At 39.9% G+C, this 261,390-nt stretch overlaps 17 protein-coding genes and 1 long non-coding RNA gene across 30 annotated transcripts; 11 read left to right on the top strand and 7 right to left on the bottom strand.

Annotated features, from left to right (window-relative positions):
* The first annotated feature begins 17,674 nt into the window (after nucleotides 1-17,674).
* pip5k1ca (phosphatidylinositol-4-phosphate 5-kinase, type I, gamma a) lies at nucleotides 17,675-46,045 on the top strand. 2 transcript variants are annotated; one of them, XM_044128887.1, is made up of 17 exons: nucleotides 17,675-17,706; nucleotides 18,990-19,076; nucleotides 19,190-19,320; nucleotides 20,041-20,158; nucleotides 22,392-22,544; nucleotides 25,567-25,866; nucleotides 26,455-26,663; nucleotides 27,335-27,418; nucleotides 27,608-27,656; nucleotides 29,031-29,115; nucleotides 29,966-30,127; nucleotides 30,980-31,121; nucleotides 31,985-32,017; nucleotides 32,217-32,336; nucleotides 35,358-35,604; nucleotides 40,697-40,786; nucleotides 41,796-46,045. In XM_044128887.1, exons 2-17 carry the CDS (start codon nucleotides 18,990-18,992, stop codon nucleotides 41,796-41,798), a joined length of 2,013 nt encoding a protein of 670 aa, XP_043984822.1. In that variant the 5' UTR covers nucleotides 17,675-17,706; the 3' UTR covers nucleotides 41,799-46,045. The 2 variants fall into 2 exon arrangements, with proteins under 2 accessions (XP_043984822.1, XP_043984824.1); XM_044128889.1 differs by lacking the exon at nucleotides 40,697-40,786.
* Nucleotides 46,046-47,070: 1,025 nt separating this feature from the next.
* Nucleotides 47,071-51,919, top strand: LOC122838336 (ras-related protein Rab-11B-like). The gene is made up of 5 exons (XM_044128907.1): nucleotides 47,071-47,244; nucleotides 48,769-48,964; nucleotides 49,194-49,387; nucleotides 50,376-50,456; nucleotides 50,547-51,919. Exons 1-5 carry the CDS (start codon nucleotides 47,205-47,207, stop codon nucleotides 50,690-50,692), a joined length of 657 nt encoding a protein of 218 aa, XP_043984842.1. The 5' UTR covers nucleotides 47,071-47,204; the 3' UTR covers nucleotides 50,693-51,919.
* Nucleotides 51,920-52,624: 705 nt separating this feature from the next.
* On the top strand, nucleotides 52,625-61,003 carry march2 (membrane-associated ring finger (C3HC4) 2). The gene is made up of 5 exons (XM_044128904.1): nucleotides 52,625-52,966; nucleotides 56,223-56,503; nucleotides 56,606-56,801; nucleotides 57,682-57,891; nucleotides 57,977-61,003. The coding sequence occupies exons 2-5, from the start codon at nucleotides 56,322-56,324 to the stop codon at nucleotides 58,130-58,132; spliced, it is 744 nt and encodes a 247-aa protein (XP_043984839.1). The 5' UTR covers nucleotides 52,625-52,966; nucleotides 56,223-56,321; the 3' UTR covers nucleotides 58,133-61,003.
* Nucleotides 61,004-61,007: 4 nt separating this feature from the next.
* LOC122838333 lies at nucleotides 61,008-65,006 on the bottom strand. Its single transcript, XM_044128903.1, has 7 exons — nucleotides 64,826-65,006; nucleotides 64,075-64,483; nucleotides 63,851-63,956; nucleotides 62,472-62,689; nucleotides 62,098-62,229; nucleotides 61,816-61,983; nucleotides 61,008-61,639 (listed from the first exon to the last, which is right to left on the bottom strand). The coding sequence occupies exons 2-7, from the start codon at nucleotides 64,477-64,479 to the stop codon at nucleotides 61,634-61,636; spliced, it is 1,035 nt and encodes a 344-aa protein (XP_043984838.1). The 5' UTR covers nucleotides 64,480-64,483; nucleotides 64,826-65,006; the 3' UTR covers nucleotides 61,008-61,633.
* A 2,550-nt stretch (nucleotides 65,007-67,556) lies between these two features.
* LOC122838488 (ras-related protein Rab-11B) lies at nucleotides 67,557-72,255 on the bottom strand. Its single transcript, XM_044129179.1, has 5 exons — nucleotides 72,083-72,255; nucleotides 70,074-70,269; nucleotides 69,772-69,965; nucleotides 69,612-69,692; nucleotides 67,557-68,263 (listed from the first exon to the last, which is right to left on the bottom strand). The coding sequence occupies exons 1-5, from the start codon at nucleotides 72,120-72,122 to the stop codon at nucleotides 68,118-68,120; spliced, it is 657 nt and encodes a 218-aa protein (XP_043985114.1). The 5' UTR covers nucleotides 72,123-72,255; the 3' UTR covers nucleotides 67,557-68,117.
* A 2,838-nt stretch (nucleotides 72,256-75,093) lies between these two features.
* LOC122838590 (signal-transducing adaptor protein 1-like) lies at nucleotides 75,094-83,643 on the top strand. The gene is made up of 13 exons (XM_044129332.1): nucleotides 75,094-75,300; nucleotides 76,742-76,813; nucleotides 76,892-77,011; nucleotides 77,127-77,183; nucleotides 77,289-77,428; nucleotides 77,519-77,650; nucleotides 77,871-77,940; nucleotides 78,883-78,985; nucleotides 79,097-79,171; nucleotides 80,130-80,192; nucleotides 80,324-80,374; nucleotides 80,471-80,611; nucleotides 80,979-83,643. The coding sequence occupies exons 1-13, from the start codon at nucleotides 75,217-75,219 to the stop codon at nucleotides 81,041-81,043; spliced, it is 1,173 nt and encodes a 390-aa protein (XP_043985267.1). The 5' UTR covers nucleotides 75,094-75,216; the 3' UTR covers nucleotides 81,044-83,643.
* Nucleotides 82,955-92,912, bottom strand: fsd1 (fibronectin type III and SPRY domain containing 1). Of its 2 annotated transcripts, none has more exons than XM_044129330.1 (13): nucleotides 92,699-92,912; nucleotides 92,000-92,095; nucleotides 91,780-91,911; nucleotides 90,506-90,607; nucleotides 90,220-90,242; nucleotides 89,792-89,913; nucleotides 86,546-86,755; nucleotides 86,369-86,467; nucleotides 85,532-85,685; nucleotides 85,369-85,451; nucleotides 84,491-84,742; nucleotides 83,900-83,988; nucleotides 82,955-83,804 (listed from the first exon to the last, which is right to left on the bottom strand). In XM_044129330.1, the coding sequence occupies exons 1-13, from the start codon at nucleotides 92,711-92,713 to the stop codon at nucleotides 83,694-83,696; spliced, it is 1,488 nt and encodes a 495-aa protein (XP_043985265.1). In that variant the 5' UTR covers nucleotides 92,714-92,912; the 3' UTR covers nucleotides 82,955-83,693. The 2 variants fall into 2 exon arrangements, with proteins under 2 accessions (XP_043985265.1, XP_043985266.1); XM_044129331.1 differs by having other exon boundaries at nucleotides 85,538-85,685; nucleotides 92,699-92,909.
* A 4,774-nt stretch (nucleotides 92,913-97,686) lies between these two features.
* LOC122838587 lies at nucleotides 97,687-102,211 on the top strand. Of its 2 annotated transcripts, XM_044129329.1 has the most exons (5): nucleotides 97,687-97,805; nucleotides 97,984-98,355; nucleotides 98,644-98,697; nucleotides 99,380-99,520; nucleotides 101,706-102,211. In XM_044129329.1, the coding sequence occupies exons 1-5, from the start codon at nucleotides 97,763-97,765 to the stop codon at nucleotides 101,855-101,857; spliced, it is 762 nt and encodes a 253-aa protein (XP_043985264.1). In that variant the 5' UTR covers nucleotides 97,687-97,762; the 3' UTR covers nucleotides 101,858-102,211. The 2 variants fall into 2 exon arrangements, with proteins under 2 accessions (XP_043985264.1, XP_043985263.1); XM_044129328.1 differs by lacking the exon at nucleotides 98,644-98,697 and having other exon boundaries at nucleotides 97,702-97,805.
* A 169-nt stretch (nucleotides 102,212-102,380) lies between these two features.
* On the top strand, nucleotides 102,381-124,221 carry si:ch211-129c21.1 (uncharacterized protein LOC563087 homolog). Its single transcript, XM_044129068.1, has 14 exons — nucleotides 102,381-102,542; nucleotides 113,406-113,822; nucleotides 114,101-114,243; nucleotides 115,638-115,700; nucleotides 116,093-116,191; nucleotides 119,041-119,140; nucleotides 119,359-119,469; nucleotides 119,577-119,728; nucleotides 119,825-119,997; nucleotides 120,231-120,387; nucleotides 120,486-120,708; nucleotides 121,314-121,429; nucleotides 121,850-122,069; nucleotides 122,180-124,221. Exons 2-14 carry the CDS (start codon nucleotides 113,714-113,716, stop codon nucleotides 122,923-122,925), a joined length of 2,412 nt encoding a protein of 803 aa, XP_043985003.1. The 5' UTR covers nucleotides 102,381-102,542; nucleotides 113,406-113,713; the 3' UTR covers nucleotides 122,926-124,221.
* LOC122838427 lies at nucleotides 118,038-119,034 on the bottom strand. The gene is made up of 2 exons (XR_006371890.1): nucleotides 118,935-119,034; nucleotides 118,038-118,511 (listed from the first exon to the last, which is right to left on the bottom strand). It is a non-coding gene; the product is annotated as an uncharacterized LOC122838427 (long non-coding RNA).
* Nucleotides 124,222-125,377: 1,156 nt separating the features above from the next.
* Nucleotides 125,378-133,046, bottom strand: scamp4 (secretory carrier membrane protein 4). Its single transcript, XM_044129069.1, has 7 exons — nucleotides 132,885-133,046; nucleotides 132,356-132,382; nucleotides 132,107-132,235; nucleotides 131,834-131,990; nucleotides 130,126-130,227; nucleotides 127,495-127,612; nucleotides 125,378-126,811 (listed from the first exon to the last, which is right to left on the bottom strand). Exons 2-7 carry the CDS (start codon nucleotides 132,360-132,362, stop codon nucleotides 126,623-126,625), a joined length of 702 nt encoding a protein of 233 aa, XP_043985004.1. The 5' UTR covers nucleotides 132,363-132,382; nucleotides 132,885-133,046; the 3' UTR covers nucleotides 125,378-126,622.
* A 1,038-nt stretch (nucleotides 133,047-134,084) lies between these two features.
* chaf1a (chromatin assembly factor 1, subunit A (p150)) lies at nucleotides 134,085-147,163 on the top strand. The gene is made up of 16 exons (XM_044129067.1): nucleotides 134,085-134,722; nucleotides 135,773-135,817; nucleotides 136,456-137,090; nucleotides 137,441-137,509; nucleotides 138,718-138,929; nucleotides 139,016-139,097; nucleotides 139,184-139,252; nucleotides 139,359-139,576; nucleotides 142,504-142,672; nucleotides 142,761-142,841; nucleotides 143,296-143,397; nucleotides 143,931-144,180; nucleotides 144,933-145,107; nucleotides 145,190-145,508; nucleotides 145,588-145,672; nucleotides 146,456-147,163. The coding sequence occupies exons 1-16, from the start codon at nucleotides 134,659-134,661 to the stop codon at nucleotides 146,554-146,556; spliced, it is 2,676 nt and encodes an 891-aa protein (XP_043985002.1). The 5' UTR covers nucleotides 134,085-134,658; the 3' UTR covers nucleotides 146,557-147,163.
* A 1,451-nt stretch (nucleotides 147,164-148,614) lies between these two features.
* On the bottom strand, nucleotides 148,615-154,447 carry ubxn6 (UBX domain protein 6). 2 transcript variants are annotated; one of them, XM_044129064.1, is made up of 11 exons: nucleotides 154,243-154,447; nucleotides 153,760-153,914; nucleotides 152,693-152,757; nucleotides 152,482-152,604; nucleotides 152,251-152,348; nucleotides 152,010-152,085; nucleotides 151,824-151,908; nucleotides 151,260-151,479; nucleotides 150,915-151,045; nucleotides 150,641-150,789; nucleotides 148,615-150,453 (listed from the first exon to the last, which is right to left on the bottom strand). In XM_044129064.1, exons 1-11 carry the CDS (start codon nucleotides 154,323-154,325, stop codon nucleotides 150,325-150,327), a joined length of 1,314 nt encoding a protein of 437 aa, XP_043984999.1. In that variant the 5' UTR covers nucleotides 154,326-154,447; the 3' UTR covers nucleotides 148,615-150,324. The 2 variants fall into 2 exon arrangements, with proteins under 2 accessions (XP_043984999.1, XP_043984998.1); XM_044129063.1 differs by having other exon boundaries at nucleotides 153,760-153,917; nucleotides 154,243-154,442.
* Nucleotides 154,448-155,432: 985 nt separating this feature from the next.
* Nucleotides 155,433-194,870, bottom strand: LOC122838423 (dynein axonemal heavy chain 8-like). Its single transcript, XM_044129066.1, has 92 exons — nucleotides 194,730-194,870; nucleotides 193,850-193,965; nucleotides 193,620-193,754; nucleotides 192,811-192,895; nucleotides 192,477-192,628; nucleotides 191,937-192,123; nucleotides 191,587-191,750; nucleotides 190,571-190,744; nucleotides 190,261-190,374; nucleotides 189,265-189,372; nucleotides 189,070-189,171; nucleotides 188,828-188,974; nucleotides 187,655-187,852; nucleotides 186,126-186,202; nucleotides 185,936-186,035; nucleotides 185,733-185,852; nucleotides 185,526-185,661; nucleotides 185,259-185,446; nucleotides 185,091-185,171; nucleotides 184,497-184,613; nucleotides 184,123-184,242; nucleotides 183,861-183,995; nucleotides 183,660-183,766; nucleotides 183,490-183,568; nucleotides 183,265-183,388; nucleotides 182,376-182,536; nucleotides 182,042-182,168; nucleotides 181,135-181,370; nucleotides 180,755-180,859; nucleotides 180,549-180,662; nucleotides 180,388-180,450; nucleotides 179,683-179,783; nucleotides 179,410-179,547; nucleotides 179,076-179,316; nucleotides 178,783-178,982; nucleotides 177,867-178,020; nucleotides 177,612-177,775; nucleotides 177,416-177,518; nucleotides 176,857-176,961; nucleotides 176,345-176,506; nucleotides 175,539-175,763; nucleotides 175,275-175,447; nucleotides 175,000-175,178; nucleotides 174,738-174,925; nucleotides 174,582-174,668; nucleotides 174,391-174,498; nucleotides 174,172-174,306; nucleotides 173,899-174,060; nucleotides 173,547-173,793; nucleotides 172,506-172,747; nucleotides 172,254-172,394; nucleotides 171,942-172,173; nucleotides 171,448-171,590; nucleotides 171,221-171,355; nucleotides 170,994-171,116; nucleotides 170,675-170,888; nucleotides 170,475-170,584; nucleotides 170,230-170,393; nucleotides 169,958-170,147; nucleotides 169,747-169,869; nucleotides 169,538-169,668; nucleotides 168,983-169,136; nucleotides 168,669-168,833; nucleotides 168,260-168,486; nucleotides 168,036-168,154; nucleotides 167,745-167,848; nucleotides 166,903-167,079; nucleotides 166,525-166,692; nucleotides 166,186-166,401; nucleotides 165,562-165,699; nucleotides 165,012-165,139; nucleotides 164,722-164,890; nucleotides 164,481-164,636; nucleotides 164,233-164,388; nucleotides 163,363-163,545; nucleotides 163,115-163,220; nucleotides 162,782-163,034; nucleotides 162,482-162,672; nucleotides 162,280-162,401; nucleotides 162,096-162,211; nucleotides 161,788-161,990; nucleotides 160,634-160,707; nucleotides 159,105-159,257; nucleotides 158,856-159,011; nucleotides 157,779-157,895; nucleotides 157,597-157,698; nucleotides 157,345-157,505; nucleotides 157,084-157,240; nucleotides 156,840-156,992; nucleotides 156,513-156,702; nucleotides 155,983-156,104; nucleotides 155,433-155,858 (listed from the first exon to the last, which is right to left on the bottom strand). The coding sequence occupies exons 2-92, from the start codon at nucleotides 193,889-193,891 to the stop codon at nucleotides 155,571-155,573; spliced, it is 13,542 nt and encodes a 4,513-aa protein (XP_043985001.1). The 5' UTR covers nucleotides 193,892-193,965; nucleotides 194,730-194,870; the 3' UTR covers nucleotides 155,433-155,570.
* A 1,065-nt stretch (nucleotides 194,871-195,935) lies between these two features.
* uap1 (UDP-N-acetylglucosamine pyrophosphorylase 1) lies at nucleotides 195,936-215,861 on the top strand. 2 transcript variants are annotated; one of them, XM_044129061.1, is made up of 11 exons: nucleotides 195,936-196,047; nucleotides 196,799-197,105; nucleotides 198,662-198,866; nucleotides 199,319-199,494; nucleotides 206,308-206,480; nucleotides 209,779-209,972; nucleotides 210,059-210,199; nucleotides 212,801-212,989; nucleotides 213,220-213,261; nucleotides 215,014-215,080; nucleotides 215,182-215,861. In XM_044129061.1, exons 2-11 carry the CDS (start codon nucleotides 196,823-196,825, stop codon nucleotides 215,272-215,274), a joined length of 1,563 nt encoding a protein of 520 aa, XP_043984996.1. In that variant the 5' UTR covers nucleotides 195,936-196,047; nucleotides 196,799-196,822; the 3' UTR covers nucleotides 215,275-215,861. The 2 variants fall into 2 exon arrangements, with proteins under 2 accessions (XP_043984996.1, XP_043984997.1); XM_044129062.1 differs by lacking the exon at nucleotides 213,220-213,261 and having other exon boundaries at nucleotides 195,950-196,047.
* Nucleotides 215,862-217,425: 1,564 nt separating this feature from the next.
* Nucleotides 217,426-247,592, top strand: ddr2a (discoidin domain receptor tyrosine kinase 2a). 2 transcript variants are annotated; one of them, XM_044129060.1, is made up of 17 exons: nucleotides 217,426-217,800; nucleotides 229,043-229,161; nucleotides 234,889-234,991; nucleotides 235,514-235,745; nucleotides 237,338-237,485; nucleotides 238,193-238,295; nucleotides 239,484-239,667; nucleotides 239,751-239,991; nucleotides 240,080-240,124; nucleotides 241,508-241,644; nucleotides 241,785-242,001; nucleotides 243,538-243,770; nucleotides 243,890-244,017; nucleotides 244,146-244,343; nucleotides 244,422-244,656; nucleotides 245,308-245,457; nucleotides 245,543-247,592. In XM_044129060.1, the coding sequence occupies exons 1-17, from the start codon at nucleotides 217,514-217,516 to the stop codon at nucleotides 245,672-245,674; spliced, it is 2,892 nt and encodes a 963-aa protein (XP_043984995.1). In that variant the 5' UTR covers nucleotides 217,426-217,513; the 3' UTR covers nucleotides 245,675-247,592. The 2 variants fall into 2 exon arrangements, with proteins under 2 accessions (XP_043984995.1, XP_043984994.1); XM_044129059.1 differs by having other exon boundaries at nucleotides 217,491-217,800; nucleotides 241,484-241,644.
* A 496-nt stretch (nucleotides 247,593-248,088) lies between these two features.
* On the top strand, nucleotides 248,089-251,636 carry hsd17b7 (hydroxysteroid (17-beta) dehydrogenase 7). Of its 4 annotated transcripts, none has more exons than XM_044129055.1 (9): nucleotides 248,089-248,210; nucleotides 249,240-249,446; nucleotides 249,590-249,682; nucleotides 249,883-249,997; nucleotides 250,661-250,855; nucleotides 250,935-251,048; nucleotides 251,154-251,210; nucleotides 251,289-251,390; nucleotides 251,497-251,636. In XM_044129055.1, exons 1-9 carry the CDS (start codon nucleotides 248,176-248,178, stop codon nucleotides 251,620-251,622), a joined length of 1,044 nt encoding a protein of 347 aa, XP_043984990.1. In that variant the 5' UTR covers nucleotides 248,089-248,175; the 3' UTR covers nucleotides 251,623-251,636. The 4 variants fall into 4 exon arrangements, 3 of the variants coding, with proteins under 3 accessions (XP_043984990.1, XP_043984992.1, XP_043984993.1); XM_044129057.1 differs by having other exon boundaries at nucleotides 248,119-248,210; nucleotides 251,292-251,390; XR_006371889.1 differs by lacking the exon at nucleotides 251,497-251,636 and having other exon boundaries at nucleotides 248,126-248,210; nucleotides 250,935-251,069; nucleotides 251,292-251,358.
* A 2,948-nt stretch (nucleotides 251,637-254,584) lies between these two features.
* serbp1a (SERPINE1 mRNA binding protein 1a) lies at nucleotides 254,585-260,800 on the top strand. 4 transcript variants are annotated; one of them, XM_044129054.1, is made up of 9 exons: nucleotides 254,585-254,997; nucleotides 256,303-256,486; nucleotides 257,228-257,368; nucleotides 257,505-257,573; nucleotides 257,684-257,758; nucleotides 257,858-258,026; nucleotides 259,044-259,088; nucleotides 259,201-259,392; nucleotides 259,481-260,800. In XM_044129054.1, exons 1-9 carry the CDS (start codon nucleotides 254,739-254,741, stop codon nucleotides 259,535-259,537), a joined length of 1,191 nt encoding a protein of 396 aa, XP_043984989.1. In that variant the 5' UTR covers nucleotides 254,585-254,738; the 3' UTR covers nucleotides 259,538-260,800. The 4 variants fall into 4 exon arrangements, with proteins under 4 accessions (XP_043984989.1, XP_043984987.1, XP_043984986.1 ...); XM_044129052.1 differs by having other exon boundaries at nucleotides 257,502-257,573; XM_044129051.1 differs by having other exon boundaries at nucleotides 257,502-257,573; nucleotides 257,855-258,026.
* Nucleotides 260,801-261,390: the final 590 nt, after the last annotated feature.

The raw sequence follows: 261,390 nt of genomic DNA, 5'->3' as shown, positions 1-261,390 counted from the left end.
TTAACCGTGAGCTTTGGTGTAATGTCACAACAACATAAACCGAAGATTTTGGCAAAAGATCCCCCCACCCCTAGTGGTTTAAACATTATAAATTATAATGGGTTTGTTGGGGGTTAGGGTTAAGGTTTTATGCTTACTTCAGCCAGGAAAAACCGAAGCTAATGTACACTTTACAGGTATACTGTAAAAATTTTATTTTAGAAGGGGTTTGCTCACGACTGCCAGCTAGAAACACTCAAGAAAAAACAACAAACGGCTGATCACGGTAGCAAAGGCAGCTCCTTGAAAAAGAAAAACAAATGTAACCATTAATTAAATGTAAGCTGTGACTTTACTATCCATCATAATTCCTGCATATTGTTCTTCAACATCTGTAATCCTCCTCTTTGACGCTCACAATATTAAAATGTTTGTTTCATTTTGGGGTTTATGCTTACGAAAAAACTCAGCTTCTACACCTTTATCAGCTTTCTGCATAACCTTCATATCTACTGATAAAGAAAATTATTTTTCCTTCACTGCTCAGACAACTAGCAACTGCAGTGAAAATAACAATGAAAATAAAATCAGCTACCCCCAGCAGGGGACCTCCACAGCACCCTCAAAATGAGAACTGCCTGTGCTTGGTGATGAGATTTGGGGAAGAAATGCTTCTGCTGTAGATTTCCTACTTTATTTACATATTATGCATGTTTGTTAGGAGTCAGGTAAAATCATGAGGAGTCAGGTAAGATGAGGTCTGTTTGTGCTCAATTCAATGAACAAAAGAAAACGGTGCATTTGTTTTGCTTTGAGAGAAGACCAGATTTTAACTGAAGCTGTTGTTGGCACTGCTGCCTTACTAGCATGCGGAGACCTGAAGCTTTGTTCTTAATAGCTGTGTAGATAAAAATCCTTGGCTTCTTGTAACTTCTAATTCGAAAGGAAGACAAATCAGTTTGCTGCTGTAGATGTTTCACCGCTCTTAGCAACAGAGTTGGAGGAGTTAATTTGAAATGGTTTGTTTCCTGAGTTGCACAAGGCAAAGTCCTTACATTTTCCGTGAGGCTGAGGTGGGAAGTATACCCGAAGTTTTGTCTTGGCATTGTTTATTCACCCGAAAGCCATCTTGGATGTCTGAGGTCTATTGGAAGTACCTGAAATAAACTGTCACCCTCTGGAGGAAGAAAATTTGTTCAAAAATATCCAGAAACCACCAATGATCAAGCCAGCCACAAACAGGAAGTGGCTGAAATACCATTGTCACAATCTGCACTCAAGAAAACCCTGTTACAAAATTTAGACCCAAAAGCAATGGTGAAGTTTGAAGCTGATAATCATCCAAATAGGTTCTGTAGAAGGTTTTGTGCTCAGATGATTGCACTGTTGGGACCAGATTCTCAAAGTATGTTCACAAGATTCTTGAAAAAAGAAAAACAAATGTAACCATTAATTAAATGTAAGCTGTGACTTTACTATCCATCATAATTTTGCCTGTAAAACATATTGTTCTTCAACATCTGAATCCTCCTCTTTGACGATTGCTCACAATATTAAAATGTTTGTTTCATTTTGGGGTTTATGCGCTAGCTACGAAAAGGAAGCTCAGCTTCTACACCTTTATCAGCTTTCTGTATAACCTTATATCTCACTGATAAAGAAAAATTATTTTTTGCCACTAAATGGATCCTGTTGTTTGACTTGCTTCAATATTTAGACACACGGACTAAATTGCCACTTGCCATAGTCAGCTAAGTGCAGTTCTAGAACAGTGAATAATCTGTCATTCACAACTCTTCCTTGTCTTTGAAATTGCTTAGGAAGGCAATGGCCGGGCTAATTTTATATCCTGAAGGCCTGATTACTCTCATTAGTGGAAGTGAGTATTGACAAATGTAGACCATAAATTCCTGCTGTTATTTCAGTTCTCAGAGGTAATTCTGTGGAAATATACAGAGACTTTCTGGACTTTGAATTAACTCCACACATCATCCTGACTCTAGTAAGCTATCAGTGACTCCCAAAGTTTAAATATTTCAATATTCGATTGGAAATCCTTTGCTTAAATATTTTAGAAAACATTGAGGATGACTCCGTTAGATTTTTTTTTTTTTTAGGCGTCAACATCAAGAGGTTTCATCTCTCATTCCTGGAGCTGTAGTTGGATAAAAACATCCTTTAGCCCCAGGTAGCATCTTAACTTCTCCATGGCTGTTCTTGTGTGTCTTTTTAGTAAGGGGTGGAATTGATACCCAAGAATTTTTTGTTATCTTCTTATGTATTGAAGTATGATCTTATTGTTAATATGTAGTTATTGAGATTGGGCTATATAAGGAAAGGGTTGTTGGTCCAAATCTCGGCTTGGGCCTTTGTGGGTAGAATTTGCGGATACTGCCCTGTAGGTTGTTGTTTTTCAGGTTCTCCTGCTTCATTATGAAGTCCAAAAACCTACATGTTATGTTAAGTGGTGTCCTTAAACATGAGAGCATTTGTGTGTGCTTGTTTGTACTGTTGGTGCTGTGACGGACTACTAAGCCATTCACTAATGGATGGTTGCGAGGCCTCATTTGACCCAAAACAAACAATAGTGTCGTGACATCGTTTATCAGTCTGAGTTATTTAATGAATAGATCGTTCAATACTTTATCAAGATCATTTTTGGCAGTGATAGATATTTTGTCTATAGGACGGCCTTTGGTTTGTAAAGATATATATGATTCTGAACATTAGTAGAGTTTAAACTTTTTGTCACATGCGCCAAAAACATCAAGTCAAAAGGTCTCATATAAAAAATCAAAATTTTTTTTTTTACTAAAACTTTTTTAACTGTGCCACAGTAAGCTAAAAATAATTATTTTTCAATATTTTAACAAAATAAAATAGTTTGATGTTTTGTTGTAAAGAGATGTGAAAATTGCTACGTTATTTAAATAAAGACATTGAGTTTGCAAATTCTATTCACCTCTGCTGAAGAAAATACTAAAATCTTTAGTCTAATTTCAACTATAAGAGTAAAAGTCACAGGATAGACTTTTACTTTTAGGTTTATACTGTACATGTGTGCAATGTTGTTTAATATTACAGCTCATCATAATACTTGGTTCATTTCAGGGCATGAAATTGGGACCAAGGGATTACTATGGCTTTGTGAGTTAAATTTGCAGACATGTGGTGAGGCAGCAACTCTTGACAGGAAGCAGACAGCTTGATGGTCCCTGACTAGCCTGGTAAAAACCAGCCTCTTGTTCTACGCTTCACTTTGTACAAAAGGTCTGGATCCTCGGCAACTGAGATACGATTGCTTGCTGGAGGCCTTGATTCTGTTGAAGTCTTAAATTTCCACCAGTCACTAACATTTGGACGTGACGTATGTAATGTAGCAGTTCAACGCTGACCCTTAACAACCACCTCTCGCTCCAAAGAGAGAAATGAACGAGATGGCTGTTAAATTTAATGACTTCGTTCACTTCCTCCGCTGCCGTTGCCAAACTAGAGGCAGACTACAATTTTGATGCAGCCAGCGCAGAAAATCAACGTCATCGTTTGCAGCTTCTCCTTCTGTTCGCTGATTGGCCCGGTTGAAATTTTACCGGGGAAATCCAACTCAGTGGGAGAAATCACTGAAGGGAGATGAGAATCGAGTGGAATTGCGTGGGAAACCAATTCCGCTTCCCACGCTTCTGATTGGTGGCTCTTCCCCCACCAATTAAAATCCACAAAATTCAAGCAGTAAATGCATCACATATAGTCACTATCAAGTGAGGACAACAATCCACAATATGGATGCAAGTGAGGAAGACACGCAGTTGGCTATTTTCAGTGATGTGATTAAGTCAAAATAAGCACTGATGTTTAAAATAGCATTTAAGAGAAAACTACATTTTCCACAACACGTCTGTTGTAGGCGCGTCTGTAGCTCATTCAGGTGGAGAGAGAGTACGGAAACATTACTCTGTTTTATTTCTTTGAGCTCCCAACCTCTGTCTGTCATGAAACACGTTGGGCTTTGAAATCGGGTCGGTAGAAAGGAACTGGAGTTTTCATAGCCATGGTCCTTCTTGCGTTTTACTGGATTATCAAAGCCGTTACTGTTCTCGTAGCACATGACGGCGCTCAACCTGAGCATTTGGTTAACATCAGGTCCTTCTGATGTGCAATTATGACTTTGCTCTGAACGTGAATGCAACAGTGAGTAAGAGTCGCAGCTGGCTGTTTAAAAAGCTGCCGGAGTATTTAGACCTCCTCTAAGGCTTTTTCTCCTCAGGTGCTTGTAATTTGTCCCATTTGTGTTCTGCCAGCGTGACAGCATGAACACCTCTGATCTCACCAACCCCACCGACAGGTTCACCTCCTCTCACCTTCAGCCTTATAAACTCTCCTCTCTTTTACTCCCTGCGTCTTGTCCACCTCCTCCTTGGTGAGCGATTCCCTAAGCTCTGCCTCTTACTTCTCACTGTCAGTCCCGACCTCCCTTGTATGTTTTTTTTTTTTTTTTCTGTTTGCCTCCTTAGCCTTGGTCTGTCAGAGCTGCTGACAGATGCACAAAGATGCCTCCTGTGGAATTCAACATCCATCTGCTCTCCCCCCTTCCCTTCCCTCCGTCGGCAAGGTCTTGGTGCGCGCTCCTTGTCGTCTCCGAGACTACAGTCACAAGGATCAATTTGCATCCAAGTGGCTCATTCCAAGGAGCATGCACTGGGAGTTTTGGCCATATGCCAGGGGATGTGACGTCAGAATATTTGACGCAGACGATGACGCGGTTCCTTTACATTTTGTGTGCTCTGTTTTTCCCTGTAAGTGGGGGATGTGTGCTGCAGACAGGAACCAAAGAGAGGCGAGCCAGTAGGAGCCACACTTGACCTTTTTCAGCTTATGATGCAGATTGATCCGATGGGAAAAGAGGATTAAAAATCAGAAAGGAGAAAAAGTGAATAAAACTAGCTGTATTAATGTCTGTTAAGGGGACTTTGCAGCTTTGAAACCCCCCCACTGGTTGAGGCTCCGGGCTCAGTTTCACTCATAGATGGCTGCACTGTCACGACTTCCCTCGAGGGGAAAGACAGTGAAGGCCTGCTGTTTTCAATTAGGATAGTTACTAGCCCACTGTGCAGGCTATTATTATTTCATAAGAAGCACCTGGAGCATGAGAGCATTCACACAGCAGCACAAAGACCGTTGTTTTATCTGAACAGCCCACAGAAAATTCAAAGTAATTATGTACGTGTTGCCTGCTCACAACCTCACTTGGTCATGCTCGTGTTTTTCAGCCCTTAGTTAGACTTTGAACTGTACGTCGTACCTCATGCCTCAGCCACTTGATGCCGAGTAAAGATTTGAGCTATGAGAGAGTATAAGTCTTTATCTTTGAAGGGCGTGCATTGTTTGAACAACTTTTCCTTTTCATTTGTCTTTGGGGTTGTAACTCTTGACGGTTGGAGTCATTTCCATCTCAAAGTTGTACAGATAAGTATGCAAGGAAAGTTTCAAAGATGAAACGTGAGCACAATCAACGAAAGGTCAGTTGTAATTTATCTAGGCTTTCTACTTTCAATGTTGTTTGTTATTCTTGCTCTAAAATATATCTACTCTGCCTTTTGATCTGCATTTCTAACCTTAAAGGAACGTTTTCGATCTCATTAAGGTCCAGCTTAGCAAACCAGGTTTCTGGTTTTATTAAATTGCTTTGAAGATTTTAACTCTTGCTCTTGCAAGGATTATCTTTGACTTCTCAGCAACATACTGAAATGCATCACCGGTCGGCTAAACCGAACCTTCAGATGTTCACGGGAATCTTCAAATAAGTCTGCCTGTTTGGACTGTAGCTCTGCTGGCAGTGTTGAGGGCTCATAGAGAGAAAGATGCTGCGGGGTTCATGTATGTTTAATATGATCTGAGCAGTGACAGAAGATTGTTCATTCATTAAACAGTGTGGGCCTAGTTGGCGAGTTTAGTCTTCTCGTATTTCGTTCGACAGTGCTGTGGGTTGAGAGAAAAGAGCGACACAAATCATTCTAGCTGTTCACGCTATTAGTGGGGATAGGATTCGTTTCCTCGGTCTCCGGTCCGCTTGGCATTCACATATGCATTCCGAGACCGAGGTGTTCAGACAAACTAGAGTTCACGCCTCACAAAACGAATCAGACTTTCCAGGCAAACAACCAAGAGTTCAGTTGAAGCAGGACTGGTGTGAATGCACCCTAAAGCAAAGTTGAGTTATTGCATTGTGGTCTTCAGGCAGAAAATCAAACCTGACCAAATGCAGAATTTCAAAGGTCACAGTTCAGAAAAACAGAACAAAACGAAACAAAAAAGCAGCCAAATCTGTATCTGATGTGAATGGTAAAAAAAAAAAAAAAAAAAAAATGCAGGATGCCAAAGTATGCAATCTGTGTAATATCAGTTGTACTCACTCTGGACAAAACAAAACAACAAAAAAAAAACAAAAAAAAAATTTTGTGTCAGAAATGTGTTGTACAGTTTGCTAATATGTTCATTTCTTGCTGTTTGAGGCTTTATGAAGTTTCATCTGTTTGTCTTTTAACAGACCTGACTATCTCTTCCTGGAAATATAAACAAAAGTAGCTATTTGGTTGTAGCTGCAGAAAGGCCAGGAATTAGCAACCTTAGGAACAATTTCAAAGATTTATATAAATGTTCCCATCACATGTTTTCAGCTAACTGCCACTTCTACGGTGTAAGGTTGTTGTGCTGCTTTATTGTACTTTTCCCTGCTGCTCAATTACCTCAGTATGTATGATTATTGCTTTTCTGCAGTCAGTTTCTGTTTGTGGGCAGAGTTAAGCAGCAATAAACCGAGTTAATGGCTCAGTTATTTTGTATTTTTGCAGAAGTCTGGGGCTGCTGCTCTTGGCTTATCTCTGAGCATTCATCTTGACCTCCAGCAGCTGCAGGAAGGATTTTCCCTCTTAAGCCACACTTACTGCAGCCGCTCTCTGCACGGAGGCAGATAGAGCCAGCTTTCTTTCAAGTGGGGCAGTGATAAATTCATGGAGTGGGTCTTGCTCAGCAGCCAATGTAGCGCTGCACAATAAGAGGGAAACATGCTATTGCCATATCATCATGGCACAGTTCTCTCTTGCTCTCCTCCTCTTCTTCATCACCGTACCCACACTGCTCTCCGTTGGCTTTGGCATGTTGTGAATAAAATTTATATCAAGAGCAGGGAGAGTCTGTCCAGCAACCCAAATATACCACCGGCATGCAGAGTGTGACCCCCGTGACCCTTAAAAACACAGTAACTTACAAAATATCGCATTAGTAACTTCAAATACGGGCAGACTGATGTTGCAATGAACATTACAGATTGATAAGATGTGCAGATATAACTACCAAATACCTGGAAATACCCAAGACTGTAGATCATCTTCACTCTGTTCTCATCATGTCAGCGATCATAGATTAGAACATGAAGCAAGAAAGAATTAAATCGATATTGGGACGAGAGCAGAGAAAGATCCAGAAGCTTGTGACCAACGTGTAAAGCTGTTAATAATTTGATTAACAGTGCTGGGCTGTAACTAACCATTATTTTAGTAATCGATTAATCGTCATTCTGCAGCTTTTGCATTTAACAGCTTAATCCTTTTCATACAATATTAGATATTCATTAAAAGATGCAATTCAACAAACAATTCAGTTGGCTTCTAAATAAGAATAGATGATCATTTTATTGACTGAAATGCAGTCGCACGATTTTTATATTTTTTTTTGGTGAATGCGTGATCATTTCTAGCAAAGGACACATCTGCAGCTAATAAAACCTCACTTCTGACATCAACATGTGAAAGGCTCAAGGCTTGACTGAACGTCAATACAGTATAGGGCTGATCTGTGTTGACCGATGAACGATTGTGTAGTAAAAGATGCTGAAAAGCAATTATTTCAATCACAATTAATCTGATTCATCTTTACAGCAGATTGCGATTAGCCATCAGTGTGGATCTGGTTCTGCCTGCGTGGGACGCGTGGCGCCAACACGAACCCGAATTGTTGTGCAGCTTTGTTCCTTCTGTAGTTAGAGCAGATTACCTTACTGAGTCACCACGGCTGGACAAGGTGCTGCTCTCAGCATTAACAAAGGGCTGAGGCTGACCAACCCTCTCTTTATTTCTATTATCAGTCCCTTACTCCCTCTCTCTCCTCTGATATGTCCAAATAAGGGCCTCTTTCTCTTGGCTGACAGCTGTATTTTAAGGATCAGCGAGGATCAAGCTCAATTCTGACCCACAACCTCAGTAATGGACAACATACCTAGTGAAATTGCATAATTATGTGTGCCCTTACTAGTGCGTGTGAGCATGTGTGAGTCGTTTTGCTGCTGGCTGTTTTGAGTTTTGCTCAGAAAACCAGGCTGTTTATCGAGATGCATTAAGGGGATATCTGTGAGTCAGTAGTCCAGACGCATTCGAATTATTAGAGTGGGTGTTTTGAAAATAGATCAGTCTGAGTACCTATTTTCATTAGTTGTTGTATTTTTACAATCTCATGGGAGGGCATCACATCCTCACAAACACCCAGCTACACATCTGTAAAGCTTGAACACTTTTTTACATATTGGCAAAATTACAACCACGCATTTTTTTTTTTTTTTCCACCAAGCGACACAATGTAGTGCATAAAGTGGAGGAACTAGAATTCATTTATTGGAAAATGTTTTAAAACCAGAACATTTGTAAAGTGAAGGCTGTTTTCAGACCCATTCACTTTACTCCTCCGCACAACACAGGACATGTGCAGCTCCAAAAAAGATACGTCTGTTTAAACTAGAGATTTACATTAATTAGAAAAGCAGCTAAAAGGCTGCTTTTCTAACTTAAGACTGGTAATACAAAAGGTGAAGCAAATCCTGTTTGCCTTTTGCTATTATCCATGTGGGGAAAACAAAGCGTTGTAGTCTGTATGATAAGTTCTCCAGTCGAGTGGCGCTCTGCTTTTAATGAAGGTGGAGCTTTGTGTAAATATTCAAGGATCAAGGTTTCTCAAACATGTGTGACTAAATCAATGTAACAGTCCAGGTGTGTTTTTGATGAGTGAATAACATTATAATGTGATATAAAACAAAACAAAAAAAGTAAGTTTTCCATAATCCGCCCCCATTTCACATTGTGCTTCATTTTGATGAACCAAAGCTTCGAAGCATCACTGTCATCTGGTTCCCCACTAATATTCATGTGTCAGAATGGTCCAGCTTGCATAAATCATATTGAGAATCCTGAAAAAACTCCTGAAAACTGTGGCACACTGACGCGTTACAGTGAACCACCCACCTGTTCGTGGTTGAGTATTTGCCAATGCAGCTTGTCTCGAATTTCTCTGCCAAACGTAACTCTATTATTCCCCCAATTGTGGATTTTTTTTTGAGCATGTCTAAAATATTTCTCAGAAAAGGCAGATAGGGAAGCTAAAAGACCTTGGCGCAATGCTACTTGATGAGTGTTTGAACTATTAAATCAGGTAGTTTTTGCGTTTTTAGAAGGGGCCTCAAGTATTTTCTCATTACTTTTTGGATTTGAGCTATTCACTACTTAGTTATTTGCAAAGCGTCTGGAAACAATGGGTCATTTTCCCTCCACTTTACTATTAAGCACTGATTTGTGTTGGGCCAGCTGGATGCAATCTGAATCTTATACAATACGAATGGTGGATCTGACAAGAGACCATATGAAAAAGTCAGCCTTGTCTGAACTGCCAGGTTTCTGTTTAATATACATCTCTCTCTGGTCTCCTTCAACTTAAATTTCCATTTCAAAGTCCAGGGAGCCTTCAAGGCTCTCCGAGGGGGAAGAAATTACACTTCATTTCCCACCTGGTCCATTAGTTTGTTCCACGGTGTGAAATTAATACATAATCATGTGGGTTCCTTCACAATTGTGGCGAAATTTCGTCTAGAGTCATTAGCTGTTGTCAGTAACAACCAAGGAGCTCATTTTAGCCACTTTCCACTCAATTTGAATGTGAAATTAGTTGGTGAATAGCAGTACAGAATAGTAGCAGCTGTAGTGTTTTATTTATTTATTTTTTCATAAAACTTATGCTCGATTCGTCAGCAGCAGAGAAGTGTAAATTTTAGTGTTGGTAATGCGTTGATGGCTGAATTTGGGTCGCAGTTGTCCCGGTACTGGATGAAAAGAGTGCGCAGCCCGGCACTTGCTTCCAGTTTCTTGTATTTATGGGTCCATGCATCATTTTCCCATGAGAAGCAGGAATTGGTGTCCCAAATTTTATTGCTAATTCCTCAAATATGTATTGGGCTTTTTCCACAAGCTGATTCACTGACCATTAACTCTAACATCACCATGAAGGGAAGAAAGCCTGAACTGACTTGGGACACTTGTAACAGGGCTTTCAGAGTCTCTTAGATTTCTGTTTTCCTCAATCTACTGTGTTTGCTTTGCATTAGTCACCATAGCTCCAATCTGGGTCTCTCTAAGGAATCAGTTTATAAGCCACTTATAGCCAGGACGTTTTATTATTACTATAATTATTAATTCTGCCTCTTTCTCTGTCGCTATTCACTCTAATGGATGAGTCGGCAAGGTTAAAGGATTTCTTTCCAACAGTCTGCTTTCTCTTATCCTTTTACTGTGTTATATAAAATGAAGAATATGCAATGCTAATAATGGACCAGGGCGTCCTCAACGTCTGCTTGGACTAGTTTGTTCAATAAGTCAAGCAAACATTGGGAATAGTCACGAAGGGATTTTTAGAGGGACCAACTCAGTCTAAGTCATCCCGAAGGATCTGGTTGCTGTAGTGCAATATAAAGATGTTTTCAATTGATTATTAAGAAGTTGTAGCTACTTTTCAGCATGCAATTTGTTTTGGCTTTACATTTAAATGCAAGAAAATAACAGATAAAATTGATGCACATGGTTTTATTTTGAAAAATGTCTTTCTCATTTCCTTTCACAAACTAACTTGATTGTAATTGTACTTTTTTTTTTTTTTTTTTTTTTTTTTTTTTACTTCCTAAAGAAAAAATATATATCCTTTAAGAAAAAATGTTAGGTACAACAGAAAATATATATTTTTTAATTTAGTATTTAGTTTTCTTGCTTTCATTTTAATATTGGTTTGCCAATTGTCGGCCATGTTGCAAGAATGTTTGGACACACAAGAAAAGGCTGTCTGATTTATTAATGATTGGTGTTGGTGACACACTGCTTATGGACTTGTTATTATGTGGGTTTAAAAAAATAAGCCTAAAGTAGATGTTTAGGTCATGTTTCCCATCAAGTTTCTTACAGAAGCAACAACTGTAAGCAGTAAGGACATAATTCTGCTGCTGTGTTGTAAATGCAAGTAAGCTTGTAAAGCTTGTCATTAGGAAGTTACCAACTTTTTAATGCGTGGTCCTATCCAAGAATTAAGAAAATACGTAGTTTTGGATTGCAAATTATTTAAAAGGAAACTCTTTAAACCAGACCTATGTGATGTCTTACAACAAACAACATGACATCTTTATTTTTGGAAAGACCTCAACTTAAAAATATGTAAAAATTGGTGTTTCCCTACTGTTTTCTCTTTCATTTTGAGTCATTCAGATTTCAGGCATCGTCGTGTGCAAACCTACTAAAAGACAAACATAGACGTGACATAAACATATCAATTGGTTGAAAAATAAGACTTATAGCCTTAGTGTGGTTCTTTTGGACATTTCCTGTTCCTCATTCTGGGTCGAGGCCAGAGAGAGAGACGATGAGAACATCCCCAGTCTGAGCTGGTGTGGTCATGGAAAAGCACTCACCCTGCTGGCAGCTGAGATCCAGGGATCAAGGGTGGAGCAGCCTGGTGACACTGATTCAGGATCAGTTTGCCTTCTGCTTATCTGAACAGAACCGCTGTGAGCGGAGTGACCTCAGTCGAGGTGAAAGATAACTTAACGTCATCTGACAAAGGGAGCTCCTGAAGCTAGCCGTGTCTGTCTGAATCTCTTTAGCATCCTGGACATGAGCGAACAAACGAGGCCCTCTGGAAACCTGACGTTGATCGTGCTAAAGCAGCAGCAACACAGTTGAGAGGAGCTGCTTGTTTTATTCTCCTTCTGTTCACTTGATAGATTTTTCTCCTCTGTTATCTTAAGAAAACACGATTATTTCTGCGTTTTAGATATCATGTCGGGCATATGTTTACACAGTAATGAATTGTCGCTTTGTTGTGGTCAGAAAATGAAGTCTCAATCAGTAGCTGGAGTGCCTCTGCTTAGCGTCTGCTGAGCTAAGGCATACACAACCAGCTCGGTTCGTATTCAGAGAGTCCCAGTATCGATTGGATCTGCGGATTACAAAGCTGTAGTAGAAACATAAACGAAGGCGAGGATGCTTACATATTTAATCGATAAGCAGGAAGGATACATTTTACAGTGCTGAAGAAAATAAATATTGACCTGTTTGTACTACGCATAAACTCCATGAAATTGTAATAAGTAAACATCATATTTATTTTAGTGATTATTCCAGTCATTGAAAATCTAACAATTTTCCATTTAGTACCAAATTTATGGCAATAAGCCCATAAACATGACAATCTGAGTTCCAAAAGGAAAAAAATTTTCAACTTGTGTAACTCTAAAAAATCTCCCATGTTTTTTCTAGAAAATTAATCTCAAAATTTCTGAATATTTTGACAGAAATTGTCTCTTCCTTTTTGTTTTCTATCTACAATGGCCCTATTACGTCATAGTACCGTAATGATTTATTTGCCACAAAGTAAAAAGAATGAGGCATTTTGTTTTTCTATAAAGAGATTAGATGACCAATTTCAAGCAAGAATTACAAAGAGGTTGAAAACTGACAAAAGTTAAGCTCAAGAATTATGAAAATATTTCAGTCTGGAAACTTTGGTGGTAACTTGAACATATTTGATACAAATACTCCCAGAGTTCTACCTCTTTAGCAAAGTTTATTCTCATAAAGTGGCTACATTAGTTAAAGATGGTGACAAATATATTTGCAGCAATCAATTATACAAAAAAAAAAAATCTATGTGCTACTTAAGGGAACCATTTTTTTTAAACCATCTTAATGTTTTTCCAAGAAAAGAAAACATTAAGAAACGCCAGATTTTAAACTTAAACTGAGGTAAATCAAAAATATTCTTTGAAACGTCACCTGGTAGGATTTTACTGGCTTGTTGTTATCACATGCAACAACAAAAAAAAAGTAATTTCTTGCAACATAAATCCAGATGCCATACATATTTTCTCGATACAGAATGTTTTTCAGGAAAATCCTTGCAATGATAAAGAGGTCTGTAGCTCAGGATTTAGCATACTGTGTCATATGCAAGCATAAATATAAAAGCTACGTTTTGCCATCGGTTAGCAGGCAAATTATACAGAAAGACTTTGCATTTAGATATGGATATGTGGACAAAGTATGTTTTGGCAATTTCTTATTTCAATCCACTAGTGACTACTGGTTCTTACTGCACTAATGCAGGCCTCTGCGCTCTCTATTTATCTAATCTGTGTGTCTTTCATCCATCTCTTTTCTCACTTCTGGCTTTATTTTGAACTGTGAGCCAACAGACACACTCTGGATCCACGTGTACGGGTAAGCTGCACCAAATATTGCTCCGTGGCCGAGCTAATGCCCTATTCAGCATCATGTGAGGACATGGAGACGGCATCTGTCTGTTGAATCTGGGCACACGTGCGTTAGTTATAAAAATGCTGGTTGACCTCAATTCAGGGCGCCATGGTAACAAGAGGGAGGAACGGTGCTCTTGTGAGTGGAAAAACGTGCGTGAGGCAGGAGTAAATTTTCAAGGACACAGACAGTGCTGCAGGTTATCGTGACGGCTCCATGTCAGCACATTGGGAATAATGTACGATTTTCATATATTTGTACATCGGATCACATAGATTTTTGGAGATTAGGGAGCAGATGTAAGGAACAAGAAAACATGCTTTCCTTTGCTGGATCCCAGTTTTCCATGAGCAGGCAGTGTGGAGGCCTGCACCACCCCTGCACAATGCAAAGCAAGTTCAGACAGGAATTCATTCTACATGTGTGTGCCTGTCCTCTGTATGTAGCTGGCAGGTACTAAAGCACTACACAGACATATTTTAACTGCTTTAAGTGCTTTTCCCTTTTCTAGAGTTTGAAAGGTGTTTTTGATTTATGAAGTGTTTGCTCGGATGGTTTTAGTGCTTTTGGGTTCTTTTTCTAACTTCATTCGGAAACACCTCACTCTGTTATCAAAGAACCAGGGATTACATTAAGTAACCCAACGTTATGTAGTGCTTGCATGAAAAGTAAAACGAATGAGCTGAAGCAAATGTAGCAGCTCTGTGGTTCGTCAGGCATTTTTATGGAAGGTAATGTGTGCATCTGCACATTTTTCCATCCGTTTACTGTGAACAGGTTCGACACATGATTAGTTTCATGTGTCCCTAGCAGGGTTTGTATGTGGGAGTGGCGCACTTTGCCATGCGTCGCCATTACCAGCTGATAATGGACTCCTCCCTCAAGGGCTGCAAGAATGAGTCGTAAACCAAGAAATAGCAGGTCAGCTAGGCAACACACTGTGCAAGCAGCTATTCATTTGAAAGGTCCTGTTTGCTGTTCCCTTCCCTGAAGAACTTTAGAGCTGGCCGCCTCATAACGGTGTAGGAGGATTCATTTCCCCTTATGTGCTCCTTCAGAGGACTCCTGTAATTGAATCTCAAGGAAACCTGTTAAAAGGAAATGAGGAAATGATAATAAAAATTTTTTAATCCTGCTCATAAAACATATTGGTTCTCAGCTTTTCACTGACTTTGTGTAATGTATTTGGTAAATGTCTCTTTGTGCAGCATTCATTACTTCCTCTAGTAGGAAGTCTTTTTTTTTTTTTTAGTTTTGGTGTTCCTCTAATAAAGTGGCTCATGCTGTATTAACATCAATTTAATAGTTTAAATTGAAATGACCGTATAACAAAAACCGTATTGTTATCCTAACAGCATAATTGCCTAAGTCCTATTTTAAGGAATTGGACTTAAGGCAGTTATGGTATTATGCTAACAATATGTCAAGATTAAGTCGCAGATTTTGTCATGCTGAAATGTTTCACTTTATCAAATTATTTGCCAGTTCAGACAAAGAAAACTTGATTGATGACTTTAGAAAACAGTTTTCAGCTATCCAACCCAAAAAAGTAATTCCTCCCCTTGTTAAGTCATTAATTAACAGTTTCACCTTCATTTTCACTACACAAATTTAAAAAACTGCCAGACAAAAACAAATCACTTAAACAGAACCTGTCTGACAACCTGAAGTAGACTAAAAGAAAATACAACACAACATAGCTCTCACTGGAAAGAAATCCAACAACAACTAAAGTCACTGGCATCTAAGTCTGGAAATAATTACAAGGCAGTTTCAAATACTTTGGGACTCAAGTGAACCATAGTGACATACCCATTATCAACAAATCAAGAAAACATAGAAAGGTGGAGAACCATTTAAGAAGCGTCTGGCATCCCAAAGTTAGCCTAATTGTGCCTCTACAGGACTGCAGACATCACTTGCCTCAATAAAGTAATGTTCATGAGTCAACAATACGTAGGACGATAAGCAAAATGTCTATAGTCCTACAGATTCTTTGTTGACCACAAATAATACACACATTTTTAGTTATTGATAATTCCCAATACGTGAGAGACAAATTATACTTGCAATTAAAAACTAACATCGTATTCCAAAAAGACAACATCGTACTCGCAGTCAACCATGGTGACGGATGGATGTACGATAAGCTTGTTTAGGAGTTGAATCACTTGGTATAATTGGTAAAATCATGAATTTTACTCTCAAACAGAAAATCTTGCTGGAGTCCATCTGGGAAGAAGTTTGTCACCTCAAACTTAACTTGTAGTTTATACAGTTGGACCATAATATGAAGCAGACCAGCAGGTTCACCGCTTGAAAACAGAAAAAAGAAGTGGCGGACAGGCCTTAAGTTGTCAAAATTTGCTCGATTATTTAAAACATACATTTGAAATAAAAGTAAGAACAGAAGAAATATGTAAAAGTGCAAATAGTTTTTCAAAGTTGCACATATCTCTTGAGTCTGACTGCTTCATTCACAGCTTAAACACGTCTATGAATCCGGAAGATCTTTTTAAGATAAAAACACTCAAAGATGTTTTCATCTGTTAGAACAGACATACTATTAGATTTCTTAAAAGGGGCAGAGACGTGGACATTTTTAGATAATAAAAAGGAAGTTGGCAAAACTGCTAGGACATGAAACTACATCGCACAACTCAGTCACATGCATGCACACACAGGCCCAAATCTGCAGTAGAAAGTAGCAGAGGCATGCCTTTAATTATCTGCGTTGCAAGCATTCCTTCATTGACATTTTTTTTCCTCCTTCTCTGGATCTTTGCTTTACATTTATTCCTGTAGAGCTCTAGTTGGTTTGGAGCTTCATGGTCACGCTTCGGTTTGCTCTCCTCTGTGCAAATATGTGGAAAAGCGAGAGGCAGAGCTAGGGGAGAGCTGAGCAGTGGCCCGGTGGCAATGCCCTGGCTTTGTCACATGGACGTCCACGAGTGGCCCGCAGACAGAAGGAGGAGGCCAGCCATCGGTTCATTCAGAAGCAGAATCAAGCCGTGAGGATGTTCGACCTCTTAGGGTTATTTTTTTGGTGCGTTAGACGTTACGGGCCTCGCTCAGATATCATTTTTGAAGAAGTGTTTGGATTCTGGAAGAGCAGTTCAAAAAAATGTCATTTGAAATAAAAGTTATTTACTGCTGAACCAGTGAAGAAAAGGCTTTTGGCGTATTCTGTAAATAGTATTTTAACTTTGGAACTGTTTGAAAGCGCTGGGCTGCTTCAGCATCGTCCAGAGTGTCACGTTGCTGGAAAAGTATGCTTTAAGTTGTCCTATCACCAGATTGCTCCTCTTAGCCTGTCAGCCTGCGGTTGCTTCAGTCCCTTCATGAATGTCACCCACTCAGTTTTTAGCATGACAACAGAACAGGCTGATTAATTCTGTTGTTGTCTGAAGCCCTCTCTCATCCCCTCTCCTGCTTTCTTTCCTCTCTTCCATTTGCTTGTTTTGCGTTTTCTCTTTCCTATCTTCCTCGCCCTTTCCTCCGTTATTATGCTGAGTGTTATGTGTCCATAATTACAGAGCTATTTCAGGGCTTCCTGGTGAAAACAGTCCTCTGATTGCCTTTCCCTACAGCTTACATCCTGTTATTAAAGTAAGGATGATCATAACACAGCAGATGTTAAGACCACACGACTGCAACACGCATTATATCATTTATATCTGCAAACCGACTTGGAAAAAAGAGGTGTCTATGCTTTTTCCAGGCAAATGGGTAGTTCACACAGTAATTATGAAGTGCCAGAAAGTTGGAGATTATTTTAAATGACTCAGTATGATGTGTGGTTTGGTTTCAACAGAGCAGAAACAAATATTATGAAGTCACACGAAATGTACAAGGCTTAAGGAAGGACTGCGCGTCCCTGCAGCTGATGTCTCTGTTTGCTGTAGTTGCTCCGGGAGGCCTCGCTTTGTCTTTGACACTGTTATTACATAATGTCAGGCGGCTTCTTGCACCCCTAGGGATCCAACTTTGTCACAGAGAGCACTTATAGGGCACGATGATTGACCACCTTATCACACAGGAGCTAACGCAGCTATCTCTCTCTCTCTCTCTTTTCTGTCCTGCAGATGCAGCTGCCAGGAAAGCCTTCATCACAGAGGTGAACTAAAAATCTTATCCAATCAATCTTTTTAGATCCATTTGTATCGTAAATCTAATTTTTTTTACCATATAGATCAGCGCTGACTAACATCTGACATAAGTATTTTCAACATCAAATTCACAAATTCGTGTTCCTCTGAATAAAGCCCCTTTTCTCTGGCATTACCCACAATGCACAGTTCTTTAAGGCAAAGAACTTAAAGAACTGTAAGACAAATTGCGTCCAGTAAGACGCAATTTGTCTTACTGGACTCTGCTGAGAGTTTAATTCTCCTTAAATGCCAACTAAATCCTCCAGTTCAATTGGGATTTCTTGCAATAGTGCCAGACATAATATTACCTGGATAACATTTAAGACATCCAGTTCAGCCTCTAAATTATATAAAATATGCACAGTTTGGGTCTGATTGACTAAAGTGGTAAAATATCTTTCATGACCACAAATGGGAATTGAGTCTGAGATTTTGACTCAGGTTAGAGTTTTTTTGTAAATATCTCAAAAAAAAGGGTTTAGTTTTGACTTAGACTTACAATCCAAATACTTTGATTGGACTTTCGCCTTAACAATACTGTCGAAGCCTTGACTTGACTTTAAGTTGCACTCCAAAGCTTCAATACTTTATTTGGATTCACACTGTAAACTAACTGATTTACTTGTGCTATAAAGATTCATGTCAATACTTTACACCTACACCTTAAAGTCAGAATGATTACCTTTAATTTAAAAACTAGAGACTTGATTTGTGCTTAAAAACTCTAGACTTGACTTGGGCTTGTTCTTTAAAGATTCAGGACTTGACTCTGACTCGCACTCCAAATGCTTGAGATTTGCTGCTCTGCAGACTTGAGGCTTGATTTGGACTTGTTCTTCAAAAACTTCTGATTTGACTGGAGCCTAAAGAACATTTTAAAGACATGAGACTTGAATTGAACTCACGCTCTAACATCACTAGCCTTGACTTAGAATCACGCTTGAAAGACTCAAGACTTGGAAAATCTGACTTGTGAAAACCTTTGACTTCAGTTAGTTCAAATTTCAACTAGTGAAATGAAAATGCCAGATGTAAAGTGTGTAATATTGTATTAGTAACTGTATTTAATGAAAACCTTGTTGTTCTGTTTGCCGTTTTCTGAGTTATGGTTAGTTTGGCTGTCATCATAGTTTCTGCCTGAGCCTCTACACTCCCATGCCTTGTAAAAATAATGCCGATTACCTTTATTGATGTTTGAACTGGTATAAATATCAATATAAGACCTATTTGCCTCGGTCCATTTTCTCAGATGCCCTCATCTTCAGGCCAGCCTGGCCAAGGAAAGAAGATTGGCCACAGAGGGGTGGACGCATCAGGAGAAACCACGTACAAGAAGGTGCTGTGAAATGCCAAGCGATTACTCTACTACTCTGGAAAACCCCTCGATGCATTTTGAGTTGTTTTCAAGTTAATTATTCATGTCTTTTCTTCGGCCGTCACCAACTGCAGACCACATCATCGGCGTTGAAAGGTGCCATCCAGTTGGGAATCGGTTACACAGTCGGGAACTTGAGCTCCAAGCCGGAGAGAGATGTGTTGATGCAAGATTTCTACGTGGTGGAAAGCATCTTTTTCCCCAGGTCAGTACTTTGCACAATGCAAAATGATGCACTTCTAAATATTTTATGCGAAATTTTGTAACGTAGATGCCAGTCAAATATTTATAAATCCAGAATGCAATAGAAGAACTCTGTACAATTTGGTGTGGCAGTGTCAGTCACTTTGTCTTTTTATGAAAATGAAGTGAAATGGAAAATAAAAACAAAGGGGAAACCAACTGGAAGGGACAGGGAGAGTCTGGGAGTGAGACGTGAGAACAGGTGAAGGACCTGGCAACTAATCCTGGATCACAATAGGAAGAGCTGACGAGACGTAGAGGTCTCTGTGCTGGGAAGGTAATGGCTTAAAGGAGGAACAGGTGAGACTAGTTCACCGAACATGAGATGGCTGTGAAGTTTGGCTCAAAGGGCAACCGAGAAAGGATAAAGAACACGACAAACCACAAGCAAAGACAATAAAACACTTGGATTAAAGAAAACGTGACTAAACAGAGCCTGACCAAACACAAGAGCCACCAGAAATAAAAGACCAAAACTGTCAAAGCAACTGTGGAACAGGGCATTCTGGGAAGACGGGAAGTGTACGACAGAAAACAGATTATCAATAAAAAGCAAGAACCACAAGTGAACACAGAACTCAAACTAGACCTTAGCTTGATGTCACTTTTGTAGTTGCTTATTTAAATCTGTTATTTGAAATGCTTTTTAATCATTTTTTTCTGGTTTTATTTTGCTCTCCAGTGAAGGGAGCAACCTCACTCCAGCCCATCATTTCCCAGACTTCCGCTTTAAGACGTACGCTCCTGTGGCCTTCCGCTACTTCAGAGAACTGTTCGGCATCAGGCCGGACGACTACCTGGTAACACCCGCTGTTTTTACTTCCAGTGTTGTAGTAGATTTTGTTTTTGTACTTTTGCGCTTAATCATTCTCAGTCACGGAAAGAGATTTATTAAGATGGAGTTTCAGAAGCAGAACTGCTGCAGACCCAAGAGGAATACATTGTCTTCTTCCATCAGAGTATAAAACCAGCGTTGATTCACCACCCTGTTTAGAGTCGAAAAAGCACAATTAACCACTGTTTAGTTGTGTGTTTGCTTGATTTTTGTTTTTTTTTGCCTGTACATGTGTAATTTAACTGCATAGCTACGAACAAACAACAGAACAAGAGAGCGTTTATTTAAAATCTTCAACAGGTTAGTGTGAACAAATTGTTCAGTAATAAAAATACGGAATACAAAACTAGTATAATTATGTGAGGAGTGTGATCTTAACAGCAGTTCAGCATTTTATCAGCTTTTGGCAGACAGCTGTGCAGCAGTCTGGTGGTTCTGCTTCAGTTGTTGTGGTATGATGAGCCCGATGGCAGCGGGTTCAGAAAGTTTGTAGAGAATCAGTAAAGCGTCTCTAGACAAAGGTTCAGAGCCATTTTCCCGCAGGGCCCTCTTCCAAATTACAGATGGTGTACTACTATTATGGACATTAATGTAAGCAATCAGTGAATTTACCTCTATTGGCCATTTCTTAAATGTTTTTTTTCTTTTGTAAAATGTGTTTATTTTCCCCTAATGTTAGTTGTGTAGGAATGGACAAGGCTCTTTATGTAATTGCTATTAATATCATGGCTTTCCATGAAAAACATGAGTTGTCAGTATCACCTAATCGGTTCTAAAGTCGGTCCAGCGGACATTATGGGCGTATTCCCACAGCTCAGCACCATCCAATTAGTCCAGGGTGAGGTGTCGGGGCCAGACGATCCCGTTTAAAAACTGACAACCTTTTGGCACACACGTTATTTTGAGTGTGCCAGAACAGGATGATGGCCTGCACATTATTACTGTCTCTGACAGATCCACAGTCATGCTTCCCGCTCTGAAACTGTCAGAGTGAGTTGCAACAAGGCCGTCCATCGACAGTATGAGGTCAAGCGTGCTCAGTTTGGTTCTCATCATGAAAGATTTATATATAAAACAAGAAATACATGATCCAAAGCAAAGGGGAAATGCTCTTTAAATACGTAGCAAAAGTATTAAAGCAGATGTCTTATTAAGAAAAATATTGGACCAAATATAAGGCCTGTCAAGCTATGTTGTTAAGATACCAACAGGAACGGACAAGTGTAGCCCTGCAGGACAAGGCTTAATATTCTGCATATATAATAGATGTTTTTACATTCTTTTATGGGAATAAAGGAGATAATGCAGTCTGACAGTTTTAGTTCAAAGCTATGGTTATGCAAGTCAGTTTTAAAATGACCAGCTATTTTCCTGAATTTCAGCTAATTAGCTCTCAGGGCGATAGATTCTGCATTAACAACTGGTTGGTTTCTCTTTCTCCGTGGAATCCTCATAAATATTTTGGCTGTTCATATTAATATAGTTTTCATAAAATGATGGAAGGCTCACACCAGCATCATCCCCTAGCAAAGTGTGTTCAGGTTCATCTCCTGAGTGCTAAATATCATTTAATACCGATAATATAAACATCATGTTAGGCTTCTTCTGTCTTCCGCTGACTCTTGGTTGACAACCTTGACCTTTACTCACACGACACTCTGAGCGATTTTGAGCTCGTGTTGACAGACGGCTGATGTTTTCTGTTCATGCATCTCTTATTACAGCCTAAGAGCACAGAGCCAACGGACTGGACACATGCTTGATTGAAAGACGGTTTCTATTTTTTCCTCATTAACAGATGATTGTAGCTTGAAAAATAAATCAACCTTTTTTTTTTTTTTTCAAATGCTTCCCCTGCTTTAGCTCCTAATGTGCAGCATATTAAGCATTCGTGTACCAATGGTCAGGTAAAATGTATCTGGATCGTTTAAAAACTAAATGAAAATACGAAGGCATAAAGTTCACAATAGTATTTAATATTGTTATTTTATCAAAGGGTGTCGTCTTTTCTGCCCTTATCAAATTCACATGTCCAGTTCTGTAACATACTTGTAAATTAAAAGCAAATCAAGCTAAAATTATGCTAAAAAAGGATAAAGGAAATTAAGGATATACTTTAATGATGCTGATTTCCTAGAATAGGAACAGTGGTACATTTTAAAAATGCACTAGTGTGGTCGGTTTCTGTCTCCCTGCAGTACTCCCTCTGTAACGAGCCCCTGATCGAGCTGTCCAACCCTGGAGCGAGCGGCTCCGTCTTCTACCTTACGAAGGACGACGAGTTCATCATCAAAACTGTGATGCACAAGGAGGCTGAGTTCTTACAGAAGCTGCTGCCTGGATACTACATGGTAAGCCAAGTCCAGGCATGTGTGTGGGAACGACTCTGAAAAGTTTGAAAAAATACGGATGTGGGGGTAAATCCCAGAACCCCGTAGTCAAAAGAAACATTCCTACCTGGCGGTGGGTTTTTTTCCTAATCATTGAGACACATTTCATGGTATTAAATCGATCTGGTTCTCTGATTTAAGCACAGATATCACTAAGCCTGTTTTTCTACAGTCAGTAAGGCAAAGTTTCCTAAGCAGCGTCGGTTTAAAGGTGAACACATGCACTGTAAAACATTTGAGCCACACTTAGTTGTAGCTGGTTTTAGATTTTGAATTTATACGTGTGAGTTTGTGTCACCTTTTTCTGTCCTTTTGTTGTTTACTACCTCCAAGAGTTGAGTAAGCTAGGGTTAGCACATAAAAAAAAAATATAAGAAAAGACCTACAATGACCTACATTCTTTGTGTGTTATTAAGGCAAATATAAATTTTTTTGGCTGAGAACAACTAATCACAGTGCTCAGTCGTTAAAAATAAATGTTGATGAATTCAGTTTGATGTTTGATAAAAATTCATTCTCAGATATTTTGTTCCTACAATTTCAATCAAGACAACTGCTAAAATAAGCAGTGAGTGAAAATGATAGTGAACTGTGTTCTTGTTCAGCTAGGTGAGGACATTTTTCTTTCATTATGTGAAACAATTATTTGATATAAATCACAGCTTTAAGTTATATGAACTCACAATTTAAGATTAACCAGCTTTCAGAACTTTAAACCACAACGTTTAGACACTGTGCCTGATGAACTTTAATTTCTGAATTGCAACAAAAACATATATTCTTTTGCGTTTTAAAGGGAGCAGGAGAACCTTCATTTCCAAGTTAAACCAAGTTCATATGTTTTCCAGTGTACCGTTCGTGTTTTCATCTTAGCTGATGATGCAGTTTAGATCCAAGGTTTATGTAAGATCCTGGAGGTCCCTGTGGTCGGTTTCCATGCAAAACAGACATTAGCGGCTCTTATCAGATCTGACTGAGGCCCGCGGCCAGGCGGTTTCATAAGCCACTGGCTGCTGTTTTGCTCTCGCCGGATGTTCTGTTCGGCAGTCGAGCCTAACGGAGCACGACTCTTCTGACCAGGAGTGGCCGAGTCCACGAGCCGCTCTTGAACGAAGCAGCTCCATGTATGTCCATGCGAGGCTTTAAGCCTCTCAGGTTCATGAACCCTCAGCCTGGTGTTTATTCATGTGCTGACAGCCTCAGGCAAAAACCAGTGTTGGAATAATTTTACCCCTCTGGTGTTTTAGGAACTCGGCTCTTTCTGCTTGACTTGATGTCAGTACAGTCTGGGGCTGATCTGGTGATTATTTTCTGAGGGTAACCAATTAATAATTGGACAGCAACAGATTCTTAATAGAATTTCTTTTGTCGTATTTGAGTAGAACATTTTTGCAAAGATTTTTTTTTTTTATCTTAAATGTAAAATGTATATATTTTTGTACAGTTTTGTCTTAATTACAGCTCTCCTGTTGTTCTTTCAACAAATGGCCTTTTTTTCTGAATCTGTATACTCCAGCTAACGATTAATCAATTATTAAACTAGTTGACGATTACTTCAATACTTCATCACGGTTAACCCGATTAATCATTTCACCTCTAGAAGAACCAATGTGATGACTGATCAGTTGGAGATGTTAAAGGCTCAGCTTGGTGACTGCATCCTCTGAAACACTTTCACAGGTCTAATGGGTTGTAAGGAGGCGGCTTAATGAGCGCACGGGCGGTCGCCCTCACATGGGCAGACGGCAGCCTGTTTTACACACTCGCTGCAGACCTTAAGCAGAAACATCAGAGTAAAATGTGCAAACTGCTGTTTTCTTGGAAAAGGAGCTGATCTGGAGCCGGTTCTTTGGCTCTGGGCAGCCGGCTGATGTCAGTGATGTAACCGAGTCCCTGCTGCCTCTTCTCTGTGTTCGTTTTACATGCTTTGTCCCCTCCATCGCCTCTCCCTCATGTCCCTGTCCTCATGCTTTGTCATTCTATCTTTGCGCTGAAACTGGTCCTCCATCCCTCCTCTTCCTCTCTGCTGGTGGCTTGTCACCACCCTGCCCTCCTAACATCGGAGGAAGAGTCGTCTGTTGCTGAGGGCGGAGGACGCTCTTTCTCCCCATGTGTTTTCATCCCCTCCATCATCGTGACGCCTCTTTCCACCCATTCCTACCACAAGATGAAGGTCATTCGGCATGCGATCAGCCTTCTAAGCCAAATCTCCATCTTCCCTCTCCTTCTCCGCTCCTTAATGCCACACGGTGTCTCTTTATGGGAGCCACGCTCTCGCTTTCTTTCCCAGCTCTCATTTCTCTAATGGGACAGGTCTGGCCCAGCTCCCAAGGTCAAAGCAGGTTTTTTCTCGGAGCGCCGGGTCCTACTAACCTCATTTGTGTGGACTGACTGCTGAAATATTCAGCGCGGGTCGGAGACAGGAGACGAGCGCTCCGCGGAGACAGAAAAGGCTGAATGGCGTGAAAAGAGGAGCTAATAAAGCTAAAGTTACTATTTTAAGTCTAAAGAATATTAGATGGCCTTGTTTAAATGTTTGGTCCAAGCCAAAACTGATCTGATTCTTGCCATGAGTATTGGCAGTAATGTGACGCCGTATTGTCTCAAGTCACAACATGAACTTTATTTCTGTTCAGTAAGTCAAAAGTTCTGCAGAGAATCAAACTGTGTTTAGGTATATCCCTACCTTGATTCCTTCTTTCATTTCTCGTTTCTTCTGAAATAAGTGAATAAACTCAACAAACTCATATGAAAGCCATCCTAAAAAATAACACACAGTTGTTTTCCACCTATATTTGAAAGACCCAAAAATGGGTCTTTCAAATAGACAATGACCCAGTGGCTTAATGACAACTAGATCTTTTTTTTGGAGTATTTTTATTTTTATTTACAGATTTCCTCTTCTTCTTCACCTATCCTCTAAAACAAAGGCGTCGCCCATTTTTTTTTTTTTACTCCCCCTGTCCAATCTGCTCTCCTCCAGAACTTGAATCAGAACCCTCGTACGCTGCTGCCCAAGTTTTTCGGCCTCTACTGCGTCCAGTCGGGCGGGAAGAACATCCGCGTGGTTGTCATGAACAACGTGCTGCCCCGCGTGGTCCGCATGCACCTCAAATACGACCTGAAGGGCTCCACCTACAAGAGGCGAGCGTCCAAGAAGGAGAGGGAGAAGGCCAAGCCCACATTCAAAGACCTGGACTTCATGCAGGACATGCAGGACGGACTGATGCTGGACCAGGACACGTACAACGCCATGGTTAAAACTCTGCAGAGAGACTGTCTGGTGAGAGAGAGGATTATGTTTCATTCTTTCATCCATAGGAGGTGAAGACTTTATTTTAAACAGAGCTTCTTTTATGAGCAGGACTTTTATAAAGCACTATCTTTGGCTGTAAATCAGGTCTACATTTGCTGGCTCTGTGTTTGGGAAAGTGTGTCTGTGCAAGAATGTATTTCATACGCAGATGCAGACATATTTATTATCACCTCTGGCACTGGTGTGCATGGAAGTAATCTTTTATTACTGCAACACAATCTAACTCTGAACACTTTTGCTGAAAATTCATCCCTTATTGGGAAATAATTGTTTGAAACAAAGTCAGCGGTGGAAAAGTTATTGGTACCCCTCCTTTTAATCATTTCCAAAACCTCCTTTTGCCAATAATCCAACCCCAGATAGTATATATGTATCTGCAGTAAAACAATACTTTTTGTTTCACTGCAGTTTGATATTTCTAAATTTTTCAGTGAGAGCCTTCATTCTCTCCCTGTGTTTCTTAATATATTTACCAACTCCTTTATTCAGGTTTAGGTGTCGCATAAGTGTACGCTGCTGCGCGTTTAAATGCGTCCGTATTTGTTCTGCGCTCAGGTGCTGGAAAGCTTTAAGATCATGGACTACAGCTTGCTGCTCGGGGTCCACAACATGGACCAGGCGGAGAGGGAGAGGCAGCTGGAGGGGTCACAGGGCGGCAGCGACGAGAAGAGGCCCGTGGCCCAGCAGAAGGCCCTGTACTCCACCGCCATGGAGTCCATCCAGGGCGGCGCCGCCTGTGGAGGGTCCATCGACACTGACGACACGTGGGTTTAACCAGCTAACCGGCTCACTGACAAAATGGCCGTCTTCCTACTCTGAAAGGACCAGTGTATCAGGAATCCATAGTTTAAAAAAAAAAAAGATCTGAAAAACTTTTGGAATTGTGTCTTTTAATATGATTTTTAAAAATTAACAATGCAGAGTTGAGTTTAATTTTCTCTCATCAGTGCTGAAGATAAAGCAGAGCCTGAGTATCAAGACTGTGATTTCCTGCGTGAAAATGAGATAATTCATCACCAAAAATGGGATTTAAAACAGAAAACAATTACCCACTCTAAAAATAATGGAAGTAGCATGATCTACTATAATTAGACCAATATTTATGTTGGAGAAAGGTTGTAGCTCCAAAGCTTCAAATGGTTTTTGTACGTTTTCCTTGTTAATTGAAAGGCATCCAGCAAAAATATATTTAGTCTGTTGTCAGCAGTAAAAACCAGGATGTAAGCCAGTATTTTTTGAAAACATTTGCTGCGTTTAGCCGGGTTTTAATGCAGCAATTAAGAGCAGATTTGGGAGCACTGAGGAGTAACGCAGCTGCCCTGACGCAGACTGACAGAGCCGAGGCTGCCGCTCAGTCTGACCGCCACCAAGATCTGTTTTCATGCTTTTGATGAAAGATGTTTCATTTCCCGCTTTACTTCCTGTCTGATTCCAGGATGGGTGGCATTCCGGCAGTAAATGGAAAAGGAGAAAGGCTTCTTCTCTACATCGGAATCATCGATATTTTACAATCCTACAGGTGATCCTCCTTGAAATCGAGCGATGATGATTAGTTAAATCATAAATCAGTGAGCCTTACACTGTCCTTTCTCAGACTGGATCGCTTTAGGCTACGCATTGACAGTTGTATATTCAGTGTTTGCTGGTGAGTTTCCCATATTAGACCTGCTTAACATCTTTTAACCTCTGCTCTGCTTTGTTTCTCCAGGCTAATAAAGAAACTGGAGCACACGTGGAAGGCTTTGGTTCATGACGGGGTGAGTTTATAAGGTCCTCACAGACGTACATGTGTCAGATACGCCAACTCCCTTTGCACAACTTGCACACAACAATGTTGTTTTCAGTCATCCCATCAGATTGTTTTCTTGAAACAAAAATTAACCCTCAAGTAAACCAAGAAGCGGCTTTCTTAACCATCGATGTTTTTTTACAGACATCGCGTGGGCGTCAAATTCACCGCCCTACCAGAAACAAAATACTAAAGTTCCGGCTCGAGATTTTTGTATGAAAAAAGAAAAAAACAAAAATTACCTTTACCTTTACTTACCTTTTTTCAACCTATTAAAATCAATCTATGTTGATATCCACAGCAAAAACACAAAGTTTTAGTACTTCTTGTCTAGTTTTGTGTGGAAATATTTTAGGACGCTTGAAATAAGACAAAACTAAGTTAGGAGTAGCTTTACAGTACGATAAAGTTCCACTGGTAGATTACTTCACTTATAACAAGACATTTTCCACACAATATAAGTGACATAATTAATATAATTAGTGGGGGTTTTCATTAATATTAAGGACATATTAACTTAAAATAAGGTCCTTGATCTTGCTGAAAAGCTACTTGTAAGTTAGTTTTGTCTTATTTCAAGTGTACTAAAGTATTTGCTCTAGAAATTAGACAAATGCTGAGACTTTGTTTTTGCAGAATCCATATAACGAAACTCTGTTTAATTTGAATATGTGTACTGCTTGGGCTTTTCCCCCTGAAGTCACGATGACAGATTATTTTGTTTTCCCGTGTGTTTGTATTCTGCTCGTCGTCCAACACTCGGGTTTAGGCTCTACATCACTCCAGAGTCCACGCTCGAGATTAAACCAACTCATTAGTCTTCCCTCCCACTCTCTCCCACTCTGAGCCACGCTAACTCACAAGACGTGTGTGGGAGAGCAAGCCGCCTCCTCTGCGTCACTATGATGAACGCTCAAAACTTTCCTCATATTACACGCAGCTGATGAATGTGAGAAAAGACGTTACTCATGCTGTGTAAAAGTGATGCTGAAGCAGAAACCTAATAGCGCAGATTCTCTCTCCTCGCTCGCTTCCTCCGTCTCCTTCAGTCTCCTTCTGCGCTCTGTTACTCTAAACCAAACACCAAGTGTCATCTGTCAGTCTGTTGGCAGTGCTATCCCACTGGGCTGATACATAAATAATGAAGCAGAGTGTCTGTTGCCTCGTCTCAAAGCGTCCGTGGCAGACGTGTTTGTGCGCGATGCTCGGGAGAGCAGCTTGACCCGGAGAAAAAAAAAAATTTACTGGGACACGGAGAGGGACAAACAGGCGGCTTAATCTGGCTCTGATCATTTTATTAACGCACCATTTGTCTTATGAACTCTCCTCGTCTCTCCCGCAGGACACCGTGTCGGTCCACCGACCGGGTTTCTACGCCGACAGGTTCTTCAAGTTCATGAGCAGCACGGTGTTCAAGAAGAGCTCATGTGAGTTCACTTCATCACCCAGACACTCCCTTAAACAGTCAGATGGAGCTGTGTGTGGGAAGAGCCACAAAAAGACAAAGATTCCTCACACCGTTTTTTTTTTTTTTTCCAGCTGAGTCTTAATATGAACATTTGATGCAGACGGTGAAAGCCTTGAGAGGCGCCGCTTAATGTCGTGTGAAGGGGGAAAAATGTCACTTTGATCCCTCTGCACTGCAAAAACACATAATCTTACCAAGTGTTTCTGGTCTAGTATCTAGTGGAAATATTGTAGCACAAATGAAAAAAGTCTAACCTAATTTAAAAGTAACTTTTCAGCAGGAAATATACGTTTATTTTATGCCAACAATTCCTTAATATTGATGATAAATTACTAGTTCAACTGGCAGATTATTTCACTTATAACACGACAATTTTCCATCTTGTAAGTGAAATAATCTGCCAGTGGAAGTTGTTTTTTTTTAAATCAATATTAAAGAATTATTGATGTAAGATAAGCTTCTATTTCCTGCTGAAAAGTTACTTGTAAGTTAGTCTTGTTTTATTTCAGTTGCATTTGAAATCAAACAAAAGTAATTGTTTTGCAGAAATTTTGCGTTCAGATCTAAGATTTAGTGTTTTTAGTGTGCATTGCTTCATATTTTGAGATTTTACCACAACTTAAAGAGAGGATGTTTTTTTCTGATATGTGCATAAAGTGGCTGTTGCAGTTTTTTTTTCTTCTTTTTTCTAACTTCGGGCTAATATTTTAATCATATTAGCTTATGTAACACTTAGTGCTGATGTGTTTTTTCATAACACAAATCATTGAATGTGTCCCGATTGCTTTTCTGTGTGCCTTTTGCCTCAGCTCTGAAGTCCTCTCCGTCTAAGAAGGGTCGCGTGTCGTTGTCGGTGCCTAAATGCGTCGGTCCTGGTGCGGCCTGGTCCGCCAGCCAGCTCGCTTCTGAGAGGGACGAGAACATCTACGACCTGAGAGGAGCCCGCAGCTTCCCAACGCTGGAGGACGAAGGTGAATGTTGTACCCGAAATACTCCTGAAGACATTTGTGAGTGCTAAACCATCTGAGCCAATCTGAGTTAACGTCCTTTTTTCCTCATTACGCCCAAATGCAGCACACCTGCTCCTAAAATAACTACTGAGCAAATATCTTCTTTCTGCACTAGCGCTGTTTGCCCATGTTTAAATATATATCACGACTGCAATTTTAGTCCAAATCGCCCAATATTTGTGCAGTATTTTTAAAACAAATAGCTTCATTTTCTCTAAGGTCAGAGGTTTTTACTATTAGGCGGATTAAGTTGGGGGGGAAAAATACCGCCTGCTGAAAGCAGATAGTTTGGTGCAGGAAAATTAAAAGTGGAAAAAGCAACCTGCTCCCTTACATAAAAGGGGTCAGGGATGCTGCTAATAATTATACGTAATATATAAGATATATTTCAGAGTTTGTGTTTAAAATGTCTCTTTTATATATTCGGCACGTCTCATGACTGTGGAACATTTCAACGAACGCTTTACATGGACAAAAATGTTTTTCTTTAGTGGAACGCTGCAATCACCTCCATTGATTTTAGAAAAATTACCTTTTTTTTTTAAGTCTCAGCTTTTTGTCTCCAAAAAAATGTGTTTAAAATGGATAAGTCTTTCCACAGCATCACTGATTTGATATGATTCCTGAGATCTTTGGTAAATGAAATGAAAATAAAAAGCATTTTATTCTATCTTTGATAACATCTGTCTCTTTTATGTTATTAGCAAAAAAAATAAATAAATAAATAAATAAAAGATCCCTGGCTTGTAGTTGTGATTTTGGAGAAGAAAAACGTTTAGCGCAGTACATCAAGCTGTGTCCTTTTCCTGCCAGGTCGACCGGATCTTCTTCCTTGTACTCCCCCGTCGTTTGAGGAGGCCACCACGGCGTCGATCGCCACAACTCTTTCGTCCACAACGTCTTTGTCCATCCCCGAAAGATCTCCGTCTGACACGGCAGAGCATCCGCGCTACAGGTACACACTGGCAGACGGTAACACCACCATTTGATTCTAGATCAGTAGCCATAGAGCCCACTTGCTGCCAGAGGCCATTTTTTTTCTCCAGCGTGTTGGTAGAGGCAGTTTTTAATCGTCGATTAATACGTGCTCTGATACTGATTTGGTTGAATTTGAAGATATTAAAGTTATAGACTGAAGAAGCATCAGAAAACAACTAAACAGCTGAAACTTGTAAATAAGTCGATTTGCTTAAAACATTTAATCAGGCGTTTGTGTAAAAGATTTATGAAATCCTGAGCCCCAGAGGTATCAAATGTTATATTTATTTTGGATTGTCAAAGACACTTTCACAGGTTTTTCTCCGTAATAGTTTATCAAAATTAATTCATTTCAGATAGAGAATAATTTGCTTTTTCATCGATTTAAAATGAATGAGGCAGAGAAATGTACTCTGCTTTATTCTGCTGCTAAGCTGCGTTCTCTTTTATATTAAAAGGTAATTTGAAGTTCTTTAGACCGACCTTTAACTGTATGTTGTGATGTCAGCAGTTTCTAATGTGACCACTGAAGGACCCACAGTGAAAAAAAAAGCCACAAAAAAAAAAATTAATATGTGATATAAGCTATCCAAACCAACTTTTTAATATAATGAATGAACTGTGATTTCATTCGATTTTGCCTGACCTGTAGAAACAGAAAAGGAGTTTACTAGAACCTACCAGGCAACATGAAGTAGGTGATTTAAAAAAATAAATAAATAAAAAGGAAGAGATGAAAGAAATCTGCTAAGGTTATCAGCTTGGTAAAATGTTTTCCAGTTCCATACTGCTTTAGTTTTCCTCTAAATCCTGTGCTTATAGTGTTTTGTCTGTCCTCAGGAGGCACACCCAGTCTCTCAGCCACGACGGAAGGTGAGTTTTACGAAGCCGGAGCCCTTTGGAAGCCGCGTGTTTTCACAGCACTGAACGTGTCTGGGTGCGGTGGGTGGAGAGGTGCAGAGAAAATGCGAACGCTTGTGCGTTTATGAGGGTGCTCCTTGTTTCCCGTCGCCAAGCTGTGGCCGCGTGTGGATTTCTGTTTGCGTGTTTCATTTCCTGTGTTGCCCTGCAGGACCCAGGAGGAGCTGCGTGTGCGCGAGGAGGACCAGCAGACCATCACAGTGGAGGTGGAGCTGAAGAGACACGACAGCGAGCCGACCATCTCCGTCCCGCAGCACTCACCTGAAGCCAGGTGAGAGACACGGACGATGGTCTGGCTTTGTGTTGACACTTCTTGTGTTTTAATATTAGAAACAATAAAACAAACCAAGCATTAAAAACATATTGCGTTGTCTGTAGCATAGTTCAGAATGGGGGAAAAAATTTCACAAGCGTATTTTTTTAAACCTTTTTGTTCTACTTAATCATGGATGCTCCCTTAATTGTTTTCCTTAAAAAATTGATGTCTAAAGCAGACATCCGTTTCATCTACTTTTTTTTTTTTTTGGCTATCTGATTACAATCTGCTTACTGCAAAAAGTACTAATGGCATTCATGAGAATAGTCCCACCTGATGCCATTTTTTGTCCCCACTCCCTCCACACTTATGGCACCCCTGGTAAAACAATGGAAAACAAGCCTTGTCGTTCTTCTTTAGCAGACATCGTCTGATGACATTGCTCTGAAACTTTGCAAACAATGATAAATAAAACCTCAATCAATCACACTCTGTGGCTCAGTTTGACTCAGAGTTTCACCCAGAGCCGACGGCCGCTGGATTAACACACCTGTCTCACATTCACGTGTCTAATCTGCTTAGCCCACTTGTTTATTGGAGTGAGGAGTCCATTGTTCTCAGCGGATAACATGCTGCAGGTGCTGTGTGGGGCTTCTACTGTAATTGGGTTGTGAGGGAAGAGCACGCATGCATGTAAATTTGCATCAGAGTGCGTTTGTTTTGTTTGGGTCAGACTGTGGATGACGGAGGCCCCAATATTTTTTTTTTTGGTGGGGGTTGGGAGGATGAGGGTGCGTATGATCTATTCGTACTGGGCTGCAGAAGTAGGACAGTGGACCAGGAGGCCCGAGGGAAGCTGCTCCCATGTAGCCAAGATGACCTTTTTCTATCATTTCAATTTAGATATTGGTTTTCAATAGAGATCAGGTTTTCTTTGAGCTCTGACCTAACAATGACGTAGCAGGAAACAAAGGATTTACATAAGTATCTTAATTTACGCAGCAAAGCATGTGTCCCTAACCTTTATTTGACTTTTAATGAAATCAATAATGTGCATGAAAGTGCAAGTCGATTATCTTCTGATCAACATGGTGGTTCTTATGCCGCGTTCCTGTTACCTGGGAAGTCTGAACTCGGAGCTGGATTTGACGTCAAACCCTAAGTAATAACGTCCTAGTTAAGGAGCTAGCTAAGAAACGTCATTTTAGGATTTATTTTCTACACACAAATACCACTTTTAATTTGTTCGGCTTAGAGCTGCAGGCGCTACATGTAGCATGAATTTTAGACGCGCTTTTACACGTGCCTTACAGAATAAACATGTTTAAACAACAGCTTACTTCCGTTGACGCGAGGAGCGGCCTTATTAATACAAGAAGTCGGGCCTTTCAAGTCGTAACCTGATTTTTTTTCCGAATAAGAAGTCAGAATTTCCCATTCTCTAGAAGAACTGGAACGCAGCATTAGTACTGATCCATTTAGCAATAATTAAGAAAAGAAGGATTTTTTTTTTTTTCTTAATTGATCTGCTGATTACAAGTCAAAGGAAAACTGATTTAAAACTCTTGCTAATCTATCAGTGCATCTCCATGTTGTGTAGTTTTACCTTTAAGTCAGCTTACATTAAAAAACACACACAAGCAGTTAATAAGACCAGAGGAAATTCGAAGCAGAGGCAGCCATTTGTGCGAGGATCGGCTGTATTTCTGAGCTGGGTCAGGTGGCGTGTAAGAGTTGTGCTCAAGTGAAACCAACTGAATAATCAGGTTTGATGCTGAGGAGGCGGTGGCTAGACGTATGGCCAGGATGTCTGGAGGAAAAAAAAAAAAAAAAAGAGATGGATGTGAGAAGACGTGAAGGAAAGGGAATGGTGTGATTGATTAAAAGAGGAAGAGTCAAAGAAAGTCAAGAAACAGGTGAAATGAGAAGGAAGAGACAACAAAGGAGAGCGAAAGCGGGATGAGATCGGGTTTAAAGGAGTCTCTCTGCATGGCAACCATCAGCCTGTCTCGGTCATTCACTCAGCCAATCAGCTTTCTCTTTGTGAGTCCAAGTCTTTGTTTTTGTTTCTTGCTTTTATTTTTTTCTTCTTCTTGATTTACTGGCCAGCTGCCGCCGTGTCTCCCTGATGCAAACCAAACTACAACGCAGAAAGTGAGAAACCGGAGCGGGACCGCCTAAATCCTCCCTAATAGTTGATGATCTGGCCGGGAACAATAAAGGATCGTGGCAGCAAGCAGCCAGCTGGCAGATCTATGCGCTCACACATCTACGACGCAAACACCCACACACACAGCTGCTGCGTTTTAGTCGGCGGCGGTTTTCTTTTCACGGCCTGTTCTCCTGCTCTTTTAAAAAAGGGAGCTCTTGATGTCAGCAACGGCTGACGGGTTGTGTCTGTATCCACGTAGATTTAAATAACAAAAAAATAAGAGAGACATGAAGAAAGGTGCAGAGAAATGGCAAAAGAAGTGGCTTAAAAAAATCCTAAATGCTCTTTACTTTTTATAACCGTCTTCTAAATCCTAAATCCTAACTGTCAGAGAGGGTGCACATGCACAGGCATTTTAATAAATTACATAATTAAAAGTAGTTTAAATTATCATGTCGATTGTTATGTATGTTCCTTACACACAAGGATATGTTCCTGTTGTTTATATCTGTTTATTTTAGTGATTACTGAAATCCCCAAATTCTCAGAAATGTAGAATATGATGTACTTCCATGTGAAACAGGACTTTTGATCTCTGAGAATCAGCCCGGTCCTTCTCTTCTCAGAATTCAGAGACTTTATCTCTGCTTTGGAAATGGTTTAGCCAAAGGAATCTGATTGTTGAAGCCTAATACATGGTTACATCTGTGTGTGCTCATCGAAGATAACTGAAATTATCCTTTCTAAAAATATGTCAAACATATTTCACTCCATAAAAGTTTTACGTTTTGTTTTCAACTGAATTAATAAAACCAATTTTCTAGTGAGATTTTGATTCACTGAGATGCTGCGGGATTAATTCAGATCGTCTAATCTCACCACAGTGAGCCTCAAGCTGCGGCTGTCGCAGAAGAGGCCACGGCGCCCTCTTCTGCAGTGGCGTCTGCAGTGGCGTCCTCCTCTGCCCTGGCCGCCGCTCCAGCTCCACCAGAGCCGGCCGAGGAAGCCCCACCCAGGCCCGAGGTGGTGGTGGTGGAGCCCGACGGGGCCAGCCAGATGTCCGGGTCGGGCTGCACCAGCCAGGCTTCGGTCGACGATGACGACGACGTGCCAGTCTCAGATGTCTACTTTGTAAGTTGAAAATCAGCTTTCACCATTTGGTTCTCCATTTTTAGTTGATCAGCTTGTTATCATGTGATCGATGCAAGAGTCATTTTTACTGACCGGGCCGCGCGATGCCGTCCCACAGAGGCACTGAGAGGAGCTGTGGAAGTTCAGCCCTGGTATGGGAATAAAAGTGTGCTGAGCTCTTGTTTGCTGTGTTTTGAGCTTCTTTTTTAATAAAGTTAATTTACCTTCTATACTAAGAGAAATGTTAAAAAACCCACAACAGATCCAGTTTTGGCAGCTTCAGATTTGAGAGTGAGATAAGTTTTCTCATCCTCGTTTTAGCAAGGAAGTCTTTTCCCCAGATTGTCTCTGAACAAACTGTTCAGCTCTTTTATCTGAGCTGTCCTACATTGTGATAACAGCATGTGAACTTTTACTTTCCTGCTCCTCCCTAAAGTGGTTTTCAGCAAGGCTGTAGCAGTAAATCCATCAGATTACCGTCGATTACCAGCTGAAGCATTCTGGACATGTTTGGTCTTCATGCCTGCTCCTGTTAAAGCAACAGGCTTTCTTTAGACAGCTCTGCAGTAATCCATCCTAAAACTCTGCTGGAAGACCTTGCAAAAGTATTCACAACCTTTACATTTCGTCATGTTACATTTGTAATTTGTTTGGATCTAATTTGATTAAGGGTTAGCAATATATTAAAAAGCGTATTTTTATATCGTGTTGTGGACTTCTTTACTCTGACACCCATAAATAAAGCCAGGTGGAACCAACTCCGCTCAGGAATCACCTAAATTAGGTATTAGGGTCCAGCTGTATTTAATTGAATTACGCCTATGAAGGCCTCGGAGGATCGTTAGAGGACAAACAGCATCATAAAAAACTGTATGTGTGTTAGGAAAAAGAAAAAGAAGAAAAGCACTGCACATCACCCAGAAAACACCAAAACATGGAGGAGGTGGCAGCATCATCCTGTGGGGATACTTCTCTTCAGCCAAAAATCTAAAATGTGTAGCTTTGTAGTAAACGCCCCTTTTTTTTTTCCAGTGAAGTATTGTGAGAAATTGTATCACAGTTTGTGGCATTAATCTGGAAAATATTCGTGAGATTGACGAGGACCGTCCCCACCTGACCTGAACTCCCGCTGGCTGTCCCCTGTCAGGAATCAAACACCCCCTAACGTGTCATGAGCTTAATGGCAGGCGGGTTAGTCAACGAGCTCCTCGGTTATTTAACAGCGCTCTCGGCCGGCTCGTGTTTCAGTAGGAGGAGAGAACAGAGGCTCCCTGCGTGCGCGGCGGCGGGGAGTTTGTTTTCTGCAAGAAGCAAAGTGACACTGACGGTGAAGTGTAACCACACTGAAACATGCTGCGGGCTTCTGGTCAGAAGGGGCTTCTGGGAGCAGCGTCAGTCCAGGCAGGATCACAAGAAAACATGTTTCATACGAATAGATTCTCCCTGGATAGGGCTGAAACGATGAATCAATAAATTGTCAGCTAATTTAGTATTTGATTAATCATTAACTAAAGGCTATATGCTGAAAGGACGACACAGTCAGGGCAGAAATTTAGGCAAAACTGTGAAAAAAGGAATCCATTTTGCATTTAAGATGAAAAACCTTCTTACTACATTTTTAGTTTTGACCTCTTTCAAATTCTGTAAAAAAAAATCTCCCATTAAGCACCTTTACCCAGTTATTAATCCAAAAAATAAACAGATTAGTAAACTATTTTTTTTTTCTTTTTTTTTTTTGTAGATGCGTCCTTGGCTACAAATGAAGAAGTGTAGACTAAACGAATTTTATTGCATCTTAGGAAGTAAAAATGTTATATTCTTATTTCAAAAAAAGGTAATTGAATTATTTGCTTATCCTTTAATGTATTTCCAATATTGTGCAAATAAAAAAGGCTTAAATGGTCAGATGAAAAATCTGCAGAATGTGCCACTTGTTTTATCTGATGACTAAAATAATTAGTTGCAGCCTTAAACCTGGATGTTTCAAAACAAAAGAACAAATACAAAATGAATGCAGACATGTGTTTGCGGCCAAGCCTGATCTGCTCTGGAAATGTTTGTTCTAGTATTTATTTTACGCACCAAAAGGCTTTAGTAATTCTTTTACATCTGGGTATGACGTTTATTTTTATGACGGCAGTGTTCTTTAAGGATACTATAACCCATTATCTGCTGCTGGTCTCTTTTCATGTTTAACCACACAACCATCACTTTACCTACATTAAGTGCTTTGGCTCAAGCTGCACCAGTTTTATTTCCAGACTCCTGACCAATAAGAGAATCACAACATCCATGACAAATGGATCTTCCAGAAACGCTAGTTCAGACCCCACAACAACAAAAGCAGAAACTGAACTGGGATCAATTTATGCAGCACACAAACTGCACAGCTGAGTAATCAGAACCGGTTTTTTCGCTTTGCAACCACAAGCTTCAGTGCATTTTATTGGCGTTTTATGCGAAAGATCAGCCAAAAGTAGTATGTGACTGCACAGTGAAAGAAAAATGATAGTATTATGCTAGTAACTGTGCAAAATTACAGATTTGAATCTGAAAGTCCTTTTGGATTCAGCCCAAGTCAGAACCATTATATCACTACCAACTTTGCTGTCTATTCACTGATGTGCTCCAACAAACCTCTAAATCCATCACAGACCAGCTGTGAACTATTTAAGTGAAGTTAATTGGTTGCATTGGATTTAATTTTGTGGTATCAGAGTAAAGGTGGCTCAATACAAATGTGCACCACACTTTTAATAGTTTTACCATGACAAAATGTAAAAAGAGAGTGTTACATCTGCCTATGGGCCTTATCCTAAACAATTTACTCATCTTGTCTTATATCTTATTGTGCTGCACATTTCTTAAAACATATCCAGTCAGGTAATGGAGCTCACAGCCAAAAGCAAAACAAACAAAAAAAAAACCCTGCAGGTCAAAGTTTTCCTTTATATTCAAATTGTGCTAAAGGAGGATGTTTACCTTATAGATCAAAAAAGAACATTTGACTACAATTCACCCTGAGAGAGAACATTTATGATTAATAAATCACAAAAAATGAGTTAATTTGAACAGCTTGTAGTTGAGTTTTCTTTTTATTTCTGCCATCACCAGATTCATTTCTTCTTCTTTCGACTCTTCATCCATTCGACCCCGGCTTTTCAGATAACTTCTTTGTCGTCTTCTACTGCACCGCACTCCATCTTTGTCTTCACTGTCTCAGTCATGCGTTTGTCCTCATGAGTCACTGTTGAAAGTAGTGAGACGGTGATAATGAGCGAAGGCAGGATATAAAAAGACGCTGAGGTTGTGAACCACTCCCTCCTCACCCCTCCACTGGCTCATCCCGTGGATCCCTGCAGGGACGTCTCACCTTCAGGACTGTCATCCATTCCCACCTCTTTTCGCATCATTTTCTGTTTTACTTTTTAAAGAAAAATCTTCTGTTTTTTTTTTTTTTCCCTCTCCGTTTCCCGCCGTGCGTTCTGGTTTGTTTTGTCCACCGTGCGCAACACATCTCAGCTTCCCAACGGGAGCGCCTGGGTGGTCGTTCCCTTCAGGCCGAGGAGGAAATGCCAGTGGCGTTGGCCAGTAAGTGCGCCAGTAGCCTCCTTGCCCGTGTAGGTTCCCTGATCTTAGCCTAGATTGACCCTGTGTGCTTCACACAGGATGTGTTGAGAAGAAACAAGGTTATCTAGAGCACTGCTTGTCGTACTTCTTTTTTGTTGTTCTTTTTACACTGCTGGAGGATTGGTGATGATGTTGACAGTAAAAACTAAGCCATCTCCCCTCATAGTGAAGAGTAGGAGGAAGGTAGACAAAAGACAGGCTTTTTATTACTGTCCTTAGTCAAGTCACATCTGTTGATTGCTTTGTTTCCCCACTCACTGACAACTCTTCCTCCTGTGCATTAGACACCATGACAAGAAGACCTGACTCAGTGCGACTTTACATACCGTAAACAGCACATGTACAGTGTGACTTTTTAAAAATTTGTCGCAATAAGATAACAACTCTTGAAAAACATTCCCATTTGTAACGCGCTTCTTTCAGACACCGGCCACAAAAAGAAATGGGATTTCCACCTCTGAGCTGGACACAGTAACCGCATTGAATCATATTTTAGTTCTATAATCGATTAATCACTATTAATCCAATGAATTGTTTGAGCCCTAGTGGAGTGATAAAAACCGGTTCATGCAGCTTGAATACACCTGAGAATTTGTGGCAAGACTTGCTAAAAGGCATTTTCCATTTAACTTGACCAAGCTTGAGCATTATTGCAAACATAATTTGAGTACAAAGTCCAGTCAGTTTCTACATAGCGGAGACATTTTCCCCCGAAAAACTGAAGTGAAAGGGAGTTCTAGTGAGTCGGAGTACGGTGCCTTTCAGACTTCATGTTGTTGAAAATGTTGAAAAACCGTGTAGCATTTTTCTGTCCACTTCACAATCACATAAAAACTTTGTGTTGGTTCACTGAGTGAATGTTGGAGCAATAAATAAATACATTTGAGATTGTAATGTGAAAAAGTCAGTGGTGTGTGAAGATTTTTTTGGGGGGGGGAGGGAAAACAAAACAAGCCGCCAGTTGACTTGCTTTGCTTTGTCTGAGGATGCTTTCTGTGTCTGACTGTCCTGGCATCCTGGCTCCTCCCATCTCCTCCTTCTCTCTCCTCATACTGCCTGCTTGCACGACGCCGAAGCTCATCCTAAACCTGGTGTTCCTCCATTAGGGCAAAAGCCACAAAGACATGTGATTCAAACACGCTTTGTTAGTATTTACACATTTACTGCATCTCTCTTTCTCTCTCTCTCTCTGTTTCTAGCTCTCTAACAACCTTATTAACATCGACATGTTTTTTGTTTTGTTTTTTAGGATTAGCTCTTTCAGCATGTCAGATTCACACTCTGATTTGTCTCGGACATTTCCTCCTTTATGCATCCCTAATCTTTCATTTCCTGTCTTGTCTTTTCTCCTGTGATCTCCGGTGTCTTTCTCTCCTGCCTGCCCCCGCTGCTTGTCTCTGTGCCTGTGGCCTTTTCCTCTGTCCCTCTGGCCCCCTCTGCTGTGGTGGGCGTGTAAAAACAGCCTCCAGAGGACAGGACCTGGGTGTACTCTCCGCTACACTATGGCTCAGAGTCTAAGACCCTGCCAGATGGGGATTGGGAAAGAGAGACAGTAAGTGATAAGCATCAGACTTTAAAAAAGAAACATCTCTTTATATAAAAGTTCAGGGATTTCCCTCAGATCAGGAATGAGGTGTTGGTTACAGCGATGGAGAGGATGGCTCGTTAAAAGTTGGAACAGGTCTCTAGGTTCATTTATGTTTCAAGGATAGGCTTGATACGTGTCCAGCAAGGCCAGTCCCTACATTCATTTTTCATTAATAAATGGATGGAAATGGTCACAGCCCACCTGCCTGCCTGATCATTTAGTCCACAGTCAGCCATCACGTGTCTCCCAACATTGTTTATCATCTTCTTCTCTTAAACATGCCCCCTAGAGGTGTTTTGAGCCCCTTTTTTTAAAAAAAAAATATATATATATATATATTTATATGTGTTTAAGTTTTCTTTCTTTTTCCAGTATTCTATAGGGTGTAACCAATAGTTACAGTAAAGGAAACGAGATCAGAGTTTTGTTTCCTGATCTCTACTGATGCCAACTCTGGGTTATTTTTCTTTAAGGCAGTGTGACTCTGTGTGGGAGAGCGCAGTCACTCTAAAGTAAGGTTTTACTAATGCTTTCATATATTATAGTAAAGACCAAACGATCACTAGTTGTAGGTTTTGCTGTCATTGTCACTTTTCAGCACTTCAGTTTGGGGGCCACAAAAAGTCGATTTTTGAGTTCTGACTAACTAATAACTGATTATTCAAATTGGCTTTAGTCACCATCCGAATTAAATTTTCACTGAATTATCATTTATTCTTTACATGATGTTCTGGTCTAAAATCTTGGACGTATCAGAGGTTGACACACGAAGGCTTATAAATCCGACTTTTCTGACAAGAACTAAAAAAACTGCATGCCTTGTTTTAACTCCCCTCCCGTGCTCACCTTCCTATCCTCCCATTTCCTTTAGGTTTTATAAATATTTGACTTCTTTGCTCCTGTTTTTCCCAGATCAGATTATGCTCCTACTCGCATTTAAGTGATGTCAAATGTCTCTGTCTGTCTCCTGCAGTAAACCCTGTTTTTGTGGTGGAGAGAGAGAGAGAGACAGAGAGAGAGAGAAAGAGGGGAGCGAACGTCTCAGAAGAGAAGACTCATCGGTCTGAAGTCCAGACGGCAATAGCAGAAGCTCGATCTCTGCGTGCAGCAGGATTGTAAGCATATCCGGAGGAAAAAGTGACATGAACACCTGAGGAGCGAGAAAAAAGAAAAAAAAAACACCTGACAGTGATGACTTCACTGATGTCCAACCATCCCTGCCTTTCACCCTCGAAAGATGAAATTTATTATATCGAGTTAAGGATTTATCTCTGTACACGTGTGACATAGTCTGTGAAAGGCATATGTAGTATATGTTTGACATACATGCAACACCACTTCTGAATCGGCCCCTCTTAACAGACTGTGAACAGATTTTCTCACTGAATCTACAGAGGCTGGGAGGTTTTGGAAACATTTGAAACCTACTTTGTTTACATATCCGTACTTCTATGCCCTGGTGCGTTTATGCATCCACGGTATACAGTACAGCTAATTAGTGAGGCACAGTTTTTGTAAAGACAAGTGTGAAGAAGGCAGGCGACAAATTTCAGGAGTTCACCTGTAAGAAGTGCTCTCTTCAAGCACCAGCTTTACATTTGAGTCAACATTGTTGGGTCTTAACAAATTTAATGCGCTCTTTCATGCAATGTCACCATTTTGTTTTTTATGCCCGAGGGTCTGGACCATTTCACCGTTTTGCATGTTAATTTGCACCATGCTTCAAACCTGATGAATGGTCACTCTCTGGACGGCTCAGCAACCTCTGCACTCTAAAGAGCCAGTTTTGCTCCTTGATTAATTTTGCTTATTAGGGTGACAAAACCTAAGTCGTCCTCTAATAGATGGCTCAACAGGTTTTGCACCGGCAGTATTAAATTTTTAGGTTGCAAGACACCCTTCTAAAAAGAGAAAAATGATCGGTTTTCTTGAAAGTAACATTTGACAATAATGGAAATAGAGAAAGAAGAAAAATAGATTTGAGACCAAACGACAACAAAAAAAATATGACTGAATAAATCAAATGAAATTGTTTTGTTACTTTTATATTTAAAAACTTTCAGTTATCGCAACACCAAACTTACTTTAGAGGACATAGAGAGCCATAAATTGGACGAGCCCCGGTATGCCTTGAGGAAAACTGTTTGCGTGACTCCGATAATGAAATATCTACCAAAAGGAGGAGGTCACTTAAAATTATTTTTGATTTGATCAGGGAGTCATAATCTGTGTTTATCAGAAGAACGAACTGGACCAAACAAACATCAGAACCACAATCAATCTAACTAGAGCGCATACTATGGAAAACCAGCCAACCTTGCCAATGCAGGTTCCTACAAAGGCAAGGGATGGGAATTAAACCATAGTTTTTGTCAAAGATTAGACCTGTCCTTATATAAACTCCAGAAGCTGCAGAAGTCCATTTGACTGCATTTTTTTTTTCCCCCACATTGTGTCTTTAACAACCAAAAATTTTACTTGGATGGTATTTGATATATGTTTGTTGCATATTGTGTGGTGGAAGGTAAATTGATACATGATTTTGAAAATATCGTTCAGATAACAGTCTGGAAATCGTGGCGTGCATATGAGTCTAGCTCCGTGTAATCAGTTGTTCAACTAACATGTAAGCAAAGCCCATCTGTGTGTAATTTAATGTTTAATCTCAGTGTACATACTTTTGCAAGGCACTGCCAAAAAAGTCCTCATTAGATCAAACAAAGAAAACAACCATCTCCAAATGGTGAACTGCTTAAGTGCATCGTCACACGATGGAAGGTTTCCGAGCGAAACGGTTCTCCAGTCGACCGCAGCCTCGTCTCCATCCGCGTGCTCCAGCTGAGAGCCTCTTTAACTCCAAATGTTGCGGCAGGGGTCAAAATGGTGTAAACTCGAAACAGATTTGAGAGAATTCAGTGAGAAAACCTGTAGGGCTCCGCATCGAAGCCATCAGCAGCACATTTCTGTCATCCGCACATTCCTAGAGGAGAAAAATATGCAGCGTGGTTTATAAGAGAAGGAGCAAAACGGGAGGCTTAGCTAAAACTTTTGGTGAATTTACACAATAGATGTAATTTAAAAATAGTTTCTCCATCTCTTTCTTTAAGTGTGTTCCACTTTAGGATTCTCCCATAGTGGGGGGCGGTTTCCATTACAAAAAAGCTTTCTTAAATGCACCCAAAGAGCTTTTCTTTTTTGCCATTTAAATGCAGTGTTAGTACATTTTTCAGTGCGCTGAAACAAAGGGGGATTTTTCTTCCACACAGCTGACGTCAATCGCCACATGGAAACTACAGACATTGTCATGAGAGGATTTTTTTTTTTGTGAACTCCATTGCAGTGTCTTCCAGTTGGAGCCCCACCTTTTGGACAAATGCACAAAAAAAGATTCAGAGTTCGAACGGCGGATGACGGGGGGTAAATATCAGTGACATTGTTCCTCTTAGCAGTCCCCTCCTCGCATCAGAAACCCACCAAGTGAACGGTTTAGACATTTTGTAGTTGTAGACTATCAGTTGTAGTATTTGCAGTCAATATTGTAGCTGTTATCTGTATATTTGGATGAAGGCACTACATTGCCGTGTTGACGCAGTTTGTGAATGAGCTAAACGTTGTTTGCACTTAATACGGGGACCTGAATGATGAACCAGTGATAGAGGCCAAATAAAACAAGCACCACATTACGCAGAAGTTATACAGGTGCATCTCAGTAAATCAGAACGTTGTCAAAGAGTTTGTTTTTGTACATTTTGAAATGTACTTCAAACCTGTATTTTTCTGTTTAAATTTGAAGGTTATGGTTCGCAGATATTAGAAGAAAAAAAAAATCCAGTTTCTGTAAATCCTAACATAAGAGACACAAGATCCTATAATGCAGATGACCTGAAGGCCTTTATGAAAGGCGTCCATTACGCATCCGCAGAGCCAGGGGTTGATCGCTTCCACGCCGCGCCGCATTGATGCAGTAACTTTTGCAAAGAAAACCTTTGCATTTCATTCATCCATGCATGTAGAAGTTGTTCGGTTGGACATCAAATGCTTTATTTTTCTTTTAGTCATACAAAACTTCCTCACTGAACTTTGAGCTTTCAATAGCTGTAACCCATAATCATCAAAATTACCACAAATAAACACATGAAATACGTCACTGTGCGTGTAATGAACCCATTTACTACAGGAAAGTTTAAAGAAGTGAACCATAATGTTCCGATTTACTGAGATGCACTTGTAGTTGTTTCCTTTCTTTCTCTCACACAGATGCTGACATTTATTTTACCACTGTGCGTGCGTGTGTGTGTTTGTCATTTTAAATGTTAGTTAGTGTCTGCTGTAGGGTCTCTGCTTCACATCTTTGGGTTTCAACTAAAAACATTTGTGCAAACTCAAGAGCGACTTACTTCCTTCAGTCGGTTTCTTCATGCACTCGTGAGCGTAAAGGAGGACCCATCAACGTCTGCGATGCAAAATAGGAATCAGTTTGTTCTCATGATGTGCAGTGGCCAGTTACCAGTTTGCTGTTCATCAGATGAAGACCATAGCAGCATTTTTATTTTTGTACAGTCTGTTGTTTGTTTTTTCGCCTTATTGGAAAGTTTTACACGTGGGTCTATTGTTTATATATATCTTTTTTTTTTCTTCACCTGTATTCCTGTATTTATTTATTTTTTCCTTCCTCATTGCTGTTTTCTTGAGAATATGTACATAAATCTATAAATACATATATAAAGATATACAAATATATTTTCCATTGGAATCGGAGAATCTTATTTTTATTTGGTTTTATTTTTGCTGATGGTTAAGAAGCGATTGCATGGCTGCAATCTACATAATTCAAACCACATTCTTCAGTGTGTCTGTTCAGATGCAGCTGCTGTACATCTATGGCGTGTAAAACCCACAGCTGTTCCTTTGTATGATTTCTGAAACTGAAAGACTTGTGGGTTTTTAATCTTACATGCAAATCGAATAGGGATTCTTCCAACTGTTCAGCCGTGTTGTGTTTTGTGTTCTCAAATCGCCGTGTGCCCTCGTCCGATAGGGAGAGTCCGTTGCAGAAGACATAGCATGAATTCACAAAGAAATATGCATATCAGAAACGTGCATTTTATGTATATCTGTGTACATTCATCTATTTATATATGGGAGCAAATAGATGGCTGTGTGTGCGCGTGTGTTTGGACTCAATCAGAAGAAATATGAAATAAAGCAGTTCTATGAATTGTCCATGGAGAAAATGTTGTGGATTTATTCCTGGGGGAAATAATTTGCTCGTAGTCCTAAAAGATGGTTTGATGCTTATAATTATTTGGTGACGGAGTGTTGTAGAGGGATGTAGTCATATGAAAACAGTGTATGAAGTACAGCGGTAACAATAGTGGAATTAAAAGCAGTAAAACAGACACACATGTATTCGTTATCTTACATTTGTGGACGTTTATCTCTTCAACAATCATTGGCACGCTTGAAAATATTTAGATTTTCTTTTTCCCAGTAGAAAAAAACAAACTGAATTATAGAAAAATTTAATTACAACAACAACTAGCGGGACTCATACAAATCCAAATAAAATAATTGAAAATGTAACTTTTTTACATCACGCCAAACTTAATTGATTGGGATTTTATGTGACAGACCAACAGAAAGTGCTGTATACTTGTGAACTTCTAAAAGGCATTAAAAGTGTGTACTTCTACTCAGCTGCAACCTATCCCAAAAGTCAGTACCTCTTGGAACTAACTTTTGCTAACTTTTGTGCAAGTCGCATGCATCTCTGCATTTTTACCCCTTCTTCCTTAGTAAAATAGTTCAAAATAAACTGGAAGGAGATTGTCTCCAAACAAGATGTTGGTCTTGCAGTAGATGTTTAATTAGATTTCAGTTTGCTCTGACATAATCATTTTAAACATGAACATGATTATGAATAATTTTGAAATACCATGCCATTTCTTAAAAGGGTCCAGATGTTTGAGTTTTAGTAAAAACACTGGGTTGCCAGTGGGTAACATATGAAATATATATAAAATAAAATATAACATTAAAGAAAGCAGTCAAAATATAAACACCAATGTTTTCTCACATAATTAACTTGATTTAATCTGAAGAAAAAACTGACAATTTCAGGACGCCAGAACAAAAGCAGTAATACCTTGTTGTCTTCTCCGTTGTTTACGTAGTTTGATTGGCATCTTCAAAGAACTGTTTTGATTGGTTCATAGATTTGTCCGTCAAAAAGATTAGCCTTCCTATTGGTCAAACTAAAGGATTCCAAACTCACGTGCTTTAGCTTGCTTTGAAGGCGGTGCCAGGTTGCTAGCTACCTGGTAGACGGAGAAAATTGTTGATATTTGTTGGAAATACAAAGTTGAAAAAATATTCGTCAACCATGGGAACTCGAGATGATGAATACGACTATTTGTTTAAAGGTAATTGGTTGTTGGAAAGTGGGTGAATGGCGGCGGACAGACCGTGTTTGCTATGATTCCGTGATGTTAGCAACTGTGAGGAAGTCAGCTGTAGATATGCTAAGTTAGCTTGAACACTAGGTGACATAAGAAAAGACAACTAAGTAATTCTGTTTCTAGCATTTTCGGATGGAAATCGCACAATCTTTGTCTTAACAATGTCATTAAAGTGCTTGGCTGTAGAGTGAACTATTGTCTCTGTAAAGGAAGTCCCGTGATGTCCAATGCTTGGTCGTAATTTGTTTTATGCAAAGCTGTTTGCTAACATATTAGCTGCTTCTCATTTTAAAAACAATTATTTGAAACGCTTTGATTTTTGGCACTGCTCATTCTGTTAAACATGTTGTTGATAAATGAAGTTTTTACACATTCAATAAACCTTACTAACATAATTAAAGTATGTATTTAAGACGTTATCATATCATCTTTGATATGTACAGTTAAAGCTAGATATTGACTCACATTGCATAAAAACAAACGTTACCTTTTTATCTTTGACATGAAACAGATTAAACAGTTCCCGTTCTAGGTCAGATAGGTTTATTTTCTTTTTGTCAGATACAGTACTTGAAAAATGAGAGACATTTTCATTAATTTCTTCAAAGTCAAGTTTTTATTCACTCATTTGTCCGCAATGTACATGTATTAACGCTATAGGAATCCATTCACCTCACTTTTCAGCAGGGAGGTGATTCTGTGTTCTCTGTTTTGGTGTGAAATTTATGTATCAAACCCAGAACTAAAGTAAAAGATCTGTTAAAGATTCATTATCTTTCCTGCTGGAACTGGAAAGAGAATGAATCCAGAATGATTCCAACACCAGCCTGGCCTGAATTGCCTTTCAGCAAAGAAGAAGACATTACTCCTAAAGCAATATGAAAAGAAGCCAGATTACTGTTTGCCAATGCTGTCAGGGACAAAAACTTAAATTTCCATGCATATGTCCTGTTCTCTTCTGAAACTGAAACGGAAGTGATGAGCAGGAGCACAAAGCTCAGAAGCAGTCACAATCAAAGCTGTCATGTCAAACCTCAAAAATATTAGAGATCGATACAGAAGCCTGACTGATTCATCTTTTCTTACGGTACTGTGAGAAGTCCTGACACATCCTTCTTTTTTTTTTTTTTATTTTATTAATTTCTTCCAAGAAGCCGAACTTTGTCATTTTGATATAACTAATGAGTCATTTCCCAGTAGTTGATGCGCTGCTCTCAGATTAGAGGCAATAAAGAAAAATTAGCTGGTTCTGATCTCTTTGTCTACTGATTAGTGTATCTAAGCACACATCATGTAAGCTTTACAGCTTCTGAGTGTATCTCATGCACTTCCATGAGATAAGCACGAGGCTGTCATCGCAGTTTTATAACAAAGCCCTTTAAATCTGCCAACGTGATTCCGGGTGGGGTTAAATTTAACCAGTGTGGGGCACCAGCCCTCCACAACATAACAACATGGCTTCTTAACATGTGTACCTGGTTCGTTTAGTGGTTCTAATCGGAGACTCTGGCGTGGGGAAGAGCAACCTGCTGTCCCGTTTCACACGAAACGAGTTCAACCTGGAGAGCAAAAGCACCATCGGGGTGGAGTTCGCCACCCGCAGCATCCAGGTGGACGGAAAGATGATAAAGGCTCAAATTTGGGACACAGCGGGACAGGAGCGCTACAGAGCAATCACCTCAGCGTGAGTCTGTGTTGTATTAGTCTTTTGACAGCGGTTACTTATTTAGAAATATGCCTTCTGGTTAAAGATTGTAGCTCAGCAGTTGGTGTTTATTCCTCATACAAACGAAATCTTCCTCCTCCTGTAACTTTCGTTTTTTCAGGTTATTTCCCGTTATATTCAAAGTACAACATAACAGATTAACATTTTTTGTCGTGTTTTTTTTTTACTCTTCCTTTCTTGCCATCAGCTACTACCGGGGCGCGGTCGGAGCGCTGCTAGTGTACGACATCGCCAAGCACCTGACGTACGAGAACGTGGAGCGCTGGCTGAAGGAGCTGAGGGACCACGCCGACAACAACATCGTCATCATGCTGGTGGGGAACAAGAGCGACCTCCGCCACCTCAGGGCCGTGCCCACCGATGAGGCCCGGGCCTTCGCGGGTTAGTAGTTTAATAAGTGTGTTTGTAATTACAGGCTCAGCTGTGTTTAGGAGCTACAGAGCCATAATGAGCATTATTTACTGACTGGGAGGACAGAATTGTTTCAAACTTTACTACTTGTCCCATTTTTTAAATGCCGTATCCAGCCATCCACCTATTTTATTTATTTATAGTAAAACCTTTTTAAGTTTTTGTATACAAGAAAATTCTGAAATATTTGAAAGTATTAATTATATATGTAAACCCAGCAAATAACTAAGTACATAAAATTATGGTAAAATTGCTTCTGTTAATGTAATAAAATGATCAAGAACTTTCAATACAATGAGGCTAAGCTGAAAATAAAGAAACATGGATCATAATGAAACGCTAAAGGAAAAAAATACCATTTACATTACACCTTTACTGTAAAGTGCAATAATTCAGACTGCAATATTAGTTGTATTAACAGAACTAGTAGTAGGTTTTATTGGGAAATTTATCTCACTCCAATTTGATTTATTTCTGCGTAATTGAATGTAATTCAGACAGGATGAAATAAATAAAATGAAATGTAACTTTTGCTTAAAGTTTCCACATTAAAATAGACAGACACATAAACTTGGCAGACAAACAACCTGTCAAACTTCAGAGAGCACTCATCAACCTTTTAAAAAGTTACTTAAAGCAGTTTTTAGTTTTCTTCAGCTTCTCCTGTCCTCTGTAACAAAAGCTCAAAAGCATCCTGACCTCCATTTTTCCCGTCTTAACCCAAAGTACTAACATACTTTACTTTTAGACCACTTCAGCCTTCAGAAACATCTAAAAACATTCATAGCTTGTTAGCGACTTATCAGATGCAGGATTTGTCCTGATATGATCATGCAGACAAAGCCAGTCAGTGGCTGGATCTGAACTCCATCCATTCATGTTTAAACCACTGAGTTAATGTCTATAAACATACTTTAAAGAGGTATTCTCATCTCTTTGTGTTTTCTCTCTTATTCAGAGAAGAACACTCTGTCATTTATTGAAACGTCAGCCCTGGACTCCACTAATGTAGAAGAAGCATTCAAGAATATTCTCACAGGTAGGAGAAGAGATTCACCAACGATTCAGTTTGATACGAACCATTTTCACTCTGTCACATCCTTGTTGTTTTCTTTATTTCCCCCCACAGAAATCTACCGGATTGTATCTCAGAGGCAAATATCAGACAGATCTGCGCACGACGATTCTCCAGGCAACAACGTCGTGGACATCAGTGTCCCTCCAACCATGGACGGGCAGAGGGGGAACAAACTGCCCTGCTGTCAAAGCCTGTGACCCCCTCACGTGTTCTCTGTCGACCTCTTCTGTTTTCCTTCCTGATTCATTTCAACTTTCATGTTGCTCTTGTTACGTTCTTGTGTTTTCAAAACAGCTGGGATGTCATTTCATTTTTTGCTGGGGTTTTTTTTCCTCCTTTTGGTCTTCCTGTGATTTCTAAGGAAAACATGTTAAATATTTTTCTCCCTTGGTGTGGCCAGGTGAAAGGCGCTTTAAGCAGGCGGAGCCTGTAGTAAACTACAATCTGTTCATAATTCATGAGACGACGATCCTATTGACCCGCTCCCCTTGAGGGACTGGTGAGGGATCAGCAGGTCTCTTCCTAGTCTGCATAAAGACTCATGACACAGTTTTCCACAGTGGAAACTCTTCATCTCTTTTTTGGTTGACCTGATTCTGCCCTGTCCTGCTCTAGAGGAGGAGCCAAGGAGAAAGAAGGTCTGAAATTTCTGCTTGCTACTTTGAGTCCCTTTTGCCCATCCTGGTATGAAATCGGCAAGAGCCACTGGCGACACTGGCTGTGACTGACTGATTTAATGTGGGCAGGTGTGAAACAAATGCTGTGATTTAATTGTATGTGTGTGTGTGTTTCTGGATGTGTGTTGATCATAGAGCACAAAGATACCAAAGGAAACTATTGCAGTCCTCATACATTTTCCAGGCTGACTGCGAATAAAAAACAAAAAACAATGGGTAATGCTCCATAGATGAGCTGTTTTGTTGCCTGCTTGATATGTGAAATCAGATGATCTGATTCCTGTTCTTTTATCTTAATTTGGCTGAGATCAAACTTTGATGTTTTTGCACTAATGTCCAACAATTTCACAGAAACACGTCCAATCATAATTTCCACACACTTAGACAAGAACACTTTTTTTTATGTGTGTGTGCAGCTTTTGCTGTCTTTTGAATGTGTTAAATGTCAAACTGGATTGGATTTAAAATCTGTTTTAATCTGATGACATTTCAGTCATAACAAATTAAACCTTTTCAAGTTTTTACACTTATCTGAGAAAAAAGGACCTGAAAACACATTTCAGTAAATGGATAAAATGGGGTTTTTTGTTGTTTTTGTTTTTTTCCCCCTCGTGTTGGGGAAAGAAAAATTCTGTACAATTTATCCAATGTGATGTAACATTTCCACAAAATAAATGCCTGCCAAGTGAGCAGTTTTCTTTGGCATTGCTCATGAGATGCTGAAATAAAAAGAAGTGTGTAAAGCCATTGCCTGAATGGTAAGTAGTTATTATGGGGTGCTGTGGCCAGTTTATTCTCAACGGTCTGGGAAGGTTTCAGAGAGGTTTGCATGAGAACAACCAGACGGGTCAGGAATAAAGTTGTGAAGTTTAGAGCTGGGTTAGATAATAAAAAGCCACCAAGAGTGCTTGTAATGGCTTCCCACATGTAGGGGGCACCACAAATGTCGAAAAAGGCACTCTGCTCAGATCAGACCAAAATTGAACTGTCTGCCTAACATCCTATCTGGTTGGTGGTAAGCTTCACAATCCTTCACATCACACTGAGCATCCTATATCCGCATTGTGATTTCCATCAGCAGAAAAACCCTAAAAATGGAGCATATGAGTTATGAGTCCAAGTCTAGACCTAAAATTTATTCAAGAATCAATGTCTAACATACCGAGTCAGATCCGACCGAGTTTAATCTTTCTTAAAAAGAAGAGGTAACATTGTCCGGTTTTGAAAACCAGGTACCATTTTCCCTCCACTTCAAAGTCTGACAAAACCATGTAAAAAAAAAAATGAAACCAGCATTAAACTATTTATGAGAGTCATATTTCCAAATGGTCCTCATATGTCATAATAGTCATAAAGAGGCTTCCTTTGTCCTGATGGCTCTGAATGTTTACATGGGCGCAGTTAATTGTTTTGACAGTTTGAGCTCATGTCCCTGTTTATTTCCTCTGATGAGCATGTGTCCAGACCCATCCCTCTGACACCCCGCTGTCATCCACCATCACTCCTCCGGGCAGAGCACGCCTTCCCTGACCGCAGATCCAGACTGTAAAAGGTGATGATGTTGATGATGATGATCCTCGGGGGCAGTATTTAAAGCCCCAGGAAAGCGGAAGCCTGGTCTGGGCCGAGTTGTCAGCTGACAGGACGGAGACAGGGAGGTGCTGTAGTTGGCTAGCGCAGCTCAGACAGCTCTAGCTGAGCTGTTGCATCCTTGTTTTGTTGTTCCTTCTGACCTACAGTGAAAATGGAGTGAGGAGACAAAGCGAGGCTAAAGGGGCGCTGAGACCGAAGAAGGTGAGCAGCTGTTAGCTTTTATGTCTCATAGCATCTAACGGGGTGTTAGCAGCCGCCCACTGACAGCTAACACAGCTCGGCTATTTAACATGTTTGTTTTTAACTAGAAAGCATAAAGAAGCTATTTATGTTGCGTAATATTAGCAGGATTTTTCTTCATGAACCATTGCCCGTCTGCTTATGTATGCTTTCGGTAGCACGACGCCGCTACGGAGCTCCAGACAATAGTCTGTGTCAAAGCCCCAACATCTGTCTGCAGCTGTAACATTAGCCGCTGAAAGCCAGAGCAGAAAGAAAACATACCCTCCTTACCATTTACGTTTACCACTCTATTTGTTTTTGACCAGTGTACCTTATTGTCTTTAAAAACACGCGTTTATCTTAAACAGAACTAGAAGTGTCTGGTTTAATCCCAGTGTTTACACGCGGCCCGTGTCGAAACAGACAGTAAATGATTAGGTTTAGCTGTTGTTTCTGATTTGGAGAGGAGGGGGGTTACCTCTTTGTTTATCTGGGTCAAGGATTGTGACACTGTCCTAATCGTGGCCCCATATTTTCAGTCTACACGAGCAACGACACAAAGTAAGGCATCAATTTATTTGCTCAAGAATTTAGGAAGGAAGTTGAAATCTGGGCCCTTAAGCTTAAACCAAATGTTTTAACCCTACATGTACCTCTGTAGATTCAGGAGACTTTTGTCTGCTCTGTAGTGGAGATGCTGTTGCATTAATACAAGTTGGCATAGATCTCGGGGTTTATTGGAGAACTTCTTCATTTTTTACTTTTTTATTTTGGTATACCTCTTGTTTGAGTCTAAGTAGATTTCCTAAAAAAAAAAGATTTATTTCCTCTCTATTCAGAAATAGTGAGACATACATGTCCAAGCTGAAATTTATCAGTAAGTACAAATTTCTGTTGGTCACTTTCATTTGTAATTGATATGCAAGACATCCCAATTTGCTTGCTAAGAGGCAAATGTGGCCCCAACATAGCCGGTTCAGCCTCCTGTGTGGGTTATCTAGAGACAAGCAGCTGGTTATCAGTGGGCCTCACATCTCAGTCACGGCTGCTGACATCACTTTGGTCTTTAGAAAAGACTAACAACTGCTTTGGGGGAAAAAAAATAAAAAACCTGGTCTGTTTCCAAAATAGTAGCTTTCTCATAGATGATGCAAAGCAATTCTTAAGAAGAATGTTTCTGCTGACGTGGCAGGATATGCATTCATGGTTTCCCACATGTGGACTGGAAATATTGACTAAAAATATCCCTGTTTTACATCATTTACTCAAAAAAAAAAAAAAAAAAAAAAGGATTTGTGCAAATGTATAGTATGATCAAACACAAAGTGTTTGTTTTGATAGTAAAATAATGCAAGTACAGATTTTGATTGTTTGGTAAAACGTCATTTACTTGGATTTTAACTCGGACTTTATTTGCACAAAAAATGGAACTGAAAACAGCCAGTGTGCTCAGTGGTTGTTTTCATCTGGTTATTCATCAGAACACCATCCCTCTTTGACGTTCTGCTTATTTTTTTATTTTATTTTTTAGAAACAAAAGGATAATCGGCCTATTAAAGAGTTAATTTATTAAATATGCAAGTATAAAAAGATGAATCCATGGAGTGTTATATGTAATCCTATGGAAACGAGAGGAAAAAGACTGAAACTGTCAGCAATAAATGAATTGTTATTCATGTACCAAACAAGCATCTGTTTTTTCTTAAATTTTATTTATTTTTTTTCTTCCTCCCATCTTTTCCAAAAAATAAATGAACAGGTTTTGTCGACGGAATAAAGCCGGGGTAACGTCATGAAAAGATTCCTGATAATTCGTTGGGCCTTCTGTGTTAGTCACACACGACAAAGTGTTTTAAGCCTTTATTTCTTGTAATTTTGATGATCATAGCCTAAATTTATTATGTTTCACAAAATTTTCAAAACGTATCCCTCCCCTCTCTTCCACTTGGATTTCTGGTCTGGTTGTTTATGATTGGTTAGTTTGGGTTGACTAGAACTACTTTGGTTTGGTTCACTTAATTTAACACCTACCTAGAGTTGTGATTGTGATTTGTTGTATATTTAGCTCAAATTCAAAATTTTGACCCCTCCATAACCAAAGAAGCTGATCAGAAGGCTGCGTATAAATACATATTCAGAAAAAGTTCGGTGGTAGGAAAGGAGCAAAATCCATTCAGGAATTCAATGCTCAAATGAACCTTGCACACGGACTACAAACGTCCCATTTGTCAAGCCACTCCTGAACCAGAAAGAAAGTCAGAAGTGTCTTACCTGAGCCGAGGAGGAAAAATCATCGCTGTTGCTCGGTGGTTCCGTTTTCACAGGAAAGTCAAGTTTGCATTTCATTTGGAAATCAAGATGTAGATGAAAGAGGAAGAGCGGCGAGGCGTAGATTTCATGTTTCTTGAAGTCCAGTGTGAAGTTTCCGCAGTCGGTGACGAGTTGTGGTCAATGCGGTGTTGGCCAACTGCGTTTTTATGAAGTCCACAGTCGACGCAGCCGCCTGCCAGGAAATTCTAGAGAACATCATGCTTCCTTCTGCTTTGTTGAGACGCCGACTTCATTTTCCAACTTGGCATCTCGCCACTGATGCAGTAATTAATGCGAAAAGAGGCCGGACCAAATATTGAGTGCATAGAAATGAACACGTTGCCCTGCGACAGACTGGCGACCTGTCCAGGGTGAACCCCGCCTCTCGCCCAGAACGTAGCTGGAGATTGGCACCAGCAACTCTCCTGACCCCATTAGGGACAAGGGTGATAGAAAATGGGTGAATGGATGGATAGAAATGAACACACCTATGAGAATCCTGACACTTCAGTTTAAAAAAAACAAACAAACAAAAAAAAAAGCCACTTTATTATTATGTAATCTCTAATTTTCTGACACACTGCATATTTGGTTTTCACTGCCTGTGAGCCATAATTGTCAGAATCACAAGAAATAAAGATGTAAAATATTTCACTCTTCTATGCAGTAAATTAGTTTCAGTTTCTGGAATAAATGCCAAATATATTTTCAGTGACATTCAAGTTTTTTTGAGACTTATAAATCTGGTGCATTTGAGAACATAACATATTACTGTCTTTTTTTTTCTGATTAGATTAGCCCTTCTTTTTATATACGTCTTCCACTGAGAAAGACCAGGACTTTTTTTTTTTTTTTCTTTTCTTCCCTTTTCAAACTGAATTTATTTATTTATCAATCAAACCTCTGCGTGTCTTCTTCTCTGTAGAGGCATTGTTCTCCGGTGGAAAGCAGCAGGCGTTCGCTCTCGATTGTTATCTCCCCCCGTCGCTTCTGTCTGTACGGCCAGCGTCTGGACGCGGCGACCATGACGACAGGCGGGTGCTGCCACCTGCCCGGCTCCCTGTGCGACTGTTCCGGCACGGGGGCCATGTGGAAGATTGTCGAGGAGGCGGGCGGCGAAGGATGCCAGGCCCTCTACGTCACTCAGGTCACAGCGCTGGACGGGCGGCTGCTGTCCTCCGTGCTCAAACCCATGAGCGTGCAAAGGTGAGGCCCGGACTTGTCACGCAGTTCCAATATGGCGACAAGCGGTTTCCTCCATATTCGGGAGGAGTTGTGTTTGAACGAACGTTGTCCTGTTTGCCTCAGCGACGGTCCCATCTGCCGCATTTGCCACGAGGGGGGCAGCAGCGAGGGTCTCCTGTCCCCGTGTGACTGCACGGGCACGCTGGGCACCGTGCACAAGAGCTGCCTGGAGAAGTGGCTGTCGTCGTCCAACACCAGCTACTGCGAGCTCTGTCACACAGAGTTCAGCATCGAGAGGCGACCCAAGCCGCTCAAAGAGGTAACCGTCGCCAACGTCCGTCTTGTTTTTCTCGTCTCATTCGCTGGCCTTGCAAAAGTTTTCACACTAGCACTTTTTTATGTTTACGTCGTACTTGGTTGAAATAAGTGTGAAAAATGTAGCGCACATTTTGAATTCAGAATCCACATTTTGGTGTCGTTTTATTGTCGGGTTCTCGTCTCTGCATGCTTGAAATTTCCCCGTTTTTTTTTTTCCTCTCTGCGAGATACCTCGGGTTTAGTCGGGCTGACTGTAGAGTGTCTGTGAACTTCAATTTTTAACTATAAATGTTTTGTATCGCTCACTCATGTCTTGCATGTTCCTTATTTTTACAATCGCACATCGCTTTTTGCTGATTCCCACATCCATCCATCCATTTTCTTACACCCTTCTTCCCTAATGGGGTCGGGAGGGTTGCTGGTGCCTATCTCCAGCTGCGTTCCGGGCGGGAGGCGGGGTACACCCTGGACAGGTCGCCAGTCTGTCGCAGGGCAACACAGAGACATACAGGACAAACAACCATGCGCACACACACTCATACCTAGGGAGAATTTAGAGGGACCAATTAACCTGACAGTCATGTTTTTGGACTGTGGGAGGAAGCCGGAGAACCCGGAGAGAACCCACGCATGCACAGGGAGAACATGCAAACTCCATGCAGAAAGACCCCGGGCCGGGAATCGATCCCAGGACCTTCTTGCTGCAAGGCAACAGCTCTACCAACTGCGCCACTGTGCAGCCTCTGATTCCCACATCCTAATAAAATAAAATAAGTTTGTGGCTGTCGGGCGATGAGAAAATCTGCAGGGAACTTTATGCTTGGAGATCTGCAAAGTCACCTTTCTTCCACTTTTTGACCTTTCACCTCCCCGCTCCACAGTGGCTGCAGGACCCCGGCCCTCGTAACGAGAAGCGGACGCTGTTCTGCGACATGGTGTGCTTCCTCTTCATCACGCCGCTGGCGGCGATCTCCGGCTGGCTGTGCCTGAGGGGGGCTCAGGACCACCTTCGCATGGGCAGCTGGCTGCAGGCCGTGGGCCTCATCGCGCTCACCATCGCCCTCTTCACCATCTACGTCCTCTGGACCCTGGTGAGCATGACTCCCGACGCAGCCCAGCTTGCAAAAATAACCTCGTGCCTTTGCTGACGTCTCTCCCGCGTTTTCCGTCCGCCAGGTCTCTTTCCGCTACCACTGTCAGCTCTACTCCGAGTGGAGGAGAACAAATCAGAAAGTGCGTCTTCTCATCCCAGAAGCCAGGGAGTCCAGCTCTTCCCAGCATTCCTTGCTCTCTAACAAACTGAAGAAGTCTGCCAGTGAGAGTATAGTATGAGAGCAGGTGGAGACATGTGGGAAGCTTGCATCAAGTTTGTTGACTGGACTTCAAAGAAGCACTTTTGGGCTCTTTTTTTTTTTTTTTTTAAATGTTTTTATTTGTTTTACTTTTTATTGTTTTCTTCCTTTTTTGCATATTTTGTCACTCCATCTTAAAAATGCGTTCTGCAGGACCGCATTCGTTTTTTCATCATTGGATGTTTGATAAGGTTTATGCAGAAAAGCAAAGCAGAAGAGACTGAGAGACGGCATGTGATGTTCAGAAGCATACATGTTGTCCGACTCATCATGAGGGATGTGAGGATGATGAGGGGGCTCTGCTAAACCATAAACGGATTTCCATAATCGTCCCCCGCAGTTCGGCAACCTCTCTTACAAAAGTATTCACTCCCTGAAGTGTTTTCCATTCAGGCATGACCTCAAATTAACCCTCAATTTTGGAAAAAAATAAAATAAAACACTGAAAAATGTAGTTCACATTTTTCAGGTTGCGAACTACAGTTACCCCTACATATAAAAGTGTAACCAGCTGCCATGAAAAGACACCCAGTTTGTAACTGTGTAACGTCTTAACAGTATTTAAAGGAAATCTTTTGCAAGGCTCTGCAGAATGATTTCGCAGTGTGACGAAAACGGTAACTGCACCCTAAGCGGCGTGTTTTGTGTTGACGTGTTTTAACCTGCTCTGCCTCTCTGCCATTTGTGACTCACTGCCGTATGAGTGTGCTCTCATATTACTGTGACTGGGGCAGGTTGGGGGGAAAAAAAACCTCCCTTCTTTGATTTATACTTCACAACCCAGATGTTGGTTATGCAGTTTGTGTTTAAACGCGCGACTCAGATTTTTCATTGTTTTTTTTTGTTTGTTTTTTTTTTTCATTCTGGTCTAGTGAGGGATGACTGTGTAGCATGAGGTTGTGCAATAACAACACAGTGGAAATTGAAGCTTTTACTGTAAACAAAGACACTAACATGCAGTTATGCATGTCAACCTCACAATTAGTTATTTTGGGGTTTGTTTGTTTTTTTGTTGGTGTATTTTTAAATTCACTTTAGACTGGATTTCTTGTTTCCAGCTGAAGCAGGATTCGCCAGCAAGGTTTTTGTATCATCAGCACTTAACATGTCTGTGTTTATTTGGAGGGACAGAAAATAAAACGGCTTTTAAAAGAACGTTATATATTTACCTAGAGTATTGCAGAAGCATACTCTAGGTTTTGAGTTAAACGTTGCTGTAGGAATCAGCTTTGTGATGGTCAGACTAGTGGTTGGTGATGTGGACGCCTACCTTGGTGCAGTATTCTCTGCATGTGAGCCTTCTAGAGCAGGAGCGTCAAACTCAGTTGCATTTTGGGCCGTTTCAAAAATCAGGATGTTCTTAAAGGGCCGGTTGTGCCAGAATGCGTTGATAAAAACCCATTAAACCACAGGTGTCAAACTCCAGTCCTGCAACTTTTAGATGTTCCTCTGCTGCACCACCTGAATAGAATAATTAGGTCATTAAGGCTCTGGAGAACTGATCTAGGAGGAGGTAATGAAGCCATTTCATTCCAGTGTTTTGTACCTGTAGCACATCTAAAAACTGCAGGACAGCGGCCCCTTGAGGACTGGAGTTTGACACCTTTATTAAACTGTTAAAATATGAACGAACAAAGATGTCTCCAGGATTTTGTGATTGTTTTTTTTGGGGGGAGGGGGCTTTTTGTAATCAAAATCACAAATTTTGTGATGCTAATTTAGAAATATTTGTAAGAAATTTTTATGATATTTGAGTTAATGTATAATGTAAATTTGTGATTTCTTTTTTTTTTTTTTTTTTTCTTGACATCAAGTAAGGCTTGGGCAGCAGTCACTTAAACTCAATGTTTTTGACCAATTTGAGAAAAAAAATTGCAGTAAAATCAGAAACAATGGAGATCTGTTGATTTAAAAAAAATTATAATAATTATGTGAATTTTGAGGATTTGTGAAAAACTAGAGGGATTTATTGATGTAATTTAGAGTCCAGACGGTCACATAAAAAAGCTACAACAGGCCAGATTTGGTCCCCAGGCCTTGAGTTTGACACCTGTGCTCTAGAGGGATCATATAAGTGCCAGTGCAAGAAGAGCTGCTCCACAAGAACACCCTCCAAATCGTCCAGTTGGAGTGAAAAGCGAGCGCCTCCTCATGCCCAGTTAAATACGTCAACTATAAACCTAGCTTATTATATTTTGTGGTATTCCATTTAATAAGGATAAAAAAAAACTTATAGAAAAACTAATCTGTATATTTTTTGACAGTATGTCTATCACCTGTTTGTCAAAGCTTCACATACACAATGCCTTAAAAATAAATATTTCCTGTTGTGATATAGGCTGAAACGTCCGCTGTTGGTATTTTACAGCTAATTTAATTTAAACATTTTTGATATTTATTGAAACACCCATGAAACCAAAAATATGTCCAAACAACAGCAGTACAAAAATCTCAACCAAACTGTCAGCTTTTAAACATCAAGTAAAGTTTACGCCATAAATCACAGTTTTTACCAAGATGATATTTTTATTACGCCTAAATCAAACTTCCTAGTTTGCTATTATCACATAAGTGATCATATGCATGTTTACCTTGTAGATGCATCTGTTTTTCCAAGCGCAGTGCAGTTGCAACTTCAGGATGGAAAGCTTGGTTTTCAACACTAAGTTTACAGTAACCGGGCGGATGAAACGGTCTTAGATTTTCAGGATGTGAACTTGTGCCACAAAATGCTTCTGTTGGAGATTTTGTATAACAGAAAAGTGTGTTATGGGTATTTGATTATTATTTTTTACACACACAATAATGTTTACACTAGCTTCTACCAGTAAATATTTGCTCACTGTTTATTAAAAAAAAAAAAAAAAAAAAAAAAAAAAGCATTTAATATCCTCGTTGAGACTTCACTGGACCATGGCTGTGATTTCCTGCTCATCGTAAACACCAGCGGCTACCAGTCAACAAAGAAATGGATTGACTTTTCTTGTATTAAGTGTGTCTAAAATTATGCAAAACTGACCCCATTTTGGCTACAGCGGTGCCATAGAGAGGTAAAAAATCATCACCCACTTCCCTAAAGCGTCTCTCTGCGCTGTGGTCAACCTGTGTATTCAACCCATGAAATGTCACCCAAGAGATTGTAAATAATGTAAATGTCACTCGTTTTTCTGACCCTTCTGTCCTGTTTGCATTTTTGTTTGTTTGTTTGTTTGTTTGTTTTATAGAGGCAGGATTGTTTGTAGATTGATTTGCAGTTATTTTGTTTATAATATTACGTTGTTTTCTGGTACATTACAGGATGTCTTTTCTTAAAAAAAAAAAATCCTTGTACTTTCAATCAGCCAAGTATTGTTTGCTAAAATGTAATAATAAATGCTGCGTGGGCATTAATCTAGGAAGTGTCGCCTGTGATCATTAGCCAGTTCACATCTTCTGGTTTAAAACCCCCCACAGCTCCGTAAGCTTGTTTACATCTCATCCTTTAACTCTGGCAGAGAGAGAAGCACAAAGGAAAAAATTACAAAAATAAAAAAATTACAATTACAAAAATAGATATATATCTGTCATAAAATTCCTTTAAAGGGTATTTTTCAAAAAGCATTGACTGAAAATAAATAACAAGAAAATTACCAGAATGGAAAATGAGATATGATATTTACTCACCTCTGTTGGTTGACAGTTGTCAGGATTTGACCCGACATACTCTTCAACATCTTCATCCCTGACAAACATTCTGTTACCCTGCAATGGCTCAGTGATACTACTTCCAGAGCTCTTTTTTCGTACGAGGCCAAAGTTGGCATCCAAAGCCACAATTACAGTGCCATCAGTCTGAAGAATAAACAGCAAGAATAAGGATAAGTCTGAAAGCTCTCAAAATGACATTTGTCCATTGTACTAATGTCTTCTAAAAGTATATTACGAATTTATCTCAGTGTGTCCAACCTTTATGCATGCTGGGCACACTGTGCCATCATCAAATTGGTCACAAAGGCCAACTAGTGACCTTCGTCGGAAGTGATAATGGCGAAACTGGGAAATAGACTCTCCTACTAGGGCTCTGTACAGCATATTAACCTGTAGTAAAAAGAATCACAGTACTTATGTTTAATCTATTAATTCCAAAGGTACATAAGTAAAAATAAATAAATACTGTAAAACAAAAACAATTCTAAATGAGAAAGCAGTAAATAACACATCTAGTCTACTGGAAATGCCATCAATGACATTAATTTAAAGAAATATTTTATATATGAAACAGAATAAAAAAGTTGCAATATTGTTGACATATTTACTAGGACATATCTTTTTCTCACTACCTCCATAACAGTAAGATTGTTTTTCCACCGTAAGGTGTTGATGAATCCCTCTACAGAGACCTGGCACTCCAAAGAAAGATGAACAAATAGCTCAAGAAGAGCCATTGAAAAAGCAGCCTGTGGCTTCTCCGGTGAAGCAGGCCAAAGGCCATATTTCAGAAGAGTGCAGACCTCAGGTTCGCATTTACAGAAAGAAACTGTGCAATTAATGAGATGACCTAAAAAGACAAAGAAAGAAAAAAGATTACTGAAGATTCATTCCATTTTTTATTTTATAGAGTCAATAAATACACTGTTTTATAGAACTCTGAATTAAATCAGTCCACAATATGTGTTATACTTATACTTCGATTTTATAAGTTTTATAACAAATACATGATATCCATATGAGGAGTTGATCTTTTTATTACTGCTCCCTTTAGGAACCACCAGGCCACATCTATGCTTCTAACATGGAATAGGACAGAGGTGACCAAAATTCATCCTCGAGCACCTTCATTCTGCATGTTTTAGTTCTCTCTGTGGTGGTGGTAACAACCTTTCCAGCAGGTCAATGTTCTTCTACTGAGCCGTCACTGGATCCAAGTGCATTAAACCAGGGACAGAACTAAAACCTGCAAAATGCTGGCCTTCGAGGACCGACTTTGGGCACCACTGGTGTAGGATGTATTGGGATTACACCCTAGGAGCTGGCCCAATTGGCTGGGTAGAGGGAAGTCTGGGAATCCTTAATTATGCTGTTACTTGGGTGACATGAACCCAGATAAGCAGAAGGCAATGGATGGATGATATATCCCTTCTTTAAACATGTACAAACCAATGAAGACTTGCCACTTTAATTGTGTTTAACTTAACATGTGTTGTCTTTAACTGAGCTTCCCCTCCAATCTATGTATTTATGTAGTTTTCTATATTTGTGTATCCAAGTATAAATAAATAACAACAAAGAAGAATAAAAAGTTATTCCACAATAAAAAGTCACATAAACATATACTCACGTGGGACAAGATTAATAATCATAAAGTGAAAACATAAATTTTACTAAATAAGATTTAGAATTTTGTAGAATATATATATACACTGCTCAAAAAAATAAAAGGAACACTTAGACAACACAATATAACTCCAAGTAAATCAAACTTCTGTGAAATCAAACTGTCCACTTAGGAAGCAACACTGATTGACAATCAATTTCACCTGCTGTTGTGCACATTCAACTTTGTACAGAACAAAGTATTCAATGAGAATATTTCATTCATTCAGATCTAGGATGTGTTATTTGAGTGTTCCCTTTATTTTTTGAGCAGTATACATATATATATACATACACGTATACACAAAATTAATTAATTAAAAAATTACATAGTGTAAAAACATACCTGTGTTGACAAAAGTCTTTACATCTCTGGAGTAAACATCATGGGTACTGTGATCTCCACTTAAATGCAACACCAACTGCTGGAAAGCAGCCTCATAGCAGGTTTTCTAAAGAGACACAAAAAAGGACAGATAAAAACCGAATTTTATGCAATTAAGAACTCATTCTCATTCTATACATATCAATTACAATATTTATTAGTACATTCAACAAAAATGAACTTACATTCCACTTTTCAGGGAGGTGCAAAGAATTTATGTGTACTGTGTAGACACAATCTTTGCAAAAAACACTGCTTCTGCTGCATTCCAGACAGCGGTATACTCCAGGTTTCTTGCACACCGAGCACATGTCAGAGAAAGGAGCGGAGGACTTATAGGACTCTTCCAAGACCTGATCTTTTAGTGTATCCCATAGAGTCAGCTCCTTCCTTTTTGCCCTAGTATACGCGGTCCCTTCTTCCTTTGAGTTTTCAGTACAAATATCATGTGATGAGGGAAAAACAGTGTTGGTGTCAGATGAGCCTGCATGTGAGGGAATGTAGGAATATTTCGCCCGACCACCGATGGTTTTCCGAGTTATTTTTATTTTTTTGGTCTTACAACGGACACTGCTCTTATATTTAGGCATGGTTCTAAAGTGGGAGAGAACAGAAAGAAGACAGAAATACTGTAACACCGAGAAGCATAAAATAATAATAAAAAAACAAAATTTTAGCACATTGTTATTAAAGGTATGAAGGACAGCTACATTTGAACCTGACTGGCTTTTAAGAGGCTACTTTAGCGAGCTAAAGTAGCCTTTTTTCTACCAAATAGGGTTAAAAACGTGTCTAAATCTGTACAAACACATGCTGTGCCACATACTCGCTAACATTAACTCATAGAACTACCATCAGCAGATTTATAAATGTAGACTTTCGGTCTTTTGAGGTTTTTTACTACATTTTTATTTGACAGATTCAGGGGCTACTTACCAGCTCCGACCGTGGAAAGTGTCGCGTCGAATGACGTAAGCTTCTTCTTCTTCTCTAATGTTTTCTCGGGTGCAATCCGTAATTTGTTATTATTACTACTAATACAAATATTAAACATTTTCATATGGTACAAACACAGATTTTCATATAATCATATGAGCAAATCCATCCGTATTTTAATTTTTAATTTTTTTAATTAAAAATAAGATTAGGGCCAACCCTAACTTCTTCTTATCATTATTAATGGATTGCAAGCAACTTCGGATGTACATACAGCCACCTAGTGGAGGGCTGTGAGGTTGGACAACTCGTAACACTACATAACTCTAGAATATACCTTTTAATTTCATTGTATGCTTATATATATATATATATATATATATATATATATATAAATTGCACGACCGGAAGATAAAAACACGGCATGTATTGAGAGAACACGTCTTGTAAAGATCCAATAAAATTAACCAAGTATGTTAAATTTTGGCATTTATTTTGAGTGAATTATTGGAAAAAATCGAAAGAAATAAAAGGCATATTGGAAATATAGGTCTTTAAAAAAGCGAACAAAAATAAACAAAACAAAAAAAAAACAACTCCGGTTTTAGATTTTAGTGAGTTGTTTTTAAATACTGTAACAATTATTACAATACCTAATTAAAATCTTATGACGGATACATTTGGCTTTTGTATTTTTGGTAAATTCGCAGATAAATTATAAATAAAGGTTTTTAAAAAAAGCTTAAAAAAAGTTCTATTAGCGACAAGTGGCTGTTATCACCGATAGATTGGTTGATAACAGCCTGATAGCAGGCAGATCAGGGACCAACTGAGGCCATTCAATGGGGCTGATAACCACTGATAATGGCCATACTATGGGATGATAACATCCGAAGCGGGTGGAGAAGGAGGGGTCGTCTGTTCGCTAATCCTGATGGAAAACAAACCGCTAATCTCAGGTTTTATTATAAAATCTACAGCTACTCTGCGTAAGCTCCTTAGTTGGAGAAACATGAGTTCAAAGTATTAGATTTGCTGCTGCTGTAGATGGCAAGAGGTGCAAAACAAAGTCAAACTAGGGTAAAAAAACAAACAAACAAACCAAAAACACGTTTCTGTATCCTCGGCCATCACAGGCTACTTTGATACATTGTTCCCTAAATCCTCAAATATTTACGGAACTCTGATTTTTACCCATTACCTGAAAAGGTCCATTGTAAATGAAAAAGGTTAAACATTTTTTTGTAGAATTCTGACTTGATATGTGAGCAAAATTTCTAGTCTATAAAAATAGCCTTTAATCATTTAGCTTTTATCTCTTTAAAAACACAAACGTCACACAAGCGTTTCTGACCTTCTTCTTTTCACCTTGTTGCGTTTTAAACGGTCCTCTTAATATGGAAACTGTTTGGATTTGTGTTTGTGACCGAAGAAAACCTCAAAAATGTTGGATAAAACACAAAATGTTCATCTTTGAATAAGCAACTTTTCTGCTTCCCTGTTATTCTCCATAGAGCACGTCTACCCACCGTCTTTTGCACCCAAATCTGCTTTTGATTATCTTGTTAAAACCTGGCCAAATACACCAAGTGTTTTCAAACAGCGATCTAAATCGTGTTTTTATTGCTTAAAAAAAAATAAAAATAAAAATCTTTTTCAGTCTTCTTTTACCGAGCCCAAAAATAAAAGAGTAAAAGTGTTTGCCTTTCTTTTAATTTAAAACATGCGAGACCCTTTTTGAAGTTTTGGATCTGCGATGATCTACACATTTGTTGCTATTTGACCGTTTAAGTCTGTATAAAGTTTGCTTAGTTTATTGCAGAGAGAGAGAAACATGCTCTCAACAAACTTCATTTTATTTTTTTAAATAAAAATATTTGTTGGCCTGCAAGTAGTCTTGAGTTAATCGTTTTGGCCCATATCTTGCAAAAAAGTCTACGTGTGCGGACGTGTTTTTGTAGGTTTGAATCTGTGCTGTACTCTTTTCCTTTTAGATCCAGCTGAGCTGTGAGAGATCTTTTATAATCTAACTCTGGTTTAAACTTGTCCAAAACCCTGCTGTGTTTCTTTCTTTCAAAACGTTCTCTAACAATCCACCAACACAGTCAAAGAACAAACGGATTTTATGCAGAGGAACATGTGGGAAAGTTTTGCTTGGTGCATTTTTCTACAGCCTGAGGAATCCTTTTGCGAGGTACTGTTGGTTTAGATTTTTATGACATGTTTCACTTACCCAGCGAGAGAGCGAGCGAGACTTCTAAATTGTGTTTGTCCTCTTTTCATTTCTGACTTAACTTCCGAAAAGTCAGCTCTCTGTTCACTGCGCAGGGGAGCGTTTAAGCTGCTTTTAAAAACGCCAAGAAGATTCACAAGCTGCTCTCGCCATCAAACTAGCATTAGTTTTATGTTTCGCGTTAAACATACTAGAATATATCAATATTTTGGAAGTCTGTCCAGGTCATTTTGCTTTGTTTTCCTTAGAGCGAAAACTGTAATAAAACATGCATTTGTTCTTTAACAAAGGTGCAATAAAACAGTACAGTCTTAATGGGAAAAAAGATTGAGCTTTTGACCAAATGCTATCATTTCAGTGCTTTTTACCATCATCCACTGTTCAACAATAAAATACTAACCTCTCATTTTAAGGTTGGCCTGCTCCATAACTTATTTATAATTTCCACTAAAGCAGGAATTGTTTTTCAGAAAGGACACATGACATCCGACAAAGTGCTTCAGTCAAGAGTTTTATTGTAAATTTACCCAGTAAGACAATGACAAACGAAGCCAACTTTTCTTTTCTTCAATAAATACTTAGAGAGAATATTTTTTGGCATGATGACAGATGGAAGTAAGAAGCACACCGTCAAATACATAATACTGCTTCGTCAGGCTGGAGTATCTCTATTTAGTTCGTTTTGCACAGCACCACCTAGTGGCCACCGCTGAAATGTATTTCCTGACGGCTTCCTGAAGGCAGCGGCCTCGTTCCCGCCTGGCAGGGACCTTCACTCTGACTCCATGATCGACTCGGCTGGCTGATCCATGGACATGAAAGGCGTCTGAAATAAATAAATCCCTCACGGCGGGAGAAAAGAGCAACAAGTGACTTTGAAAGTACTCCTACAAAGTCAAATGAAACGGGTTCAGAAAAAGTGCCAATAAAAAAGAGAGAAGAAAATGGAGAGAGATAAAGAAAAAGAAGGAGCTGGCTCTGAAAGGGAGCTACGTGGGAAATAAAAGTGCACTGGTGGCGTGATGAGGAGGAGGAGGGCGAGTGTCTTCAGGCTAAGCGTCACAGGCTTTGACAGCACTGCAGTTTGTTGCCCTTCTGGCCGTCGGTCGTCGGTGGGACGCTTATGTCTACTACGTTGTTGCCCGGAGACTCGTCGTGCGCGGATCTGTCGGCTATCTGCTTCTGTGACACGATGCGGTAAATTTCTGGAGATGGGGGGGAAAAAAGAAAGAAAAGAAAACCATAACAAATAACGTAATGCTCATCCATGGGAAAGGAAAGACCACCAGAGTCAGAGAACATCTCAGGAATTTCTTAGCACTTTCCTTAGTGGTGAAAATATTCTAGGGCTGCAACTAAAGATTATTTTACCTATCGATTATTTTGACAAGAAAAAAAAAAAGACATTCTGCAGATTTTTCTTTTAAGTTTTTTTTAAAAACAATATTAGAAATACATTAAAGTATGGATATAAATAGTTCAAATAATCATTGAATTTCTTTTATAAATGAGCAAATAAACATTTTATTGACTAATATGAAACAACATCATTTCTTTAGTGAACACTTCATCATCTGTCAATGATGCGTCCGCAGCTAAAAAAAACACAACACTTTTAACATCAACATGTGAAAAGCTCAACCCTTTCTGTTTGACTTGTCTGTATCCCAGTGAGTGGCTGATCTGGTTTAGTTGATTAATAATTGGACAGCTGCTCAAAAGCAACGGTTCAAATGTTTTTGAAAGCAAATTATTCTGCTATCCTGGTTAAAAACTAAAACACATTTACAGACAAAGAAGCTTTTTTTTTTATCCAAAATGCAAAATGTATATATTTTTTTTTCCAGATTTGGTTTAATTACTGCTCTGAATGTGTGTGTGTTTGTTTTTTCCAGAAAATGGTCTTTCTTTGAGTTTGTATACTCCAGTTAACGATTAATCGATTGCTAAATTAGTTGAAGATAATTAAAAAAAAAACGATTCATTACAAATAATCCGATTCTTTGTTTCAGTCAGGACAAACCCACTGCCGCTTTTGTTTTGAACTTCCCTTTAAGGTAATAAAGTCATCTTTTTAGCAAATGAATATGCAGAGGATTATTTTGTATTATAATTAGGAAGCTTTACCTCCAGCACATTCACATCTGACTTATCAAACCATATTCTGCATTTCTATCTACCCATCTTTTTTTTTTTTTTGTGGCTATTTTCACTGCAGCAGAACCTGATCACCCACACTGAAAGCATCTCATGCATTATTAATCACAGAAATAGAACTTGATGGGGGAAAAGCGCTTGAGAAATAGATGAGAAAGTACTTCAACTGAGTTTTCTCCTCAGCAAAGATTGGCGCAGCCCAATGTTGAACCTGCTTATCTTTGCATGTTTAAAACGCGATGCCTCGCTGAGTCCGACTAAACGAGTAAAACCGCCTTATCTCAACATGCATGTCACATTTATACTTTGTCAAGTTCCAATACCTCGCATTCTGTATCCCCTTCATTTTTTCTCAATCCTTCTGGAGACAAATCTGCAGAATCTTGCTTCTCCCACCTGTTAAAATGTTCTTGAACGCCTCTTCTACGTTCGTTGAGTCCAGCGCCGACGTCTCGATGAACGACAGGGTGTTCTTTTCTGACGTAGGGAGAGAGAAAAATTTTTGAAAAACGGCTCGGGTGTGCTCGTTCCGCCACCGGCACTCGCCGTCACTTACCCGCGAAAGCCCGAGCCTCGTCGGTGGGCACGGCCCTGAGGTGGCGGAGGTCGCTCTTGTTCCCCACCAGCATGATGACAATGTTGTTGTCGGCGTGGTCCCTCAGCTCCTTCAGCCAGCGCTCCACGTTCTCGTACGTCAGGTGCTTGGCGATGTCGTAGACTAGCAGCGCTCCGACCGCGCCCCGGTAGTACCTGGAGAGGGCGCAGAGTCAGCTCTATCTTGGGCGTGGGGGGGGAGGGCGCGAGGGCGGGTTCGTCATGCCACGCGCTGTGAACATTTGTAACCCAGGCAACACTCACGCTGAGGTGATTGCTCTGTAGCGCTCCTGTCCCGCTGTGTCCCAAATTTGAGCCTTTATCGTCTTTCCGTCCACCTGGATGCTGCGGGTGGCGAACTCCACCCCGATGGTGCTCTTGCTCTCCAGGTTGAACTCGTTTCGTGTGAAACGGGACAGCAGGTTGCTCTTCCCCACGCCCGAGTCTCCGATAAGGACAACTGGAGACCAAACACAAAGGGAGGTGAGGACATTTTAGAACTTGTATTGTAGCGACAAATATCTGCGACGTCAACTAATTTCCCTTAACTCGGCTTTAAAGGGAGATTTTTTTCAGTCGTATGGAGCGTACCTCTTTCTCATTTGTTGCTGCGTACTGCTGGTCAGCTGGCTGAAAGAGAAAGCTCATCTTTCTCCCGGTCTTTCAGCTCATTCAGAATTTTATCTTCTCTCCTTTTACAAAAACTGGTGAATCTCCTGAAACTGGCTGCTAATCTGGATCCTCAGTTGCTGAGATTTCTCTTTGGATTTTCTTATTTCTTCGTTCTGCGACTCGGCCAGACGTTCTATAGCGCTGATGTCAGAGGACTCCTTTTCCACCAGAGAAAAGGACTTGAATATTCAATGTTTTAGTTGAAAAACTATAATATTCTAACTTTAATCATCAACGTCTCCTATCAGATTAACAGCTGTGCTTATCGACACCTGATGATGTCATTCGGGAAAAGTTACTGTCAGATATTGCAGCTGCTGTGTGGAGATTGAGCTGTTAGCGTGTCATGACGGTCATAAGACAGCAGCAGTCATAAATCAACAGTATCTTCAGTCAGAGGCTGAAACACAGACTGCTACTGGAGAGCCTTGCAAGCTACAGTTTCTCTTAAAACAACAAACAAACAAACTAATTAGACAATGCTTAATGTTTTCGCTTTTTGTGGTAATGCAACAAAACGTTTCCTCAAGGTGAAAGTCTAACGCCGCCTCATACCTGAACTGGAAACACAGTGACTTTTCAAAGTGAAAGTGCCGGAAAGTTCTGCTTTCTCTGTGCAGAGGGATTGTTGTCAGACTCTGGCCTGTTGGGAATCAGGCAGGAAGGAGCTGCCAAAGGCCTGCGCTCCGAGAAATCTGACTCAACGCTTTCTCAAGACTTCTGTTCCTGTGTCATCCTGACGAGTCATCAGTATCCTGAAGCCAGAGTCCAAACGGCTGCAGGAGACTGGGGCCCCTTCAACTGCTGCATATTAATAATGCATTGGCAGGGTGAAAGGCAAGCTTCAATGTAAAACCCTTCATTTGAGTTGTATAATAAACAAAGACGTGGATATGCAGCATATACTGTACATGTTTGCAGGAATCTGGACTTCTTCCTTCTTCCTTCAGAAAAACAAATAGTTCTAGTGACACAGATTTAGTGATGAGGTCTGATAAGATCCAGCTTTGTTTGGTTAAGAAAGGAGCTTGCAGTCATCAGACTGACAGAGAAGTGACTGATTGGAAAGTACCTGTGATCAGAGGTAATTAGAAACCTGACAGAAAAAAACAACAATGGAGTTTCCTCTTTCTTTCTTTGACGGGGAGTGAGTTTCCTCCCTCAGGGATCAAGTATCCAACAAAGCAACTCTTAAAAAAACAAACAAAAGCCCAGGGTTTTGAAGATGAAGCAGACAAAAATAAGATTTCACTGTGTGATAAAAAGCACTGTCTAGTTGTGACAGATGGTAATAAAGTTTTAAATACAGTCGGTGTGTTTTAGTCCTATTCTCCTGACCACTAGCCTGCAGGACTCCTCACCAAAAACAATACGCTCTGGTTTCTCTAAAACGTGCTGAACACAAAGAGTCAGACCTGAACACAAAAACGAGCAGTGCCACACCTAAAGTAACTATTAAACAGGGGAAGTGAGTCAATGGGCAACGAAAACAGCTCGGCTAGCTACCGTTAGCTGATGTTTACCAGCGACGATAACGCAGCTAGCATGCTAGTTTTGAGAATAGCCTTTAAATAACGCTAACCTCCGTCTGTTTGACTCACCTTTGAACAAGAAGTCATACTCGTCGTCTCTGTTCCCCATTTTGATGTTCAGATAGCTCTAGGAGAGAGCGGTGATGAGAGAAAATAGTTCCCCCAACTGACCAGGGTGGCGGTGCACCGAGATGACAGGAGGAGACAAGGCGCATATTGCGTAAGAGGAGCAGAAACGCTACGTGACGTACCGCTACGCAGCTTCTGCAGGTGGAGAAAATACGCAAAAATTCCCAGTCAATCTGGCCCGTTTAACAACATACAGGGTTTTAGAAGCAAAGTTTACACGACACTGTAATTTCTGGAAATTCATATCCTCTTGAGAAACAGAGAATATCTTCGGCATTAGTCTGAGAGCTATTTACGTGAAGAGTTAATTACATTTCTTAAAATTATACATTAGAGAGCAAATTATTGCAGTGTTGAGAACACCAATTACTTCCCTTAAAATGTGGGAGATTTTTTTTTTTACACAGAACCGACAAGGAATCCGACTTTGGAGCAGTCAATGGAGGATTGAGGTGAATCAGAAACTAAACCCCACGATATCAATTGTAAGAATCTAAATTATATAGTACATAACTTACTCAGAGAGAGCTCCAATCCATTTTGAATGATGCAAAATGCATGCTGTTTCATGCATGGTTGCATTTACATGCATTTTTAAAATGCATTTCACTAAATAATATTGAAATATGCCTTCTTTTCTCCATACTTTAACTCCACAGTGATGTAAATTTTACCGAATTGCAGTGAACATGACACAGAAGAATAAATACAAGAAAGATTGAACAGAAAACAATTTTTAAAAAACTAAATCAGGATATAGTACACCTCTGTCTATTACTTATTTCTCAGGAGCAGGGCTAGAGCAGGTTTATGAATCCTTATTTCATCCATCCATCCATCCACCCACAAGCATAACACCAGGTTCTATGAGAGCCCAAGAGGAATTTAATTTAGGGACTCTTGTTCATTGCAATTATGTCATCTCAGGAGAGAGGGGAGTTTTTTTTCTTCTTTTTATTATTATTTTCAAGCAACCAGTGGAATTAGTTGATTAGCTGAGCTGCCTATACCTTGAGGCTCCCAAGGATTTACACAAACCTAAAGCATAAACATAAACTACCAATGAAATATTAGAGCTCAGTGAATGTGGTAGAAAGTGCCAAATACATAGTCTCAATTACAAAACTCATAAATTAATTTTGCTGCTGTTGGAAATCATTTATTCGGTGGTGCTTTATACCTCAACTGAGCTCTGCTGTAATTGAAATGCTTAAAAATCAAGCTCTGCTTTTTTAGCTGTGAGGCTGATCTAGATAAGGTTTAAAGATAAGGTTTAAAGAGAAATGAAGCAGGGCTCCTGACAGCAGCACACTGCTGCAAATCAAACTCTAACTCAGTGTAGCTGCATGTCCCACAGTGAGAAAATGAGAACTCATGCAGCTGCAGATAAACCTCACTGACGGTGAGTCATGAGGTGGATCCAAACTAACCACTGCCCTAAGAGTGAGTAGCAAACTGGACTTTGGACAAAATGTGCTGTTTAATCTAGCACAGCAGGTTTATTAAGTGCAATCCGGTACTGTTTATGTATCGTACATTGATATGAAATGCTCTTGTGCAGCATATCAGCCTGGATAATGATTGTTTACACTGTGTGTTAGTCATGTATTTATGTTCGTTCAACTAAATCACAGCACCAATAACTAAAACCTTCACATAACTACAGTTTTTTGAAATAAGGACATTCAAAATGTGTTTTTTCCCCTCTTTGGATGTCAAAATAAAACTCATTTGATATTTACTTCTTCTTTTTTTGCTAAAATGTATAAGCATTTTATACAGTAAATACTTTAGTAAGTGTGTTATATTTTCTTGCGGAAAAATATAAAAACTGGTTGAGTTTGAAAGGATAAATATTGTACGTTGGTGAGGAAATCCCCAGTTAAATGCAGCAAATTTATAAAAAAATATTTGATCCACGTCAGCGCTAATTATTATTATTATTTCACAACTTCATAAGGGTTAAGAAAAATGATGAAGACGCCTCCACCTGAAATTAAAACAAAAGTCAAGAAATGGAAGTTGTGAGTCCCAAACTTTTAATTTTGAGTCTTAAAACAGTTATTTAATTTAGTATGTAAATTTAATCAATTAATATCTAGCATTTTTTTTTTTTAAAGATAAGTTTATCAAAACAACCTGCTAGAGAAACTGAACTTCAAAATCTCTAAAAACAAACAAACAAACAAACAAACAAACAAAACACACCTCAGTGGTGAATTTAATGTTGCTTTTTTACAGTGAACTTTAACCAAAACAATCAAAAAAACGTCTAGGTTCCCATGACGTTTCATATAATCCAGGAATACTGAGTCACGTTGAGACTCAGTATTTCCGGTCATGTATGACGTGTGACTTTTTAAAATTCATTTCAAAAAGAAAACATATATTTAAGAAAAATTACTGTTGCAATATTTTAAAATGATTACTTTGGAGAACTTACAACAGCTTACAATTATATCAATTTTGTTCCTGCTGAATAAATGTGCTCAAAATTATTTGGGAATTTTTCTAGCATATTTTCTATGACTTCATGATTTTGCAAAAAAAGGAAAAAAAAGAAGAAAATAAAAATTTGTTCTAAAGATTTTGACAACTGTTCAAGTGATACCAACACCTTTGTGTGAACAGCTGGTCTTTTAAGCCATTTTGTAAACACAATAACCTCTAAACTTCTAAGTTTACTGTAAAGCTTGTTTTTCCTGTCCTTGTTATTTGAAATGTCAAAAATTCCTTCGGGCTTCTTGCTGGTTTCTGGGTTTGGCACGCACAGGTACTTTCCAGCTGAGAGCACGCGCTAGCCCGAGTCAGAACCAGTCTCACCTGTGGATATGCTCGAAACGCCCCGCCCCTTTTCGCACATTGACCAATCAGCAACGAACTGCTGATCGTTTTTTTTCACAGACCGAGCAGCTGCTGCTTTAATATGCAAGGAGCAGCAGAGCGGGCAGGTAAAACACGAGGTGTAGCTCTAGTGTCAGGGCTCGGGATCAAAGTTTCATTTGATCAGCAGGTAGATCATTTATTAGTATTATTGCTCATTTGTACTGCTGCAAGAATCTACCTCGTTAGTGATGGCAAGACGAAATGGGAGGAAGAACCAGCTGCCAGACCTTTACTATGAGGGTTACATGGAGAAGAGGTCCTTCAAAGATAAGGTGGATCCTGCAATTCTGTTTATCTGTTCATTTTTTTTTTATTGTTTGTTTCATTAGTTTTTCAAAGATACATTATCGTTTTAAAACTGCATAATCCCTATTAAGAGGCTGGAGTTGCTGACATAGTTGCAAACCGATTGTGGTGATAAAATAATGGACTTATGACTAGCATCAATTACTTGTTTTAATTGGATGTTGATTATGCTATAAAAATTAGACACAGTACATGGAAAGGACAGTTTGTATGTTGAACACTGGACTGGTGTCTAACACAGTAATTAAGATAATGCAAAATGAGTAAAATGTGGATTAATCAATGTTCTTTCTCACTGCAATGTCCTACAGTATTATTTCAGTTTCACATATTTATTATCTTTTGCAGCTCTTTTTGAACGAATGACAATTCGTCTAATGTGATCAACATTTCGAACTGTGAAATGCTTTTTGTTAAATGATTCAAAACCAACAACTTGCGCTGGCTTCTGTCTTTAAATACATCAGACAATAGCATGTACTTTGCAGTTTTTGTGCTTTTTTAACTTCACTGAAAATTGGATGATGTTCGGCAACATTTAGTTGGATGCATGACTTACAAAAAAGCGTACTTTTCTGTTGGATAAAAAAAAAAACTCTACAGAAGAGCCGACAACAAGTTCTTTTATGTGTTATAACTGTTTTATGGAAGAAAAAAACAAAACAAAACACTGAGTGAGTAAAAAAAAATCTGTATAGACGGTTTGGACCTGCAACTGGAAATCGGTTTTGTCCAGAAAAAGCCGGATCGGTGCATCAGTAGCTGGAATACATATTTTCTTATTGTTATTATTATTATTATTATTATTATTATTATTATTATTATTATTATTATTATTACAAATGAATGTTTGATATTGCAAAATTATCTGTGAGGAAAGCAGCATATAATGATTGGACTTTTCTGCACAGTTGCGTGTCCAACTGGTCCGTTGGCTTGTCTGTCTGCTCTGTGTGTTACAAAGATCGGAGCAAACCAAAAACTGACCGGAGATTAAAGGGTCAAACAGGCGACACGAGCTCTAAACTCAACCAATCCAGTTTGGTTGAGGATGAGAATCTGCTCTTCCCAAAAATGCCCTGGAAAGTTTGACCTGACATTTCTGGGTTTAATCTCGCTGTTCTGTTGCCGTGGTTGCATGATTTGGATTAGGTCCAGCCAGTTCTACCTAATTACTGTTGTTTTTCTGGCACATTGTTTCTGATGCTGACTCATAAACAGATATGGAGCAGATACAGTCTAGATAGTATCTGCTCTGGTCACAGGGTCCCTACTTACTTCCTTGTTGTTGTTTACCTTCTTCTTCTTCTTCTTATATTTTTTCCACCTTTTCTTTCTGCTCAGAGTCAAAATGTTTTCGCTGTGTGTGTTTTTTTATTGACCTCGTCTTCCTGTGTGTTTGCGCAGACGTCTCGGAAGCTGTGGACCTGCTTGTGTGGGAAAACACTTTTTTTCTTCAATCACAAAAGAGACGAAGATGTGAGTCTTCTCGGAGACGTGTTCTAATAAAGCCACCAGATTCGTCTGTTGCTCATTGCTCTTTGCTTGCGTCATCAGTACGTAGAGAAGCTGGATCTGTGTGGACTGGTCTCGGTGACGGACGACAGCAGCCCAGATCCCAACCTGGACGCGGCCAGATTCAACGTTCAGATGACGACGGGAAGCATCAAGTTTACTGTGAGTGGATTCGTGCAGAATCACTCCTCCTGTTATTTAGCTTGTTCGAATTCATTTTCTTTTAAAATTTATCTGAATATTAGTGTCAACTTCTTTTTTTCTTCTTTTTCTGCAGGCCCCAAATGCAGAATCTCGGGAACTTTGGAAGGGATATATCCACTCTGTGGCTAAGGTCTATCCTCTTGTCATTGTTCACACTTCACCATTTTGTTTTCCTCCCACTCCCACACTCCCGCACACACACATGGTTCAAATATGAAATCGTGTCTCCCCGCAGATGGAAGTACCCCTCACCCTGAACCTGCTGCCGGGTCAGATCCACATCCTGAGAGAGACGGTCCAAAAGGAGAAGGAGAGGCTGACAAATCCAGAACCGAAACAGATTCCTCCCGCTGCTGTCAAAACAGAAATGCCTGCGTGAGTCTCACTGGAGTAAACCACTTCTAAAATGAGATGAAGAAGAACAAATGAGTGAAGGGAGTGGGGTTTTCCTGTGCTTCGACGCAGTTGCTACTACGAGGTGCCTTATCTGGAGGCCGAGCTGCTGCTGGAGAGAGAAGCCAGCAAAGGGAACATGTTGCTGAGACCTGGGAGGCAGAAGGGCTCCTTCGCCATAACCACCAGACAGGATCTTGAGGGGTAAACAAACACGTTTGAAGCTGCTATGGTGACAACAGCCACAACCAGATTTCCCCTAGACATAAATTTCCAACTGTGGTTCAATCGACTGTGTTGTTTTTTTAATTATTATTATTATTATTATTATTATTATTATTATTATTATTATTATTATTATTATTATTATTATTATTATTATTATTATTATTATTATTATTCAGTTCATCGGTCTCTCTTTCAGAAAGATGTTCTGTCACTATCGCATACTCCCAAAACCAGAGGGAGGCTTCTACATCGCCGTGGACAAACCTGTGAGTATCGATCGCACTAAATTTTTACCGCATAGAAAGAATTGTTAAAATATAGTTTCCCTTTTGTGCAGTCAGACAAGCATCTGAACACAAACAATGCAGTATCTTGGAGAAAAAAAAGGATATTTTAAAGTTACAACCAACATAATTATTGTGGGGGTTTTTTCAGATTGCAAAGTAGTGCAGTGGAAGAAAAGTTATACATTGGTTTGTGTTGTAGATTTACAGATAAAAGCTACTTAACTGTGTTGTGCATTTGGATTTAAACCTTTTATTCCTAAAATGAATAAAGAGAAGCAGGCGGTTTAGATCAGAACATGTATCTGTATGGCTCAGTCAAAGTTCAGACCTAAATCCAGTTAAGTTCCTTCTTAAAACTATTTTTTATTAACAAGTTGTAAAAATACCAGCCTTCAGATGTGCAAAACTGCACGACTTTTGAGACCTTGGCCCCGAGAGTCTTACAGCTGGGGGCCATAATACAAATGCACTCCTCGCTTTTCAGGTTTTTATTTGTAAAAACAGATGAACTCACAAATCAAATACAACGGGTTCAAGGAGTGTGACTCCATTTCCAAGGGATTCCAGTGGCATTTGTTTACGCGGTAATAAAACCTCAGTCAAACCTGATGCACTGGATAGCTGAAGCGTTTTATGACTTTGTCATAGTAATGAGTGAATGAATGAGTTGGTTTATGGAAATCCTGGTCAAGCAGGAGGCGACTGCCAGTAAAAGTTGAGGTGGCTGCCAAAATGTTGTATAAATTAAAGACGTGGATGAATGACGTTTCGCTTTAACTAGAACAAGTTATGAAATGAGAGACTTTAAACTTAGCTGTCCAAAATTTGTGCGCACATGATCTGCGCTGCAGAATCTGCGCTTTTGTTTCCTTATTGGACTGAATTGCTTTACAGCGGTTCAGGACGTTGCTCTTTGTGCAGGTCCACTTAAACTCGCTGCATGACGTGGTCGCCTACATGGTGGAAAAAACCGATGGGTCTTTGACTCCCCTCAACATCGAGGCTCATTACGACAAAAACATCTGTATGTAAACTGATTTTCTATTCTTTTTTCCCCAAACACACACAAACTCGCTATTTGTTTTTATTTAACTAAGTATTCGTAATCAAATTCTGAACATCCTTCCTCTTACAGCTTTTATTGCCACTGATAATGAAAGCGGTGAGAGGACCCAGCGGCCTTTGCTGCCACCAGAGCGTCCCATTCCAGGTACTGTCCTTCAACGCACTGTTTTTCCATCCTTGAGAATCAGCAAAAAGAGACATTTCTCTTATGTTTCAGTCTCGTTCTTGTGATTCCAATCAGCTACAGCAGTTTCAGGAAAAATCACTTGGAATACGTTCTCGCAGACACGAGAAACAGAAGTTGTCGCGATAAAAGTAGTTGATTTGGAAAAATGAAATTCATCTCCACAGTCAGATGGGTTAACACACGTTACAGGTGAGGTTGTTCCGTGACGCCGCTGAGGTTCTGTCCGCCTCACCCTCACCTATTCAACGTCCAGTGAAGCGTTCAGGGTCTGCGTTCGTCACCTTTCAGCGACTTTTGTTCTGGACTTTCAAACTAAAAGGCAAATGTCATCACAAAAGAAACGGAAAAACACCAACAATAAACATGTGAGCTCTAAAAATAGAAGTAGAATTTGTTTCTGATAAGGATCAGAGAAAGAATGTAAACCGAGCCATTCGCTAATGTTACAACCAAAAACGTCAGTGCGCCTTACTGGGATTTTATTTGATGGACTACCGCAGGCTAATGCATAACTGCGAACATAATTTTTTAAGTGATACCACTGATAGTCAGTGGCATCACATTTTGGACTTTAACTAGGCTATTCTGACAGAATATTTTGAGTTTAGCTCAGGATGTGGGCTTTGGATTGTTGTGCGGCTCAGAACCGAAGTCTCTAGCAGACTTCAACTGTATTTAGCTATAAATTAGCTTCCCTGCAAAAAAGCCCAACAACAAATAAATAAAAGGATGATACTTGGATGTTAACAGATACAAAAAACCACAAAAACATTTTCATAGATTAGTCATGATTTTTGACCAAGTTTTTCCAAGATCAATCATAAAAAGATCTTGGATTACTAAACACACCCTGTTAAGAGTTTGTCTATGCCACTCCATTTTCATTCCCAATCTGAATTGCATGTTTTCTCTCTAGTTACTGGAAAAGCGAGGAATGATGAAACAGAACCAGTCGAAAATCCGCCTGCTACTGATAAGAGTGAGTAGACCTGCCCTCAGTCATTCCATCCATCATTCCTGGCACCCGGCCCGCTTGTTCTCCGAAAATAAACTGGTGGCTCTTCATTTTTGTCCGCGTCTGTCACTCACTAACAACCTGTGTTCAAACAGAGGAGAAGAAAGCGTTTGTCATAGATGGCTGCTCCTCTGGTGAAACTCTACGTAAGTTCTTCCGTCTGACTATTTCCACTCAGTAGAAAATAGTTTCCTTTATCCACCTGGACTCACAGCTCACTCTTCTCTGCGTTACTTAACCAGCGGTACCAGAACCGAGGAAACTACCGCCATGTCCAGCTCCGCGAACGTCTGCCCCAACTCCACCGGCTGCCAAACCCGCTTCCCCTTCAAATGCTCCTGAGAAGCCCAAGATGGTCCCAAATCCAGAAATGGAGAAGCAGAGTAAGTCCTGTCACGACAACCAATTTTGCTGGATGATAAATCGTCCCAGAGGTTATCGCGATAAACGATAATATTGTTCTTTTGAGACCATTTTCAAGCAAGAACACATTTCTATGGATCAATAAACCTTCAATTCTGATGAACATTTACCACTGGAACTGGAAGGCATTTTTAATACCCAAAATAAATAAAACAGAAACAACAAATAAAATCAAATTTTGATAATCCTCAATGATCTGAAGGAGGAAGTGTTTCATCCGATTCATCGTCACTGAGGGAAAAAGCTCATTTTTATACAGCATTTGTCGAATTTATACAGCAAATTAATCTGCACAGAGCTAAAAATATGTTTGTTTTTTATTTTTAGTTCTTCCCGCAGCTTTGTCGGAGCTGAAACTGAAGCTGGGGCAGAAGAGCAAGGTGCATGCTTAACTTCTACAGTCATCCTGGTGGACAGAAACACATTGGAGCAACGAGCAGAGCTGAATGGAGGCACATGCAGATCTGCAGGTCCTCTTCCTCCTCATCCTCCTCGGTTAGCTGTCTGCAGTAAAGCCTCTCTGCAGATCAACACCAGATTGATTTGCCTCCTCTGGACATTTATTAGCAAATCAATGGACAGTGAAGATGGCTGGACAAATTATCTACTCGTTTCTCTTGTTCATTTTGCACTTTAGCTATTGACTAAGCCGCCTCAGACTTTCCGTTAGTGTTTTTTCCTTCTTACTCTTGGAATAAAATGAGTAAAAGTATGTAAATACTGTGTGCGTACAATACGCACACAGTATTGTATTAATGCTTAATACGAAATCTGTGTGCAAAACACAAAATGTGACGGAAATAAGGGATGAGATTCACTTATTTCAGTTTTTCTCTGTGAATGTAAACCTCTTTGTCTCATCAGCTTTGATATGACAAACTTCTAGTATGTGCTATGCAACATATATAATTTATACATAGTGAATTAATCACCTGTATAGTTTGCAATCCATTTTCACGTTTAGATTATTTTTTTGTTATAGCTTAAACTTTTCTGTTGTCTGAAAAGAAAATGTCCAGACGAATCGTTCTCACTCCTTTATTACCTCAATTACTGATACACTAGAGTGGAAAAATGAAACTATTTACAATAAATTGTGACATGTTGCCAGCATGTGAAATAAAGTGTAATTACCTCTCAGCTGGATGAGTCGTTCTGTAAAGCAAAGCAGGCTACATTTACTCTGGACGAGATGAACTAGAACACCAACATGGACGTCGCAGTACAGAGTTGAAGGCGTGTCCGTCCCGTGGTTCTGAATCACGTTTTGATTTGTTGCCTCTGCGCGAAAAGCCTTAAAATGAAGTCGCTCTCTTATTTTAGGGGCTTATTTTTAACACTGAAAAGTCAAAACTTTCCTTTTTAGTACATTCAAAAAGGAAAGGTGAATTAATCTAATCCTAATTTCTCAGTTATATTTAATGTCTGATCCTAGAAATTGAATGTAATCGAAGCATTTCACAATTTTTAGATATTATTTAATTTCTCTTTGCCACTCTTCAACACGTCTCTTAGGTAAACCGGATGTAAACAGCTAATCCAGCTAATCCTTGTCTGTATCTAAGAGCGATTAATCATTTTAAAACAACTGGTACTGTAACTTGTAGTCACCAAGTTTCCACTGTAAGAAACTTTCTACATATCAACCAGATGAGTTTTGTCCGAAAACCATCACAAACATGTGAGTATAACATTTCCTTTTGGTCAAATGAGAATAAGATTGAGGTTTTTCAGAAACTGACACTCTGGTTTATTTCAGGAAAAACAGAAATAATATGTGGAACAGCATCTTATGGCTTTGTTTAGGCCTCTTTCGCTTGCATTGATTGCATCATGAAGTCTTTGAAACATCAAGACATTTTCCAGGAAAAACCAAGCGGCCGCAGCCAGAAAAGTTGACTCTCACTGGGACTTTGGCTGATCTTTCAAACTCTGTGCCTCTCCTTTGTGCGATATGTTGGCATCAAAAGCCTGAATTAAACCGAGTTGAAGCCAAAGCACAATCCAGAAGTCGTAGGAACCCAAATAATTGAGTTTCAGGCCTACAAAACAATCTCCCTCTATGTGTTCCAACATTGTGAAACGTTGAAGACATATAAGTTTTGTCCTATTGGGAATGAAGGCTTATATTGTAGCAACAGCTTTTCAGCGTGAGTTTATTACAATCCTTTGAGAGGTGAATTATTTTAAAGGCTTTTCACACAGATTGCCAATAAGAGAGGAGATACAGACTATTAAATACTGCTGAGCCACACACAGGACGGTCTCTCCACTACAAACAAAGCAGAGACATCAGATGGACGGACGTGTCGTGGCTTTAATGTTAGCGTCGGAAAGTTTTAACAGGAAGCTCAAGACCTACATTAAATAACATATGACTATCATTTGTAACTGTAAATACTGATGAGTAGCGTCCCTTGGCAAGAAGTCAAACATCTCGTCACAATACAGTTAAATAATCCAGTTCAGTGCTGAGCTGCTTAAGTGTTGGACATTGTTTATGTCGGACTGGTTTACTGATGAGTCAACAAAGTTATGACCTCCTCATACTGAAGCTGGCGCAGAGCAGGACGTTAAAACAAAACAAGCAGGTATGTAGAGGGGGCTGAGGGGGGGGCTGCACATGTTTGGTGTGGCCTGAGGAGGAAGGCACGGGGACGGAGCATGACTCATGAAGCTGCAGCCGACGGCACAGCTGACCGTTCAGGTGAAGCTGAGGAAGCAGCGGCCAGCGCTAAAAATTGCCGCCCTAGCAACTGGATGAATATGCAGCGAGACTGACTACTCAGACTTGGGCCTAATGAGTCCAAAGCATAGCGACCAGCCGGCAGATTCTGTCACTCGGATCGCCTGTTTGCTCCCCTAAAAAATTGAAACAAAATTTAAAAAAAATCTAATTTTGCCTCCATGCAAGGCAGAAACGGCTGAGATTAAGTGGTGTAGCTGTTCTGCTGTGTGCGTCTCCGCCTGCAGTCGGTGCAGAGGATTCGACCTGCAGCGGTGACTGAAGCCGGGTGGAGCCGAGGGCGGTGGCGGCGGCGTCTAGGTGAGGCTGGCGTTGGAGCTGCTGGTGCCGCTGTTCTTCCTCTGGCCGCTCTGGACCGCACTGGGAACCTGCAGGCCTGTCACCACAGAGAAACTCCCGTTCCACACCTGCACGGGAGGGTGTGGGGGGGGGAAGCACATCCAAGAACCGTTTTCAGATCTGTTACTCCAGCAACAGACGCTTTGAGAGAAAGTTTTCTCACCATGAAAGCTGGGATGACGGGCTGCTGGAACTTTGTTCTAAAAGTGTGCATCAGCTGCTTGGTTTTAGCGTTGTAGAACGACAGAACACCTGCAGAGCAAAAACCAGCAAAAAAATAGAAATAAAAAAATCACACTTGGTGGAGAAATCCAACAGTGTCAGCCACGCCCAGTCTGGATTAGAAGCTTTTTGTTCTATTTGGTTTTTCTCTATCCTCAGAGAGTACTGGTTACGCTTACTTGAATAACCTTTTTTTGGGGGGAAAAAAGGAAACTTATACGAGTAGTTTTACTGCACTGTACTTTTTACTTTTACTTGATTAATATGAGCTTTTGCTACTCTTGCTTGTGTAGATTGGTTTTGATTTAAAGAAATAGACTTAAAATTTTAGAAACATTTGTTATATATGAGATGACGTTTATGCTGATCTGAGCATTACTCAGCAATTCCTACATGTCGCTGTTTACATCTTTACTGTTTATTTTCTTTTCATAAGTATGATTATTTCTTTTGAAAGGTTACATATGTATTAAATGAAAAGCCTGCGTATCGTGTCCTCCCAGCTGAACTCCTCGCCTCGCCGCGGTCTCACCTTCGTCGTAGTTGACGTAGACTCCTATAGTGTTCGGGATGGGGCAGTCGAGGGTGCGCGCCTTGTTGTTGTGCTTGGCGGTGAGGCTCTGCTGCAGCCAGTTGTTCAGGTGGATGCACCAGGAAGCGCTGCTCTTCCCCAGCTGGTCGAACCTGCCCAGGCTCCGCAGAGCGATGCCGACGGCGAACGCCTTGCTCTCCCTGTCCAGCTTCACCTCCCAGTACTGCTGGCCAGCGTCGATCATGGTGTCGGCTGTCGGGAGACGATCATGTACGATCAACGCCTTTCTAGAGCCGCAGAGGCAGCACAGAAACATCCGACACCACGTCTAATGTCTTGCGAAAATATTCGCACCCATCAAGAGTTTTCTTATTTTTCATGTTATGCACACAAGCCTAAGTGTAGCTCATGTGGACGTGTGCAACAAAACAAAAAAAAAAAATCTTGTTTGTGTCGCTATTGTTGTAAAGATAAAAAAAAAAACGTTTCCAGTGGTCAATTTGCCCTCCCCAGCCAAATGAACAAAGTCAAGCAAAATTTATATAGATTCATTTTGCTCTAAAATTCATTGACACAAAATTTTGTTTGATTTTGCAATCAATTAAAAATAGAACATAAATTAATTCTCCTCTGAACATCAACTTCTTTTTAAGGATTCGAGGAACTTCATTGTCTCACCAGCTCACATTTACATGTTTAAAGTCCCTGTTTACCACTTCTCTTTTTGCCACTGCACAGTACCGTTTCATCTTTGCTTGTTCATTGTGTTACATTGTTATCATGTGAAACGCTTTGCATGCCTATCAGCCTGAATGCAGACATGCAAAAACATTTACTATCTTTAGTCTGACAGTTCGCCGGCTGCGTGTTGCTCTCACCCAGCACGGTGTAGGACTCCGCGGTGAACCTGTCTCTGCCCGGCCGCGCTGTCGGCGCCCTCTTGGGAGACATCAGCGCCGACCTGCTCACACGAGAGACGGATGCTGGAGACCCCCAGAGGAAACGCTGAAACGTTCCTCGCGTGCAGCGGCGGAGTCTTACACAAACCTGGCGGGGGAGTGCAGAGGGGAGTTGGTCCTGTTCTTCTCTTTGCGGATTTCCTGCACCTTTCCTCCGCTGCTGTCCCAGTCCACGCTCAGGTCGTCCACCTTCAGGTTCTGGTGGGCCGAGCTGGAGTCCAGTTTGAAGGTGAATGCTGCGTAGACCAACAATACGGTTTTGATTGGGTGCGGATTTGCAGCTCAAACAGAAGAACTTTCTAAGCCTGAATCGATTACTTAAATGATCCGTCTGCTAATCGAGTAATCGATTAATCGTTAACTGGAGTATACAGACATTCCCTGAAAGAAAACAAAAAATATATACATTTTACTTTTACGACAAAAAGACTTTGTAAATATGTTCCACCCAAAGTTTTAACTTCGCACGATTAAAAGTTTGTAAAAATAAAAAATAAACCCATTGACCCCTACAAAAACCATGTCATTAAACCATCTCTTGCTATCCAATTATTAATTCTACTAACAGAAAAAAAATTTCAACAGATCAGATCATCAGGTATTGATGTTTAGCCAAACAGAAATAGCTGAGCTTTAATGTTAAAAGTGTTTTTTTTCAGCTGCAGATGCATCCTTTGCTATAAACGGCGTTAACTAAAGAATGCTGTTATTGCATTTTAGGCATGAAAACAGCAATAAAAAAAAAATAAAAAAATTCAAATAGAAACTGAGTCATTTACATATTTCAATTAATTTCCAGTGTTGAATAAAAAAGCTTAAGAGGTGAAATGGAAAACAATCTGCAGAATGTGTCAGGCTTGTGATCCCATTGATCGTCAGAATAATCGATTACTAATAGTTAGTTTGCTGGTTATCCCACCGTGGGTTTCTATTGTGACTGGCTCAGAGAACTCTCCGGCCACGGCCTTGTTGCACGCCCTCACTCTGAACGTCATGTAGCGGGTGTCGAAGCGCAGGCCTGAGAATAAAAACGGGAGCACTGAGTAACTTTGGTCAGAGTTTAGCCGCGGATCTCTGGCCGCAGGCCTCCTGCTACCTGTGAGCGTGTGCTCTGTCTCCCGGATCCCCTCCACCACCATCCAGGGGTAATCCTCTCTGATACGCGGCGGGCCCTCGTGGTTCGTCCGGCGGTGCTCCAGGATGTAGTGCTCTATCTTGTTGTCGGGTTCCGGCAGGGTCCAGACGATGGTGACGGTGTTGTCACACACTTGGCACTCTGACACCTGGATCTCTGGAGTGGCGGGAACTGAAACGAGGAGGGCGAGGGCGGGTGACTACTCCCCTCAGACTCATTTCAGAACAGAAACAGGTTCTGGAAAGGTCGAAAAGAGCTCGTCTCGTATTGTACTTTGAAATCACAGGACAGTTTCAGGCATCACGTTCTCCCACCAGGGGGCAGACTTCCACCATTCAGGCTGACTGCGGTAAACCATGCACACTTTCCACCAAGGCCAAGAAGCTCGCCGTCTACAAAACCCATTTCCTGACAGCTGACCCGTAAACAGCTGCACATCATCAAACAGTAAAACGAGCAGCGAACAGCAGCTACTAAGTCTTCTGACTATGAAATCCCTGTTAAGTTTTAAAAACCAAGGTTCCTTACACAGGTGTGAAATGACAGAACTTTGTGGTTTCCCTTCAGAGTGCGACCCCTTTCACACTATGAGTCGTCATTTGACTCACTGTCATACTTGCTCGGCTAAGTGGGGCACGTCGCAGGAAGTCCACATGTTTGACACAAAGCCTTTTGTTTGGCTCCAAGCTCCGTTTTCAGGCTGTGCTGCAGACAATAGCCCTCGCTGTGCGCGCTTTTTCTCACCTTTGTGTCGTCAAAGGATCTAATTTTACTTTTGCAAGTTGCTTTGTAACCCTTCAAGTTTCTGAAGGAAGTTAGTATCACTCAATTAAGGCCGAGTACAGTCATTCTGACATGAAAAGACAGAAACGAGGTAAACTGAAGTCAAAAAGTAGCTTGAATATTTTTGCTGCACAGGTGAAACCTCATGCATTTGGTGTTCTGTATGAATAAGGGCTACAAAAGAAGTGCTGAAATAACTTTTTAGTACTTTCAATAAGCCCGAAGGTTAGCTCTGGCTTTCAGTTAAGAAAATAAATATTTGGATGTTTTTTGCTACTTTAATTCAGAGACACTTTTAATCATCAAAAGGCTGCAGTCTGTGTCACGTGATCCAAACACCACAGATAAATGCAGCTGCAGCGTGAGAACAGCTAAAGAACTGATGACTCAAAAAAATAGCAGTCGGACAAACGTCTGTGAGTTTTGCCTGCACAAAATTAATTTGAACTGTACTGAATTATGTTACGAGCTAAATTACCAACGTTACAAAACAAAAAAGTAGAAATAGTACCACTAACCTGCAACTGCTTTACATGACATCGTCGGCAGGAGAAAGACGTGTGTTTACCAAAAACTGCAGGCCAAATCAGACACAGCTTAGAAGAAAAAAATAAATATAAAGCTAAATTGTTTTCTGGTAAAAACATACTTGATTTGTAACTTGGTGGTAGCTCTGCTAACCAAGTTAACATTGTTAGAGCTGCATCATGAGGTTTTTCTTCGGAAAATGCAGCTGGAAAAGCAAATCCTGCAGCATCATAACCATTAGTAAGCTAAAAAGAAATTCCGTGGACCGTGAAAAACTGATGAACTGATTCATTATTCAACTCCAGTTTGAAGCTTCTTAATATTCAAGTAAATGCATGGGCATTTAAATCATTACATTTTTCAAAACATCTTAAATGGTTGCGCAGGATAGCTACGGATCTGTGAAGTTTTCTTCATAAACACGCCAGCAGCTGCCTCTGATGTGGGAGCAGTGTTATTAAAGAGTTTGTAGAAATACATGAGATCAGCAGCTTCTGCTCTCCATCAGATTTCTCACTTCAAAGCTCCCCGAGGGATCCCAGCACAAAAACGCCCTCTATAGATTTCAAGAGAGATCCTCTGTCAAGATTTTCTCGCAATCAAACTAAACTAGGTCGAGAACATTCATAACTCTGGGACTCCTGAATCAAGGACACATCGTCTCTCTTGTCTCTGTGCGATCACGGCAGATTGTACAGAGGTCAAAGCCACGATGCTCTCCACCGACATAGAGATGCCGTGAATAGTTTTCTGACTGAAATATTTGAGGGGTGACATCTTTCTTCACAGGAAGGACAAATATTAAAAGAAAGATATTACACTAAGTTAATAGCTAACTACTCAGAGACAGGATGTATGTTTTATTTATAAAATATGATAAATAGTCAGAGGAAAATTCCTTCATAAAGAGTTGCAAACGTAGACACAGGTAATGAAGGAATGTAGAGAAAAATCTGTACTTTATGAGGTTAAATTAGACACCGGTGGCCATGTGAACGTCTACAGGTGCATCTCAGTCAATTAGAATCACAAAAAAAAACAAAAAACTAATTTCAGTAATTCAACCAAAAGAAACTGGATTGTCCTCAGAGACGCCCTCCATTAATTAAAGTAAGCTGTAGAAGGTTATCGATAAACAAGCTGCTTCACTCAAGAAAAATAAAAAGAGTTAGGAGAAAGGAAAAGCTGTGGTATGAAAAGACAGTGGGAACCAAAATGAAGAGAAACTGCACTGAACCCCATTGAAACCCTCCTGGTTATTCTACTAAATATTGATTTCTGAACTCTTCCTGAGTTAAAACATTACTATTGCTGTTTCTAAATGAATATCAACTTGTTTTCTTTGCGTTACATAAAGTCTGAAAGAGCCGCATCTGTTTTGCTATTCTGATCATTTCCCATTTTATACAAATACTGAATTTTTGCTCGGAATTTTAGTAGTTCATAAAATGAACGATGTTCATTTTACTCAAACATTAACCTATAAAGAGTAAAATCAGAGAACTAATCATTTAAAGTGGTCTTGTAATTTTTTCCAGAGCTGTATATCACAGTGTGCTGGTGTTCAGTGACTCCCGAACCAGAGACGGCATCAGAAGCGTCTTAGCGGGGCGATGAGAGAAAGGACTCAACTGTAGCTCACTGGTCCAAAGTTAAATTTTCAGATTTAAAATTTAGGATATTATTTGGAAATCAAAGTCAAATGGGTCTGGATGAAGAGCGGAGCGGCATAGACGCCCAACTGCTTTGGTTTCCAATCAGTCCAAAGTCAGAGCAGCCGCCCTTCGTCCTTCGTTCTACTGACAACCTTTATGGAAACTTCACTGAGAAGCGTCTGCATTTTGTTTGAGTCAGCGGCTCTCTCTCTCTCTCTCTCTGAGAAACAGTGGCGCAAACCTGGGAGAAACTTGAGCCCCTGCAGCATCTCCCTCTCCTGGCTGAAGTCCACCATCAGGTGACTCATGTTGTCGCTGGCTTTTGCCTTCAGGGAGAGACGGAAAGCCGGGGCCATCGTCACGCTGCAGAAACAGGGACGAACAAAAAAACAAACAAACAAACAAACACACGAAACATGGAGTGGAAACAAGCGCCTGCTATTATTCGATTGAATAAAGGCAATTCTATCTAATAAATTGAGCAGAGCTACAGAGGGATCAGGGTTCATCCAGGGAGGGGCTGACACTAGATGGTACAGACTCAAACAAGAGCGTGCTTATTGTCTAACACATGGGTGTGGTGGCTACAGGTCTGAATGCATGCAATGACTATGACAAAAAAAAGAAAAAGAAAAAAAAAAGGAAGCAATAGATGTCTGAGTACCGTACCTATCCTTAATGTCTTTGGCCGCCTGGGGACGAGAAGCAGAGAGGGGGGAAGAAACAAGGAGAGAAGAGATACGGAACGGAGAGAAAACTGAGTCCATCGTGTTTTTGCTTAACATGAAAAGTTGCTGAGTGGCTGAGATCAACTTGCTGCACATGTGTAACAGATTCGTTCGTATTTTGGATGCTGGTTATTCAGCATGAAGATGTTCAGATGAACAGCGAGTAGGAGGAAAGCAGCGTTACAGCAACAGCAGCAGCAGCCGCCGGCGGCGGCGTGGTCGGTCACCTGGGTGAATCCGTCCGTCTCCGAGGAGCACAGCGTCTGATTGGCCAGCTCCAGCAGCTCCTCCGAGCTCTCCAGGGCTTTGGAGCAGGCGCTCAGCTGATTCTGGGGGGGGCAAAGAGAGAAACGAAAGAAAAACACAGAGGAGTACATCTGTTAGATTCTCACGATTATTTTCAGCATAATGAGGCTGCTGTGCTCCCTGCATCATTTGAGAGTCACAGCCCGGTCCCGCGGCCGCAGAGTCCTGAACGAATATCCATTTAATATGAAACATTTTTTTTTTTTAGTATCAGCAGTTAGGAGTGAATTAAAGCTGCAAAACGCTTGATTAGTTAGTGTCACTAAAATATTTCATCGTTTGGCTTTGCAACAAGAACTGACGCCGTTAACGTCGGCAGATGCTCATCTGCAGCGTAATTAGCGGCACATTTTTACGTGTAAACGGCCAGAAGCAAAGCAGCGGCTGGTTTTCTTACACAGCAGAAAGAACATCAACGATTGAGAGAGTGGAGAAAAAAAACCAAAACGCTGCAAGCAAACAAACCGGAGCCATTTTGAAAACGACGCCGATGCATTATGACCGTCATGTGTTGCCGAAGTCTTTTCTCTTTGTTTTTCAGTTATACTGGAAGCCATGAAATAAATTATTTGTTTGCAGCTGACGTACTTATGAATACTTAGGTATTCATTACCTGGTCCAAATTGTCAATTTACAACAACTAATTTCCATTTTTTAAATGTGTATTTTAATTGACATACAAACACAAAGAAGCGCATACAAGTGAGATTGAAGAAAAAAAATGTTTTACGAAAGCTTTTATGAATAAAAAGCTTTAAAAAAGGAGCACAGGGTGTACAAGTATTAGGTGGACACAACCAGCATGTGAAGAGGCTGCTCCGAATGCGTGTGCATGTGTTAGAAAGGCCTAGTCAAAGTCAAGAGTTGCACAGCAGAATGGATAAAGATTTGACCTTACATGCAAAAAAGCTTTGCGAAGCAAAAAACACACACCTCAAAAACATCAAAAACATTTGCAGCCTTAATTGAAAGAAAAATGTGGCTCTATTGGGTCAGGAGGAGCTAAATAAAAACACATGCCACATTTTTCCCAAAAAAGGAGGAAACAAAACAAGATTATGTTTTACTTTCTGTTGGACCCGATTAAAAAGAATCCCAATAAAAGTTCCAAGTTGTTAAATGAAAAAAAAAGAGCGACAATTTTCAACTGGCAGCGGTACTTCTGAAATATTACTGCAATACGAGCAACGGCTACCTGCAGCTCATATGTGCGGCTGGCTCTTTCCTGCTTGATCCGCGTCAGCATGTTCTCCTTCATCTCATCCAGAGCAGCGTGTAGGGAGCCGAATTCGGACTGCAGATCATCCTGCACCCGGTTGGAGTTCACCTGGTGTCACAGCAACCAACAAAATGATTTTTGTTTAAAATCAGGGCAACGTGGCGTCAGGACACCGTCCCTCAGGAAGAGCATGTACCTCCAAGTTCTCCAGGCTCTGTTTGAGAGTGCAGATGAAGTTGGAGATCTCCTCGTTCTTCACGGCCAGCGTGTGAGTGATCTTACGCAGAGACTCCTAAGGAAAGCACAATGAAAGCTGATGTTATGTTTGCTATAGAGAGCTGTGGGTTTCTCCTTTGCCCAATTGCTTTCCTACAGCAGTTGATGCTGCACTAATAAGAGCTAAACTGAAGTGGACACACAAGGGTTTAGGCTCTGAGCTCCCATTTGCATCCACTTCAGCAGGGACGACACTTCAGGAGCGGCAGGATGCGCATCTATAATTTGATAATAATGCACCCACACAATGATTCACAGATGGGAGTGGACTCACATTGTTACCCAGATCAGACCTCTGATAGGTCAGCCCTCCCCTGCTGTCCACCCACAGAGAAAGAGCCCATTCATTAATAAACACTGGCAAATGTTTGTTGTCGTGACAAGAGCTGCGACAAGGCCCCCCTCCCTCCCGTCCGGGACTGTTACAGTAATAATCCGTCGATAAACCACGACAGCTAACATTTCAACCAATTAAACTACTGGGAACTCTCAGTCCAGTCCCACATTCACACGACTGGCTAATTTCGCAGCCCCTCCGCCTGCTTCCTTTGTACACTACGCCCTGAAGACGGTCCTTTCCCCCCCATCAGAGACACCTGTTTCTCCGGCCACAGCCCACCTTCTGGTCTCCCATCCTCCAGTCCAGATGCACCGGCGCCGCTACAGCCGCAAACACCGACCGTATTCCCCCGCCGTCCCCCGGTTTGTGGTGTTTTAGCACGGCGGAACTGGTACTGATGCTGCCGGAGTGTAACGCATCTTCGGACGGACACCGATCACCAACGCCTTTGGGCCGTAGTGCTTAAAGCGCATGCGCCGAGACAGGATTGTGGGTAGTGAAGTTCCTGAGTTGTGACCTGAGAGAGGGATTGTGGAAAATACCTGGACACGTTCATCTGCAGTAAATTTTAAGCAGTAATAATAATAATAATAATAATAATAATAATAATAATAATAATAATAATAATAATAATAATAATAATAATAATAATAATAATAATAATAATAATAATAATAATAATAATAATAATAAGTAGATTTTTAGTTTATTTCTTTTCAGTATTTTTTTATTTATTCATTTATTTTGCCTCGTTATTTAAAATTTGTAATCTTAGTTCAACTTCAGTCATCAGATTGTGCGCTTTCTATTTTTTTTTTTTATCTTCAGTTCTTATTGAAGAAGAAATATGATCTTTTATCATCATCATCGTGGTCTTCATGACCATCATCATCACAAAGAACAATTACGTTTCCTCTATCGTGCAAACCAACCTCTGTTATCTGCACAGTTCTTGATTTTAATTTGTTTTATTTACTTCCCGACTTAAGTTAATTTAGCTCTTTGTTATTGTTGTTGTTGTTATTGTTGTCACTGACAATATTAATTTAATTTAATTTAATCAATAAAAAAGAAATTTTCAATCACGATAATGTAGTACAGAAAAATAAGGACAAATAATAAAACTAATTTGTCTTCACTATTATTACTAGCAGTAACAATAGTAGTAATAACTAAAACCAAGTGAACACATGGAAATTAAAATATTAAATAACAATAACACAAATAATTCAGTATAATGAAATATAATGGAATATGATATAATGAAAACTATTTTTAAAAAAATGCAAATTAAAAAAATTAAAAATTTAAATAAAGATAAATTGTCCAAAAGAAAGTGTAGAAAATTCAAGCAAAACACCAAAATGAAGCAAAAAACACCTTTCTGAGAATACAAATTGTTCAAAGTTTAAACTTTGCATTAAAACATGCATAAAATGTTCATCCACTGAGATAAAAAAAAACAAAAAAAAAACTTGCTTTTTAACCTTCTGTAACTTGGAGGCACAAATATTCTGGTAGACCCGTCACCAGTTCAATGTCTTTGAAAAATACAATGGAGCAGAGCTATTTGAAATCATCAAAACATTAAAATATAATCAATTCTTGCAGCAACTGATCAGATGTAATTATAGTTACTGATGTGATATGGCAATATTTACCAGACTTGTGCCTATCAACACTTTTACATTTTCTTTTAAGGTTTTAGGTTTTAGGTTCTTTGAGAGTGCATTGAGAGAGAGGAGGAAGACCTTCGACAAAGGTCATTGGGCCAGGACACAAACCCATGACTGGACACAGGACTCAGGCCTTATATACAGATTTATGAAGTGCGCTACACAAATCTGGCCATGCAACCACATTCATGTTCACAGCTTGCCAAAAACCAAGAAGACCAATGTCACAAACTATTGGTCAAACAAAACCAATAGACACGCATTTGACTTGCCAGGCATAAAAATACTACACACACTGAACACATCAGACCCACAGAAAGGTTTAGAGGTGGGAGCAAAATACTATGGAAGTACTGTTCTTCAGAAGAGACAGGGAAGTTGGTCTGAGTTAATAGGAAAGCGGACGGAGCAAAAAAACAAAAGGCAACACAGGAGGGAAAAGCAGTCTGAGGTTTAAAACCTGTCAAAATGTTCTCCCTACAACATAACATCTGCTCTAAACACACAACCAGGCTACAATAGAATGGTCTGAATAGAAATCATTCAGGATTTAGAATGGTCTAGTTAAAGTCTACAAGTAAATCCAGGGAATCTGTTTCAAGACTTGAAATTTACTATGTGCCTCATTCATTTTTTCTGAATTTAAGATAACAAGCAAATAAAATATTAATAATCATAATAATCATTCTCTGGATGTCTAGAGAGTGATTCTCTCACTGGAAGGGCTGTGTAGTCGTACTTCTGTCCTGAAAATATCATAATATGTTTATCTTTCAGTGCCAAGTCAGGGCACAAAAGGGCAACGATTTCACTTTCTTTAACAAAAAGGTTTGGGTTCTTGTGCTATCTCATATGATCTAATTTTGATCTGAACAAGTAATGAACTTCCAGTCATCTGGTTTCTAGTCTAACATTGAGCAGAGGACTTTAGAGTCTGTAATTATGCTCCGTTATTTATGTGTTGTTGTTGTTGTTTTTTGTAGCTTGGAGACGCGTGTTGTTCACAGTAGCTCTGTGTGAAGAGGGCTCTCTGTCTGCAGCGTGATACGACAGCCCACCTCAGCTCTGCTCAGTGGTGCTGTGGCTTGTTCTGTGCTTCCTGAACACAGCTATGCCACCGTCTCATCTGGTTTGTAGCTGTAACGTTTTACCACCAGACTTTTCACCCCACCGAGCCATCCCTCCAGCCCAAAACTACCTTCTGCTGTTCTGGGTGGAAACTCTAAGAAATCATTAACCATGACGTAACTTTTTCAGTGCTTATGTGATGAGGATTGAATCGTGTACTTATCACTTTAAAAATAGTTAATGAAGGTCATTTAAAGTGGCCTTTTTAATCAAAACTATGTATGGCAAAAATACAGAAAAACCCCATTAGAAATATTACATAAAGGGAATTATCAATGCCCAAAATTAGTAATTTGCTTATAGGAACTGAAAAAATGTGTTATTTATGTTTCATAGTGGCAGCTCATACTACAAGAGGGGTATCGTTTATATTTCTTCGTAGGGTGAGAGTGGTTGCCAAAAACAAATGTTTCTGCTACTTTTACTTCCTCTTCTGGCTTGTTTCACTTCTGGTTTTTATTCAGCAAGATTACTAGTAGTTTCCAGTTAATTTGAACTGCATCTTACTCCATTACTGTAACTGCATGACTGTATAAAAAGTAGTGCAAACAAGAAAACCTGACTAAATAAAAAAAAATACAGTTTTCAGCTGCTAAATGATTTTACCTTAGCAGCAACAACCACCAGCAAAAGTTTGAGATAATTTAGTAATGAGTCTTGCAGGATTGTTTTTATTTAGCCACAATGTTTTTGTTTTTTTCTGTTAGGAGCGAGATCTGATCAAGCTCCTGCCACAGAACCTGAAGGATTGAAGTCATGACTTTTACTAGGCCACTCCAAAACTTGAATTATTTTGAGCCATTCAAAGTGATTTTACAGCTTCGTGTCATTTTCCAGCTCCTGTAATTCAACTTCGTTGGATTTTAATGTTACACATCAACAGCCAGACGTTTTTCTTTAAGATATTCTGCAGAAAAGTCTGATTCATGGCTGGGTCAGTCAAAGCAAGTCCCTCTGATTCCTGCAGCAGCGAAGCAGCCCCAGACCATTACACTACCACCACCGTGTATGACTGTGTGTTGTCTGTTGTACCAAAGATGTGAAAGCCTTTTGAAATGTTCATTTTTTTTTAGTCTTCTTAGTCCACAGAATATTTTCTCAAAGACTCAAAGACTCTTCAGTTTTGATCGACTGACCTCTCTTAGGAAGTGTTTCAGTTTTTTCCATTCATAGGTGATGATGGGTATCTATGCATTAAATGGGATCATAAAGCCTTAAAAAAGGTTTTCTTCCTCATTTCGTTCAAGACACTAAATCTTTTTGTCTGCTTCATGTTGTCAGACAGCTAATTTGACTAATTTCTCAAATTATCTAACTTTGGGAAATTAGATATGAATCACTTATTGAATCAGGTTAAAACAACGGAAAAAACAAAATTCAGCTTATATGACTGAGATATAATTCACCCTCAAATCAGAAAACACTTAAGCCATCTAAATACAATGAGGTCAGTTTGCAATAAGAGGAATTTACACATTTCTGTAAACTTACTGTGTTTTTACACTATTACTTACTATTTAACTGTTTAATCTGTTCATTATTACCAATTTACATCTATGTAAGTAAGAGCCGCTCAGCTAAGCAAACAGTCTGAAGAACGTTGCTGTGCATAAGATGGGACCTACTTTCAGTGTGCAGCAAAAGATCAGAAAGGCTGAGGTTGCAGAAGTTTGACATCCCCCTATGATCTTCAGACGCTTCTTCACCCGACCTTATTTTTCATCTTTCCTCACAGATATGAAATGAGAGCAAAAAGAGCAACTCTGCTCTTGAAGTGCAATGAACAGGTTTTGTTTTTTATGATTAAATGTCAAGATAAACTTGCTCCAAATAGAAATTTTCTCGCGTGTTTTTCTTGAAGTCAAATTAGATTGCATTTGAACATGTCATCGTTTATGCCCGTTCTTGTCTCTTTATTGTCCTTTAAGAGTGGAAGTTGATAGGAAAAGTTCATCAGGTCGTCATGTTTGCTTATTAACACAGGAAGCCAAATGTTTCTTTTTAGGTGACTGTGGGGATTATGTGAAATAGGTTTTAGCACCTTCTGCACCAAAACCCACAGGGGGTTTCACACACTCCAGCTGTCAATGAGGTGCCTGTCTATATTACATGGCACGAAGCAAGTTAGCTCATGTACGTCTATCTCACCGAGACGCAGAAGCATGCAGGATATTCATCTTTAGAAATGCGGGCTGCACATGTACTTTGAAGCCCTCTGACTCAGGGCACTTATGAAACAACAGTTTGGGTTAAAAAAAAAAAACCAACAACTTCCTTCTGTTTTTCTTTCAGGTTTTTTTTATTATTATTGACAGCCTACACTCGTTTCCATCTTACATAGGTTTTATGTTCACCTCCACTAGAGTCAGCCTCCTCCAGTAAAGTCACCTCCAGTCTTACAGTCCTTTAGCAGAAAGCCACTCCTCCGTTTCTTCCACCCACCCCCACACGTGTTAAGCGTGCAGCTCGGTCTGATGCACAGAGGAAGGCAGCCGAGACAGGATGAGACTCTGAGGACGACCACCGCTCTCAAGGCAGGATGGAGATGTGGCTCAAAGGCGCAATTCTTGCATTGCTAACAGGTACGAGTTGAACCTTAAACGATCAAAAAACAAGAACAAAGCTGAAGTTAGTATGAAAAAAGGTGTTTTACTACATGCAGTGATGAAAAACTTCTACATGCTTGTTTTTGCCTTTGTTGCTCATAAACAGATCAATGAAACTAAACAAAGTTTCACTTTTTTTCTTTTATATATTTAGTGTTAGGAGCAACCCTGGTACTGACAAGAGGGGACCGACTAAATTTGGAGGAAACAAATGATACGGGACGAAGAGAAAGAACAGTTTCTCCAGGCTCCTCTCTGAAATTGCACTGCTGTTTGAATCACGAAGAAGCTGAAAGATGTCAGGTCTCTTGGCATTTTGAGCCCTCTGGAAAAAATTTAACTGAAAGGGCTAAAAAAACCCCCCTCTGTAATCGAACTATATTAAAAAACTGCAATGATATGTGTGACAACATGTCATGCATCTTATCAAATATTAGTGAATCAGACATTGGATGGTACTATTGTGAAGTCAAAATAGAGATTCCCAGACTAAAACAGCTTCAGAGCAACAAAACTAAAGTCATAGGTAAGTATTGCTTGTCACTGCAAAACTAACATTTCACTACAAACAATAATGTTGTTATTTGAGAGCGGTAACACTGTAATGTTTTTGTAAACAGTGTACAGTTCAGATTTTCAATGCAGAATAATCTGTCAAAATGTTGCAGGAAATTGACTATAAGCTTTAATTGCTCATGGCATTGCTAATTTTGCTGCTTTGCTTAGGAATAACCAAACGAATGAATTAATCAACGCTCCAAAAATTATGGCCTGCACTAACCGAATGAATGCTTCTCATGCCGCTTTGTTACAGTGGAGAACTTTACGGAAAAAACAACGGTTCAGTCACAAACGACGAAAAGCCAAGGTGTGTGTGCGTGAATATGTGAGCGGGCGTGTTGACCAGACCTCAGCTCTCATGAACACTTCTGTGTCTTTAGGTCTCAATGAAATCTGAGTTGGTTATTGTTTCCACTGTAGGCGCCATTTAAATGTCTACAATGGTGGCAGCTCCAACTGAAATTCATTCAATAGTTTTGCTAACTAATACGTCAACCCTGATTGAAGTATTAGTAGATATGAAGCGCTTGCATGCTTACGAGAGATGTTTTAGATGGTTCTACATGTAGCATTAGACCAGTGATTGCCATATTAAGGGGCTGAACCCCACTGGGAGTTAAATATCTGCAAGTTTAGACTCATTTGACTGTCCAGAGAAATTTAACTAAATTAAAAATGATGATGCTACCTTCACCAAATTATTATTGTTACTTTTAAAACTGTACTTACAAATGTACCCTTCCCCCCAAATATATTGCTTGCTGATCCTGTTTGTGTTATTTTATCGACTCTCTAGTGATACTTGTTGACTCAACTTGAAACTGGGGTCATAAGTTTCCTCTACTGTTCTTTTAATGGACAGGAAGAGGAAGAATTGGGTTAATATTCAATTAGATGATTGCTGTGCATAAAACACCCACATCCTGACACTGATCTCAGCCTATCAAATAGGACTGTTGTTCAACAATACAAATGTAATCTTTTTTCAGTGACCAGAGAAAAGGAAGACCGTGACCAGAGCGAGAATTTGTGGATGTGGATCGTCGTGGGGGCGTCATCTTTCGTCCTTGTCGTGACCGCCCTGCTGGTCACCTGTGTTGTGCAGAAAAAGAGGTGCAGCAGAAGCATAGGTACCTCTCTTTCTTTCTGGGTTTGAAAGCGTTGATAATCATCTGACAGTGCGACACTGAACTGTTTCTGCAGATAAGCTCTGTGCAAGTAAGAGACGCCAGAGGATGGCAGATACTCTGAGAAAAAAAAGGTCACAAGACAAAGAAACAGTTAGGGTACAGAAACACATCACTAAACAGAGTCAGATCAAATCAACACAGATCGGTAGCTGATTCATTTCTCTGCTACAATTTACATTTGAAAGGAGAGGTAAAATGCAGACGGGTTTTCGTTTTGGTCAGACCATCCTTGTGGGCGGCAGAACAAAAGACAAAAAGTTGTAGAAATGCAACAGGAGGTCCCGAGCCTGAGTCCTGGCTGGGGAATTCGAACTGAGCAAGCTGGGGGTTTGTGTGGTTTAGCAGCTCAGCGTGAGACAAAGTCAAATGTAAGTGTAAGTATCTATCTTTGGTTTTCACTAAAAGTCAGAGCCGCACACACTGGGGGTCTATAAAAACTGTGAGAAGTGGTCACGACCAGCTGGCCAGATCTCAGACCAGAAATTGGTGCAACGCTTTCAGAAAGGAAATAAGAAAAGAAGCTTAAATAGTTAAATAGTTTTTTTACACTTAAAAACATGAACATCACCTTTTTATGAAGCACTCCAATACGACATCAGACTCCGGCGAGATCAAAATAAAAAAGGTGCTCATAGGTGCAGATCATTTTGATATCAGTGATGATTTCAGCAACACCTGATAAAAAATGTTGCAAAAAAAAAAAAAAAGAAATGCATCATGCAGAGAAATCAGAATAGCTGCAGTGGTGTCATGGCGTGACAGCGAGGCATCTGGCAGAAATCAGACCTACGTCAGGTTTGACCACACGGCCGCGGAGACAGAAGTAGGACGAGAACAGAGAATTATTGTCAGGACAAAAAGGATTTTATGACCACCAAAACTGACAAAGAAGAGAAATGAGCCTTTTTATTGAAGGCCAGTGTTTGATCATTAGAAAGAGATTACGAAGGACAGGAAACAATAAATTTGAGAACTGCTCAATGCTTTACATCTTGACTTTGCTAGGTTAGTAAGTGAGCGTGAATAAAATAAAAAATATTCAAATGTTTAAGCAATGACAAAACGAGGTCCAGGTTCTGTTTCATGTTTGGATTATGTGAGCAAATTAATCCAGATAAGTAGAAAACAGCAGAATAAACTGACTTTTAGAGAATATCTGCAGGGTGAGAGTAAGTAAATGTAATTACTTTCTGTATCAGCAAAGATGTATTTATTTATTTGCCACATTAAGATCTTTTGCTAACTTGGAAGAAAAAATATGCAATCAGTCACTGATGTCACTGACGCTTTCTCTCCTAAGTTATGTTTAGTAATTAATTTTATTAAATGTATTTTATTTTAAGGTTAAAAAAGTGCCGTCTTCGTTTGTAGCTTGCAACAATTAACTCTAATTTTCAGCTAAAGTAACTTAAATGTAAATGTAAGAAGAAATATATTCTGTCGTGGCCTAAAGAGTTCAACAACATTTGATCAATTCTCAATTATTTAAATTTGGGTAAACCTTAATTAACTGAATATACCCAAAATTTTAGTAAGTTTTGAAAGAAATGAAAACAAATATAAAGAAAATATTAGATGTTGATTTTGCTAGGTTTTATTTTAATTTTATCTTGTTTTTTATTATATGTCCATGTTAAGAAAATATCAATGCATCCAACAACAATAATTATTATTGTTATTATTACTATAACAACAACAACAACAACAACAACAACAACAACAACAATAATAATAATAATAATAATAATAATAATAATAATAATAATAATAATAATAATAATAATAATAATAATAATAATAACAGTGCATCTGAAATCTTAGTCAGTACTTTTCAGTTTTTTATGATTTCTTATATTTCAAATGCAGAATTTCTACATTTATTGTGAATTTTTATTTTTTATTTGTCACTTATTTATTTTTTGTTAATCAGAGATAAGCTTCTGCGAGATAACTATGCTGCCTGAGTTTCCATAAGATATTTTGCACAAAAAATAAAAAATAAATATTAATACTTCTACTACTAATAAGAATAAGAATAAGAATAAGAATAATACATAATTTTCTCAGGTTAATTGGCCTGATGTTAAGCCTCGCTGTGCTCACCGTGTCTCCTCTTCCCCCCCAGAGGAGCCCGTCTACGCAAACACCCGTCTGGGTAAGCCGTCACCCCGGCTGATGCCTGCGGACAACCCGAAGTCAGCTTCCTCCTCTCAGGACTTGCGGACGCCGATCTCTCCCCGGAGGTACGAGGGCAGAAACCAGAGATACAAACACTGAGGAGCCCGCGGACCTCAGACCGACAGACTGACATTAATCAGCTGAATGCGAACTCATGATACATTTCTGTTTCATAATTTTATTATAAATTAAGCCTTCTGTAAGTAATGGAGAAGTGACTTTTATTGGCCACTAGATGACGCACTTTGATGCTTTTATGAACTTCTAAACTTTTTTTATTATTATTTTCTTTTACATCTCAGCATCTGTGTGCATGATCAAATTGTAAATATTTTTGCATGTTAAGTGAACAAAAATAATGAGTTATATACAGATCTAATTATTTTTATTTTTATTTTTTTACTGTGACTTTTTATATTGAAGTTATTAAAGCTGATATTTTTCTGCTCGTCATTTGGATACGTTTTTTTTCTTCTTTTTTATAAAATTAGAAAACTATGTTATACATTATATAAGATGAAAACACTTGGCATTCGAGGAATTTCCCTCTCCTCTGATTGGCTGTAAAGTGGAGGAGCTTTTTTTTTTTTTTTAAAGGAAAAGGTATGGTGTAGTCACGTGATCTGGTGCTGGCTCTACTGGATTATCGTTCCCTGCAGGATTTACTAGGTGTGGGCTGAGCATTACAGGTGGATCAAGAAAGCGCCGACTCGGAATCTGAAACAATTTGAACTGAGTCAGTCTGTGAGGAGTTTCCATGTAGATCCCGGCAGCTGGTGTACTGGTAAGTCCAATCCAGGGACTTACGGACTTGTTTGTGTCAGTGCAGGTTGGCTCCACTCTCTCTCTATCTCTGTGTGCGTCTCGTGCGTTGTGTTATTTTTGTTGCCGTTTCCACGGAGCTGCCGTGCATGTGGGATTTAAACCGAGGTGCGGATGGGATTCGCACACCGTGCCGTCTATTCCCGGACTTATTTACAGATTACGGGATAAAGTAATCTAATAATAGCAGAGGAGAGCTGGAGTGAGCAGTAGTGGGATATGCCTCCAAACACTTGGCAGCACGGCGGATAGTTTTTCAGTGGGAGACGCGCTCAGTCTGCCAGACCAGTGCGGCCATCAGGACGAACTGTTTCAGCCGAGCTGGACAAGCGACACAGATTTCCCCTCAGACGCATTTCTACCTTTACGACATATTTTGTTTTGATTAAACGCAAGAAATAAGTCTATTATTATTTTTGAAAACATCATCTTCAGTACATTTGGTGTAGCTGTAACTTTAATGAAGGAGCATTTAAAGCTTCTGGTCAGGTTTGTCTAATTAAACTCTTTAGATGAAGTTTGCCACCTGTTAAACATGCTTTCGGGTTCATTTTGTTATGTTATTGCACAGCATTGTGCAGTCGAGTTAAAAAAATACACTTGCATACATGCGTGCTTCTGGTGACATCACAAAAGGCAAAGTACCATATATATATATATATATATATATATATATATATATATATATATATATATATATATATATATATATATATATATATATATATATATATATATATATATATATATATATATATATATATATATATATATATATATATATATATATATATATATATATATTTTATAAATTTCGTTAGTTGAGAATTTGATATCCTTTGACAAATATAAGTTGTAGTATATACTTAAAATGTATATATTTAACAGTTCTTAACTGACAAAAATAGTTTATCAGTATGCCAAATTAACAGTATACCCATTCTTTTTAAAAATTAATAGTACATTAGGGACTAACAATCAGATGCAACTAATTGTGCATCTGATTGTACCAAAAATGAAAATAGCTGTTAATGGTAAAAGTATGAGTTTCTACAATCTCAAACCTTTTTGCCTAGTTATTTTTAAGTCAATTAAACCACTAAAATGGGTACATGCGGTATCAATCAAACATTGTGTTTTTTGTTTGACTTTTTTGTTTGCAATATCTGAAGTTTTTTCATATAAGTAGGTAAAATCTTTTGGAAATTTGGGGTCACTACATCCCTTATCTCAGCATCATTTCAATGGTTTCTTTATCGTTTCTTTTTAGAAGAAATGATATGATTTGACATGCAACTCTTGAAAACGCAGCAGCTGTTGGAAGGGAGCAGGCCAAGCTGGATTGGCCAGATTTCACTATCAAAGAGCTTCAGCGATTATTTTTGAGCCCAGTTATGGAAACCCACAGGGTGTGGTTGATTTGTTTTATTAAGATGATTTTCAGGTCCCCACCATGTTTCCTGTTGAACGGCTGCATCACCTGCCAAGAAAGAAAAAAGAGAAAGTAATTGCTCGGCTGTCAGAAGTAAGACGTTCTTTGCGTGTGCTGGGGTAGCATGACTCTGATGTTTTCTGATTTTACACACAGAATTCAGTCGGGTAAAAGAATTCAGGCAGGACTTAAAACATCTTACAACTCCGAAGCAGCAGAAATGCCTCAGACTCTATCGCTGTGTCTTTTTGAATAATTCCAGGTGATCAGCTGGATTCCTGTGCCGCTTTGTCAGCAACCCAAATAACCATAAAGCAGAGTCGGCTCGCTTTTTAAAAATGTACCCTGCAATCAAAATTCACACCTCATATTTCAAGTATTTTTTGGACAATTACATTTCTAGATAAAGGATTAATTTGACACCAGATAGTTGAAACGTTGTGGGCGTACGGATGGTGTAAATCTGTACGGGATACATTAAGTGTTGCTGATGCACTTTCTCTCAGGGGAGAATGGCCCAGTTTAACTGTCACCCTGCAGCTCAGAGGGCTGACATCAGTGTGTGTGTGTGTGTGTGTGTGTGGAGACATAGCAGCGCACAACTCAACGTATCATGTACTGGTACTCTGTGGTCTAGCTGGAGATGATGCATGCTGCCGCTGTGCAGAGGGGGTTTTAGTTTCCTGATGCCGCAAGATCTTAAATGACTTCTTAGAAGTCATCTCGATCAGGCAGACCCATCAGACTCATGTTGTTAAGTGGCTTCCAGGTCTCAGATGAGTGAGAATCACGACAGTAAGGCGGAAAGAAAAGGTTGGGGGAGAAAACAAAACCTCTTAATGGTGTTGTTGGTGTGTAGATTTGAACTCATAAACCCAGCTCAGCCTATTAAGCAGTTTCATCTGGCATCTTTTCTCATTTAAAGATATCTAAATGAGTCAAAACATGTTTTGGTGACTGGTGGTGCCAGATTACAGTCTCTGCCATTATGTCTGTTATTATAATGTCATTCCTCACCTGAAAATAGTTTATTGTTTCCAGCAGTTTTAATGTCTACTTGCTATTAATCTTTATCCAGTGGACCCGGACTGCTTCAGTCACATTACCACCATTGTGGACGGAAAATCGGTATAAACTAAACTTGTAACTTGGCCGGTCATTGTCGTCAGTGTTTACCAAGGTCTTTATCAGTCCTGGTTTCAAAACTGCTCAGCTGCTTTAGAGATGAGACGGCAGAGAAAGTGCCAGAGGCATTTTGAATTTTCTCTCTCTGACTTGTTGGTGCACACTGCCAGTCAGCTGACTTAAAGACAGCTATTACTTTTCATTGCTTGCATCAAAAAAGTAATAATAATAATAATAATTATTATTATTATTATTATTATTAATAAAAAACAGGTTTTGGAAATATTTTGGAGCACAAAAAACATTGACAGGTGTCTGTACAGCAGCTGACAGGGTCAGATAATCAGACTAAATTAGATTATTTTACAGTTTACAGAGTGGAACAGCAAATTAGGATAATATTCCATGCAGTAAACACATTTTAATGATTCAGTTCTATGTAGATACTGTTCTGCTTGGAGAAAGCATCATTAAATCTTCCAGGGATCAATGCTGAACAAGTGAAATACTGCAAAGTCTTAAAATGTTCATTAAGAACAAAGAACTGCCACCACTTTTTGGTTTTGTAACTAAGTTGTTGGTCGAGTCATTTAAAAAAGACGTAATAGATATCAAATAAACATGAGCAACATATGCTTGGGAAGTGGTTGGATTCAAAACTGCAACCTCCATCGAATTACCTGCAGCACATTTTTCCTCTTATCTTCTTCTTCCCTCTGATTGGTGGATCTTAACTATTTAATTGTAACACTGCTTTATCAGCAATTCCAATAATTGTTGATGTGCATTTTTGTGAAGCTGTGATGCTGAAGACCTTTTGCTGGAGGTTGTCCTCACATGCAGACCCAGCAGGCTGATTTGTGATTTTTTTTTTCCACGGCTCCATTCTCAACCCTGAAAAAAGTCGTTGCTCGTCCTGATCGAAAATTTTAAAATGTCACAATCCCCAGATTTTGTTTTTCGGTTCTTCTCGTCTGTCACAAGTTTGCCCTGCGGGATTACACTCCTGCTGCGACTTGTCTGGGTGTGTGTGTGTGCGGGTGTGTGTTTTTTCCAAAGGAACGTTTACTCTTGGGCAGGCTTGTCTGATCAATCATGAGTGATTTGTCAAAATAAGAGGAGGACCTTATTCAACTGGCTGCATTTCTACAAGACCTTGTTGTCGTAACGCAGTAATGACTGTTAGTTGTCTGGTGGCTCAGAGCTAATGATGCGTGTCGCAGCAGGTCGGGAAGAACTGTGCTCACAGCGTGTTTTTAAAGGATTGCCTTCAGCTCGCCTGCATATCAAAATAAAACCTGACAACCTGCTGTCATTATTATGATTACTACTGTTGTTATTATTATTATTTCACAAAATCCGAGCTTGCCTTGCAACAGTACGACCCGGATTTGAACCGGGTTGTGTTTTCCAGTGAATGTTTCACAGCGGCGTCTGTGACAACAGTGTCAGAGGTGAACTCCCTCCCACAACAGGCTTCCTGTTTGGGCCCCCGGTGATGGAACAGTGAACCAGAGCCAACACCCCATCGGGCCAGCCGCCGGCCCGCCAGCGGACATCAGCGTTGGGCTCGCAGCCAGGCGGACGGGGTCGGGGGACGAGCAGGAAAACGGACAGAAGAGCAAGTGATCCAGGGGTGGCGTCCGACCTGTGGAACAGTTAATCATGTAAATCAGTCGCGGCCTCGCCCCTGTGACGCAGCGCGGTGCAGATACACCGTATGGAGACATTGTACTCTAAAGCCTGTGCCTACGCTGGCGTGACTCACTCCAGCTGTTTGACTGTTAACACAGAGTATAAATGTTTTTTTCTTTTGTTTTTTTTCTTTTTTTTATCTAGACGTGTTTGACTCGCCTGGTTGGCAACACAACGTGCGTGTCTGTACACGTTTCCAGTCTGCTCTGTGAAGTTTTCTGTCGTAAGCAGCAGGTTGCCGAAGTATTTGCAGGCTTTTGTTTGGGTTTCGTGAGGCAAACCAACAAGACTTGGTGAAATTGTGTGAGGTAGAAAGAAAAGGACACACGGGGATTTGCAAAAGTTTGCAAAGGGAAATTAAAAAAGCCAGGTGTGTATGTTTATTCAATCCATTTTATGGTGTAGCAAGTCAGAGTCTGACATTGTTGTCAGATTGGACAGTGAGCATCTGTAAATGGCAGTTTTTTAAAATCTTGCTACAGATTCTCAGTTGGACTTTGACTGGGCCATTCTAACACACGACTATACACGTTAACGTCATTGTCCTGCTGGGAGATGAACCCGTCTTTGTGCAGCCTTACATTGTTTATCTCCAATCTTATCAGCATCCATGTCTATTCAACTGTAGAAAAAGCATCCACATGATGTTGCCACCACCTTGCTTCACAGTGGGCACAGTATTCACAGCTATGGTATAGGTCAGGGGTATCAAACTCCAGTCCTCGAGGGCCACTGTCCTGCAGTTTTTAGATGTGCCACAGGTACAAAACACTGAAATGAAATGGCTTAATTACCTCCTCCTTGTGTAGATCAGTTCTCCAGAGCCTTAATGACCTAGTTATTCTATTCAGGTGTGGTGCAGCGGAGGCACATCTAAAAGTTGCAGGACAGTGGCCCTTGAGGACTGTAGTTTGACACCCCTGGTATAGATGCTATGCACAAGGTTTGGTAGTGGAATAAAAAAACAAAAAAATCACAGATTTAGTTTGTCTTAGTTGCCAGCTCAGTTCGAACGTCTGCACTTCTGAAATTGCATGTGACAAAATAAAATGGTGAATTTTATTTTATTTTTTTATTTTAAGCATAAAACTAATTCCTTTTTTGGTAGTTTGTGACTCTCTAGACTTTTTGTAGAAGGTGAATGTTGCCAATCGCTGGGTCAGGTGGATGGCCATGATGTAGGTAGGGTTGCAGCTGTGCCATGCTCTTTCTATTTTTGAATGTTGGATTGAAAATTACTCCATGAGAGTGATCTCTTGGGAACTGGTGGCACTCTGTCTTTATTTAGGGGCATCGCAGTAATGAACACCGCACTTTTTAAAATTGTACTTGCTTTAAAAGAATAAAAGCAGTGTATTATTTAATTCCACCTTTACATTTATCCTCTCCTGTAAGACTAATAGAAGCCCACGGTTGCAATGTGACAAAACGTGTGAAGGCTCAGGCGGCGTGGGACAGTTTTCCAAAGCGCTGCGCTTGAACCTCAAGGGTTTCTGTAGATAAAGCGGAGGCTATAAATATCATCATGCTTCAAGTGGTCGGAGTGTGGAGAGATCCGGCTGCGGGGCTTCCTCAGACACAAGTTCATGTGCAGCACAGTTGTTCACGTCTCGATGTTCAGCTCACCCACCAGCGGCATACTGGCAGAGAAGTGGTTTTAGTCACTCTCTGTTTTTTTTGTTTTTGTTCTCATTTTTGGGAAGTTCATTCTTCCTTCAGAGTAAGCCGCCACCTTTGTTGATAGGTTGTAGTTTAAAGGGAGAGTTTATTCTCGGCAGGTTTGACTGGCTACACAGGAATCAGCATTGATCCAGTAAACAGGAGCTAAGAATCGGTTTTCACGCCTGCCTTTCATAACGTTTCCTCGGACGCGAAAACTCAGACGAGTGCATCTGATGTTGCTCTGAATTATTGTTGCTTTGCTCTCTGAGGTGCCAAAGAAAGAAAACATGATTAAAAGTGGAAAAAAAGCAAAATTAACAGGAAACAAAAATAAATCATTACAGTACAGCGCCTGTCATATTTATTTTTTTAATTTTTTTTTTACCCTTTTTAAAGATTTGCTAAAGCCCAAAAACATTAATCTTTTATTGTAGAACATATTATGACTCAAATTTGGTGTGTCTGGGATATATAAACTAAGAGTGAAGTGAACCACATCACTTCCAATACTAAGACAAGTGGAGGACCTGTGATGCTGTGGGCCTTGAGAAGCATGCACTAAGACCTCTTTAAAAATATCACTTTTATTTACTAAAAATACCAGGACTTATTGTTTCAAAAATATGTCAGTCTCTCTGACAACTAAAAGTGTTATTTCTTAACCGTTTATTTTCCACCACTGAACAAATAACCAGTTTTATACAGGAATACTTTGCTCAAATCTGCAGGTCTTTATTTACAAAAGCTGTATTTAGTCATGAAAAATATATTTTTATTAATGAACTTTTCTGTATGTTGAAGAGTTTCAGCAGTTTTGTCTGGTAAAGACATTGCATAACCTTGTTTCACAATGTTTGACTGCATGGGTGGGCCCTTCCTGATTAATTAGCAGGGAAGAAAAGAGGAAAAGGAAGTTAAATAAAACACTTTAAAGAAATGCATCACACTAAAGTGGGATCAGAAAATGTCAAAGATCTGGGGCAGAAACTTTGTCGCCAGTCAGAACAGGAATTAGTGCTGAGAAGGATTTTTATTTACGAGGCTCAGTGTGTTTTAGAAAATCCTGAAATTATATTTCTGGAAAACTCAGACGCTAACCTAAATGTGCTGTTTTTGAATCAGGCCGTGGATCATTCTGTTGTATCAAGGCTTTCTTGACGTTGGCATCAGTGACAACACCAACTGGTAACAAAAGGTGAACAAAAGTCATTTTCTCGTGAATAGTGTCTGGTTTCCCCAGTGTGAAAGGTGTTGCTGGTAATGTAGCAAAACTCAGTTCTCTGGAAAATTACAGCTGCTGCCAACTGTGTCAACATTTTTTCCATTTTCTCAGGAAATAAAGTTCTATCATGTCAGTAGTATACTCCGTGAAGTGAGCCAAACGCCAAGTCACAACTGTAGCTGGTGGAGGTAATTAAGTATTCAGCAGTAAGAGGCGATCATGTTTCCTTTAGCAGGATGAAGATCTAAAGAGAAAGACATGTGACACTTCATAAAAGCTAAGATTTCACCCCCGGTCCCACGTGGTTTCAAAGTTATGGCTCAGTCATAGTCAGCCAAATAATACGCTAAGAATGACAAAGCGGTACAATAAAAGCCCAAACACTCTGGTGTCGCTTTGTGGAAAATGTTAGCGGTGGTTGACAGGAAGTTGAACCTGCAGCCTAAAACAATGAAAGTTTATGGGAACCAAATGTGAGTCAGAAACAAACAAAACTGCACTGAGCTCACTGTGACGCCTCACCTGACCTGACGAGGTCTGACTCGGTGTCTGACCGAAATCTGATGCCAGCATTTAAACTGTGGCTGCTTGAATTCAACCTGAAGTGTGAGAGTGACGCGTCGATGAGCTGTTCCCGAACAAAAGCGTCCCTTTGAAAAGTCCAGGAGTTAAGAGTTCCCGAGGCAGCTGTCAGAGGAAGTGTGCTGTGCTGTGCAAAAGTATTCACACCCAGCGCATTTTGCTGGGATTTTATGGGACAGACCAACACAGAGTGAGCGCATTAATGTGAACAGGAATCAGAAACAAAATTGCTTCATTGGCTTCTACTGAGGAATTTCACTAAAGCACTAAAAGTGTAAGGAAATGCGTATGATTTTATAAACCTTATAGGATAATATAGGAACAATATATAGATGCATTAGCAGCAAAGTTATTTTTTGAAAAACAGAGAGGGAAAAAAAAACCTTGATGTGATGATGCAGAAATGCTTATTTTATTCTGGTTTTCAATAAAAGTTGCCCATAAAAATCTGAAATTTGTGGCACGAATTTGTATTCAGCCACCTCTACTCTGACGCCCCTAATAAAAATCAAGTGCAACACATTATTGCACTATTTATGTGCAAAATCTAAATCTGAAGCGCGTCATAAATACTCCCGTGCTCTGAACATCTCGTTGAGATGAACATCACCGTGAAACACAGCGGTGACACCATCGTGCTGTGAAGATTTTTGTCTTCAGCAGGAACAGAGTCAGTGTTTTAGGGAAGAAGAGTCGAGCAGAAACTGCCACGGAGGTTCACCTTTCGGCATTTAACAATGACGTCAAACAGAAAACCAGAGCTACAGCGGAACGGTTTAGCTCAAAGTATATTTTTGTCTTGTTACGGTCCAGTCAAAGTATAGGCCTCAATTGAAAACTGCTGTCTACAGACGCTCACTGTCCAGTCTGAGTGGAAATGGAGAGAACGATTTTAGTCTCTAGATGTGCGAAAGCACCCCAGTGGATTTGCAGCTGTAATTACAGCAAACAAAGGATCTGCAAATTATCACCTTAGCGACTTAGACATAAATGCATGCCACACTTGTCAGATTTTCTGAACAAAAGAGGAAAAAAGTGGGAAAGCATGTACAATTTTTCTTAAATTTTTCATTGCGTTGGTGTAAAACAAGGAGTCTCGATAGCTGCAGAGCGCTGTTTTAGTTTCAGCAGAGTTTCAGCTGCTCACGAGTCTGACATGAGGATAAACAGAGGCGAGGAGAACACGGGACGTCTGCTCCTCCGTCACTGCAGCCGTTCCGACCCGTCTGCACCATGTGAGGCCACATGTCAGAAGCTGCAATAAAAAAAAAACAAACAAAGAAAAAAAAATATGCAGTCTTTCACTTCAGCTGTGGCACTCGGCCTCCTTTCAGGACGTCGCCGGTCTGACAAGATGAGCCGTCCTGCACAAGTGGCAGCTTGTCCCAGTGTGTCAACCAACAACAAGGGCGGGAGTGCGGTGGTGGTTAGTCACAAATCACACACCGAGAGCCGAGGCAGTCGGGTGGGGAGCGTCGAGTGTGTGCGCTCTTTGGTTGTTGCCTGTCGAGGAAACCTGAAATCTGTCGTTTTTGCCGTCTGTCAACAGGCGAGGGCTTGGCGGCGTGTTTCAGAGGCAGCATCTCTGTCGCATCCTCCCTGCGTTTTCCCCTGGGAGCAAAAAATAATAATAATTCAGCAACAGTTGCACAGCAGTCGTGCGAACCTGCAGTTTGTGTGCACACGAGTTTGTTTGTTTTTTCTCCCCCCCTCGACATCTGCTAACAAGTCAGCTTTGTTTAGGTGTGTGTGTGTGGGCATGTGTGTGTGTGTGTGTGCTGGGATAAAGGCCCTTGATGAATTTTGAATGAGGCCGCTCTGCACAGTTAGTCAAAACAGATTCAAACTCTTGGAAGAAACGGTAACGCTCCCGCAGTGAGTGGCCATGATCTGCATGCATCATTCCCCAACCTAAGCTGAGCCCCCCTCCGACGCCTAACCCACCCACCGCCTTCGCCGCCCTCCGCTTCTCTTCTCTCTCTGCAGCTTGAACCCCACAGAGCCCAGAGGAAGCTGCTTCTTATCAGGGAGTTGGGGGGGGCGGGAGACAGGAAGATGCTGTGAGAGTGTCGGTGGTGGGGTAGGAGGGCAGAGTGGCACTCTGCAGATTTTCACTCGACATGGGCTTCCTTTGTGCGGCTGACTTGTAGCTACAGCTGTACGCACTGCCAGACTCATAACAACAAAGTTCCATTTGTCTCGGTTCGTTCAGTTCGAGGTTCTGATAAATGCCTCCTTCAGAATTCGGCGAGAAGGACATGTTCTTCCAGGACGTCGTCCTTTTCTTACGGCGCTTTTTCATCTTCTGAGGTCGCTGTCATTTTCTGCTCCAGTTTTGATCATTTCTCTCTTTTTTTCTTTCTTTCTTTTTTGCGTTTAATCCGTCTCCTTTGAGAGTGTCCCGAAGTTAGAGACTGGATTTTCATCTGCTCTTGCGGTCCTTTGTGAAAAGAGCTTGAACTTTTCCCCCTAACGCTGTCCATAATGTTGGGATTATTTTCACTATTTGTCCAATAAAACAAATTGTTATTTACTTCCGAATTTGACTGAGCTTTATCTATTTTGTACAGAAGAACTGGCAAAACATTTAATCTCTAAATGTGCTCAGTTGGTGGAGAAACATTTAAAAAGACCGGCTGCTGTAACGCAGAGAAGGGTGCTTTGACAAAGCATTGAATCAGCCACACTTTCCACATTTCTATTTGTGAAAGAAAAAATTGAAAATCATGTAGATTTTTTCTTCTTTCTGTTGCTGTGTCACATACAGTACTAATAAAACGCAGACAGATTTGTGGTTTAAAGGGTACAAATACTTTTACGAGGCACGGCACGTCTATTCGTTTTGGGTTCGAACTTTGTCGAGGAAAGGGAATCGGCTTCCTTGTTTCACTCTGGTTCTCCTCCCTGCGTAGTGATTATCCACCAACATTCAAGCACATCACAGCAGAAAAAGCGAAGAGAAACTAGGAGTAGGAGGCAAAGCTGCTGCCCTTTTCACTTTCTGAGGGAATATTTCTAAGAATTTCTTTTAAAATTCAGTGAGAACCTCTCTTTCTCTTTCTCTCACCCCCTTTGATTATTCATAGATCTCCTTGTATCTTTGGCAGAACCCTGAGAATGAAGTCCTCCAGCATCCCCCAGCACTAGCCGGCCAGCATGGCTCCTGCTCCTCCTTCCAGAGAGGACACCAGCAGCTCGTTAGCTCTGCGCTGGAGGCTAACGCCGACATAGATACCCATCAACTTCAAGCTGAACCAATTCAGGCTCGAGTCCTGGTTAAGCATCTAAATAAGCTGCTGACAAGATCCATCCAGACTCGGGTGGGTTTTTCAACCATGCGCTACCTGTGATTTTTGGGCGTCAGAGCTGGACGGTGCGGCTCCTCTGCGCGTCGACTGACCCCGGACCCTGAGCCATGTCTCTTCTCTTAACTCTAAGCATCGTCTGTGGATTGATGCTCCAGCATTATTTCGGTCTGCTCAGCGCTCAGTACTGCGTCCCACGGAAGACCGTCAACTACCAGAGTAAGTCACCAGCTCTCCATTAAACACGGAAACTTGGAGCAGTTTGATTCGCTGCATGCATTTGAATATTTTACACGTGATGTACGATCCCGATGGAAGGCTTTAGCTGCTTTATGTTCTTCTCTTTTCTGCTGCAAGTGACAAGTTTATTAGTTTCTCAACAGATTTGCATTTTGGTTTTTGTTGTGAGAGCATATTTTATTACTGTACTTTTTTTTTTTTTTTCCCAAGGAGTCGAGAGAATTGCGAAGCAATGCAAACTTTTTTTCTCTGCCCAGGTCACCTGAATTTGTTCAAAGAAGACGGGATCTTCAATTACTCAGCTATGCTGATCAGAGACGACCTGGGCGTGGTGCTGCTGGGGGCCAGAGAGGCCATCTACGCTCTGGATATCAACAACATCTCAGACCAAAAGGCCGCGGTGAGGACCTGTGCAGAGTTATTACGTCTGGAGTAAAGAAAATGTCTGCAGAGAAGTTTACATATTAACTGCATTTCCCACTATCTCGCTCTTTTTACTGCTTGGTGAAATGCTGCAGCAAGAAAGTTAATCCTTTGTTGAATTTTTATGGCGTTTTACTGCAGTGATTAGGCCAGAAGATCAAATATTTAGCGAGCTACTCAAGGCTGGACTTGCCTGGTTGCTTGAAGCAGTTTGCAGCTTTTTTTTTCTTTTTTTTTTGTAGACTTTGACCCCTTAGAAGTAGGCGAGTCAGTGGTGGTGTGGAAGAAAACAATGGGAGAATTGACCTAAAGACTTTCCCATCAACTCAGGTTACTGAATTAATAAAAAATTACACTCTAACGTGCTGCTGTCATCATAAGATTTAGTCTTTATTGTGTTTTGTTTCCTCTTAGTACCTGAATGTTTTATGACCTCTGACACCTACATCACAGGTGTTGCGTATTTGTCTCGTGTTGATTCAGGTAAATGTCCTAGCATTACCTTCCTATCCGTCTGGTAACTGTAGAGAGCACAAATTGAACACCAGCTCTGACCAAATATTAATGTTACTCAGTCTCGTTATACATTATGCAGACACTCTGTCTGCATGGATGAAGATTCACTACCTCAACAGTGAGGTAAACTTCGGCTGATAGCGCCCTGACCTGACCTCTTCATGAGTTCATTATCTGCTAATTGAACGTGAAACTTTTAGCCCAAGATTGTGAGATAATCATTAAATATGAGAAAATGAATAAACAAGACATTGCTGCAAAAAACCGACAGGATTTGGTGTTGCACCTAATCCTTTGATATTCCTGTCTAGTGCATGTTTTAGAAACACGAGACAAAATCACAAACTGTCTCTCAGTGACTTTAGCTTTGCAGTTGATCTAAATCAACCAGTTACCTCTTCAGAGCACAGTAGTCTGCTGAAAATAAAACTACCTAAAAAATACAATTATAGTATATGTAAAGTAAAAATGTCTAGACTTTTAAGAAAATACAATAAAATGAAGTTCTGGATGTGTTTTGCTTTTTAAAAGATCTTGTATTGTTGTTATTTGGGGAAAAAATAGCAAGAAAGCTTGATGATGGGACAAAACTTGCAAACTGGCATCACTTTGAGCTCCACTGAAGTCAACAAAACTGTAGATTTTTGTTTAGTATTTTCTGTTTTTTGCTAAGTTTCAGCAAATTCAAGAGTGCCTCTGGTGTGGTTCATTCAGCATTCTGAGCGAAAGTGGGACATGCGCAGTGACGGCCCTTGTTGTTAAAGACAAACAAAACATTTTAAGTAGGAAATTGCTGCAGGGCTGCAAGACGACTACCGCATGCTTTGACAGGATTCCCTCCGTCTGTTGATGCAGGTGTATTGGCGGGTCACCGCGGAGAAGCAGAGGGAGTGCACGTACAAGGGAAAACACGCAGAGGTTTGTGCTGCACCTTCCAAAGCAAAGCCTGTCTAATGTCTAATTCTGGAGCGAGGATGCAACCTAAAGGACGGCTGCTGCCTGAAAACCGCCTGCTGCCTCGGGCACTTTCTGTTAATCATTTATATGAGAGTTTAGTTTTTTTTCTTTTTCCTTTTCAAGTCTGCATGCAGAGCTTTCTTTGAAGTCCTGTGCTTATAGCTTTGAGCTGACCGTCCAAATAAAGACGGAGGGAGAAAGCATTCACATTCACATCCTTGACCTTTTGCCCATCAGCAGCTCAGCTCTGAGCAGCCTGCGTTTGCGACTGTACATGTTTGGCATGTTTGTGATTTGAAGGCTGAACTAACGATCGCCGACCTTGGCGTTCCCTCTGGTGGGTTTTGTTGCAGGTGGAATGCCGCAACTACATACGAACGCTGCACAGAGTGAACGACACTACACTCTACGTTTGTGGCACAAACGCCTTTTCTCCAGTGTGCGATTACATGGTAAGCGTGCTTTATTGAACGCATTAGGTCTCTAGGAGTGTAAAAACAGGCCCTTTTTTTTTTTTTGACGTTTTTGATGTTAATCATTTAAAAATATCTGCCTCCACATAGAGAATGGTTCAAGTTGCATAAAGTTTTGAAGAGAAAAAAACGCTTTAAAATATTTTTGTTTTTTTTTCTTGCAAAACTGCCCCTGAAGCAATAAATTTCATGTCCTGCCTTTATTAGTCCACATTTCTATTGTTTCTGACTTCCTGTGGTGAGTTCCTTAGTTCATTCTGTGAGTGCACTGTTCTTTGCAAAAGTATTTATTTGGAGATTTTGGATGTCTCACATTTTGCCAAGTTACAACTTCAATCTGTATTTCATTGGAATTTTATTTGACAGATGAACTTTTTGGTAAACATTCAAAATGCTTTCTGTGTGGTATCTCAATGACCTTGAGAAATCCCCGTTCTCTGCCAGTTCCTGTTTGGTAAATGTCAATATAGGTAAAAAAAAAAATATTTGCGTGGTAGGATTATTAAACCAATTAGACCTGATGGGGAGGATAGATTGGGCTACTAGGCGCTCTTGCAAAAAACAACTGGCAAAATCTTTGACTCTAGAAACAAAATCTTAGAGGTGGTAGCCAGTTGCTAAAAACATCTCTGAAAAATGCTCAGCTTTTTCTTTTCAACAAATTTTGAAGGAATTGCTTTAAAAAGATGAACTCTGAAGCTGTTGACAAATGCCAGTCAAATTGGAGCCGGTAAATATTTGCAGCAGCAACATTATGTAAGTAGTGTTGCTGCCTATAAATGACTACAGTGCTCTTGCTTATTTTAATGAGGTAAGACAACAGCCGGTGCCACTGTACCACTGCAGTCACTCACACACTCTATTTTTAGCAGCAGTTGACTGAAACTAAGAAAAGAATTGATCAGGGATTTGAAAGATGTAGGAACACTTGTCAGCATGTTCATGTTTTCATCCTGGCTAACGGTTGTCAGACACGGTTTCTGTTTTTGTGGCTGAATCGTTAGAATCAACGGACAAAGAGGGGATTATGCCGAAGCCTCGTTTCACACCAACACGTTTGTTACCAGGAAGTTCTTCCTCTTTCCGATGCGAAATAGGAAGGAAACAACACATTTCTTTGTTCGACCCATTATTTTGATTTATGTCCTGTTTAATGCATTTTGGCAGCACATTCGCATTTCGGGGAATGGAGCGATCTTAGCTGCACACGGGGATGCTGTCTGAACTGGACAACTTTGTTTTTAAAAGTAGATGCAATCTGACACACTGAGGCATCATAAAACATAAAACAGATCTATATAATCTGTTTTGTGCTTTGATTTAAAAATAATTTATTCTGTTTGACTTTGAAGTTAAGCTACTTCAGAGAATAGAAACTCCGTTTATAATAAAGTTGAAGGACAAAGGCAGAAGATGAGAGTTGCAGACGATACGTGAACATAAGAACATGCTTTAAAAATGCATATTTAAAGTGATGTTGGCTTAAAATATTTTAAAACTACTATTTAAGACAATACAGATCCCCTGTAATGATGGATTTCCTCACATTGGGTTGAAATGGTAAAAAAAGAAAATGAGTGATAAAACTCAGTGACTGCTAACATTTTACAGAGATTCAGGGTCATTAGCCTGAAGATGCAGCTAACAGTAACAGGCTTTAGGGGAAAAAATCTTTATTCATTGTGATCTAAAGTTGTTCGGTTAAAACTGAGATGTGCATACGGAAATATGCAACATTACTGGCTAAAAGGTTTCCTGTATTGTACATTGCTGACCACATTTATTGGCACCCATGGTAAAGATGCACATCAAAAAAACATAAAAATAAACAGATCTTTTATTGACAAACTTGGAAAGTGGGGACATTATTTCCAACCTTTTTGGAAAGGTTAGATAACATTTTCTAACATTTGTGATCTTTGTCTATAATGCTCTCTTTTCTTTAGCTCACCCCTCGAGTTTTCTGTAAAGTTTAGACTCAGACAGAAGGAGCCTGGTTGTTTACATTTCCGTTGTGTTTTGTCTTTGTCTGTCGGACCAATGTCACGGGGAAAGACCCAGTGATTACCCGTTTTGTGCTTACTTGAACATCCCATCAGATTTTTACACACACTTTAAAACGATCGGACATTTACATATATTTACAGGTAAAAGTCCAAGCAGGGTTGTGCAAACTCCTCCACAGTTGGGTACATTTATGATTAGGACAGAAGAGGCTTTTTCCCTTGGCGTCCATCTTAAACGTCCAGTCCAATGGTGCCGTTCTCCAGGGACGAGCTTTGGAGATTTCTCCTCCTCACTGTGTGGTGACAAAATAAATATGAAAGTAGTAGCAGACCTTTTGAGTCACGTCACATTTATGCCCCAGAGAGACGGGGAGTAATGAATTGCTGAATAGAAGTTCAAAGAAACTCTGATTAACTTAAGAAAGTAAAGTATAAATGAAAAAAAAATGCAATTACATTTTATTTCAAAGGGATTTCTACAGGTTCCCAATAATTGTGCCACTGCTGAGTTAATATAAGACAATTATGTCTTGGGATTAAATTTCCCCACTGAATAAATGTACACAAATTCAATAGTTTTTTTCTTCTTCTTCAGAGTGAGATTGCCCTGCTGCATCAACAGCTAAAATGGATCTTTTTTTTTGTAATTTATTTCATTAATTTTTTTTTATCTTTACCAGGGTGCCAATAATTGTGGCTAAATGTATTTAGCTTACTTCGTTGTGCAACCAGGGAGCTCTTATTTTAACCACGGTTCTGAATAAAACGTTTTCCATCTTTGTCCTGTTTCTGTCCTGCCCTCCGTCTCTTTGTTTCCGACAGACGTTTGCAAATGGCCAGCTGACCCTGAGTGGAAAGCAGGAGGAGGGAAAAGGGAAGTGTCCTTTTGATCCCTTTCAGAGATACTCCTCCCTCATGGTCGGTGAGTGTCAACACAGATGTTTCGCACAGCATTCGTTCTCCTTGCAGTCGCTTATCGTTTGGTGGTGCCTCCTCACTCTGCATACAGTGCATGCTAATATGTCAACATGCAAAGTTCGCCCAGTTCATTAGAGGGTATATTAATGCTTTATTGTTTTATTTTGATGAGAATGAAGGATTTCCAGGAATGCTTACCCCTCTATTGTTCCTATCCAACAGGAACTGAGCTGTACTCTGCTACATCTATCAACTTTCTGGGCTCTGAGCCTGTGATTCTGCGCAGCTCAAATTCGGCTCTTCGCACCGAGTTTAAGAGCTCCTGGCTCAGTGGTGAGTTATCAACTCACTAAACAAACCAATAAAACACCTTTAAGATATGCATTTAGGTGTTTTTATTCATGCTGCTGGGGTTTTTATTTGTCATCGTTTGATTTTAGAGCCGAACTTTGTCTACATGGACTTCTTGGAGGAGAGCCTCGACAGTCCCGATGGGGACGACGACAAGGTGTACCTGTTCTTCAGCGAGAACGCCATGGAGTACGACTTCTACAGAAAAGTCACGGTGTCCAGAGTGGCCCGCGTCTGCAAGGTATCATGGCAACGCAGCGTTGCATAAGAGCGTTGGAAGCGACGTCCGAGCCACGGTTGGGGTTAAACGTGGCAGCTTGTTGTTGTCTTGGTTTAGGGAGATATGGGCGGTCAGCGGACGCTGCAGAAGAGATGGACCTCGTTTTTGAAAGCCCGTCTGGATTGTTCCTTCCCTGGACCCAGCTTGCCCCCCATTGTCCAGGACGTCTTCCTGCTAAGGCAGAAGGACTGGAGGAAGAGCGTCTTCTACGCCGTCTTCACACCTCAGTCGTGAGTGTTTACTGCCGGAGCCACGCGCTTCTATGGCTGCGTGTGGGGGTTGAATTTAGTTAATGTCAGGAGGCTGCTGATCTGTCAGACTGGAGGGAGAATCAAAAGCATGAAGCTGAAGAAAAATCTATAAATTATGGAGTGTGTGTCGGGGGACCGGAAGACAAAAGAAAACACTTCTGTTGTTAATTTGCTCGTGTTTACTTTGCATAATTCTCCGCCGTGTGTTTCAGGAGCTTGTCTCAGATCTCTGCGGTGTGTGCCTTCACCGTTGCTTCGATTCGAGAAATTTTTAATGAGGGAAAGTTTAAGACATCTGTTGCCGTGGAGACGTCCCATGTGAAATGGGTGATGTACACGGGGGAGGTGCCGGAGCCCAGACCGGGAGCGGTAGGTTAACGGAGCTTTCTGCTGTCTGATATCGTGAGGATAAACTCACACAAATCAAAACATTGATTTCAATGTTTTGAATTTGCTGCTTTTTTCAGTGCATCAACAATATGGATCGTAAAAAGGGGATGAATCGCTCCCTGGATTTACCGGATAAAACCCTCCAGTTCATCAGAGACCGGCCCCTGATGGACGAGGCTGTCCGTCCGCTGACTGGGGGGCCGCTGCTGCTCAAGAGGGGACCCTTACTGACCCGAATCGTGGTGGACAGCGTGCTGGCTCTGGACGGGGACACTTACAACGTCATGTTTATCGGAACTGGTGAAACAATTCATCCTTACATAATGTCTTGTCTTTTTGTACAACCACGAATATGGAAGTATTTATGACTCGGTAGAGTGGTGCATCAAAAAAATACACAGATTTAAAAAGCACAATGTGGTAACTCTGGAGGAGCTGCAGAGATCCACAACTCTGGCGTCAGAACCTATTGATAAATCTGGCCTTTATGGAAGAACAGCAAGAATAAAGTTGTTGTTGGAAGAGAGCAATAAGGTCTTTTTCAAATTTAGAAGATTCCATGTAGGAAACACCACAAACATGTTGTTCTGTGGTGAAAAGATAAAGTGACTTGTTTGCAAAACAGTGTTGATAGGAAGATGGATGAAGCGAAGTACTGGACAATTCTGGAAGACTACTGCAGAAAACGTTAGACCGGGACAACGACGACTCTAAACATGCCGCCAGAGATAAAATGAAGTAGTTTTGATCAACACGTATTCACATGTCAGAATGGCCCTGTCAAAGCCCAGTCCAGTTGAGAAGCTGTGGCAAAATACGTATATTTTAATATCCACTTTACAAATATGCCCTACTTTGTGTTGATGTAAAATATATTGAACGCTCCTGTTTTGTCTCCTTGGCAGAAAACGGCTACATTCAGAAGGCCGTCAACTTTGACGGAGAGATGTTCATCATCGAGCAGATTCAGGTGTACGAAAACCCCGAGGCCGTCAAGGTCTTACGCCTCTCATCAAGCAAGGTAACAACGGCGCATGTAAACCGGTCGCAATAAGTAACTAATCGCACGAAGAGCTAAAATGAGCTCGATAATTTCTATTCTGATCATTTATGTTTTTTGAAGGGTCATTTTGTTACACATTTTATGTGTGGTTTTTGTTTCAGTTGTATTTATGGTTTTGTTTTGGTTGTTGTTGAATATTTAAAATATCTTCCAGTTCCAGGGTTGAGTGTTGTTTATAAAATTAAAGTTTATTAGTCTTGCATTATTATTCCATTGTCAATATATTACCTGAAAACGATCCCAAAACAGCAATATTATTGGTCATCACAATAATATCTGGCACAGTTTACCGTCCAGCAAAATTTATTATCATGGCCTAAATGATGAGGACAAAACAAAAGTGGCTAAATATTTAATATAATATTTCTGTTTCCAAAGGGTCAGCTCTATGCTGGTTCTGAATCTGGTGTCGTCCAGATGCCGGTCAGTAACTGCAGCCGGTACCAGTCTTGCGAGGACTGCATCCTGTCCAGGGATCCTTACTGTGCCTGGGACTCGTCCGCTGAGCGGTGCTCCTCCGTCTCCAGTCTGTCTGCGTCCCCCGAAGCCGCAGTCCAGAGTCTGAAGGAGGGGAACGTGTCACAGTGTCCTCCACCAGGTGCATCCATCATGAGTCCCGCCGGTTTTATGAGTTTCATAAAACCTCCTGCTGCTGGAGGTTAACCTCCTCCTGGGTTAACCTCCTGCTTTTGTGTGTGACGTTTGCAGATCCAGTGCCAGCTGTGGACGTTGCTCTAATCCCAGGGAACAACATCCAGCTGCCTTGCCAGCGTCACTCCGACCTGGCGGAGGTCCACTGGAGGTTCTCTGACCTCCAGGTTTTATCTACACACAAATACTACATCTACAGCGACGGCCTCCTCATCCTGAACACGACCGCATCGGACGCAGGCTCGTATTTCTGTGACTCGGTAGAGCAGATCAACAGCAGGATGTACAACAGGACTGTGGCCGTTTATCATTTACAAATCTCCTCTGAGCCAGTCAGCCCCACTCCCGGCATAGCAGCCACAAAATACTTCATTCAAACTCTGAAAACGGCTGCAACTGGGTCACAGCCGGACCTGGAGAGCGAGGACCCGCCGACGCCTGAGAATCAAAGCGACTCTGGGAGAATGAGTCGCCTGGAGGTGGCCGTGGCTCTGCTGTCGCTGCTCTGCCTCTCTCTCGTCGCCGTCATATTGTGGTTCTGGAAGCGAGGGCACTGGAAGTGCTTCGGGTTGGCGCAGAGCTCCAAGGGCGGCGAGGGGAAGCGGCCGCCGTCAGACTACACGCACAACCAGAACAGAAACTCTGAGATTAAGCTCCTGGGGGCGGAGGTCAAACCGTGCACCGCCAACAATAATCACACCACTGTGGACTTCAAAAAGAACGGGGAGTACCACTTCCCACCTCTGGCCAACATTTCCAATCTGAACGGTCTGGGATACATCCATGACGAGTCGGAGATTTGACTCTGCTGAGGCTCAGTACTAGGTCTGCATCGGTGCAATAATAATGTACTTGCAATATGTTGTTCAGGTACGTCTCAATAAATTGCAATTCAAACAAGAAGCTAATTTATTTCAGTAATTCAGTTCAACGTCATGCCACTGTGTAGATTCATACTACACAGAGTAGTGTTTGTTTTAGTCAGTTTTGATAATATAATAAAAATAAAGTTTTTATTATTTATTATCCATCAATTGTCCCCAGGCTGACGATCCCTGTTGCTTTTCCTACCACACTTTTTCCTTCTACTCAATTTTCCATCAATATGCTTGAAAACAGTCCTCTGAACAACTTCCTTTAGTGAATTACCTTCGATCAATGACTGAGTCCTGAACAAATGTCAAATCAGCAGCATTTCCCATGAATGTAGAGGCCATAGCATGATCTTAAAATATTTCTTTCATTGGTTTTACTTTTATAAATGTTTTATTATCCCTAAATTACAAGGTTAGATCAATATTTATGCATAGTTTCCCATTCTGAACCGAACTACTGAAATAGATCAACTTTAAAAAGATCTTCCAGTTTATTGAGATGCGCCTTTAGATGGTAAATGGGCTCCTGTTTCTTTCCTGGGTGATTTCTAATGTTTTTTTTCAGGCAGCTGATATTCTCTAAAAAGACATTTAACTTGATAAATACCCACTCCAGAAATGTTTTTTTTACACTCATATTTTTGTATAATCCCAATCTGTGAATACGATCTGTGTAATATTTCTGTACAGTCAAGCTATTTTTCTTTTGTTTTGACTATTTATTGGAGGAAATCCCCATTTTCTGTTTTTATCCTCTCTGATCTTTGAAATGAACATGTAGCATCTTGGTGACTGATCTCCAAGCCCAATTCATTTCATGGATCCTGCCGTATGAAATCAACAGGGGTCATTTTTTCATTGCTCTTTGGTTGAGTTAATCTTCCTGCCTCTACTTTTTCACCACTCATTCAGTAAAAAAAGAAGCCATATGTACTTCTTAACGTAAATCACCATTTTGTTTTGATAATTACATCCTCCTCCAGTCGGGAGGCAGTTCTTTATTCCTTTCGGTGGGGTTCACACAGCTTTACTTCAAATTGTACATTTGTGTTACTCTGAAAAAGTCAAAAGCTGTTGCAGGGATGTAGAGGTGTGGGTGTGAATTTCTGGTGGGATATCAATTGTGCGGTTCAGCATATGTATAAAAATAGGGGTAGTGAGGGGTTTAACTTGGAAACACTGCCTTGTAAAAATGAATACGGTAATAAAAAAAAATATTTGTGATGATTTTCTTTTTTCTTACACAGTTGAGACCTTTGAGATTTCTCTTATCAGGAAGTCTTGAGAACAGAAGAACATAAATCTCACTGTTCTCAGGTAATAGTGACAAAAATCCTTTTTTTTTTTCTTTTTTTTCCACACCCCCACACTTGAATCTATCCTGTTGATATAAAAGCGATGCGTCGAGATTCTCATTAAATATTTACCAGCGTGGTATAAAGAAGTCATGTACATAATTAGGGATCAAAAATTGCTTCTGGGCGATACGAAAAAAAAAAAAAAGATCGCTGCTGCTGTTGAATACGTGGATTATTTCAATACTCCATCAGCCAATTACAGCTGGTGCCACAAGGCTTAGAAAGACTGGCTCATACCGATTTATCAGTAATGTTTACAGTCCATGAATCCTAGATTTGTTCTGAGTTTCAGAATCACTAAAGCACTTGGTGTCGTCCAGATGCCAGGTCTTTTTAAAATTAAAAATGAAATTCCTTAAAATTCTCATGTTACAAATTTAAAAGTCATAGTATTTTATTTAGTGTTTATGACGCACCAACACAAAGTAATACATAACCGCAAAGCAGAAAATTAGGCATAATTTTAAACAAAAAAAAACTAAATCTGCCTTAAGTCAACATTGTGTTCAACTACAGCTGTGATTTTTGGGGGGTTAAGTCACTGCCAGCCTTACATATCTATAAATATTTACTCACTCTTCTTTGCATAATAGCTCAAAAACGTTTTCAGATTGAGTGGAAATTGTCCATGGACAACAGTTTATAAATTTTGCCACAAATTCTGTAGTGCATCTACATTTGGACTTTGACTAGACCCATTCAAAACATGCATTCATTAATTAATGCCATTTGCTTAGTAACTCTGGTCCATCATTAACTCTGATAGACCAGAAAACTAAGCGTCAATTTTCTTCTGCTTCAAAATAATGCTTTGATTTGAATCCCAACGGAGTACTCCGACATTTAGGTTTCAAACTTAGCAAAGTACCGAAAACAAAATATATAACACAAAGTGACAAAATACAAAAGCAGTGCGTTCTTCTGCTGCGTCAACGCTTCGTGGAAGAAAAGTGTGGGTGAAAGCAAACTGTGATACGAGTTGCAGTTTAACAGTCCAATGTAGTGGAATAAGCCAGAAATACTGTGTGAATAAAGTAATTTATTGAAATGTTGCGATATGTATAGAATACTTTCACACGTCCGCTTTGTTTTCTGAGACCTAATACAGAAAATTGAAGACGTTACACTTGGCAGTTGTCCTCGAAAGTCACTTCAGTAACAAGGAAAAGTAAATAAAATGTCAAGTCTACAATGGAGGCACCGTTTCTTTCCTCTCAGTTGAGATGTGGACTTCAGGCAGGCTTTGACAGGCGCAAGATTAGATTTTAATTCCATACATAAAAAGCAGATCGTGTTGGAAAGACACAAGTCGAGTCCAACTCAAAATTAGCCTGCAGTTAATCCATTGATCCATGCAGGTTTCAATCAGTCTGAATATTGGCATGAAGATATGAGCCCATTTCAGATGAATGTCTTAGTGGCTACATGCAAGCCTGTTGTGATTAAACACAAAATCTGTATCTGGTGGAAAGTGAGAGAAATGATAATGATGGCAGCAGGAGATAAGATACTTTCATCCACTGAAAACAAACAAAACTCAGCTGCTTGTACTGTGTGACTTTTCAATTAGTAAAAGAGGAGGAGTTAATTGTTTTGGCATATCAGTGCTCAGTAAGAAATCAAACAGAAAAGCTGCTTCGCTGAAGCATAAGATTAGTTAAACACAAAACAAAATGCAGCTTTTGTTAAGGCGGGTGCAAGTCAAGCGGAAGACTTTTAAACATGCAAAGTCTGCAACAATAAGCCAAGCATGGAAGCATCACTAACAAACCAAACTTATAAAATGATGCAAAAAAAAACAAAAAAACACTTTCACCCATGCTACGTTATGTAGCATGCAGCTTTTTAAAAATCCTAACATTACACAGATCCATAAGGCACACTTCCTTCACTTAGCTTTAAAGTGATCACTCATTTTGTTTCTGCATGTCTGCAAGCCATTAAACCTTCAAAAGCAAATCTTTAATTTAAGTCTAGGACTATATTTTTTTTTTTTATTTCTTATTAACTTTTTGTAAACAAAGTAGAAACAGAATGGCACATTTTGAAGGCAACCATCCAAACAGCTTCAGGTTGATGAAAAAAACTTTCAAATGAATATATATAAAAAATAAAAAAAAACTTTCATAGCTATTATTTTACTTACATTTAAAATAACTGTCTAATCTGTATTTTGAGAGTGACACGCTGTTTCGTTTTGAAGTGCTTTTGTCAGCAATGTGAAAATGACCAATCATCTGTCACCCCCTTGTGGCGAACCTCGGCCATCACCAGTGGCTGTTGTCAGGGTAACTGGGCACGGCGGTGGGGTACTCGGGCAAAGTGGGTCCCTGGGCTGTCTGAGCGATGCCGTGGAACGCTGCTTCCCTCACCGGGGCGCTCTTCCACAACCCGGTGCTCCACTCCTCCTGAGCGCGCTCCATGCTGCCGCCGCCGCCGCGGTACAGTCTGTGCACCTGCGACACGAAAACAGGAGAAACGTTAAAGTTATGACTTTGGCGAACAGGGACGTCTCAATTAATTAGAGTAACACTGAAAAGTTAATGTATTGTCGTAATACAAATCAAAAGTGATTTGTCTCAGAGATTTATTTCTGGTCGTTTTGATGACGACAGCTAAAGTTGATTTAGAAAATTAAAAAAATACTTTCATCTATGAAGTGGTGCTTGGGTCTTTTGGACCAGTCTACATGTTCTTCTGACCGCTGATGCTCTTCTTGAAGCCATCTTCACAACTTGGAATTAAAATATCCTTTTTGTCAATGGGAAGTTAATATTTGTGAAATATTAGGTTAAAAGAAAGAAAGACAAATGAATCTAAACCAACCCTTCCCAGAGGGCCAGGTTGGTTTAGACATATTACTTCCCTAAATTAACTAAAATCATCATTTAAAATCTGGTTTTGCATTTGGTCAGCTCATCTTTATCCAATACTATACCCCCCTACCCCCCAAAAAAAAATCCAAAACAGAATAAATATGTAAAGGAAGAAAAACCCATTTTCGCAAAATTACAAAAATACATCAACTTTTCAATGATCTTCTAACTGAATGAGATTTGCCCGTATTTTTGATGCCTGTCGATAAAACTCAAAAACTACGCTGAAGGGTAAAATTGTTTCCAGCTCGTTGTTCACTCACCTTAATGAGAACCAGTGCCATTAGTGCGGCCACCACAGTGAAGAGCAGAGTTGTGACAAGCATCACTATAGCGGAGCCCACATTTTGGCTGAAAAACATGACCGTGGCAATCCAGCCGCTTTGTGTCGGTGAGGATGAGATGGAAGTAGTATGAGTTAGTGTATCAGACGGTGTGCACACAGCTACGTGGATTTAATACAAACATTATTAAGCAGTGAGAACTGAGATGAGGTGACACACTTGATAATCAAATAAGTCATTATTAAAACCACGAGTGAACAGTACAGTCACAACAAGCATGTGTGCAATTCTCTTAATGTGTTCAAACTGCCAAAACATGCTTTGTTTTGTATGTTTATTAGGCAAAGAGAAAATTTTTTTTTTTTTTTTTTTTTCCAAGAAAAACAAAGAAAAAAAGCAGGTCTTCTGCAATGGATATGCAAAAAAAGAATTGCTTAGTTTGCTGAGAAACCACCTACTCAGGCTGGAGAAATTTCATCACATCACAGATTTCTTCAATAAAACAATAAATCCCTCAAGCACACACACACACACACAGGTGAAGACGTACGCACAATGACTTGATCATCAACAGAGCAATTCATCATTTTCAACTTTTCCTTAAGGTCAAAATACATACAATTCAGAGATTAAAAAAATAAAAGGTGGTTTAAGGGATTACTTAAGGCAACTGACAAGAGAGAGTATAAATTACAGCTGCAGTCTGTGGCCGATGCTCCAATGTGGTTTTTCTAGAGAGAGATCTCGCTGAAGGGAAGGAATGCTAAACTAATATCCTGAAGTTACTTCAAATATTCACATGATGAACATCTTGCAGCAGAATAAATTCCTTTTAATGCAGCAAAAAGCTTATTTGTGCTGGTTATATCACCTGCTAGCATAAATAGCTAACTGTACCTCAGCTTAATGCATCTAGTTTGTGGTAAAGGTGTAGTTCATCACCTGACAGAAAACGTGAAACAGCCATTCATGCATCGTTCTTTCACACAGGTTGATGTGTTTGTCTTTAAATTAATCCAGTAAATGCTAAAACATTGATTTAAAAGTAAGAATATTGTTGTTTTAGGCGCTTTCTTGTATTTCTCCAAGAGTAAAGTTATCCGTCACTCTTACAAGCTGAACCTAGACGTGGCCTGGTTACCGTCAAGCTAAACCAAGTCTGAATATTTATGATCTCAAAACCACCAGATTTTTTTAATCACACTGTGTGGTGGAGAGTCTGATTAACAGATGAAAGAGAAAGTGCCAGAATGACACAGCATCAGATTTCAGTATTTCTGTACTGAGTCATTAGAACACTTAATATTACCAATAAGTGATGGTTTTAGGTCATGGGTACAAATATGTGGAAAACTACAAAAAAGGTTGCAACCATACTAGAAATCTGTACCAAGAAAAGTACTGAATATGTGGAGATCTAGGATTCTTTGTAGATAAGAGCAAAAAAAATAGGGTTAATTACTATGACAATATTTTAACTTCTTTAGTTTGGGGGAAAACTAGTATTTAAAAGCATTGTTTCAATATATAAATAATTTGAGAGTATCCCTTTGCAGTTTAGCAAAACAGTAAACAACATAACACTTCGCATACAAGTTCATATCCTTTATGGAAGTGTGCTTCAGCCAGGAAGATATTTTATTTTATCTAAATATAAGTGCTCATCTTTGTGTGCTTCCATTTGCCTGTCAATATTTTGATAATTCAAATAAAAGGTCATTACTGAAGGACACCTAAAGGATCAATCTGCACTAAAATAAACTATCTTTTAAAACAAACATGGATCTCCTGCACCAAACATATTTTTTTACAGTGTAAACAACGATCCGCTCCATGCAGATGTGTTCAGCAGCAGCCCTGTACAATATTTATCTTTCTGGTAATTTTGCATAAAATTTTCTTAAGTGATAATCTACAAACCTAGAGAAGGTTGCCATGGTTTCTGGACTTTTATCTGCTCTAATTGCCAGTTTGACCTGCGTTAGCATTAGCCACATTAGCCTCCAGTGGCTTTAAACCTAAATGTGGGCATAACGAAGGAGGGGGTGGGGAGACTCTGGTTCGTTTCATTGCTTCATTATTTCACAGCCGACTGAGAAGTCAGCTTATTCACAATTTCTTCCATTAATTTGTATAATTTGTATCTTGACGATTGAGCTCAGACGAACAGAGCACCATCATGTCCCAGAAGCTAACATCTAACATCTACCTAGGTTTTCTACTTCACTGCAGATACAGGAGCTTTACTGATCTTTTTAGGTTTCTCTAAAACATCAGTGTCGCTCGCTGCGTTAGCGTCAAATTGCTCACCTTGTCTATCCTCCCATGTTTACACATTAAACATTAGGACGATAATGGCATAACAAGCCTGTCGAACAGCTACGTGACGTCACGATGCAACACAAATGACCATGGAGTAGAGTCTGAACAAGTTTAATCTCAATATCTTTGTTTTTGTTTTACGTGACATGCCTGACAACGGTATAGATCTAAAGTAAAAAGCGACCAGATAGCAAAAATCCTTGAGGTTATCTCTGATAAAAATAAACGGTAAACAAATTGGTGGACATAACAGAGAAAGTTTTGACAGCAAGTTTGGTCCAGACTCACCATGTTCCCCATCCAGAGATGCCAATAGCCTGAATAAGGGTCAAGACACACTGAAGGAAAAAGATGAAGAAGAAGGCCATAAAGTTGAAGGAACTATCAGCCCTGTGAACAGCAAAGGAAAACACAAAGTCATGATGCAGGAGAGATTCAGAGATGCTCCATTTTGTTTGATTCTAACTTTTTATGTGGAAAATTGATGCTATGAAACGTGATACTGTCAACAAAACAACCAGTGGAAAGACCAGAAAGGTTCGGGTTACAAATTTTACATGGAGAAGAAAAAGCTCCTTTGACAAAGATAATCGCTGAACAGCTGTATCAATCCTGATAACAACCGAACATCTGAAAATAATCAACAATGATTATGCAAAAAGCATTTATACCTTTTATGTTTCTTTCACATTTCGTTACATTACAAACACAAACGTCAAGATATTTTAATCGGGATTTTTTTGTGTCAGACCAACACAAATTAGCAAGTTGAACAAAGTGTAACGCGCACCTGAAACCGTTCTAAAACATAAAAATCTGAAAAGTGTGATGTCCATTTTATACAGTTCACTTGACTCAGATACCCTTAAATGAAAATAAACCCAAGCAATTGTTTTCTAGAGTGAACTAATTAGCAGACACAGGTAATCTCAGAAGCTTTCAACATGTTAAAATCTCACAGAGAACTGTTTATTGATGTCACACGTGTCAAACCGGAGGCCTGTGGGCCAAATCCGGCCCGCCATAGCTTTTTATGTGGCCCTCTGGATTCTAAACACGAAGTGTTTTTAAATATTATGTTATCAATAAAACCAATGCAGTTTTTATCTGTTTATTGCCAAATTATACCAATCAGTCCCTCCAGTTTCTTGAGAATTATTGTGGAAATTCACGCAAGATCAACAAATCCCAGCACTTTTTTTTACGCCAGTACATAGTTGGGAGTTTTTTGCATATTATTCTCAAACATTTTCAAAAACTTTCTTACTTGTACTAAACAGCTGCCTCAGCTTTAATTGATGTCAGATTATATAATCCATGATCTATACAGCGAGAAAATATTTCCAAACTAGCCCCACAAGCACTTTGATTTTTATAGCCAAAAAAAAAAAAAAAATCACAAAATCCTGAAGGTACTGAAAAGATGTTCAATTAAATTATTTAATTTTAAGAATTCATTGATATTTTAACAGTTTGGTGAACAGGTTTTATCAACACATTCTGGCCCAAACGGCCCTTTAAGTTCATTCATGATCTTGATTTGGCACAAAATGAAGACGAGTTTGACACCATTTGTTTATTGAATCATCTGGAAATGAAAGAACAAGAAAAAGTAAAGAGTGACAAGACCAAGAATGAAATCTGCAAGTACCAAACAAAACACTATGTGAGGCAAAAAAAACAAACAAAAAAAACCTAAACCTAGCACCGCATATCACTTGAACACACCAGTTGTAGGGAAACAGGTGGGGGCAGCACTATTCTTGCTTTTCTCTGCTTTTTTATAATGCTTTTCTTCAACAAGCACAGAGAAAGTAGTCAGGGTCGATGGCATAATAGATGCAACTATTAGACCGTGAGATTTGTGGTTGCAATGTGGCAACGTGAAAAGGTTCAAGAGCTGTGAAAACGTTTGAGGCGTGCGCCGACTCCTGATTTAATCACAGCTTTTAACAACAAACAACATGTTTTGATAGGATTTATTTAAACCATTTACCTGAAAGCTTTGTAGAGCGGTCTGAACCAACATGTGTAGCTGCAGGGACTGAAGAGAAGGAGCCAGAGCAGAGAAAAACCAAAGTCTGTGGCACTTCCCCCTCCAGCCCACCAAGCAATGCATGAAATGACATTTATGCACAGTGTGGCTGAATACACTGAAGACCAGAAGGGGAAAAGGGTGGGAGGGTTGGAAGAAAGAGGAAGTGAGTGATTTTGAGATTAAGGGAAAAGAATATTTTCTTTATGATAAGTCTATGTGTAAACTACTTACTCATCCAAAGCTTGTAAACTCTCCGCACCAGCTGCTTGTGCGGATCAGGGATTTCTTCATCAATGTTTTGGTAAAAGCATGGCTTTATTCTTAAGAACGTGGGCAATGGAGGAAAGTTATTTGCCCGCTCTAAAAGAGGAAGCACGGATTCACAGTCATTGCTATTGCGTTTTTGTTTAAGAATCCAAAAGTTAGGAAAACATTAACAGGATTTTATATAGGAATAATAGGAATCACACAAACACAAACCTGCCATTTTGAAATTCCCCTTCCTTCCTAAATAACATGACCACACAGACAAAACAAATGTTAATATAGATTTAATAATTGTGTGAATTAGTAAACATATTCATAATGATTCATACTTTTCTGTTCAACAATATTTGTAATTTCAGGAATAAACATTTACGTCTTAAAGGGATTTGTACATTTTATATAATAAAAAATGTGTCTATACAATCAGCCAGAAACTCCTTTCTGCCCATTTCGACTTTGATCTAACTGGTGACTAATTTTACAGCCAAGTAGCAACTTATGCAATCATCTAACGCATTTAAAGTTATCTAACGTTGACGTTGCAAGGAATAGCAGAAAGGAAAAAGCAGCTAACTCGCTCTGTTTGTACAGGAGTCCAAACACGATGAGCAAAGAAGAGCGTCAATTATCTGCTTACATTAAATATTTGCTTAGTTTGAGCAATTGTTTCATAGCGGAAAAAGTGAAACTGTTCCGGCCATGACGTGAATGTAAAACGTATTTAAATAAATGCTACTTTTACCAGGTTTGGATGTTTCTCCTCACGTTTCCGTCGACAAATGCAGGGGTTCTCGAAATTCTGGGGATGGGCTTTGCGACTGCGCTGCACCGTGTATTATTTTGTAGTTTCATGCTATTCTCTTTGTAGACGCGACCCTTTCAGGAGCGGTGAACAGAAAACTACAGTTTCCAGAAGGCACTCGAGCGGTAAACGGAAAACGTGTGACTACAGCGTGATTACGTTCCTCCGTCTCCCAGTTCATAAACGACTGGAAACAATTTTTTTGTAAATAAAGTAAAAAAAAAAAGAAAAAAAAAGGACTGGAAACAATTTTAAGAAACTCCTGTAAAACTTTTGAAAACATTAACTAAGAATGTTCACTGAGTTGAGCAAAACTGTGGGTTTTATAATCAGAATATTATAAATATATAATATTATTATTGCAATTATTATCTAAGTAATACAAGTTTTATTAGCTGAATAATCTTAAGTTCCATTACAATAATTAAAAATGAAACTTAAATTAATTTCACACATTTCTTTATTCATCTTATTTTGACATATTAACTTACTTAGAAGTAAATTATAGCCTTCAATTTACTATAAAAATTGTGCATTGTATTTTATACACATAAAATACAGGTGCATAAAATACAGAAGACACACGCTGACCATGGTCAAATCGCCGCCATATTGACTAGCCTTTCTGTTAACATACAGTAATTTTCAAAGTATCTGAAATGTGCAACCCACAAACAAATAAATAATACTGGGAATCATCTTTAAGCATTTGTTGAATTTAGTTAATTTTCATGTCTTTTTTGTTGTTCTGTTTAATGTTTTGAAAAGTAGCTGAATTGAAATTATTAAATTATTGGAATTAAAAATAAATTCAACTAGTGTATTTGGTATAGTTTCAAAAATAGATTAAAGTAAGTTTAATTTAAGTAATTTTAATCTTCAGATGTCAAAATCCTTCTCAAACATTATCATCGCTTATACTATCAAATGAAAGCCTCAATCTAAATTGGTCTAGCTTAACTGCACTTGTTCTGCTTCTTTTGTTCTTACATGTTTTTCACACTTTTATTAGCATTTAAGGCAAATTTTGCCACACACAGTATGGCGGACATGATGATCGTTCCTCTTCTGCAACGGGTTAGCGTTGGTAAAGTCAAGTTCTGTGGCCAATCACAAAACTCGAAACATCAGCCGGAACGCACTTCCTGTAAAAGAAAAAAATTATGTGACGTGTTTTGGCTGCTGACAAGGAGCGTTCAGTACGATACGGATAGCGTACACATTATTTACACTTTTTGATTCACCTCTATTAATTTTAAGAGATCAACCCCTTTTATCTTAATAAGACATCTTGAAATCCAAGAAACTTTGGGCGTTTCTTAATCAACATGTCAAGATTTTAAAGTTTTCGAACGAATGCTGGAGTAAGCGGCCAACGCAGGTGCAGAAATCCAACGTACCCTGGAAGAGCCAATAATTGATTTCGACCAATCAGCGAAGGTCATTGATGGAAGGACCCGACTCCCGCCAATTCCGACTCGGGGAGCGCGAGGCAAGCGGCGGGGTGAACAGAGGGAGAACGCAGGAGATGCGGAAAGACTTTTAGTTATGCTTATGTGAAATAAATTAAGATCGCATGACGTGTAAATAAGAACTTGATACTTAATAACCAGTGGGGGGGCCTTTTTGGCGTTAACGCTGCTCTTGTCGGTGTGTCAAAATTGTTTAACTGCAGAAGATTGTGTATTAAAGAGGCCCCGGGTCAGTAGTTGGGATGTTGGCGGCGGAAAGTTCATCTGTGGACGGACATTTGGCAGTGTCGACTCCCCACGGAAGAGGTAAATCCTTGTCTTGAAAGCTTGAACATTTAAAACATGCAGAAATGTTATCTGTTGTGCCACAGGGGAATCACCTTTTCAAAACTAACTTATCGATTAATCAATTAACTACAGGTATAATATTTCTCAGCTTCTGTTGCACTGTGGTAACTTTGTCAGCGTTACCAGTATCGGGTATGCTCAAATGTATATACTGTACTTGTATTATTTCATGAAAAAGCTCTTGTTTGGGTCATAAATCTGTTGCTGCGGTCTTGAAAGCAGTTGCCCTCTACACTGTTGTTAACATGATACCAGTGTGATTTTTTTCAACCTTAATTGTCATTTAGGAGACATTTAAGTGCCGCCACGCCGTGCCTTTGTCTTGTCAACAGTTTCTACTGAAGATGTTTTACATTAATAGCTAGCAGTGACGGCTAAGTCTGTTGTTGCGTAGCACAGTAGCTGGCTAGTGTCATTAAAGTAGCATGCAAAGCTAGTCGTGTAGCATGGCTGGGAGGCTCAAAGCTTGTACGTAAGATCAAAGCTGCTCTCTGCAGAGGGCTGTCAAAGCTCACTTCTTGTTTTTGCTTTCTCATATGTCCGTTTTACGTGCTGTTAAACCACAGCGCGCTACAGATGTTCAGAGTGGGTTTTCCAAAGCTCCCAGTTGTCTGAAGGCCAGTCAGATATTACCTGGCAACCCCGAGGTGCTGCTCACTCTGCAGCCTCGATCCGGTTGGGCCTCTGTAGCCCCGACTGAGACACAGGTTGGCGGGAGAGTGAGCCAAGCACGGCCACTACATCCAGCCTCATATTGCACTCTGAGCACAGGGTTAGGATTTATGAATGCAGCGTCACAGGTTTTTAGATTCAACACGCTTACACTTCTAGAAAGTGTTTGATGATGGATGCACGTCTACTGCATCCATGATCAAACAGACAAATGATTAAATAGTTGGAAACTATTGTTTGGTGGCATTTGATTGAATGTCACATGTTTATCTGTGTAGTCATAGGTTTATCATGTCATCAGTTAATCTCTAATCTGCTAATTTTGTTTTCTTTCAGGCATGGATTGCAAATCAAGTAATGCCAACAAGAAACTTATTCAAGGTAAAAGTGACATGGGGTTGTTTAAATTTGTTCATAATACATCCTCTAACATGAAGGCAAAAATTGAAAAGCTTTTCAAAACTTTAATAAGACCGTCTGACAGCTAAGGATTGACCAAAATGATCTTAAAAAAAACAAACAGCACATCATTCCTGGGTTTAAAGAAATTTAGTCACCAAAAGTCACTGAAGTGTTAAAAACTCAAAAGGAAGGTATTGGGTTTGGCCTAGTTAAAGTCCAAATCTAAATCTAATTTCCAGTCATCACAAACACTTGACTTTTTTTTTTTTTTTTTACTTAAAATAAATAATTCATTGATCAATTTATGTATTTACTCATGTTATCTTGGTTTAATAATAGATCAGTTTGATCAAAAATACTAAAAATTACTAAAAACTTTAACTAAAAATTCAACCCTTTTTTTTTTTTTTTTTTTTTACAGTACTGTAAAAATTATCAGTGTAAACAGGCACTCTGCATTTCTCCCAAAAAAAACAACTTTGGTGTAACTGATGCAAAGCTGAGCATATTAATTTAGTGATACAAGTGTAGCTTAATAACAGTGAGTTATTGACAATAGAATTTATTTGTAACCATCGACTTGCTTCGCTTTTTCTTTTCTCTTCTCTTGTTTCCAGCTCGTCTCCCGTTCAAGCGCCTGAATGCCGAACCTAAAGAAAACCAGCCACCGAAGCGTCCCTGCACCCATTCCTGCCCGGGACCAGCAGACCCGGACACGCAGAACGAGAACGAGTCGTCTCCTCTCTCCGAACGCAGCGGCCCGCCTTTGGTTAACGGCCGCGGCCCGCTGGACGGCTTCCTGAGGCGCAGGTGCCCCGCTTCCTCTGCGTCCTCGGACAGTAAAGCGGTCATCGACCTGACCGACGACGACAAGTCGTCCCCCGTAAAGAGCCGCGGCTCACCTGCTCCGGCCGTTTCTCGTCCCCCAGCGAAACCCAAGCAGCAGCGCAAAGACAGAACAGAGGCTGCTGGGAAACACAAGAACGTTACTGACACTCCTGAAACACAGACTGCAGATTTTGTCTTAATTACTGACGAAGAGGCAGAAGAAGAAGAAGAAGAAGAAGAAGAGGATCTCGCCACATCTGTCTCCCAGCTGGATACTACTACTCAGGATTCAGACAGCGAGCCAGAGGAGCAGAACGAGTCGGGAAATAAGTCGACACAGTCGCCGTCATCGGCCAGCTCCACGTCTGAGAGCTCACCAGAAAACACCAAGACTGGCGACTCGACGGCAACCACTACACCTAAAGTACGAACCAGCATGGGGGCAGTTTATGGCATTCCCAGTTTTCTACTGTGAAAACTTTGTTGCTAAAAAAAAAAAAAAATAAATCGCTCATTAGACGTGTAGTTTGCCATTTTCCATATTTTTTTAAGAAATGATTTTGGCATTGCTGAAAGTGATCACCAAAATGTATTTAAATATTTATTTGCTTTCTACATTTTGATAAATAAGTCTAAAAAGAATAACCAAAAACCCCTTTTAAAAAAAAAAAAAAGAGTACAACGCCTAAATTTTCTTCTTATTTGCTATTATTGTTCTTGCAAGAATTTTTGTCAGTAAAACACCCCATACAATGTTTTTTTCTCCTGTTGCAGGACCCAAAGACCCCCACCACTCCTAAGATACCAGCAGAGGAGAAAAAGATCAAGAGGCGCTCATTAAAGGTAAACTTCGTAAAGTTCAGCTCCTGCTGCAAGGCGGTCTGACAAGTTACCAGGGTTCACATGCAGCCTGAAAGTCTGGAAGAAGTACCTTAATCTTTGTCTTTGTTTTCCAGGTCTGGATAAATACGGAGAAACTTTTGCTTTTCTAAACTTTATCTCCCATTTCCCACATACTACAAAGTAAACGTCCACGTTTATGAAATTAAATTAGACAAATAGGCGGGTGACTTAAACCTGATGTTGAACAATTTCAGTAAAATATTTAATTGCAGTCATATTACAAAAAAACGTAAATGTATAAAATAAAACGTCATATCCTACCAAAGATTTAATCCGTGCACCCTATTGCACACACTACTGCATTGGTGATTGTATGTAATTCTGTATATTTTGTGGTATTTGCTAAGACATTTTGATTTATCTATCAAAAGTGATAATAGATATGCTGGAAATGTATTTTTGTTTTTTTTCGTTGGTGCTCAGAATAAAATTTTAGCTTATTGACTTGTTGAAAGTGATATTGCTTGCTGTAGGATCCAATTATAATTTTTTTCTGGTCGTATTCTGCTATCAAAAAATCTTGGAGTTCGATCTACAATCGGGTAAGAAAATGGGTTATAAAAATTCCCGTTTTGAAATGAAAACTTTGAAGATTTTTAGGAAAACGTAGCTACAGTGGAATTAGGACCTAATGTATGAAAAATATATTTTTTTACTTATTTAAACTTAAGTATCTCTGATTTTAAATAAAAAGATAAAAATTGGCTCATTTTAGGTAAATCAAAATGTTTTTTCAGACCAAAATATTTACAATAAGCTTAATCTGTGATGTCATAGGAATAAAATTAAACAATATATAATAAACTGGAGGAAAAAGCGCAGTTGCAGATGTTCTACTACCAGGATTAAAGACCAACTTGTTGTATTCCCTGTTCTTTGTTTTGTTTATAATTGGAGGTTTTTCAGGATCAACGTTTAAAAAAATATATATATATATATAATTTATTGGAAATTAATGTTTTTAGATGGTAAAAAAAAAATAGGCTGAGAAATCTGGAAAAGCTGGTGATTTTAAAGAGGAAGCAATTTTAGAAACTGTTTTAAGAGTTTCTACAAATGTTCCTCCAGTTAAGATTTAACACTTTGTTTCAGGGTCTCTTACACCCCCTGAATTGATCCTTAGGAAATCTGATCATGTCTGATTGCAGAGTTTACAAGAGCAAGAAGAGCGGCTCCGGCTGCGACAGGAGAAGGAACGGCAGAAGGAAGAAGCCAAAGCTGCAAAGGAAAAGAAGAAAGAAGAGGCTCGCAAGCTCAAAGAGGAGAAAGAAAGGGAAAAACGGGAGAAGAAGGAAAAGGAGGAGAAAGAAAAGGCGGAGAGGCTAAAAGCAAAAGAGGAGCTGCGGAAATCTAAGCTTGAGTAAGTATAAAGACGTGTTAGGGTTTTTTTTTGTATTGTTTTTCTTTGACGTTGGTCACAAATTTCATGTTATTTCTCTTCCTCAGGGCAAAGCTGGAGGAAAAACGGAAGAAGGAGGAAGAAAAGCGAATGAAGGAAGAAGAGAAACGGTTGAAAGAAGAGAAAGATGTGGGTCTTTGTAGAAGCTAATATTTTGTGAATGTGATGAAGTTGGTTAATAATTTATGTTTTGACTGTTTTATCTCGGGTTCCAGCGCCTAAAAGCTGAGAAAGCAGAAATCACTCGGTTTCTACAGAAACCCAAAATCCAGCAGGCCCCAAAGGTCAGTAGGTCACCTTTACTACAGATCAGAGACCCGTCATCATCATCATCATCATCTTGGACTCTGAATTTGTTTCTAAGTGCTTCCCATCCCTCTGTCTCCTCAGACTCTCGCAGCTGCGTGTGGGAAGTTCGCTCCATTTGAAATTAAAGAGAACATGTCTCTGGCGCCTCTGTGTCGGGTTCAGTGTGACGACTCGGTTCTGGAGGAGCTGGACCGGTGTTTGCTGAAACCTGCCGAAAACCTGAACGCACTGAAAGACTGGACTGGACAGAAACCCAGACGGTCGGGACGCACCGAACCCAGACAGGCGGACACGCTCGGGTGAGAACGGCCAGGATCGGTGACCTGGTCCGAAAACGATGAGGGCAGATTTACTGACTTACATCCTGAGGGTTTGATCTTTAGCTTAACAACCAGACGCTCTGACGGAGTAGATACCAGGACTTTGATACCAGGTTGTAGGACCTGTTCTAGTTTAAGTTCCCTCCGTTGAGACACTGTTTTGATATTTTCTTCTTCTTTTTTATTTTTTTGTGTCATCATTGCTCTGTCTCTTGCTCTGCTGACTAAATAATCTGTCGCTTTTTCAAATAAGCTCACGTAACCAAAGGTCATACTGCCCAGAACTGATAAGTACAAAGAAATGACAATTTAAAAAAAACAGTTTCTAAGGAGCTGTTTTTTTTCTTAATTAATTAATTAATTAATTAATTGATTGAATTGAATCACTAGATTTGTTTGATAGACTGTATAAATAAAGACAAAACCTCAACTATTGTTTATGAAGTAAAAAGAAATTTGAGACTCCGTAAGAAATCCAAACAAATTTAGGTTCTGAGTGGGATCTTTAGCCCTTCATTTAAATTATTATAACAGGGACTGGAACGTTTCTGTTGGGATTTGAGTTTCCGTCTAATTTATTTAGGGATCAAGGTTTTCTACTCATGAAAAGTGATTAAAATGAACAGCAGTGACGCGGTGGGCCGCGTAAAACCTCCGCATCAGCAGATGGCGCCACAAAGTGAATTAATTTATGAAGAGTGTAAAGTTTTCATTAGAAAACAGAATCACTGAGGGCATTCAGGGCCATAAAAGAAAGATCGTTTCTGTCGATGTGTGTGTTAACTTTAGCTGCTTCTCCTGCTGTGATTCGAAACTAAACTTTGCTAGTCGTCCAAACCCCGTTTACGTCTGTTAACTATACAGATACCATAAAACGTTTCTAAACAGACCTATTTGATCTGGAACGTCTAATCTTCCAAGTGTGATGGGGAGGAAATCTGCTGTCGTTCTTAATAATAATAGTTTAAAAAAAAGTCTCCGAAATTAAAATTTATACATTTACAAAACTATTTGACTTTCAAAATGTTGATATTAATTACAGGCTGCGCTGTCAATTAGCAGAGCTGAGAGCAAAGATTAATGTCCAATGTTGGCTCACAGGAGATGCTTGAAAATCTGATTTGATTTATTTATTTTCTTTTAATCGCTATCCTGACCTGCAGACTCAAACACATTTCACTCAACATTTCCTTTTCCCAACTTCCCTGCATGTTTTAATGTCTTCTGCTGCAGCACACCTGATTCAATTTAAAGGTTAATTAATAAGATTCTGCTGGAGTTGAAGGGAGTAATTCAATAATTGGAATCAGGTGTGTTTTGACTTTAGCAGTAGAGTGAGTCTCGTATCACTGCAGTCTTTTCGATAAATATTTGAATAAACGATAACTTCTGCTGATTTCCCGGCGCTCGGTTGATAATGCGTACACGCAAGGAGAAAATCTAATTATATATTATAATTTCTTGTCAGACGATGACCATTTTTATTTTTCAAATCCAGTTTTTAATGCTTTAATGAGTGTGAAGTTGAGGAAATTGTGTTTTTCTGCTGATGGAAAAGCTGTTGTAGTCTTTTTAAGACGGACAGATTTTAAAAGTTAGAAGTATTTATTAGATTCTTTTGGTAAAAGAATTTTATCGAATCTATACAACCTGTAGAAGAAACGTGGGTTGTAGTTTGTTTTAAAATCAGAACAATGTCTCCAGCCTGACTTCACTTTGTGCATTTAAATACTTTGGCAATTTATTTAGAGAAACGTTAGATTTAAACAAAGATTAGAAAAAAAACACCGGACTGTTTAGAGTGAAAGATGTTTGGGAATTAATTAAACCATTTCATTTCTAATGTGGACCGTTGACATCAATTGCATTTTAGATGAAGAAATAGAAAATCTTCCTCTTGAGATTTAAATAAATTATGGAAATCTCAATATCACACCATCTGCCAAAAGAAACCAAAAAGAGAGAAATGTGAGGAGAAAGTGGGTTAATCATAATCATGTCACCATTGTCTTTTAGCTTTTCCCATTCTGTCAAACTTTCTACTGCAGTAGTTGAATCGTTCAAGAAGTGTAAGAAGTGTTTTCCTGGAAAAGCTTTTAAAGTGTTTGGAATTGATTTTCGTAAAAGTTTGGAGACGCCCGAGGAAAATGTGTTCACTCCTCTAGAAACGAACTGCAGATGCCAAAAGCTGCCTTTTTCTATAAGGTGAACCTTGGCTGTAACGCGGTTCACCTTTCGCTGCTTCGCTGAGTTTTTTGTGCAGTTTTTCTTTTCACAGTGCCTTGTGTTCTGCGTCCTGATTGGCTAAACAGTCTCCGCGCTTCTTCTCCACCCGTGTGCCAATAACGTTACGGTCTTTAAATGTACGTAATACAGATTGGCAAATTTCGATAAATATTTTTGCCCAGAAGAAAAAAAAAGAGCGACAACAACTACCGATATCTATGTTCTTCTTTCGAAAAAAAAAAACAAAAAAAACACCGGCACCACAGGCTTCAGAAGAAAAAGACACTAGAGAGCGAAGTGAGGCCGCAGCGAAAATACGCCAGTCACAATTTGGTCTAGTGTACTTCGTATTGGTGATTAAAATGATTATTTTACTGTAGGTATTTGTAAGAAAGCGTTCTATTTGTTAAAAACAAAATGCTTGGTCCTGAAAACAGGTTTTGTTCTTTGGTTTCAGTGTAGAGTATTTAATTATGCTGTATAATAATTGTAAAAAATAAGGGTTTCTTTTTGGGAAGGTGGACCCCCCCCAGCGCAAAACGAGGGTGTGTGTGTGTATATATATATATATATATATATATATATATATATATATATATATATATATATATATATATATATTATATTACTTTCTCTAAGTTTCGGTTAACCAGCGTTTCCTTCCCGCTCTGCTCCTTCAGGGACTGCATAGCGTTGGACCCGTCTAAACCGGATGACACACCGGACCGCAGACGCTACGGACCGATGAAGCTGCTGCAGTTCCACGAGAACTACCGTCCAGCATACTGGGGCACCTGGAGGAAGAAGAGCTCACATATTTCTCCACGCTGCCCCCTCAGGCAGGACAAGGTACAGCTGGTTTCCAGAAACAATTAGTTATTTGAATTAAACAAATAGTCGTGGTTGTGTAGGTCACGGCTGTTTTCTCCCACCACAGGATTTATTGGACTATGAGGTGGACAGTGATGAAGAATGGGAGGAAGAGGAACCCGGAGAGTCTTTGTCTCATAGTGAAGGGGTGAGTGGACAGGACTATCACTAGAGTAGCTTTTGTTGTTCAACATTTTGTTTTAAAAATTAAAGTAAATCGCAATTTATGAGTTCTTGGAAAGAGAAACGTTTAAACGTTTGCAGTTTCTTGATCAGAAATCGGCCTGCTTTTTGCATAATTACATAGTCATCCTGTGAATGGAGCTTTTGTAAAATGTCTGAAAGCCCACATAAATGATTTCCACTCGTTTCTGTTCAGATGTCTCTGTGGTTAAGGCTTTAGCAGGTTTTAATTTTCAAAACGCTGATGATGTTTTCTCTCAGAATACAAGCGTTGCTTTAGTGTTTAAAGCAACACTTGTATTCTGAGTAACTACCGATCGCAGCGTACAGATGTATTTTACGGGGCTTCACACGGGGAAAATCTTTATTTTATAAATAACTTCACAACAACTGCTTAACTGAACAAAAATTATTTGCAGGAGGAGGAAGAGGAAGGCGGGGAGGATGATGACGACGATGACGATGGCTTTTTCGTTCCTCATGGCTACCTCTCAGACGATGAAGGTGCTCTGGAGGAGGAGGTATGATTAAATCTTTTGTTTATTTCGAGTTGAAGTGGGAAGTTAGTCAGTGATTCAGGTCAAAGGGGTCACTGGTCTTTTTGTCAAATATGTACCATTCCTGTTTATGTTTCAATTCAAAGACAGGAAGTGTGGGACGCGCCCCCTAGGGGGAGCGCAGTGCCATTACAGGGAAGGGTTCATGGATGAATAATTAAAAAAAAAGTTACATGAAAGTGTTTCACTGTAAAGATGGTTTGTAGTTTGTTTTGTTGCAACCTGAAGTGTGAAATAAACTTGAGGGGAGTTTGAAAACAAAATATGTGTATCTGTTTATGTCTGGTTGAACGATGTGTGTGCCCAGTTGATTTATTTATTTATTTTTCTTTTTTTAAGGGACATTTTATTGTATCCATAGGGGGGGGGCCCAGAAAATCTTTGGGAACCACTGAAATAGAAAATGAAAAATGCTGTAGAAACCTGACATTTCCCAAGTGTGTCTTTAAGTCACAAGTAAAAAAAAGAAAAAAAGAAACAAACTTACATCTTTACAGGACGGCGGCGACCTGGAGAAGCAAAAACTGCGTCAGACACTGAAAGCCAGAGAGTGGGATGAGCTGATGTCCAGCAAGAAGAAGATGAAGGTGCTGGAGGCCGTGGTCAGAGGCTGTGTGTGGGACGAAGACGGAGCCGGTCAGGAGGCCTTCCAGCCTTACGCCGTGTGTCTCATCGACCCTTTACCCACTGCGGACAGCAGCCCCACGCCTGCAGAGCTGCTGCAGAAAGGGCAGAGAGAGGAGCAGCGTAAGTTTAAAATTTATATATTTTTTCCTCTCAATGTGGCATTGGCTAAAAATGTGACGTTCAAATGTGTTAGATTTCCTTCCTCGTACAGCCCAAACCTTTTCAAGGCAATTATTGTGAAGAAAAGAATGACTTTGTTTAAACAGCCTGAGGTTATAGAGCTTTATCTGCATAGCTGGAACATTATAATTGGAGTGAAATCATCAATAAAAGTCAGCAAGGAAGTTGCAGCATTTCTCCCTAAAACCAATAAGAGCTTAAAGTTTTTTTTTTGTTTTTTGTTAATTCCACCAGACAACTTCCAGTCTTGAAGCACAAGTCATGTATTTAGCATTCGGTGCCCCAAAGAATTATTTATTGTGTTTATTGTTGCAATTATTTTATTTTGTTGTAGTGATCAATCATTAGTTATTTATCTAATGTTTCTCGTGCTGATGGCTCAGCCGAATTGGCCGAAAGTCTTAATAATACTGTAGAGAAATTTAAATCTATATTAATATTTTTACACTGATGCATTCTTCTATCTAATAGTTTCAACATGCCTTCCATGAGCTTAAATGTAAACCTGTCTTATGCAAACACGGCTCCTCGTAATAATTGTTAGCCACCAAATCTTTGGTGAATATTTCACAAACATTTACATTATGGCGTCGGCCAAGTTATTATTTAGTGAACTGTTCCTTTAAGTGTTTTTGTTAAACTCCAACAACCTTTTCCTAAGCATGGTAACACTCAGGTGAATCCTCTCTCAGTGCTAGGTCAGCTGCTGCCCCTGCTGCACGGGAACCCCAACAGCGGCAAAGTCATCATCTCTGAGTTCCAGGAGTTTTGTCGTCACCAGAGCTCTTCCTCTTCCTCCTCATTGTCTTCGTCGTCACCGTCTGAGCTGCCCAGTCCTCGGAGTCCTCCAGAAAACGTCCCGTCCAGGTAAAGCAACGTTGAGCTAGATTTAAACGTTGGCGCCTTTCCGGTAGTCGTTCTGTTGACGTTCCGTCTTCTTCTCCCTCAGGGAACGTGTGAGGCGCCTCATCAGGAGCAACGCCGTTTACGAGAAGCGCTCTTTCATCAAGCGCAGCTGCTGGTACGTGCACGCCGACGTCCTGACCCGCTTCGGCCAGGACGCTCTCCCAGTGCCGTGCAAGTGGACCTACCTCACCACCGGCGCGCGGGACGAGTCCCGCGACGAGCCCCAGGCGGCCACGGGCTCCCAGGGAAACTCTCCGACCACGCCCCAAGCTGCCGCCGCCCAGTCGGCCTCCAACAAGAGGAAGAGCGCCGGCAGCATGTCCATCACCAAGTTCATGAAGAGATGCAACGATCCTGAGCAGGCATGCCTCCGAAAAGCTCTCACCCCCCCGATGGAAAACAATCTGTTAATGTGGCTTTATTGTTCTCTCTCTCTCTCAGGCCGAAGCAGCGGAGACGGACGGTTTCCAGGCCGACACTGAGGATGACTATGATGAAGACTGTGTCATTATCTCCACACAGAGCGGTGAGTTACCTGAGAGGAGCAGAAACTAGGGCTGGGAAAATATGTTTCAATGTTTTTTGAAAATCAGGATTCTTCCACCAATGGAGTGTTTGGGTGTCCCAAGGCGGCCATCTTGTTTGACAAGCGTATTTTAAGGCTTCTATTTATGCACATTTTGAAATCAGGTCAATATTAGAGTCAAGCTATGATTTTTTAAATTTTTAACAAAGAGAAGAGGTGAAATAACAGGAGAACAAAGTATTAATTTAACGAGAACTCCCAACAACAACAAAATTAAAATCAGGAATGTTGAGCATCTTGCGAAGTTCTTCTTTTAGTATAAGTTTACAGATAAAACTGTAACTTGATGTTGATTTTTATAAGTGTTATCAGTAGCTGGAATTTTAAACATTTGACATTTTAAACAACTTTGTCTTATTTCAAAGAAGGAACCGCATAATCTGAAAACTGTCAAAGCTCGTTTCTCATAAAGCCAATTTTCTCCGTTTTAAGACATTTTCTGGTAATATAGCATCTCTAATCTATTATTATGACTACATTCTTTGTAATTAATCAAAAATTCTCACTCTGTATCCCAGCGCGGGGAAGGGTTGACGACAAAAAAAAAAGTCACTTTTTGAAAAATATTTTTAATTTCTCTTGTCAAAAAAAAGAAATCAATTAAAACTAGATCTGGTATGAAAAAAATGTTAGCTTTTGTCTCCCTGCCCTAGTAGGCATACATGTGAGCGCTTCAGTTTTAAATGCGTTTTCCAGTTTATCAAACCTGATCTGACTTTGCAGCGGCCAAGAAAGAGAAGCCCCGCAGCGAGGAAGACTGTTCAATGGAAGTCGATGCGTCTGAAACGGCCGCCGCCGCCGCCACCACGCTCTCCTCAGCCTGAGCCAATCGCAGGCTGTTCTTCCTCTGTAGCTCTCCCTTCGTGACTCATTATTCTGCATCCAAAGGAGACTCGAGTGTTCAAGCCGTGTGGCGTGTCGCCTCCTCAACGCCAGCAGAAGCTGGGCTGGGTGTTTTTAAAATCCCTACAAGGTGTCGTAGATGTTTAGAGAATAAAAGTTGAAAATTGTGAGAAGAGTCAAAGCAACTTATCATCTTATTACTAATGCTTGGGCCGAGATGGAACAAGGGCAGAAATAAATGTTATACGAAGCGTTAAGAGCACCAATAATCACGGTTTTTGAAACCACAAACCTGTTGTGTTTTTTTTCTTTTCTTTTGTTTTTTTTTTTTCTTTTGGTCCAGTTGTACATAGTTTATCAGAAGTTAGTGCTGGAAAACAAGGCCCCAAGTTCATCTGTACATTGTGATCTTACTGGTTTCATTCATGCTGCCTTCATTGGAAGGGTAGAGAGGTCTGAATGTGTACAGTTAGTTAGTGTTGGTGTTTTATAAATATATGTATTTTCTCAAGATTACTTGAACAGGACAAATTCATTAAACAAATAAAATTGCTGCACCTTTTATATAAATATACTTTTCCTATCGTGTGCCAGTTTTCTTTTGTTGCTGAACTCACTAAATGATACGTTCTGTCTAAAATTTAAAACTACAGTATGTAGCTTTCATAAACAATGTTTTATTTCACTTCAGTTTTTTAGAGGTACCGTTTAAAAGCCCATCTTGGGACAAGTGCTGTGAATTAGCTGTTGCTATGGCACTATGACGCAAACATGGGACTGTCTCTCGATGTGTGTCTGGCCCTATCAAATAAACTTAATAATTTCATATATTTGATAAAAACTTACTATGTCCTGATGCTAAGATGGGCAATCTGAAAAAAAAGGAAGGTCATACTGCAATTTGCAAAATTACACAGCTCCATCAGAGAGGAGTGTCTTGGTGCTGTCAATCAAGCTGGGTTGCTCACACCCTTCCTCTTGCCCCTTTGCTACACTAGGCACTCGATGGACTCAAGCTGCATTATTGAAGGCCTACAGACTTAAAGTTCTGTAACTTTTAGATGCATCTGTTGGCCAACACACTTGAATTAATAGGCTAAACGACTCATTAGCAGGCGGTCAAGCAAGTGCTAATGAGCAAATATTGGAGCCAGGTGTGCTGAAGCAGAGAGAGACGTCCAAACGTTGCCGGACCGGAGTTTGAGACCACGGGGCTACTGCTGGTTCCCCACTACAGATCCTGTCAGGAATGCTAATGCTAGTTAGCATAGCCATCAATGAGGATAAACAGTTTTTCCTTCCTGTAATGGAGTTGTTTCTCTGCCATTAGCACATTTAGCCTTTCTAAGTCATTCCGGCTGGCTTTGATTGGTTGTTTCTGACCAGGAGCGGAGTATTTCTGTCTCTTTATGGTGAGGTTTAGCGAATATGTAAAAAACAAAAAAACAGACTGCAGTGTTGGGGCCTTATTTCTGTGATGCACGACAGTTACCTGGTTTAATGACTTAATGCTTGCCTTAATGCAATAATATAAAAACAAGCTGCTCACTCGAAGGCTCCTGTAAAGAAACAACACACACAGACTTATGAATTTTTTATTAAAGAAAAATATGCAGTAGGGAGTCTCTTTAGAACAGGCAGGTTGAAGAGCAACAGCACAACTCAAAGCATGACATTTAAATCACGGAAAATAAATTCTTCACAGAAAATATTGAAACCCGTGTGTGTGTTGGTGGTAGGTTGTCGAGCTACAACTGGAAGAGTGGAGAAACAAGCGGCGAGTTTCCTTCACAAATATCAGGTTTTCGACGGAAAGTCTTCCTCTTTTGAATGGCAGCTGCGTCGGGTGTATAATAAAATAAAGATGTTAAAATTATTCATAGTAATGGTCTATCAGTCTGAATGATGAGAGGTAGAAAGTTATCCACACCAATCATTAGCAAAACAATCCAACCTGCAAGTTATAAGGTGGAAGACTGAAATGTGGAGATGTGATTTTCATTTTGTATTGTAGAGAGAGAGGAATCTCAGAGTGAAGATGTTTTTCTTCTTGAACTCAAAGTTAACGGAAAATAAAAAGCGACACCTGAGTTGAGGTGAGGCAGTAAAACATAAATATACTGTCGCAGCTCTACTTGGTGATTGTTCCCACACATTTAATGTAAACCCTCAACAAACACAAGACTTCAAGGAAGAATCACAATGTTCAAAAAAACACATTTCAGGAAAAAAAAGCAAAATTAATGTTGGAAACAACATAAGCTTTACTGATAATCCATAATAGTTTGTGGATTATTATTGTTTATCCCCTTCGTGGCCATAATGAACAGAGTATTATTACAAAATAAACCCATCTTTTGTCTTAAATGTTCCTTCAAAGTTCCTTCATTCGTGGCCATAATGAACAGAGTATTATTACAAAATAAACCCATCTTTTGTCTTAAATATTCCTTCAAAGTGCTTTAAACAACTAAAGTACAGGTATGTCTCAATCAATTAAATTATTCTTCAGTGATTTTAAAATTCAGGAAGTCAGGCTCTTACTCTGCAGGTCCAACACACATCAGCTGATTATTTCAGGCATTTATTTTTAAGTTTGATAATTATGTCTCGCAGCTCGTGAAAAACCAAAAATTCAGTTTCCGGAAAAAAAAATCAATATTTTTTTTTTTCCCTTTAAATACAGAATTAATTTGTTTGGGGAGATTCAAGACATGACAGAGACCAAAGCAATTGACCCAAATAAATTACAAAAAATTACATTTATCAATTTATTTGGGAATTAAGAAATTGGAGTGTGGAGGGCAGACTGGCGATGCCCAAAATCAAAGATGCTTCAGGAAAGAGTTTCCACAGTTAGTGATGATTTAAGGTTTTATGAAGTCGAAAGTCAGTGGAAAAAAATTAAAAATAATATATATATATATTAGAAAGTTACTTCAGTAGGCAGACATTTCCATCAACATACATTTTGAAAGCTTTAATGTCAATAGAAACTAAATTTGCGGTTTTCATAGCTGCAAGCTTTAATTAACCGAAATGAATCAAACCTTTTGAAGGTTTCTCTAGTTTATTAAGATGCACAAGCGAACAGCGTGACGTTAAGTACTGCTATTAAACGCTCCGCGTTCGTCCGGTCGATATATATAAAAACAATATTTGACTTCTGATTCATCAAAAGTCTCGTGCTCCAACCGAGGCTGCAGAATCTGCTGTACAACACAGGAAAGAGCGGCACGCCACGGCCCAGCGGACGACAAACAAGCAGCAGGAGCTCACGCGGGCGGAGTCACGTGACGAGTTCACACAGCCGACACGGAGTTCACCTTTCACTTTGAACACTGACGAAAGAAAGCGGTCGCTTCGAGACTTCCATTAAACCACCGAACCGAACCATGCAACTTCTACAATGAGCCGAGACACTGAGGGGGGGAAACGTAGACAAACATGTCCGTTACATGTTAGTAGTGTCTCTCCTTTAATACAAATGGCTGCTGAGACATGTCGGAGGGCGACTGCGTCCCCGCATGGAGAGAGAGAGAGAGAGAGAGAGAGACAAAGAGACAGAGAGGGGTAGGTTTAAAACAAATCCCTTAGGGTGAAGTTGCCGCCGCGCTGCTATCTTCAACTTTAAGTAGAATTTGTAAAAATAAATACAGCACTACTCCAAGGGGCAACTTCACCTCAGCAACCAGTGAGGAAGAGGGAGGAGGTAGCAGAGGTCAGAGGGCGCCGTCTCCCCACTCCGCTCAGCTCAGGGTTTGAATTCTCTCCAGCAGCTCCGGTTTGAGGAGGGCGGCGGAGCTCTTCCCGCCTGCAGCGGCAATGTCGGCCTGCACGGCTGCATCCCAGGCAAACGTGAGCAGGGCAGCGGGGACCTGGAATAATAATAATAATAATAATAATAATAATAATAATAGAGTTTAAAACACATCCCTCCTACTTTTTTTCTCCTTAAGTGGCCTTATACATAAATAAAAACCATAGGCTATATTTAAAAAGGTACACACTGCAGATTTAAGTGTGTTTAGCATCGCTTGTTTCCGTCTTGAACCTTCAACTCACCAAGTTACATTCGACCAGAGTGACCTCCTCAGACTCCTCCAGCTTTTGCCCTCCGGGGGCGATGAGCTCAAACGGCTGCCAGCCGTCCACCAGAGACTCCCGGACGAATTCAAAGAGTGCCGGCAGACGGTCCCAGGCGTAAAACGTGGCTGGAAAAGACGTCACGCATGAATACTTTATTGATTCTAAAGGGAAATTAAACGCTGTAACTCATTTTGCCTGTCAGTGCAGCCACTAACACTAAGCTGCTCACTGAGGCCTGGCTGCTGCTTACCTTGCAGCAGGTTCCCGTCAGGCAGTCTGACTCTGAGCAGGGTGTAGTTGTATTTCCTCCTCTCCCTCTGCTCCTCCTTCTCCCTCATGGCTTTCGTGCGAAGCATGGCGTTCTTCTCCACCAGTTCAGTTCTGGGCAAAAAATAAGCAGCAAGTGAAATAATCTGCCGGTGGAGCTAGCACCTTTTTCACCAACGCCAAGGAATTGTCGACTTCAAACGAGCTCCTACTTCTTGCTGAAAAATTACTTGTAAGTCAGTTTCGTTGCATTTCAAGTGCACTAACATATTCGCACCAGAAGCTAGATACGTGGAAAGATTTAGTGTTTTGTTTGCAGTGATGTCACCTCTGCTGCTGCTCCTTCTTCAGCTCCTCCGCCGACAGATTGTAGAACTCGGGCGGCAGCTCAAAGCGCTGCGCGTTGGGAGACGGTCGGAAAGCCTGAGGCTGCCGGTCCAGCTGGGCCCTGACCGGCTCTCCCCTCTGAAGGCGGTCCCTCCGCTCCTTCATCAGCTCCAGGGCGTCGTCACTCTGCTCCGGCAACACCAGGAACTCCTCCTCCTCCTCTGATGCCCGTCAAACGTAAACACGGGTCACAAAATGTAGACACTGACTAAGCGTTGCTGTTATGCAAGTCGAATTTTTAAAGGTTTTTGGTTTTATTTTAGGGTATCAGAGTATACAAAGAGTGAATGTGAAAACACATTAGACTCTTTTTTTTTGTTTGTTTGTTTGTTTGTTTTGGAACACTCTGCATCAGTTTTTCATTCGACTTCACTAAAGCGGACCATTTTGTGTTAGTCTATCGCAGAAAATACATGTTTGTGGTTGAAACCTGACAGACTGTGAAAAGTTAAAAGCTGTGAAAACTTTTTAAGGCACTGGGATGAAAACAGCAGGAGAAATTCACCTTGGCCCTCAACAGGAAGCATAACACTTATAAAGCCCACAGCCTGCAGGAACTCCCGACTGCCCTCCACAGGACGTACTTTTTCCTGTAACAAATTGAGGAGCGATTTTGAAAATGTTTAAAAATGATTTAAATTTTTTTTTTTTTCACATTTTCCTAGTTCTGAACGTTTGGCTTTGAGCTCACCTGGAACACCTTGTTGCTAACTTTTATCTTTCTGTATTTCTCCTCTGATGGATTCTTACATATATTGTCAACATACCTGTAAAAAAAACAAACAAAAAAAACAAAAGTAAAATCAAATAAGCTTTTAAAAACAATTATAAGGTAAAAGAGAGACTGGTATGTGGGGTAGTAGCAGGGAAAATGGATAAGGTAAAATGTGAACATATATAAGCCTAAATAACATAATATATTCAAGATTTACTTGCTGATGATGTCCACAGCTGCCTTCACTTTCTCTCTGTCTTTGTTGAATGTGTGGACCATCATGACAGAAGCCTCGACGTCATCCTCCTCGAAGCGCTGACGGTAAAAACAGACGCCGTGTTTTGCCAACAGCACCAGCAGGATTACGTTTAATCTCGTTCTAAATCCCCTTATAACATTCAGAAAAACATCAGGCATGTTGTGGTTTCAAAGAGTTGAGGACACGTACCATCAGAATGGCCTCTTTAATGTGCACCTCCCTCTGACTCTTGGTTAGCGTGGCTCCGGTGAGAGGGCAGGTGAAGTAAACGCCGGACACAGAGAGGCAGGCCGGGTCTTTCACTTTGGATCCCTGGAACAGAAATGACTGTCAATAACACTTTTTGCTCATTAAATGAAGTGCCAAAACCAAGACGAACGCATTACAAGCCTGGACGTACCTCGGCTGTGACTGCATTTTCCTTCTCAGCCAGAGCTGCTGCCTCCGCCTCCAGTTCTCGCTTAACTGTGAAGCAAAGAAAACTGGTATTATTTAACCAGATTCTTGCAAGACTAAACAAAATCTAAGCGTTTAGTGTTTGCTTTACTGTACATAGTAGCTGTGTACACTTCAGTCAACGCTGTGATTTAAAGAGGTGTGTGTGTGTGTGTGTGTGTGTGCGCGCCGCAAGTTCTCATCATAATTCAGACTCTAGACTGCTGCTAAATAATAGCAGATCTTTTCATAATATATTTATATTTGCATCTTCTGAAGGTTTTTACAACAGGTTTTATGCAGAGTGCTCAGTAAATTTCATGACAGTTGCTAAAGGGTAACTAAAAAAAGAACTACTTTTAAAATATGGATGCTGCAATATAGAATAAATTTATGTTCCTGACAGTTGGATGGATGAACAGATTGGCAGATGAAAGAACAGAGGGGCGGAGAGACAGATGCACCATTAGATAGATGGAAGAATAGATGAAAGGCTGGAGGGATAGTATGATGCGAAGTCTTTTTCCTTGCTAATTTCCTGACATTTAAGAATAATCATATATGAATTTTATTCCTATCAAATCTTTAAATTATAAGCAGGGGATGCAGTAAGCAGCTGGCAGATGTATCCATTGCTACAAATAATCAAACATACACTAAAGGAACGATGGAATTGAATTTAGGCAATTATGTTTATTTTTGTTTTAAAAAGGAATTGCATTATTTATTTAAATGTATCTCTAATACTGTATATATATATATATATATATATATATATATATATATATATATATATATATATATATATATATATATATAGATATATATATATATATATATATATATATAAAAGGTTTAAGTGGCAAAATAAAATTTCAAAAAATCCCAAGAATGTGACAATTTTTGTATTTGGTTAATCATCAGAATAATCAACACAATAATCCATTTGCTAAAACAATCATTAGTTGCATTAGCTGCTGTATTAACCAAAGCGGTACTCGGGAGCTGGGTTCAGGGCAGCGCGTTTCTCACCCTGGTTCCTGATAGCGTCCTGGGAGGTGTGCACCTTGGGCCGCTGCTGCTGCTCGATGCGGGCCAGGGCCGCGGCCCCTGCCATCTGCGCTCCTTCGCTGGGAGAATGCCGACTCTGCTTAGTGCTGGAGCTGCTCGGAGCCACTGCAGGCTTGCTGCTGAAGCGATCACCAACATGTCATGAGTTCAGGTCAGACCTCCATGAGTTACAACATGTAAGTAAGTTAATTACAACACAGATGACAGCACTGTTTCGTCTTTTAGTTATCAGGTGGCTTCTTTATTTAGCGATCTAAGCTTGTTGATGGATTATCTGCTGGTCAAAGTTAGCTGGGCGTTTCCCACCGTCTTTGCATTACATTAGTTATCTACTCGCAGATTTAAAAAATGCACTAGAAAGCCAACATATAAATTGTTTGTGTTTATTTTATTTTTTTTAATCAATAGTTAGCACCACAGAAAGCAATAAATCGTTATATTTGCCTTGCATCTTCCGTTAACTTCTTCCCGGGTCCTGCAGATTTAAATTTTATGTCCTTTTTAAAGTCCTCAAATAACTTCTTCATCTTCTGTAGTTGTCAATTAAAGAAAAAAACATCAGAAATAAAATATCCGCAGCTCTACAGCAGCAAGCTACACTTAGCTAGGAGGTGGAGAAGAACCAAAACAAAATCCATTAGAAAAAAAAAAAAACACAGCTTCCGCCTCACGAAATAGTTACGTCGCCCCCTTGTGGTAGGGAATAGACCTAACTCTTAAAGAGAAAACCAGTCTTTACATGCGTATAGCGTTTAAATAAAAGCTATTATTGAAGGTCAAATTAGAAACAACAACATAAAACGTTTAATAGCTTCATTTCGATATTTGTTTCAGAAGGAACTTTCAAACCTTCCTTCCCCGGTTCCTCTTCCTCATTCTTGTTATTAGGCATCTTGTTTTGTATCCGCAACAGAGTGACGTTGCTCTGTCGGTTCATTGGAATATGTTTTCAAACTCCTATTTCACAATTTGCTTTGGTAAAATGACAAACTTCAATATGTTTTACTCTAAACTGCATGTGACAGACCAACATGCAGTATTTCATACTGTGAAGGAGAAGAAAAAGGATTTCTCTAAATTCTTTACATGTACAAATCTGAAAAGCAATGGTGTAAACATTAAACTCACTCTCTCCACTCTGACACCCCAAAATGAAAATTATCAAATTATTCTATTTGACATCACAAAAGGGGCAAAAATTGAACTTCTATATATACTTCTACTTCACAATAATGCAGTACATTACTTGACAAATACAGAATTTGCCATTAAAATATATTAACTTTTGTGGTTGTAGTATGAGCTAAAGGGCATTAAAACTTTTTAAACATTAGATATTAGACTATGATTTACCACTGTGACCTTTTCTTTTTATTATCCCACTTTAATGTCTGACCAATGACAGCGCCTGTGTAACGTAATAGCACATAAAAGTCCCAGTCCTGGCCTGTGCGCCTAGGAAGATTTACCCTAGGAAAGGTGGGATAAACAGAAACAGAACCAGAGAGATGTTTTTGTGTGAAACTCCAAGAAGAGCAGCAGTTTCTAAAACACCCACATCCCCTTATTCGCTTGTAATTTTTTAACAACTACACCACCTAATCGAAATGAATGAAATCTTTCAAAAAATAAAATATGCTTTCAGACAAATGTTTATTTACTGATTCAGAACAACAACAAAAAAAAGGTATCCAGCATTGCCTGAGAGACAAATGTCAATAGGCACGTAGTTACTGAACACCTAGAAGGCATTAAGAAGACGCAGCCTATGTTTATGTAATGTCGCAGAGCAGAGCGACCCCGCGCATGATCCAGTGATCTGGTGACAGGACGGTCGGCAACGCCACTGCTGTGATGTAGTTCTGGTCTGTTCGTCTCGATTTCTTGTAGATTGGACAGCTGTAAAGCTTAGGGTCAAGGGGCGTGGTGGATCTGATGGCAAACATGTGGATCACGGGCATGGGTGTGAACAACACTTTGGGCGAGGGCTCGCTAAGATGGATGTTCTTTCTGTTCCAGCCGGCACCTTCCAGGTACAAACCGTGGACGTAAACTCCCTCCTGTCGAGGAAACGAAGTTGATAACAAAGTAGGTTTTGGTTTAGTTTAGTTTAGTTTAGATTTGCAGATACATCTGCTGTTATTGCTCCTCACAGCTATGACTGCTGGACAGAAAGAAACTCACCGTGGGTGGGGCAGTGATTTCATCCCTTGCCTTTTTCAAAACTTTGTTGTTAAGTGTGACGGTGTCCAAAGCCCAGCCTTTGTTGGCCCTGGTTACTTCTTGCCTCATGGCTGTGAGAAAACCTGTAGACATTACAGGGTGTTGGCATCAGTCAGTCAATTAACCAACCACATAATGGATTTTTAACATGTAAAGGAAAAAACTCTGTCTTGAATGTGGGGGCGGGAAAATGAGCTGCATGGACTTCCAAGCCTGAAAGAACAGAATGATGGAGCGCTTTGTGTGGTGTTTGACAATTATTATAGTCAGAAATTTGTAGCGAGTGTGTGGGCATTAAATGGACATATGCTGCAATGTCCTATGAAGAGTTTTCAGGAGTTCTGCACTTGAGTTATTTTCTTAAATGTTCTGGCAAGAGAAAACGTTCTCCTTCTCACCACCTTGTAGACAAGAAATGTGGAATATTTTCTAGTTATTTTCTAATTAGTCACAACGTCAGTGTAAATCTGCGTCAGCATAATAAATCCCACCCTGTGGATTAAAGAACCCAGTCATCCAGAAGGTTTTTGGTCTGCCTTCAGACACCCAGCTGTCAAACTGCTTGTTTCTCTCAAGGAGTTCAGTGAACCAGAAGCCCAACGTGGAAGACTCCCAGGACATGTTCTTCCACAGGCTGGGAACACGGGCATCAAAAATGTTGTCCAAGGCGTCACGGAGGTTCTAGGAAAGAAAGTAGAGCTCAGCGGGAAGCTCATTTCCATGCTGTGGAAATGAGCTTAAATGTAAAGTGTTTGCAGTTGTCCTTCAAAGAATATATGCTGAAATGAACAAAAAGTGTTTAGAAACAGAAGTCTTACATCGCTCATGATTATTGTGCCATCTATAGCCAACTTCAGGTCCATCAGACTAGTGCGCACCACGGTGATTATTCTCTGCATTCGATCCACTTCCTGACGCAGGAAGATAATCATCGGGTTTAGAGCGCCCATCTTCTGCAACCTGGCTTTGACCTTCATTCAAGCAGATACACATTTCAGATTTCGTGGATAAAAGAACTAGTGCAATAAAAAAAAAAAAAAAAAAAAAAAGATTAAACCTGACCTCATGTGGCACATAATCGTCAGGCAACTTCTCCAACATGTCTTCTGCCATGTGGTAAACAATGGACTCTCGAGTTGCACCTGAGCCTCCTCCGCTTTCCTTTGGCTGAATATTGGTGATCGTGTCCAACACTTCAGCGGACGTGTTTGCCTGATATCTATGAAATGTTGAAAATGCAGCAGAAATGTGACGCTAGCCATGTCAGACGTTGGGTTTTTGCTCTTAACGGGGACGGCGCTTCACATAAATTCAGGATCTTACGTGATATCGGCATTAGAATGCAGGCCCAGCGCTTCGGGTGCGTCAAGAGGAGGTAAGCTCTGGATGTAGTGCATGTACTCCTCCACTGTCTCACAAACAGGAATTCTGTAGCCCGTGTAGAAGACAAATGATGGGTCTAGCATCTTCTTACTGAACCACACCTGTAGTTAAAAGCATATAGTCTTACATATTTCATAAATGTTACTACAGTGGACTTGTAGGAACTAATTAAGACAAGACTGGGAGTAGTACACGAGCAAAACACTTCAGCAGGCGTTTATCGTAGTCGTCTGTGACCCTTCCTCCGTATTGCACTTCAGCTAGCATGTATCGCACCGTTACCCATGAAACATCCTGCGGAGGGAAAAAAAGGACAAACCAATGAATTCGGCAGAGACCTTCAGACGTTTGGACCGTTTTTGATTCATCCATACCTGCTTGGGCCCACAATCATCCAAGTGTCTCTCAACAAACTCCACGCTAGCGGAGAAATCGGCCGAGTTGAACTCGTAAGGTATGTTCCAGCCCAAAGGCCCAAATTTGCGTCGTTCCTGTGACAAAAACCCAACAACTTTAAATTCCCCTCACTGACTAGAACATAGAAAATCAGAAACTGCATACATCTTTCAAAAAAAATCTTAGATGTTAAATAGTCATTGTTTTTTTTTTGCTTTTTTTAAGAATGCAAGTACTACATTCTACTGGAATACTCAAAACATTGATTTACTTTAATATCTAGGGATACATTATCACATTATCTAGTTACAAATTTATAGCTCCACTAACAAGACAAAAGAAAAAAAAAAACATTTAAAATTTTACTCTAAAGCAGTTGTTTCCAAACCGGCTCATCAAGCATCTGCCCCGCATGTTTTCAGTCTCTTTGCTTCCAAACTCCTGACTTAAATGAATTAACAGGCTGCTGCAGCATTTGGTGGGTGTAGAGGACGTCATGCAGTCATTTGAATCAAGTGTGCTGGAACAGAGATACATCTAAAATATGCAGACCAGGAGTGCTTGAAGATCATATTTGGAAACCACTGCTCTAAAGTATAACATTTTTTCAACCCAATTTTCCCAATAAAGGCATTTTCAATGCCTTTAAACATGTCAAACCATGTTGTGCTTTTATTAAGCATATTTTTGGTTCTCGCCAGTCTGCATCTATTATTACAAGAGTATCATTGACATATTAAGTTGAGAATGTATTTTTATAACAACAGTCATATTATTACAAGAATAAAGTTGAAATAACATGAGAATAAAGTTATAATATTTCAAGTACAAGTCACAATGTTATGACAATAAAGTCGTATTATTACGACTTCATCCTTGTGTCATTTTGACTTTATTCTCGTAATTTAGTATTTGTCATTTTCTTAACCTGGCCCTAATGCTCTGTCGTATATTAAGCTCAATAAAAAGCTTAATAAATCACAGAAATGCTTAATAAAAAAATAAAAAAAAGAAGGAAAAAAAGAAAAGCAGCAATGTCGTTTGAAGACAATCACCTGCACAGCAGTGTGAAGAAAGGCCACTCCGTACAGCAAGGGCTTCCACATGGGCAGGTTGCTCGCTTCCAGCTGGTGCTGTGAGATTCCTGCAAATGTTCGTTTCAAGCCAGCACGTATTCCCTGTGGCGGATCGTTGGTAAACTTTATAGAAGACTAAATGGACAAAGAGGAGAAGGATATTTGTGTACTATAGTAGTTGTGTGTAAGTTACCAGTAGGTCAGAATGCAACGTTTACTCTGTGTTACCTGCAGGAGTGTAATGGAGAACTTATTGTGTGGTTCTGTGGTGATCCACACTCTGAAAGTCTCATGCACGTCCTCGGTTACTGTGACCGTTTCAAGCAGCTCATCCATGAACTCTAACCCCAGGTGACAATTCTGCAGAAGGACCCAGCCTCCCTGTACGACAGATCAAGTTAAATGTTCAACAATCTGGCTTAAATAGCTTGAAAACTGTCATGACGTGTCGTAGGTTTGAAGTTGGACCCAAATGCAGAGATACGGATACGCGGCAAATGAATTTGAAGGTTTTAATGAAAAAGTTATGACAAGTCAAACTTACAAAGGCAACTGATAACCAGGGTAGGAATAAAAAGTATAGGAAACAGCAAGGAGATACAAGGATTGCTGAGCTCAAGGAGGTTTTGTTCGCTCAGGTGTGGTTAAAACCTGTTTATGTACTACAGGCTGCAATTTGTCAGGACATGGTGAGGGGCAGGGGGGAAACAACAGGAAAGGAAACACTTATTTTAGCCTTGGGTTAGAGTCGTGCAGCCGCGAAGGCAAAATTTCACCGCCAACAGTATACCAACTAGCACAGCGCTCTGCAACGTGCGCTTTTGCAAGGAGGCTTACAACAAAAGCGACCCGAATGAATACGAGTACCAGTTGATTTCAACTGGTACTGCAGTTGAAATCAACTGCAGTACCACCATGACACAGCAGAGGCAGCGAGGGGAAGAAAGACGCTCATGAAGAGCAGAGACAACAACAAAGCCAGAGTCCCAGCTTTGACCTGGAAGAGGGTTTGTGGAGAGAGTTATAAAGTTTTCCAGTGGTATGAATTTTTTTGAGCCGCTGCTATACAAAGGCTCCAACATGAGTTTAAAGTGAAAGATTCACTTTAAGTTAAAATTTTCAGTCCGTCCCTTTAGATATGACAAATCGTCAGTGTCAATAAGAGCAGAAATAGCAAATTCACCAATCAGACAAACAACAGAAAAGAAATGTTGAAAGAGAGCAGTAAAATCATCTCCTGGAAGTGCTAACTGAACCCTACAAATTATATATTGTCCAAAACAAATGGCATTAGATATTTAAAATTTTAATTTAAAACTTTTTAAGACCGTTATGACTGGAATTTAAGACGCACCTCCACAGAAATGTACGAATGCTGCCCAGTCAATTCTTGATAAATTTTCACTTACCCACGATGGACTTAAAAAACCTAGTTAGCTGGTTAGAACGACCACAGCTAGTTACCAGTAGCCTCAAACGCCTTGAGTCACAGAACACATTGACGTACGAGTGCAACAAACTTGTACGACATAAAATATGAGACAAACTTGTTCTGTCAAGACTAAATTTAAGACCAGTGATTAACATACTTGAGGCCAACTTACTTATCAAAAATAAAATTTAATGCACTAATTTTAGACACATGAGTTTAATAACTTTTAAGGCTGTGTGTTATGCATTGGCTCTACAGCAGCACTGTAACAGCTAAAGTCCGTTAGGGGGAACTGAAGACAACATCCCACATAGAATATATATACCTCCGTCATTGATGTCTTGATAAGCTTCCTTGCGTGGACCTCTTGTCCTTGTCCCATTGATATTGCTCTGCAGTCTATAAAACACAATATGTTCATGGGCAAAACTTCATCCGACTTTATTTGCATTGCAGTGTTCTAGTTTTATTACCCACTCATCAATCTTTAATCAATCAGGTCATCAAGTTTATTTGTAAAGCACGTTTCATCAGCACCTCAAACTATTATGCAAAGTTCAAGGCGCTTTGCATAATAAAGACAGAAAATTACAAAATCATAGTTAATGTCACGACGCGTAGGACAGTGTGACTTCTGTCGTATTCAGACTGCATACATGTTGGCCTTGGGCACTCGCTTATTACGTTTGCAGGTTGCTTAAAAGTAAAAGGACTGTGGCTGCAATTAAAGATGATTTTAGTTATTGATTAATCCTTGATTATTCTGCCGACTAATCAAAAAGACTTTCCTTTTAGCCTTTTTTATACATTAGAAATACATCAAACGATGCAAATAAATAATTTAGCTCCTTAAATAAGAAAATGAAAACTTTATTGCCTAAAATGCAACAAAACAGAATTCCTTTTGTGTACATTTGATCATTCGTAGAAAAGAGCTAAAAGCTAAAAACACACCTTTAACATCAACATGTGAAAAGTTTCGTAGGGCTAATCTATTCATTATTTATGGAATAACCCAATTAGTAAGCAGATAGCAAAAGGTGTTCAATAATAATTATGTTTTTACAGAACTTCAACTGGATGGAGCTAAAACTATGACACTTGAAGAGTTTAAGGTAGAGCATTTTTAACGTACATATATTTTCGTATATTTTAGGCTGCTCTGAGAACTTTGTTCTTTTAGCAAATGCACTTTTCTTTTAGTCTGTGTACTGCAGTTAAGGATTAACCCATTACTAAATTAGTTGGTGATTATTTCAATTTTCAATTCATCATAATTAATCCGATTAATCATGTCAGCCCCGACAAGGAATCGACTTGAAGTTGTAAAAATGTTATGGCTAAAAAGCCTAGGAAAGAGTAAAGGCAGGAGTTATTTTTCTAAGTGTAAATGTGGTCAAAATAATCTTATGACATGCTGTTTTACGGATAATACAGGAAGCTAAAAATATCCACTTCTAACAGGAGAGGAGGACTCACCAAGTTCGAGTCTTTTGGCAAGGGCTTCAATTTGATCTGTAGGATCGGAGCCCATAGAGAGGAAGCAAATTAGGGGCGTGCGAACGTCACTTTCCTCCCATGTGCCATGAAGATTCAAGATCACAGGTTCGGCAAATCTGGCGCCCATTGAATCCTCTACGTACTTCAAGGCTTGAGACAAGGTTCGATCAGGGCACCAAGATCTGCAGTATGAAGTGTGATAACTGTTGTATTTCTTGTTTGAATGCATACAGAAGAGGGAAAGCCACAAAAAAAAAAAAGAAAAAAGAAATAAAAAAAAATCCCACCTTATCAGCAAAAGTTTGTGGAAGACGTCGACATAGTTGTATCCATCAGGAATGACACCTTCCTCTGGGGCATCAAGATTTAGCCAATGTTTCCAGGTTTTCTCACTTTGGGACACCTACAAAATGCACCACTATCAGCAGCGATACAGTATAAGCTACACAAGATTCAGGTGTAGGGCCTTGCCTGGTGTAGGATATTAGCAAACTGTGTCAGTTTGCTGAGTTCCACCAAGTTCAGCCACACCATATCCAGTATCCATTTAAATGGCTTCGGAGGACAGGTCTTCAAGTCTAGAGCTGCACCACCTATATGTGTTTCCAGAGATATTATTACTATATTATAACAGGATATTATAACAAATAGACTAGCTAGTGACTGTTTATACCTTTAATCAGTATCTGAAACTTGCTGTGTTCGATTTTGTTATTCTGCAAGTCAATCTTAAGGGCCAACAAGAGCGTGAAGACAAACTTGTGGTTTTCATAAAGGCCTCTGATTGTGTATTTGAACACCTCAAAAGTCAAATATTCAATGATGTTTGCAATTCGAGTTTGGGTTTTGGAGGACTTTTCAGACCTGCAAAGGCACAGTGAATAAATATCAGCAATAAAATGTATCGTTTTTAAACGCATGTGCTAAACGCATAAGGTTTGCTGTGCAAAAACCAGTCCTGGCGAAGGCTTACCTTTCAAGGGATATATCGAATACTTTGAGGAACTGACCCAGGGAGGTCTGGTACATGACATTGACCATGCTCATTTCTGTGATGAGGAAGTAAAGAATGCTGCCGCGAGAGGCAACGGGACGATATTCCGCCTGAGCCAAATTGATTTTTGCCTCAGCTTCTGCCGCCACACTTAACTTCTCACTAACTTTAGCAGCAGTTTGCTTAGTTGTTCGCAGGATGCCAATCATGGACTCATCATCAACCAGGGAACCTTTAGTCAGAAAAGCGCAGACAATCCATCAGGAACGAGTCAAAACTCTCAGGAGAAGTGTGCGCCAACAGCTGTACTACCTTTAGTGGAGCTGAGTTTGTACAGCAGGTTGTCTTCCAGTTCCTGCATCCTTCTCTTATTGGCAGTTACGTCCTCCATTAGCTTCAATCTTTCTGCTTCTAGTTCCTGTTCGACAAAAATCCAACCAAAGATCAGTGTGTGTTACAGCAATGGTCTAGTAAGAATAACAACTTTTTTTTTTTTTTTTTTTATCAGCGATACATTTTAAAATGGAATAGAAATGCTAATAAACAAAGCATGCACTCACTTGTTTCTCCTTGAGGATGACTCGCCCCAGCAGCTGGTTCTCCAGACCTTTCATGTTGACTGTGAAATCAATGATAGACGTCCTGGCACTGACTTCTGGGGTGTATGCTGGGTTAGGCAGTTTGGTGGTTATATACAGCCTGAAACCGTCCATTATACTTATCTCTTTGTCTCCGACTTTAACCTAAACCGAGATGGATCAAAGAAGCCAAGAGTGGAAACATTTTTATAGTTTGTCTGCTGCTCTAGGTAACTTTTATAAAAATGTTTTGGTTTTTTTGTTCTGCATATTTTGTAAAACTTTTACTATGTCATGACAGTATAACAAGAGACAGAATCTGAAAAATAGGCCTCCTCTGCTAGGTTCTACTGCCATCTAGAGAAATGCAGCGCTCCCAGTCAGAACCAACCAATCAGAGCCAGGTGGGTTTTAGAACTGCTAAGTAAGCTGGTGAAAGTCCTGCAGAGAAAGAACTTAGTTTTACAGGAAAACTGTCTATCTGCTGTCATCGGCCATGCTAAAGAGCGAGCGCATTCAAAGAAGGCTCTGCTGTGAGGAAGAGGCTGTACAGCAGCAGAGGGTAAGGGGGAGGGTCTGAGGAGCACATACACAAGGTAGATTAGCAGCGCTGATAACCTCCTCCTGGCTCTGTTTGGTTGATTCTGACTGACAGGGCCAGGAGGAGCTATCTACAGCTAATTCTCTAGATAGCTGTTGGATCACAGGGAGGAGGCAGAGGACATCCAGTTTTTCACAGCTGACCCATCTCATATTACAGAAAGTTTTCATAAGTGTGTAAAAGACATGGAAAAAAAAAAATAAAAGTTACCAATTGCAGATATAATTCACATAATCATGATAGCTGAGTACCTTATAACTAGTCCCAGATTTAATGAAGTTTTTCTCAAGCACGTTGTCCAGGGCTGGGTCAAGCTCTTCAAATATATCTGCAATGAGCAGCGGTCGCCCCAAAGACAGACAATCTTCCAAATGTGTACGGAAGAACTTGTGGTTGAGGGATGTGACCTGGACAAGAGATCAGAGTTTCCCTAATCAAGGTGACCAAAGCAGCTAACAAAGTGGGGGGAAAATCAACACAATTTGATGTGGCTGTTTACTTGAAGCTCATTTTCCGCTTCTTTTTTTTTAATCCATGCCCTTCCTTGTGTCTGGGGATCTATAAGGAGGGGAAATCTTGTTGCTTTGGTGACAACGATGCCATTCTGAACGGACAAGTCATCTCCTGGAAGTCCCTGGAGGTTCCACTCGCTTATCTTAAAGACGAACAGGAAAGCTTAAGTGGACTTTGTCTGCAACTAGTAATGATGTAAAATAAAACCGGATGCTCGCTATCCTTACAGTCGGAGGATCCACCAGGGCAGAGATAATGTTGAGATTTTCTGAGAAGGGGATTTTGTCATTCAGGAGCTCTGCCTGCCAGTCCTTCAGCAACTTGTCGCGGTAACTTTGATTGAATGGCCCGCAGTATGAAAGGAAGCCAGTAAGCTGGAGCACATCCCCAACAAGTCTAAGAGAAAAAGAAAAGTTCATTTATTTTCTATTTAACGCAATCGGTATTATCAAATAAGCCCCTGCCCTTGTAACAATACACTTTATAAAGGGAAGACCATATTTTCTTTGCGACCTGCCTGTTTATTTGAGATTTAAACTCTTTGCTCTGCTCTGTCCAGCGAACCTTCTCTCCACTAAGTCCGTCTATCAAGGCAGATGCAGCCTGCATTTTATTCCTACACATCTCTGCGTCATCCAACAGGTCCTGAGCACAAAACAATAGTTGTCTAAGGGGGAATTTTTCGGCCATAGTTCAAGAGCACACATTTTCGGTCTGAAAGCAGGATTTCATGTCCTTTGTTCTCAAAAAGACAAGTTTTGAGGTTTGAGAAAGCGCAGTGAATATTTGAAAAAGAGCTAAAGTTTTGAGAACAAGCATTGCAAGTTTTGAGAAGAAAGACATGAAGCCCATCTTTCAAACTGAAAATGTAAGTATTAAACGTTTTGGGAACAAAAGACACAAAGTTCTGTTTTCAGTCTGAAAATGTGTGCTCTTGGTTTAAGGCAGAAAAATTCCCCCACATATATAGTGTAATATATATATATATATATTACACTATATATATATATATATATATATATATTACACTGTTAAATGCAAACTTTATTTTGAAGAGTAGATAATACCTGTTTCTCCTTCATGGCAGCATCACATTTAGCCTTCACTTTATCAAACTCTGCTTGCTTTTCAGCCAGCGTGGCCTCAGCGTTGTGTAGCTCATTATTAGCTAAGTTCAGGCGGTTCTCTTGAATGGCCAGGTTGGCCTGGGCAAAAAAACAACAGCACAACTTAAGAAATAACAGCAGGCTGTAGGGAATACCAGATCTTCTTTTAGTCCAAGTCTATTTTTTTTTATACATAACATCGAATAAACACTATACACTCCTTGAACATTTCAACATTTTGTCATAACATCCACAAACTAATGTATTTTAAGGTAAAACTACTTTCAGATATAAGAACAGAAGTCTAGTTGCTTGTTACTTAAACATTTGAGATTAAATGCATTTTATTCAAATTTTATGTGATAATTCTTCACAAAATAGTACATAATAATCAAGTGAGAGGAAAAATTCTGTAAAACACGAAAGCCCTGCATAATTTTCCAATTATGCACTACTTAGAAATGGAACATCGCGTAAGGTCTGGATACAATAAAGTCCTATTTGTGGTTCAAAAGGTAGGGATCACTTTTGGAAGCCAATACCCTTAAAATAATAAGTAAAAGCAGAAAATATTCAAAAACAAACCTTGAGTGGCAAAACCTCCTTGTTGATGGAAAAGAACGAGGCCATGGCACGCGTCCATGCGAGCAGACCAGCCACGTTGCCGCACGCTTTCATGGCACACTCCATAGTGTAGTCCTCCATTTCAAAGTATGGCTGAAGCAGTTCGACTGTTTCATCGTTGATTTGGTCCTTGGGGAATTGCTGAAGGGAGGTCAAGAACCCAGGACTACTCAGGAGCTAAAGAGCAGAAAAAAAAAATTCCCATTTGCAAAGATAACCAAAAGGTAACTTCCTAATGCTATTAGTGGACCAGTGTTGTATGCCTTTAATGTTGTTTAAAAAGAGCACTTTTCCTTTTACCTTCATTGCTTCTATCCAGGAGGGCTTTATGCAGCGCCGTTCAGGATCAACAGTAACCGTGTCTAACTTTTTGGTGAATAAAATCAGGACACAGTCCATAATCCTCATGATCAAATGAGGAGGCTTAGCAAGTTTTCTCACTGTAGCAATGTCAGCTGGTTTGATGGTCTGTAAAAAACAAAACATTAGCACAACGCTCAAGTTGTAGATATACAAATCAGTTCAGGTGCAGAAAACATAGTCTGTCTTTCAGTCGTACAATAATAACCAGACTATTAGTGTGAACACCTCATTTGACAAAAGAAAAAGAAAAAGATAATCTGTCAAGAGTGAGTCAGTTGTGAAGAGAGTCCCCAGTTTAAGTCACAGAGATCTCACATTCAGTGCAGCTGTTGCTTCTTCCAAAGCTGGCCTGGCTGCCTCCAGTTTGCCCTCAGCTACGGCTTTCTCCTTCTCAATTCCATCCACAAGTCTCTGGGCTTTGTCTCTCACAACCTGGACCTCATTCTTCACTTTGGTAGCTGCTTCAGCACTAACTGTCACCTCTGCTAACACCTAGTTTTAAATGCAAAAAACAAAAGTCACGTGACATGAAATTAAAACCTCAGCAAAAGTTTTTTTTATCTACATAGTCGTCTACAAGATACAACCTTAATAAACGATGATGAAAGACCCCGATAAATAAATAAATAAATAAATTGCAATAATTTATCTATATTTTAATAATAGACATATCCAAACTAACAATTTAAAAGTATTTGAAAACATTTAAGACAGTTGCCTTGTAGAGGGCAAATGCCTTGTTTTTGAGAACTTGGGCACCTTGCAGCTGGCCATAAACTTCTCTGAAGCTAAATCTAAATTAGTAAACCAGCCTATAACAAAATAGCTTTAAAAAAAACAACAAAAGCATTGCTGTAAGTGCCCAGGTGAAGTTCTGGTACATGAAACGCTGTTAAGACATCTATATTTGAAGAATCTCAGTTTATCATTCCAACATTGTGAAGCGGAGTAGGTAAAAATGATTACATTGCAACGTGGCGGCATTATAGATTGATTAATACGCGAGAAAAACTACTTAAAGTTACTGCTGCTGATGCGGTGTGTTCAGCAAGCCATAAATCAGAGGCTGTACTTAGCCCTTACGATGACAGACAACCACTATGTGTACATTTTTCTGTTTCTGCAGGGCACAAGAGGTCGGCCTGTTCATCATTTACCTCATCTGCTTTGATAGATGCTACAGCCAGCTCTTTTTCCTTCACTTCAAGATCTTTTGATAGTTGGGCCACAGACTCACTGGCCTCCTTCAGTTTTCCTAAACCTGTAAGTATTAATAAAAATCCTTCCTGAGTCATTTAAAAAAAACAAAACAAACTTTTAGCAGTATTTATACATGCAAATCTGAATAAATTAAAATGTCTTCTAGAAGTTCAAAAGCTGAAGCTCATGCATAATAAATCCTGTTAATTAGAAAGTAGCAGGCTAGCCTAGCTTCCTAAACGTCTTACCAACATTCATGCGCTCCGCCAGAGTGTTTATGAAGTCGTGCTTCTCAGTATATAATGATTTATAACCATTTATGAAAGAGAGGTAAGACTTTGGGGTCACGTGAGTTCTTCTGCGGAAGCTGAAAAATGAGCAAAACTTTGAGATCATGCACTTTACCAACAAATATTTCAAAAACACGTAAAGTAAATGTTTTTTGTGTGAATGTAAGAGACAAACGTAAAACCTTTCAAAGTAACTTTCACAAGCAGAAGATACTCTGTCGTGGTAAGTTCCCATGGTGGCCATCATTGCAGTCTTGACAGTAGAAGAACAAACCATTGGGAACTCTGACAGTAAGTAGGTGGATACAGCTACCAGGGCCTCACTGGGCCAAGGGCTGTACCAGTCCATTGTACAGCCAGATATCAAGCCTGGAAACTTCTGACACCTGGACCGAAACTTCTGTCCCACCTATTTAAAAAAACAAAACAAAACAAAACCCCAAAGAAAAACCATTTGGAATGAAATGAAAACAATTTAGTGCTATAGTTTTCAAATAATATGAGAAACAACAAAAATAAGATAACATTTTTTTAAAGATTTTGAAAAGTCTGTTGCTTTTGATTAACAAATGGACATTTATTTTAACTTACTGGTGAGAAGCAAAGAACAACATGCAGATTCTTTTTCGCTCGCGCTATAAAGAACTCATAAAGGTTGTCAAAGGTTGGTGGGGTGCGAGGAAACTCCTTTTTCATGATCCCAACGAGGTTTTGGGTGATCTCTTGAATCTCATCTTTTGCAAAAAGATTGGAGACCTGCAGACAGGTTTATTTAGCATAAAATCAACAGGACTGAAAACAAAAAAACCTACATTTTAGAATCTGAAATTCTCTTAGAGGGTTAAAGTACTTGACATGAAACTTCAAAAATATTCCAAGGTTGTGTAAATATGGCGGGATCTCACCTCTCCTGAAGAAAGCACGTTGTTCAGGTGTTCGAGGAAGGCTTCATCTTTGATTTCGTTGTCGGTGAAAACGAAGGTGATGCCTTTGCCGTCACCTCCAGCTACTTTGTACAACAGTTTGATGTCATCGTTGAAATTATTCATGTTGTACGATCTTTCGAAAAGCAAACAACAAATATTCAGGAATAGTCTTGCATTTGGGAGGAAGAACTGCTCAGTGCTTGCAGCAGTAGACAAGTATAGAACTTGTACCCCTCTGCCCTCCAGTTGGACTAAAACAGAGGCGTCTACGTTTTTTTTTTTTTGTCACATAGGCCAAAATTGAGTCTAAAGTATTTGCGGGCCAAGAAAATCACAATGTTGTTTTTTTTTTTGTTTGTTTTGTTTTTTACAGTATGGATGTTATTCATCGTGGATCCAGGACTTAAAAGGAATGTAACAAATTTGTTGCTCGACTGAACAAATTTATTTTCAGAAGTAGGGACAGGATTTGGGTCACTTTCTTCGAAAACACTTGATGTATTCTGCCAAGTTTAAAATGTTTGCTGTTTTCACCTGGTCAGCGTGATCTGGAAGACTCTGTATCCAGCTATGAATGAAGCCAGCCGAGCAAGACTTTGTTTCCCGGATCCTCCAACACCCACAAGCAGAGCATTTCCGTTGTCAGTGCGAATAATTCGTGAAACCTAAAGAAAGACAACGCTAAAGTTAGCATTGTCCAATAAGCTTCCATTGAAAGACTTGATGCTGGTTTTAAATCTAACCTTGACAAGGTGAGTCATTGCATCTTTGAAGAAAACCAGATCGAGGCTCATGCCTTTTATCATCTCATTGTGCTGAGCCTGATACATCTTCAGCTTGTCTGATAAGAACTCAAAATCTGGCACCTAAGAAATTGTTAGTTCACACAGTTCATGGGTGACGGTTTGCATCTTACAACTCCACCAAGAACGGCAATTAAAAGCGACTTCATACCAGTTCATAAATCTTAGGTGCATCAAAAGTGGCATCCTCGTCTTCTTCTCCTGTCGGCTCAGGTGCATCGCGGAGGAAGTCCACAAAATATGGCTCAGGATGAAGTCCATTGATAAGATTCGAATCAATGTCTTGGATCGCGCGACATAATTTCTCCTCAAACCACTCTTTGTCTTTCTCGTTAATAAACCTGCAATGAAACTATATCTTAGGGCTTTTTTTTCTAACTTTTGGCTTTCAAGTAGGGATCCAGAGAAAGTGAGCACACTTACCTGTCTGCTATCACCCTTGTACATTCACTCTTAAAAAGAGCCAACAGTGTGGGGATGTTGTAACACTCCGGTGCTTTGACGTTTAACATTCCTTGCCAAATTCTGGACAAATCCCTCAGATTGAAGATGTAGTGGAACTTTGATGGTGTGGGGAGCATTTTAATCTTAACGTGACAACATCACACAGTGTAACATCAGTATTAATAAAACAGCTTCCTATGTTAAAACTCAAACAAGGTACTGACCTTTGTCCACTGCCAGAGAATCCGTCCAGCAGGCACTAGACGTTTGACCATCTCTGTTACACTCTGTTTGAAATGCCTGCATTCATGGAAATATCCGCAGCCAATTATACCTAAACAAAAAGGAATCGGCAAAATGTTAAATGTCCAAAATGAAATAAAATGAAAGAAATAAATGCGATGAAAGCCCTCCCGAAAGCTACCGAAGATCTTGTCGATGGAGTTGTTGGATGGCAGAGTGCAGTTAAAGATTGTAAACTGCCTCTTCAGTCTTTCTGGGACGTCGTTTCTTCCACCACCAGGGTGAATCATGGCAGCCAGAATCTGTACATCTTCAACAATCGTGAAATCTCCAGGTTTGTCAAGATTGTACATGCCGCTCATTTCCATCATCTGGCGCACAATCTCGTTGGTGATCTGCTCGGACAATGGCGTTAAAAGAAAAAAAAAAGAAGAAAGAATTCCGTATTTCTGAACTGACTCGGCAGGAAACACTCGAAAAGAGGCAAATATTTGCAAGACCTGATCTCCCCATTTGTTGACAACAGGCATGTTTATGTCGTCAACGAAAACAGTCATTCGTCGTCCACCTGGTGGTCCGTAGGTGCTGCCAATTCGTTTCTCAATGTAGCTTTCAATTGTTCGCTGGAAGTAGAAAACGAGCATGTTTAAAAATAAAGAACAAAAAAAACAAAGAACTAGTAGAAATTCAACCATAACGTAAAAAAAATATATATATTAGACTTAACCTGAAACATTACGGGCTCAGTGGCAGAAGAGAAATTCAGCGATTTGAAGAGGTCTGTCTCAGGATCAAACTTCTTTGCATAGGCTTTGATCATCACTGTCTTAGCTGTGCCTTGCTCCCCAATGAGCAGAACAGCCTAAATGTGTCAAATATAGTTGGATTACACCCAGAGATATATAAAAACAGATTTGTAGGGGGGGGGGGCCTTTTAAAAGCAGCTGGTATTACCTTGCGTTGCTTTGCAATAGTTTCTAGCAAGAACGAGGTTCTTGTGTTGTCCACATTTGGCACGAGAATGGAAGTGTAGTCGGGCACGTCGTCGGTTGGATAGATATACTCCCCAACGTGATTGTTCCAGTGACACCATTCTCCTAAAACAAAAGTTGGCATCCACACATTTAAACCTCACTTGATTGTACAAATGAAAAAGTACATTTTACAATTTTCCAAACAGAGTTACAAGCTACTGCTTCTAGACTACTAGAAAGTGTGTTCTTGTGAGCAAGTAAAAATCGATGGATTTTGTTGATACATTAACCTTTAAGATTGTAGGAACCTGAAATCTATCCCAGCCAGTGTAAGTAAAAGGCAGGAACACTGGAGAAACAGACATCCGTGACTCCACAGGGAGTAATTTGACAAAAATGCAAAGACCAAAAACAATGGTGGTCACACATTCATGCCACACATCCACACAACTTATTTTACATACTCCAGCTTACCGTTATTGTCGACCATGTATTCAAATATCGTCTCTCCTTCCTTTGTCTTAGGCAAATCAATCTTGCTTTCATGACCTCTCATGTACTCTTCTAGTTGGTCCCTGCCGTCTAACTCCAAAATGGCTCCAACGCTCCACATCAGACAAAAGACAAAGATGCGCTCAAGGTGCTTGCTTCCGGCAAAGCCGGGTACTTCCTTGGCTGGCAGAAAACCTTCCAGTAGGTTAACCGACTGAAGGAAAAGAAGTTTATCCAAATGAGCGTAAAGCATTATGCTAAATTACCTTGTGATTGTTTCTTCGAAATACATACCTGCATGATATAGTTGCACTCCAAAAGATCCATTTTAGGTTTAAGATTTTGCTTCATGAACAAGTAAAGGTCAGCAAATATTTTGTCATATAAACTCAAAATGCTTTGTGCTTCGCTTGCGCTGCGTTTTTTGGCCCACCCCTACAAAATAAAGACCTTTTTCAACAAATCAATCCACTTGTTATGTGTCATTGTTTCCCTTTAGGTTTTATGAACATACAGTTGCTATGATTTGAATAAAATAAACTGTACCTGGAGTATTGGTTGCCAGCTGAGAGCAGAGGAGCTCATGAACACCATACCGACCCGGGAGACGGTGGCAGGAGAGGCATTATCCATGTTGTGCACCTCGAACACCAGCTTGCAGGTTGGTGACATAGTGATGCGGTCTCCGTTAGCGAGGGTCAGAGTTTTGTTATCGTCCAGCACAGAGTTCAGGTTCTCAATCCATATGGCATCCACGGGGCCATCTAAAACAATCCATATGGCTTCCCCTAAAAATATACAAGTCGCAATCTATACTTAGTTGTTTTCTTAAGTTGATTATGTAACGTGTCTTCTAGGTGTTTAGTTATACCACCCTGTGATGGACTGGCGACCTGTCCAGGGTGACCCCACCTATCGCCCATTGACTGCTGGAATTCAAGAAAAATCAAAGTGAAGGGGCAAATGTGGTGGGAGTTTATCCCGTAATTGGTGGGTTGTTGGCCTGAGTGGCACAACGTTCGTCTCCATCGCTGTGTCCTTGAGCAAAACACTTCACCCACCCTGCCAACTGGAGGTGGTGAGAGGGCCCGGTGGTGCTAGTGCAGCGTGTGAATGTGTGGATGAATGACTGAATGTAGTGTGAAGTGCTTTGGGGTCCTGTGGACTAGAAAAAGCGCTATAATAGCGAGTTAAATAGTAACTCCTTTACCATTTAAAGGAGTTGATTTTCGCTAGTTGTTCCAGACCTTAAAGCTTATCTGGAACATGAAGTTTGATAACTGCTGAACTATACTATCAAAACACTCTGAACTGATGAACATTTGTTCACCTTGTCACGCTGAATTCTTGGAGAGGTTGACATGTCAACTAAGATTTATTTGATCAGCGAAAAGATTGATTTCTTTATGTTTAGGCATAACACCCATGATTAGTTACGCCGGCATGTGTGGCAAGAGACAAAACAGTGTCTCATTTCTAAAAAAAAATACTGACTTTTAAATGATCCATCTTTTTTTTTTTTTCTTTACAGAGAATCATTTATAACACGAGATTTTATATTACATGAGAAATATTTGCGCTACAAACCCTTTTTGGCTTTGAGCGATCTCCTCCATAGCGTTGAAAAGATTCCATCTGTCCAGTCATTGGTGGCTGCATCCAGGCGGCCAAACATCTGGGGGGCAGTGATTGCCTTGGGGTTCATGCGCATCTCTTTGTGGGGGACTCCACATTCGGTCATTGCCCTCTGGAGCATGTTGATGGACGCGGTCTTCCCAGCTCCACTTGGGCCTAAAGTCATCAGTCCATGGCGCACCTGTGCCGTCTCATACAGCTAACATGAACATTTGAAGCAAAAATTTTAGGATGAAATGCATAACAATAATTTAAAAAAAAGTTGTTCATATAACAAGAGTTAAATTATCTGCGCATGTGATACCTGGACAAGCTTAAGATTCCAAGGTGGGTGGTTGACAAGACCTGCTAGCTCCACTTGATGGGCAACAGCAGCTTGGAGTTCTACATATGTACTTGAATCCAGTTGGATGCCAGGGAACAGGTCGTTGATAAGACTAAGAAAGAGGGGCTCATCCTCATCCACCTAAAACAAAGACATATTTATGTGTACAAGACTGAATCTAAGCATGTGCATTCACAATACAACGAAATTCAATGAAACACGCCTCTTTGACTTAAACTCTTGGACCCATACCAGTTTGGAGAGATTCATGTCACGCAGTACCCTCATCACAATGCTGGACTCTGTGTCATCAGGACGAGCTCTTTTACTAGCCCCAAGTGTTCTTAACACAGACAAGATATTCCTTAGTCCAAAGTCATAATGGACCTGACAAGGAAGACAGATTGAGTCCCAAAAACACCAGTTATCATGGAAAGAAGTGCAATTGTGGACAACGTGTAAAGTTCCCACCTGTTTCGTAAGCTGTTCCTCACACAGCTTGTAAAGGACAAAGAATTTTTGAGCTAAAATAACATTGTCATTGAACCCACAGCTGGCTAGTTTTACTCTCATGATGATCTGTTAAAAGAAAACAGCGAGGAGACGTTAAACAAAATGTAAACAGGAGGAGGATTATTTCAGTCAAAACACTCCTTACCCACCTGCCTGTCTGGCACCATCATGGACACAGTCCTGAACTGCACTTTGAGGTTTTCAGGAAGTTCCTGACGACCTGCATATCCAGGGTTCTAAACAAAGAGGTTTCTTTAAAAAAATGGCATAGTAAAGACTTCCTCTTTTCTTAAGATCATTCTTACCATAGTGATAAACAACCCAAACTCTGGATTCAGATCCACACAGTCTCCATCAGTAAAAATGAAGCTGGTTTTGTGTTTCTTACGTGCCGTCAAAACAATAGAGATCTGCTGAGCGGCAACAGAAAGGACCGGCAGGTCAATTCTGTTGAACTCATCGAAGCAGCCCCAGGAACCTGACTGTGCAAGGCCTAAAACCAGGAAATCGGCAAAGATTCAATTTTCACAGCATTGCTTGATTAATTCTTTAAATGTTTCAAGATACCTTTATATATTCTGCCAAGCCCCCTGAAGTCCATCTGATCTGAGCAGTTGAAAACCACAACGTATTTGCCCAGGCAGCGACCCATGTCTTTTGTAGTTTCGGTTTTACCAGTGCCGGCTGGACCAGCAGGGGCTCCCCCCATGCTCATGCCTAAAGCCTGGGCCAATGTGATGTAACACCTAGGCAGAGAGATGACAGGCAGCTTTTAGATACAGTAAAGATGGAAAAACTCTTTTAAAAAGTAACCAGACCACATCAAGTTCCCCTTTTCTTGCCTGTCAGTCAAAGGGGTGATGACCAGACGATCTGTACAGCCGAGAAACTCATTCTGATAAATAAAGTCAACGTTGGTAATTGACACAACGACTTTGTCTATGTCCTCCTTGAAGTAAAATCTGCTCTGCTTGAGCCATTCGAAATCGTTGATACATCGTATACGCTTTTTTACCTGGACACGGTGAAGAAGATACAGCTGGACGTGACTCAAAACAAGAAAAACTAAAAGTCTGAAGATAAGAAGAATCGTTCAAAGACCTTACCAAGTCATTAAAAATGTCACTTTGGTGTACATGAATTGTGACCAAAGTCTCATACTTGACCCTATCAAATTTGCTGAGGTTACGTGTGGTTTGTTTAATTAGCACAGAGAGCAGTTCGAGAAATTTGTTCTTCATAAAGGTCATGATCTCCTTGTCAACTTCTGCAGTTAGTAGGGCTTCTTCTGAATCTCTTGTCCAAATCATCTGGATTCCAAGAAGGCCAACCTAGAAGCCAGAGCCAAAGAGTCCACAAAAAACATATACATACTTAACAAAACCAAAATTAGAAAACCATAATCCACAATTCCCAGTTTTGGATGTCCCTGATGAAGTAAACAGTGAAAGGATATTAATGCTGGGACAAGAAAAACTGGTTAAGTTTGATCTAATTAGGCTTTGTGTAAAAAAGGTGTGGACATTTCATTGTACAGCATGGCTATTTAGTTCAGCATTGTAGTTCTTTACTACTTAAGTGAAAATGCAACAAAAGCTTACAAAATACTGTTTTCACATGACCTGAAATCTAACGTCAAAAGCATACAGCGGCAGTTCTTGAATAAATTGTGTCCTGTATAAGCCCCCTCTTCATTTGCCCCCCACACATCCAAATACAAACCTCTTCCTATAAAGCCTACTCTGACTTAAAAGCAAAAGAAAATATTGGTCTCGTGATGCCACCCTGTGGTGTGCCACCCTTCACAGAAAGCCATATCGTCCACATCAAAAACCCATCACTGGCAACTTGATATTTCTATTAAATCACTATAATCGTCATTTCTCAGAAGCAGCCTTTGTTGTCTTCTGACCTGTGCTTGGAAGTTGTCAAGAAAAGTAAGCAGATCAAACTCCTCGTCATTTATCTCCCAGTCAGAGGATCTGATGACAGAGTGCAACGAGGTCTGCTGTTCCTGCAGCAGCGCGCCAAGCCATAGTTCCACTGCGCCCTGAGCCATGACAGCATTGTCCAGCTAAAATCATGAAAAAAATTATTTTGGATGCAATTATAATGTACTATATGATCAGAGATAAAAAAGCTTTAAGTCAACTACAGAAGTTTCTTTTTGTTTTATATTTTTTCTGACAGCAGAAAACTACTACATTTTGAAAACACTTCAAAGCCAAAATCCTTTTTACATAAATTCCACAGTGATTCAGCGAACATAAATTCTTTTATTTTTATTTTTTTTTCACATAAACTGTATTTAAGATCAAAAGCAGTCAACAAAACAGACACAAATCTGGATCTCAGTCATCCCGAATTGGCAAAACGATCAAACAAATCACTGAAACCCAATCGATAAATATTGGGTTGACTTACTGGTAATTTTTCCCCCTCCTGAGAGATAACAGTCAAAATCTTATCATACTCTGACGCATCAAATTCAACTTCATTGACGTTGTCAAAAACTCCAAGAAGGTGTGCCTGAAAAATGTTTTTAGAGAAGAATGTTTTTTCCAATAAAAACAATTATGAAAGAACAATTATTAACATTTGCACAGACACATTATAGTATAATCACATTAGGATTCCTTTGCATTTCTCCAACTCAAGAATAGTAAAGGTTTTCTAATAAATAAATAAATAAATAAATAAATAAATAAATAAATAAATATAAGATAATTACTACCTTACAAATGTTAATTAAGATACCAGCATATTTTCCCTAATAACCTAAAATAGTTTGTCAGTTATTGTGATTTTGAATGAAATTAGTTTGTTTACAGCGTACAACAAAATAATGTTTCCCTACAAGAATGTAAAAAAAACCAAAAACCCATGACATATAAAATGAGAACAATAAAATATTCTTCGACAAGGAGTGATTATTGAAAACACTTAGAAAATCCTTTCTTTATATCGGCATGTCTGTTCTTACCTGTATTGTGTGAGAATCACTGGCTTGTCCAAGAATTTCCAAAAGAGACGGGTCAGACACAAAGAAGAACCGTGGGAACAGGAGCCTCTTTTTCTCCAGGTAACTGTTCAGCACCAGATTACGTTGGTATAGTTAAACTCAGTTTTTTATTTTTTTGGCGGCTGATATTGGGGCAAGCTATTTGTAAAATACCTACCCAGCAAGAGATTTCTGACAGAGCTCTAGCTGTTTCTGAAGGTCTGGCAGGAGCTTTCCCAGAGTCGGATCCCCCACGCAGCACTCCACCACGTTTGGATAAGTCTGAGCTCGCTTCATGACCTGAAGCCATGCCTTATCAATATCTTGGAATCGTTTTGCCTCCTGTGATTGAAGAAAAAAAGTTAACTTTACAAAGGGAAGGATTGCAGGTATTATATTTTCAGGTTATGAAGGGAGAAAATATGTACAACACCTGTGGCAGGTCTTTTGCGATGTCACCCCCTACAAACACAGCTTCCAAATAGATCCACAGGTTTTGCACAATCATCCATAGTTCAATAATTTCTGAAGATGTTGAAAGCTTTGAGACCCAGTCCTGGATCTCTCCTTTGTAGTAGGCGCTATACCTGTAAAATGAGACGTCACAGATCTTGTTTCAAAATTAGTTTTTTAAATCAGGGAGGCCTTTTCGTTTTTGTATAGAGCCAGGATTAACTGTGATGCTGAACACTGGATCAATTAATTTATAATTTCAAACATTTGAAGGCTTAATGCTTCTGGGGTATTCATTGCCTTCATAGAGTTTCCACTTTCAGCTGATGTTTAATCTTGGTAAGCACTCAGAAGTGTTTTCAAAAGTAGCGTTAGCATATTAAATTGTTCTGGTTAAAGATTTGGTTGAGGTTTAGTTTTAAAATGATATTACTCTTAAGAAACATTATAAATTCAAACCAGACAAATAGTATATACTCTAAATTATGTTTAAGTATTAATGTACGTGATTATCAAACTAGACATGAATCCAAAGGTCCATACAAATTCTTTGAACACGTCGGCCTTACGTAGATATAAGAATAAATTTTGAACATTGTTAACAAGATATTTACAAAAAAAACTATACTGAATGAATCTTCTTACTCCTATATTTTCCTATATTGATGGTGCATGTTTTTCCGAATGCTTGTTTCTTAATGTATTGAAGTGAATGTCCTTTTGTAAAATGCTTTTTGAAATAGCATTCATTTTGTTTTGATCCATGGTTTCCCTTTTGTATTTGCATCTATTCTTGTAGTTGTTTCTACTTTCGAATTTGTGCAGTTTATGTGTGTTATGTGTTTTTAATTGTTTGTATTGAATGTGTGGACCCTACCAAGAGTAGATTCTCTTACCTATTGCTCAGCAGTGAACCGAGCACCATCAGACTGTCCTCCAGGATGGTGAGAATCTCTGTCGTCTCTGTTCCTCTCAGCATTAGCTCGCCTCTATTCTTGAAATTCATCAGGCATAGGTTCTGTACAGCCCACAGCTCTTTCACTTGTATCAGCTTGGCTTCAATATCCTTTTCCTTTACAGCTGATATGCAGATATCCTGAGAAAGCACCAACACGTAGGCGATAAACAGATGAACAAATGCAACCCTTTATTCTACGAGCAAAGAAAAAGTAGGTTTATGCAAACAGACCTCAATATCATCCTTGTAGGTCAAAAGAGGGGCCTCCATGATGTTCTGCAGGGTAAAAGACTCGGACTCTATTTCAAACTGGTGTCCGGTCAACGATGCGATCCGATCCCAGTGTCTGCGGTTCATAGATTTGTTGGCCATCATTTCAAGCAGAGGACATGACTCATTGAAATCATCAATGGTTTTCTTTAGGTCATCGAAGGCCTGCCATTCCTTCAAGGCTTTGGGGAGCTTCCGACACCTACGGGTATAGATAATGCAGAGAATACTGTCTGAATTCACCAAGAAAGTGAAAGAAAATAAAACAAAACAGCTATGATAGTAAACACTTCACCTATTTTGGAAGTCCAAAAGCTCTGCGTTGATCTTCTCAATATCCAAACATGTCCACAGAATTTTGTAGTACCCATCAATCTTGCTCATCACTGCGTCATACAGGCCGTACAGTTTTTGAAGCAGATCAAGCTCTTTCCTATGTGAAACATTTAAATACATCCGTCATCTTGTTGCTTCGAAAGGCTGAATACTCTCTAAAATATGCATTTTCGATACTGAATCTATTTCTTTGAAATGCATTTATGGGTAACGGAAAGAAAGCTTCACCAACTTTTTGAGAAGCAGGCTTTCATATTGTGTAACTGGCAACCCAAGGAGCTGCTCCGCAGAAGTGTAGGTGGTGAAATTTTTCCATAGTTCTTCAAATCTTGCCTGAACAAACACAAAAATGTTTAAAAGAGGTTATTTAAAAGAAAAGCTATCATTAGATTTAACATCGAGCAGGATACTGAATGGTCAGAAGGAATAAAAACCTTATAAATTAATTTCAGTTCTTGTAATTCACCTTATTCCTGAGAGTGCTGTCTAATTTGCGGTCTAATTTGACAGAGGCACTGGCAGCAGAGTAATTTGTTTTAGTCTCTAGGCATTCTAATAACTAAATATTTTCTCATTTTGTCTGATAAAGTAATCAGACAAAATCAGAAAAAGCTTGACCTGCAGCTTAAGCTGGTGCATATTAAAGATGGACTGTTACTGCAATCAGTGAATTATCATTCATTGGTTACCCACTTGTTGTCTTTTTCAAAAGAGCATTTGCTAATGTAAAAAATCCAGATCGAAGGAATTTACACAATATATCACATGATCTAGGAATAAGATGGATGCTTCAATAGTTTTCTTTTTGGCGTGTAATATATATATTTTTTAAGAAATGGGAACAGAAATGTTCAGAACTCTAAATGGGATGAAAAAAAAAAAAAAAGTTAAGTGAATCCTAAACCAATGCAAGTTTTCATTTAAATGACAGTGTCACCTGAAATCCTTGGAGCCGCTGGCTGGCCACTTGTGGAGCAATTCCTTGCACCAAAGGACCGTCCTGAAATGAGAGACCAAGTAGTGATATCATACTGTAAGACTATGTTTTTTAATTGAAAGATATTTTGAAAAGCGTTTAAATATATGCAGGTTACTTACACAATCAAATTCTACCATGTAAGTGTCGACATCTTGCTTGAAAACAGTCACACATCCCAGAAGGTCTTGTTTGAAGTCGGGTTGCATAATGATAAGCACTTCCTGGACTGACCTCTAAGAAATGAAAGATTTTTTTTTAAAGTCCAGGACAGAATGCATTATAACATCTTAACAAAAATGAATTATTGTTCGTTGGGAGTACGAACGGCTTTCGTCTGAAGTTCTGAGAAGAAAGTGCCCAGGACGTACACCCCCTCAACTTCTTTTTTGGTCATCACTGCTTCGCTTTTCATCAAAATTTCGTAAGCTTCCTGTAAAATGTTTTTTTTTTTGTAGGAATGACATAGAAAATGGTAAAAAAATTATTATGCATTGTTTTATTGCTTAAATAGATGTATGTGTGAATATACTGTATATATATGAAGCACTATTTTAGAGGAAACAAGCAAGCTTTCCAGCTATATAAGCTTTATTCTTAGAACATTGTTATAAGGAAAAACAGCAACAAAATGCACCAAATGCAATTTTACCAGCTTTTTCTGCTACGTTTAAATAACAATATAAAAGTAAATTGTGTAGGTCATACCTTGATGTTAATCAGTGTCATATCAATATGTATTTCTTCCTCACGAAGCTTTGACAGGGTAGCCATTGCCTGACGCGCACCTTCCAGATCCGCCACAGGTTTTGACAGCTGTGCACCATATCGGTTTATCGCTATGGCGACGTCAATCTTTTTCTTCTTGTACTTCTCCTTCAGGTATTTACAAATCAGTGCTTTCCAGGCTTTGGTCTCGGCTGTCAAGGTCTTCTTAAGAGTGCCTGCATTCACAATAGCACATTCCTCATGCAGAACCTGAACATAATTTACCATGGAGTTGTTTGATGAAAGTTCTTTATTAAGTTTTAGAACTTAACAAAAACCCGAACAATTTAATTGTTAGTTCTGGATTAGGAGAAAATATCACATCATCTAATCCAGAACTAAGCAGCACATTTTAGTTCTGGATTAGATGGTATCACTGGTTACGCTCAGTGTTAACAGTCAGAGTGTTTTTCTTTTACAAAAAGGGAACATTTTGATAGAGCTGTTTGGAGAATTTACTTTTTAATTTGTTGTGTAGACATATAAAAGACCATCAAGTGTCCCTAGTTAATGTCGTCATCCTCTGGTTGTCTTCAAATTTCCAGATTATAGATTCATGGAATATTTACATATTCAAACTAATCGACTGAAATTCATTTTATATGTGGATTTCTTAATATAATCTTGTATTATTACAATAAATATAAAAATATTCTGAAGCAAACTTTTTACATAATGTGTTGGAATCCCACTGGACACTACTGCACCTTATTAATACTTATCAAATTAACTTTCCCTGTGTGTTAGATGTAGTCTAATACAATGTGAAGTAGAAATAAGAAATCAAATATGCAATAAAATTAAATACCAAGGACATTATCGAGTTGCTATCTAAAACAAACCATACCTGTTGACAGCTCAATGCACTCAATATGAAGGAGAGGTGGGATAGCTGCAATTTCTTGCTCCACTGACTCATAGTGCTGGATTTCAGACTTTATCTGGACCAAAGATGGTTTCTTATCCATAAATTCCTTTAGAAACACATTTAATTATAAGAAAAAAAAGTTATTCTGGTTAAAATTCAACTTGTTATATTTTCAAAGCATTTTTTTTCTGTTAACTATAGATTCTGGCTTAGTTAGTCAATATTCTTGAATGTAGCCCTCATACATGGATTTCATTTTGTGAAAGAAATGTCATTAAATAGATCCTTTCGGATGATATTCTCAATTACAAACCTTGACTTTCAGGTTCTTGTCCACGTCCCATAGCATCTGGAATTGACTGAACTTCTTCAGAGCCTCAGTTGTTAATGACTTTTGGCTAGTGATGGCAGTTTTTAGAACAGCAACAATCTTTCTAATGTCCTTATGCTCAACAACCAAAGGAAAGAAATTTTCTTTTGTGGCAGCATGGCCAGACGAATGAAAAGCAGAAAAGCAACAAGCAACACCATTAATCAAATGTAAAAGTAAAGTAAAGAAAATACATAAATAAATGTCATATGTTGTTGTGAACATATATATCCACAATGAAGTGTAGTCTGTGGCATAATCCCTAAATTTTCAATATGAATACTATTTCAACAAAACTTAATAGCACATACGTGCTATTAATCTGAAAATTGTGGATCTATATTCTGTTAAATATTCACACAAATCTAGTTTTTTTTTTAAGACACAGAAAAGGATGGATAAATTAACTGGAAACACTTAAATTTTTAAATGTGAACATTTTCAGGAGCTGATTACTGCTCATCGCCATGTGATGTATTTTCTTGGGTTTGTCATCTACATTCTGCTAGTGTGAGCTTTGAAAGAAAAATCTGCATGTAAATTGTCTATTTCATTTTTAGACGTCAAATAATTATTCAAGTAGATTTTAAAATTTTGCACCTACTGTATATGAAAAAAATAACAAAATTTGGAACTGGGTATGCTTGTGATAAGTTATATATAACGGGCATTTGTCGTAAAGTTAACAACTCAATGCAATGCAACGCATGTTTGTTCAGGAATAGTGGTTACTTCAAAGTGAGTGACTCAACTGATGTTCATTAGTCACTGGGTTGTTATTTATTCCTACCCATTTATTTTAGACCTAATTAACACATTGACTATTAATTACCTTTTGCATCAGAGTATTCCCAGCTAAACTCCCTATCCCATGTTATTCCTTTGCTGATTTCCACCACAGCATCAGTGAGTTGATTTATACCGTTTTGGATCTCATCTATGCCCGGAGTCATTACCTAATAAACACATATATTAGATACAAAAGAAATATTTTGCCACTAATGTGTTTAGTTTAACTGCAATGGTAAATCAAACTTGTCAGTAAGAAGGAACTTACCACTTTGGGGGAGAGAAGTTTGGCTTCAGCTTTGATCATCACATCCACCCTTGGTCCAGACTTCCACTTCTGGAAAGTACTAAATTGAATATCCATTAATGTTTGTCTATAAGTGATTCATCCAAAGTTTTCTGATACAGGTAGGTTGTTTCAAAAACAGACATACTTACCTTGTGCCACAAATTCTCTTTTTAAGGATATCCAGGGATCCCCTAATTGTCTTGAGTAGGATTTCAAACACTTTTGTACTCAAGAGTTCGTAAAGCTTCTTGAACTCCTGGGGGAAAAAAAGAGCAATTCCACAAAAACTGCGTGAAATACTGTGTACAGCAGAATGGAACAAATGTTTTTTAGTAGGTAAGCAAACGCACTCTTTGGAAGTTGACTGATGTGTCGTGGCCTTTGTTTTCATCAGTGCCCCTCAATATAATTCCAAGCTCTTTGATTCCACACTTAACCTGAGTAAATCTAGTATTCAATTTGTCTGCCCACTCCAGACAAAAGTTCTGAAAAAGGTCAAAAGAAAATACGCAAACAATAAAAGAGCCGGAACATTAAGGATTTAAAAACCACATAAGGAGCAAAGCTAAAACTGAAGGACAACATTCCAGTTTTTACTCATTACGGTCATGCCTTGTTAAGAGCAATGAGATCCTGCAGGGGCAACGAGTAATCATCTGGAAGGTCAATCACCGGAGTCTCTGAGATTTCCTTCAGGACAGCGTCAATGTGCGCCTTACAAATATGTTGCGCCTGAAAAAAAGAAGAGGCAAGTTAATGAGCTTTGGAAAAGAGCATCATCATTATTATGTCAAGTGCAACATAGTCAATCATTTCTACATGCAACACAACTTTAAATATTAAGACATTTTGGTGGTCAAAGGATAACTCCCTTAGCTTTAATTCAAGTCTTTATATAAAATATATATATATATATATTTTTGTATTGCTGAAAACTCTGTATCTAAAACTGCCAGACAGGAAGCTTTTTATATCCAGAAACATACCTTATTTACAACATGTTTGAGCTCATTCAAAGCAGTCTCAACATCATCAATAAACTTGTCCAGGAGGAAGGATGGCCACGTCACCAGCAGTGAGCCAAAGCGAAGGGCAACTTCAACCTATTAAATTAGCACCGATATACAAGCATTAAAAAAAATTATAACCACAAAACTCCATTTCCTGATTGAATTAAAAGGAAATTGCTTGTAACTTCCTTTTACAAGCAAGGACGTTAGTAAACAAGGAAGGAAGGACCCATGGAAAAAAGAAGGTCACAAGGAAGGAAAGAAGGAATGACAGAGGGAGGAGCAGAAGAAACACATGAAATACCCAAAAAAAGAAGGATTATAGGAAGGACATGTCAAAGTAGGGAATGAAGGACAAGTGTAATCATCTGAAGAAGGCGGACAGAAAGAAGGATACAATAGACAATTAAATACAGAAGTCTGGACATACAAGTATTATTCCAAACTCTTATTTTCTAGACTGGTCTAGCCCTAGGTAATAATTAAAATTAAGTTCCATACTTAATACTAATTATTCCCACACGTAACACTTCCAGACAGCGTAGTGTACTGAATTTACAAAATACTTACATTTTTAACTTTTGAAGCAAGCAAGCTGCTTAAGTCATCAGGAATGCTGTCACAGGTGGATTCATACTCTTCCAAAATGGTCTAAAAAAGGGGCAGAAGTGACTTTGCATGAGGTTATTACAATCCTTGTTTCACGACTGTAGTGAAATAACTAAAAATGTACTTTACCTTAAGCCTTAGGTGACTGTCCTGTAACTTCCTTTCCATATTGAGAAGATCTAATGCCTGCTTTGGAACCTCTAGACCCATGCTTAACAAACACTTTGTTTCCCAAATGACCTCGGTTATCTTTGGATCAAAGTTAACCAAAAACCTTTTGGTCTTGGGGTGACGCACCAGCAGAGTATGATTTAGGACTGTCGCCAAGAGCAGAAAAAGTGCCTAAGTGTCCTATGACAAATAATGCCAGCATTTCGCAAGAAACTAGGGACTTACTGTAATCTAGTTTGGAAACTTCATCCTTCCACGTCTGGTATTGGAGACATTCAAACTCCACCAGTAAGGCTGCAGTTTGATTGTACAGTCTGAGCACTTTTTTCCCATCGGCACTTGACAGAACATCTGAGTTTTCCTTTAGAGGAAGAAAGAGCCATCAATAACTAGGAAACGCACAACTCTTACCTTTTATGATTATTGACCCACTTTTATGAATAGAATGGGTTCGTAAATCCTTTTGAAAAGGTGCCTGGCCCAACCAATTCTGCCAGCCACTGGAGGTATGTTTCTAGCAATCGGAGGATCCTTCTGCTCCTTGTCAAAGAGCTACAAACAAAGAGGTCGAAATTGTTTCATTCTTAAATTACAGTATGTATTTATGTGTGGTTAAGTTCTATCAAACTATAAACCTTTGTGATATTATCCACTTCTGTGATATAGCACTGGAGAACATTATGCAAAATATGGAAAATTTGTGTGTCCAGACAAGAAAGCCTCAGCTTCTGAAATCTATGAAAAAGGAAAGTTAATGGAATTATATTACAATAAAAGAAAATGACAGTAAAATGTTCACAATGCACTGTGATGAATTTTACTAACCGCTGTAAAAGTGCCAGAGCTTGCTGCGATGAGTAGATCTTTGAGAAGCATGAATTCATGAATACCTGGAGTTTGTTCTGTGTACATGAACAGGAAGACATTTAAATTTCAATGTAGTTTCAGCCTAAAGCTGTGAAACTGATAACACTCATCTGCTTAGAGACTGTACATCACCAGTCATCCTTCTTTCTTTTAACGACACTGTACGGTTTAAAAAAATATGGCTACGTAAAGTAGTTAACCTTAGACATGCGTATGTATCTGTTAATAAGTGGTTCATGCTTTTAAATCCTTCCTCTTCACATGTAAATCATTCACTTATGGTCTATATCAGTGGTCCCCAACCACCGGGCCGCGGACCGGTACTGGTCCGTGGACCAATTGGTGCCGGGCCGCGCAAGAAATAATTAAATATGTCCGTTCTACGTATTGAATCTGGAGGAGCTTTTATTTTGAAAATCCTAAACCGGATGCTGTCGGTTACGTCTTGCGTTCCAACATGCAGCAGAATGAGAAAGAAACAACAGCATCGGTCTTGATCCTTACGGCGCGCACTCCCCTAGTCCCCTCGCGTTCACAGAAAATTTGCGAATATCAGATACTTATGAAAATATTAATGCTACCATAATATGAATGTAGTAAACATAGGTTCAATGATACTGACAAACCAATGGCCAGGACATCATTGTCAACACACAATATTTGTGTCTAAAATAAGCTTTGCTGTCATTTTAACATTATTTGGAGCTTACGGCTTTGCTGTGTCCCTCCTTTCAGTACAGAGAAGGAACTGACCCTCAATCAGACAAAGTCTTTCAGAAAATCCCTGGTACAATCCAGTTTGATAGAGATTGCTGAAGCAGTGGTCTGTTTTAAGTGCTCCCTAAACAGACTTTTTCTACTGAGTACATTCCCGAGAAAAATAAAATTTAACCAGACACTTCGAAGAGGCTCTGATAAGGGGAAGCAATGTAAGGAATCATGCGCGTTAATACACGCTAGAACCAAACATTTTGACTTGTCTACTTGCAACTTAACTGAACTTCAACTACAAAATTGCTGTGGGGAAAAAATGCTGGATTACCAAACTTGTTTACTTGTTTAGCAGTGGGTGTCATACAAAAGAAAAACATTAAAGTGAATAGAGAAAAATGAACACAACTAAATATTAAAAAGTGGATTTTGCATGATACGTCCCCTTTAACTTAATTATTGACCATTTTCAACACTTGGCTCAACCAAAACCATTTTGCAAGTTTCCGCTGTTTTTTTTCTTCACAATTTATTTTGGGTGGTGAACTCCAATTCTTTGAGATTGGAAGGCCTAAGTACTATCACCCTAATTGCTAGGTCACTCCATACATTCTTTATCAAATTTATGTTGGTAATCACTCTGGGTCACTCTGAAACAGGCTCCTTCGACCACAAAAATGTATTTGAAACTTATGAGTTAAAAGATGATCTGAATCCCAAATCTTTCAGTGAAATTAATAATTTGTACAATGTTCATAATGTAGGAACAGACATACCTCAACGAGGCTGATTTCATTCATAAACTTGACAAAATCCCCGTCAAATTCAGTCATCTTTGGAGACAATATGTCATACTGCTTTCTTTTCAAATTCAAGGACACATTCTGGAATTGTCTGGCAAGAACCTCGATGCCTTCAATCTTTGACTTTCCAAGAGATTCAAATGTCTTGAACACTGAGATTATTTGTTCGATCTACAAAAGATAATAAATGTGTTAATTCTTGGAGTAGTATTGTAGAAGTGACTTGTTGAGGAGCACTTGTTTTAAACTACCCTATTTGTACGGTGGCTGACAGGTGCAAACACACAGCAGATGACAAAATGAGTCTTGTGTAGAGTTTTGTGTCTAGTCTACTCTGCCTCTGGAATAAATCAACAGAAAACTGCCAAACTGCCAAAACAGAGTTCCTTTATAACCAATACTAAAAACTCACCTGTTTAGGATTGCTTTTGACCCATAATTTTTGGAACATCGGCAAACGTGATGTGTGTGTTGATGATTTTGATGATGGCACTCGACAAAATGTAATGTTTGTTGTTGGTTTCTCAATTGAAAACAAATGTTTTTAATGACATTTTTGTGTTTTTATGTTGTACATCACTTTGAACTGCCTTGTTGCTAAAACGCGCTACGCAAATAAACTTGATTGATTGATTGAAAATAGAAGACCCTCAAGGGGAGATGACCAACAAATCATATTGGGCCTGAATCTAAGCAAAGACAGGGTGTGAGGAATTAATGTCCAGAAGAAAAGTGGAAGGAGGAAGAAAGCAGTGTCTTATACTTCATCTCTTTTTAAAACACAGTCTCCTCCAATAGCATTTTTACATTGGTAATAATTACCTACTCCAGACTCCCCCCAGTGGTCTGGAGCATTCCTGCTTTGCAGAGCAAGTTTGCGGCTCTTCGTATTTGCATTTTTGCAGCATTTTTCCTTTTGCTCCTATTTCATGTGACTGCAGCATTTTATTTGTGATTCCGCCATTTTGCTACTGCATTTGGGTTTTTTGAAGTTTGATTCATTCATCTGTGTGCAGCTCATTTTGCCCTTAGTGAGCATTTATATCTGTTTGCAGCTCGTTGCACCATTTGCACCATGTTTACACCTGTCAGCTGCCATATACTTTTGGCTATCTCCATAATGTCAACCTAAAAGGCAGCAATGACCTTTTTAAGTCTTTTACAGAAGTTCTCAAACATGCCAAAAATGTGCCGCTCCGAAAGCACAAAGCCCTTTTCCTTCTGGTCTGATTTCGCCGTCAGTTTTTTTTCCTGGAAGAAGGACCGATACTCCTCAAACAATGTTGTGCAGTCCTACGCAGAACAGAATAGGCAACAGGTAATGATTGCCGAAGTCAAGCCAAAGCAATTCAAACACATACAATAAGAAGTATTAGCATCACAGTCACCTGCATTTTCCTCGTGAGCTGCTCGGGATCCTGATCCCATATTAAACTCTTGCCATGGTCAGTAATATGTGCTCTGCACGCTGTAACCAGTTGATTTGTGACCTGGAAAAGTATACGTTACCAATGTTTATATAACTGAATGGTTAACTTTTAGAAAACAACTGAAATCTTAAATAATAATAATAACACACTTACTTTAATTAAGAGTGATGGCATCTTTTCATTTATGTTGCGGAACAGTGGTACTCTGTGAACTATTTCAATGGCGTTGACGAGACTATGCACACTTTTTATCAGGGAATCCTGGAATTATGAACAACTTATAATACAGAAGTGTTACGTGCAGACAAAGGGTTGTAAGACAACAATTTATGAAAGGGTTGAACTTCCTTCTAACATGTAGTGCAACTATGTGGCAGAGAAATGCACATTATGAATTGCATGTCAAACAAAAACTTATCTTGGTGCATTTTAACAAATAGAGATCAACAAAGTACAATCTTAAATTATGGAATTCTTGCACACAAAATGAAAAGTTTTTAATCCTTTTACTGAGTTTAATTAACAACAATATGTAAGTGTTTATAAATATATATGATCTGGCCAAAAAAAATTGGGTATTTAAAGGGGCGGTACTATGTATGTTCCAGGCACATAGTGCCATTTTATAGCAAAGTCAAGTAGTTATGTTTCCTTTAAGTGTTTTAAAAATGCAATTTAACACATTGAAATGGGGCTTCTGTCTTTTTAAGAAGCTCCTATTCTGACACTCCGTTTTAGGAGGTCATCACAACAACGTTTCTCGTTTAAGTGGTTTATGGCCATTTTTCAGAGAGTTGCACTAAGTAGTTCCTATGATGAGCTCAGCAGATACGCAGTTGTCCCAGGTGTTTGCTAATTGCTGCTGCTGCTAGCCTGAAAAAGTGAGGAGACATGGGACGGGAGGTGGAAGCTTGGCTAAAGACTGCAGCCCCAAGGAAGAGCTTTGTGGAAATAGTCAATACATGGTGAGATTGTAGGATCTCTCAAGCATGCATGAAAAAAATCAAAGCAACATGTTGTAACATAATAAACTAAAACAACAACAACAAAAAAGTCAATTTTAGGTTATATTCTCCCTTTAAAAATATTTTCATTCAATGTTTTATAACAGGAGCTCTAGCTCTTTATTAAATTGCTTAAAATACATACCGGGTCATTGTTATATAGAGCTTGCAAGACTTTCTCCAGTGTGGACAGGAATTTTAAATAGTCTTTTGATTCATTTACACGATCTGTTATCCTCTTATCCAGATCCCGCCACACCTACACAAGAGCATGGATTGAGTTAATAGGGTATGTTAAGTTATTTATATCAGTTATTTTAGGAACAAGCTAAAACATCTTCCTGACAGAAATACGGCTTTCTCAGAATCTAGTTAGTTAGAACATAACCTCAAAACACTAAAAATTTTACACAGTGCAAAAATGTTTTATAGTCTATACTTAACCTTATTATTACCTTTATCATTTTGGAACGGCGTATATGCAGTACCATTACCACTGCATTACACTCTTCACTTTTCATGTGATTGACGATGGAGCTGAACTTTGAGTGCTTCTTCTTCCAGTATTCTAGCTCGCTCAGAGGTCCCTCAGCATCTATTTTCCTCAACTGATCATCCTCAGTCAGGACCTGATCATGATGAAAACAAAAGACATCCCAGTAATTCAGCATTGTCTGTCGCCTTCAGCAGAATTTGATCTGGGCCCCATCTTCCTGCAAAGAAATTCACTTCACCACCACCGACAGCGTTTCAGAAGGGATCTGATGGAATTTGGGGCCCAAGTTTAATTTGCTATGCTTAAATCTCAAAATATGTTATATAAATACATCTATATTTGGCCATTAGAATATTTTTGGGGGGCTGGTTTCAATGTTATCTTCAGACAAAGATTTTCAGTGACAATTGTTTTTTAAATATCAGGTACAACACAGAGTATTAATCTACTTATAAGCTTTTTTTTGTTGCTTTTATTGTAATTTCAGAGTACATAAAACTGCAAACTTTTACCTAAAAGCAGATTTAAATGTTGTTCCTGAAAATACACCGAAGCATTTTACTAAAGCAACAACATATCAACCAGATAACGTGGAAAATTCAATGTCTTTCTTTTACTGAGGTGAGACCTTTTTTATTTTTTAGATCAATTGTGATTTACAAATCCCTTTTCTATGAAAATCTGAATACGTTGTAGTTTCAATAAAATGACTTAATTTTTGAACAGGTAAAAAGAATTGACAGAAAATGTATTTTGCATCTCTTTGTAGTAAAAAATATTTAAGGGCTGTTAGTAATTTTAACTTGTCAATTTTGCCATGTTTGGTTAGCAGTTTAGATAACACTAGTGTTCTAGGCTAAAGCTTTGTCTTTTTGTGGCTTATAACATCTTTCATCCTGTTTGAACCACTTCTAGTACTAATCAAAGGCAGTTCTGTGAAATCTAGATCACAGATAAATGTATGTGAGTACAAACTTGTTCAATTTCCTTGCACCAGCGCCTCAGAATCTCTTCCAGTCGCTGCACTTCCTCAAAGTCAGAAGCTGCGGCTTTCATCTCTTCAAGACACGACAGTTTGGAAAAGTTGACACCTGACGGTTTGCTCAAATGAACAACGCTGGTGTTTCTTATCTGAAGGTCTGGTAAAACAGACAAAGTAAAAATAAATATATATATATATATATATATATATATATATATATATATATATATATATATACATTCTACTAAAACATTGTTTGAGTTTTGTAGTTTCTCAACATTCATGTATTTTTAGTCAACTTGAAAGAATACGCAGCGAAAATTAGAAAAAAGAAAAATCCTACCATCAAGCGTGCCCAGAAAATGTTTAAAGTTATCCAAGAAGTTCTTTTTTGCTTTTTCCCCGTGTTTCGACTTGTCCAAAGCACCCCAGCTGTCCTGTGTCTCAAGAATTGGTAGCAGAAATCCATAGGCATTCTTTAGTCCTTTTAAGAGGCCCTCAGTGGCATCAATCACAGAGAACAAAATTTGCTATGAGACAATCAGAAAAAAAAAACTATGAGAAGGAATGGAAGAAGCATAAAAAACACAGGTAATATTATTTACTTTGATAACAATGGTGAATGACTCAAATACTTTTGGGAACATGTATGTTTTAGCATTGTATTATCTTTCTCTCTTTTACAGCTTGAAACATTTATCCTCAATGTGACGTAAAATAAGATAATTTATTTCGAGTTTAACCGTGAGTGAGCACTTTAACTATCTACCTACTTTGCATGAGTGAACCTTAAAAACTAGAATATTTTTGCACATACACACAAATAAATAAATAACTAAATAAAACAAATAAAGTCAAAGAGAAAAACTACATCAAATTTCACCTCATGTATTTTTTCAGGAGTCACAGGCTGGCTCACGTCTGTTCGAGCAAAATAGCAGCAGATGCCGGTCAGACAGGTCTTGCTTAAATCGGCTAAAAACAGTCTGCGTCCTTTTTCTAGTGCGGCAATTCCCTGAAGTGTGCGCCCACATTCTGAAACCAAAGGCAAAATGGCCTAAGTGGGTGACATAAGCAACAACTATTGTTTTAGAAAACTGAAATCAGTTAATTATAGCCCTAAAATTTGCTTAAGCTTTGTAAGATGAAAAACATGAACAGGAGATGGACTCAGGTCTGACACTGCAGACTTCCAGGCTTTCTGCATGTAATCCTACCTACTCCTGGGGGCTCAGTCTCCTGGTAGACAAAGGAGATTGTTTTACAACCTTCAGCAGCGAAGAAACGATCAAAAGCAGCCAGCTGTGCCGTAAAAAAATAAACAAGCAAGCAAAACATGGTAAGAACATGTCCACAACACACAAAAGGTAGAGATGCAGCTATCAAATACCAATCCAACCAAAATCAAAATTTTTGAATTTAAAGACAACATCGAATCAAACCCAAAAAAGTGGAAGGAAAAAAAATGCACGCAATGCCATACTGTATCACATATAATGCGTTCATGATGTTTGACACAGCAGTTTGACATAGTCGGGCATCTGCCTGCGCTCAATAACTAAGAAGATCATTATCGCTTCACGGTACTTCAAGGTCTCGTTATGAAGAGACTGTAAAGTACATACAAATCTATGCATCACAACACAAAATGTATGGGGAAAAGCAAAAACACAGCAAAAAAGTTCAGCTGCACTCAAAGATACACTTTAAACCAAGAACTTTACAGCCTCAATAATGATATTTTCAAAGTTGCCAAAGGACAATAGTGAAACTGCTGTCCGGACCGACCCAAGGCATGAGCGAACTAAGCTCAGTTCGGCCCCCAAACCATCAGGTGTCTCCCGTAAATGCTTGAACTTTAACCGGACTTCTACATTGGGTTATCGTTCCAGATTTTCATTAGATTAGAAACTCATACCAGCCCATAATCACAAACCAGCGGCAGCTACTCCATACAAAGATTCCCTCCCTTTCATTGGCCGATTTGATTGTTGTTCTGAAGGCAAAGCCATAAAGGAAGACTTACGGATGGAGAATCTAGAACAAATTCCTCTACTGCCGATGGGGTCAAAGATAGCTCAAATGCCATTGTTTCGAACATGTATTTGTGTGAAGAGGTGAACAGCTTTCTCCGCTCCTCTCTGTCCTTCCTATAGTTGGTCTGAACAAGGCAAGAAGTGCAATTAGCAAACTGTTAAGAAGTAAGTTAAATCTCCTGTCTGAAATCAAAAGGCCAAGGGAAAAAAATAGACTTACTTCATTTCCAAGCTTGCTTGCTTTTGAGTTTTGTGCATCCATTATGAAAATGTTAGGAGGCAGGTATAAGGGCCTCCTTTCTGTTTAAAATCTCAGCTTTCCTTCTCCCCCTATGACTATTAAACCAGAGTACACAGTTATATGGTGTTCTATGTTTTCTATTTCTTTACAAAAAATTGCCTCAAAATATGAAGTTAAAGCAGAAAGGAAAATGGGCCTTCTGTGTATCCGAAATGTTCTCTTAACAATTAGTTAAGAAATGTTGAATTATGTATTTTTGCAACACATGTGACCTGCCCAAGTTATACCCTCCCACCCACTGACTGCAGGAGATTCACACCAGACCCAAACACATCCTTCTTCCCCAATGTCCTGAGAGGAGACCACCAGGCATAGACAGTGGTTGGTATCAACTCCAGCAATAAAAAATAAAAAGCTCACTTAAAACGCTTGATAATTTTTATGCACCTGAACTTATTAAACTTTTTCATAAAACACAATATAATTTGAGGAAACATTGACATCACTTGCAAGATGGTCTCAAACTGGACTTTACGGTATGGGCAACTGGACGTTGATAATGTGAACCGATCAGGGTGAGGATGTGCAATCACCAATAAAACCGTCACTCTATTAATTGGTTATAAAATTTCCGCTTAATGCCCTGCAGAACCACTCTTGAACTTCCACCCTGCACACTCTGTCAAACAAAATAATTTTTATTTATTTTTTTTAACAAATTAAGTTGGGTTTTTTTTCCCCCCCTCATTTCTAACAGGTCCGTTATGTTACCTCAACCGTTAGCCTCGGCACAGTTGTTCGCTCTCAGTACGATATAACTACTTATAATAAAAAAAAATGACTTTCCCGCTGGTCTTACCGAAACGGGACCTTCTCTTGAAACTGGAGCTTCTCTTGAAGGCATTTGTTTCGTCAATTCCGATGTTTTCTTTAAAACAAATCTTTTGTGTATCCTGGTGAAGTTTTCCACCGCAACCAGCTGTTGCTGTGACGGTTACTGGTTTCAAACGGTTCTTAAATCTTTTGACTGTCACAAGTCCAGCTGTTGGTAAAAAATTGGAAAAGAAACCTTTATACGCAATCTGGTATTTGATTTAAATATTTCCCCCGGTCTCATCATGGAAAAAAAAGAAAGAAAGATTTCCAGAACAAGGTGGATCTGTTTCCATTTTAACATATCTTTGCATACATGTTAAAAATGTGCAAATATATTTGTGGGTGTTTGCAAGTTAAACTAGATCTGAAGTGATAAATACGTCCGAAAAAACCCCTGTAAAATAATGTTGACATGATGACTAAAGAGAAATTTAAATGTAGCCTATATGTTTTATCAATAATTTCCTTATGTGCCATGGTGTGGCGACATTTGACAAGTTTATGCTGATTTATTGGGTCCCTGCAGCTCAATGCAATCTTAATCAGTTGCAGAACCATGGTTAATATGTGACATAAGCAATAAGTATGAGTTTTTATTATATTTTTGCAGAAAAGATATAGTACCTATATAATAAAATATAAAATAATAAAAGGTTACAACTAAGCAAGGTCGGCAAAATATTAGGGACAATCAACTTGTAAGATGTAGAATGATTAACATGATGTGTCTTTTCATTTTTGGAAAAAAGGCCCAGAATAAATATTTTTGGTGTGTTTGATTAAATAAAAAACATTTATTTCTTTACTTTTTTATTAATCCACAGTACAACACTTGGAACATAAATGTACTCAGCCCTATACACGTGGAGTTCTCTATGGTGGGACAATAAATTATATTTTTCTTTTCTATTCTATTCTGTTCTGTTCTGTTCTGTTCTGTTCTGTTCTATTTTAAAATAAATAAAACCACGATTTTAAAACAATTTGTGTATTTACTCAGGTTATTGTCTAATGTTAAAATTAGTTTGATTTCTAAATCATTGAAATGGGACATCAACAACAAAAAACAAGAACACTTTCAAATTTCAGCAATTTGGTTCACGCATCTTTCAGTCTTCTTACGATTGTTAAATTTACGAGGATCACTTGAAGGCAACACACTTCACGCTGTTGCCACGTTATATGTGACGTAGCTGGGGGGCGTGGATCGGTGGGAGGCGTCATAGCTTAGCGTTGTAAGACAGGAACCACACAGCCGCTGATATTAATGCTCTTAACGTCAACGAGAGTCTGTGAGAGAGGTGAGAATTTGTTTGTTTTTATTTTTCTTCTGTAATATTTATACAAATCTGTTATTATCGCTTGCCGTCGATGAATTAGCAGCTAATATACATGTGCTCGGCATCCGCGTCCTAATCGCATGTCTGTGCTGTTGTTAAGGCATGTTGATAAATGACGTTTAAGAAATTAGTACAATTAATGTACATAATAGAGCTTTATAAAGCCAGTCCTGCTTGTATTTAGTTTCTTTGCTATGTCTGGTACGAAGCATCCTTCCTGTGTGTTTCTAAACCCTTAACTTGACATTGAGACAGAGCCTTACTCCAAGAAACGTTCAAGTGTTAAAAGTTTTATGAGTCAAGTCATATGTTTTAACATCATGATTTCAGTTAACAAATGAAAGACCTAAATCTGCCTGTAACATTGCAACATCATCCCCCCAGCATCATATTTCCATTCGTCTCCAGTAAAGGGAGTATTTCCTTCTCAAACAAGCTGCCTGTTGTGGGTGTGGGCTCAGCCGAACAATGTTAAATCATTTAATTGTTTCACTTGAAATTTAATTACTGGATGTTGAGCTGTCGCCAGTTCTGTCAGTTCATCTTATTGTAACTTAACCTCTATTTTGTTTCCTTCTTAAAACCCCAGTTAGAATTGGAGTTAAATGTATTTAGATCTCCTCTTGAAATACAATTTAATCCAATGGTTGCCTGATTGGAAGTCACAACAACATCTCAAATACATGTTTGTATTGTTTTTTTGTTTTGGCAGAGTTCATCCAAATCATTACTGATCATGGACCCAAACACCAGTGGACTTGTGCAGAAGTTGGCTGAAGCGGGCCAGTCTCACCTCCTCCAGTTCTGGAAGGAGCTGAGTCCCAAAGACCAGCAGGAACTTTTCCAGGATCTTCAGGGACTAGACGTCCTGGAAATCAACGGATTCTTCAAGAACGCCATGGAGACGTCCAGCAGCACCAAACACGAGAAGATGGACGGGCGCATGGAGCCGGTGCCCCGGGAGGTGCTCGGGAGTGTGACTAGGGACAGGGAGAGTCTGAAAGACTGGGAGGTCAAAGGTGAGCTCAATCAGGAGTTTCGTAGGGCTACTTCCCGCCCCTCCTCCTAAGGTGTATCGTTGAGTCTTTATTGTTCAGTAGACAGTAAGGAAGCAGGAAAAGGTTTTATTATTGTTTCTTGTCTTTATTATGATGTACCAGCAAAAGCTACTTTCTGCTACCAGATAAGAGGCTGAAACCCAGTTTCTTTTAGGTCATTGCCTAATGACTCTGGGAACCAATTTACTGGTATAACTCTGGGAAGCTTAATGAGATTAAAGCATCACAGGGAAGTCCAGATGAAGTGAGATGGACATGGCTTGGTGCTTTTTCTGATTTCTTTCTTAAGGAAAGTTCAGAGAACCCACTTCCAGATTCACACAAGAAACCGTTTCAGTGCATTTATTTGCCAAAGCCCTCCCCGAGCAGCAGGAAAACCAGCCTGTTACTCATTGTATGCTGCTACAGACTCAACTTTGCCCCAGTCTTGCTTCTGAGGGGTTTTTCAAAAATGTGAGTAATTGGGTTCTTAATGTGACTCTTTGCGCAATTCCTGCGTTGCCGAGGCGATTTGATCACCTAATGAATCACTTGGATCTATTTTTTTTTTTTTTTTGTGGCCAATAGTAACAGGAGATGGGATTGGGCAGAAAACATCTGGTTCTGATTTGGGGCTGACATCATTGGGTTTGCCTCTCTTGACCCTTATTCATGAAGTCATCTCACCATGTCGTGACCACATTTGTGTGTGCAGGGTGTGGTGTGTGTATGTGTGTTTGTGCAAGACTCTTCATATGTTGGGAGAGCAGTCAAAGTCTAGCTGATCCTCCCAATAAATAAAACTTCTCCCTTGGCACCAGCTGCTAGAAATCTTGTTGACTCAGGTAGCTGGTAGTAAACTTGAGATAAGCCTGCTGTGTCAGGTCAAAATGTTTTATTTCCTTTTTTAAAAAATATATATATATATATTTGAAAGTTTCTGTGTAGGAGTTCAATGTTCACATCTTGCCTATGATGTCACGTCTTCAAAGTTTATTTAAAAATGATGGTTAATGGTAAACTTTATGGATGTTTGGTTAAGTTTATCATGATTTGTATAAGATTTCCCTGGAAAGACAATTTAATAACTCTGAGAAGATTAGTGAGTTGTAATGAAAGAGATCATAAATGAAGGTTGTGCAAAAGTATTTACAACTCTCCAGACTTTGTCAAATTACAACTACAAGTGTCAATGCATCTTATTAAGATTTAGAGTGATTAACCAAAAGATTTGTAGACAATTGTGAAGTGGAAATAAAAGGACAAGCCACTTTTAAAAATATTTTGAACATTTACTGTGACATGAATGCCTGTTCATTACTGTGATTTCAGTATAAATCCTGCTGTTCTGTGAAGGATTTAGAGGTTTATTTGAGAACATTTAAGAAGAAACGGCATCATGAAGACCAAGGGAAACAGCAGACTGGTCAGAGGTTAACCAGGACAAAAATTTAAAGCAATGTCAGGTTCTAAAATAGTTTTCAAAACATCTCATGATCTGAGAATGGAAATAATGTTGTGCTCTGGTTCCCCCTCAGGTCTGGACTGCATCGCTCAGAGTAAAGTGGCTGTCTTACTGCTGGCGGGGGGTCAGGGAACCAGACTTGGGGTCTCTTACCCGAAAGGCATGTACGACGTCGGGCTGCCATCCCACAAAACTCTCTTTCAGATCCAAGCGGAGCGCATTTTGAAGCTGCAGCAGCTGGCGGAGCAAAAGACAACAGTCAAATGCTGTGTACCCTGGTGAGACTCTGGCTCTGAGACACTTTTTCTCTTGCCTTATCCAAAGAGAAATAGACAGACTAAGTCTAACAAACAGCCACCTGTCCTTTTTGTAAATGAGTCCCAGTTATGTTCGCGTGATGAATAACTGGGTCAGATCACTGTAGGGGCTGAAGGAAACTCAATCCAGAAAGCTGGAATAGGATTATCTCCCTGGACAGCAGATCTAAGGGTAGTTTGCTGTCTGAAAAGGGAAAATGGTGATAGAAAGGGGTTAGTGTTAGGTCTCACTCATTATTAATCTTAAATCTATGAAATCTGACATTTGACATTCACTTTTGTTGAGGACAAAAAGCCTCTTACAGTTTATGTCTGAAAAACATGGCTTCTCTCCGCCCTCTTTATTTTTCTCAATGTACCTGCCGGTGTAACCTAAATAACCAAGTCTTATCTTCTTTCTGTGCTGCCTTCAGGTACATCATGACCAGCGGCAGGACGATGGAATCCACCAAGGACTTCTTCTCACAGCATAAATACTTTGGTTTAGACAAGAACAATGTCATCTTCTTCCAGCAGGGCATGCTGCCGGCAATGGACTACACTGGAAAGATCATCCTGGAGAGCAAGGGGAAGCTTTCCATGGCTCCTGGTGGGTCCAAAGATTATTGGGGCCTGCCCATAGCAATGCATAAGGAGAGCAGTGACTGACTTGCGAAGAAAGTCAGTCACTGCCTCCATGCATTGCATGGCAGGCACCTATGGTTCTACACCCAATAGAATGTCTCTTTTAAGTATTATTTATTATTCTTCCGTCACCCGGAATGCGGCTCGTGCACTCTGAGCCCACCCACAAAAGTGGTATCAAACGGTGGGGCTCGATCCCGGATGGTGTGTTATTACTTTTGGTGGTTTTTGGAGTCACCATGGCGACGTAAAAAGCAAAAAACGACCCCAAAATCACTGACGAGCTCACCAGGTGCAACTCTCGTCGTCAAGGGGACGAGGCAACCACTAAATCCTAAAAATACCCTATTTTTGAGGATTTTCTGTGTCGTCATAACTTCATGTAGAAACGCCATTCAAACTTCATTTTGTAGATACGTCCGTGATCTCTTTTAAAGTGAAGAGAGCACGTCGATATGAATTATGGTTTGTCCACATCTTCTTTCTGAGCGACCCAAAAACATTGCTAACATTAGCATTTTTGCTCATTTTACCTTAACATTATTTGAGTGACGAGACTGAAATGGAAGCTTAGGAGTTATGATTAGATTATCATTGGAACAATTTATATACATGACGAAACCACAAGAAGATCACTTCCTCCATCTGAATATCCTTCCTGTTTGTCCTAATCCTTTTACTAGAATATCCTACCTGTTAAAAAATATTTTAAGTACAGGGGCGTTTGTAAGAACAAAACAGTATCAGACAGAGGAAACAAGTTTTTCACTGAAATGATAGGATATGATTCATGTACACTAATATTACACTGCTATCACACAGCTTCAGTCTCACATATTATTGGTACCAACATCTATTTAACAAGGTTTAGTAATAAAAAGTGTTATTAAACTAAAATATTTTAAAGGATATGGATGGAAAAATCCACAAAACACCGTATTTTGTCCTGCAAATAATAACTTGTTTACAGTAACAACGGGAAGCTGCCTGCCTCACCTCGAATCTGTTCTCTGGTTTCTGATCGCTCCTCAGCCACGAAACACGTCACACCCACAGCTGGTGACAACAAACACTGTGCATTATGTACATGAGCTAAATTATGGAAAATCAGTTCATATATGAAATGTTTTTTAACCATTTTATTGGCGGCGTACAGACAGGAGGAGCATGCTCTCATAGGATGGCAGCCAGTGAGAACTTGATCAGTCCCAGGTGAGGCTCAGCTGCTGCTGCCTCACTTGCTGCGCTTCTGAGCATTTGAATGGGAAAATGCAAAAAATCAGCGATTTTGAAGAAAAAATAATCAAAATTGGTTAAGCTAAATAAAAAATAAATACTTTACAGTACAAACCACAGGGTAAAAATAGCTATCTAAATTATTTTTTCCATTATATTTTTCCATTACGACAGGTGAGGCTCTGCATCACTTGCTTCCAGTGACCGCACCTCACTGGTAACTATGGCAACCAGTGGCAGTTCTTTCTGTGGTCTGGTTGGTTCTTCACATCCGTCCTGTTGATAAAAAATCCATCAGACAAGCCTGCTCTGAGTACTAAACAAAACTGTGATGTCACAGTGTGACATCACAGTTTAACTCCAAAGGCAGAATTCTGACATCACCAGCCATTATATAAGCTCCTCACATCATCAACTTTCATCACAGCCGTTTAGCAGCCTTGTTAATACGCTTCTCTTGAGAATTGATTCAGCTTAGAACCTGAACAAGCAAAGCTTACAATGGAGACCAACCAACATAGAATCGAAGAGGTTGCATCCGACAACTTTGTCAAAAAGGAATTGCAGCCACCAATGACACCCAGGCGGAAGAAGAAGAAGGTGTCGTTTGCAGTTTGGTTGGAGCAGCAAGAGCTGAAGATCTCTGCTGAAAACATCCAACAGCAGGACGCTTCACCTCTGACTGACAATGGATCGATAACCAAAGCTCTGGAGGCAGTCGATCAGAAAGGGGACAAACCGACACCTGACAGTGAGTCTAAGGAGAAGAACCTGGTACCATCTAAAACCTGGTCGGAGGAACACGTCCCCGCTGACCAAGAGGTTTCTGCAGAAAACACTGAGAAGCAGAACGAATCACTGGTCAGTGGAGAAGAGTCCACCGCGGAGGGCAGGAGACAGTCAAGGTAGCAAAGAAAGAACAGCCCTCCATGTCAAAGAAACAGCTACGAACTACGAGACGCATCAAGACGAAAATGATACCATTCCACATCTGGTTGGAGAAACACTCCCCTGTTGATCTTCCATCTGAAAGCACTGAAGATGCTTCACTGGTTGCCAAACAGGAACCGACCTCTGTACTGCAGGAGACAATAGAGAAGGAACAGCCCCTTCAGTCCAGCACTGAAACTGTTGAAAAGCTGCACACTTCTCTGCCTGAAGAGGATCGTGACCAGAAAGATTCCTTAAAGAAGGAGATCTGCACAGAGGAACCTGAGATTTCTGTAGCATAACTAGTCACTGAAAAGAACGACATCTCCAAACCACAGAGGAAACTGGATCAGAAAGGAGAAAACAATCCAAGACTAAGCGCATCAAGAAGACCACTGTTGTGGAAATCTTTTCCCGAGCCTGATGCCTGCGTAGATCTATCATTTTTTTCTGAAAACAGTGACATTAATAACGGACCTCTGCCGGAAAACCAAAGTCTTCAAGCAGGTTTGCCCAGCAGCGGAAAGAAGATGTTTTGGAAAATGCTGCCCAAGTCAGAACCTCGCATAGATATACAATTTTTTACCGAGAATATTGAAGCCCAAAGTGTTTCAATGCCAACGCGAGATCATGATGTGGCAGCTTCCTTGACAAAGGAAAGCTTTTCCAAGAACACCGTGATTCCTTCAAGACAGCTGGTCACCACCAAGGAATCCATTTTCAAACCGCTGGAGACACAGGAGCAAAAAGAGCAAAAAGAGCAGAGAAGTCCATCTCCTGGAAAGACAACAAATCAGTGTACATGTGTTGCTAAATTTAAGGAAACTGAACTTGAATATATAGAAGTACAGAAGTACTTATTCAAGCAGCTTGATGAGATGTTCAATGTAAATCAGAAATTGAATGCAAAACTTATACAGCAGAAGGATCTGATCAGGAAAGGACTCTCAGAGAGACGACAAAGAAAGAATTCAATGGTTTCTGTTGAAACTCAGACTGATTTTCAAGAAACTCCAAAGCAGAAAACAGTCCTGTTCTCATCTGCTTCAACTCAAACACAGATGGATACACTGGAAACCAGTTATCAGCTAAAACCAGTCCATCAAACGACTTCAACACAAACGGAGATGGATACACTGGAAACCAGTTATCAGCTAAAACCAATCCATCAAACAACTTCAACACAAACGGAGATGGATACACTGGAAACCAGATGTCCAGTCAAACCAGTTTATCAATCAATTTCAACCCAAACTGAGCTGTTTTTATTGGTAAGAAAACAGCCCTCTCAAACGGAGCTGAATGGGCATCAGGATCAGGACAAGCTATTCAAGAGATCCGCAGGTAAGAACAGGAGAAAGTCAGGAAAGAAAGCTGCCTCTGTACTGGAGACTCTTAGCAATGAAAAGGTTTCTGGAGCAAACAGTGACCAGCAAAACATTTCAGTACCAGAGATAGTTGGGGATGAGATTCAGACAAAAGAAACAGTGATCAGTAAACCACAGCAGATCACTGAAGGAGAAACTGTTTCTGAAACCCAACATAATGGAGACCAGGAAGATCAGAAAAAGACATCGAAGACATCCAGACGTAAGATCAAGAGAAAGGCAGCATTAAAAGCTTCCTCTGAATTTGAAAAGCTCAACAAAGACAACGTTTCTGTGGAAAACAGTGAACAAGTAGTTTCTATACTAGGAACAGTTGGAGAGCAGACAGCAACCATTAAAAACAAGATTCAGAGAAAAGAAACAGTGATCTCTAAAGACCAGCAGATCACTGAAGGAGAAAGGGTCTCAATAACCCAACATAATGGAGACCAGGAAGATCAGAAAAAGACATTGAAGACATCCAGACGTAAGAGCAAGAGAAAGGCAGCATTAAAAGCTTCTTCTGAATTTGAAAAGCTCAACAATGAAATCGTTTCTGGAGAAAACAGTGAACAGGAAGTTTCTATACTAGGAACTGTTGGGGATCCGACAGCTTCCATAGAAACCAAGATTCAGACAAAAGAAACAGTGATCAGTAAACCACAGCAGATCACTGAAGAAATGGTCTCAACAATCCAACAAAATGGACACCAGGAAGATCAGAAAAAGACATCGAAGACATCCAGACATAAGAGCAAGAGGAAGGCAGCATTAAAAGCTTCCTCTGAATTGGAGACTCCCAATAATGAAAACGCTTCTGGAGAAAACAGTGAACAGGTAGTTTCTATACTAGGAACTGTTGGGGATCCGACAGCTTCCATAGAAACCAAGATTCAGACAAAAGAAACAGTGATCAGTAAACCACAGCAGATCACTGAAGAAATGGTCTCAACAACCCAACAAAATGGAGACCAGGAAGATCAGAAAAAGACATCGAAGACATCCAGACGTAAGAGCAAGAGGAAGGCAGCATTAAAAGCTTCCTCTGAATTGGAGACTCCCAATAATGAAAACGCTTCTGGAAAAGACAGTGAACATCAAGTAGTTTCTACTCTAGAAACAGTTGAGGATCCAACAGCTTCCATTATAAGTAAGATTCAGACAAAAGAAGCAGTGATCAGTAAACCACAGCAGATCACTGAAGGAGAAGCTGTTTCTGAAACCCAACAAAATGGAGACCAGGAAGTTCAGAAAAAGACATCAAAGAAATCTAGATGTAAGAAAACGAGAAAGATGGCAGTGAAAGCTGAACTGGAAACTGGAAACCCGATAGAGACCGAACAAAACTTGGTCCAAAACACCAATACACCAAAAACAGATTTAGAAATTATATCGGAGATCCCCCAGACAGCTTTTGAGGAAATAGAGACAGAATCTTGCAAAGGTTCAGAAGATGTAACGGGTAAAGTTCCTGTAGTTTCCACAGAATCAGAGGGTAGTCTAATGGAAACACTGAGAACATCCCCTCCACAGGTAAACGGTACATTAAAGGAAGAAGTGATCCAAACAGCTCAGGAATCAGCTGAAGATCCAGTGGAGCACATCATTGTCTCTGAAGAAGAAGAGATCCCCATGAAAAAGATGTCACTGTGGAAGCGTTTGAAACAGGCTTTGTCTCCAAAATCTCTGCGCAAGTTCAAAAACAGATGTAAAGTCCATCCAGCGTAGACTTCATGTCTCCAGTATGTCAGATTTAAAAGGGCGGTGGGGCCAGGTGTGGGCTGGGTGATCGGCGGTAATTTAGAAAGAGCTGCTGTTGTTGTTAATTGGACATTTCAATATTAAAAGGCCAGGACTGCACAGTGGGGAACGTCTCCCTGTGTAGCTGTGGGTTCACTCCGGGTGCTCCGGCTTCCCCCACATTCAACAGCATCAGCACTCATGTTCATCCACTGTTAGAGTTTTAATTCTAATTCTAAACAGAAAATAAGAAAATCTGATTTATTAATTAAAGGGAGATTTGGAAAAAGAAAATGTAAACAACTTGGAACAAAAACAGACTTTTAGAAATCTAAACTTATGCAAATTAGGACAAAATTTGAAAAATATTTATCTTTCTGGTCAAGATATATCTATCTGTATCTAAATCTATCTGTCTGTATAGAAAGATATATAGATATAGCATCTATAAATCTAAATCTATATAGATGATATATATCTATATAGATATATATCATCTATATATAGATACAGATAGATGTCTGTATAGATAGATATCTATCTTTCTCACTCTCTATAAATATCTAAATCTATAGCTATCTAGATTTAGATATAGATAGATTAATATATACATACACATATATATAGATAGATCTATCTATATAGAGAGATCTATATATAGATGGATCTATATAGATAGATAGATAGATATAGATATATCTAGGTCTATATCTATATAGATCTAGATCTATATATCTATATAGATATAGATCTAGATATATCTATCTATCTATCTATATATAGATCCATCTATATATAGATAGATGTAGATCTATATAAAAGTAATGTGCACTGACTTAATGGCATTAGCCTTTGACCTAATGATAATTAAAAGGACTACAAAAACGCCATATCTTTAGTTGTAACTAAAACTCAGTTAAAACAGAGCTTCCATTTAGAACTACTGGCTGTTTAGGCCTGTAAATAAGGGATTTAACCCAAACACTGTTAGGCATCGGATTAGTGTGGGCATTTAATATGAAGCTTATGTTTATTTTTCAAAATAAAAGCCTTCATATTCCCCTCAGGCGAATATGTGGTGGTGCAACAATATTAGAATGCATTATATTCTTCTCTCAGGTCAGAGAACTGCCTTGCGCAGCAAGGCGGTGCAATAATATTCTGCATTATCTGTATCTGTTACCCCACGTTACTGAAAGTACTTATGCTTACATTAGCATTTTGGCTAACTTGAGCTTATACACTAATTTCAACATACTGAATGGTGAAGGTGCATGTTAGTCAACATGCTTGTGACTCTCCAAGGGCTATTGACTACCATTCAGCTTTCTTTAGCATTGATGCTAATTTTTAGCATCAGAACGCTGGGTCCAAACCGACGGGCACACTTTGGCAGGACCCAGTTAAATTTCTAGTTGGTGACTACAAGATTAATTGATCTGACTGGACGGGTATTTTGCTTCTGAGCAGTTTCTTCAATGCCATTTTGTGTGGTTGCGTTTCAGACGGAAACGGGGGTCTTTACAGAGCTCTCGGGAACCAGGGAATCCTGGACGACATGCAGCGGAGGGGAGTCGAGTTCATTCATGTGTATTGTGTCGACAACATCCTGGTCAAAGTGGCCGATCCCACCTTCATTGGGTTTTGTGTGCAGAAGGGAGCGGACTGCGGAGCTAAGGTCAGTCAAAGAGTTTTAGAAGTAGAAATATGCAAATCATGATGTGGGTTTTTATCCAGACACTTTTGCAGTGCCCTGCATAAATGACTTATAAAACAAGGTCTATGAGACTTAACGCCTACCTTTTAAATGTATTGAAAAGTACATTATAAACTTTATAGGTTTCACTGCAGTATGCTATAGAGCTGCATTCAAGAGTGTAAGAGCTGCAGCCGAACAAAGCCCAAGCTCCTCTCACTGGCTAGAGTTTCTTTCAAAAATCCCACAGCTAATTATCCGCCTTGTTCATAATTCAAGATTATTTTGTCTCATGTTCATATTCCGATGAAAGCATAAAATAAAAGAATGCTGAAGAGCTCGTTTGTACACCTCAAACAAAGAACAAGCCTTTCTCTGACAAATCAGAAATTACATGTGTTCAACATTGAAGATACAGAAGCAAATGTGAAACCTTCTAGTTAGAATTGGTGGATGTGTTGCAGAGATGTTCAGGTCTTAAAATATGAACAATGTCTTCGACGACACTTGCGCTCCAATATTTATTTATGGACAAGGAAGCGTCTCCGTATCACATGGTTCATTAAAAGCAAACTTACTACAGCTGACGCAGTAGTGAACCTGTTTTCTTCCTCCTCTCATAAAGTGTCTTTATCTCGTATTCATCAGACAAGAATGTATCATACAACACAAGAGCTCAAGGATCATCAATGATCATCCAGTGCTGCTAATAACCTGTGTCTTGGGCGTGACGAGAGAGCAGTGGAGCAGTCGAGTCTGCTCCATTCTGATCCGTCAGTCCAGTTTTTCCAGTCGGTGCCAGCAAGGACACATGCTCTTCATATCTTTCCAAGGAACAATGTGTAATTAAAGGTGTGGTGTGCTCGCTGCACCTTCATTAACTCACCACCGGGTGGCGCTGCTGACCTCATTTTTCTTCTGAATTTCTTTCAGCTCTTTGGGAAACGTGTTCCTTCTTTTTGTCATTGAGATTACGTGAAGAATATAGCTTTTATTTCTCAGTTTGAGCGTTAAAGGAACAGTTATTAAGAGGAATAGCACATCCCAATACAATACAACCTTTTTTTTTACCTAAAAAGCATAAAAGGAAGACTAGCAGTAACCAGAGTATCACAAATCCTCTGCTGTGCTGGACAGTGGGTATTTGTGGTTAGCCATAAATTGACCTTTTGTTTCAGGCCAACGCCTCCTAAGTGTTTGTTGCTGAAAAGCTTAATCCTAGACCAGAGTGCCTGGTTCTTGTTGAGTTTTGCAGCTTCTGCATGTTTACAGTCGTCCTGGAGCACAGCTTGGTGCAGATTTCTTCTTTATTATTATTTCACCTCACTCTCTATTGTCCTCAAGTTGCTAGATGTCCAGGATGGATTTGGCTTGGCGACCTCTCCAGGGTGTGCCCCGCCTCAGCTGGAGATGGGCACAAGCCCCTCTCCCGGCCCCAGTGGGATAAGCTTGTAAGAAAATGGATGGATGGATGAAGTAGAAAGTCATCTATTAACTGTCACTTTACAGATTTCAAAGGAAAAAAAGTGTGAAGGCGAATAATGATGCATGGAGATTCAAGCGCTAAAAGTAATTTTATTGAGCGTTTTAAAGACAAGCCAACTTATTGCTATGTGAAGAAATGGACATTGGTGGAGCAGAGGCTTGGGTAACACCAGATGATGAATATAGTTAATAACGATGACATAGCATGGTTACCACATCAAAACTCAATGTCAACATCACTTCCTTTGTTCTGTTTCTTGTGACTGTTTTTGTTTCCACATCAGTTTATGCACGTCATTTTTTTTTTGTGAAAGGCATCCAGAGTTTGGCTGAACTGTCAGACAGACTCTTGAGTTACGCCTTCGTTGCAGCCATCAGGATGATCGGGGTCACACAGTGAAATGTTACTGTGCTCAGCTCGGCTCGGCTACATCTTCAGATGGGGATCTAAGTTGGATTCTGAATGTGGTGCAGCAGAGATGGAAGAAGTGCATAGAGCCAGAGTCTCTCCCATCGTAAATTACTGGGAGAGCCTCTAACGTTTTATGTGGCTTCTCAACCCCCCGGCCCCCGTTCAACAACTCCCTCATCATAACTAAACTCTGTCATTAGCAACCAAGTTTAGGGTGAAGGGAGGTCTGTCTTCATTTAGAGCAGATGGAGCTAAAATAGGTGAACTGCGCTGATTATTTGAGTGAAGTTTAACAAACAGGCCCATCGCTGTCACTTTCTGAATCTTTTCACACCTACTTTACTGCAAAATCACAAAATCCTGCCAAGTATTTTTCCGTATTTTCTAGTGCAAATATCTTGGCACACTTTAAATATGACCAAACGAATTTACAACTAACTTTTCAGCAAGATATAAGAGCTTGTTTTAAGTCAGTAATTCTTGAATATTGACAAAAAGAATTGATTCCATGACAGATTCTCATAACATTGGAAACATGTCTTGGTACAAGTGAAATAATTTGCCAGTGGAGCTAGAACTTTATATCAAAATTCAAGAATTACTGACTTAAGACAAGCTCTTATATCTTACTGAAATACTTGATAAGATTTTGTTGTTTGCAGTGTTCAACCACAAGATCTTTTATTTTCTAGATGGTTTATTAAGCTGTGCTTCTTAGAAGTATTCATACTATTTGAACTCTTTCACAATTTGTTGCAACCACAAACTTCAGTGCATTCTATTGGGATTCAGTTGAAAAGGACTTCATCTCTGCCCAAAAGGAAATTAAATGTTGCTGTAATTCATATCTTCAAAGAGTCAGTGTGAATGGTGATGCTGTGGGCAGGAAGGAAATCTGGTAGCGGTCAGTCTGTCACCATGAGTGAAGTGGGAGCATGTAATGGAGCAGCACAAAGTAATTCATAATCGTGAAGAGAAAGAAATATGAAACGTGGTTTTTCATGCATCCGTTTGCTGCAGATACAAGCACAAGTGTGTTGGCCAATCTTTCTACCAGCTTTACGCACCTGGAGCCTGAAAGTTTTTATATTTTCTTTGCAAAACTGCTCAGACTCAGTCGGACTGGATGGAGAACTCATGTGAACATGAAAGTCTTCCCACAGATTCTCAACTGTATGTAGAGGTCTGTGCTTTGACTTGACCATTCTAACACTTTTTTTTATTTTATTTTTTTATCCAAACCACCCCAATGCAACTCTGGCTGCAGGCAGGTTTAGGGTTGATGCTTCAAGTCTTCTGCAGCTTCTTGTTAACTCTCCCATTGGCATGTTGCGTGGATTCCAGGGTTTGTTTGCACATATAAATATCTGCCGATGCTTTCAGGTGGTGGAGAAAACCAATTCGACCGAGGCTGTGGGCGTGGTGTGTAAGGTGGACGGGCGTTACCAGGTGGTGGAGTACAGCGAGATCACCCTACCGACGGCTCAGAAGCGCAGCTCGGACGGTCGCCTGATGTTCAACGCGGGAAACGTGGCCAACCACTTCTTCAGCTTCTCTTTCCTGCGTGACGTTGTGCAGTAAGATTCCTCCTGTTCACCCGAACGCTTTTAACGTGTTCCACCAAGAGTGATGTCTGAATACAGAATCTTTTATTTATTACCAGGAAATATGAACCCCAGCTGCAGCACCATGTTGCCCAGAAGAAGATCCCGTTTGTGGACGATCAGGGTCAGCTCATCAAACCGGAAAAACCGAACGGGATTAAAATGGAAAAGTTTGTCTTTGACATCTTCCAGTTTGCAAAGTGAGTAGCAGCTGAGTTTCTAAAGATAGTGACTAATGTATGCTCTAGTTGAGAGGCGGCTATGTCACCAATGGGTCTCCTATCCAAAGTTTTAACTCTCCCCCTGCATGCAGGAACCATCCCCCTCTTTTTTTCTTTCCAGTCCCCAACCGTATCCTTCACCCTCAGCCGTGACATTTCTCCGAAGTCTGATCCAACAGGCCAAGTCTGCCAAACTCTCTGAAGGAGGAGGATGAAGGTTTACGAGCTGTTTGCTCGTTCCTCCTCTCCAAAATGTTTCATGACATCAGTTCTGAGTCATCCGACTGCTAATCAAAATTTGCATTTAATTACAGAACGGCAGTAGCGATTGACTGACAGGGAATGCACAGCAGACAAATGCTCAGGGTTTCAAAATAAAAACAGATGAGGAACGATTGCGCTGCCGCTCTGAGGACGGTTCGGAGTCGGGCCTGGACTGGCAGCCTGACAGTTTTAGCAGAATCCAGATGGGTCGGCTCTCCTAGCTGCCACATTTCTAAAAATGCCTGTTGAATTATGGTTCTTCTCAGATCCTCACAGCATGAGGTGCAGCTAAGTCCAGTGTCGTTTTCTGTTGTGTTTTAGTGCAGTGAGTCTATGATACCCACATGTCTTCATACTCCTATGAAATGATCTGGAAACATTAGCGATGTGGATGCTGATTTCAAGATGTTGTTCATGAAAACCTGTTGGTCATAAGTACTGGGCTAAGCAGAAGAAACTCAAACAAATTTTGAAACGTATGATTGAGAAAATCATGACTTGAGCTTCTAAAACATCCTTTCATGCACATTTTTCACTACATGTTCTGCTTGTGGCACTTTTTTGGGGACATCCGCATTCGTTTTTCGGGTCTTTGACAGCAAACAAAACTTTCAGCATCAAACTGACCGAATGCTTTGATGATCCTCACTGTTGAACAATGCCACGATGCTTTGTAAACAACAATTTTTCTCATTCTGTTACATTGCACCCACAAACCTCAATGTATTTTAACGAGGTTTTATATAGTAGACCACCAAGAAGTAGCACATGCATGTGAACTGGAGGAATTTTTAAAAATATTTCACAAATAGAAATATGAAACGTTTTGACATTTCTAGCATTGGTGTTCACCCGCTTTTTGTTTCCTGACAACTCTAAATAAATCCCCTGTTATTAACTATCATTTAAAATCATCCATTTTAGTCAATAGAGTTGACGTGTTTGCAATGTGTTCTCAGTATAAATGATCAGAGTTGGTGGGCGGATGAAAGAAAACCTGTTAGAAACAGGAAAAAAAGCTTCCGACTGGGGCAGAGATTTATCCTCCAGCAGGACAAGTAAACATCCAGTCAGAGATACAGTTGGTTGGTTTTAGGAAGAAAGGGTTACAAACTTGGCTATTCATGCATAAGCCAAAACAGCAGATTGACACCCTTTCAACAACAATGCAGACAAATTAAAAACATGTTAAAATGGAAAATGTGGGGTACAGTACTAAGTATTTAGCTTTATTGTCCATGGTATTAGCTTTCAATTTACTCTTCGAGTAAATAGGACCACAAACACTCATTATCTTTTACTCAAAAGAACATTTTGTGCATTCATTCATTAAAGTTGGCTAAATATCCTGAGAATCTTGCAAGAGCGACCCAAATCCCCAAGCTTGTCGTTGAGAATGGACAAAACATTTTTAGACCAAGAAAAATGAAAAACATTTCCCCCGAAAACATTGGACATCATATCTGTTTCTTTCAAAATGCAGATGCCATTTTGGCAAAAAATATGCCAGCTTTGTTGTTTCTTTTATATTTTCTAGGCTTAGTTTATGTTTTAGAAAGTAAAATTTTATCACTTTAAAAAAAAAAAAAAAAAAAAAAACAATTTTGTTCCTCAAAAGCTCTTTAGACATTTTTTTTGGTCTGCGTGACAAAAACTTCAGACTTTGGAGGACATCAAAGGATGTTCCTCTATTAGAACGGCCCAGTGAAAGTACAGACTTAATTTAAAGTGGGAATTTGTGGTTAGCCTTAAAAGTTGCTGTTCACAGATGCTCTCCATCCAGTTTGACTGAGCTTGAGCCATCTTTCCAAAGAGAATGGCCAAAACTTTCTGTCTCTAAGCGTGAAAAGCTGTTAGAGAAATGCAAAAAAGATCTGCAGTCCACAGAGTAATGACTCTGATGTTGTGCTCATGTTAAAAAACCCGGAAAGCGCCAGTATTTCTCTTTGCACTTCGCAATTGTGAAGTAAATTGATTATTTTGATGTTTATGGCTTACGTATTGAAACATTTGACAGGATTCAAGGGGTAGGAATACTTGTGCAAACCATCGACTTCTTATAAATGAGCAGCTGAACATTCATACCAGCATTACTTAAAACATAATAACCGACTCCAATGATCTGTGGTACAACCAACGAAACATCCTTCAACTATTCCCAAACAATAGTCTCAAAAAAACACAAAAAGCTCGACAGTTTTCATCCCTTGGGTTCAGAGCTGTTGAATAAAAGTCCTCCCAGCCTTTTCCAGCTGTGCCCTCCTGTTTCCTCGTTGTGCTTGCACGCTGAAGTGACGCCGTGTTCTCCCAAAAAAGGACGTTCGTGGTGTACGAGGTTCTGCGGGAGGACGAGTTCTCCCCGCTGAAGAACGCGGACACCCAGGGCGGGAAGGACACGCCCACCACAGCCAGACACGCCCTCATGTCCCTGCACCACCGCTGGGTCCTGAACGCCGGGGGCCACTTCATCGACGAGAACGGCAGACGCGTGCCCGCCATACCCAGGTAAGCAGCCGCGGAGCGTGGAGCGTCACAGAGTGTGGCACAAACACCAAAGCGGGTTCTTCCTGGTCGCTCCCACCTTCCCCACACGCTTCACGCTGTGCAACTCTGCGCACCGGCCTGGATGTGTTTTGTGTGTTTAGACGTCTTGTTGGTTTTAGCTTCACACTCTCTCCCCTTCCCCTTCTCTCATGCTCGGTGTTGCACCTGCGTGTCCCGTACAATGTTTCCAGAGACGGAGGAGCGGGCAGAGTCACAGATGATGGCAACAGAAAGTAACTATTCCCCTGCTGTCCTGAGTGCATGGTGGCTTTTATCTTCTCGCTCCAATGTTAACGCTTTTGATTCTTTATATCAACTTCCTTCATTTCCACTGAGTAGCTTCTTTTTTTTGTCCTTGTTCCTTGCAGAAGTACTTGTACGTCTTGGACATTTTTTTTTTTTTACATATTGTTAAACTACAAAAAAATTATTTTATTGTGATTCTTCTTTTTTTTCTTGCACAAAGTAGCTCATGATTGTGAAGCGTAAACACTGCATAGTTTTTAAAATATGAGTACTGAGAATATTTTGTTGTATTTTTATTCAGACCCCTTTAACATTATAACCCTAAATAAATCTGGGGTAACCTTAATGAGTCAACAAGGCCTTAGGTGTTTGTTAGGGAACAATTTGGAAAATCGACGTACATTTATGTCTTCAAGATGTGCAAACCCAGTAGAGTAAAGAAATCCTGCAGCTATAATTCCTAGAAAAGATAGTTCTACAAATTATTCAGTCACTGGAGCTAATTACAAATGTACTCCACTCTTTTGGGATTTGGATTCACAATGAAAAACATAAAAGAATGCATCATTTTCATTCCACTTCACAGTCATGTGCTACTTTATGTTGATCACAAAAAAAAAAAAAAAAAATCCCAATAAAATACATTGAGGATTGAGGCTGGATTAGCACATGTGAAAACAAAAAAGGTTTAAGAGGTGCGAATACTTCAAGGGACGATATCAGTTATTATGAAGGATTTACTTTAGTTTAGTAGCCGCTGGTATTCTGTCATAATGATCTGATGGCAGATAATTTATCCTCTGAAGGCCTGAGCTGAGACCCTTGTGTGCGTAAAGGACGTACGCACCTGTTGCATGCTGGGTAATGGGAACCACTCCTCCTGTCTGTCAAACCTTTAAATGAACTCTGAACCCGCTGATTTTTTTATAAGGTCATTACAGGCTCGTCTGTTTTCTGCTTGTTTTAACTTCACTGGCTTGCTCAGACTTATAGAGCCTGTAAAGGTTTTCATCCCCTTTGATGTTTTTACCCTCTTTATTGCTTCTACAAGTCAATCCTGATCAACAAAGTCTGCCTTATTTGAGAAACAAAATTAGAAAAACCCCCCAAAAAACACTACATGACATCAATGCAATTGTTTATTTTTAGATTAAATATTTTATTTTCTAGGGTTTTTTTCCCCCCTATTCTTATGAAAAAAGACTTATTTTGTAGAAGCAATAAAGAGGATAAAAACATCCAAGGAGTTAAATTCTTTTTATAGGCACTGTAAAAACACAAGCATGTGCCTCTATTCATTGGAGTCACGAATGTGTTTAAGGCTCCTAATGCTTCTCTCTTAGTCATTCACCTTCTCTTGCAGCTGAACCTCTGACTCTCCAGATGTGGGATCTGTGATTGTTGTCTGGAATAATTACCGTGAAGCGGGCAAGATGAGTGAGGGTTGGCGTGAAGTTGCCCCCAGTATTTCAGAAGCACTGGGTGGAGACATTGCCAGGCACTCATCTGTTTGCTTCTGGAGGCTCTGTGTAACGGGTCAGAGTACTAATCACTGGTTGCGATGAACGTCTGATTATCTCCCTTTGATCTCTAATCACAAGCCTTAGTAAAAGCCCAGCTGTTTTTCAGGATTTACTGCCGCTTCTCTAAGCTGCCGTCCCTCTGTCTTTCATGAGACGGTCTCTCATTCTGCTTCTGTTCTTGTCCGTCCTCTGAAAACGCTTCTTTCTCCGACGCAGCCTCAAGGATGGAACCGACCTTCCGATCAAATGCGAGATCTCTCCGCTGGTCTCCTACGCGGGAGAGGTGAGGCCAGGAGAATTTAACAGAAAATCCAGGTGTTGTCGCTAAATCTCTGCTAGACAAAGTTTTCCACTTTGTTTTTTCTTTTCTTTTTTTTTTTAAAGGGTCTCGAGGAGTTGGTGAAGGGACGAGAGTTTCAGGCGACCCTGATGATCGACGAGCGCGGAGTCCACGAACTGGTGAAGAACGGCGTTTAGTCAACAGAGGACAGACGCGGGAGAACAACCCAAAGATCACCTCATGCTTTTTGTTTTCCTGAGTTTGTTTAGAGAAACTGTGACGCCATCGCTGTGCAATAACAAGCGTCTCCCTGAAACGTTCTTGAGACTAAAGTGAATGAGGCTAATGAAGTACGCAGTCTTTTCTCTGTTTGTATGCTGACGCCATACTTTATCTTTCTTTCATAGAGCACTTGAACACATTGTGAAATTATGAATGAAATCCTTATTGTCTGGACTATGCATTCGGCAAGTGCATCTATTTATTTTGCTTATGAGACTTATTTTTATACGTCCTGATGAATGCTGTTTAGATGGACTTTACCATCTATTTAACTTGTAATTTTTGTACAAGAATAGGCTGAGATGAAGTAATCAGTATATGTCATAAGGACATATGGATCGGGATGTGGGGGGTATTTATAATATCTGTTTCTTTTGGTTGTGTAATCATTAAAGATTAGACGATACAATGGCTTTTATCTTTTACTAAATGCACTTTCTATGTGGAAACCAAATTGTTTTATCAATACCTCTTTATAAACTCAATTTGCACAACATTGGAATATGCATCTCATGTTATGACTGCAGAGTGTTTTCATTGCATTATAGTTCCTATAGTAACTAATCAATATCTAGAGTTTGTTTGATTTTCAAGATCTACTAGAAAAAGTAATGCAGATGCTGCAGTCCCTATAAAAAGTTTTCACATCCATGGAGGTTTTACCCTTTTTAATGCGTCTGCAAATCAGTCACAATCAACAAAAATCACACACACAAAAAAACATTAATCCCAAAGTGAAAAAGGTTTTCTGCAAAAATAATTAAAAGAAAACATTTAACATAACTTAAGTGAATGCATAAACATTCACCCCTTTCAAAGTTACTGAGCTAAGTCAACAAAGGTCCAGCCAGTTTGTGCTTGTAGGCTCACAGCGAATGGAAATCTCCCGAGTGCAGCGGCTTTATCTGAAGTGATTGTAATTTAAAGACCCTTGAGTTTGGAAAGTCCTTTTTACGGTTTAATGAGTATCCATGGCTACCACTAGCGCCAGAAGCCTCAAGAAACTGTGCAAAAAAAATGTCATTTCAATTCAGTCACATACATTCCAATTGATAGTAGTCATCAGGAAGTGCTCCATTAAATAAAACCCAGTAGATTTCATAATTACTAGCTTGCAGAATTCACTCCTTACGAGAAGCTAGCGACAATAGATAATCACTTCTGTTATTTTTCCTAGCGTGAAGGAAAATAAATGACGCTTCCTTACAAACCAGTCAGATGTATCTCAAATAGTTTTGAGTAGTTAGTTCAACTTCCCAAGCTGCATTTTCTTTCAAATAGTTCAGATATACCCTACAAGAGAAAATTCCACAATTATGGCAGCTTTTCACAAACAATTTATCCATTTAAATTTAGGATGAATTTCAGTTTTAAATTTGAAGCAATGTTAAATATTTTAGAATTACTTTAACTTTAAATGCTCAGGGTGTATTTTAAAGTTGCTTAACTTTTTAAAAACAATGTTTAAGAATATTTATCTCAATAGAAATTCAGGTACACCAGAGCTACTTAGAGTTGCTAAAAAAAAAAAAACCCAACTAAGCTTAATATTTAGCTTTTCAAAAAATATTTAACTTCAGCTTTTACCTTTGAATGAGTTGATAATCCTTAGTTGTCAGGGAATTAACGTTGGTAAAATTATGACAAACTGACATTTTCAACCAGCCCCATTTCTGCAACTGGTGAAAACCTCTACATAAGAGGGCAATAAAATAAAATCCTTCTGCTTTTATAAATCCCTACCTGCCTCTGGAGATAATCTACCACAGGCTAGAATGACTATCATCATAAAACAGCTTCTTTGCAAGTCAAGATTACCAGAATACAAAAAAAAAACAGACAAAAAAGCTTTTCCATATCAGATAGTTAAGGTTTATCTAAATATATCCAGACAAAACGGCTGCAGAAGCTGTAAAATGTCAATAAAGGACTCCTCCCTGATGCGTTGACTCACACCTTTCTCTTTCTGTATTTGTCAAACTGAAATCCATGGGACTCAGGCCCGTTTCTACGCAAAGCAGTGAGTGAAGTGATTAAAGAGCACAGGTTACTTTCTATTAAAGTTGCTTCAGTCTGGTTGTCAAAAGAAAGCCTCTTTTCAGGTGGACGAAAGCTTTTTGATTTAGACTTGGATTCAGCCTTAATTGAAACCATATGTGTGGAATTCTGGGACTTTGGCACATCCCCAGGAATCCACAGAATGTGAGGGTTTTTTCCTCCTTCTCTCTCTCTGCCTCGCTCCGTCTCTCTCCTCTGGCTCTTTTTTTCTTTCTTTCTTTTTTTCCACAGTGCAGAGGCGTCTTACATCAGCCGAGTGAGTCCTGCTTGAAGGCAGCTGACAACTGGACGACAGAGGAGCGAAACATCCAGCCGCCACGCTCCTACTGGGAAAAACTAAACCAATCTTTGAGCAAATGGTCTGACGACAAAGAAAGACAAAAGTAAGTGGTCTTAATTTGTTGGTTTTCATTTTTGTAACTTTGCCGTTTTCTTTGACACGTGAAACTTCACATTTTGTATCAGCCTTACTAAAGCCTCCATGACAACTTTAAGGTTTAATTGATGCATTTTTAGTCTGGGGCAGCTGAAGTGTCTGAACCTTTTCAGCAAACGAGAAAGCGATGCAGAAACTCATCTACTGTGGATGCTTTCCACAGAAGCCGTTGCACACGGTTTCACTTTGTTATGGTTGCCGCAAATGTGATTTATGCTCATTCCTGCTCTCAGTTTAACTCTTTTATCATTTGACTAAAGAAAAAAAATTAGCATGGGTGCAGGCCTCATCAAATCCCAATTTATTTTTTTACTCCGAAAACACATTAAAGTTTCTTTCTTTAGTGGACATCAACGACAAACCCTCCTCCTCCACCCCCCTCCCAGAGAAGCAATATAAATACTTTGTGTTTCAAATAAAATCTCAGCGTCTCAAGCCTGGAAATATTTGTGCTGCTTTATTGTGGCTTGAATGTTTTTTTATGAAATTTAGTTCAACACTTTTAACAATAGCTCAATGAAATCTCATAAAGTTCCCTGTGGTTTGTTGAAGCTCTTTGGTCCTGCTTTTGTGTTGGCTGGTGCGCTGTGGGTGCTACATGCGGCAGGTATGTGGGTATCGTCCTGTGGTATGTGGCTAAAACACGTCCAAACAGAGGACTCTTTGCTGCCCGGAGCCCTGCATTTGCATGAGCTCACGGCTTTGACATCTGACCCGCGTCGCTCGTTGAGCTGCAGAGTCAACAGCAGACCCAGGAGGGACGGCTCTGATCAATAGAAATATTGTTGCAGGAAGGTCGAGCTGAAGAGCTTGCCCTGCCGCCTGCGTGCATCCGACTCCATAGGAAGCACAGTGGATGCAGAAGTTTGTCCAATCTGTTGGCAGAAAATTAAAAGCATCCTGCTTTCAACTGTTTACTATTTCTTTCCCCCAGTTGATTTATCTATCACATATAGCACTTCTAGACATTTTTTTTCGCCTGATCACTGAGAGCCATTCTAAGCACACAAATACACGTCGGTCTAGACCATTATGTTGTAGCTCTGCCAAACCTCTGGCTCTATCACATGCCTTCTGCAGCTTGTGGAGGTTTTCCTACTATGACCAGCCTCTCTGTCTCTGAGTCCTGAAGAAGCACATCCCTACAGCACGATGGTAGCCTGACTATTGCCTTCATGTGCAATTCCTCTCGGAAAACATTCTCGCACCCAGCATGGCCTGGGTTTTCTCCCCTTGACTCCGATTGCCTCCGGTCAATTTTTGACTGGGCCAATCAGGGAACAGAAGGAGAAGTTGTGAACGATGACGTTGATTTTTTTTATTGGGAATCGTCGTTCACCTGCAGTTACAGCAACAGCAGAAGAGGAAGGGAAGGAATCTGTTCAGCCCGTGTCAGTCCAATTACAAATATTAGATTAACTTTGGGATCGGCGCTTCTCCCAGGCATGCGTACCATCAAACTGGCACATTACATACATCGCAGGCAAATCTTACCAATTGGGTAAAATTTAAAACACAGTCCAAGCCTCTAGGAATCTTCTCAATGGCCTGATCAATATGTTTTGTTTCATTAACAGATTTAATTTAATTTAATTTAAGGACTTAACCACAAATTAATCCCAGAATGTCTTTATCTGTCAAAACTAATTATTTAAGCCTTTCTGATTGGTGCAGCTTTGTTCTTATTTACCTTTGTTAATATTCAACTCTTCCTTCAAGACGACAGTTAAAATAAAAAAGGTTTTTGGTGAAAGCTGAGTTAAAGGACTCTTGTTCGTGACAGATAGGTGGATGAAGCCAGGTTTGTCATGTACCCAGAAACCACACCGATGGGTTGAATTTAAAGGAACAATGTTTTTTTGTGCGTTGTCATGATGTGCCTGTTATTTTAACCAGCCGTCCCATCACTCCACAGCCTGATGGCAGACTGACATCCTCTCATGTAAGCCCTAATCACACACAGCAAAGGCTGCAATTTCACCCCCACAGTCAAAACGCTGCACCACAGCTCGGCTGTAACTCAACACGGACGTCTGTCTGATTGAGAGCATTCGCAAATCAATCCTTCTGGCAGCAGAGAGCCAGATGCTCTCTGGCTTGTAATTTGGTATAAATAGTGACATTTTCAAAAACATCGAGCCTAAAATACTGCTGTGTTTTGTTTGCACTTTGACCTTATTTGGCCCATACCATAATCACACTCATCAGCGACGTTGAGATGGATAGGGTTACATGTGGCCTGAAGAGTGTTTTATAATTACTCCAGGTTTGAGTTTGGTGGGTTTTGTTTAGCCTCCATCCAGGGAGTCAGCTCAGGTTGCGCCAGATGTTTGAGTCTCTGCTGTAATCAGTTCCCTCATATGTCACAGGTTTAATCTGTGCACACAAATGACCGTGAGACTAAATATATGAAAAAGGACGTTGTAATCTAAGTCATCCATAACTCACACTAGTTACCGACTGTGTCTTCTGTTTGTACATGTGGAACTTTGGGTTTCATTCTCCCTGTCCTGTTTACACGTGGCACTAAGCTTTTGTTTGTCTGCTTGATGCTTGTTGCCTGGCTCCTTCCACCTTGCTGTCTCTCAGTTTGTCTCCCTTTGATTATGGGCTGTCAGCAGCTGTTTGAAGAGAGCCGCTTTTACAGCAAGCAGCCACAAGCGAGAATTTCGATTTTAGGTTCTGATCGAATGGATTTATCAGGGATGTACACCGCCTGCTCAATTTACTAGATGCGCTTTGCTTGTATCGAGTTGGACCTCCATAAACCATAAGGAGTGCCCCAGTGTCGGAAGATCCGCTGTGGCAGCTGAAGATTTGATGGCTGCACTTCCACAACCTGAATCTCCAATACACCCCAAAGTGTCGTTGTGAGAAGTGGTGACTGTGGAAGCCGATACGGAGCAAAGCTCAAGAAACCAGTTTGAGATCATTTGCGACATGGTGCATTACCCTGCTGGCGTTAGTCTTAAGAAGATGGGCGCATTGTGTTGGGATGTTGAAATGATTGGTACTACGGGTCTCAAAATGAGCAGACAAAAACATCCCCCTCGCCACCACCAACTTGAACTACTGATACGATGAAACTCTCATCAACTTAATGTTGCAGGCAATATTAAGGCATTTTTATCCGCACAGCACGGCTCACTGGATATTTTCTATTTTTCTTTGTAAACCTGAAAGAGTTTGTGCTTGAACATTTTTAGTCCTCTTCTCTTTTACATTGATGACCTATTTACAATGCTACAGAAAATATATATATGTTCTGTGACATACATTATGGCATGTGAAAAAAATGCCCTGTTCACAAGTAACAAGAAATTAACTTTTGCTGGAGGATAAAAGACAAATATACAATGAAGCAAAATTTATATTAGATATCTTCCTTCATAGATAGAAAGCTAACAAAGTAGCCAATATGGCTCCTTAATCAGCATTGTCTGTCCACTAGCCAGCATCTGTGGTCTCTATGGTGACCAACTGCTTTACTGGCCAATAGGAGGCGGCATAATCATCTAATGGCCTTTGGGCTTGAGGTGAGGCATTCACGTCAGCATCTGGGTACATCTCTATCCTATGGAGTGGATTGAAACATGTTACCTCCCAGCTTGGATTGAGACAGGTTGCTATGGCGATGACGGAAAAACTAAGCCACAGCTGTTGCTTACATTCAGGTTTTTATGCTACCGATGTAGCTGCAGTTGTAAATAATCCATCCTGTTTTCCTTAAATTATTTAATATTAGCAACAAAAAGCCATGGAATAGTTGTTTCCTGCCTCACCGGCAGATGACTCCTCCGCATTTCATCCATTAATATCCAATCAACATTACTCTCCTTTGTAAGATGAAAAAATATATTGTATCATAGAGCATGGAGCTTTAAAATTAACATCAAATACATGCATTCTTTGATATTTAATAAGTGGCTTTAGATTATCTAAAAACCAAAGATTTTGAAAATGATAGAAAATCATCACTGCTAAATAGAGAAGATACAAAAAATACTGTATGTAATTTTGCATGTATGCAAAAAAAGGGAAATGTTTCTAAAACTGCGAATTATGTCAACAACAGAGGGAAAGTTTCAGAATAAAAATAAAGAGTCACTTCTGGGTTTAGAATGTGTCCTTACACACCAGGGTAGAGTCTTAGCAGAATGATGTAAAAATGTAAAAACAAAAACAAAAAAATTTACCAAAGTGCAGCAGAGAGAAGTGTATCTTAACAGAAAGGTTTTCTTGGCGTTGGTTGGTGTTTTTCCTCAATCTGAAAGTGTAACTGTAAAATGTTTGAGTCTGGAAATTCCATCAAAATGAATCTCCAGAGAAAGATTCCAGCCTCCTCTCCTTGCATAACAAAGACAAGCCGCGTCTTTGCACGGTTTTAACGTTGAACACTTTGAGTCTTTGTGAGATTAATTTGCGGGGTTTTACAGGATTGAGTTCGGCTTTTCCGGGCGTTTTTGCAGGTGAGCCGAGCTGGCGAGTGCACCGTTTCTCGTTTTCTGTCTCCCTCGAGTCTTCTGAATATCAACTGGCAGCCTTCAGCGCCCGCCTGTGCTCTGGCTTAAGCGGCTAATGTCCTCAGGCAACCCGAACGTCTTCAAAAATAAACCTCGAAACAAAAGACACACTATAAAATAGAATTTGAAAAACTCAAGAGAGGGTAAATAAAAAAGACCTGACACTGATTTCGCCACGAAACCCCATTGCACCGCCTACAGAGTGTAACTTAAGTTTAACTAACGTTATGTTTACATGGCTCCACCTGGGTCTGATTGGGAAATGTGGCTCAAATTTCATACTTTCCCGTAAAAATGAAACATGTGATGCTTTATTGCAGCCTTAAGGTAGGACTGAGAGGATTTAATAGGAAGCACATGTGAGGGATTTTCGGTGCTGAGCGCACAAGCAGACGGCATAACAACGACGACACTGACAGTCCACATCAATACGCATGAGCAGAAACGTGTGCTCTGAATTATCAGGCTTCCTAACCAGGTATAAAAATAGGTGAGTGCATGCTGATGTTTATAGGAATCGTTAAAAAAAAGACACTTAAAGGAAACACACACTTAAAAACCAGAAGTTTACATGCAAATGCAGTAGCCCTCTTTTCCTCCCCTTTAGCGTTAATTACCATGCGCATAAACGATTTGGGTAAACCACATATCACCTATGAAAGCGTTTCATGGGGTTTTTCGTAGCCTTTGAGTGAATGTGAGCCACAGCTTCGGGTGTGTGTGAGACGGTAACACCTCAAACACAGCGCCTCCTTGTTTGGCGTCATTAAAGGAGTCAAAAGAGACCAACGCAGATATTACAAAGAGAAATGTGGACATCCACAAGCCGAGTCATCAAGATTCAAGATCCATCTGTTCAAGCAATGACATGGTGTAAACCTTACGGGAATATCCAGCCAGCACAGCTTCCTGGGAAGTTTCAGAGCATCAATCTCAGGACAAAAAGGCAAAAAAAATACTGAGCGACTCCTCCTGTAATGACACAGGCTGAAAGGCCACTCTGTAAGGAGGAAGCCATTACTTCGAAAGCAACATAAAAAAGAAATCTGTTTCCAGTCTGAAAATCAGAGGCAAATATCTTCATTTTTCAGGAGACATTTCTTTTGGTGACAGGAGATTAAATTGAATGTTTTTGGCCAAAAATATCAGTTGTTGTATTTGTAGGAAAAAGGACATGTAAGACCCCTCAAAACACCATACTTATTGTATTATTTTAGTATTGTGCTATTTTAGGCAGTAATATGTGTGTATTTTGGCTTCAAGTCTTAATGGGTTTCATTCCTCGAGAGAAAATCAACATTAATTGAGAGCAATGGTTATACGGATAAGAGGGAAAATACTCCAGAATCCAATATTTCATGCCTAATTTGGAAATTAAACTATCCTGTTGCTATTTGCAAACTTTCCAGCTATGTGCAATTTAATAAATTAACAGAAATTATGACTCTCTGTTGTAATCTATGGAAGCCCGGAGACAATCTGCTGACCCATACCAGTTAGTGGTGGATCGATGGTCGACTTCACACTCAGCTCTCTCAGCCTCTGTAATTTTCTCTCCCTGCAAAGCCTCGTGTAAAACCCCTGAATATGTTTGCGTGTGCATGCGAAGAAGAAGAAAGAAAAAGACAGAGGTAGGGAGTAGAGTTAAGTAAACCTGAGTGTTGACTTTGCAGGCTTTCCCAGGCTGCAGGACCGGCTAGTGCGCCGCTTCTGCTCTCTATCACTCCTGAGAAAGTCATTTTATCTGTACAGGCATCACAGTAACACGGCTTTGATGAACGTTCTGCATTAAAACTCCAAGCTTTCTGCAAATGCATGGCTGCGCTTGCAGCAGAGCTCCGGGGAGGTTGGTGTGAGCTCTGACATTCGGGTCCGGACAGTGATTCCAGCAAGCAGTCCAAATTTGAAACCTCATCAACTTTGGATGAGTCCAACATGAAGGTACAGAGTGTGCATGCTTATTCCCTGCTTTCTGCAGGCCTGCGGGTAAGTGAGGGGAGTTTCTGTCTTTCACCACTTCCTGAACGTGTCTGCAGGGACCTGATGTTTTTAGAGAACAGAACACCCCCCCTGCCCCCCCCCCCCCCTCTCCCCACATCAACCCACAGACATTCACATCGATAGTATCTGCATTTATAGAAACATCTCTGATAGACTCTTCACATGTCTGTTCTTCCTGGGGTTTATAATTATCTGCTAGAGATCAGTGTCAGATGGAAAGGCTCCATGTGAAACGGTCAGTGTTGATGCTGCTGTGATTCGATACTTTAGCCCAGGATATCTCAGACTGCATCTGCGCACAGATGTTATTCTAAGGTGGGAAGCCGATGCATCACAGATTGCGGTGAATGTGAAAGGGCGTGCAGCAGCTCCCACTGGCTCCACATTTGCAAACATCAACCGGAGGACGCTTTTGTCCTCATTTTTGATCTTTGCTGAGAAAACAGCGGCCACCGCAATCCCACAGTCGTCTGTTTCCCTGGGTATTCTCCACGCTTCGTGTACTTACATCGCCTTGCAAGCGTAGCAACAGACCCTGGGCTTTTCACACTTTTGCTACTTGTAAATAGAGTGAACTCTTGTGCAATTTAATCTTGAAAGATTCAAATTGGTTTTGAAGCGGCTCTTTTGTCAGAATCATTGTTGTATTTTGAGTTTCTCTTTAGTTATTGAGAATTCCCAAAAAGAAGTAAGACATTTTTCGCTTTTCCCACACAATGCAAAGTTGTAACATTCAGGATACAAATGGCATTGGGCCCTTTGTGAAAGCACTTCTTTTTTTTTACATCCCAAACTTGTAAGTGTAACAAAAGAGAAAAGGTTGGAAATTTTCATTACACTTTATTTGAAGGGATGTGCATAAGATTGACATGAAGGAGTGTTCATAAATGTTGACGACACTTTTAATGTGAAGTTCCACTAAAAGTTGCATTTAAAGTCCATTGCAAGTGCCAGCTTTTCTTTTAACTTTCTTTATGCCCACTATCTAATGGTTTCAGTAATTGAAGCAGTAATATTTTTTGACAGATCCAGTCGTTCTCCTCACTACAAAGATGACACTGCATAAAGCTGAATTTATTTAATGGAGGCACAGCAGAGGGCCTGCAGGAACAAAATGTGAAACGTTCTGCATGCACACATACACACACACGCGCACACACACACACACACACACCAGTGAAGTAATGTTCTTTTCCATCTCTTCTTTATTGCTCCATCCAGTCTTCCTCTAGTCCTTAAAGATTTAGTCTTTCTTTTTCTTTTTTTTTTTATTTAAGGGGACTCTTAAATGAGTGTTTGATGAAAAATGATTCCCAGAACAAACTGAAATTTTTCTGACACAGTATATGACATTAAGTGGGGGGGGGGGTGTATATGTTTTGGTTGCTTTACTCTCATTCTGCTCCGGTTTATTTTTCTGGCCCTGTTCGGAAAGCTTCTAAAGGTGTCAGTGGTTTATTTTCTGATATGTGACCCAGAGGGAGAGGTGTGTGGAGCAGCAGCCTTGAAAAATAATAGATCAGAGTTTAAAACATTCCAGCAGTATTTGCTGTCAGTAGAGAAAAGGGGCTGCTATTATCCAAGCAACACTTTTGGAAAGTCCAGTGAGGACAGAAGAGGTCATAACAAAATATCCCCTTTCTCATAATTTATTGTCCGTGTGAAATTTTTAAAGCGCCACCTTTAATAAATGAACGTGGTCAATCTGTGTTTCTCCCATTGCAGCTTTACTTCCAGTCACACCATTTCCCTGAATTTAAGCTTTCTGAGTTTTCCAGTCATACTGATATGCTCGCTGGCAGCTATCAAGCACAGTGTTCCTGGAAGGAGATATTATTTCCATTATTGAACCATTTATTTCAGCAGAAAAGTCACTTCTCTGAAATGTTCTGTGGTCTGCTGAGGCACTTTAGATCAGAAGAACTCAGGATCTATAAAGTTTATGTGCAAATATGAGAACAGTCTCTCTTGCAGCTCTCGTATTTCTAAGCACCACTCAGCATATTTCTAGTTATCTACAACACATAATAACCAAAATGTCCGATGACAAATAGATGATGATCAATAGAACTACTGCTATGTTCCAATAACATTGATCTTGCAACAGATTAAATATTTTACGAGGCCTAATGTTTTTTCCCTCCACAGAACTTTTGCACTTTTCCACAATTTGTCACATCACTGAAATCCACAGAGTTTATTTTATGTAGAAGTGGAAGGAAAAAAAAAGAGTTATGGTTTCCAAAAAAAAAAAAAAAAAGAATAGATTTGAAATTTGCTGTAAGGTTCAGCCAAATTTACTTTGAATAAATAAATAAAATCCAGTGCAATTATCTTACTAAAGTTCTCGTGAGTAATAATCTGAATCCTCTGTTAAGGCTACAGAGCAAATATCACTGATTAAACAAAGTTGTTTATCCCCAGTTTAGAAAATTTCATTAAGCTCTGATCAGTTCATCTGGAAAATGTTTAAACTATTCAGTCCAAAAGTGTTGCAGAACCTCACCTCCCTTTGGATCTCCACCGCTGAACACACACATGATCAGAGCCTGAATGTTGACAAAAGTTCAGGCAGTGACATTTTAGAGTGGCCCAGTCAAAGTCCCGACGGAAATTCACGTGCGATTCAGTGGCAAAACGTGAACACTGACGGTGACAGACGCTCTGTCTGACTGAGCTTCAGATATTTTTCAGAGAACGGGAAAAACATGTGCAAAGCAGGCAGAGAAAACGTCCTAAACTTACAACAGCTGTAAACAAAGCGAATTGTTTTTCTTTACTCAGGCTGCCGAAAACAGGCACACCAAACTTTTCCGATATTTATCCACATAAAACTTTATACTGAAAACCATTTTTTATGCTTCACGTTTTTCTCACTTCACAAATCCTAATGGAACACATTGGAGTTTGAGGTTGCAACATCACAAGCTTTGGTTAGAAGGGTGTGAACACTTTTGCGAAGGCCCGGCATTTGCAAGCGAAAAGCACAAAAAGTCCCGTTTGACTCAAAAGCGAGCCATGAATAAGTTTTTCCTGCGGCTCTATCAACCTGTTTACTGATCTCGTGTTGCTGCAGCGGAGAACAGATGCGGAGGAACAGCTGTTATCTTCATACCAAGAGCACAGCTGGGACATGAAGATGCTGCATCACAACACATGGCGGGCAGGAAATCCATCTCAATATAACATTGGCACCAGCAAACGATATTCCAAGATGAGAACATATTCACATGGAATACGAATACGGATTCCCGGAGCAGACCTCGTCGGATTCATGGTTATTTTCCCTGGTTGGTTTTCTGGATCAGAATTTCCAGAGATGCTTGTCATGTTATTGTCCTCTGAGGTTTCCACTGTGCTTTGAATATATCACAGCTGACTTGTTCAAAGCCATTTTACCAAGTCTCTAACTGATATGAAGTGTAATGTTTAACCACCTCAAGGTTAGTCCGCATGGTTTAAACAACAACTGTTAAAGCCCAATTAGAGCACATACTGAAACTCTGTGACTAAAATAAAAACAAATATACTTTTGGTTTTCTAGAAGACATCAATAAATACATGGATCGTGCATTTTGACACATCAACTCCCAGTTCCGGACTGGGATTATTTTAAAAGATGGATTCTTATGTACCTTTATGTTCTGAGAATGTAAAATTACAACTGTGGTCAAACAGAACAGACACACAGAAAAAGTTTTTTATCGTCATTGCTGCTATGTGATAAGACCAGCTTCTTCACTGTGATTTTATTCATACCAGCAAACTGCAGAGTTCAAAGTTCAAGAATCTGCTGGAGGCCGTGGACATTTTTTTCCCTAATTGGCAGCTTTTGTGAGCCATAATAAAAAGCGCCAGTAGTCTGAAGATGAGTCAGCCAGAAAGTCTGTAGAAAACAGCAGTGCACATGGAGACTCATCCACATGTATCCATTTATGTTCTCATGTTATTAAAAAGTTGTGCAAACATGTAAGCAGACTAAAGTCTTATTACACAGTTGATTTGTCTGCTTAGTGAAATCTAATCGTTTTTCTACTATACTGAGAGAGAAAAGGTTGTTTGTCAGTTTCCACGTAAAAGACTCGCAGCATGAATGAAACGCGGACACAAACCGGTTGTAACCGGCTGGTTTCCGAGCTGCTGGACCGAGTGGTCAGTCGGAGGTGGCTTCTTGGCTCCGTGTCAGTCCGGCTGAAGTCATGTCTGTGATTTAAGGCCTCAGCGTCTCCTCCTCCTTCCCTCTTTTCATCCTTTCATTCATCCAGGCGTCGTTTACTTTCTCAGCTCGGGTGCATATTTGAATATCAAGGACCTAACTCAGAACTAAGCATGCGAAGCCGTTTCGTCTCATGTGGTTGACGGTGCGACGTCACTGCAGTTTTAGGTTTAATCGTATTTTTTTTTGCCCCTCGTTGGGTAATAAACTGGTTGGTTAATGGAAATTCCACTGTTAGCTGGTAATTACTGCATTTTTGTGACTGGTTGTAAAAAAAGCATTATTCTATTTAGGCTCTCGTGTATTCTAAATGAAAGTTTTGTTCTCATGAATACCAAAAAGCAAACGCAAATGGGTGGTATTAGTTTGTTTTTTTCTTTCTTTCTTTTGCTTAAGTGGTTAAGTAACATTGGACATGTCTGACCTGCTGTTTTCATATTTTCCTCCAGATTGTGGACGTCTGTCTTTTTCCGTGCGTTCACGATGATGAGGCACCTGTCGGACACTCACTTCCTCCCGCTCATTGTCATCCAACTGCTGGGAACCGTCACATCGCAGGTCAACCCAGGTTTGTGCCCCTCCACAGGAAGCTGTCGGAATTGGACTCGGCATTTGAATCACGCAGGAAGCTCGGATTTGGGATAAGTTGTGCTTCGTAAGAGTCCTGCGGTTCCTGCGTCTCTCTGGTTTGCCTCCGGTGATCCGTGGACGTTCACCTTCCTTCCAGCTCTTTCCAGCATCTGCACTTGTGGTTTTCTTGGAATCAAGTGAAATATAGATCAATGTTTTCTAACAAGTAAATTGAGTGGGAAAGACAGAGATGGAATTAAATTGAAACCGAAATGAGTTTTTAGTTATAGCTGACAAAATGGAAGAACAGGAGATATTTGCCAGTGAAAACCTCGAGCTGGCAACACAGAGTTTCTCTCATTAGGGTGAGATTCCTTTACTGTTGAACAAAAATGAAGTCTGACACATACACAGATCTGAACTGCAACAAATGGCTCCGGAAAAGTGAGATGATACAGTGACCTGCAAAAATATTCAGAGCTGTTGACGTTTTTGTTTTTTTTTTCTTCACAAATTTTGTGGTTTTACGCGATACATCATTTTCCATTTCTGTAACAAATGAAAATCTGAATGTATTTATATTAAGCCCTCCTGAGTCGGGAATTTGTTGACTCAGCTTTTGCTGAATGACTCTACAAGTTTTGCAACAACTACAAACCAATGCGACTCTTTGGGAGCTCAAGCTCAGTCAGATTGGACGTGCAGAGTCTTTAAAAATCAGTTCTCAGGTCTTGTGGCAGATTATCAATCAGATTTCAGGATGGACTTTGACAGGGACATTTCTGACATGAATATGCCTTGTGCTGAGCTCTTCCACTGGAGCTTTTAGTGAATGTTTAGGGTTTTCTCTCTGCTGGAAGTTGAACCTCCCCTTCAGTCTCAGCTCTTTTCCAGTCTTGCCCTTTACTCCATTCATCAACCCCGACCAGCCACACCTCAGCAAATTGACAGCAAACTGATGCCACCACCATATTTACACTGGGGTTGGTGACTTTGGGGTATAGTTTCATATTATTTTTCAGGGACATTTTCCTTTGACTTTACTTCATCACATCAACCCCGATGAAGAGTGTGCATTAACGTGAAAACAAAAAGTGCCCTGAGGCACAAATACTTTGGTGAATCACTCGCTCGTTGCCATGGTCACAGAGGAGACACATAAAAATTTGCCTATAGCCTTTGCCAGCTAACTCCACCTCACTTTTACTTTTTAAGATTCGGCTTTTGTGGGGATGTGGGGAAAAAAGAAAAAGAGGGCCTGTTCAATGCTGGCACAATTCGATTAGGGAGCCTTTTGGCTATCAGCCCTCACATCTGCCTGATATCCCGTAAATATCATTCATGTTCAGACATGTCTGCATCATGGACAGTTATTGTAGCATACACTTAATTCTTTGATGAGAACAGTTAGTCTACTAATATTATTTTGCTTAGACAAAGCTCTGACTACAGTGTTTTTGTTTAAAAAAAAATTATTGTGTTTTATGTCATACAAACAATTGTTATTTGTACACACAAAAACTTTTGCAGTCCTGAGTTGCATGAGGGATGTTATTGTTTTTGTCCCCATTGCAACTTCACCATCTGATAGCAGCTGCTTCGTTTGTTTAATGCGTTGGCCTGACTTTGATATAAATGTAAAAGAAAAATGGTAGGATAGTCAAGTTGATGCTAAGCTGAGCATGCTACCGCTAATTCTTCTGCCTGTATTGCCCCTCTATATGTATATGTTTCCGACCTATTTGGCAAAGTCTGAACCGGAGTCTTGTTTGACTCTGGTGAACCCTCTGACTTTCACTCTCTTTGTTTTTGTACGTTGTTGTTTTGTGTGTGTGCTACTACGCCTGCTTGCATGGATTTGCCCTCATGCACATGCATGCTGTGGATCCAGCTATCCCACTGGAGTCTGTGGCTAATGCATACCAGACATTCTGACAGCAGGAAAGTCCATTGAAATTCACTGTCTTTCCTCCACAGTGTTTATGTGTCGTTTTGTTAGTGTTTCTGCACAGGAGTGTCCAGTGCGTGATTCCCCGTGTTTGACCACTCATAAGTCATGGAAAGGACTGCTTGCGCATCTAATTGTGGTCACAGTTCAACGAGGTTCGCCACTCAAGCAATGTTTTGCGTGCAACGTCCCACCCAATTCTACATCCACGCTTAAAAAAACAAAAATAACCATCTCTCCCACTGTGGCTGAAAGCTCAGGTCTCAACCTGCTCTGATATATTGACGCACATATAATTCTCTTGAATGATTCGGTTCTGCTGCATTGAGAAGAGGGTCATTTTTCCAGTCTGGAAATATTCATGGCTGAATTTAGCAGAGCCGAGTTGTTGAGTGATGCCAACTTTCCCCTATTTAAAATTCCCTAGCAGTGGAGTTATACCATCCCTGTCTTTCCCATTTTGCTTGTGAGTGGGCGAACTTTATTTCGCTGTGGAGAGAGGCAGGCTCCAGGGCAGGCCCCGTCCCGGCAGCCAAATATTAAGCAATGGCTTTACAGACGAGAGCTGTTGAGAGGAGGGCGCTTAGACAGCGTGCTGCCTGAATGCCTAAGTTTACTGGCTGATTCTAATCCCAGCTAATATTGGATTTTTTTCTTTTGTAGATATAATATTATCTTTTATTGCTTTATAAATGACACCAAAGTCACGCTCTGTCCTCTGCTGTTCTGGGCTCTTGAGTAGACTCAGATTCATTTTCCTTATTTATCTTCATAATCTGCCTTAATGCTGCAAGAGGACATATCCGAGTCTGCTTGCACTTGATTATTTTAATTGAAAATAAATGTTTTTTGACTTATGCAAAACAGTGTGGGACAGAGTGTACCTCAGTGTACCTTAAAATGTCTTTTAAGTCATACTTGTTAGATGACAGCTGTGCTTCACTAAATGAATCAAATCTGTTCAGAAATATTGTTTCCTTGTGGGGAAATTGTGTCGTGACGGGGCTTTTAGTGTAAGAGTCGTGGCATTCCTCACACCGAATAAGCGTCGATGTTTAGCAACAAATCAAATGAAGAAACAAAATCTATACTGCTGCCACCTTTGGTCAAAATCTGTATGAAGAAAAACGATTACGCACACAAATCATAGCAACATGACACGTTATGCGTATGGCTATAAGTCACTTTGCCCCTTTCCCAATTTCTACCCCTGTCCTTCACCTCTGTTACAGTTTTTCCCCTTTTATTTGTAGCTTTTCCTTTCTGTTGTTGCATTGTTATGATTAATGAAAATGAAAAGTGGAAAATGTGCAAATCTCCCCTTTCATTTGGGGGGGGGGGCGGGGATATTATGTATTTTCCAGGCACTTTTGTACCAATAGTATCTCACAATCAAGTATGTTCCCTTCAGTTGTTGTAAAAATGATATATGAATCAAGCATGGCTCAAAGGAGACGTGACTTTCTCATTTATTTGAAATTTATCCACAACACAAGGCGTACACTTTTCCACCTGAGAGGATATTTTTAGCTGGTGGTTGAGTAAACCCATGTATGTGTGCTTGCCTCCAACCATGCGCTCTCTAACGCCCCCACAACTCGCCCCCAGAGTCACCTCTGAGTGGGCCGGGTAGGTAAACAAACACAGCAAAAACCAACATTCGGAGGAGCGCTCATACATCCTGCACAACATCCTGAAAACCACCTCCCTCTGTCTGAGACTTACTATGGGATGTGGTGGCCATGGCGACTGATGGCGAGTTCTATGGACAGTTGTGGGCAAACAAATTTGAGTGTTGCAGCTTTAATGTGAGCTAAGAGGAAAATTAACTGGAAGCTCCTGGTAGTCAAAGTAGATAATTAGTGGATCAGCCAATGTGGCAGCATTTTGTAAATGCAGACGTTCTGGCAGTTTGTTAATGCCAAGACGGAAAGACATCAGCAGTGACTAAGAGTTTTTTCAGTGAAGTGGTTGGAAATAGCATTTTTATTGCCACAGCTATATGCCATGTTTTTTTTATTTTATTTTTTTTATTTATTTATTTATTTTTTTGCTTTTATGGCCTGCTCCAACTGTGCAAAGCCTTGCAAAAAAATAATAAAAATGCTTCTTGAAATTTTTCACATTTTGTCATCCTAACAGAAAACTTTAATGTTTTCTCTGAGGTTTTGTGACAGGCCAAGACAAAGCATGAAGGATACACAAGTTTTAAGAATTACACATATGTTAATAAATCATTACTAGTCATTCAGAAGTGCCTAAACGCTCGTTCTCACCAAGCGTCGCCTATTTATCAAAGCTCCTCCTTAAGCTTGCAGCAGTTTCCAGTCGAGGCTCCTCCTCACAGAGCACGACTCCTCCTCTCCTCCAGACTAGCGGCAGCAGCAGTTAGCTGTCACCTGGTGGATCTGAATATCTACTGAGCTCATCGTAGCAACTACTTTTCACTTCCACGCTCCTGAAATTGGTTTTAACGGCATCATGGAGAAATGTGGTGATGACGCTCTGAAGGTTGGAAAGAGCACGAGCTTCTTAAAGAGACGGAGGCCAATTTCAAGGTGTTAAATTGCTAAGTCAAATTTCTTTTAAGTCATGTTAAGTCATGTTAATATATATATGAAGATCTAAGAGGTTTGTTGCAGCAGAGTGGTAAGTGATGAACTTGCAGAGAAATATAAATCATATTATATATATATATATATATATATATATATATATATATAAACAATGGCTGGAGTATTCAGTCATCAGTCCAAACTTTGTTTCCACAAAGTAAAACTGTAAGCAAATATTTGGAGGAGGTCAAGAAGAGAGGAAGAGATGATTATAGGGTGAGATGAAGAAAAAAAAAGGGAGAGAGCTGGAGAAACAGAAAAAGGTCTTGAACCTCAAGCTCTGCTGTTGCTGGCATCTTCTCAAAGGCTTACTGTAACAGGCAAACAGGGCCACACTCCCTTTCACCTCCACATGCAGCTCAGCTGTGGACGTCAGCCCAGGCCAATCACAGCTATGTGAACCAAGACTTCCCAAAGGCCCTTTCATCTAAAACATTAAGTTTCACACTGCAGAGCTCACGCCCTCTTAATTTCAACTCCTGAATGAGACTCTTTTGCAATTCACCCCGAAGACATTTGCATCCACTGTTGACCATGTTTGTCTCATTTAGCCGGTACTTTAGAGAGTCCTAATCAGTGGAGGATTAGGTAAAATCACAACTTTTGTTTCAGACTTGCTGTAGACCACACAGGCGGGCAACAGGCAGAAAATGGAGGATGAGGGGGTGGGATGGCATGCAGGAAATGGTGGGGGAATATTGCTCCTATTGACCACAAAGCAAAGCCACGAGGTAGCTGTACCGGCCTTGTTCACCCAGCACACTTACTTTCCTGCTAACTTCATGTGTCTGAGTGCTGGGGTTTATCTAAAGTTTATTATGAGAGCTCAGAGTTTGGCTCGACCCCTCCGTCCAGCGTTACCCAATCTGTGTTGGTGGTTTTTATGTGCACGCAAACTTGGATGGAGTGAATGTTTGAGTAGAGCTTCAAAATTTCCCTGCAAACTATTAATCAAAGCAGTGCAGTAGGAGAAATGTTGCAGGGAGGTGATAACTCATCATATGAGGTGTGGAAATGCTGCTGGGCCCATTGACTTGCATCTAAGTGTTTTGAGGGCAGCAAATAATGGGTTAACACTCATCATCTTAGTTGTTTTATTAGCAGTCTGTCTGATTTTCCACAGCGGTGACCCTTGCGTTTATGCATATTTTTGATGTTCCAGGTGTGTGTCGATACGCCCTGGGGATGTCGAGTGGGCAGATACCGGATGAGGACATTTCTGCCTCCAGTCAGTGGTCTGAATCTACCGCTGCCAGATACGGCAGGTACATCTTACACACACACACACAAGCTCAGACACTTGTTTCTTAGCCCGATAACGAGTGTAACACATGGGTGGCTTGTCCAGCAAGGTGCCTGTGCCTGATTATGAGACGTAAACCACAAACTGGGGTACCGGTTCTGCTCACAGAACCGCCATTAGGAGAGCACGCGTGGGGGGATGTGTGCTAGAGCTGTATGCTGTAGAACTTGGGTGGCCTTCGCTAAGTATCTGGATCTTGAAGTCATTCACTTTCCTCCTCTACTCTGGGTTAAATTTCTGTCTTGCTACCCTTCTCCCTTCCCAGGCCTTCCCCTAAATTAGCACTTGAACGATTTACGATGCAGCCTTTCACCAGAACCTTTTTACAACCGGCTTTAAGAGCTCAAATCCGCCACTCCACCCACTTTTACATGCCTTTCCACGTTTCCCCTTCATCCTGACGTCTCCCCCTCCCCCACCCCCTCTCTTCATCCTCCATCCCTCTTCTTCCCACATTTTCAAATCGTTCATCTTTACCTCCAAGGTTGGACGGTGAGGAGGGAGACGGCGCATGGTGTCCGGAGATAACTGTTGAACCAGACCACCTGAAGGAGTTCCTCCAGATCGACTTGGGTTCGCTCCACTTCATCACCCTTGTGGGCACCCAGGGCCGTCACGCCGGAGGAATGGGCAACGAGTTTGCCCAGATGTACAAGATTAAGTACAGTCGTGATGGCAGTCGCTGGATCTCATGGAGGAACAGGCAAGGGAAACAGGTAACTCCACCTGCTGGCGAGAAGTCGAAGATAATGAAATGAGTTTACCCTTCTAGGTAATAGTTAAGCAAGCTGCACTGACTTTATGACTTTAAGTAAGGTACGGCTGGACTTTGACTGGACCACATGAATAAGGTTGTGTTTATGGTTGTTGCCCTGCTTGACAAGGAAAATGTGCCCCGATATGTTGTTTATCAGGTTTCCTCATGGACTGCCTTGAATTTAGCTCTATGTACCTTTTCCCTGCTGAAGCATTCGCCACAATTCACTTTGACAGTATTTTAGATTTAATATGGTGGTTGCAGGGGGGTGTTCACGAATTAAATAGCACACAGAGTGTCTACTTGAGGCAACCAATCTTTAATGGATTTTACCGTAGGGTTTCAGAGTAACAAGGGAGCAGGATGGAAGAAGGGTAAAAATAGATGAATGTCTCACTTTTGAGTTTCTTCTTCATTTTAAAAGTGTGACATTCACCTCATCAGAATTTTGAACATGATTGTGCTGGCCCATGAAATGCATTTTCACTAATCTACACCGAAAGTCGTGATTTTTACAAAAAATATTTAACGGGGTTTGTACTCACATTTCCCACATTTTTGTACTTCCATTTGGGTTTCTACTGCTTCTAAAAACAACCAAAGCACTTAAAAAATCCACCCTGCCGTTTTTTTTGGGAAAAAGTTTATTATTTTGGTGTCCCGTTTCAAAAACGAATGTAACGTCACATATCAGCAGACACAGCCCCTCGCCTGGCAACCCCAGTGGAGCTCCAGCACATTTGGTCAGCTGGTTTTACTGCTGTGTGTGCTATACAATGGCTGCTGAAAAAGATAAGTGGTTTGTTGTTGATTTATCATCCAGAAATCACTTGCTGCATTGTTGTTGGTGGGGCAGGAGGCTCCACTTCTGCTTCTCAGAGATGTACGGTTGCGTAATTGCACATCTGTTTGCAGATATTTTCACGTGCGAGTGTAAACTTTGACATGGCCAGCAGCAGCTTATATAAGAAGCCCCAAAACAGCTGATTCTAAAAGGAGCTCAAAGTAGGCATGTGAGCAGACGAAAATCTTGTTATCTAAGAATGAACTTGTGGGGAAAAAAAAAAAAAAAAAAAATGTAATGAACATGTTTTGTGTAGCCCATAGGCCACAGGTGTCAAACTCCGGCCCTGGAGGGCCACTACTCTGCAACTTGTAGATGTTCCTCTACTGCACCACCTGAATAGAATAATTAGGTCATTAAGGCTCTGGAGAACTGATCTACACAAGGAGGAGGTAATTAAGACATTTCATTCCACTGTTTTGTACCTGTGGCACATCTAAAAACTGCAGGACAGCGGCCCTTGAGGACTGGAGTTTGACGCCCCTGTCATATGCCCATCCTAACCTGTTCAAGGAAGTATTATAGGTTACCTTTAAGAGGTGGTTAAACTTTTTCTAGGCACTAGTCAATAAGTGACTTATTGACTAGCCACTTGGTCAAATAAGTGACTAATTATTGAGCTTAATTTTCTTACAAAAACAATAAAGTAATGATCAGATATCAGTTAGTCTGATCATGATGTCATAAAATGTTTGCTTCGTCTGCAGGTGATTGAGGGCAACAGGAACACGTACGACATCGCACTCAGAGACATGCAGCCGCCCATCATTGCTCGTCTGGTCCGCTTCATGCCCGTCATAGACCACTCCATGAACGTCTGCATGAGAGTGGAGCTCTACGGCTGCGAGTGGCTCGGTGAGCTTGAGTATGCAGGAGAGAAAACACAGAGAGAAACACTTTAGAATGCATTTAAAGAAGTGCGACCTCTTAGGGATGATCGTAAAACAGCGAAAGCAACACTAACCTTTGAGCCTCTTACGAGAGGGAGGAACAGCTGATTTCCAGTTACTATTGCATAACAACGCACTGCATAAACTCTATCCAGTAGACAAGATAAGGATATTATGATGATACAGTATTTGACTTTGTGGAATGTAACTTCTGTCGCCACACTACAAATTCATACTTACTGATGTCCCGTTAAGTTAAGTCTGGTTTCTGTTGTGCAAAGAAGAAAAGCTGTGTTTGATGAAAGATGTGAATATGTTCATTTCATCCTTTCTTTCCCTAAACCGGACCCACATTCTTTGATAAATGAAACTCTGCAGGCTGCAAACAACTTGTCCGTCTGTGGAAAGGACTTTGCTTAATCCATTTTCCGTGCCGTTTCCCCACATGGCATAAATATTTTCCATCTCCTTGTTTTGTTTTCTGTTGCTTTGGTAAGTTTTGTTTGAAATTTTCAAAATGGTCTTTTTTTTTTTTATACATCCTCCTTGTATCTTGGTACATTTGTTACCATGGTGACCTTAAACTGTGCAGTTTAAAACAAACTTTGTGGCTTTCTGAACAATGTCAATAAAATCCCCACAACTAAGGAGTGAATTGTCATTTCTTCCCAGATGGCCTGGTTTCGTATAACGCTCCTGCAGGACAACAGATGAACCTTCCTGCTTATACTGTTTACCTCAACGACTCTGTCTATGATGGAGCCGTCATCTACAGGTGAATGACCCTTCAGTGCTTTTCCTCCTCATCCTTTGCTTCCTGCGCTAGTTTGATGTAGCTCTCATCTCTAATAATCGCTGTTTTTCCTCCTCATCATGTTAGTTCCCATTGCCATGGTAAAACCAAAGAAACAGTGGTGTGAGTGGGTCGGGGTGTTTTATTGTTAGGCAAAACCTCCTCTCCTGAGTCAACGGGACTGAATAACTTTAAGATCCAGAATCGACCAATCAGGGCTTTTGTTTTGTTTGGATTATAGTGTGAATAATGCCCTCCATGACACTGAAACACTCTGTTAAGGAAACAGTGGAGGAGGAAAGCAAAAATGAGGAATAATAGAAAATCTGACGAATACCCGTAACAGAGTGGATTTTGTTTGGTAATGCTGCCACCTAGTGTTAGGAATTAATTACAGTTTATTTATGTGCCAATTTGTAGAAGCACTGATAAAATGAAGATTGAAGTTGCATTAGGTAACTTTTTATGAAAATGTTTCTTATACATTTGTCTTGGTCAATGCAAGCATATAAAATCATTTTCATAAAAAGTGCAGCTTTAGAACAAGAATACAAATTAACATAAAAATATTGTGTATGGAAAACCATTCAGGGCAGTGAAAAAAGTATTTATCCCTTTATAGATTTATTTATTATTTTTTTATTTACATTTTTTTTAGTCACATTTATGCTTCAGATCACCAAACAAATTTCAACAGCAGACAAACTTAGTCAACACAAAAGGCAGATTTAAAATAAAAGTTCATATATTGAGTTTTCAAAAGTTATCCAAACCATACCTTCTTCTAAGTGAAAAAGAGATCACCTTCCTTGTTTTATTGAATTAACTGAACATTTCTTGAAGCGATTAGTAGAAATGAACTCTACTTCCAGATGTGTAGAACCAACAAATCACTCAAACAGAACCCGTCTGACAGCATGAAGAAAGCTAAAAGTATCAAGCCTCGATCACAGATTTGGTTTGTGTAACCATGGTAAACAGAATCATGGCTGGTTTTGTGATTAGCAGCACTGTAAAAAAAAACAAAAAAACAAAAACAAAAAAAAAACAGGGACGTTTCATTAAAGGAATTAACCAAGGAGGTTAATATAATCTTCAAAAGACTGAAAATGTTTCTGACTGGAGTTCATTGGCTGTGGATTTTTGCAGATTTGCTTCTGTGTTTCTCAGTATGACAGAGGGCTTAGGCCAGCTGACCGACGGCGTTTGCGGAGAAGATGATTTCACTCTCAGCCACGTCCACAACGGATGGCCCGGGTACGACTACGTAGGCTGGAGCAACGAGAGCTTCCCCGGTGGATTTGTTGAAATCATGTTTGAGTTTGACCGTATACGAAACTTCACCTCCATGAAGGTGAGAATCCCGAGCCGACGCGGCGGCGTTAAAGTCCTCGGCGTCGCTCTCCGTCGTCACAGAGAATACCCTTGTGTGCGCAGGCCCACTGCAACAACATGTTCTCCCGACGCGTCAAGGCCTTCCAGCAGGTGGTTTGCCACTTCCGCTCCGATTCCGACTGGGAGACAACGCCGCTCGCCTTCAGCCCCGTGGAGGACGAGAAGAATCCCAGCGCCCGCTTCATCACCGTCAAGCTGGCCAATCACATGGCGAGCGCCATCAAGTGCCAGTTCTACTTTGCTGACGCCTGGATGCTGTTCAGCGAAATCACCTTCCAGTCAGGTACTTCGGTGCGGAGCTGATCTGGCGCTGGAGTGAAATTGTTGAGATGAGTTTTCAACCCAAATAACAATTGGTGAAACTTTTTCAGATACAGCCATGTACAACACAACACCGCCTTCCACTCCTAAGCCAGGTGAGGAACTACATCTCACATCCACATGCAATGCTTGGTTAATAATATGTGAGCAACGCCTTCAGTAATTTTGTTAAATTACTGCTAAAATTGGAAACATCGAGTTTGTATAAAAAGTTTTTATATTTTATTATTTTTTTTATCTATGTTATCTTTGGTGTTTGTGATATATTCAACTAGAAAAGTTGAAACTTTTTTTTGGTATTTTTTTCCTTTGATTGCAAAAAACAAAATTTATGATGAGTGGGACACTCCATGAAATATGCTTCCATGTCTAATGTCTCTTGTCTTTTGTTATTTGATGAAAACTTAATCTTGTTTTACTCAATAAACAGAATGAACTAAAATAGTTCTTTCTAGCTAGGAAAAAGTGAGGACATTGTGCACGCTAATAGGTACTGGCATCCTCTTTAGTTGAAATAACTTCAATCAGAAGCACATTAAGCTAAATATCTAAGGTTCTAACAAGTTAAACCTTCAAAATGCTGGGTATTAATCTTCATTCATTGCTACTAATGTCACACAACTGTGTGTTTTATTCAGTGGTTTTAAGTTGTAGTAGATCTGGCAATGTCTTAATTTAATTCTTTCAAAAATTACAACTTTTATTTTCTTTTTTAGAAAAAACAAAAACAATTTTATATATATTTTGTTTATTTATATGATTTGAATTCCTCAGCACTGTGAAATTTATACTAGATATTAATATGTCTGGTTATGTCTCCAATGCCATTAGTGGTTATGGAGAAACCAAATGCTGGCAAGGGGAGGCAGAAGAGATGTAAAAATAAAGCTGTTTAATAGTAAAAGAGAGTTTAAAAAAAAAAATTTAAGTCCACAAATCTGAAAAGGGTAAAGATAGTTAAAGTAGTAAAATCCCAAAACCAACCAGGAGCGGTACGAAGCACAGATGGTGTATAGACTCCACAGTCTTCCAGACTTCAAATGGCCTCCATATTATCTCAGTAATAGTTTGGGGAAAGCGTTTCAGAATATGCATTTGTAGGCAAAGCCTTGCATTGCCACTTTAAAGTGTGCGTCCCCTTAAAAACACCCCTAAAACCTGTCAAAAACCTTTCCAGAAGAACTAAAAAGCTGGAACATCTGGAAACTGTGGCTGCCATGCGTTTTTAAACTCCGTGGATTGAGAATGGGACGTCACCAAATACAGTATGTTTGGTAGCTCCATGTCAGTTTTGACCTTTTTCACAAAAAAAAAAAATTACCAGGTTTGTTATGAATCAGGCCAAGCGATATCTCAGCTGGTTAAAAAAATAAATGTTTGCTTGATGCTTTTTAAAATTCTCATTTAACCGGGAAGCATGTGAAACTAAAGTCTCTTTTTAAAATCTTTAAAAGGTACCTCTACTCCTCCCTCACCAGAAGATGACCCAACCCATAAAGTAGATGACAGCAACACTCGCATTCTGATTGGCTGTTTGGTGGCCATCATATTCATCCTTGTTGCCATCATTGTCATCATTTTGTGGAGACAGGTGTGGCAGAAGATGCTGGAGAAGGTGAACTCTCCCCTTTCTTTTTTTTTTTTTAAATATATTGACACAACTAACAAACACAGTGTAATCTTACGCATTTGCAGTTTTTCCTCTCGGAGACGGTCAGATGTGCTCCCTGACATGCGTGCTTTATTTTATTGCAGGCCTCTCGGCGGATCCTGGACGACGAACTAACTGCTAGCTTGTCGATACAGAGCGAGACGTTCAGCTACAATCACACCAGCAACCGGCCAGGCACAGCAGGCGAACAGGAGTCTAATTCCACCTATGAGCGCATCTTTCCTCTGGGTCCAGACTACCAGGAGCCGTCGCGCCTCATATGCAAGCTGCCGGAGTTTGCACAGAGCTCAGAGGAACCTGGTAAGCCAGCAAATCCGCTCACACACATGGATATTAACACACAGTGCTTTTTTTTTTTTTTTTTTTAAAGAAAAGGATTTGCCCTGTAATTTGCTTATCCAAGACCAATTAAATCCAGACCACAATTGCAAATTGGAAGTAAAAGCAAGTATTTTTCATTCGTTTTTGCAAATAAAAATGCTAAAAGTATGGCATACATTTCTATTCAGCCACTCCTAAGTTAACAGTAATTAGAACCACAATTCACAGGGTCTCTCTACCACTTTTGCAACACCAGTTACTGACATTTTGTCAAATGTATTTAGGTTTGGACTTTGACTGGGCCATTCCAACAGGCTAATCTGCTTTCACTTGATTCTTTCCACTGTAGCTATGATTTATTTATAGGGTCATAATCGCTCCAGGCCGGGTCTTTTGTAGCCTCTCACATGGTTTCTTCCAGCCCTGTTTTTAGCTCCATCTGTAAAACCACAAATTCTGAGCAGCTTCCCCGTCCCTGCTGAAAAGAAACATCCCCACAGCGGGATGCCGTTGTGGAAGAAGGTCAACTTCGTCCACATGTTTGCTGTCTCCCCTGTTTTCATAAAACGCAGATTTGCTTCCTAAACTAAGCCTGCTTCAAGCAACACTGACCTGCCTGTTGTGTTTCTTGGTCTTTATGATGCTATTTGTTCACTAAAACACTCTAAAAAAAAAAAAAAAAAAAAGCTTGGAGACCTTTATATTAAACTGAGATGACACTACACATATCAGTAGTGTATTTATCAATGAATTGACCTCTAAGACAAGTGGTTGCAATGTATTTTATTTTAGCCGAATCCAACTTTGGATCAAAAATGTGCTTAACATATTTGTTAAGCTCCCAATGCTATTGCTGTCGGAAGAAATGCACCAGTCCCCATCAAAAACAACCAATCAGAGCCAGGAGAAAAGCCTTACTGCTGTCAATCACAATTGTGTACAAACTACTCAATGTGCAAATGGTGGAGAAACAAACTTATAACAGGAAAGGTATTTATACTCTGTCATCAGTGGCTACGCTAACTAGCCTGAGGATGCATGGCAGACTGTGCTAATGATGAAAAGCTGTAATGTTGCAAGGAGAGTGAAGGGGGGGTGAACAGCAGGTACATGAGGGTGATTGACAGTATAAAACCCTTCTCCTAGCTCTGACTGGTTCTTCCTAGTTAGCACAGAGAGAAGGCAGAAGAGCTTGTTTTTTCACATATGTCAAATATGTAAAAAAAGAAAAAAAACTGTCTTTTTTTATTAAAGTCACATACTGCAGCTTTAAAGGCACTGGACAAAAATGTCCACCACACTTTTCAGATTTTAAGATGTAACATATGCAAAATAAACATGCAACTTTCCATCATATTTCTCAGAAATGCATGATGTGTTTGTCTGGCTGGCCTGAACATTGCAATCAAATACATCAAAGTTGGTGGTTATAACGTGAAAAGGTTCAAATGTTTTCCCATGAGAAGCGCCCATCCTGTTGTGGTCTCAGCTACTGTGTCTCATGATGTGTTGCAGCTTCGGCCACCAATGCAGCTTCAAAGTCCACAACTCAAACTGTGGTGCAGGACGGCGCCCCCCACTACGCAGAGGCAGACATCGTCAACTTGCAAGGCGTCACTGGGGGCAACACGTACGCCATCCCCGCGTTGACAATGGACCTGTTGTCCGGGAAGGACGTTGTTGTGGAGGAGTTCCCGCGAAAACTGCTCGCATTTAAGGAGAAGCTGGGAGAGGGCCAGTTTGGAGAGGTGCGAGTTCTCTACTTTCCTGCCTTACATACAACTTCACTTAAAAACAAAAGCACGAGCAAATGTTAAACCCCTTAATTGTTTTTTGTTTTTTGTTTTTTTATCTTTTGCTGGTTCAGGTGCATCTTTGTGAAGCAGAGGGAATGCAGGAGTTTATAAATGAGGACTACTTATTTGACGTCCCAGAGGGCCAGCCAGTGCTAGTGGCTGTGAAGATGCTCCGCTCAGATGCCAACAAGAATGCAAGGTGCGCCGCCTTTGTCGTTGGAGCTGGAAATATAACGACAAATGAAAGCAAACATGAGGTTACTAATCACCTGATTTATATAAAAAATAAACTTAAGCAACTTGCGCAAACTTTTTCTACATGGACAGGAATGACTTCCTGAAAGAGATAAAGATCATGTCGCGTCTGAAGGACCCCAACATCATTCGTCTGCTAGCCGTGTGCATCTACAGCGACCCGCTCTGTATGATCACAGAGTACATGGAAAATGGAGACCTCAACCAGTTCCTGTCCCGCCATGAACCCGAGGGACAACTCGCTCTCCTCAGCAGCACACCTACTGTCAGGTCAGCCGGCGACCGACGCATTTCATTTTGTAGTTTTGTCTTCCCACCACATGGTGACGTCTCTCATCTCCCCCTCAGCTTCGGTAATCTGTGCTACATGGCCACCCAGATAGCCTCGGGGATGAAGTACCTCTCCTCCCTGAACTTTGTCCATCGAGACTTGGCCACACGGAACTGCTTGGTGGGGAAAAACTACACAATAAAGATAGCTGACTTTGGCATGAGCAGAAACCTGTACAGTGGCGACTACTACCGCATCCAGGGCAGAGCGGTGCTGCCCATACGCTGGATGTCGTGGGAGAGCATCCTGCTGGTGAGGGCCGCTGCTGAAACACCACTTTGCACCGGGCGCAAGTTCTCAGTTTCACTACTTGAGTGGAAGAAATTTTCCTACTGGTCAAACATTACTCCTGTAAGAGTAAAAGTAGCTCTGTCAAATTCTTACCCAAGTTTGAAAACTGTAGTACGTGCTTTAAGTATTTAAATTTCACTGGAGTGTATTGCTATTCTGGACAGATCCCAGATCATCAATAATAATGCAGGAGTCTTATATTTTTCTAGCTTCTTTTGGATGCTCAAAGACACTTAGCAGTTTTATGTAATATTCATTCATGTCATAAGGCAGCACCACTAAGACAAAAAGGGTTTTTCTTCTCACAACAGGTTTAAAGTTGCACATTGCCACCCACTGTGTAGTGGTGCAGTGTGTAAATTTACTGCGTGTTAGGGTAACAAAAGAGACACTACACAATATAACCAAAAGAAGTAACACGACGGAAATTTAATGGTGTAAAAAAATTTAGCATTAAAATGTAGTGGAGTGAAAGTATTAAGTTTTCCACAAAAATCCTTCTCAAGTAAAGTAAAAGTTCTCAAAAGCTGTGCTTAAGTGCTGAACTCAAGTAAATCCAATTTGGTACTGTTGTGTCGAACCGCGTACAACGCAACATCTCCGTTTGTGCAGGGTAAGTTCACCACGGCGAGTGACGTCTGGGCCTACGCCGTGACGCTGTGGGAGATCCTGAACTTCTGCAAGGAGCAGCCGTACTCCCAGCTCACCGACGAGCAGGTGATAGAAAACACAGGGGAGTTTTTCAGGGACCAGAAACGACAGGTGAGGGCGACTAAACGGTTTTAATTTCACGAGTGGGAAAAACAATTTAGCAATGTATTTCATGTCTCGCCCTTAATCTCTGCAGATCTACTTGCCTCAACCTGTGCTGTGTCCGGTCTCACTCTACAAGATCATGCTGAACTGCTGGAGGAGGAACGCCAAGGAGCGGCCCTCCTTCCAGGAGTTACACAGAGCTCTGGTGGATTTACAGCCTTAAGCCTGCGTAGTGTTTAAGACACTTTAGAGTCTGCGCAAATCTCTGGGGAAAGGGATGCCGCAGGATGTCCAGGTTTAAGCTACGCTCCTATTCAACAGAGACAGGATGGGAGGCCACCTGCTGGCTCCAAGCTACATTTTCGAGGACTGGATAATCTAGGTTGATCTGTATTCCAGTTAATGCAAAGGTTTTATTTTTATGAAGCATAAATTTAGACAAAGTACTATATCACAGTTCAAAAAGAGAAGCTTGAACTGTCGGGTGGGTGTGGAGGAAGCCAACATTTAAATGTAGCAAGAGACATTTGGCACTTTTAAAACTAAACACTAAAAGTAGGGAGACTTGGACATTTTTTTTTCTTTGTTGCAGAATTGTTCTTGGCAAAAAAAATCTCAAACCTGTTTATGTCCCCTACAGTGGTGCCACATTCAAAAGGAAAACACATTTATGCATTGAACAGCAGGGTTGAGTACCAGGGTACTCTGTGAAGTCGACACTTGTTACCCCACAGAGGTTCATCAGAGACTGGATACAGGCAGGTTGGTTGGACCGGCCTACAGGCCTGACTTCAGACCCACTGAACGCTTGTGGGATTAGGTTGGGCATAATAAATATGCCGAAGTCACCAAAATAACCACATCGTCCAATTTAAGACATGACAAGGATGTGCCAGGGTGTTAAAATAACATGCAACATGTCTTGTTTTTTCAAGCCTCCATTCTCCAGTCCCACAGACATCAAACAGGAGTCAATAACAAAATATACTGAAGAGAAGATTTAACTTGGTTTTTTTTTTTTATTATTATTATTCTTGCAAATGTGGCCCCATTTAAAGCGAAATAAACAAGCGTTGGAGTGGAATAAGATTTGCAGCCAATGTTCCAGCATTTTTACAACAAAGCAACAATTGACCAGACTTGAATTTCCTCACTGTTTCTGTTTGGTTTATGTCTAAATGCAATGTGTAATAAGAGGTTTATGTATCCCATGTTATGGTGTTGTTTGAAATACTGCTTTCTTGTCTTTTCTTTTGGAAGACTGCTTGAATGTAGAAAGGGAAAGTGCAGAGCCAACGGTTACTCTTATATTTGATTATATTTTAATAGTTTCATCATGTTCAGAAAATCTTCAGACACGCAGAATAAAAATAACAATGAGTGCATTTTTCTCCATCTCCCTGCCATTTAGTAGTTTTGACAAGTGTACGTGACTGTGTATTTCCAAAAGACATGTTTAAATTTCATGTATCATTTTTTTGTATCAGTATTTATATATTGACTTGTGTTTATGACTTGTTTATAGTTGTGCATAAAAATATGCACTCAAACCAGAGTGTCATATTTGGTTCATTTCTTCTTTGATTTGTGTATGTGTTCTTTCTGCTGCGACATCCTTTTGTCTGCAGTTGAGTATGCTTTGAAGAAATCTCGTTGGAACTTCGTGCTGGGTCGCTATCATGTGCCGTGTGTTGATTCAAAGCGTGTGTGCGCAACAGGTGTGATTAGAAAGACAGTAAGTGTTTTCTGCAGGGATCCAAGACAATTAGGAAAAGAGAAAAGCTTGATCTGAGTATTTTCCAGAAGAAAGGCATGAAAAAGAAAACTCCTTGGCACATCCATCCATTCTTTTTACAAACACATTAGAAAAGGGTCACAAGTTGGGAAAGTTGGAAAAATATCTTGAAAGATTTACAAGAACTCTGGTTCTAGATGTCTATCGCTATTTCTTGTCACAGAAGCAGTAAAAATTAGGAGTTTCACCGTAACAATTAATTTTCTTGGATGGTTGGAAAGGGTACCGTCAATGAAGATAAACTTTAAGTGCATTAGTTTAAAGCTCATCTATTATCGGTGCGGCTGGACTTCATGCTTCATTTGTCTCATTGGTTTTCTCTAATTGTTCTTGCTTTATGTTTTTATCTTTAAACACAAGCCCACCCGTGAAAGACAATTTTGATTCTTTTTCTGCTTAGCAGGGTAAAAAGATATCGAGCTCAGGTTCAAATTGATACACTTTTATAAGTTTCATTGCATTCATTCTCCTTTCAATATTGTTAGAAGTGCAAAAAAAATTATGTAAAATCCTCTGAATAAAGTCGTAGTTTCTTTCATTTTTAGGATATTTTTGTATGAAAATGGTTGCATTTCTGCAAGATTTTGTTATATATATGTACATATATATATATATGTTGTAAACAAAGTTAGACCTTGGTGGCGAAAACCCAAATAAAAGTCCTAACATGTACTCTTTGTCATGGTCAGGACTCTTTGTTTTGCTCCTGTGATCCAAGTTTTCAGTGTCTGGAGTGGGCGGGACTTTTGCTGGCTGGGATGAGGCGTAATAAGATCTTATTGGCTAGAGTGCTGCCTCAGGATCCAATCAGGACATGGGAGGTGGAGCTAAATTATGACTCCACAGAAGAGGAAACCAGTTCCTGAAGCAGACACTCAACCTTTTTGCTCCAGTTCTTCTGAGGCGCTACAGGTTTTGGCTTTACCACGATGAAAAAGGTGATTTTGGTGACTGGAGCGAACAGGTAACAACCCAGTTTATAACCTCTATTATGAGAAGCCCCGTACTTCACGATACCAATTAAAAGGTCAATCATTTCAGGCAGAATAAGGTATTGTTCCATTAAATATTGATCAGATCAGGTGTGTTGTCATTTTTAGTTAGATGTGTACTGATCTTGTTTTCGTGACCAATTTCAAATATCCTGTTTTTCTTCTTTTAAGTACTATAACAGCTTTCAAATATGTCTTTCTTGCTGTGAAAGGTCAATAATATCATAAAAAGAAGTAGAGGAGACGTCACACTGTGAGTGTGTGTGTGAGAAAGTGGTCAGTGTGAAACAGGGTTTTACTATATTCAACATATTTGCATTAAACATTGCTCTCAGTATTTCTAACAGAATCATAATCTCTTACCTTATATTTGGGTTTTCCACAATGCTACCAATATGTCCAAATCCTACATGTCCCACAAGCAGACTGAGGTTTACAGCCCAAAAAGATCAAGCAGCACAACCTTGCCTTAATATATGTAGTCTTCATGGTCTCTTCTGAATCGCTCAAGATCCATTTCGCCCTTCGGTGTTTCATACCCATAAAAAGCCAGGCATGAAACCACCAAAATTGCAGCAGTACGATATGATGGAGCAAAATGACCAGCACCTCCTGACGTTTAGTTGTGTTGTGGAAGCCTGAATGCGCAAGAGAGCTGTCATAGAAAACACTTTGAGAAAAAAAAACAAAAAAAAAAAACATAAACAACTTCCTATAACTTCTGTGCTTCCTCTAGCTTCTTTTTTTAAACACCCCACTGATCCTGGAAATAGATCACCATGAATTTTCTTCGCTCAATAACAAGCACAGGTGTGGTGCTTTCACTTATCGGGAAAATGCTGGATTTAAGTCTGTACGACAAGTTGAAAATTTCAATTCACCAAACGTTTTCTCATTTCATTTCTATGTTTAATGCTAATGCATATGTGAGCGTATAGTTATTATATTATATCCTAATTGTATAGTTGTAATATTAAAACGGTCTAGCGGTTCCCCTGCAGTGGCATCGGCCTCGCGCTGTGCGAGCGTCTCCTCTCACACGACACGGAGGGCCTGCTCCTCTGCTTGGCCTGCAGGAACGTGCGGCGAGCTCAGGCGGCGCGCGCTGCCCTGCTTGCCTCTCAGCCTGCAGCCCAGGTGGACCTGCTGCAGATGGACACCAGCAGCGTCTCCTCTGTTCTCAGAGCGGCACAGGAAGTCAAAGTCAGGTGGGAGGATGGACTTTTATTTATTTGTTTTTTTCTCTTAAGGGATTTTCAAAAGAATTTGCAACACACTTAAGTTTACGTCTGCACCTCAGAAAAGTACTACAGGATTACATTTTGTATTATTATTAATTTGTCATTTTCAGGTACGATCGGCTGGACTACCTCTACCTAAATGCCGGCATCATGCCAAACCCAGAATTCGACGCAAAGGCCTTTTTTAGAGGCCTTTTCTCCAGGTAAATAACTGATTTCAGTCATATATTTGTAAGTAAAGACAAAAACAGAATAAATGAATTAAATTCAATTAGTAAAATATTAATCTGTATCAAGGCCTTTTGCGGAACAAATTTATCTTTAAAAATAAATTAATAAAGAAAAGTGACTGGTTGTTTTCAATGCTTTCATTTCATTCATTTTGTCAAATATGTGCTTACAGTAAGGCGATCACTATGTTTGCCACCGGTGACGGGATTCTGACTCAGAAAGATGGTGTCACTCCGGACGGCTTGCAGCAAGTTTTTGCCACCAACCTCTTTGGTCACTTTCTTCTCGTAAGTCGCTGCCGCGGGGTGTTTTGACTCCTAAATGATTAAAAGACAAAGGTTTGCTTTCAGCCAGTTTCTGGTTTTCTGCAGGCAGCCTTTGTGTCCTTGAAGGAAAGAAGCAAGGCTGACACCGAATCCATTTGTCACTTAGCAACTGTCCTCATTAAAAATTAACAGCACATTGAGAGCCTAAGGTCACGGCAGACATTATTCAGCTCAATTTGCTTCTGCAGGGGAATTTATGATTGTATTAAGTTGCCATCGATGACTGACTTTTGCGAGGTTTATGACTGGATGGCAAGGAATCATTGGTGCTATTGGTGCACTGCAAGATCTGTTTTTTTACTCTGTAAGACTGAACTGATCAAAGCCGAAATCAAAGTTTTTCAGGATGATACTAATTTACCTTTCTTTTTTTGCTATCGTTTTTAGCGATTGCTATTTTTAATAGCTAACAGTATTCTTTGATAGAGGTAGTATTTTTACTTCTGTGCATGCACTAAAGCATATATCGCAAATATTTTTCTAGTGTTTATTAAACACAAAAAAGTGCAACTTCATGCTTTTGGTTCATAAAAATAAATTTGAGTTCCCTAGTTTGGATAGAAATAACCCGACTCTGAAGTTTTGGGGATGTGCATCCAGCATTGATTCTTTGTTTTGACCCAGATTAGGGAACTGGAGCCGGTTCTGTGCCAAGAAGGACGAACCTCGCAGCTGGTTTGGACCTCCTCTAGTAACGCTAACCGTTCTGCCTTCAGTCTCGAAGACATACAGCACCGGAGAGGAGCTCAGCCTTACAGCTCCTCCAAATACGCCACAGACCTGCTCAGCCTGGCTCTCAATGAGCACTACAACAAGCAGGTTAGAAAATCATAAAAGAAACACATATTTAACGTCACTTAATGCTAACAAAATTAATCAATACTAGTCTTTGCTTTAGGGTTTGTACTCATCTGTCGTCTCTCCTGGATTTGTGATGACAAACCTGACCTTTGGCATTCTCCCGTCGTTTCCGGCCTTTCTGTGGACATTGCTGATGCCTGTCTTTTGGCTGGTGGGTTCAGCTGCATGAAGTGTGAGAACAACACGAAGAACATCCATGCTTTTCTTTTATTATTATTATTCTATAATGACAAACATTTCCTTCTCCTGACAACAGATTAGGGTGTTTACCAACACTTTTACCTTGACACCTTATAATGGATCTGAAGCTTTGGTGGGTAAAACAAAATTGTTGTCACTTAAAAAAAAACAGCTCTACGCAAATTTATGTTCTGATTTCTACCCTTCTTAGCAGCTTTGGCTATTTAGTCAAAAGCCTGAATCTCTGGATCCTTATGCTAAATACCACAGCTTAACATCAGGGCTTGGAAACAACTACATCCAACCACATAAGGTGCAGCAAGTAACTGTTATTATTTTTTTTTTAATGTGAATTATGTAAAAAAAAAAAAAATCTGCTTAAAACAGCTAAATGTTATGTGGTGCTTTCCCTTTGGCAGATGGACATTACTTTTGAGACATCAGAGTCATTATATATCAAATTACTTCAACTTGAAAGTGACGCGAGGAAGAAACTGGCAGAAACACAAGCTGCAGGCCCCTCACTGAAGACCCGAACGACCTGAATGATCCACATTCCACACTGAAAGAAAGAAGATGCTATTTATTTTATTTTTTTTTTTCCACCAGCAGCTTGCAGGAAAATTCACACCCGTTGAACTTATCTGCATTTTCTATGCAACCTCAAACTTTAATGTATATTTTATTGGGATTTTATATTAGACAAAAGCATTTGATAATTGTGAAGTGAGGGGGAGGTTATCTATGGTTATCTAAACAACTAAACAATTCCGAAATGCGGCTAACATTTCTATTTAGCCACTCTAGGTTGATAACTTTGCAGCAATTTGCTCCTGCCTGCAGGTATTTTTGGGTACAAATACTCTTCCATTTTTAATAGCTCAATCTCAGGCATATTCAAGAAAACTCATTCAGTTGGGTATAAATGTAATGAAAATTATTCGACACAAAACATTTTAGTGTAGCTTTTGCTGTATGTCAACAGGGTCGTGCATCTTCTGTTAACTGTTGAGAGGGGAAAGAAAAGGTGCAATGCATCTACTTAAATATGGAGCAAATTATGAGAAAACAATAACATAAGAATATTACCGATTTTCTAAGAAGTTGGAGTCCAGTCATCACATTGCAATCCAGGAGGGACTGTTTGTAATCTGGTTATCAATCCCCAAATTATCCAGACAAAACGCAGCGCTGTCCGACAGCAGACTTTCATCGTCGTCGTCATCCTCATCATCATTGTCGTCATCATCGTCATCTTCCCAGAAGTTGACATATGTACTCTGTGTGAGTGTCTCCGCGGTGTACGGCGGCGCGGCCACTTGCAGAAGCCCAGCGGCGCACCTGACGTCCCGCTGTGGAGAACCTGGTGCGCACACGCAGCGGCGCTCCCTCGGCTCCCCAGCTTGGTTTCCAGCGGCGCACTCGCCCTCCTCCGCTTCGCTCAGTTTGGGGTTGCAAAACGCCCACACCATTCCGCAGAAGTAGATGAAAAATGTTCCCATGACCATGACCATGAGCGCATAGGACTCTATCATAGCTTTAGTAACTGCAGACGTCATTTTCTTCATGGAGAGCAAGGAGCATTGATTGCGCTCAGAAGCGGCTGAGCGGGTCATCATCGTGATCATGAATAAAGGGGGCCGGGCCTTAAAAACAAGAGAAAATCTGCTTTCAAAGTAAACTTTTACAAATAAAAACAAATTTTTAAAAATGTACATTTCACTGTAATGTAGAAACTGAGGGAAAACAATTAAAATGTTACCGAATAGGCCCACCAATTTTTGAAGTGAGTTTGTTCAGCGGGAAAATTTTCACGGGGTTGTAAATCCTCTTACGTCACAGTAGGACTTTATGTGATGCAGAGGCCAATTTCACACAGCCACTGATCAATACGGGAGAGACAAGAGAACATGCCATTCAAGTAATGTGTGCCCATCTTTAAATGGAGACGTGGGAAAGCTGCCTCCTTCATGTTGATCAAACCTACAATCAGAGTAATAATTAAAAAGTTTTAAACTGTTTATCTTCACAAAGGAGAAATATGATCATAGGTTTTCACAGAGAAGTGCAGAAAAGATGGACAGATTTTGTCCCTGCTTGTTTGCATAATGGGAACCAGTTGTTTGAAAGCAATGCAAGAGAAGTTTTTTTTCTCACACCATCACAAATTTAAAGGTGTGGAGTTTGGCCATCTGAGACTTTGACTAGAACCTTGTGGTTTGGTCAGATGAAACTATAAGATTTGACTTTTTGGCCACAAACACTCCAAATGGTTTTACTGTACCATGGAGAACTTGGGATGCTGTGGGCCTGATAGGTCATCACTTGGTCCTTTAGTAGAATTATTAGCCAAATATAGGGCAAATCAACAGAATTTACTCACTAGACCACCTCACCAGAATTTAATCCAGTCAAAAAGCTTGACCTCTTTTTTTCAGTGGATTTTGTAACCTTATCAAATGTTAGGAGAAAATATATTTGAAAAACAAGGTACCAACAGTTGTAGCCCTTGTGGTGTTGTTAAAAAAAATCCGTTTCTAAATGTGGAATTTTGGATTTTATTTTTTTTTCCCCTGTAAGTTTTACTGTTGTGGAAGATGCAGTTTCAAAATAAATAAATGGATTTTTATGATGGAAAAATGTGTAGTAAAATCTATATATATAAAAAACACTGTAGTTGAATTAATCTATGCACAAGACAGCCTTGCGATTGCCAAAAGAGTGTGTATTTCTTAAAGTGTGGAAAATGTTTTGTTGGGCTTCTTTCGTTGCTCCAGATGCACTTCACTGGCAAGCTGCATAAGCCTAAGATTTTCTCTGTCATTTAATGGAACTCTCCAGTTATGTGTTTAAACCACATAAACATTTTTTGAACTCTTTAAAAATTTTTTCCTCAAAACTCAATTGAGAGTAAACATATTCTACAAAATAAGTAAAATGCTGTCCACACCAATAAAGAAATTGACGACAGCGATGAAACACACATTTCTGCAAATAAAAAAGTTAATTCTCAATTCTGTAATTGCCAAATGTAACGTGCACCGCTCTAGGTTAAAAATTACTGCCAAAAGCAAGGGCGTAGCCAAACAAGAGTGAAATAATTTTAACTTGCAGCACGGTTTAAACATTTAGATATAAGTGTGTATATGTGTTTCTGGGGTAATTTCTTGTGAACTTAATAAATAATTAGGCCCAACTAATTTCCTGTCCTTTTGAAAAACAAATTAACCCCTAATATCAAGATATTTCTTCCTCTGTGGTCTTTATTTTATTAAACAACTAGCAGGTTATCTGCTAATGTAAGTTTTAAAATCGACAAACTGGTGAGAAAAGCACTCCTGTTAACTAAATAGTTCTTTCCTAAAAGTCAAAACAACAACAGAGTGCAGACCAGGGCGACCATGCTTTCCTTCCAAAGCGATTCAAAGCAGTTGCATTGTGGGTAATTGAGTTTTTCTTTCATCTACTTCCTCGCTGCTATCATGGCTACGGGTTTCCACGGAAACTACACAACCCACCCGCGCAAACTCCGAGGTCCCGGATGTCTACCGTGCCGGAAGAGAAGACGGTCCTTTCCCAGCCATCTTGTGGCTTCATCTAGCGAAGTGCTCGCACCAAGCCTCGTAGAATCGGAGGAAAATCCTGCTGAAGGGGCGCCATCATGCCCGGACAAATGCAAGAAGGTTTTGGCTGTGCCATAACCAATCGGTTCGACCAGTTATTTGACGACGAGTCGGATCCGTTCGAGCTGCTGAAGCAAGCCGAAGTTAAGAAGAAGAAGGAGGCTGCAGCTCCTGGTGCCGCCAAGACTGCAGCACAGGCTGCCAAGCAGCCCAAGAAGGAGTCCCAAAAAGACAGAAAAATCCCGCTGGCTGATAAGAAGGAGGAAACCCAGGCTCCAGTTCCACTTAAGAAAGATGGTAATATTTAATGCACGTTTTAGGCTCCAATTAGTCAAAAGAGCAGCCTAGAAATTTAAGCTAACAGGCTAAGTTGCTCGGTTACCAGCTAGCCGTTATAACCGGGCTCAGTGACATGAGGTCGGCTTACTCGCTATTTTAGTGCCCTAAGATAAATGACATTTGCACGAACAACGATTTTTACCCAAACATAATTTACGGCAGGGGCCGCGAGATTGGTGCGATTCAAAGATAAACATTTTGCGGCCCAGCTAGTTTTAGCTTTACGCCCGCAGGGGCCTGGTTGAACAGAGAGCCTAACTAACAGCATGCTCCAGTTAAATCGTTAGCTCTGCTCAGGAGCCACTCGAAGCCAAACTACTTGTTGCTCCATAAATCGAGAATCATTTAAAAACCGAGTAATTATTGGTTAAAGTTTAAAATTTGCTGAAAAAAAATCTCTGGGACATGTGAGAGGGCAGTAACACGTGTAGAGAGGATAGGTGTGAGCTTCAGTTGGGGTTTTTGTTTTGGCGGATTTCTCTACTGACATGCGGATCTGTCCGCCCCGGCGGAGCTGAACCTCGTGGCTGTAGGGTGTGTTAAGGCACAGCCTCCACAGTCTTACTTCCTATTGGCGCACAATAAACACTTCGCACGCGGTCGATTTGCAACAAATCGCATACCTACACGATAAATCGTTTTTGTATCACCGGGTTTTTGCCCAGCGCAAGTACGTCGTGACTTTAAGGTGAAATGGTGCTGCCTTCAAAGCTTAGACTGAATCAGATTTAAAAAAAATAAATTCTGCGTAATTGAGTTTTCATCACATCTAGCTGGCAAGTAGGATCATATTTATCTGCCTGAGAGAGAGGATGAGACAGGTGCATTGATGGTGGTTCCACCAGCTGCTGCTGTGGTGTAGTGGAGCGGATCTATTTCTGGATCAGGCGAATTAGTCAATGGGAGGGACTTGTGTTACACTGGGCTGGTGGCTCTGACACAAGTAAGGGAAAAAAAAATAACTGGGTCACCAGTAATCCCAGTAGATCTGGTGAGGTAACTTTATCACAAATGAAAGGTAAATTATGAAACTCACGTTATGGCTGAGAAATAATCTTTTCGGAGAAATCCAAAGTCACTGACTTGCCAACAACCACACGCACCCCTGCCTCTCCTCGTCTTCATTGACCACATTAATTGGAATTATTTGCTCCACTTGTGCAGAACAATGTTGTTTCTTTTTCTTGTCTCCTGACTCGGCATCGGTTGTAGATCCAGCAGTGCTGCAGGTCATCTTTTAAAAATTGTTATTTCAATTCCTAGGTGCTGGCATGAGGAGAATGGGTAGAAAACCAGAGGGCGAAGGCTCCAGACCTCAGGGCGGACAGGGAGACGGACGGCCCCCCGCAGACAGACGGCCAGTGGACAGGCGGCCGCCGCGCCGCTTCGAGCGACCTGTTGGCGAAGCCGCAGAGAAACCCGAGGGTGGCGAGTTCTCCGTGGAGAAGTGAGTTTGGACTGATAACATACCAACCTGGCACATGAACCATAACTAGAGGGAGTCCAAAACTGATACTTCAGCTACAGTATTTTTTATTTCTTTTAAGGTAATTACATAAAAATTTTTATTAGTTATCTTTATTATCATTTTAAACATGTAAAATGTCAGAGAAAACAAAATATAGTGTAATAACATTTTCATATCCAGTTTGAAATGGAGCTTATTAAATCCTACCCCCACTTGTCTCATCTAAAAATCTCCGTTATGCATGTTTACACAACTAATGTGATTTTAACATGCATGCTATGTATTTCTATATTTCGACATTACCAATAAATCAGGACTTCACATCACTGTGTCTGAAATTCATAAAATAGATGTTTATTACAGATCAGGAGAAGGTTAGGGAAATGTGCATAAATGGGTTTAATCTTGTTTTTCTTAGGTTTTCTGTTGGTTTTATAACTACAGCTTCTAACAAGGAACTTGTTTTATCTCTCTTAGAAAAAAATGATCTTCAAATAATATCTTAGTAACAACATAATTTGTCATTTAAAGTTATTCCTATTGAGATAAGATCTAGAAAGGCATGAACATTTAGAAAACTTAGATATGTAGCAGATAAGAAACAAAATGTCATTTCTTTCCACAAAACTAAATATTAATGGCAAGTTTAAATACAAATCCCCATAATTACTTGCTTTTTCTTAAAATGGTTGACTTTTTTTCTTTTTTTTTTCTTCTCAGGCCTGTTGGTGATAGGCCAATGAGGGGTCGCGGTGGCGGCAGGGGAGGTCGCGGCGGAAGAGGCCGCGGCATGGGCCGCAGCGACGGATTCGACTCCAGAGGAAAACGGGAATTCGACAGACACAGTGGCAGCGACCGATCGTAAGTGTTCCTTTGAACCCCTTCATGGTCCGAATTAAACCCGAATCGTTTGTGCTCAAGATGTTTGCGTTCATGTTGCGTGTGTGTTTTTATCATGATTGATGTTTCGGGGGGGTTTTCTTTCCCTCTCCAGTAGTCTGAAAGGTGAGGACAAGCGTGGTGGGAGTGGATCTCACAACTGGGGCACAGTTAAAGATGAACTGAAGTGAGTGCTTTCAAAAGACAGATACAAAATCTTTAAATGTTTCTAGTTTCCAAGGAAGTCAGAGCCGTAACAATGCAGGATACTGAGGTTTTATTCTCTTTTCTCCGCAGTGAGCTCGACCAGTCTAACGTCACCGAGGAGAACCCTGAAGGAGAGGAGCATCCACCCGCCGACTCTGAGAACAAGTAAGTTGTTGTTCCAATGAAAGAAGACAACGTGGAACTAAAGACACCGATGCTAAACATGCCCATGCTAACATGCCTTTGCGTTTGTGTGTGTTGAAGGGAGAATGAGGTTGAAGAACAGAAGGAAGAAGGTCCTAAGGAGATGACTCTGGACGAATGGAAGGCCATGCAGGACAAAGAGCGGGCCAAGGTCGAGTTCAACATCCGCAAGGCCAACGAGGGCGCTGACTGGAACAAAGGATTTGTGCTGCACAAGTCCAAGGCTGAGGTGAGGCGTTTCCCAAAGCTCCTAAATCCCACCTCACATTTTAACAGAGGCAAGTACTGTTTAGATATGTTTCTGAAGTCAGTATAAGCATCCAGGCACGACTTGAAACTAAACACAATGCTGGATATTAGCGCTGTAGTTAGGTTATGTTTACTATTTATTTTTAGCTTAATGCTCAATAAATGTAATTATTTTTATGAAACATTCTTAGTTAAGAGTGAACAAGATTGTATCTATTCACTGCTTTGTTATGACACTAAGACTAGTAGAACAAGCTGACATTAGATGGTTTATTAGTTGTGCTACAAAACAGATGAGAGGAGGTGAAATTGGGCTTCAGGAAAATCTCAAAATGCCAAAGTGTGTAGGAGAAAGAAGAGTTCATTGTAGGGGTGGGTGACAGGAACGTAGTTTTATCACAATATTTTGTAGTAATATGATAACGGTAAAAGTGACGATAAGAACTTGGGAGTGCGGCGAGACAACCAGGCCGGCACGCAGAGGAAGAACTGACCTGGTAAATAATCTGGAGCAAGGCTGCTGCTAGTTAGCCTTTAGGTAACTTTATGGCTGTGACAGCAATCATATCCTCACAAGAACAAATAATGTTCTTGAAAAACATTCTCATTTGTGATGGGACACCAGTCACATAAAGAAGTGTGATTTGTATCACTAAACTGCACACAGTAATTACATTTAATCATATTTTCCACATTTAATGATGTTTATCAAAACTTTAATTGAACTGTGGAAAAAATAGTAAAACTAGCAGTCCTGACAATACAGACAGTTTTGGGGAGTTTTAAATATCGTTAATTGAAATTTATGACAATAAATCAGATTTCTGATCACATTAATAAATTTATCGTGATAAATAGTACAATAAATATGCTTCCCTAATGCGTTGTCGCTGTACATATTCGTCAGACTAGCTGTCATGTCTAACATTTTAGTACACTCTTTATGTTTGTTTTTTTTCTGATGTGATGATTATATTCTGAACTTCTCTTAACACAGGACAAGAAAAGTGATCTGACTGAGCTTGACATCGATGATTCCAAGGTAAAATGTTTCCCGCTGCATTCAGCGGCTCAATCTAAACCTGTATGTTGGGTTAGGGCTGCGGAAAGCACACTTCTAATTAATAAAACCCTCTTTGTTTTTTGTAATTCAGGGTGACGAGGAGCACCACTTCCGGAAACCAGCCAACGACATCACGTCCCAGCTGGAGATAAACTTCGGAGACCTTGGCCGTCCTGGCCGCGGGCGCGGAGGACCTCGCGGCGGCCGGGGAGGCCGCGGGCGCGGGGAACGTGCCGAGCGCGCCGAGCCCACCAGGCCGGCACGCGGAGGAAGGACTGAAAGGGTAAATAATCTGGAGCAAAGCTGCTGCTTGTCAGCCGTTTAGTAAATTCCCATCCTAACTGTGTTCTCTGCTCGCTCTTGGCTTGCAGTCATCTACGTCTGTGCCGAACGTGGACGACCCCGAGGCCTTCCCAGCCCTGGCTTAAGCTCCGGCTGTCGAAACCCCCTCAGGCCTTCAGGAGCCTCCTGAGCACCTCCACTACGAGGCTTGCATGTTCCTGGATCCTTCAGCAAAGTCAAATGATGGCGAAGACTGTCATAGCTATGACACTCTGTGAGGACTGAGTTTTATTCAATAAAAACAAAACAAAGGTGGAAAAAAAAACAAAAAGATATTAACAAAAAAAAAACACAAAAACAAAAGGACTTCTTGCTACTCTGGAGCAACTTATTGGTAGAGGTTTTGTACTTTGAAACAAAGTAGCAGGGATGTTTTCATACAGTATTTTTTTCAGAGGTTATGCATTGTCCATTAATAAAGTTTTGTAATTGCTGCTTGAAAATATGCATTTTGAAATGTAGGCATAAGAATATCTTTTGGCGTGGTGAGTGCTGTTGCTTGTTTGCTTTAAAGCGGGCGCCGCTGGAGCTCCGCCTCACCTGGCTGTTTCAGAAGTTACAGCTCCACTCATTGAGATTTATGGGTCCCCCCTTACTTTAGCATGGAGATATTGTTTTATATTTTATAGAGGAGGTCTATTCTTATATGATCTTCAGCCTGTAAATCAAATATTTTCATAAATTCTTTCAGAGACTGTATTTCACATGGTGCACATAAAAAAAACCCCACTGGTATTTGAAGGAGATGCTGCCTACATTGGAAATGTACGTGGAAAGGCACGCGATCTGGACTTTTCATTTTTTACTGAAACGTTCTTAAAAGCTCGTAAAGTTTTGGAAACGCATCCCAAATTCTAACCTCGGTTCAGTCGAAAAAGGGCTGTGTCCAATGCGTTTTGGATTTGCTCGTATCGGAAGGTATAATCTTCAGACGTTTCTTCCTCCCACCCTCATTTCATCTTAGGTCATCATCAGCCACGTGCGAGTCAGTTGCTGCCTTCCTCTTAGTTCTGAGTGACGAGGAGAGGCGTTTCTTTCCTTTCCCTCCCCAACAGCTGAGATGTGACCGGAGTCCGCTGGAAAACCTCCGAGCCTCTCGTTTACACACTCCACTCAGCGTCCTTCCACAGATATAAACTCTGCTCGACCTCGGGTTCCTTTCAGTCTGTGCTGAATGTTTTTCATCTGCTGGTGACTTGCTCTGTAGTTTCCACGATGGCATCACTGCATAATTGCTCTGAAAGAAATACAGTTGTCCATAGTGTGGAACAACTGAATTGCTCTACAAATGTGTGAATTCTAGCCCTGCTATTAGACCTCTGTCGGTAAATAAAGGTGGTCAACAAAAAGCTTTTTCTTGTCCTGTTGTCATCGGGGGTTACAAACTGTTGCTCTAGACATATTTGCAAATGTCCAGACCTGCTTCCTGATGAGATTCACCTGATTTATTTGTCTGGCGTCTTCCACTCAAGCTATCAAAACCTTTGCTGTTTTTGCTCAGATCAGTTTTAAAGGCGGTGCCTACCTGGGGCCCCTGGGCTGGAACCAGTTTGGGGGCCCTGTCCACTAAAGAATCTTTCTTTTACTAATAAAAATTACAACAAATTAATATATAATCATTAATTGGTGCATGGTAGATTTAATAAGTCTGCCTGGACACCAGCTACATGTTGGCCCCCCATCCCCAAAATTACTATATCTTCTTAATTTTCAAATATTTTATAGTTAATAAAAATCCCAAATTTTTAATACATTTCACTTGATGTAGGCCTATAAGTTTTAAATAAAGTATATACGCTTTATGTAAAACTTATATAACCAGATATCATTTTTTTCTTTTTGCAGTCATTACAAAAAAAGTCTTTGGGGCCCCCAAAAACTGGAGCCCTGGGCTACTGCCCCTGTAAGCTCTTTTTAAAGTCCGGCCCAGTGCCTACCA

The sequence above is a fragment of the Gambusia affinis genome, linkage group LG10, assembly GCF_019740435.1.
Source record: "Gambusia affinis linkage group LG10, SWU_Gaff_1.0, whole genome shotgun sequence".
NCBI lineage: Eukaryota > Metazoa > Chordata > Actinopteri > Cyprinodontiformes > Poeciliidae > Gambusia > Gambusia affinis.
Note: the sequence above shows the minus strand (reverse complement) of the source record. Positions and strands in the feature narration are given on the sequence as shown.

Bases quoted from the DNA above. Each gene is read 5' to 3' on its own strand.
- pip5k1ca (XM_044128887.1), top strand. From the start codon at position 18,990: ATGCCCTCATCTTCAGGCCAGCCTGGCCAAGGAAAGAAGATTGGCCAC. The intron at 20,159-22,391 runs GTAACACCCGCT...GTCTCCCTGCAG, and splicing joins TCAGGCCGGACGACTACCTG to TACTCCCTCTGTAACGAGCC. The intron at 30,128-30,979 runs GTGAATGTTGTA...TTTTCCTGCCAG, and splicing joins CCCAACGCTGGAGGACGAAG to GTCGACCGGATCTTCTTCCT.
- LOC122838336 (XM_044128907.1), top strand. From the start codon at position 47,205: ATGGGAACTCGAGATGATGAATACGACTATTTGTTTAAAG. The intron at 47,245-48,768 runs GTAATTGGTTGT...TGGTTCGTTTAG, and splicing joins ATACGACTATTTGTTTAAAG to TGGTTCTAATCGGAGACTCT. The intron at 48,965-49,193 runs GTGAGTCTGTGT...TCTTGCCATCAG, and splicing joins TACAGAGCAATCACCTCAGC to CTACTACCGGGGCGCGGTCG.
- march2 (XM_044128904.1), top strand. From the start codon at position 56,322: ATGACGACAGGCGGGTGCTGCCACCTGCCCGGCTCCCTGTGCGACTGT. The intron at 56,802-57,681 runs GTAACCGTCGCC...CCCGCTCCACAG, and splicing joins GACCCAAGCCGCTCAAAGAG to TGGCTGCAGGACCCCGGCCC. The intron at 57,892-57,976 runs GTGAGCATGACT...TCCGTCCGCCAG, and splicing joins TCTACGTCCTCTGGACCCTG to GTCTCTTTCCGCTACCACTG.
- LOC122838333 (XM_044128903.1), bottom strand. From the start codon at position 64,479: ATGCCTAAATATAAGAGCAGTGTCCGTTGTAAGACCAAAAAAATAAAA. The intron at 63,957-64,074 runs GTAAGTTCATTT...GTGTCTCTTTAG, and splicing joins ACCTCCCTGAAAAGTGGAAT to AAAACCTGCTATGAGGCTGC. The intron at 62,230-62,471 runs GTAGTGAGAAAA...TTTTTACTACAG, and splicing joins ACAATCTTACTGTTATGGAG to GTTAATATGCTGTACAGAGC.
- LOC122838488 (XM_044129179.1), bottom strand. From the start codon at position 72,122: ATGGGGAACAGAGACGACGAGTATGACTTCTTGTTCAAAG. The intron at 69,693-69,771 runs GTAAGTGACGGC...TCCCTACGTCAG, and splicing joins CGAGGCTCGGGCTTTCGCGG to AAAAGAACACCCTGTCGTTC. The intron at 68,264-69,611 runs GTGGGAGAAGCA...CCCCATCTCCAG, and splicing joins GTTCAAGAACATTTTAACAG to AAATTTACCGCATCGTGTCA.
- LOC122838590 (XM_044129332.1), top strand. From the start codon at position 75,217: ATGGCAAGACGAAATGGGAGGAAGAACCAGCTGCCAGACCTTTACTAT. The intron at 77,941-78,882 runs GTGAGTATCGAT...CTCTTTGTGCAG, and splicing joins ACATCGCCGTGGACAAACCT to GTCCACTTAAACTCGCTGCA. The intron at 79,172-80,129 runs GTACTGTCCTTC...TTTTCTCTCTAG, and splicing joins ACCAGAGCGTCCCATTCCAG to TTACTGGAAAAGCGAGGAAT.
- fsd1 (XM_044129330.1), bottom strand. The intron at 90,243-90,505 runs GTGACCGACCAC...TCTCGTCCCCAG, and splicing joins AGACGGACGGATTCACCCAG to GCGGCCAAAGACATTAAGGA. The intron at 85,686-86,368 runs GTGGGATAACCA...TGGTCTACGCAG, and splicing joins AGTCACAATAGAAACCCACG to CATTCACCTTCAAACTGGAC.
- LOC122838587 (XM_044129329.1), top strand. From the start codon at position 97,763: ATGGAGATGTGGCTCAAAGGCGCAATTCTTGCATTGCTAACAG. The intron at 97,806-97,983 runs GTACGAGTTGAA...TTATATATTTAG, and splicing joins AATTCTTGCATTGCTAACAG to TGTTAGGAGCAACCCTGGTA. The intron at 98,698-99,379 runs GTGTGTGTGCGT...ATCTTTTTTCAG, and splicing joins ACAAACGACGAAAAGCCAAG to TGACCAGAGAAAAGGAAGAC.
- si:ch211-129c21.1 (XM_044129068.1), top strand. From the start codon at position 113,714: ATGTCTCTTCTCTTAACTCTAAGCATCGTCTGTGGATTGATGCTCCAG. The intron at 115,701-116,092 runs GTTTGTGCTGCA...GTTTTGTTGCAG, and splicing joins ACAAGGGAAAACACGCAGAG to GTGGAATGCCGCAACTACAT. The intron at 119,470-119,576 runs GTGAGTTATCAA...GTTTGATTTTAG, and splicing joins TAAGAGCTCCTGGCTCAGTG to AGCCGAACTTTGTCTACATG.
- scamp4 (XM_044129069.1), bottom strand. The intron at 131,991-132,106 runs GTAAGTAGTTTA...TCTGGTCTTCAG, and splicing joins AGTTTACAAGCTTTGGATGA to TGTATTCAGCCACACTGTGC. The intron at 126,812-127,494 runs GTGAGTGAACAA...TTCGTGTCGCAG, and splicing joins TGGCACTGGTTCTCATTAAG to GTGCACAGACTGTACCGCGG.
- chaf1a (XM_044129067.1), top strand. From the start codon at position 134,659: ATGTTGGCGGCGGAAAGTTCATCTGTGGACGGACATTTGGCAGTGTCG. The intron at 139,577-142,503 runs GTGAGAACGGCC...CTGCTCCTTCAG, and splicing joins AGACAGGCGGACACGCTCGG to GGACTGCATAGCGTTGGACC. The intron at 145,673-146,455 runs GTGAGTTACCTG...CTGACTTTGCAG, and splicing joins CATTATCTCCACACAGAGCG to CGGCCAAGAAAGAGAAGCCC.
- ubxn6 (XM_044129063.1), bottom strand. From the start codon at position 154,325: ATGAAGAAGTTATTTGAGGACTTTAAAAAGGACATAAAATTTAAATCT. The intron at 152,758-153,759 runs GTGAGAAACGCG...TTTGCTTCACAG, and splicing joins GGACGCTATCAGGAACCAGG to TTAAGCGAGAACTGGAGGCG. The intron at 152,086-152,250 runs GTAAATCTTGAA...TTTTTTTTACAG, and splicing joins GCTGTGGACATCATCAGCAA to GTATGTTGACAATATATGTA.
- LOC122838423 (XM_044129066.1), bottom strand. From the start codon at position 193,891: ATGGATGCACAAAACTCAAAAGCAAGCAAGCTTGGAAATGAA. The intron at 165,700-166,185 runs GTTTGTTTTTGA...TTTTTTGCCCAG, and splicing joins AGGAGGTTTTGCCACTCAAG to GCCAACCTGGCCATTCAAGA. The intron at 159,012-159,104 runs GTAACACAGAGT...TTGTCCATTTAG, and splicing joins TCTCCATTACACTCCTGCAG to TCTTCTATAAAGTTTACCAA.
- uap1 (XM_044129061.1), top strand. From the start codon at position 196,823: ATGGACCCAAACACCAGTGGACTTGTGCAGAAGTTGGCTGAAGCGGGC. The intron at 206,481-209,778 runs GTCAGTCAAAGA...CGATGCTTTCAG, and splicing joins GAGCGGACTGCGGAGCTAAG to GTGGTGGAGAAAACCAATTC. The intron at 215,081-215,181 runs GTGAGGCCAGGA...TTTTTTTTAAAG, and splicing joins TGGTCTCCTACGCGGGAGAG to GGTCTCGAGGAGTTGGTGAA.
- ddr2a (XM_044129059.1), top strand. From the start codon at position 217,514: ATGTGTGGAATTCTGGGACTTTGGCACATCCCCAGGAATCCACAGAAT. The intron at 217,801-229,042 runs GTAAGTGGTCTT...ATTTTCCTCCAG, and splicing joins GACGACAAAGAAAGACAAAA to ATTGTGGACGTCTGTCTTTT. The intron at 229,162-234,888 runs GTTTGTGCCCCT...TTGATGTTCCAG, and splicing joins CACATCGCAGGTCAACCCAG to GTGTGTGTCGATACGCCCTG.
- hsd17b7 (XM_044129055.1), top strand. From the start codon at position 248,176: ATGAAAAAGGTGATTTTGGTGACTGGAGCGAACAG. The intron at 249,447-249,589 runs GTGGGAGGATGG...TGTCATTTTCAG, and splicing joins GCACAGGAAGTCAAAGTCAG to GTACGATCGGCTGGACTACC. The intron at 251,391-251,496 runs GTGCAGCAAGTA...TCCCTTTGGCAG, and splicing joins ACTACATCCAACCACATAAG to ATGGACATTACTTTTGAGAC.
- serbp1a (XM_044129051.1), top strand. From the start codon at position 254,739: ATGCCCGGACAAATGCAAGAAGGTTTTGGCTGTGCCATAACCAATCGG. The intron at 256,487-257,227 runs GTGAGTTTGGAC...TTTTCTTCTCAG, and splicing joins GGCGAGTTCTCCGTGGAGAA to GCCTGTTGGTGATAGGCCAA. The intron at 257,369-257,501 runs GTAAGTGTTCCT...TTCCCTCTCCAG, and splicing joins CACAGTGGCAGCGACCGATC to TAGTCTGAAAGGTGAGGACA.